Source organism: Phaethon aethereus (genome assembly GCF_964289735.1).
Source record: "Phaethon aethereus genome assembly, chromosome: 19".
NCBI classification, from domain to species: Eukaryota; Metazoa; Chordata; class Aves; order Phaethontiformes; family Phaethontidae; genus Phaethon; species Phaethon aethereus.
In genome coordinates this window covers 2008012-2296369 of record NC_138595.1, presented here as the reverse complement: position 1 = coordinate 2296369, position 288358 = coordinate 2008012, and the positions used below count along the sequence as shown (strand labels likewise).

Genomic DNA, 288358 nt, shown 5'->3' with positions numbered 1-288358 from the left:
CCACGCGACGCAGCTTTGCATCCGTCCTTGGTTTGCCCTGAAAAAGGTGTTTCTTGCCCTTCCCCTCGCTGGACATGCACGTTCCCTTCTCCTCCCGTTCGCGTGTTTAGCTGCAGTTTTAGATCACGCCGTGTGTTGTCGCTGCGAGTGTTAGCGGGGTAAGTTGGATAAGCTGCTCTCCGAGCCCCGGTGCGCGGGGGGTCCCTGCCCAGAGGCTCCGTAGCCTGGACGGATCCAGCGGGCGGCTGGCACGCACCTGCGAAGATGGCTTTTCTGGCTCTGGTGGTCATGAGAAAAATGTGTCTTTTCAAGATGCAAGGGGCAAGAAGCAGCAGTTTTCAGACTCTCCTACCCGGGCCCCGGGCTCTAGAGGCGGCTGCAGCCCCCGGCGGTGACGGCCCCGCGGGGGGACCTGCCCGGGCCAGCCTCGTGCCCTTCCCTGCCACCAGCTGGACCTCGGCGGTGGGATTTACCCCAGGGAAAAGGGTGGTTTCTGCTAATTCTCACACTGCAGCTTCCCATTTTCTTCCTCTTGCTCCCTAAAACACTCATCGTTTATTACAGCACGTTGTGCGAGCGGCACTAAAGTGCCTCCGCAGACGTGTCTGTCTGGGGACAGCGCGTGTCCGGCCGGGTGCCACAGCCCCGGCACAGCCCCGGCACGATCCCGGCGTGTCCGAGACGCGGATTTCCGCACAAACCCGAAGGGTCAGGACGGCTTATCGGTGCCTACGTCCACTGGCTTTCCTCTGGAGAGGCGGCCGCTCGCCTGCCGGGGCTCTGCAGCCATGGGGGAGTCGCCCCGGGGCCCACCCCGCCGTCCTGGATGGCACCAGGTCCCTGAACGCGACACTCCCTGGCCGTGCCCGGTGACTGGTCTGGCGTGTCGCTGCCCGGCCCGCTGGCACAGCTGCTGGCGGCGGCGGGGGTGTGTACGCTGGAGGGGTGGATAAGCTTTTCCATCGTAATTTTTAAAGCTCGATAAGTCAGTATCTTAGGTATGGAAGTACTTGAATTCAAAGAGGGGAACGAAAGCCGCGTCGGTATTTGGAAATGGCATTTCCCTGCTGGGTGAAGCATCAACCCTGCAGAATATTAATTTGGGGTTTTAAAAGCTATGGTAGGAAATCACCTTTCCAGAGCACACACAGCCCTAAACCATTCCTCAAACGCTGGAGCAATCCTGCCGCGCCCGAGGACGCTGCCCTGCGTGTTTGCTTGTCCAGCCTGCGGACGGAGGTGGGAAGGGAACGTTTCTGTGTGCTTCCTTCTGCAGGGGACATAATCTCCTGCAGGTATGCAGAAAAGATTTGTTTCGAATTAACACCTTATTGATTCTGTGCAAAGACATCCGAGGGAGCGGCAGCGAGCAGAGATTACGCGCAGTGCACAGCAGGCGCCCGCAGAGCTCCATCAGCGCGCAGCCCGGCGCCGCGCAGCCCGGCGCCGCGCAGCCCGGCGCCGCGCTCCCGCTGCATTTTACCTCGCGCACAGACGCCACGGTGACGGAGCCGCTCCAAACGCCGCGGGCTGACCCTGCGAACTGAAAGGAAACACTTTCCTTCATGAGCTTTGGGGCAGCTTCTCCGGTTTTACAAGAGAAGTGGTAACAGCCTGCAGACATAAAATTTGGTGTGGGCTTAGCTTGGTGTGAGAGTACGCACTTGGTCCGGGACTCAGAGCTCCGTCCAGGGACTCCCCGCAAAGCTCGGGGCAGGACGAGGACAAACGCCCCAGCTCCTTCGCAGAGGTTCAGCGACACTTTGGGAAGCCCCTCCAAGCTGTTGGCCTGGAGCAAGGGCAACAGGTTTTGCTATGCGGGGTGCCGGGCGGGATGGAGTGCTGTGATCAACGGCCCGGCACGGCAAGCGTTAATGAGAGGAGTCGGAGAGGGGAGACGAGGAAGACCGTGCTGTGGTTAGAGTAACTGATTTGATCTGAGGGCACCTGTGGAGTAACTGTGCCAGGTTTTAAAAATGAGTTTTGTTTATTAGCACACCCTTAAGGAAATAAATCGTACATCATTAGGAGTGATGTCTTCTCACCAGCCTCCTTCGTTATTATGAACACATTTATCTAATAGCCATGTGAATTTCGTTCAGACATTTATTCGGGAATCTCATAGGCTTTACAAATATTAACTAATTACAGCAATGAAGATTTTATTTCCAGAGCTGAAAAAAACACATTGGGAGCGTATTCTGCAGACTCAGAGTTTCGGAGTCTGAACATCTCGGGAAGTTTCTATTTTCATACGCACGTGACATCGCGGTGCTCCCGGCACGAGGCAGATCAGCACGGAACGGCTCCTTCAGATAGTTGTTTTCCGTGAAAACAGCGTAATTTCTCAGGCGGGAGAAACATCCTTTGTAAAACCCCGCGCTAGGGTTTGGGCTCGCTCCTGAAGGAAGCACAGATAAACGAGGGACCCTCCGTTTGAAACAAGGTTTACTAGTTTGTAAGCAAAACGAACTCCCGTGCCTCCGTGGCTGCGCTGGTTCAGAGTCGGACTCCGGAGCCCCCCTCGCCTGTGGGCGCAGAGAGGTGAGGAGAACTCACTGAGGGGACCTGGCTGATACGCGGCTCTTGGCGCCCGGTAAGCGGCGGGCGACAAACTCAGGAAGGAGTTACGGAAGGCCATGGGTGCGGAGAGGAACGCGGCCACGTCTCCCCAGCTGGCGGATTGGCCGTTCTGGTTGTGTCGCGCCGTGCGCGCACGTTCTGGGAGCAGCTGCCGTGAGAAGCCGTAACGCGCGACGTTAACAGCCGGCTGCCAGGAGGTCAACAAATAACCCTGCGTTGGAAGTACCCAGGAGGAAAAGGACCGGTTCAGACCCTGGCATAACAAAGCCGGGGGCGAGCAGCCTTTCGCGTGCCGGTTTTGCCACTTGGGGATGGTAACGCCGTCGTGGGGCTGCCTTTCCGGTGCAGCGATGCCCCACGGCGCGAGACGGCCCCTCCGGTGCTGCCCGACTCCGGAGCCTCGTCCGGCCCTCTGCAGCAGCCCTGGGGAGGGCAGCGCAGACGGGGTCCGGAGCGTGTGGAGGGGTCCCCATCCCCCGGGCACGACGATAAGGGAGGGAGCCTGACGGGTGCAGTGCAGCCGCGGGGGAGGTGGGAGGTTTGGGTTGTGCCCGTCTCTGGGTGACCCCCCGGAGCTGCTCCCCACCCCGTGCCCTCCCGCGCGGCCTCACCGACACAGCAGGGATCTCCAGGCCCAGCTGGAATGCCAGCGGCAACGACCTTGAGGAATGCTTTTTTTAGAACTCTGGGTTTTTTAAAGTGAGCTTCTGAGCGTGGAGGATCGGTCCTTGGTGATGCCAGCGTGCGGATCTGCCCTGCACGGGGGACTCGTCCTGGAGCGCGGCAGAGGACCGCAGAGCATCGTCAGGCAGGACCCTCCTGGGGACTGAGCTCTACCCCAGGCTTCTCCTGGAAAAATTAGCTGAAATTAGTAAAATTTCACGTTCGAGAACAAAATTACCTGGTTTTTTCGTCTTGAAAACGGTATATTGATGGGTTTCAGAGCAACGGGATTGCGGCTGTGCGTGCCATATCCTTGCTGTAGTGCTGAAGTAAGTTGCGGATGCGCACAGCCAAACGTAGAACATCTCTTAGCGTACCAAGAAAGGGGAGGCATCAGGGCTTTTAAACGTGCATTTTTTTATAAAATAACGCGTTTGGCCACATCTCCTTACCGCGGTGCTCCCGTTTCACGCCAGCGTAGCGGTGACCCTACGGAAATCAGGTGCTCAATTAGCAGCCCGGGTGTCAGGAGCAGCGCGGTGCTGTGCAGCGCTAACGAGCCCTGTCTGGAGCGTGCCAGGAACCTCTTTAATTGCCTCCACGCTTGCAGCGCGGGGCGTGCGAGCGCTTGGAGCCGCGGGCTCCCACGCAGCGTCTGCCCTTTACCTGGCTCTCGCTCACCTGGCCCAGGCAGACAAAACGTTGTGCTGAGCTGCACACACGCGGCAGCCAGGAACTTTGTTGGGCTCAAACTGCGTAAACCCAGCTGCCCCAATCTGCGTGCATGCGGGGGGGAAAGAAGGGCATGCTGGCCAGAGCCTCCGCGTCCTGTCAGAAGCCTTAAAATAGAAGCCTGTATAAATAGGGTGTGACATAGGGTATTCTACAGTAACGTGGTATCAAATTGCAGAACCTATATATAGAAGATTAATCAGGGGTCGGGACTGAGCAGACAGATATAAATACAGCCAGGAGCTCCGGACTCATTTGCACAGCGGCGAGGGAGGTTTGTGGTACGGTGGTACCTGGGCCAGGTGATGCTGTTTTATCGCCCCGAACTGGGATCTGCTCCTGCATCTCCTGGTTTCCCCCCAGTGCAGGCGTATTATCCCCTGTATTTTATTGGGACAGTCCTATTTCAATTATTTTTTCCCAAACGCTCTGTGTGATGGTGATGCCAGACACCAAAAGCTGACATTCTGCTGATGACAAAAAACCCTCTTGCGCTGGGAACGCTCTTCTCCAGCTGCCTGTGAAGGACAAGTAACGCAGCAGCGCTTTTTCTGTACACGTATGGGAAGGCAGTGACAGTGCTCAGCAGAGGAAAGTCCGTGTGGTTGCTCCTTTCTAAGCAGGAAGGTATGTTCTTGTTGGGTAGGGAGGTACTGTCCACCCTCGGAAACAAGAAAAACAAAGAATTTGCCCAGAGTCACGCAGCGGGTCAGCGGGAGGAGCAGGGGGAAAGGTCTGGCCGTCCTCTTCCCTCCGAGGCTGCCAGCAGACCCGCTGCCTCTGCACAAAACCGCGGCTACGTGTTAGGTGGATGAGATTGACTCTCACTCCCAGGGAAGTTCAGTGACTGTGAAATTAATAAATTACACAGGCCCACAGAACTTAGAAAAACAATATAATCCTGGGGGTACTGAAATAATTAATTTGCTAATCAGCTACACCTTGCTTTTTTTCATTTGTGAATAGCGCGCTGTTTTGTCTCCCTGTTTCAGCCACCTCCAGAAGAGCCGTATTTCGGGCAGCAAAGCCAGAGGGGCCGAGGGCCGAGCGCGGCGGCGGCACCCTGGGGGGCTGCGGGGCACTGGGGAGAAGCTGCCGTAGCACCATGGTAACCCCAGCAAGGGCCGGGCGATGCTTTCGGGGGGAGCTTCGCTGTGCTCTGGATCCGGCTCCTGGATCCAGGCGCCAACTTGCGCGGGAAGAGCCGGAGCCGCGGGGTTCCCGCGGATGTTGTGTGCTGGTTTGTCTCCTGGTCTCGCTGCGCCGTTGTTTGCTTTAAATCATTTCAAATGCAGAGGTTGTCAGACAAGACAATTAACATGGGGAAGGGGGGAAAGTATTACCATCCATTATTTGCCATAACATGAATTTAAGCCAGGAAGTCAAATGATAAAATATGTGGTGAAAAGTGGTGGTGGTGGTGGGAGTGCCTAAATGAGTAATAGCCTTGGGCTTCTGAGCCTTGAACTTAACGTGCTAAGTAAATCCCCGAGGTCAGAAAGTACGAAAATTGTTGCAGCTTGGGGAGATATATTTTAACTTTGCAAAAGGTCCTCGCCACGCCGCTGCTGGGGTTCGGTGGGGAGGCGGATGCAGAGCAGCCTGCGGCCGGGGGCTGCCGCTGCGAGCCAGCCGCTGGCCTTAGACTGACAATCGGGGGCTTGCTGCTTGGGGTCTTTTGGGGAAAAATAAAAAATAAAATTAAATCAGGTGAGGAGTGCGCTGGAGCAGGGCGGTGTGGAGGCGATGGGTGCGCACAGGCGTTTCGGCTGGGAGCAGCTCCCCGCTCCGCCGCACTCCAGCTCTTCCCCTTTAAAACTCTTTTCTCCCAATCGAGCTGACCGTGCCGCTGAATTTATGGAGAGAGATGTTTTAGCAGAAATCCCCCCGAGTCCCCCATCAGCCCTAAATCCCCAGCCTGCTCTCCCTGGGAGACCTCATGACACAGAGCATGCCAAAACAGCTTCGTTTTGCCTATGCATTAGCAATCTGTTTTACCTTTTTGACATCTCTCACACATAAAACCGTAAGAGAGAAATAAAATATCTGTCTCTGGGCGAAAATAAAGCTTTGCCTCCCTCCTGATCTATAGGATATAAAATAAAGCCATGGCTTTGATAGTGGCTTTTCCTTATACCGGAGTTGCTTTTGCACACACGCAGACAATGAAGATGGATGAGCCGGGATCGGAGCATCCTCCTGGGGTTTGTTTCACCCTCTTTTTTTATAGTCTTCCCCCCCCCTTACTTTTCTTTCTTTTCTCTTTTATTCGTCTTTTATCTGCCCTTTCTCTCTCTCTAACAAGGCGAAGAAACCCGTCACACACCCGGGGTCCCCCCGCCGGGACCTCCCCGCCGGCCCCGGGCCCGGCCCGGCTCCCAGCCGGTCTCGACGGAGCCCCCCAACCCCGACTGCCCCTTCGCGGGCTCCTTCCCGTCTCCACCGGCGTCCCGCAGCCCAACGCAGGGACGCGCACCTCGGATTTGTAATTATTTATTAACTCTGTTTCCCATAAACAATGCATGAGCTTTTGAGTGGAAGCGACAACATTTAGCGACGTGGGAGGAAACCCGGGAGGGCTAATCGGAGGGGGCGGGGGACAGAAAAATAAATAAGAAAAGGGGAAAGCGAGGGGAGCGGGGGGGACCGCCCGGGTGTGTTTACCCTCGGCATCGACCCGAGCGTGGCAGAATAAACGGGGAACCTCTAATACATCGTTTAAAATCCCTTTTTTTTTTTTTTTAATTTTTATTCCTATCCAGCAGCGGGGATGTTATACAGGCTTAATTACATCTTAACTTCAATATTTGTTTAGTGCATTAGACGCATATATATTTAATCAGGCGGAGGCGCTTTTCCTCCGGGGGGAAAGTTTGGGGGGATAGGAGAATAGAGGTGTGACTCAAAAAAAAAAGTCTGGGGGGATGCCGGGTGTCGGAGAAGACCGTCGGGGATACGGGGGGGGGGGGGGGGGGCAGCGACTCCGCGCCGCGTTTCTGGGGGTCCCGGCGGCGGCGTACGTTTGGCGAAGAAGGGGAAAAAAAATAAAATCAGAAATAGAAAAAGGGGAAAGAAGGAAAGCTCAGCGGTGCCGGAGGACGGACGCGTGTCCGTGGAAGTTCCCTCGCCCCCGGGCCGGGCGGGGTAGGAAGGCCGGGGATAAACCGGGCGATGTTTAACTGGAAAGACGGAAACGACACCAATAAAATGCAAATTCAAACGCGCCTGGGAGGGACTTTTTTTTTTTTTCCGTTCCCTATTAGATTTAAAATAAATTTGAGGGTTTTTTTTTTATTTCCCTTTCTTTCAGCGGGGTGTTGCTCGGCTCTGAAATGCCCCGGCCGGCCTCTCCGCAGGGTGCACGGGTGGGCTCGGCCCCGCCGCCCAGCTCTCCCACCCGCGGGGGGCTGGGGGCTTGGGCCCGACCGGCAGCGGCGCTGGCAAAATAGAATGAAAACCAAAAAAAACCAAACCCCCAACCCCAAGCCAGAGGCACTGCCCTAGGAGGGGGGCGGCCGTGCCGCCCAGCCCCGTGGCCGGAGGGAGATTTTTTCTCCCCATTCCCTCAGGCGCCGTGCACTCCCCAGACCGTGGGTGCCCCACGCCATGCACACCCCGCGGCCCGTGGGAGGCCGGGGCTGGCGAGTTTTTCTTTTCGGAGCCCGCTGGCGTTTTCGCCCCCCAAACTCAGCCTGCGCTGAGTCGGGGTCCCCGGGGGGGAAGGGGAATCGTGGCGGACCTAGGGCACCCCGCGGTCCCCACCGCCCGGGGGGAGCAGCCCCCCTCTCCGCAGCGGCGTTTCGGGGGATTTGCCGGTAAATCGGTAAATCAGCAGGTGCCCCGGCCGGCGGCCTCGCTCCGCTCCGCAGCCCGAGACGGGCACGGCGGCCTCGGCGTGCGCGGAGCCGTCGGAGCGGGGGGGCCGGGGATAAGCAGCTGCCTTCGCTAACGCCTGGGAACGGGGGGAAAAAAAGCCAAAAACCAACACAGAAAAACGGCTGTGAAAAAAATGGTGCTTGATGGACATGCGATGCTCGTCGCCCTCCCCTCAGCCATCCCCCCCGCCACATGTCACCGGGGGGCTCGCGGCCCCCCGGTCCCCTGACGGCAGCCTACAGCTGTCGCCTTCCCGGGCGGCGGAGCGGGGCCGCCCCGGCCGCTCCGCATGAGAAGCGGCCCATGTGCGGGGGCGGCGCGGGCGGGGGGCGCCCGGGGCTCTATTGATCCCCGCAAGCGGCGGCGAAGCGAAACCAACAGCTGCGCAGGGACGCGGAGCGACGCGGAGAGCCCTGCGCGCCCCGACGGGGCGGGGATGGCCGGCTCCGGCGCGGGGGCATCGGGAGACCTTGGAGGGGAGGGGGGGGAGTCGCGGAGGCAGCACCGGGGCTTTTAAACACCCGCAGAACTGCACCAGAACCGTCCCGCCGGGTCTCCCGACCCGAGCAGGCTCCGCGCGCCCAGGCCGGAGCGGCGGGAAGAGCGCGGAGCGGCAGCGCAAGCGCCCCGGCACCGCAAGGGCTTTTCCTGCCGCCGTTTTTCCTTTTATTTTTCTATTTCCCCCTCCCCTGGCGTTGTTTTGTTGGGCTTTTTTTCCCCCCTCAAGGATGACGAAAACAGACGTAGCGGAGTGCGGGGGCCGCGCAAGGGCGCGGGACGCTCCGCTCGGGCGCCCGCCCGGCCCCGCCGCGGCTGCGGGGCTCGGCCACGCTCCTGCGGTTCCAGCCCGCCGCTCCCCTCCCGGTTCCGCGCCAGCGGGCCGAGCAGCCCGCGGGGACGGGCGGGCGGGGGTTCCGCCGCGGGGGTGGGGCCGGGGCCCGGCCCGCGGCTGGCGGGCGGCGACACTTCCCCGGAGCGGCAGCTCCCGCCGGGCCGCGAAGCGCCAAGGACGGAGAAATCGCGTCCCTGCCAACCGCCCCGGCCGCCGGCCCGGCCCCTGGAAAGGAAAAGCAAATCGGGTTTTATTTGCCAAAAAAGCAGCTCCATCAGCGGCGGCCGTTGCCCACCGGCCCGGGACGGGCGCTGCGCGCGCCGGCAGCGGGACCGCCGCGAGGTTACCGGCGCCTTCCCTCTGCCCGCGGCGGCCGCCCCCTCCCCGCCGGCGCCGCACGGCCCGGGCACCTCGGAGCGCCCCGGGCCGCGGCCTCTCCGCGTCTTCGCTGCCGAGAAAGGCGAGCCCCCGCCCCGCCCCGCGGGACCCGCCGCTTGTGATGGGGGAAACCGCCTTAAACCGGGAACTCGTTTGACGGCGCTTCCCAGCGAGTCGGCTGGGCTGGCCGGGGCGGCGGGAGCCGGCCGGTGGGTCGGTGTAACGGATGCATAACGCTGGGGGGGTGCCAGACCCCGAGGAGCGGCCCCGTTCCCACACCCACACCCGCGCACCGACGCACCTACCCGCTGCAGCGCGCTCCCGGGCCTCCGAGCAGGGCGCGCCTCGGCCGGGCCCGAGCGGCAGCGGACGGGCGGGCGGGCCGTCCATGTGTCCGTCCGCCCGCCCGGCGGCGGCGCGGTGCTGCGCGGAGCGGTGCGGTGCGGAGCGGCGCGGTCCGGGCCGGGCCGGGCGGCGCGCGGCGCCCCGGCGGCTCTATAAAGGGGCGCGGACGCCCCGTCCGGCGGCACGCGGGGAGCGTGGGGGGGGCGGCGGCGGCGGCGGCGGCGATTGGCCGGGGCGGGCGGTGACGTCCGCGCGCGGTGCATAAGGCTGCGGCCGCGGGGCTGCCGGGAACATGCAGTGCGCCCTGCGCTGCCGGGACGGCGCGGGCAGCGCGCGCCCCGCCGCTCTCTGCCCGGCCCGGCCCTGCCCGCCGCGCCCGGCCCGGCCCGGCCCGGCCCGCCGCCGCGGGAGGCGGAACAAAAGGCGGCAGCGCCGGGCGATGCCGCTCCGGCTCGGCGGGGAGGCGGCCGGCCGCCGCGGGTAGCGCGCAGGGCGGTGCGCGGGGGGAGGTAGGAACCGGGCGCGACGGTACCGCCGAGACGTCGAGGGAGAGAGAGAGAAAGAGAGAGAGAGAGAGGGAGACAGAGGGGACGGAGCGAGGAGCTGCGGAGCGGGTGCGTGTGTCCCCCCGCGTACGGACGGCGGCCCGCTCCGCGGCGCGTAGGGTCATGTCGCCGCGGCAGCAGCCAGAGTCCTTCTGACCGCTGAGGGGGTCTCCATGTCTCCTTTTGTTATTTATTATTATTATTATTTTTTCCTCCTTTGATTTCTCTTTGGGAAAAGCACTTTGACTCCTGACTGCTCTACCTCAGACCTGAGAAAAACTCATCACGCTTGCTTTTTGGCGTTTTTTTGTTTGGGTTTTTTTGTTGGTTTTTTTTTTATTTTTTTTATTTTTATGAGAGCCGATCTTTATAGTCGTTGTTGTTTTATTGTTACTATTATTATTGTTGTTGCTGTCGTGGTTGGTAGCGGCCGGGATTCTGCGGTTGTGTCGAAGCGCTGGTCTCCTCGGGCAGTGGGTGGTTTCTCCTGTGTATCCCTCCTAGGACACTCGAACGACGATTTTTCTTCCTCCCTTCCTTTTTCTTCTCCTTCACTTCTCCAAGGCTTTTCAAACAAACACACACAAAAAAGCAAATCTACGCCGGTGTTGTCGTCTTTTAAATTTTTTTTTTTTTTGCTTGGCATCTGGGAAACCAATACCCCCCGCTCTCAGAAATAACCAAAGACAATGGTTCACTGTGCAGGCTGCAAAAGGCCAATCTTGGACCGGTTCTTGTTGAATGTACTGGACAGGGCTTGGCATGTGAAGTGTGTTCAGTGCTGTGAATGTAAATGCAATTTGACAGAGAAATGCTTTTCGCGAGAAGGCAAGCTTTACTGCAAAAACGACTTCTTTCGGTAAGTACCGGATCCCCCCGCACCTTTGCATCCATATTTCGTCTCCCTTTTCCCCCCCTTATTTTTCGGTTGTTTTCCTCCCATAAACGCCTTTCCCCGCCATGCCCACGCAAACACCCCGCAGCCGCTGTTACTCCTCCAGGGGACCCCCGGCGCGGGCGGGCATCAGGCCCGAGGACGGCCCTCCCCCCCCCGGGCGCCCCGTCGGGCCCCGCAGGGCGAGGCCCGGACGAGCTCCGGTTCCCCAAAGTTGCCTCGAAACTATCGAGCGGCGGAGCGGGAGCGGTGCGGGCCGGGCCCCGCTGCGGGCGGCGGAGCGGGCCGGGGCCGTCCCGGGCCCGCTGCTGCGGAGCGGGACCCTCTCCGCCGCCGCTGCAGCGGCACTTGCCGGGGCTTCCCGGCGGGGCTTTCCGCGGCCAGCAGCGCAGCGCTCCGCGGGCCGGAGCCCACCGTTGTTCCCCGGAGCCCGGTGCCGCCGCGGCGGGGAAAGGCCGGTGCGGCGGCTCCGCGGGCCCGGAGCCTCCCGTCCCACCGGGCCGAGGCAGCGACGCCCCGGCACCCCGGGGCGGGTTGATGGGGAGGGGAACGGCTACCGGCCCTCCCTCGCCGCAGCTTCCCCCGGGCATCCCGGGCTGGGTGCGGACGGCTGGGCCCGGCCGGCGGAACCCCGCGGCGCGAAGCGCTGGAGGCCCCGGTGAGGGCCCGTCGCCGCCGGCCCTTGGCCCCCCAGCGCCGACCGAGCCGGTACCGGCAGCTCTGCCGGCCGTGCCCCATGAATAATGGGTGAGAATTCGCCGTAAACGTTCAGTACAGCGCCGTTAACGAGGAGCGCTGGACATGCGGCCCCGGCGGCGCGCTGACCCCGCCGCGCTCCATCCTCCGCCCAGCCCGGTCGTTCTGGGGTTTTTTTTTGGCTTTTTTTTTTTTTTTTTTTTTTTTTTTTTTTTTTTTTTTACAGCTCTCCTTCCAGGCGTTCGCTCCCTGGGAAGCGAGGGCGCCGCGGAGACACGCGTTATTTGATTTAGTTTCGTCCGGCAGGGCGGGCGGAGGCCGCGGTGAGGGGCGCGGAGCTGCGGACGGCCGCCGGCCGGTCCCGCCGCTCACCCGCGGCCCGGCCTCTCACTGCAGGTGTTTCGGGACCAAGTGCGCGGGCTGTGCCCAGGGCATCTCCCCCAGCGACCTGGTCCGCAGGGCGCGGAGCAAAGTGTTCCACTTGAACTGTTTTACGTGTATGATGTGTAATAAGCAACTCTCCACCGGCGAGGAGCTCTACATCATAGACGAAAACAAGTTTGTCTGCAAAGAAGATTACCTAAATAACAGCAATACTGCCAAAGAAAACAGCCTGCATTCAGGTGAGGGAGCGCGGCCGGGGCGATGCGGGGATGCGCGCAGCCCCGGCTTCTCCGCGGCGTGAGGGCCGGTGCTCTCCGTTCCTTCTCAACCTTCTCCCCTCTCCCTTCTCCTCAACCTTCTCCCCTCTCCCTCCGCCCCTGCCCCGCTCGCACCGCGGCCCGGCCCCGCCACCGGCACTCCGCCCCGGGGCTGAGCGTGACCCGCTTTGCTCTCGCCCAGCCACCACCGGCAGTGACCCCAGCCTGTCCCCCGACTCCCAAGACCCCTCCCAGGACGACGCCAAGGATTCGGAAAGCGCCAACGTGTCCGACAAGGAGACGGGCAGCAACGAAAACGACGACCAGAACCTGGGGGCGAAGCGGCGGGGACCCCGCACCACCATCAAAGCCAAACAGCTAGAGACTCTGAAAGCCGCCTTCGCGGCCACCCCCAAGCCTACCCGGCACATCAGGGAGCAGCTGGCGCAGGAGACCGGCCTCAACATGCGGGTCATCCAGGTACCGCCGCCCCCCCTCTCCAGGGCACCGGGCACCGCCGCGGCCCCGCCGCCGCCCCGCACGCTCGGGGGCCGCGGGAAAGCCCCGTCGCCCTTTTAAATCGTTACGATCGAGGCGGCCCGGCAGCCGTCCCCCCCGGCCCCGACGGCAGCCGGTTTCTCGTAGAAAGTCCGGAAGAAGCTGCAAATGGTATCGAAATTAATAGCCATAAATGTGAGGGGTTAATGGGTAAATAAGAATGAGAACGCGCCGGAATTATTAAAAGGTTTATAAACCCGCGGCGCTGGGGTAATGGGGGGTTAAAGGACCATTAGAGACGAGGTTAGATTGGAGAGTCTCGGTGTGCGGGTAATTAGGAGTAATCTTGTCAGGGTAATAAGAATTAACTCAGTCATTCTTGACCTGCAGCCGGCGAGCTGCGGGCAGCGCCCGGCCGGCCGCGGGACCGCCGTCACGCGTGGGTTTGAAACGGGGAGGAGATCGGGTCCGCCCGCCTTCACGCCCGAACAAAAGCGACCTCGGGGCTCGCGGGGGTGGGGGGTGAGGGAGCTCTGCCGTGTGGAGGTGCGGGGCGGCGGCGGGTCCCGGGCTTCCGGGAGTGGAGTGGGAGACCCACGACTGCGCCTCCCGTGACCGGCGCCCCGCCGCCCGCCCAGGTCTGGTTCCAGAACCGGCGCTCCAAGGAGCGGCGCATGAAGCAGCTGAGCGCCCTGGGCGCGCGCCGGCACGCCTTCTTCCGCAGCCCGCGCAGGATGCGGCCGCTCGTGGACCGGCTGGAGCCCGGGGAGCTCCTGCCCAGCGGGCCCTTCTCCTTCTACGGAGGTGGGTAACGCGGCCCCTCACCGCCCCGTGGCCGTGACGCCCCAGCCGGCGGGGCTGCGGCGACCCCACGCCGCCGGGGGACGCGGGTGGGCAGCCCGGCGGGGATGGCCCCCCCCCCTCCCCCTTCCCCCGCCCGGGAGCCGCGTGGTTTCGCAGACCGGGACGCTACGCTGGAGAGGGGACCCTCGGATGGAGGGGACCCCCGGGCGCCGGCCGAGCCCGGCCCCGCCGCCCCTTAAAGCGCGCTTTCGCGTCAGTTCCACGCGGTGCTGTGCACAGGTGACCGCCCCTGTCTCTCCTTGCCCAGCAGATTATCAGAGCGAGTATTACGGCCCTGGGAGCAATTACGATTTCTTCCCGCAAGGACCTCCGTCGTCTCAAGCGCAGACACCCGTGGATCTCCCCTTCGTGCCCTCCTCGGGGCCGTCAGGCACGCCCCTGGGGGCCATGGATCACCCCCTGCCCGGACATCACCCCCCCAGCGAGGCCCAGCGCTTCACTGACATCATGTCGCACCCCGCCGGGGACTCGCCCAGCCCCGAGCCCAGCCTGCCCGGGCCCCTGCACTCCATGTCCGCCGAGGTTTTCGGCCCCAGCCCTCCATTTTCGTCGATATCCGTCAACGGTGGTGCTAACTACGGCAATCACTTGTCCCACCCGCCAGAAATGAACGAAGCGGCTGTGTGGTAGCTTTACAACGAACTGGGTCTAAGTAAGTGACGGTCATCTAGTCTGCGCGTTGTTACGGTGTACAGAAACGAATAAATAGAACATCTCTCCTGCCCTAAGACAATATTCCCTTGGGAACGAACTGACTCCAAATCGCTCCAAGGCAAGCTTTGCTCTAGACCGGGACAATCTTCATGTTACGGTTGTATCAGACAAGCAAGGGGACTTTTTTTTTTGGTACCATTGACAAAGAAACTGGTGAAGCTGTACAGTAAAGTGCTGCCGTACCGTAGGATGGCGTTAAGTTTGGTTACCCTGTTGGATGTCATCCTAAGAGTCACAATCCTTAGAAACTTCTCATTATATAAAAAAAAAATAAAATAATTGAATGAAGGAAAGGTCAAAGAAAAGGGTGAAAAAAAAAAAGCTTCAAGAACTCTAGCGTTCCTGGTTAAGGATGGTTCTGGCATTCTGAATTTGCTTGTTAATTTTTGTCTCTCAGAAAGTCCGACAACGAGAAACTCAATTTTTAGCTTCAGCCATTTCAGCCTGCTGACTATCAGGTGGGACAACTTTCTTTTTCCTTTGTTTTTGTTTTGTTTTCCAAAATAACAAATACTAAATGTTAAGCCCTCAGCACCAACTCTTCTACCTTCACAAAGCTACACGTACAAAACCTCCTCATCATAGCAAAGGTCACCACCCAGACCTCTAAGCAAATGACTTGAAAACAAACAAACAAACAAAAAGTATTCTACCTTCACAGAGAGAGAAAAGCTAAACAAAAAGACTCTATTGAACTAAAAGCAGTCAACTGTTTACGTCTAATGTTAAATTCAGGAGTTCAATGTTTTACTAATAAATCCTGTTTTAGAACCTCTTGTTCAAAAGCAAAATATTTTGAGCAACCAACCAAAATAGTTCATTTTCTTTTCTGTAGATGTTATAACAGATTGCAGGGCTTGTGGTTCACTGTGCTAGTTTGTAAAAGGTGTTGTTTACAGAAGGCAAAGAAAAAAAAAACCCACGAAACCCAGACAGTTGCCAAATAAAGTAAATATATAGCACAAATACTGTAAGGTGCTTTGCACCAGCAACCCGAGAAGGTGTTTAAAAAGTGTTACAAGGTTAAAAAAAAAAATACCCAGACAAACATCTTTGCTAATTTTTAGTCCTGTTGAACATTCATGGAATTGTTAATATGACTTATATAGACCCACACAGGTTTTATTTTTGTGTCTTTAAAATAAAAGTCCAAAATATTTAAATTTTATGGTCAAATATGCAGTCAACAGCTGCTACTTTTTTCTTTATATATTAAATTTCTCATATGTCTTTTATTGTTCTAATAAACCTAAGCTTGTGTGACCTCCAGTGCATATTAGACCATTCACTGTATGAAAGAAAACATGTTGGATAAAATTTGTGCGTTTTTAATAAAATTAGAAAATCTGATGTTTAGATAACTTGTGTTTCATTTGATGTTTTAAGCAATTTTAAATGGATTCTCTTGAGTAAAATAGCCCTGAGAAAGAACGATCCACTCTGCTGATAATCCTGTATAGCTCTTTTGCTTCGGTAGAAGTCTAAACCCCGGTGTCGATGCAGATAGCGAGCAGTCAGTGGCAGCTCCAGCCTTTCTTTCCGTCTGCAGGCTCGGTTGTTGAAGTGCAAATAAATACGTTGCGCTGCACGTTACATTTCAAAATTGGAAACCGATCAAATTCTTGAAGATATTAACTTATTCTTGGTCTATGCTAAGAAAAAACGTATTCAAAGTGCTTTTTCTATGCATAAACAAAAATGTATTGTAAATGTAAAAAATTTGCAAAAATAGGGGTTTTTAATTGATCCATTTTTAGTTAAATTAATTCTCCAGAGGTAATTTGTCTTTTTTTTTTTTTCCTCTAATTGGATGGTTTTGAACACAGCGTAACCTCAATGTCATGAAAGTAATTTTAATCCTCTTTTAGAGCTGATACAAAGTCAATTGTTTAATAGCGTTTGGTGTATGTGAAGTTCTCTAAAGGGCAGCGGGGGAGAGTATTTTCCTTTGCACTAGATACATACTAATTTTCTTGGAGAAAAATGAAACAAAACAACAAATTCTGGAACCTTGTGAAATGACAGTTTTAATGTTTTAATTGTAAATCATTGCAGAATCCCAAATACTCAGTTCTTCAAAAGCAAAAGTCTCACTGATTCCGAGAGGACTTTGACCTGTGTTAGAAACAAAGAATTAGGTTCCGTTCTGAAAAGTCACTGGTTTAAATGTTTTCCGCCTGCTGAGCTAATAGAACGGGATGAACTCTAATTGCATATTTTCCTTCATCTCTCAACTAATCGTGACTCTGGCTGGCTTCTTTTTTTATTTTACCTAGACACAGAAATTTATGCTAAAACACAGACTTCTACATTCCCAGCGGTTCAATTATTTATTTCTTTGGACTGGGGGGGGGGGGGGGATCAAAATGCTTTAAAGTTGTATGATTTGTAATTTTCAACGGTGATTTTTTTTTTTTATTTTGTTCACAACCTAGTTTCTATGCCCGGCAGAGGGGCCACCTAGATGAAGCAATAGTTCATTTTAAACACAAAATGTCTTATATAATAATAATATTAAGATAAAAACTATCTGCAAGGGATCTGTTAGTGTTTCTAAAAAAAAATTCATGCTTTATTAAATACAGGGGAGACTTCTTAAACTCATGGACTCTGTGTCTAACTCATTTATTTGTCTTTTGTATTGTTGCTATGTTTTGTTGTTCTGTTTTGCATTTATATAAGCAAAGTAATGGGTGATCTATTTATTACAAACTTTTACTTATCTGGGCAAGTGCTATTGATAAATACTGCTGCTTGCGCTTCTGGTCTATGCTGCTGGTTTATTGTTGAATCAATTCTTTTAAATGAGAATTTCACCAAATGGGCTTGTTTTGTAGAAAACATGTCTGCCAAATGGTTTTTCTTTCCCCCCCCCCCCTTTTTCTTTCTTTTCTTTTTTTTTTTTTTTTTTTTGTGACAAGGTACTTGTACAATTTATTCTGTGTTAATTTAGGCGTCGATGTGGTGCGCTTCAGTTTAGGTCAGCGGTTTACAAAAGGGAGGGAGGAGAGCCTGTATTTCTGTCGAAGCTCCCGCTCTCTTCCGCAGGGGTTTTGCCCGTCGTCGGGGGGGAGCCCGGGAGCCGTTCCCATGCTTGAGGCTGAGCGTGTCCTTCCACGCTTCCCGGGATCCGCTCTGGAGGCCCCAGCACTTCGCAGATTTGAATTCTGTGCTCTTCAGAGCGAGCTCGGTGTTTCTGAAGACCCTAATCCAGCAACAATTGCACAGTCAAAACTCCTTTTGAAATCATTGTCACGTTGGGTTCTTGTAAGTCCTTGTTTACAAGAGCGTTTCCATTGACTTCAGTAGCGTTACTTGGGTGAACGGAGGTCTGCGGGAGAAGGGCCTCGGAAAATACGTGCTGCTTGGATGGATTTTACATGTGCGTATTCATTTTTTTAACTGCAGAAACAGGGACGTGAAACGTGCGTCTGTACGGACGTGCAACGCGATTTCAACGGCGTTGTTAGAAGTAATTACTCTCTTTTGATCTTTTCTTCCTTGACTGCTGCTGGTTGCGGTGACCTTCACCTTGTTGCCGCGTCCCAGCAGAAGCTGCAGCCCGGTGACGTTAAGCCCCGCGCAGGCCCGCGGCCGCTCGCCCGGTTCGGGATGGCCCTCGCGGCGTCGGCCGGGGCGAGCGGTACGCGCCCTCCCGGCCCGGACGAGGGAGCCTCGGTGTTCAAACGTGCGAGGCCGAAGACTTGTGCAAACCCCCCGTGTAAGACCACGTACCGCTTGCTAGGAAAAAGGTACACGGCGTATTGTAAGTACGGCTCGTGCGCAGCGTGGAGGAGATCTTTTCAAGGCTAATCAAAGTGTCTTTAAAATGCCGTGCGTTTCCAGCATCCCAACAGCTCCGCTTTTGGCCCAAACCGATTGCGCACCGCGTCGCCGCGCGCCGTCACCGCGCGATGTCACCTCCGCTCTGCCCTTCCCTTCGTCCTCAGTCGCTGCCGGTGCCTCTTTACTCGGGCCTTTGCTTGGGGAGCGGTAGGGGATTCGTAAAAATCCACGTCCCAGGTGTAAGAACGTACGTAAATTACGATTTGTAGGCAAATGGTGTGTGTTATTTTAATACGTGTATGTGTACCCGGGCGCTGAGCGACGGGTACACGATACAAATCTATAAATAAATATAATTTTAAAGTACCGGTGGTGATTTACGTGCTTCTGCCGTCCTAGGAAGCGGCAGATGCTGCCGGGTCGTCTCGGGAACGATTCCTTTTGCCATAGTCTGGATTTTTTCCCTGAATGAGAGCGTTGTATTTAAGCTTTGCATGTTCTCACAATATTAAATAGAAGCAATTGCAGCCTCCCTTTCTGTTACTAACCCTAGCGGATAAATTCACGTGCATTACGATTAAGCAATTGATACATATCCTTAAATGCCGCCGACGCTGTTGAGCGGGGAGCAGGGAATTGTGATGCTGCAGCAGGTTCTGGAAGGTCTTTTATTCATGCCTGCCGTGGCACTGGGGTGCTCGGCGTCCCTCATGCCAACAAAATACCCATGAAATTACAAATTAAATTAATGGGACCATTAAAAATATATTTTGATTATAAATCCTTCTGGGATTGCTATCTTCTGTTTCTTTTTCAACAGTATTTGTGGCGCTTTTAGCTGCAGACCACGAGGTCAGGCTCAGAAAGCGGAGTTTGTTGTTGTCTGGAGGGTTTTTTCATTCATTAAATGCAGAATTGTAACGCAGCAACGGCAGAGGACGTGCGGCCTTCCAGTTAGCTGACCTTCCAATTAGCAAATCTCTGTGCCTGGAACCGTGGGGGTACTCCCAGGGCGGCCGGTTTTCCCGCGGGGTTTCCACCGTCCGTGCGTGGCATCGCCCAGTGCGATGCACGGAGCTGGTTTTATTGCGCGTATCAGGGGCCGGCTCCCGGAGAATCCCCTCGGCGTGCCCGGGGGATGAGGGGCACCACTGGCCGCTCTTCCGTCTTCCCTCACAGCCGTCCTCAAAGTCGGGAATAGCTCCGCTTTGATGGCGTTTGGTGCGCTGTTTAGAGGCTGGTTTGGGCAACTGTAAGAATTATATTTATTTTTTTTCCCCGATTGGTTTTAAGCCGAGCTCGCTTCCTGCAGAACCTGAACCTTTAAAGAGGCTGACGGTATCTCACGTGGCTTGGAACGAAATCCTTCGCTCCGCTAAGCGAGGAAGCCCGCGTCTGCCGGACAGGTCTAGCGTGGCGTTGTCGAAAGGTCTCTGCGCGGCGTGAGGGTCGTCGCGCAGCGCAGGCGGTAAACGTGGGCTGGAGAACACCCCCCGGCTTCCGCAGAGCTGGAGCGAGACGCACGCCGAGGCGTTGCGCCGGGCTGCTGGGAGCGAGGCGTACGGCAAACGCTGCCTCGCGTGATCGTGCTTGGCGTCTGGCGAGTGGCCGTGCGCTGGCGTCCCGGCGCGCCGGGGAGCGCGCACGTGGGGCTTGCGCGGCGAGGTTTTGCTGTGGATGAAACGGCTCTTTTTGCTCCATCTAAAAAAGGTTTTCTCCTAGTTTTTAAGTTGTCTCTGGGTGGCCCTTAAAAGTCTTATCTGCTGGAAGCGTCTTCGGTCTGCGCATCTATTCAGACACACTATATTCATTATGGTTTTAGATGTAAGAGCAGTTAAGGGTTGATTCGATCTTTAAAACGATTGTGTTTTTTGAATGAGTGACGGGTCAGGAATATCAGAAATACTCAAGTAAATAAAAACACGGGAGAAAAATAGTAATAAATATTTATAAGGAGCATGTTTTTTTACATACATAATCTAAAATTCCTGTTATGTAATTCACTTTAGCGGCTAGGTTTTATGTGTGCTCCTTCCGGCTACTCCCCGATTTCTTTTCTCTCCTTTTTTCTCTTTTTCACTGACAAATTATGTTGCTGATTTAAAAAGAAAAAATCTTAAAATGAAATAGCGTGACTGAAATTAAAAAGGTTGGTTTGGAAAATTACATTTACTAGCCAAAGTGTTGGAAAGATAAGCTCGGCTGGGGCTTGCAGCTATTTTCGGACAGCATGCAGCCCTCTGTATGTGGGTCAAATTCTGCCGTTGATAACGCAATTCAATTAAATCCAGTAGACGCGACTCTGGCGCGCGTAATTCCCGTGGATCTCCGCGGGAATCCCGTCGCAGCTCAGCGCCCGCAGCCCACCTCGCTCCCACCGCCCCGCTCCCCCGGGCCCGGACCCAGCGCCGGGTGCTGCTGGACGCCGAAGGGTGCGCAGACGAGCGGTGAATTGCTCGGTGGTGGTGTCTGAATGGCTTGACGTTTCCGGCACGTTTCTCTATTTATGTATTTAAGTGAAGAAACGCTCTGAAAAATGGATTCACATTAATAACCTGTAATTCTACAGGCACACAAGGATGATACGGTCTTTCACTGCCAAAGCTACCATCTAATCTGACAGTTTCCTAAAAGGTGACAAGCTCCACAAATACACGGGAGCAAAAGCAGCTGAGTGTGAGAAATTAAAAGTGCTTTTTTTTGTAGTACAGACTATTCAAAATTCACTTGTTTATCTGTTCTGTGTTTAGGGTGTTATTTCCATTATAGCAAATAAGCATGTAAATAAAAGGTAAAATTAAGAGGAAGAACGCCAAAGAAATTGTGTCAGTTAGTTTGATGGCTTCTGCTTATAGTTTCTAAACAGGCAGAGGGTTTTACAGAACATACCGTGATGCATAAAAAGGCTTTCATGATCGCCTTAAATTAAAACGTATCGATATAATTTTTGTACAAATATTCCCCCACACGATTATGAGTCCAAACCATGGCAGCATGGTTTGAGGGCATGTGAACCAGAAATTAGAACCGAGCCTGAGAGTCTGATTTAATTACCCCGCTAAGTGAAAGGCAAAAGAGACACAATAAACAGCGAAGGAGGAGTCTCTGCCGCTGAAATATTTTAGCAATCCATGACTTCCGTACGCTGCGTTTTCTGCTTGGCGGTGGTTTATATTGGCGGAATCTCCGTATCAACGATTTTGAATGAACAGCTCGTGCGGCCGATGAGGGCTGAGCAGCGGCGCTGGGGGACGCTGAGCAAGTCCCAGCGTGGGGGGCCTCCCCCCTTCTCCCCCGCGCGCCGGCGCGGGCGATGCGTACCCCTCGGCGTAGCGCGCTTTTCCCCCTTGGCGTTTGTTTTGCACCGACGTGAGTGACGGATGCGGGACAGAAAAGAAACGGGACCACAAGCTCTGACAGAGCCCCTCGAGTTCACCGTCCTACACGCGCGAATTTTAACGCATTGCTGGATCCGCGATTTATACGGAACAATTGTCCCGTTAGTCTCAGTGGGTGAAATCCTGATCTCGCCGGCGTGAGCGGCAAAAATGCTGTTGGCTTCAAGAAGCCCATTTTGGACACAAAAGGACTGTGTAATTTTTTGGTATGTTTTATTTAACCATCACTAAAAGCCTCTCTCCTTTTATTAATAGGGCTGTTTGTTGTTTGTTAGGGTAGAGAACGTCCCTTTTTCACTCTGTAAGAGTGCAGAGGTTTGAAAATGCAATTACGCAGGGGGGTCTTGGCACTAGCTCTTTGGTTTGGCGAGTGGTTAGTTACTTCCAAGTAACTACTCAGGTAAACACTTGCTTCTGCTACTTAATTTTCTATAGATGTATTTCTCCAGGCTCCTCCCTTTGTTTGTAATGGCATCTTTTACTCTGGAAACAAAATACCTACAAGCTGAAAGAAAAAAACCTAGAAGCAAAGCCAGGAAAGACACACTGTGCACACCTCCGGTTTTATAAAATTGTCTTAGTGAAAAAATACGATAGCAGTGCTTAATTTCACATTGCTGCAGCAATGGCAAACCCGCGTAATATATAATGCAGAGCATTATAGCTGCCCATCATGCCACGATAAAATAAACTGCAAAATAAAGTTGAAATAGGGTTTAAATACTCGGCAGCATAAAATCCGAGGGTTCTGTGCATTTTTAGTAAACATCAGTTTTTACATAGATGGATTTGTTTGTTGTCCTCACAGTACGCATTACCACAGGGTTTTACAGGGAGAGTCGTGGGCATTTGAGAAGGGGGTGAGATGTTTGGGTTTTTTCCAGTCGCCTCTGCCTTGGTGCCCCTCGGGACCCCCGCCGAAGGTGGTGGGCAGCAGTGACGCGCCGGGGCTGCGGGGGGGAGCGGTAATTAATGATATTCCTCTGCCCTCTGTGGGAGAGCTGCCTGCGCCGAGCACTGCTGCGGGGCCGCGGCCGCACCACGGAGTAACGCCGCCGCCGCGCACCTTGCTGCGTTCTCGGTAGAAACCACGTCGGGATTAATTCTTGCAGCGTTCAAAACCAGGTAAGGAGTGGGGAAGAGCCTCGCGTTGACAAGAAGGGGATGAGCAAGCAGCCCATGCCATTTGTCTCTGAGCTAGCGCTCCAGACGGTACCAAGCTCAAGTTTGCAGCTCGCTGCTGGCACCTTCGCAGGCAGAATCCCAGCGCCAGTTGTGGAAAGCCCAAACCCTGGAGTCCAGGCTGACCCCCTGAAGCTGCTCACGGTGGGGTATGAAGTTCAGACCTACATCTGCAACTCAGATTTGAGATGCTGATTTGGGTCCCCGCTCCCTTGTAAAAAAAAAATAAGTGCCAACCTCTACTGCGGTTCCCCGGTTCCAGGTCTAACCACCTGTTTTGGGGCCACCTCACCCCACAAAGCAGCCAGGAGAAGCCACCAGCGGGCAAACCCGAGAGAACCTACTCACGTTAAGGCTCTCAGCAGGTTCCTTCGGCGTCGCCTTGCTGCTGCTTCTAGGCCAGGGTTTGGCAACGCGCCCCAGGAGCTTTGGCGGTGGTATGGCCTCGCTGAGGTTGGTGTGACTTTGGTATAAGGATCCGTCTGGCGTAAAGGTGTGTCTGGTGTAACTCTGGTGTAAGGATCCATCTGGGGACGAGGACTGGGGCGAACCAAAGGACCTGCCTTTCTCACTGCTCTGAGAGGGACCCTGGCTTCAGCACAGGCCACAAAATGTTTAACATAAGGAAAGAATTAAATCAGTCCTGTGCAGCTGGCGGTGCTAAAAAGTGCAATGTCGACTTGAAGAAAGAGTTGTCATCTTTTGCGTTACGTAACATGACTTCGCTGCTATCCCGCTAACCGTTATCCCAGTGCCGCTCAGCTTCAGGGCGCCGGGCAAACACCAGTTCTCGCAGCCCCGATGTACACGATTATCATTTTTTCCTCCCTTTCCCGAGGGGCCTGGGACAGCCCCCGCGGCGCGGCGGGCCCGTGACTCCGTGGATATTTCTGTGTACCGTTGTTGCTCCTGGCTGTGCACCCCGCACACCTCAGCCCAGGCGCCCGCCAGACAAAGGGCGGACGCTCGCCAGGCCCCGGGGCCCGCTGGCCCGGCCCCTCCCGCCCCGCGGCGGCCGCCTTCCCCGGCTGCGGGCCCGGGCACCCGCACCGGCTCCCGCTCGGGCACGGCGGGACCCCGCGCTACCACCCGGCGGGCGGGCGGGCGGGCGACAGGACCCTGCCAGACCCGACCCGTCGCTTCCCGGCGCTCCGCCCCTCTGGCCCCGCCCTCCCCCCGCAGGCCCCGCCCCCGCCGAGCGCCGTGCCGTGCCGCCCCGCCCCGCCCCTCCCTCCTTCTCTCCCTCCCACGAGAAGATGGCGGCGCCCTTAGCGCGGCAGCTGGAGGAGCTGCTCAACCCCCGGCCCAGCTTACGCGACCCCGAGGACGACGCGGAGGAAGGTGAGGAAGGGCCGGGAGGAGGGTTTAGTACCCGCAGCCTGCGGGGCGGGCGGGGGCGGGCCGGGCGCCGCCGGACGGGCCGCACGTGGCGCCGCCGCGGGGAGGCTGGGCCCGGGCGCGGGGAAGGGGCCCACTCAGCCCCGCCGGGAGCCCCGGTCTCCTTCGCGTCGTGGGCGGAGGTCGGCTCTCCCCGCTGTGCCCCGGCACCGCAGTGCGTGGGGCTCGGCCCACCGCCACGCGCTGCAGCACGCCCGGACGACTCAGGACCGGGGTTACCTCGTGGATCGGGGTTACCTCGTGGATCGGGGTTACCTCGTGGATTGAGATTACATCAGGGAGCGGGGCTACCTCATGGATTGGGGTTACATCAGGCATCGCGGATACCTCATGGCGTGGGGCTGCCTCAGGGCTGGGGTTATCTCATGGATCGGGCTACCTCAGGAGCCGGGATTACCTCAAGGGTTGGGGCTACCTTACGGGCTGAGGTTATCTCAAAGATCAGGGTTATGTCAGAGATTGGGGTTACCTCAGGGGTCAGGGTTATCTCTGGGGCTGGAGTTCCCTCAGCCCCGAATTACCTCATGGCTGTCCAGGCCGAGCTGCCCTGGTGCAGGCCTCGGTGCAGGCCGGGCTGTGCAGAGCCAGGCTGGGAAGCAAATCCATCTGGAAACCTCCAGGAAAAGAGACAAAAAAGCACAGCGTCGGGGCAGGATTGCTTTCTCTGCCAGTGAAGCGCAGCCGGTGCCGCTGTGGAAGCAGGGAGCTGCTGTTGACCATGCAGTTGCTGGTGACACCTTCTCCAGCACACCGAGCGCTCAGAGCAGGCCGCAGCACACTGCACGTGTCATGTGTGATGCTTGCTAGTAGCCAGCTATCAATTCATATTTTTAATCAAGCTTTTTTTGCCTTAGATTTCTGAGATTTCTGAGACGTTCGTCCCTTTCCCTATGACATGTAGGTGGCGGTGTCATCTTCTGAGTTTCCAGGCTGGTGCCTGCTGTTTCCTTGACTTACCCCGTCCAGAGCAGAGTCTCCCCACCAGCCGGTAGACCAGCCAGGCCATGGGGCAGGACTCATCTCTAGGGCGTGTCTGTCACGCAGTTCCTGCACTCGCCTCTTAAGATAGCGTATTAATCATCACACACTGACAGCAGTTACCTTTAGGAGGTACTAGCCTCCAGTCATGGTAAACATTATGCCAGCTATCCTGGTTCTTCTGTAGAAGTGTATGTGAGAGCAATAGTATCTTGTAAGCAACATCTTAGTAACCACTGAGAAAAATTAATGTAGTCAGTAGAGGCGTTTTCCCATTTTAGTAATCATGATTTAGTTTCAGACTTAGTACTTTAGTGGTGCCAAGACTGAGAACGGCAGAAAATCAGTAGAGTGCCACAGGTTGTCCTTCATCTGCCCCTCTTACCCAGTCGTTCCTTGGTGACGACCATCTTACCGTCCTCTTGTAGCTGGAGTGACTATATTTAGACCTGATCTTGCTGCTTTGATTATGAGCAAGAGATTTTTTTGCTTCCCACCTGCCTTGAGTAAACACTATGTGTGAGGCATTAACATTTCCAAACACACATTAAAAGAGCACTTAGCAATGTTCAGCCAGTTTGATCACTCAATTGGTTGAACAAAGCTAACCCTGTAATTTTACGTACAGGGTGTCTCGCACATGAATGGAAATAAGGAGTGAGTATGGTATGATGTGTTCCCTTTGCTGGACTGCTCCATTCCCGTGTCCTGGAGAAGATGGGTATGAAAGAGGTTAATAACCACAGTGAAAGTATTTTCTCTGTTTAGCCATTCAAAAATGTCTATGTATTTATGTGGCTTAATGTATAGCAAGAAGCCAGAGGGCATCTGAATTACTGTTTTCCTCATTTAGTCTGTAAGCATGAAGTGAGGGAAGGCATTCCAGCTTTACAGAGTCCTCCACCCAGGGGACTATACCTGTGAGGCCCTCATGAATCTGTGGAAGGGCTTGGATAGGCTTAGTTTGTCTAGTGGTTTGTGCGGGTTCTCTAAAATAAAGAAGAGGTAGGGAGGAAAGTGTGAATATAGGCAATGTTCTTTCAGAAAAAAAAAATTCTTCAGGATTTTTGGCGTTTGTTAATACACATCGATCTCTGCATTGCAGATGAGCCCTGTGGTACCAAACCTGTATATGGAGAAGTCCAGAGTACTGAGACGGGGGCTGGAGTTGGTCAGTTCACGTAACATCTCCCTTCCTTCTGCAGAGGTTAACCTGACAGGTGGGAGAACACCTCCCGCCGCAGAGAAGTCAGAGAATGTCTTCTGAAAAATACCCTTGGAGCTGTCTCTGCTGCTAGAAAAATCTCTTCTAAGAGATTTAGCAGCAGCTGTCTCTGCTGCTAAAATCTCTTCTGCCAGATTTTAAGTATTACTGTACTCAGTAGTTTCTAGGAAGGACTAGTGCTAATCTACACAAAACACAGCTTTGAGGCTTTTTCTCTGCATTTGATTCCCCAGCAACCTTTCCCCCTTTGCAGAAAATGAGTGTGCTGGCTTTCCTTCACCAGGCAGGGAAGAACCTTGCTCCCTCTCAAAGCCTAAAAACCAGACTCTTACGTGAGGCCACATTGCCATCCAGCTCATCTTTGCAGTGTATTTTTGTAGAGCATGAGGAGTTTTCCATGCCTCCTTCCCGCAGCTAGTTCTAATCTGAAATTCAGTTCAGTTTAGACATCCCCCCTCTCCCTCCCTTCTTTTTCCCACAGCTACAGTTGCTAAAGTGATTGACAAATTTGAGGATGAAACTGCAGATGACATTTTCCCTGTTGGCAATATACGAAAAAAAGCTTCAGCCTCTCTCTTGGAAGCTGATGAAAGGTACAGTGGGAAAGCGACATCTCGCAAAGCCTTGCAAGAACAACTCTGGGGAGATGCTCTGTCCGAAGAAGGATCTGGTAAGAAATCTTGTTTCTTTCCCCTTTTCACTACACTACTCAGAATTTGATGTTAGCATGTTAACTGAGCTAGTGCCATCTGAACTGAGATGGCAAACTTTAGGTCCCTGCTACAGGGCAATAAACAGGTACAGTTAAGTTGGACATCTTCTTGAAGTGCCTTCCTGAAATTCAGGCCATATTTTTTGGCCTGAGGAAAGGGGAAGTCCCAAAGAGGAGGTCACTTCTACCGATTGAGGAAAGAGTGTGACTAAGCGTATGGTGAGGTTCAGTGCACTGACTGAGGAAAAGAAACAGCTCCCATTTTTAAGCAAATATATCTCAGGGACTGCAAGTATGTACGGATTCTCGTTTAAGAAATGCATATAGCAAATTCTGACCACCTTGTTTGCTTATCATGTCATTGTTTCATGGGGAAGCTAAGCCATGGATCTATTAATGGTTGCTGCAGAAAATGTGAGCTGAGATCTTTTTGTGAATATGGCCTTGCATTTCCATTGTTTAGCCAAAATGGAGAGTAACATCATACACACATAAAATGGAGTTTGGGGCTCAAATACCCCGAACCTGTAGCTATTGATGATGCATACTGCTAAGTGGCACATTTTGCTGATAAGTAAATAACTTTTTTCTCTTTTAATTGGTAGCTGAAGAAGCATTAGATGAATGGTACAGTGGCAGTGAAGATTCAGAAGAGAATGGCAGCTTAGGCACTAAACCAAAGGAGAAGCCCAGCAGTGCTGGCAGTGACCAGGAGGATGACTTGGAAGACGATGAAGAGACAGATCTGTCTGTCACGGCCAAGGCACCAAAGTTCAGTTGCCATAATATCACAGACTTTGACAAATTTACAGAGGGGATGGATGATGTAGGAAGCAGTGAGGGAGAAGATGAAGATCATGCCAGTGTGGAAGAAGGAAGTGATGAGGAGGAATATGGGAGTGAAAATCATGACAATATAAAGGAAATCAGAGACAATGGAGACGATGGAGGTGTGATGACATTCTCAAAAGGGCAAGAGGCTGAAGAAGTAGAAAAAGGAAAAGCTGTGAAGAACCAGCTAGGTTTGTGCATATTTGTTTTGTATTTTGACAAGAATTTCATCTTGCTGACACTATAGAAACTGGCCATGTTAGGAACAACTTCAGCATGTTAACATGCTGTTAGCGTACTGCATGTGCATGCTACAGCAGCCCTAGCGATTTGCAAATGTTCTGCCAAAACTGTTATGCAAAATGGTGTCACTGCTGATACAAAATCTCGTGTTATGAAGGGTATTTATCCACTGGCTTGATTGAATCGGTACTGAATATACTTGTAGTATTGGTGGGGTGGGGACTTCCTCCACTGGTACTGCTGTGCAGTGATGCTGCTACCACTTCTGTTTCTTTTCAAAATGTAATACCAAATGCAATTTCTTCTATCTGTCCTCTTAAACTAGCAAACTTCTATTTGCAGAATATCCTTTTAAACGGTAAAACAAAGGAATTATTTTTTTTTGTGGGTCACAGAATTGTAGTCAAGATCATAGGATGGGATGCTGCTTTGTCCAGAGGCACCTTGTGGTACCAGTTTTGTGGTGGGCCCGTGAATGCAAAGATTTGCCCTAGCCAGGAGTAATGTAGCCCAAAGGAGAGGGCCTGTGCTGTTAAATCAACAGCTCCTTAATGAGGAGCAAGTGCTTTGGCTTGTTAAATAATTGTTTTATTCTCTCCTGGTTATGAAGCACTGTGGGATCAACTGTTGGAAGGGAGAATCAAGATGCAGAAGGCCCTCGTGACAGTCAACCGGCTTCCACAGCCAGATACTTACCCAATCTTCAGAAAGGAAGGTGGACAAGAATTTGACAATGCTGTCGAGAACTGTAAGAATTTTTCAATCTTTCTACTTTGGGTAGACTCTGCTGTAGCCAGTATATTTTGCCGGTGTGGGGAAGTGTTAATGGGAAAGTGAGGGCTTTGAGTTGCATGTGCCTGTAGTATTAGCTGTTAGTTTGTATTGCCTTAATCATTACTTAGGTACTGTGCAAACAGAAAACAAAAAGAGTTTCTTACCCCAGACAAAGAAAATGTCTTCTATCACCCTATACCTAGGTGATCTCTGCTGGGGGCCTGTTGTCACTTACCTGATGTTGGTGAGCCTCAGCTTGGGTCCTGCTGCTTTTTATAGTTCATGACAGGAAGTTTGCGTATCAAATTTAAGTTTCGTGCTGGATCTTAGAAATAATTGGCTTGGTTATTGCTGTTCAGTGCAGAGGTGGGATGCTTCTTTGTCCAGAGACACCTTGTGGTACCAGTTCTGTGCTGGGTCAGTGAATGTAAAGGTTTGCCTTAACCAGGAGTAAGGTAGCCTAAAGGAGAGAGCCTGTGCTGTTAAGTCAACAGCAAATATCTTTTCAGCCTGGAGCTGCTTCATCTGTTTATTTTTTAAGATCACTTTTAATAAATAATGATCTCATAAGATTTGTAGTAGATTCTCCAATATGGTAAATACAATGTGCACATTCCAGCTGCTAAGAGCTAAGTGCTCAACTTCAGTGTGTTGTGAATCTATTTAATTTTTAGAATTGGACACCTTTTTTTTACTGGCCTTACGGTAAATGCAGAGGGAAATAAAATGTCTGGTATGTTATCCTTAGGAATAAATATAAAGTACTGCAGATACCAGATGGTGTCCATTTCTCCCTCACATGTTTGTTATTTTCTGTCAAAAATCATACAGATTGTTCTTTTGTGCCCACTGATCCCACTAATCAGAAATTAATGAACTTCATAGGATATTTTTCTAGTGATTTTGAATAATGAAGATAAACCCAGTAGCATTTTAAAGCTTTCCAGGTTGGTTATCCCTTTCACTTCTATTTCTTCTTTCCCAATCTTGAGATACTGCTCACTTTGCAGAACGGTTCAGCTCTGTGGGTGAGCACCCTGTGGAGGATCCCGTGGTAGGAGGATCCTACCCTGTGGAGGATTCCACTGGTAGGAAACAGTGTAGTGGTGTCTGCAGCCTTTCATGCTAAACATCAGAGACATCATCTGAACGATCTGGTTTGCTATGGTTGTATTTCCATTCAGCCATGTGGCGTACCAGTTTGTACGTGCTGTAGCGATACCTGCTCATTGACAAATTTTGTCCTGGGCTGGGACAAGTCATCTTAAAACTGGAGTGGGAACTTTCACCATCATCAAACCTGACCGAGCATCTTGCCCCTACGCCAAGTTTTTATTGTCATCTTACAGCTTATACCTGATCTGAACATGGTAGCTAATCAGCTTATCTGGAGTTACAGCAGGTGAGATATGTTATATTTTAAAGTTAGCTGTGCTGCTTTAAGTGAAGTGATTAAGGAAAAAAAAGGTGAACTCCCAACAATACTAACCTGACCTTTCAGTGAAATGCATGTTATTAATGTATTTAATGAGATGCATTACAAACTGCACCGAGCACCATGTTTCATTACAGGTCTAAAATGCAGTATCATTAAAGACCTTTAACAGAAACAGTGGTTGACATTTTGATATTTCCCATAAGCAAAATACATCCAGGAGCATGGAGTATAATACTGTACACAGTACAGCAGAGACGTTAATCTTTCAGTTGTCCAGAACGCTAAAGGAAAATCCACTGTTAATAACTGCTCAGTGATTCCTTCCCCAGCCTCTTTTCATAATCTGGGCAGGAAATTTGCAGTAGTGTACTCTGATGTTCCTGATAACTGGGTTTGTCTTCTGTATGTCATCTGTGAAGACAGCAAGAAAATAAAGCTGGAGTGACCTGGGTGAAGTTAGCAGAGGAAGCACTCAGACTGGCAGGTGGAAGTAGTGAATTCAAGACTAGATGACGTTAAAGGTCCCTTCCAACCCAAACTATTCTATGATTCTGTTCTGGTCCTGCTATACTTGTTTAGTGTTTTCCAGTGTTATATTCCTTTTTAAATTTTTTTTTTTTAAATACAACCTGTAATTGCACAGTAAAGTAGGTTACAATAAAAAGTAATTTTTTACGAGCTGCACTATTGTCCAATGCAGCTATCCTTCCCTGCTCTGCAAAGATGCTCTTTCCAGAAGCTACAAAGTGCCAACCATAAAATAAGGAGTAAAATTATACATGAAGATCTTATGAAAGACGAGGGATGTAGTTGGTGTTACGTGGCAAAGACCCATTTCTTTCTCAGCTGTGCTGGGCCCTGTGAGAGGAATTAATGTCAGAGGTTTACTGTAGTGGGCAGTCTGAGCTGTGTTGTATCTTCACTCATGGAGCTTCTGCCTGGATAACAGGGCCGCGACCTGTCAGTTCAGGAGGTGAAACTAAATCCTTTCTGAAAATATACATCATAATATTTTTAAAGCTCTTTCATTAATTGATGCACCTTGATTTATGAGGGGGAAAAAAATCTCACTATAAATCAGCTTCCAATAAAGGTCTTAATTTTTAGCTGATCAAGTGGTTTAGTGGCTTCTATAAAAATAAACTTTTTTACTCGATTCTGAACAGTGATGTAGTGGGCTGGGTAAACATATCAGTACTTCTCAGTTCTCATCCCAGTTGTGTTACCAGCTTATGGCTAGGATCCCATTCCCCAAACAGGAAGAATTAGAAGAATTGTGCATGAGAACGTTTAAAGATGAGTGGAAGACAGGACTTTGTAAATAATAAATGTTGAGGTGGTTCCACAGTACGTGATGCACTTCAGTCTTGGACGGGATTTAGGATAATCATGACATTGACACTGTTTTGGACTGGATGGTACTCTCCTTTCAGGGAAGCCTCGGCACTTCTTTCCAAATCCACAAAATAAATTTGGCATGCTTTCATCATCTTCATTGAATAGGAGGAAATGATTTGGTGTTCAAGTTGCAGAAAGCGGTTGGTGACAAAAATCCAGACTCTTGGTGTACACTGTAGCTTGCTGAGGGCATGAGGGCAGAAAGAGCTCTTGGCATCCAGCGCGCTCTGGCTGCCCCAGAATGCTTTCAGTAATTTGTCCCAAGTCCTTCCATTGCTCATGAAATTTCTGCTCTATGCTCACAGGAACGATGATTTTTTTGAAATGGAAAACAGTCCTTCATGTATTTGCCTCTTTAGTACCTCCCACTTGTGGCAACCTTCTGTGCAGCTGTTGGTGGTAGCAAATTCCCTAAGGGTTTGAGTATAATTGTGTTAACGAGTGGATAGCAATGCTCTATACATTTACAGTTTTAAAGCCAAATCTGAGTGAAAATGGTAAGGTCATGCTTGTTTTCCAGATCTTGAGATTGGAGGTTACAAAACCTCAAGTGTTTTATTTATTGTTTTTGTAATCTTTTGTGAAATTTTTTTTTTTTAAATGGTACAGTGTGCTTTGGACAGTCTTGGATTCCTGAGATCTCAGGTTCTGGTGGATGATTTACTGCAAAATTGCTTATAAATTGAAGTAGAAAATGTTTTGCAGACCTGGCAGCTTTCAGGCTTCACACCCATTTGTCACCCAGCATTTCCCTTTGTGTATAGAACAAGAATTAATTAGGCTGCACTGCAGGAAAAGTTTATGGCCATAATTTATATAGGATGAATTTCTGTTTAAAGGGACAGCATTGCTTTGTTTGCACTGTCTTACTTTTTCTTTCCCTTGTTTTAAATCTTTAATTATATTCCAGATTTTTTTCTGTCACTCTTTTTACATACAAATTGGAGATCAAACTGTGGTCATGGAGCTCATGTTTATTCCCCTTGTGCATCCATGGAGGAAATCTGAGTGGTTTGTAATGCTGAAATCACAGTGGCTGCGCTCTGAATGCGGTGCAAATGTCTAATGTTTAATGCACTGCACATGTGAACTCCCACAGCTTACGCTTCTGAGGTGCTGCTGCCTGGAGTGGTCTGTTTCTCCAAGATACATTTGTATTCTCTTGCACCGTATCTTCCAGACTAGTCCAGGGCTTGAGATGTTGCCTCTGTTTGGGGTCTTGCACGTTCAATTAATGTTTTTCATAATCAATGCAAGTCAGAATTTGCAATCTGCTCCTGATTTGCACATTAAAGAGACCCATTAATTAAAAATTCCAATCCCTGGCATGTTCCCGCAGGATCCTTGCATTATTTACATAGAAAAAGAGTGCAAGGTGCAAGTTTCTGTGCTGTGTCTCTGCACAGATTGCATGCCTGCCATTCATATTTCTATGTATGTTTTCAAGGGGCAGGAAGGTTAGAAGTGGATCTCATGAAAATGTCACCAAAAATTACCTCAAGGGCAAGAAAGAACCAAAGAAGAGGTGGAAGCAACATTAGTGAAGCCAGATCCAGTGTCAGGAATCAAACAGTTCCTAGGTTTGGGGCTTGTTATGTTAAATCTTGATTCAGTGACAATAAAACAACAACTAGTTGGGGGGCAGGGGGGCAACAAGAGCCTTAAGAAATTATATCTCTCAGTCAACAAAGGCAAGAAGCTGTTGTATGTGTCCTGGGTAGCTGGGCTTCCCAATGTAGTCATGTAGCTCTGTTCTTGCTATTTTAATTACTTTCTCTTTATATTTCTGGTTAAAAATACTAAGCTGGGAATGGTTCAGTGACTAGTACTTTATGCTCCACAAAAAGAGTTGGGAATTCTAGCTTTTAAATAGTATAATGTGCTCTTGTCAGTTTTTAGTTGGTGATATGAGGAGTTAAAAACATACAGAAACCCAGGTGAGGCTCTTGCAGAAGGCAAGATGCTGATGGAAATTTTAAGACTTTAAATGGACAACTAGTTGTGTATGTTTTCATATGTATATGCTTTCACTTTCCAAGAGTTCAGTAGGTCCCTGAAATGTAAACTACTGGCTGAATTTTTGTGGTTTTTTTTTTTTTGCTTTGACTCCATCTGTCAGTGGATTAAGAGAAAATATTGGAATCCCACATTTCTATTCTTCAGCATAAGCTCAAGATGAGTTGTTTTGGAGAAATGGAGAAAATACTGGTTTTGGTAAAAGGTAGACATGCAGGGTCTGTAAGAATGGATTTGCTCACTGATGGAACAAAAACGGGGGCAACAAATATTAACTGTTATTTACACTTTGTAGAGCTGTGGAGAAGTTATACAAAGGTTTGTGATCAATAAGAAAATAAACCTGAATAAAGTGAATCAGATAAAAAAAATCAAATGAAATGCTCCATGTGCTTGCAAGGCCATTATCCCCAAACCTGCCTGCGTTATTAATGCATTAATGGAGCAGCAGCAGTGAGCTCTGCCTAGCAGCGGCTTCAACTTTTCAGCACGGTGCCTTGTCTGCTGCTAATAGATACAAAATTGTATACAGCTTTTTAAATTCTGCTGAAATTTGTGCATCTTTTCTCAACTCACGGTCATGTTTGAACTTGAGTTTGTATTCCCTGTAGTCAGCTATATCTTACTTTCCTGATCACTGTGGTGTTACTCTAGATGATTCATCCGTGGACATTCTCTGTGACCATGAGCTAGTGGCATTGCATCCATGCAGAGAACGCAATTCCTGTATCCCTTGTATTCAGGGCGGGTGCATTATCCAGAAGAAACCTTGTTTCCCCCATCATTTAGCATTTCTGTAGTATCACCTTTGAAATCCCTCCAGAGGAATTGTTGCGTTGGGCTCGTTCACACAAAGAGGTGAGCTTGTATTAGAGACGGGGCGTTGAAGAGTGCTGCAGTTAGCACAGCTGGCTGACGAGCAATGCTGCAACGCATCACCGTGTTCACCCTATGAGCACGCTGCACTGGGGCCTGAGGACCGTAGAATAGTGCGTATTGCCTCTTGGGAATAAGTTAAATGTGATGATGGAGACCGGTCCTTTTTTGTACCCTACAAGTAGTCCTCTAGTCCTCCTTGCAGCCTGTGTGGCATTGCGGATAGTGTGTTTCTTTGTGGCCACCCTAGGGATGCAGTTACATCTTGAAATGGGAAATGGCAGTTGCTGCCTGAACAGTGGTTCCCATTCCTGCCTTTCGTTCTCCATACTGACTTTGGACTGCAGAGTATTAGAGAATGTGCACCTTCTATGTCCTTCAATATGTTGTTTTAAATGGGGTGCTGTGAAGAAACTTTATTCAAAAGAAAGACATGTAAAGATGAAATCAGAGAAACGAGTGTGAACTACACGTAAAGTTTGCAGGAAGCAACTCTATTCATAACCTTACTGTAGCCAGTTTCTTCAACTTGGAGTCAGTTGCGGATAACTTACATTACACATTAGTTAGTTATTCCCTTAAGGTGTTACAGGTGCAGCTAGCCAACAGTTGCTATTTAATTATGTTTTACTGAAAAGTAGAGCTAAAAGGAGCACTTACAAAAGTTTGCAGGACTTGTTTGGGACTGCACAAGCCTGGGTGTTCGGTGCCTTCTGGGAAATGGAGATGTTGACTTTTTGTTCCAAAAATGTACAGTTCAGTCTGAACACTTTGACTGACCCAGAAATGTCTGTTTCTGGGGTAGAAATAGGTGCATTTGTAGTGGGTGTGTTGGTGAAGGACACTGCTTCCACCTGGAGCTATGTGGACCTTCATAATAAATGCCTGAGTTGGGTTCTTGGTATGCCAGGTTGGTTAATGTGACAAATATCTGTGGCTTGTGACTAAGCAGCACGTTTGTGGACAAGGCCTCTTAAGGATGTGATTAAGAATCCCACTTACATTCATTGCCAGCAGGAGACCTCCAAAGATGCCATGTGTTTTCTGGTTTTACATTCTTGCATATTAAACATTTCTCTGTATGAATGCTTCACACTGAGTATCTTTATTTTCTTCTGTAATATTTTGCTGAAAAGGGACTCAAGACAGAGGGAGAGATTCTATTTAGTAACTATTTAGTATATGTTTGTTTGTATGTTCTCTGTGTCTTTTTAATAGAGGACTTTCGCTGGGTTCTATACTCCAATTCCTGATCTTAAAAAAAAAAAAAAAAAAAAAATTACATTCTATACATGTCAAAGCAGCTGATTAAGCATTGACTAACTTTGAATAAGATCAAGTCTGCTTTAGGTACTGGAGAAGCTGTTCCACTTCCTCTAAGAGAGGATGTGTCAGGCAAGCCGTCCTCCTCTCCAGTTGTGCAGCATGCTCTGTCTGACGAGCTCACCCTCTGCCTCGCTCCTTGGCTGCACCTGGTCGTCATTTTACACATCTGGTTAGAGAAAAGCTGTCAGATTGAAATGTGCTTTATTGACATAGGCTTGGGATTTTTCAGAGAAGCCTGCAGGAATCATCTGCCAACAATTCCGATCATAATTTTGTTATCATCTCTATTCGTGGATCGCTTTTAAAACTCGAATGTATCCATACGTACATCTGGAGATGACAATGCGTTATTACAGAGCAGGGTAGGTGTCACAGGGGAGTGGGGGAGGAACTGAGGCACAGGCAGATTACGCACTTTCCAGAGGCACAGAGCAGTTACAGGATTAATTGGTGCTAGGCAAGATCATGGACTTAAATATATTCTTGCTTTGAAGATTTTACTGGGAGCCTGCACAAATGTGTGACAGCAGAACTGGGTTTCAAGCCTGAGTGTAAATTATTGTGATCAGATCTAGCCCACTTAAAACTGGTAGTTCATTTTAATTGAATTGTATTAGTCTAGACACTTTATGAATACAAAAAACATCATGCTTGTCAATTCATGCAGGGTTGAATTTGATTTAAATGGATGTGGATGCAGGTGTCCCCAAATTTCACCTTTCCTCTCTGATCTAATGAAGAATATATTAACTCTTTTGGGGACTGAGCCAAAGCCTGTTGACATTAATGAAGACTTTTCTCCTGACTAAAATTAATGAATGAATTAGACCCTTTTTTGTAAATTTTGTTGTAATGATCCTATGCCTTGGAGAGCCTTTGGTAAGAACTGGGGTCAGTAAGGTTGATAAGCTCCTGGGCTCATGGGTGGCCATTCTGTGTACATGCTAGCAAGTGAGAGGGAAGGGAGATGAAGTGAGAAGCTTTAGACAAAGGCACAGGTCTCGGTTTTGGAGCTCTGTTGTTGTTTGTGTGCATGTTTAGTTGGGTAATGGGGGATTAGTTGTGCACGTGCAGAATTTGGGCTCTGTGAGGTACTAGGAAAGTATTTTGTGGTTTGTCGTTACTGTCTGTGAATTATTCAGAAATTCTGTGTGTGGCATAGTGGAGAAGCATAGGATATTTATTTAACATGCAGTTTGGGGCTTTTTAAAAAAAAAAAACAAAAACAACACCTCTTGCCCTGCCCTTCTTCACTGAGTGCCAAGGCTTTTAGCTTTTTTGAGCAGAATTTTCATCTGCTTCTCTCGTATAGATGTGGTAAAATTGAAATGCTCCCATTTTATAGGTTATCTTCATAGCCGTATGTGTTGGACACTATTGGCGTTCGAGGTTTATTTTAAAGCTGTCTTAAATTCTAGTGCAAGAAATGGCAGGAGAGTCCGTAGTTGTTGACCTGATACACCTGAACTCTGGACTGTGGGATTACGCCACACTTTAAACACATCAAATAGATTTGCCTACACTTGAGTTTCCCAAGATAATTAATAGCTAATTAGATTGAGTTTAGCTAAATACTTGTGCATGTTAGTCTGTATACTCTACAAACAAGATGCAGGGAAACAAAGGCTTGCAAAGCATCCAGACAAGCATGTGCAAATGTCAGCTAACTCGGATTAATTGGCAATTGGTTACCTTGAGATGGAAACTCAGTGCTTGTCATGATAAATGTAATTAATGGCCTGGTATTATATGGGGAGGTCAGTCTAGATGGGCTAATGTTCCCTTCTGGCCTTAATATCTAGATAACTATGAAATTTCACATTTCCTCTTCCTTTCTCCTTCTTGCATATGTACTTGGGGATTCCTGCCTGCCAGAGACGGGAATGCATGCTGTCAGCTTCTTTACATTTACAGTAATGTAAAACATCAGTTTTTATAAATCTCATTTTTACAAGCCCCATCCCCTCCCTGGTTTGGGCTGATATCAAAAGATGACGGTTGAGGCGAATCAGTAGAGCATGAACTTCATGGAAGTGTTTCTCTCCCTTCTCCGCTTTCCCCCTCCTCCAGTCCCCACTAATAAAATCTGTGAATACCAAGCCTTTTATTCTGTTGTTGCATCTAGTTATTTTCTTTACTTTTAGCAAACTCATCTATGTCTGATCCTGTTGTCCTTACTGTCAAATGCAGTAATATTAGAATGAAAGGGCTAAATTGAGTCCGTTCTGTAACTCTTTGGGAGTCAGTTGAGCTGCTTGTGTGAAAGGAGTTTGCAGCATTGGCTCCTTTGTGCTGAAGGAATACAATTTTCCCCTCTGCAAAGGCTTTTGCATCATTTGCATTCCAATGGAACCAGCAAATTGGGCCTTCGGTATGGAGCAGACCTTTTTATTGCAATCAGTAGAAAAGTCACCCTTTTTCCTACAATCGTTTGACAAAATTCCAGGAACTCAGTGTTTTGGGAAGCAGGAAGGGAATGTTACTCCTGTCGTTTCCTAAAATGACCTGGAACAGATTTACAGGTGCTTTGTGCTTCTGTTGAAATCTGTGAGAAACGTATACGTAACGACACCACCTCTGAAAAAATGAGATCAGTCTCTGCTGCCAAAGGGCTTGCAGCTAGCCTGTAATTTAGTCTAGGCTGGCTCTTGTAACTTCTGTCTTATGCTTATCAGTAGCCTTTTATTTCTGTGCCATCTTGGTTTTGGGGAACCAGGATGTACAGGGCTGCAAATCTGAAGATAATGGAAGTCTTCACCTGCACCATATTGTTCCTCATACAGTCAGTTACACAGCGGGAATTACAGAAAAGCTGTTGGTCCAAAGCCCCATGTTTAAGATGCGATACCTGGAGGAATTCCCCCCCACCTTTTCCTGACTGGTAAGGTTGTTCTACTGTTGGGAATATAGAGCAAGCTCCAAAAGTAATACTGACAGACTTCAGAATTATGATACACTGGAGCTCTGGCGTAATTCTTTGTTGAAGAAGTTAGAGGCCTAAAATGTTAAGGCTTATTGTTATTCTGAGTTGATAATCTCTGCCTTGCTTTAATAATTTTTCCTCATGCCTGGATAGCCTGCGAGTTGCACAATAATCACTCACACAGCTTTGTAATCAATGCCCAAAGTAATAGGATTCCGCTGGCCAACGGCAATTAATAAATTTGTGTCTTTTTTAAAACACTAGCAAGTCGGGCCTGAAATACGACTGACTGGCTTTCCTCATTTGCATATTTATTGCAGTGGAAAAATTCTTGCCGAATGATTGATGTTGAGCCTGCCTCTTGAATTCCAAACAGCACATTATTATGAAATGAAAAATGCCGGCCATACAGTTGATTAAAGTTGAAGACAGTGGAATCGGTGTTTTTTAAGATTGTGGGAGAATTAAAGGCATATTTTAATAGATGTTGACAAGAAGTGAACTAACAAAAGCAAAGCAAAGGATTTGCTTGAAAAGATTTAATCAAACGTGTTTCTTGGGGGATTAATTGCTGGGGATGACTAGTGCAAGTGGCTGGCTTGTGGATTTGAATGAGAAGTATTGTTCTCAGGCCAGCATATTGAGTGCCATTTTGACCTGTAGTTTAACTCCTGTCCCACAGTTGTTTGAAAGGAGTGAAAATTTCCCCTCTTCCTCTGGATGTTGGGATAAATGCGTGTACCTGATAAAGGCGCTTTTCATTATGTACAGCTATTAAAATAAGAGGTTTGATTCCTCTCTATTTTATGGGCGTGCTGTGACCAGTGCACTGGGCACTACACCTCTTCTGCGCGCTGGTGACACGGTGACTCTCCACGGTGGCAGGGGGAACTCTCCTGCTATTCGGCAGCTCAGCTTTTGCTCCGCATACCATGGTTCAAACGCCAACGTTGTTCCAGCTTTTCTGTGTGAGCTTTTCATACAGCCTGTGGAAGTCCATGGAAAATTGTACCAGGAGGTACATTAAAAGCTTGCATGCCGACGATATTCCAGTGATGCCAGGCCCTCAGATGTAATTGCGGGGGAAAAGCGGTTAATTTCCAGCTTTGGAGTGGGCTGTGAATTTCAGCCGTGTCCAGTGCGTGCGGTGTTTCGTGCTGGTACATCACGGTAATGATGCACCCGTTTGCGGTAGCATGTGCTGTGCACACAGTAACAGGCAGGCACCATGGCCTTGCGAGGTGCCATGAACATACATCATAGAATCATTTAGGTTGCAAAAGACCTTTCAGATCATTGAGTCCAACCGTAACACACAGCAGTGGAGTGAAAATCTTGGGAGGTTTGCCCCAGTTTTTAGGATTTTGTCCCTGAGTGTCATACTCCGAATTTGCTGGGTGGATGCACCAGGGTCAGGCGGGGAGGAGCTTGCCTGGTGGAGCAGTTTTGGGAGTCCCACTGGTTGGCTCTCTGTGAATACCTTTGAAAGCCTGGCCTTGAGGCACCGGCTTTTTTCCATCGACTTAAAGTGTCTCTGCGTGAGGCCGCTCCCTGCAGCTCCGCATCAGCTGCTGCTTTCTGCAGCTGCTTGGGAAGATGAAATGAGACCCCATTTTTAGAGGTCATGAAAAAGAGCGCAGATACGTTTCTGCGCAGGAAGGTGCTTTGCTGTAGAAATGCTGAACTTGGAGCCATGGGCAAGCACAGGAGCCATCATGCCTGCAAGTCCCTAGCACGGCAGCGCTCGGGTTTCAGCGGCAGTGGAGGCACAGCTGCCCTCTGCGTGTGGAGCCACCCCACACGGAGGGGGACGCCAGCAGCACAGCCAGTCTGTCCGTAACCACTGGCATTGACAAAATTGATTTCTGTGGTTTGAGAGCAGCAGGACAGATTTCATCTCTGGTGGGTCTCCTGACACTTTGATACATGGCAGTGCTATCCCTGAATGGAGCTAAATACTCCAGGGCTACTTTCTGACTGGGTGAAGGGATGTATAAAATGAGAACGTATGAGAGAGTATTAACAGAAAGGCACACTTTGATTTACTGATACTGGCTTCCAGCTTTCTTGGTGGATTGATATGCTGTCTGCTGGATCTGGAACAACTTTTTCACTCCTGTACACAAAATGAAGGGGCTCCCATGGACTCTTAAAAGTGACTCTTACAAGTTAGCGTCTCACTGCAGACACTCTGAGTCCCATTTAAGCTGGAAGTTATATTCAAACCACGTTTGCTGTGTTCTTGGAGCAGCTGCAGATGGATCCCACTCAGAATCCTTTTTTCTGTCCCAAAGGGCAGCTTTAGGAAAGGTTTGATGGAAAGAGGGGTTGTGTGTTGTCCTGGGATTAGTTGGCCGCTCCTATACAGAGAGTATGGGTGGTTGTTTCGGGGATTTTACTTGTTCATACTGAAATGCCATGAGGGGATCCAGCTCCTTTTGTTTTTTAAGGCAGTGCTGAGCCATCTGTCCTCAGAAAACACAGGTTGGACATGCAGAAGTAACTGCTGGAAAAGGAGATAGTTTGGAAATTTTTCTCTCTGATGATGTATGGCCCAATGTTAAAGGTGTCAGTTGTGACACTGATGTTGATAGAAGGTAGAGTATTTACCCCAGCACATTGCAGTGCAGATTGTAAGAGAGATGCAGCAAAGCTGCTGGCGGAGAGTGGTAGAGAATGGATGGGAGAGGCACAGACTGGGGCGATGGGCTGTGCCTGCAAAGTCAGGTCTGGAGAGTTTTACATTCCCCAACTTAACAGTTGCTTTTGCAGTGCTGTGCCTGCAGTCACTGGCCACTGCTTGGTGCGCTGGACTGGGAAGGTGCAGCTGGGGATGTGTAAGCATCTGTAGTTGGCTGAACACAATAGAGCAACACCCAGCAGTGATACTGATGGCAGAGTTAGTATATTAGCTCTGGGAATAAGCTGTTGCCATCGGGATCTTCCCGCTGGTGCATGAGTGGTGGGAGGGTAGTTGTAGAGTTTTAACAGCATTGTTTCAACCTTGGCCGGGTTGTGGTGCTTGTGAAAACCATAGTGTCGGTATCTTCTTGATCCTGAAAGCTTCAGAAACTGAAAATCATCAGGCAGTACCTCGGACCCAACACAGCTCGTGGCAACAGGAGGCCCCTGCTACATGGTCAGGGTTGGCATTGCCTGTGCTCTTAGCGGTACTGCCGGCTTTGTTGTGTGAACAGAGCAGGGAAGGGAGCAGGAGGTACAAACCGGATGGTTATCACATCTGAAAGCTGCTAGTTTGTTTCCTTAATGTACTGGCATGCTTGAAAGCTCCATGTTTGTGACTCTTTTCTGTTTAATTGTCTGTTTCAGACAAGGAGCAGCATTTTAAAAAAAAACAAGTGCCGGGAGGGGGTAGGAGAGCAGGAGGGTTAGCGTCCAGCTTTCCTTCAAAATGACATAGTTTGCATCTGTGTAACAGTTCTGTTTTATGCTGCCTTCATTCACAAATGGATTCAGTCTTTTCCCCAAAGCAGACGGTGGAAAGGCAGATGAGGGCATTAGAGGGAAGAGAAGATGAAGAAGGAGAGGAGACTGGGAAGAAAAAGAGTCCCTTCTGGAATTAAATGTGTAACGGATAGGGCAGGGCTGGATGGGAAGAGGGCAGGGGAGGGGGACACTTGGCTTCTGAAGTTGAGTTTACAGCACACTTAAGCACCCAACAGTACAATGAGAATGCCATCCAATAATGCTGTTAAATACACATGAACTGAAAGCACAGAAATTACCCAGCTGTAAGAGGCTCATGATGAAGCCACTGTCTGGAATAATTAGCCCTCCCACCTGGTTAAACGCATGGTCATTGTCTTCCCTGCCCTCTCCATCCCCTTCACTCCAAATAAAATTGCTCGCCATCCCCACTTCTGTTGGGGTCCGTGTCTCATGGCCTGGGGGAGCTTGAGCCTGCCTGTATGCCTTGCCTGCTTGCTGTGGCCCTGATGTACCCCAGAAGGGCTGGAGTGCTCCTCCAGCTGTAACTGACAGGATCAAAGCCGCCTGGGGTGCGTTACCACTGCTACTGGAGGATAGGCAGCGGGTAGAAAATAAACAGTTTCGGAGGCTCTGGGGACATTTAGCTGTGTTGCAGGCAGTGGGAAAGATTTTGCTGTTGTAAGCTGTGCACTCAGGCTAGGGTGGGAGCACTTCCCTTTTGCAAGTGATGCTTTAGGTGCAGACATATACAACAAATGCATTTTTAAGGGCTTTTGTCTGTTTGTCTCTTGGAATTGTTTTGATGCTAACACATGACTGTTCTACAAGCACGGCAAACCTAATCCGTTAATAGGTTTATATAGAAGAGTTCTCAGAACGTATCTGTAGTGAACTGTGAGCCAGCAGAGGATGAGTCCAACAGCTGATCTGCCACAAAAATCTTAAAGCATCTTCTCCTTGACATTCCTGTTGCTGAGGTTAGGCTGTAATTTATCTGAAGGTAGTGACAACTGAGCGGTATCACAGTGGTAACATGCGGGAGATTGAGACCTCTGAATGTCTTGGCTGATTTCTGCTTGCACTGTCTCTGTCTGGCTGATGAAGATTTGCTGTTTGCTGTACACATGATCTCTGTGTCCTCATTGAAAAAAAAGAAAGAAAAAAAAATGGGGTGGTGCAAAGTTCTCTCCGTTCTTTTATACTAACTACAAAGCAAGAAACATGTTTGGGAGTTAAGCAGAACAGCCCTACTGACTTCACGTTAGTGGAGGAACTGGCAGAGGGGGCACCGGGGGAAGTTCTGGGGAACATCCTACCATTGCAGTGCTCCTCCTGCCCTCCAGACAAATCCACGTGCCCTGTCAGCCAGCGTGACTGCTGCCCGCAAGGATGCTTGTTTTGGGTGTGCAAGGAGGGAAGCCAAGCCTCTGTGAACGTATCCTGCAGGAAAACAGATCCTGAAGTGGTGTGCTATGTTCCTCCAAGTGGTGCATTTTTTCCCCTTTCTGTGGCGCCTCTTTGTAAAAGTAGAAGGCAATACACCAGTGTCAGGTAAATATAAATTAATCTGTGTAAAGTTCAGGTTAGGTTTTTTGATAGAAGCGTGCTAAGTGTTTTACCTGTAAGAGCTGACCCTGTGATTGATGTGTAGCAATGTACAAAGGGGGAGTTTGTGTAGGCCTAGATAAACACTTGTTTTATATCGGAGTGTTCTGCAGGGAGGCTTGTTGGTTGCCACAAAAGAACTATTTTTAAAGAACAGATGCTGCAGCAGTGTGCAGTTAACCCTTCCCACAGTCAGCTGCAACTGTGTGTCCTTGGAGAACATGAGGTCATTGAACAGAGATCATTTTCTCTGCATAGATACAGGAAAATGGTCAGCTATGAAAGCCTTTGGATACACAGCATCAAATCTACATTCAGGATTTGTGTCTGGAAATACCCTGGAAAGCAGCTACTCACCCCTGTAAAACTAACCTTCACACCATGCATTGATCATTTTGTACATCTCTCCAGACCAATCTTTCGCTCCTTCTAAGGATCTCTGGGCCTGCAGAGATCTGATCAGAATGGGCCTTTTCTGATGAGAATCCTCTCATTAAACTTGCCAGGTCATTGTTTCAGTTTCCCCTATAGATCAGATCTTGCTACATTTAATTTTACTTACAATCTAATTTCTTACACCTCCTACGTGGTAAGCACAGCAGCATAGAAACCAGTGGTAGTCACAGCCCTGCAGGAGTTTCGTTTTTCTTCCTGCCTTCCCTCCTTCTGCTCCCTATAACATGCACATTATGTACAAGAAAGAAAAGTCAGAGATCAGGTTTAGATGGGATATATTACTTTTCCTTTGTGTTGCTTCATATTATTCAACTGAAGCTGGCCTCTGCTGCAGAACCTAACGCAGGAAAGAAATGAGTTAGTCAGCAAAAAAGGTTGTTGTCATATGCATGTGTCATCAGACACTTCTGCACACAGTACTTGCTTCTTCAGTATGTTAATCCTTCAGGCTCTGCAGTCTGAATGTTTGTAGGTGAAACATTAGATCAGTGTACTCCCGATGTGCAGCCAGGCAGGTGTTTAGAAGGCAGTCCTCCCTCCCTTCCTCCCTTTCTAGGAAAGAAGTGTTCTTTCCCAAGCGTCATGATGTTTGACATTAACAACTATAAATCAGTTTGAAGATAAAACCACATCTCTAACTGATTAGAGAAAAACAGTTAATGGGACATGCTGTAGCTGTGGCAGGAATTCAGGTTCAAGATGAGAAACTAAGCGCTGCAAAGCTAAGTCTTCACCAGAAGCAAGGATCAGTGGGAAATTTTCACTTGTATCTCTTATTCTGCAGGCTGTAAAGCCCTGGAGGCATTGCTGAAAGTATTAGTGGAACTTCAGGATGAGCTACTTTATCAATACCCGGGCACAAGGCATCTGGTAGATGGAAAGCAATCAAAAACTGAGAGGTAAATACAAAATAAGACACGACCTTTCTGAATCCTTTGGTCTCCAGCTCTCCAACAAACAGGACAATGTACAGCCTTCCTGACCATACTGTGCTGTTCTCTTAGTTGCTGCTATATCTGGGTGACAGACACGCTGTACAAATGGCCATTTGAATTCCTTCTGCCAGTGTTGGAAATGTGTTTTGTAATCTTTCTGCTAACAGAGCAGGGGCTAAACCACGGGTCTATTGGCATAAATATCACCGTGGTGTGGAAAAAGCATGTGTGGTAGTGGAGGGGCCATTAAGAATTCACACGTCGCCTTAGAGAGGTGTAGGGTGTTTAGTCTGCATATTTTTGTTCTAGCGATGATGAAATCCCTAGCAGTAGCGATGAAGAGCAAGTGGATAAGGCTCAGGAGAAGAGAAGGAGCCTCCCCAAACGAAAGCTAAAGATGGAGGACTACCCAGAATTCATAGCCAAGCGGTATGCTGACTTCAGAACGTATCGGAACAATGTCTTGCAGAAGTGGCATGACAAGACAAAGCTGGCATCTGGCAAAATGGGAAAGGCAAGTCGTGGTTTATGTGTGCTAACATGCTTATTGTTTAGCGGAACAAGCTGATTTGAAAGTTTCATACCATGCATGTTCCAAGTTAAGCTGAGAGTTACAGCAGTAAGAATTAAATACACAGGTACACAATTTTCCCCAACTTTAAATGCGTTTGGAGAGAAGCTCAGCCCTCAAATTTCAAAGTCATAAGCTGCTCTCTTTTGTTTTGAGCAGATGGCCAGGAAAAAAATTTTCAGGGGCAAATGGTTTTCCAGGTTTGGGGAAAAACTCTTGTATAGTATTGATGTTCTCCCAACCAGACATCTTGTAATAGCCAGTCTCCAGCAGCAAGAAAGCTCTATGAAAATGCCACTATTGTGGATCAACAAGCTGTTTGTGTTTTATAACAGAACTAGGGGTTTCTGGGGCTCTCCTCCTCCATGAAGTGTACACTTTAATACAGTGGGTAATCATTTCACCGAAACATCCAGGGTCTCCTAACATCTGTGAGTTAGTATTAATCACTGGGAAGTTCATCTGAACCAGAACAGCAAAGGCATTTTATTAAGCCAGGCGTCAGGTTGCCTCAGGTTGGGAAGGGAGAGAGAAGGAGCAACAAATAAAAAAACCTAGCAAAAATCCCTGCAACGAAACCCAAACCCCCTCCTCTTGGAATGCTGTCTGCTTATCCACTGACATGGAAAGATAGAGGAACGTTGCTGCCTTGAGGAAAAGCTTGCTGCATTATCTGACACTAGTTAATGTTGTTGCAGGGTTTCGGTGCCTTTGAGCGTTCAATCTTGACTCAGATTGATCATATTATGATGGACAAAGAGAGATTACTACGGCGGACACAGACCAAGCGATCAGTGTATACAGTGCTGGGAAAGCAGGAACAGGAATCTCATCCGGTCCCTGAATCTTTGCCTGAAAATTCGGTAAGGATATTTTGTTTATATAATGCATCCTGTAGAAACAGTGAAACTCTCTGCAAAACAATTAGCTTGAGCCTTTAGCAGGTGATTCTTGTTTGTGAGAGATTTATGAAGGAGATATCTGAGTGTTAATTCCTGTAATGTAATGGCTAAGAAAAAGATGTAGACATTTCAATTCCAGTTTTATGGTGTTTGCATTATCTCCTGTGCCAGTTCCTGACAGGGGAAAACAAGGTTTGGTCTGTGATTGTGCCCCTCCTGTGGTGTAGGAAGTGGTGCTCACTAAATCTGCTTTTTGAGCTTGCAGCTACAAAACTTTGTTTTTACTGTGGAGTTCAGAATCTTTAACCCAGAAAGTCACTTCTAAAATCATACTGCATATAACCTATAGAATATGTTAGTAGTAAGTCTGTTATTAATTTAGTATTTAAGAATGAATAAATACTCAATTCTGAGAGATCATGTAGAATTACTGCACTTGCAAGACATATTTTTGCCATTACATTAAAAATATCTGTAGTATTTTGCCAGAAAGGCTTTGCACAGTCCTATTTATTTCCCAGTAAAGGTATCATAAATCTAATTTGGCATTGGCAGTGTTTCTGCCTTGCCTTTAAATGTGTTCCTAGTCCTTAAAAGCTTGTTACATTGGGAGCTTTTCTCCATTCCTTCATATCTTCAAGTGTGTTTACAAGCTGCTGCACGTGATGTCATCAGAGTTAGGGACAGAAATATGCACATACGAGCTTTCAGTATTTCCTTTGTGCTTCTAGGAAGTCCTCCCTCAGTCAGATTCCAACAGGCACCTGAAGGACATAGATGAGGAGATATTTGATGATGATGACTTTTATCACCAGGTAGGTTATGGTAAATGTGTGTTGGAATTATGGCTTCAGTTGGTTTTTAATACTAAGAACTAACGTGGTTGATTCTGTGGTCTAAATATCTCTTACCAGTGAAACTCAGTTACCTGTTTTAACTTCCGATGTATCTCTGTAAATACCTCAGAGGACTTCATTCTCAACTTTCGATATAGGGCTGTGTGAGCTTAAACTTGCGGTGTGGATGTAAAGTTACTGCCATTACTGGCGCTGCTGCACTTGAGTGAGTCAGGGCTGCAGGATAAGGTCTATGCCTGTAGTCCTCGGTGGTGAACATTGCTACACAAGAGAAAAATTACTGAATTCCTTAAAGGTGACTGTTCTCTGTGGGTAGAGTCCCATTATGAAAAACGATTCTAGGAGATCCTCAAAAGCACCTAAGTTACTCATCTCAACCTAAATCACCTCATCTACCTCAGCTGCAGGGCTTCTCTAGCACTTTTCTTGGAGTTGTGCCAGCTTGGATTTAGGCCAGTTATTCTTTTTATTTGCACAAGTCTTAGAAACAAGGAATCTGCACTCAGCGCATGGAGGCTGCAGCTTAGGGAAACCTTGTGTTTGTAATTTCTTTAAGAAATGACGGTGCCAGCTTTATGAAGTACTGAAATTGATGTTTCAGTATATATCGAGGAGTATGATCCACTCTATGTCCTTCCCCAATGCATGAAAAGCTAGTTTTGCTCTGATGGCCCACAGAGAGCTTTAACTTCAGGACTAAACAAATATCATAGTATTAGAAAGGCAGAAACTACTGGTTTGAATAGTTATTAGAGTAGCTAGTAAAGTGTTAGGGCAGTGGAAGAGAGCTGTTGTGATGTGACTGGTCTGATGACTGATTTAACCAGAAGCATTTGAATAGTTTCAAAATTTGGGGTTTCATGTACAGAGCCAGGACTAAAGTTGAATAAAAAGATGTATTAAAATGGTAATTCTTACCTGTGTTTTACGGATAGGAGATACGGGGAACTTTAATGCTGCCTTTTCTTTCCCCTCGAGAAGATTTTTGACACACTTCCAACCGTACTGCTGTAGAAAATTTTTGCAGTAGACCTTACCTATTGCAGAACTAGGGCCATTTGAATATTTAATGTTTATGAGGGATCTATACAAGGCAGCCTGCCTCAGAGCCAGGAATGTATTCCAAGCTAGCTCCTCTCCAGGCTGTGTATTCATTGTAAGAGCATCTCTGCTAGTATTGCTGTGAATTGAGCAGCATCTCTTGGGTAGGTGAGGATGCCAGGTTCAGCGGTGTAGGCTCTAAAATGGAGGTTGGAGCATACCTGTCTTGTTGGCAGCAGTGGTTGAAGAGGCCAAATCCGTAATGCAGTGAGATAATACTGAGGCAGAATTTGGGGTCAAAGTGGACCAGAAGCCCAGGCTTGGGGGCCAAGTGGACTCTAAGAACACAGAACAAACTAAATTAGTGTAACAAAATAGTGAAGCGGTCAAAGAGAAATAGCTATGGTTGACAGTCTGTGGACCTGTGCAAAGAAAGTGCTTATTGGCCATGAAATGTTAAATTTTTAAAAGAAAAACAGCAATAGATGAATGGCCCGTCTTTCCTTCTAATAACTTTAACTTTGGTAAATCGTGATTTCAGAAATATGACTAGTCACAGCTTAGCTTTTCCCCTCACTGGTTAATTGGGGTGCTGGGGTTAATCTAAATTAAAACTTAAACTAATAGAGGTCATTGAGGGAAGAGAGTCACCTGAGTAAAACAAATGGGTCTGCCAGGCACAACTGTATCTTGGCCATTTCCCAAGAGGGAAGTGGCAGCAAATTGGAGTTGTTTCAGCATTCGATGGAGGTGAAGGATGGGTGACACTGTTTTAATGTACGGCACCTCCGGAAACATTCCAGATTGCATTCCTTGCTGTACCAACTGCTGCCTTCCGCACACAGTGAATAGGAACAGGACCAGCCAACAACATCTGGCAGCACAGCAAGGAATGGGTGCAACTTTCGAAACCCCATAGACTCTAAATATGGTGCTTAGCCTGGTGGAGGCTTTAATCACTTACCACTCTTTGGCAGCAGGCTACGACAGCTTATCCTAGCCTTGTACATCACACACAGACATCTGCTGAGCCGCGAGGCAGCTACACATTCATTTTCCTTTCTTGCTTGATTTTTATTTTTTTATCCTTTCCTCCCTCCCTTTCTCCCTTCCTCCCTCCCTCCCTTCCACCCTTCTCCTCTCCTCCTGTCCCCAATATGCTTCTTGGGAGAGATGATCTGTAAAGATTACTGCTTCATTGTGTGCAAGTAATTGTGGGGATGCCAGCCCCTTGCCAGCCACCGCACAGCACCTGTTCCGCTGACCTGGTTAATGTCTTCTCTTGAGTGGGATTTGGCAGAGATTGGAGCTGAAGCCAATTCAGTGATAAGCCTAAAGAAAATGGCTGTATGTTTTCTGTCACCTCCCAATTAAATTGGTTTCATAAAGTGCTTTCCTTTATTTGTCAGGGTGGTAAGCTGAAGCTGAGCGTTGCGTTCAGCAAGGGTAGAGTGCGTTACAATAGAGCGCTGACAATACAGTGAATGTGTTTTCTTTCAGGTGGGTCATAACTGTGCGGTGCTTTTCTCTGTGTGCGTGTGTGTGTGGATATACGTATATATCTATAAAATGTGGAAAGAGAACTGGCTCTTGAGGGGTAATCAGCAGCAACGTCTCTGGTTGTTGGAGATGAGGTTGCTCAGGAACTCTGACCTCTGTGCATAATACTTATCGGAAAGCATATGTGTACATGTCAGTGGGTGCTTTTTTTCTTTGTATTTAAATTTAGATACAGACTTTTTTAATATCACTTTCATTTTTCTAAAAAAAACCATTTTATAATGACTATTATGATTACTGCTTATGGTTTATTAAAGGTAAACATTCAGATAAAGAAGGACGTTGGAAGCCAACTTCCTGTATATTTCAGTGTGAAATTAAGCAAGTAAAAATGAACAAGATCTGATGAATGTACACAAGATAACAGAATAAGTAGTTGTACTCTTTTGGTATAGATTATAATACAAAACTTTTTAATGAATCTGGTTTTCCTGTGGAAAAACCATTTTCTTGTCCAAGTCTTGGTATTCAGTGGAATTTACCATGTGGGGCTGGTGGAATTTTACAGTGATTGAGGCTTTAACTCTGTTCTGTCTGTTCATCCTGCTTTGCCTTTTCTAATATTCTTCACTTGTTTTATAAGCAGTTATAATTTTTATTGTGGTGGCCCATGTTGAATGGTAATGTAAAGCTGAGCTGAATAATGCAAGTGAAATATTTTTATTTGGGTTGCACTGGGTGTGAATAGTTAAACTGTTTCAGAAAGATCCTCATTACTGACAGCCGTGAGAGGCTAGACCCCATCTCCTTTTCTTTTAAACTCTCCTTCATACATGGTTTTAAGGGAGGAAAAAGGCTTTTTATTTTTAGAAGTCATATTTACATAGAATTCATTACAGCTGATATTGCAGCATTGACTTAAAATTCCAGCCTGCTACCAGAGAGCTGCTGGTCTGACATGCTACAGTGGAGATTTTATTATTAGGTTGAAATACTCCTCTAGTAAAGGAGCGAGTGGAAATTGGTTTATTTCCAACAGGAATTAGGTTAGTGTTCATATGCTAAGCGTTCCACTGGTAGCAGCTCTTCCCAGAACAAATGTTCATCATTGATGGCAGCAGGTATGCCTAAGGAGAATTAGGAATATACATAATCCCTTTTTTTCTCCGCTCTCCTGCTCCCTCCTCCCCCTGATTTTGGTTGTGTTGTATGCCACTGCATTTTATAACAACCCGCAATCCTCAGTTTTGTCTCTGATCACCACAACTTCCAGGAGCTGCGCAGAGCCAAAGTGGATGGGGAACGTTCAACAAAATGCTAAAGTCTTTTTAAAAACAGAGACGCCAGGAGTTTCCCAGGCAGGACTGCCAGTAGGTTGGAGAGGACTGTCATCCCTCAACTACTGCATTGTGTTGAAATGAACTGTTACTGTCTGGGGTTTACTCCCAAGGTGAGCATGCTTAAATAGCGAGGAAGAGGCTTGTTCTCTTCCTTTTCTATAGCCTAATTACTCAGGAAAGGAGTTGATCCTGTAGAAAACATTGTTTAATTGTAGGACTTGTAACTTACGTTGTTGTTGTCCCTTATGGAGTGGCACTGTATGTGCCTGCCCACTCTTGCACACTCTGTGTGACAGGTGTGGTTTTCACAAGTGAGCGAGAGACCACACTAACTTCCTTTTTCCTAGCGTAGTGTTCAAAATGCCTGCCTTAATCTGAGTAACCACAAAATAAACGTCCAAGTCTGAGTCTCCTGTTAAGATACTTCTAGCTCAATTTGTTTCCCTTCTGGGTTATACTTGTGTCCAAATCACATCGTATGGCTTTTTAGAAAACTTTATCTGATGTGGTAGATTTCTCCTTGTGTCCCAGGCAAGAGTTGGCCTAAAGGAGTTCCTGGGCACATACTGTGGTTTTCTCTCCCAGGTATTTGATAATGCCACAAACAAGTAATTACTAATCCAGTGAACTATTAAAAGTCGATAATGGTGAAGAATAGAGCGAAGACTGGCTTTCTGACAAGCTGGTTTACCTTAATTAAACTGGTGAGTGATTAATATGGACAGCTGATCTTGTGGCTTTAATTAGATGCATTTAGAGTTTTGTGTGAATAAGAGATGTCTCGAACCATCCCACAGGTTAATGGCAATACAATACTCTTATCACAGGCATGTATCTTTCAAATGGCTCGGTAGATGGTTAATAACACGTTTTAAAGCTTGATTTGAAACTTCTCTTAATGGGTTATTAGAAAATATGCAAGGCAATGCCTATTTTATACAAAACTGAATTTTAATAAAATGTTTTTTTAAAAAAGAAACTGTCCAGTGATTTCATCTTGCAGTTTAGGTTTTTACATTGCAAATAGATTACAGAAAATTAAATATTAAAAAAGTGTTTCAAGGGGATTTAAAAGCAATGTTTGAGCTGCAGTCTAAATTTTCTCTGGTGTTGCTAGAAATCCACATGGTGTTATGCTACTGCTGTGTGGCAGCTTGAAAGAAACAGCCTGTTTCTACATCTGGGCAGAATGCAGTGTAAAACGTATGCTGAATGAGTCCTGGACTAGAAGCAACCTTTTAATAATTTATGTTGTTTTAAATACTTGTACAGGGTATAACTATGAAAAAGAAGGAAAAATTAATGTGATTTACCATGTGTCTCCAAAGACTAATGAGAAAAAAATTAAATTAGAAAGTATTGGAACTACATTGATAAAATGCAGCTTTGTCAACTTCTGTTCAGTAGTGGAGTGACTTTGCATTTTCACCAGGAAGGAGGAAAATCATTTGGTGTTTGTAGTCTTACTTCGTTACTTGGACTTGACAAGTTGTACTTCGCTTCTCTCTTTTTGTTTCCTGCAGTGATTTTGTTAACAAATAACTGGTTTTTAAACTGTTGAAGGATAACTTAACAATAACACATTTTTTCAGTGTGACATGTCATATTGCAGCTCTGTGAGGCAGGATGAAGGTAATTTGCCTGAGCTTTTGAAAGGATTCTGTGTTAAAAGATAGCGGAGCGCCGTTAGTAGACCTTCACACCACAGTAATTGTTTGTTTACTGTCTCTGGTAACAAATACACGTTTAGCTATAAAAGTCCACATAAGCAATTTGCAAATATTTTAGAGTTCCTCACTAATAAGCTGGGTATTTTTCTAGCACAAGGAGTGATGGAGTGTTCTAGTGAAGGTAAGCAGCTGCTGGTAAACCTGAAGTCTGGGTTTCTCACTGTTTCTCATTGTTTCAGAGTCCATGGATAGCCGAATCTTTTTCTGTTTCTGTTGCTTTCGGCAAATTACTAAGATGGCAGAAGCGGTACGAGGTTCCGCTTTTCCATTGTTCTGCACAGTTGTTTTAAAATGAACATTTTCGGTCCCTTGTTTGACATTATTTTTGGCACAGGGAGCCCAATAGGACTGTTTCGACTTCCTCATAGAGCACCCAGTGCAATGGCCAGGCTGAAACTGCATCTCTTCACATACCTTACTCGATGAATTCAAAGGCAGCAGTGCCACTTCCAAGACAGAGTAGGTGGCTTTGATCCACTGTAGCAGAAACGACCTGTGTGGCTTTTCTGAAGATTTTAACATCATCAGAGAAAAAGTGTTCCTTTTGTTCCGATTAGATTTCTAAGCTTTGTAAACTAAACTCTTTGCTGTGTTACACTATAAATTGAGTTTTGCGAGGTATTAATTTGAATTGGTCTGTGAGGTCTAAGAAAAGTGAGCCTTTTGTCACGAGGCTTATTTCAGCTTATACTTAGCTCTGTGTCTCAACTGGAAATTCTTAGGGGTCTGCAAATGAGAAAGGTCAGCAACTGTAGTATCAGAAACACTGATAGATAGTGCATGAAAATGAGACCTAACCTCTAAAATGAAAATTGACCTCTAAAATGAGAAATGAATCTCTATTACCCTTGAACAACACTCGGATGGCATTTCTAAATCCCTCTAATTTTGTACAATGTACTTTGTGTGCATCTCTCTAACTAGCGTAGAGAGGGAGTCCTTCTAAGGTGAATTCTTTAGAAAGCACACATCATTGACTCCAGTGTAAATTTTAACAATGGCTTTGGTGTCAGCAAAGGCAGGTGAATACTAACTGCTTTTGAAGCTCTTACCTTCAGATGTGTTCTGCGGGAACGCTGCTTTGCTCTTGGTTAGTGGTTGTGGATTTTAAGCTCTCTCATGTGCTCAGAACACAGGACAGAGGGTCAGTCCCCATCTGCTCCTGGCCCTCCACGAGCGTGACTTGAGGACCTTGGGGAAACCATGCAACCTCTGCGTGCTTTTCTTTACTTGTGTGATAGGCAGACCTTGGTTTTGACTAGGGAGTCTGACTGGGTTGGTTTTAATAGTATTTGCAAGTGCTGCTTGATTCCTGATGTGAAGCTTTGTTGAATTCAGAAACATAGGCATGCGGGAGCCCTCCTGGCAAGCATCGCTGCTTCTTTCCAAAGACAAATGAAAATGATGTTAGCAACTTTCTTCTGCTTGCTATTGCCTGTTGTCCACTCTGCACATAGTTCGTCCTCCTAGTTCCAGTTTTTGGTAGGAGCAGCTTGGAGTTGGTAGTTGAGCTGCAGACTGCTGGACGTGGCTGCACTTTGTTGCAGGTAGGCAGTTGTGCTTGTTTACGTGGGAGACTGAGCTGAGGTTTTTGAAGTTCAGGGAAGATGTGAAGAGGTGAAGGAGGGAAAGCAAAAAAGGATATGTTTCAAATCAAAGCCTTTTGATGCCGAAATTGCCTGACTCAAACTCTGTCTTCACACATCAGGGCTTAATGCTGATAGTGATTTACTTACACTTCCTAGTTAATAATTAGACATTGGGAGACACCATATATCACTCCTAATGGAATATATGGGGTCTGATGAGAGTTTGCTGTTTTGACTAATAAATTTTAACCAGAATCGCCAAGCTTAATGAAATATTACAGCTTCAGAAGTGTTTCAAGTCTTGTGCTGTGAAAACAGTGTTGCTTTATCCAGTAAATGAATTTATCGTTCATTCTGTATCCTGAGCCCTAGCTGGCTCTGGAGCATGGGCTGAATGCAAGACTCTGAACTAGAAAGCGGAAAAACTAATCAAATCCTTAAAGACCAAAGGCAGCGAGGCAGGTCTAGACTGACTTTTTCAGTGGTAGCCTCTGGCTACATCCACTTTTATTTTAGTAACCATTGTTAGCATGATTTATAACTTTAGCTTTAAGACGTACACTATTTAGATGTAATAAGATGCTTCGCAGCTTTCCTTTCTATTCCCTAATTTCCCTCTTGTCCCTGCTTTTTTTTACTTCCCCCTCGTCTTTGTCTCCCTCTCCTCTCCCCAAGCAGTGTCCCCAATCTTGCAGTTGACGCTGCATTGAAAGAACATTTCACTGTCAGCCCCAAGGTCAACAAAACCGTGTCTGCCCCAACTAATGGCTGATCGGCTGGTGGCCTAGTTAGTGCAGAGGAGATGACTGTGTGCAGGGTTTAGTCTCCTACTGCTGCACAAAGCTTTTCCCTGCTAATTCTGGTGAGAGGATCCTCCGTACACAGAGGAGAGGACATGCCCCCCAGCAAATAATGGGATCCCTGCTGTCGCCCTGCTAAGTGGCACACAGTTCAACTCCTTGCCCTTCACAGCTGTCACAGGAAACGCTGCCCTGCCAAAAGGAGAGTGATGCTGTCCGGCAAGATCCTGCCTACTTCCCAGGTACAGCATTAGGAACCTGCCCCAAAAATGCATCTCATTCTGACCGGTGTGGACATAGTTTTAAGATCTCCTTAGTCTGCCCGTCCGTGGATTTGGTGCGACACCAGGAAGAGCCAAGTCCTGCTGAAAGTGTCCTGCTGCTTAGTTCTCTGAGAGCATAGGACGTCTGTGCATTACTGTCGTCTTGTGCCTTAGCCTCTGCCATTGCTCCTCAGCAGTTTTTTCTGTGCATTGTGCCAAGGAAGCAAGATAAGAGGAGACAGTAAACACACCTTATTGCCGGTACAGGAAGAAACCACTAAAACCTTGCTGCACCATTTCTGGCTGCTCTTAAAACCCTCCCTCCCACCTTGCTTTTGACAGAATATTGACTAGAAACCAAGATCCCATTTCTGCTTAGCCTTAAGGGCAGCTGTTTACAGAGTAGTGGTGTTACATAGGTTTACTGTGTCGTATGTCTGTGTAACACTGGATTTGGATCTTGTATTTAGCTGCCAGAAGTGACTGTGATGAAGTGGGGGAGATAAACTGATAGATTGTGTGCCAGAAAGATGTTGGGAATCAATCAGATAAACAGGGCAGAGAAGTAGCTTGCTGTTTTCTACTGATAATAAACTAGTAGCCTCTCTTCCTGGAATTTTTAAATGTAATTGCTGCAGTAATAATCTCAAAAAATAAGCAAATAGAGAAAAAGTAATGGCAGGTTTTTAATTATGCTTGAATCGCTCTTTTTTTTTTTTTTTTTTTTTTAAATGTGATGTATGCCTTGAAGGAGAGGAAAGATGTGAACAGGTATAAATATTATCTCTGTTGCTTGAGTGGCTGTCTTGAAAACAAAAAAAGCTCGTAAAATGATACCCATCTACCTTTATTGCATTTTTCTTTTGTGGGATTCATCCCTTTTCCCTCCCTCATTCCAGTAATGTACTTAAGTGATGAGAAGCGATGGGTGTTGGCGAGCTTCTCGCGTAGCACTGTGCCTGGGACAGCTTTTGGTGTCAGCTGCGCTCGGTGGGGCAGCGCCTGTGCCTGGGAAGCCCTCTGAGGGCAGGCTGCTCTGAGCACAGTGGTAGTCAAGAGCTAAGCTGTGCTCAGAAATGCTGTCGTCTCACTTGAGCTGGTATGGGGGGATGTGGAGCGTCTTTCTTGTCCTCTTGCCTTGTCTGTGCATGCTGCCTAGGGCCAGGTGAAGGCGATAGCCAGCCAGGACCATGGCTGCTCCCCAAGCCCTGCCTTCCGTGACTGTTACTGTACCCTGACTGACCGTTGCAGTCCAGCTCTCCTACTTCAGCAAGAGTATAGGGTGCAGGAAAAGCGTGTTTCATCCTTTCTTCTCTAGCATTTCTGTGGAATTGTCTGGACTTTCTGGTTTCCAGGTGGGTCTGTTTCAGGTTGTTTCTGAGCTGAGGCAGTAACTAGTCAGTGAAATGTCAGCGTTTAGAAAGCAGTCTGTGCCCCTCAGTTTTGGAGGGTTTATTTCTGTTCTTTGTGTTAATATGTTGGCTAATACCCAAGGCACAGCATGTACAATTTACAGTGAGTGGTGGTAAACATACAGCACCGATCAAGTATCCAAAAAAGGCTGTTCACAATATTCCTTGGCTGCAGGAAGCAAAAAGGACAAAACCCAACCCTCAGGACATGAAAAGAAATAGAAAAGCCTGCTTGAGCATTCCTGCTCTAGCTATAAAAATTATTTTGCTGTGCTGTTCCTCAGAGTGAGCGTTACTGCCCAGCAATGCTTGACTTCTGTTTGGTGAAGTGTTTCAGTTCCCCCCCCCGCCCTCCTCACTTGAAGTGTGGGGCAAGACCTGTGGGGCAGAGGTCAGATCTGCTTGCGTTACATCTCTTGCCCATGGGAGTCGTGTATACAACAGCCTGTGAACATTCAGGCCTTTTTTATCCTTCCAAAGCCCAAGGAACAGTACCAGCCTCAGAAATACAAGCCAAGTTCTTCATTTTGCCCTTCCAGGTGAGAAGCGGCTGTCTCATGTCAGGCTCAGCACTGAGGAGCAGGAAGCCCTGCCTGCCCACCCTGAGCAGCATCCCCCTCAGCTTGTTGCCTGTTTGCCTGCTGTGGGATTGTACACTTTGTTCTGGGCTCTTGAGACCAGCAGCTACTGAACGGTTGGCCCATCTGACAGTCCCAGAGGGGGCTTTTTGCAGTGCCCCCAGGGATTCCAGCCCTTTGCCATTGCTTAGATTGAAGATCATTAATTTGCTCTGCCCATGTGGGGCTCCTTGTGCTTGGACCATGCTGCTAAGTTGTGCCCCTCTGGCTCTGCATAACCTTTTAGGTTCTCTTCAGATGAATGACATGATGCTACATGTCACCTAAATAAACCGTGATGTGTTGAAGGGAAGATTATATTACTCCTAGATCCATCTGCAATTAACACACACCTTTGTAGTGGCCTTCAGTGTTTTGGCTCAGTCACATATACTATGGGGACCTTTTTGGAAGCGGGGGATGATCTACAGTTACTCACACTTTTAGCATAGGGTTTTGCTTTCTTGCTTGAACCTTTTCAGAGCCATCAGCTTTTTCCCTTGGAAAACTTTTGTGCAGAGGAAATGTTAAAAAGTCTTGGTTCTTGGCTTGGAGTTTTCTAGGGAGTTTCAAGAAATGAGGCACACAGGTTCCCTTGGAAACTTGGCGGCTAATTTGTTAAGTCTTCTGAGAAACTTGTGAGCCTGTTTAGCATTAACATGTTTTTACTGTGCTTTTAAATGGTATTGTTGTCTTTCTTCTAGCTCCTTCGGGAACTTATAGAACGTAAAACCACCTCATTGGACCCCAATGACCAGGTAGCAATGGGCAGGTAAGTAGGAAGTTGTCTGTAACATCATTAGCGTCACCCCATTCCATTCCAGAAGTACAAAACTACTTGTGGGCTTCCAGCCCAGTTCATTGTAGAGGGCAAAATTTTGCATGACATCTGGGTGTAAGAAACTGCATAACAAATTATTAAAACAGTATGACATTAGTCAGGAAAGTCACCCTCTGTAACATATTCCTTCGTTATGGATCACACTGTCTGACTCTGAGTTTGTCAGCCTTTGGGCTGTGCCCTGGTTTGTCTGCAATCCCCTGAAGATACTTTCCAGTGTAAAAGGTTTGTTCCAGACTTTGGATATTTCTGTCTCTCGGTGGTTCATGCAGCACAAGGGGAGTCCATAGAGGGGTGTCTTAACCGACCCTCGCTAGGAGGAACTAGACAAAGTGACTGCCTGCTGGTGAAATTCTGCCTTTTCTCATTATGAGCTCTGATTTCTCATTGTTTTAGAGGAGCAAACGTTCTGTTGTGAGATCAGTTAAAGCAATTCCCGTGTATGTTCTCTCCCTGCTCTTAAGATACTATACCATTAAAATAGCAGGGAATGTTTCCTGCATGCAGAAATAAAATACAGTTCCATGCAGGGAAGCTTTTATTTCTCTGTTTAATTCTATAGTTAGAAAACAAAGAATTTTCCAAATACCACTGAATGAATAGTGTACATTGAAATAACCATAGGCTGTAATTTAGAAAAGTGTAAAAGCAGAGGAAGGCTGAAAATGCTGGAGTAGGGCTCTCCACTGAAAAAGTGGTATGGGGTATGTGTATGGGGAAGGGGAGAAGATGCATGCGTTAGGAAATTTTGTGATGGTGAAATAACTTTTATCCGTGTAAAATATTACCCAAATTTTAGTGCAATGTGTCAAATTTATTTTGTGTATGTCTGGAATATTATGGAAAGCTATTCACTATAATTTAACATGATATAGACAAAATTACATTTAAGTGGTGATTACATTGTACATTTATCTGACTTTACAATAAAATAGATTACAGTAATTAAGATTATATTAAGATTGCAGTAATTGGATTTTGCTAGATTTTTTTCCCTGATGTCAAGTTTTCATTTTATAAATCAGGTAAGATGACGCTCGTCTTCATAAAAAAATATTTATAACTAGTAGAAGTTTTCCCCTGTTGAAAACTTCTTTGACTTGGTGAAGTTCTGTTTGAGGAGTTGAGCTTCCCTTCTAAATACAGTTGGGGATCAGACAGCACTTTCTGAAAGTGTTTATTGCTTTTCTTTCTTTTGTGGTTTTGTGTAGTAACAGTTGGAGCATTATATAGCGCTTCTTGGTAGATTTGCCAGGTTTAAGTCAGAGATGGTGGGGAGAAGTACTTGCTTATAGTTTTCAATACACTTTGCAAAACTGAGGGAGGAAATAAATTCAGATCATCTACTGCATCATGGTAATTCTGTTCATGGAGCTAGCATAACCTTATCTCATTTAAAAAAATCAGTTTAGGATGTGGCAGACCATCTATACTGTTACAGGTTTCTATATGCAAAACAGAGCTCAGTCTAGTAATCAAGGCTGAAACAAAAAAGCAGTACCTGTAAAGACATTTTTTCAGATTTTATCATTTACACTTCGTAAAGATTTTATTTTTAATTCTAAAGATTCTTAAAAATATTCAGTAATCAAGAAAGAATGAAAAATGGAGCCAAGCTTGTTGCCTCCATGGGTTTCTCTGCCAGTAGAATATTCTCACTGAACAGCGATTGTCTCATTGGGGTCAGCAGGTCTGGCCTGCGTGTCCCACTGTGGCTGGAGTCAGGAGAAAGGCTTATTGTTTAAATGGCATGTCTGTGCAGTGAAGCAGTACCAGGGGCACTTGAAGTTTCATACTTGTTTTCCTGAGGTTCTGATCTCCTTCACTTGTGTAAATGCAGTGAGCTATAAGGGCTGGGAAGGGCCTCAGACCCCAGTGTACCTAATGCTCATTTTCCAGGTGGCTCTGAAAGTTGTGTAACTGTCATTTTGCATTCCTCAGGCAATGGCTGGCCATCCAGAAGTTACGAAGCAAAATAAAGAAGAAAGTGGACAGAAAAGCCAGTAAAGGAAGGAGAATCCGGTGGGTGACAGCTTCTGCAAGAAGTTCTGAATAAAGTCTGACTGTGCTGGGTTGGCTCTGGTAGGCTCTGCATTGGTAGGCTTATCCATGCCTTTTAGGGCAAGGTGTCTTGCTGTGGGGCGTTCGCTGGGGAATATTAGTGTAGAGTAAGGGCTTGGTTGGATGCAGCCCGTGAGCATTGCCCATTACCAGATCAGTCTTGGTAAGAATGTTCACTGCTATCAGAGAACACTGGAGAGAGGTGTTTAAATGTCCCTAAGCGATTTGGGGCTGTAATTTCCAGTGAAAGCCAATAAACACTTCTTGTGCAATACATACATAACTGACTAAAATGTGGATAGCAGCTCTAGGGGAAGAAGTGCAGACCTGCCTCAGTGTGGTAGATGTCTATTTCCCAATGACTGTCAATTGGAATTTGGTGTCTAATCTCTAGATTTTTATAAGTTCCATCACAGCTTTCATTAGTGTCAAAGCATTTCACATCCCGACTCCAGGGTCACTAATTCGGGTTGGTCTCTCCCGTTGTGTTTCCCGTGGAAGAATCTTCCATGTGGTAGGGTAGAAAGGAAAGCAGTCTGGAGAGGATAGGGTTTTTTTTCCCCTTTGCAGAGCAGATGTATTAGTCTCCCTGAGTTTAGCATGACTGCATGATTTGTAGTGGAGGAGGTATTTGTGGCAGGGAGTCATGCTGAAAAGCTGCACTGCTTCCTGAAAAATCCGCAACATTAACCATCCTTTTGTGAGTAAACTATAAATCCTGAGTTTAGATGGCATCTGATAGAAAGTCAGTGGAGTCAGACTGGGTCAGGCCTGGCATAGCAATTTTTAAGATAGATGTCATAAGATAATTTATTAAAAGAGGGAAGAGCTACTTTGTTGGCCTGAAAAGCCTATAATTATTGACTATCAATATTCTTTTCTGTCAGCATCACACATAATTGGATATATTCATGATTCAGTCAAAACTACTGACAACATCACACAACTCAGTCAGACTCGTAAACCTCCAGGAATAATGGGGAAGCCTCTCATTGTGTGCAATCTGTGCGCTTCAGCATTCCTGAGAGATCAGCTATCTCGCCAAGTCAATTGCCTCTTAGATCTTAGGTGCCTTTTTTTTCTTCTTTAAATAAAAGTTGCACTGACCCTGCACAAAAAATATCAATAAAAGAAAAAAGTGTCATTGTCTGTGTTTAGGATTAACATGCAATTAAGCTCCTGCATCTTTTCAGAATAGTCCTGTAGAGCCCAAGCGGGTGTTTTTACATAGTTGGTTCTTCCACTGACTCAGTGTCATCCTAAACAGATCGCTTACCCTCTGTTCTTCTTTTTCCTTCTCTACAACTGGGGCAGCAGTGCTTAGATTTGTTTTCATGAAGGACTTTGAGATCCTGGGGAGAAAAGTATTTAATACTAAGTTTCTCCATAATTCTTCCTTTTTAGCAATCCTTTAGCAAACCTTCAATATTATAGCATGGTTGAATGAAATGTGCTAGTTTATTGTAGGGTCTGAGGGTGTTCAAGTGCTTTTAAAAGCAGTCCCTCTTCCACTTGACATGAGTACCTGTCCCCTTCATATACAAGGAAATTAGGGCACTGAGAGGGGAAGTGAGCTCATCCAAAAATTCCATAGTCGAGCTTAAGAAACCTGGTGCCTAGAACTCTGCTATCCCTCTCTAGGACATGCCTTTTCTTGAGGTAGATACGGAGGAGTGATGTGTGCACACCTATTTTTCATGTCAGTCATTTCTGGTCCTGTGCTGCTGCAACGTCGGTTGTCTTTCTGTGAATGAAATTAAATATTTTGTATCTGCTAGACTGGGATTTTTAAAGTCCTGATTTAAAAAATGTGACACTAATTAGTTCTGGACAAACAACTCGTGTCAGAGAATTTATCTGAATTGCTAAGCCCCGTTGCCACTATGCAGACTGTCCCTTTATAAGCTTTGATCTGTATGAATCCCTCAGTTGATAATGTCTCGTAAGTGAACTATTTCATAGTCCAGGCTATTGACCTGTTGTTTGTGGCAGTACTAGCCCTGCACACAGCTATGTGTGTTCCCACTCGATCATTACAGCGATAGACCAGGGCGGTTGCTTCCATTACGAGTGACAAAGACTTGATTGCGCAGGGAAGCCCTTGTGTAAGGGTGAGTGTGTGCTGTGCCTGAAGAGCCATTCTGAAATAGTCTTGTGAGCTAAAAATCCCCTCGAGGGAATGTTCCTGCATAAGCAAACAAAAGGGAGTGCAGAGGTGACAGAGTGGAAAGGTGATTCTGGGCAAATGCTTGTGAATCCTTTTGCCTGCTATTTGTCAAACTCTAAAAATAGCAGCAGCTTGGATAAAACATTTCAGACTTGGGTAGGCAGCATGGTAGTGTACACCAAAAGCCATTGGTTTGGAATCCCCTGCCCTTAGACACTAGAGTTTAAAGCCACCTTTTCATTCTGATTTTTTCAGTACTCTGTTAAATTTTATGTCAGGTCCTTGAATATGAGTCACGAAATCTACTGCAAGTTCCTAGCCCAGTGTGGAAAGCAGGAAGGGGGTCCCGTATCTGGAGGTGTGCTACAGCTTGCTTGCAGAAGTATCTTGGCTGAGACAGATGCAGCACTGTATCACCTTGGATATGTCCCATCTCCTCTTTGCACAAATCTTTTTCCCGTCTCCTCCTTTGCTTTTTTTTTACATGCTCCATTTGCGAGTTATTCAGGGTAAGACTTTGCAACTATGGGTACAGCTAGCAGAGTGGGATTTTGATATCCTTTAGGGCCCTAGATACCAGAGAGCAAGGAAAAAGCGATAGCAGATGGATGCTTGAGAAGGTCTGATGCTCTGACGCTTCTGCTGCCTGCAGTGGGCTCTTTGGGCACAAATTCCAGAAGGTGATTAAGACACCAGCTGAACGGAAGGCTGAAAATGAGTTCCTGTTTCTCTGTCTCTGACTTTTCAGGGTTGTCTGTCTGGGAGTCTGATTAGGTGCTCGCACACAATTAATGGATGCTGTATGTCCTCTTTCTAGCTGTGATAAAAAAGCATTTGCTTGCTATTCAGTCCATTATATCATCTGATTATTCTTCTGTCCGTGTTATAAGAAAGGAGGAGGGAAGGGGGGGAGAATTGCCAGCTACAACTAGTGACGACTTAGATATCAGCCACCAGGAAAGCCAGTGTTTTGCATTTCAGGGACTGGGGTGTTTCTATTCAAGCAGCAACATTTCCTTTTCATTAATAGTTACTAATGTGCTGCCTATTTCCTGCACTATTCAGGTATCATGTCCATAGCAAGCTGGTGAGCTTCATGGCACCTATTGACCACTGTACAATGAATGATGATGCCAGGTGAGTAATAGATTAATTACGTTTCTCAAATGGCTTCATGACAGCATGATATTGACCTGTTCTTCAGTCTGTCGCCCCCTCCGTTTCTTCTTATCAGTTAACCATTTGTCACTGGCATCATAGCCTGGGTGTCTTGGTCACATCTGTCCAGGCAGTCTGGCTGAGCTTCCACTCTGCAGTTACTGTGACACCAAACAAGAAATTTTCATAAATCTCAGTACCTACATTTTGATTCCTGCTTTAAAACTCCTGTGATCTTGAAATCTTCTAGTTTTATGGAATAATTTTGCAAATAGGCAGCCAAGTTATTTGGTGTCTTCAGGTGTAATCGAAACTTACAAAGAACTTGTCTTTTAACAGAAATGGCAACGGTTTTAATTTCTGCTCAGGATGCATTTTCTTAGATGAGTTAATAACTGAAATAGTTAAGTCAAGATTCACTCAAGACCTCAATGTTGCTTGTGTTTATGTGTATTAAAGAGTCTGTTAGACTCTTTGTGTCTATTGAAAGAGTGAAGATTTTACTGGAAGGCTATAATGTTTTAATGTGCTAATTAGTAAATAAAATAGCAGTGAAATTTACTAGATAGCTTTTCTACATATACACCCATATTTCTTAAGCATTACATTCTTAAACTAAATCTTGAAATTCTGAGCTTTTTTTGGTAAGGAGGTGGAATAATTTTTCCAGTGAACGGATGTAGAAGGCTTGAGAAACATCTTTCCCCGGGGTTGCGGAACATGTTTGTGAGAGAGGGATGTCATTTGTCTGTGAAATGGAAACCAAATACCTGCTGTTCTTACACTGTTGCCTTTTGGGGTATTGTGCAGACTTCTGGATGAAAGCTCTCCAGTAAGCTGGCAGTAAGATGTTTTGTGTCCACAAGAAGATCTGTGCCGTTTCATCATGCATCTTTCTCATAGTTTCTTTACTCTTTCTTTTTTTCTTTTTCTCAAATGAGAAAACTGCTCTGATTTCTGAATATTGTCTACATTCTCTCACCACAAAAGTAGATGTGTTGCATGTGTAGGATGAAAGCTATGCCTCCAGCCATATAAAGTGGTCAGTTCTTCCACCCCCTTACCTGGATCATAGGAAGAGAGGGACAGGAGTGGCTTGGGCACTGGGACATTAGACATACATACTTTTGTCTATTTGGCAAATAAATCAAGTGCACTTTTGTTTCTCATATGCAAGGCCTGAGCTAGCAGGTATCTGCATCCCAGCTGGCAAGGACCTCCTTACCTGCGTGGAATTGGTGTCTTTGCTGTTTTTGGATAGCCTCAAATAAAACACTGGGAAGGACAGCCATACATTCCTAGTGGAGTCGTACCATCCTGTAGAAGTGGTTCTGGGATGTGCTGCTCATTCCCCGCATCTTTTTGTCTAAGGGTAATTAGCAGGTGGCATATGTGTGTATCGGAAGAACCAGTTCATACCATATTCATTAATAATATGCATGACTAATATTTCTCTATCTTAGTATTATGTCCAGTTGACTGGTTACTACTTACGCTTTGAGAATTCCGAATGAGGTTAGGGTGTCTTGTCATCTTTCGCGTATACTACATACTGTCCTACAGGTTAGGCAGGCATACAGAACCCCTGCTCTGCCCCCAGACTGAAAGCAAGCTTAACTTGCATGGGGCGTGTGTGAAGGGGAGGAAAGTGAAAAAAAAAAAGTAAGACTGATCCTAATAATCTAGGAGTTAGCATACTATGTTTGCTGTCCCCAGAGGTGACATTGCTTCCTCCTTCGCAGTCCACTGCACTCACTAGTGTTCCAAAAGTTGTGTAGAAAATGCATTCTGTAAGCCAAAATCCTCCAGCAAGTCAATGCAAATGTGAAGTGCATTGGAACAGCTGGGACAGTGGAGTCGTTCTGCACAATAGCCTTCTTGGGCCTTAGCTGCGCTTAATCTGGCTGCCATCTTCATAACCCTTATTCCCCTCGCTTCTCGGGAGGCACCTTGCGTCCACCACAAGCTGCACGGGGTCTGGCTGACCCTCAGAAGCTGTTACAGCTAATAGGATGCTATCTACGTTATGCTGTGTCAACACAGTTATCATTGTGGTAGGGACAGAGTGTTTGACATTTGGTTTACTGAAAATGTCTCCTGGGGGTTTTCTCCACATTGAGTGGGTTATTACATCGCTTGCATGTTTTACTGATTCTTTGGTGGCAGCAGTGTGGCAGCAGCTGCTGCTGCTTATTGTCTGACTGCGGGAACTTATTTCTTACATTAAGTTTATTAGTCACTTTGGAGGCCCGCCATACTTTCTGTTAATGGCATTTTAGTCACTTATCTCCTGATGTTGGTTTAGCCGTCTAGAGTGAGACTGTCAGTCGATGTGTTCACACACCAGCAAGCATGCCTGAGGGTCATATCATGTGGGCAGCTGTATCCCATTCTGCCAAGATGAGGCTTTCAAGCAAACCCTGGATGTGGATGGGGCAATGCTGGAACCAGGCGGGGCAGGTATTGTTCCTCGTTCTGCCAGTGGCTCCATGGATGACCTTGAGCAGGTCACTCAGTGTTTCTGTGACTCTGATTCCCCTTCTGTGCAACGGAGGTCTGCTGTTGAGAAGTGCCTCTAAAAACCAGTGGTTTAATAATAGTAGTGGTAGTAGCTGTCCTCACTGTTTGCCAAAATGCCTGCTGGTTATCTGTAACACAAAGAATATGCCTTACCTTTGCCTACTGCAGGCATTACAGTCTTCCCTAAGCAATTTCTTTGCAGCTTCCTACCCATGGGATGTGCTTTGGCATTGTTTGGTCCTATAGTGAGCTTAAATTTCCCTCTGCTGTAATTTAGGGCTATTGTTTCTCGTCCTGTTCAATGTCGGCTTTAGGAACAGATTCTTTCTTCTTCTTTGCAGCAGCCCTTCCACATTTGGGTAGCCATTCTTGCTTTGCACACTGAAAAGCTGGCTGTTACTCAGCTTAGCTTCCATCCTTTCCTCCATAGTTTTACACCATTTTGTGTTTGCATCCAGACATAAAACCGTGGCCAGTGTCTGAAAATTGGGCCTCCATAGGTGTTTTGGTTCAACTCTCCCAAAATGTAGATATCTGCTGCTATCAGTCTTTTTTTTTAAATCATAGCTGCTCTCTGTGGGTCACTTCACAGCCCTGTTTAAAATGCCCCTGCATTTGCCGTGGGCCATAATACCTCTCTAGCAGCACACAGCCATACCGGACAAGGCAAGAAGAATTCAACGTGTGCTTTAAACTGCAGGTGAATTAGAAAGAAAGGACCAGGCCTGTACGCATGAGAGGGAAGCAGTAATGATAACAGCTTTTCTTTGTGACAGAAGAAGGCAATTTTATTGTTTGCAAGTGTGAATTACTAGATTGAAAATGCAAGTATACACTTCACAGTGATGTGATCATGCTCTGAGCCATTTTTTTTTTTCTGGTCAGGCATTTAAAAGGCGTGACCCCAAAATAAATACACATCTGAGCAATGGGGTGCTCTGTGTTGTAGTGTGAGAAATTTTAAAGTGTCAGGGAGCTGTATATAAAACAGCTGTTGCAGAAACAGAGCTGGCAGAACATTCCCCTTAAGTGTACCAGTCACTACAGTGGCATGTAGATACCTGGAAAATGCCAGTAAACAAATACATATGTGCAAATGTGGATGGGCAGAAGGTTGGGGGGATGGCTTAGAGTCCAGGGTGTACGAATGGTTGGAGTAGTTCTGGTTCTTCTTTGGCTGTGCCAAGTCCTCACTGCCCGTGATGAACTGCACAAGTCCTTTGTCACTGGGGCAAGAACAGAGAGGAGTTGGCTGTGACTGTTGTCTTGCTTTGCTTGCTCTAAGTGCTTTTGAAGGCACAAGTCTGTGTAGCACTGTAATACCTTGCTGTTTTCTGTGTATTTGATTAGCTACTGCAGCTTAAGAATACATTTAGGGCCTGATTCTCTTGTACATTTAAGCCATTTTTCACTACTCTGGCTGTGCAGAGGGACTGTAACATGGTGCAAGGAACTGCTAGCACTCACCTGATGGTCCCTGTGTGGTGTTGGCATGGCGTGGGATGCCCAGGACTTCTGGGGATCTGGCATGTCAAGTTTACCACTTGCCACTGCCACTGGCTAGGGAAACAAAGAGCAAATGCGTGTGAGGAGAAGCAGCCTGAGTGCTGCATGGAGAAGGGGATGAACAGTCACTCCAGAGTTGTTTTACAGCCTGAATTTGAGAAAAGAAACATACAAGTATAATAACTGCCTTTGTCAATATCACTGCCACTTCCTTTCTTATTCTTGCTGCTGGTTGGAATAATAGCATTTGTGCAGGCAATTAATCTTCCACTTGCCAGTTTTTCATGCACCCTCCGCATGGGCATGGCTGTTTAACCTTGTGCTCACATATATTATGTTGTAATGTGAGGGGCACTGGTGGCCTCGAGCCCTCCTCTCTTTTAACCCCTCTTTGGTAGTATTTTAAAACATACACTGGAAAGTGATTTTTATGGTTATCTTGGGGTATATGTTTATAGACTTAAATACATTTATAGTACTCTTGGGCCAAGGTTTTTCTAATCGGTCCAAGTCATTGCTATGCAAATAGGCTTGCCCTAAGACAAGGAACCTGAAGGCAAAAGCTTGAATGTAATTGTACTGTGGTGGCTGTGCAGAGGCAAGTGTAGCTGTCTAAGGCAGGAGTTACCCAGGATTAGAACCGGGTCGATCTCTCCTTGTTTGTGTTTTTTGCCAGGGTTTGAAGGTGGCATAATGTGGGTGCCACTTCTTGGACTTCCCTTGAAATACGCTTTTCCCATCTTCATGACCTAGAGTACTTTGCTCATCCCATTGCTCCAGTATCTAGAGTAGTGTAATCTTTAATATAATCATTCTTTACTACCACCGTGTGCAACAGAGTTGGGATGATGCTAGTCTTCTCTGGTTTACTCTTTGGGAAATGATAGCCTGTATCTCCAAAGACATTTGGGTCCAGAAATCCATGAGTCAAGAGCCTCAGTGACTTGCCAAAGGTGACACAGCGGGTCTGGGCTAGAGCTGTAGTTGAACCCACATCTGCGCAGTCACCTTCGGCTGGCCTAGCTCTCAACAGCCTCATGTTTTTAGGAGATCAGACATCTGTGCACTGCTAGGCAGATGTGTTTCTTTATGGGCAAACTGAGGCTGGAGTTTCCCACTAAGGCCTGCAGGTTCATAGACAAGTGAGCGTATTTTCAGTATGGGCAGAGTTGCCGTATCTGCAGCAGTGGGTCCTATAAACAGCCTCGTTGTGGCAAGGTCAGGTAAAGTCTGTGTTCCTGGGAAGAGCTGTGTGTGGATTTTGGTTTTGTTATATCTCTCTGTCAACTTTGATATATAGATCTTCCGATCTCTGCACTGTACGTGTGTACGTGGAACAGAGACTAAACACAGACACTTTAAAAACAGGTATAATATCAAATTACTGCTAAGTTTGATGGGCATCATTATTTCACCCCTGGAGGATGGTAACTTGCAGGAGAGACATTCTTTAAGGACACAGATGTTTGGTCCAAACACCTTTATCTCCCAAGACGACTCACGCTATTCTGACAGGTAAAACAAGATTGTGCAAATATGCAACAGTGATCTAATCAGCTGGAACAACAGCAATATTTTAACTGGCGCTACCTTTTAACAGCATCATTAAGGGCTCTCATTACTCTTTTATTAGAGGCTCACTCTATTTCTTATCAGATTACAGAATGAACATAACTCATGGCACTGATTTGATCTCTTGTTAAAGAGGATTACAGCTTTGCATTAACTTGGATTGACACGGTTTATAATTTGCTGTTGATACACATGCTGGCGGTGTCACATGTTTGACCCCCTCCCCAGAGCACCGCTGAGGAAAAGGACACCCATACATCATCATTAAAGATGGCACCCAGTGCAGAAATGGGAGGCAAAAGGAGGCTTTTCTGCAGTAAAGTCAGGCAGGACAAAAGAGACATATTCTCAAGTGCAAGCTGAAATTCAAAACAGGGATTTATAACTGAGTCAAGGTGGGAGAGAATATATCAGCTTTTAGATAGGTTGCTTTTTACCTCAGCAAATGGTTCTTCATTACAGAGGAGGACTTTGCATCCATTATGAGCCAGATTAGGGGGAAGAAGATGGCCATAATGGGACTGTGTCAAACCATGCAGTTCCACCAGCAGCGTGAGGCACAGAAGCCTTTGCATGAGCTGGGGAAATTGCCCCTGCTCTTCTCGGACCTCTCCACATTGTGATTGTCACCAGTTAGTGAACTGGTCCCTACCTTCAGGCAGTATTGATCATACACCACCAACTGATGGTCCTAATTTAGCCAGATGACCTGTTTGCCTGTGGTGGACGTTACCTTGTTGCCGTGTCCCTGGTTTGTAGGAACCCCAGGCAACTGGGGCTTCAAGCTCAGGCTGCATGTCTATGTTGTTGCTCCCTTCTTCCAGCTTCCCATGGGCTGTAGGGTTGGGCAGGGTACATTTTCTCTGCATTTTTATTTATTTTTTTATTTTTAGCATGTGGTCAAGTGCTGACCAGGTATTTCCAGCACGCTGTACTTAGCAATACTATATAGATTCTTCTGTGTACATGCGTATATAAATGGTCTCTCCATACCTGTGATAGTATGTTTTGTGTTTGATTTTGGAAGTGCAAACTTGCAAGGCAGCAGAACTGACCTCAGGGCAGGAATCACTGCCTGAAATCCCACGGCCAAGTGCAAGAAATTAAGTCCATGACTCTACAGTCCTGTTGGCCTCAGGTCGTGCTTGGTAGAAGAGCATCCATCCCACTTCTGTTCTTGCACGAGGAGACTAGTGCCTGCTGGGAAGCTGAATTAAGACACGGGTGATCCAGCTGCCAGTGAGGTTTGGATTAGAGCATCTCCCTTGGATTCAGCCAGGATGTTGTGTATTTTCCCAGCCCACATTCTCAGTCTTTGACTTAGCGCAGTTGCTTTGTCACAGTGTGTCTTGCTACAAGCAGAGAGGGGTACATAGTAGGAAATCCTGGTATTAAAAGATTAATTTACTTACATGACATAAGAGTTTAATATTTAAAAAAAAAAATTAAAAAGTTGGTGAGATACCAGCCTTTAACTTAGCTCACTTTGTATTTCGGGTATTAAAACACCATGTGACTAGATTAACGGAGGAATTTGGGCTCTGCGATTGTCAATCTAGTACGTTCACCACGACAGAGGTCCCCGATTCTGGAACGACTGAACCAGCAGCTTCTGGGCTCTGTGGCAAAAACCTCGGGTGACCGTGTTGGTGTGAGAAAAATTATTCTTAAGTTTATATAGACACAACCTGGAAGAAAGCTTGTGCAGCTTTGTATCGGCTTTGCTTTGGGAAACAAAGGGAGTAGTGCTAATGTGGAGGGCAATCTCTCAGCCTGTGCAGCGCTCTGAGGTTTTAGGGAAAACTGGTGTTTCTAGCACGAGGCTGTGGGTGGGAGGGCAAGCTGCCCACCTGGGCTCTGTGGCTTCTGGAAGAGCCCCTGGTGTGGCAGTGACCCTCTTGGGTCCCTCAGGGGAGATGTATAGACTCTCCTGGGGAGGTGATGTGTACACCCTGAGCTGGCTCTTTGGGGAGCCTAGTGCTCGGTGCAGGAGAGCCTTAGACCTGAGCTCTGCTGGGAACCGAGAAAACAACACAGGTTGTCCTGTGAAACTAAACCTCCTTGGCTTGACTGTTGGTCCCGAGGCACCGTGGCTTCAGTAGCATTCTGCCCTTAGTGTATCATTTTGTTTGGTGGATTTTATCCCCCTAACCTTTGCCTTAGCCTTAGAAGTCAGCTCATGTAGATGCAGTTAAGTATCCCATATCACTTTTAACCGTAGTTATTAGAAGGGTTGGTATTTGAACAGGACTTTTTGTATGTTTTGAAGCTGGCAGTAGTGAAGTGGTGTACGTGACCCTGGTTACTGCCAATGGGCTGAAATCATTGTGTCCCAACATTTGATGTTTGACATCCCTAGTAAGAAGACAGACGCCTCTGTTATGGAAATTTCCTTTTTAAAGGGAGAAAAACCCAACCTGTTAAAAGCTGCAAGATGATTTGTCGTCCTTCCTTTGTGAGACAATTTGTCTTCTCCTGCATCAAATCTGTTATAAAACAGGCAAGCTGTGAAAGAGGGAAATCATCCTAGGAATATGGGATGTTAAGGTACACAAAGAACGGTCCCCTCCGTGCGCCTGTGTGCACGTCTGCGCAGGGCACTTCATGTGCAGCATTACAGTGGCTGCTCTGTTCAAATACCCATCTGGAAACAGAGACTGAGAAAGCAACATTTTATGAATTTCATGGGGAAATTAAAGCTGCTGGAAAGCAAGCCAGTGGAGCAAGCTGGAGGTTTCTGAACCTCCCTGTGTTTTGCTACTTCTCCAGCCACTTGTCCACATCTTTTGTGCTTTGTGCTGTAAAAGCTCATATGAAAATGTGAATGCTATTGGGACCGGAGTCAGGATGAGAGGGGCTCCATCTCTGCTCCCCTTAATGCTGTCCTGAGCTCACGGCTGGTGCATAGGCAGATGTGTGCTGGTGTACGGCGGAACTGTTCAGAATTGGTGACAGAGATGGCAGGTCTGAAACCCTGGGTCAGGTTAAGTTTGCGGGACAGTACCATGAGCAGCAGCCCTTCCATCTCTGCTGTCCTCCCTCTCACCACCCCATCCCCAGATCCATCCTCACAAAATGTGCAGAGTCCCTTTGTTTAGGGCAAGAACCAGCTTTCTGAAATATTTATAAATCTTGTGCCTGCTCTCATGAGACAAACCAGAGGTCACATGTCACCTTTCATAATTTAAAGCCGTGGGGCTAAAAGCATTTGCACAGACTTGAAGGACCCAATCCTGACCTGCCTGAGCGAGAGGGAATTGCAGCAGACCTTTCTGAATCTCCTTCAAGCGCCGGGCATGGTGATGAGAGCCGTCTGGCTGTGTAATTTATAGCTGGAGTTGTGTGCTCCAGTTTTGGGCCATGGCAGGGAAGCGAGTGAGAGAGTGCCATCTCGTGGGCCTGCCTTCCCGGCCGGCGCCGCGCCGCGCTGCGCCGCACCGCGCGCCGGACACCCAGCCACGCTCTGCTCTGCCTTTCAGGCCAGTCGCTTTAAAAGACATGGGTATTTTAATTCTGCTTTGATGATTGCCGCCGTTTGTTTTGCTCCGCATCATCGACCGTATGCGGGTTTGTTGCGGCGGAGGTACCAGCGTGGGGAATGCATGCTGGAAGGTGTGTGAATACGGAGCCAAATCCCACACCCTGGGTGCTGATTTAGGGTAATGCCTTTGACTAGAAATTGAGAAATAAAGGGCTTCAGCTTGTTTTCTGTTCCTGGGTACTTGCTCTGCTTGCAGGGCACCTGGTAATCTGTACTTTGCACCAGTGGACAAAAAAATTCCTTAGGATACAGAGAGAAAGTTTTCCAAAAAAATGATCAGCCATCTGTTCTGCAGCCAGCTCAGTTTTCATCAGGAGGCGTGTTTTTCATCCTCTCTTTCTTCATTGGTGTTCATGCTCTATCTTTTCACCAGTTTTTGTGAATTAAAAATTCATTGTTCCCCATGGAGGATATTGGTAGGAATGGGGTAGGTATAGTTATTTCAGTACTGCTCAGGGAGCATTCTAAATTATCTTTTTTTTTTTTTTTTTTTTGGCCTTAAAGAAGAGGAGTAGTAAAAGGTACCTGGCAAAAGGTAGAGAAATTTGTCAGAGGATATTTTTATTAAAACAGCACAGCAGTGACTCATGCAGTATTGCTATATTAATAGTACTCTGAAAAAAACCCACCAGAAACTGAATTTTCCCCCATAATATTGTTTTTTCAACCAGTTTACAGAACTACATTTTAAAAAAAGAAGTAGCATAACTGTAATTACACAAAATAGTACAGCCTTAGCTGTTCTCCCCTCCCATGTGCAGGTATGTATTTGTTTTCCCCTTTGTATATTTGGTGGAATAGTGCCACTGCAGATGGGCAAAGTAGATTTCTGGGGAACTGTTAACAGTTTTTATTCTTTCTATTTTGATGATTCATACATTCATCAAATGTGCTGTTGCTATTAATATTCACCCAGGGCACTCCTGCCCTCTGCATGTGTGTTTCGTTGCTCTCTGTTGCAAAGATTTTTGCCTATAAAACGTGTGTCGTAGCAGCACCTGGGACCCGGGCAGGTGGTGAAGCCCACGGGTCGGTCAGCACACAAAGCGCACTGTGAAGTAGCTGGTCCCTTCGTTTATTTATTTTTAAATACTGCTGTTGACGTGACATCACCTGTGTGCGTGGTGGGGACCCGGCCGGCATTTCTGCGCTGCCGTGGAGTGGGGGGCTGCAGACGGGGCTCGGGGGGAGCCGGGCCTTGGCACCTCTCCTGCGCGCAGCCGGGTCCTTTGTCTGCAAAGCGCACGTCGCAGCGCCGCGGCGGGGGCTCCCCGCAGCCGGGAGCGTTGCTGTGGCCGTGCCAAGGCTGTGCAAGCCGCGAATGGGAGGGCGGCCGAGCTTGGGGACCTGGGGCTTGCACGGGGAATGCTTTCCCCGGGGTCCGCAGCCGGGCCGGGGTGGGGAGCAGGGCAGGGACGCCCCTGCCTTGCTCTTCCCGCAAAACCAGCACGGCCACAACCGAGCTGCAGATTGCACCGAACACAGGGGGGTTCTAGCTGCGCGGGGGCACGGAGAGCGGCGTGACGCGTCCCCCTCACGTACACCTTTTGTCTCAGACTGCTGGTGTGTTGAAAAAAAGGGCTGTACAAACTTTCCAGGTGGCTGTGGAGCGGGCCCTGGGCGCAGCGCTCCCGGTGCATCATGCAGCTGGGCCGTCCTCTGCCTTTGGAGTCAGCTCAGAAGAAATGCATAAATAATTAAGCCAAGGTACTTACACACACATGTTTTATGGCAAATGGCTGTGTGGTTCGTGATCATTTTTTCCAGAAACAGGTTTTATGATAATATAGTAAAAATATTAAATTAGACAATGCCTCACTAAGGGTGATAAAACCTTACTACAGTGGAAATAGGTAATTATCCCCTCTACAGCCTAAATGACAGTTTAAAAGAAATAAAAATGTTAGTGCTCATTACTTGCTTTTGTAGGTTGCAATAAAGGTTAAGTTAAATTTTAATTCAAGGAAGACCCCTGTATCGACCTGCTTCTTCCCCGCTCTCTACCTGAGGTGTAAGTGCTGTTAATTACTCGCATAGGTTATTTCTCAGCACATTGCTAAGACCAGTACCTCTTTGTGCTAAAGTCACCTTTCCTTCAGCTGGAGGTAGTGGACTTGCAGTGGGGTGGGTTGTTTCAACTCAGCGGCTCAAGTCTGATGTTTAATATATGTGGGTGGAGGAGAGAAATTTTTATATTTTTTAACCAAAATCCAAGTTCATTATGCGTAGCCTTAAGGCTAAAGGTATTAAAATCCACACTTACCCTGGTGAATTGAAACAGAGACAAGGTTAAACCTGGAGGATTGATGAGTTTTACTCTCTGCATGGTTAAATCCTGCTGAGGGGAGATGCTGTAGAAGAAAGGTAGTCTAGCTGATAAGAGGAGGAAAAAAAAGGGGTCTTTTTTGGTTGGTTTTGGTGTCGTCCCCCCCACCCCCCGGTGAAATATTTGTTCTGTTTTGGGGGTGGTGGGGGTTACCTGATTTCCCTCCTTCTGTCACTCTCTGCTAGGATGTCTGCCCATGCTGTGTTACTATCCAGACAGCTCCACTTGAATTTTTACTCCGACAGAGGTTGCCAGCATTGTGCTCAGGAGGGTGGGGGCCGTGGGGGTGCTGGGCTCGGTGCTGCCTGCTTCCCTGCCTGCGGCTGCGGGTGCAACCCCTCTTCTTTGCCCCCATGAAGCCTGGGGTATGAATGTCGGAGTCTGTCAGTGCTGGCAACATTTCTCTGCTGGGCAAGACAAATTCTTGCTTAAAATCTCTCTGGGCCCGCTTGGTTGAAAAATGACTTTATTTAAAATTAGTAGGATTGGAGCAAATTCAGCATTGATCCCTGAACTCTTGCACCCATCAGAAGACTATCAAAAAACAAAAATGAAGACAAAAACTTGAGGATACTGATTCTCCACCAGTGGGAAAAGGCCAAGGCAGGCTGCAAAGAAACAATACTTTTGGTTTTCGCCTGCTCGCAAAGAGAACACAGAAACTCTTGCTGTCTTTGGCTTGTTTCTCTGGGGATCCCCAGAATGTGTACATTATATGTGAACTTCCTTAGGTTATTGGGGACTGTAAAAAAAAAAAGAATGAATGTATAAGGGGAGAAGGGTGTATGTCAAGAAACCGCAGACAGGGCCTCCTCTGTGCAGTGGAAGTGATGTTTGGGAGCAAGTCCCCTTTGAATTTTGCCTGTTACCTGTGAGTGATGCTTGTGGACAAAATAAAAGCAGTTTCTGTTTCTGGCTGGCACCAGGGTGTGGAAGAGGAGCAGGAGAAGACCTGCGTGCCGTTCGCTGTGTGTGTAGTGGTCAGGCCAAACAGTGTCTGCCTGGGAGCGGGTCTGTGCCTTTTGGCAGCACTAGCACAGGCTCCAAAAGAGGATTTCTTCAGCCCAGTCTTTTGCATTGCCCAGGCGACTCCGCGGCCAGAGGAGAGCGTGGGTTTATAGCCAGGACAGAGAACGTCCCCACACTGGGCGGTTAATGTCGGTGGTGGGCAGCGGAGCCACCTGCGGTGGGAGCGGTGGATCCTCCCGAGCAACAGCCGTTTCTGCAGAGCCACCTGATGGGTCAGGACTAAGATCTGAAATGATGTTTAGGTCGACTGTACGAAATCTGTGGGAAAGCGTGCGTAGCGCAGGAAATGTGCAGAGACCGTGTTGTTTCCTAGCAAAGTGTGGAGAGATGGGAGTGAGTCCGTGTGTGAGAGCTGTGTGTTTTTTAATAGCTGAGAAACAAACTTGTCTGGTTAGTGCCTGTGCCCAGCACATGCATTAAAACAAACAAACTGCAGGAGCTGCACAGACTAGAGGCTTCAAGCCCTGAGCCAGGGCGACAGCAGCATCCCTACGGTGGGAGAACAGAAACAATCCTGAGAAGAGGAGCTGCGAGACCTTGCTGGCTGCTGGGAGGGTTCTTCTTGCAGACGTGCTTTCCTCTGGCACAAGAGCAAACAGGCTGGAGTCTGTCGCTGTCAGCTTCCCGAGGCCTTGTGTGGCTCCCACTACCGCACCTGCGGGTTGCAAACCAGCAAAGCGGGTGCGTTTGGTATTGTCATTTGTCTTCCTTAGATTGTTTTCCTCAATGCAATTAAGTTGCCCTATTTAAAATGAGGCATATAACAGGGAGAGGGGAGAAAGAATGAAATTGGTGATGTTTCATTGAAAGTACCTAAGCCACTCGGCTTCCTCTGACAGGAACAACCCGCGAGTGTTTGTCAGCTTTGCCCACCTGAGTGTGAAATGATCTTCTATCAAAACACCAGTTTCAGCATTTCCCTCTCTGCTCCTGGCACGTGAACCCCGCTGCAGACAGGATCCGCTGCACGCTGCCCAGGAGTTTCCCCGAGATTGCAGTGCAGGTGGAAACGGGGTGATGGTGGGGTCTGAGCCGAGCCGGCAAAGCAAGGCTGCAGAACCGTGATTGTTGGAGGACTAAATAGCATCACTCTGTGTTTTCCTTCCGATCCCTTGACGGAGCCTTGAAGTCACAATGTCCTTGTTGGCAGTAGTGCTGCTTGCCATCTGATTGCTCAGTTGAAACAGCAAAAGCAAGTTATAATATAATTTATCTGTTACCAGTCAGGAAGGATGGAAAATGTTATAGGCTTGGGTAAGGCATTCCTCTCCCTTCTCCTTCTTTTCTTTCAAGCATCAAAAGTTTTCAGCTTTTCAAGTACCAGTTCTGTTTTCTACAAGTGTTTTGATTTTGCGCTTGTGTTAAACTTGCCAAAACCTGCGTGCACGCTCCTGATTTAAAACAGAAGCTCCAGCTCTGGTTTCGTAGTCTCGACTGAGCTTTCCACACAAAATGTGGTGTCAACCATTTTGTTAGGTTAAGGAGACGCATCCCTCAACCACAGACTCATTTTCTGAGGGGAGAGCAGCTGATTGGTTAATTAGCTTCTAAATTAAAATTAATTTAAGAGATGTGGCCCTGTGAATTAGAATGGTTTCTTGTCTCAGTGGTCCGTGCACGTCTGTCCAGCCTCCTGCGTTGCTGGAACGAGTACTTTGTTCCTCATCTTCCTGGGGTTAATGGCTGGCGTTTTTCTGCCGTCACTGTTCAAAACTCAGAAGTTCCTTCTTTCACGCATCTGACAGGTAACTTTCTCCAGTGGAAGTGTCTGCAAGAAACAGTCAGTTTTCAAACCAGTTGCCATCTTTTATTGATCTGTAAAGGAGCAAGGCATCAAAGCAGCCCTAGCAAGAGCGGTCTCTGTTGTGGTCTTAATTGAGGAGGCAGCCAAAATCACAGTATCTCTGTCAGGTCTAAATTTCATCCTTTGAAACCATATTTTACTCATTCTTGAGCAGTGGAGAAGTCTCTTTTCTCTGCCTGTCGTGACAGTTTTCCTGGCCTGGCTTCTGCAGTAGCTGCTTTCCGAGGCCCTGGCCCTGCCGAACCATCAAGACACTGGCCCCCGGCAGTGGGATCATTTCGTTATTGCTCTAATAACCCTGATGGTTGTTAGCGTGCTCTGAAGGAAAAATCCCGTCCTCCGTGTAACCAACACTGCTGTGTGTGTGCCGTCTTCTTACAACAGGCTGTTGCCTTAGTGCGTATGTAGAAAATAAGGCTCTCCTGATGCTTCTTCCCTGATTTCCAGAAATGCGTGATTTATAAGAGTGCTCTCCCCTTTTCCCCATCTCTCTTCTCAGGTTACTTTGGTTTTAAAATTAAAGATAAATAACACCAGCCCACTTCTTTTTTTTTTTTTTTTTTTAAGGGAAACTTGCTCCTGTTATCAGAATTGCTGCATATGTGATATTAATTGGAATCTTGTTGCTGGGTCATTTTCATTGTTTTTCAAGTACCGTCAAGTCCAAGAAAATGTATGAAAACTAAATTATAGTCCAACGTAGACTGTCTGATTGAATCCTCCTTATGGCTCTGCGGTCTCATACATCCTATTAAAATATTCAATCTTGTTTTCTTACTTGAAGAGCCTGTCTGTAAAGGGCAAACTTATAGAAAACCTCTTTCTCCAGAGATAGGGTATCCAGCCACACTGAAATATTTACATATTTCTGTACTGTATGTGATTGGTCTTATGCAAGTTCTCCCCTTTGCCTGTATTTATTAATAAAGATTGTTGAATGCATTTTTAATTATACAAGGCCGTTTCATTTTAAGGAGCAGATGGTTTTGCTGGCAGCCTCTTGCTTCCATTTCGACCTTGAAAAGTAACTTTTCCCCCTCTTCCTGCCTCTTTTCCCCAGGACGGAGCTTTATCGTTCACTGTTTGGAAAAATCACGAGTCCCGAAGAACCTGAGCAGAACTAGCATCGGGCCTTCGTGCCAGGATTGACCCCGCCGCAGGCTCCACACCGCGAGGGGTACTCCCTGCCCCGACTCCTGACATCTGCTCTGCCGGGGCAGCTGCTGGCCCTGCCCTCGTGTGGCTGCTTGAAGCTGCCTGGGAGCACCCAGCGCAGGGTCTCTCCAGCTGCTGGTTTGTTGCTAAAAACCTCGCTGAAGGAACGTCAAATACGGTTACTGCTCAGTCACACAGGCTCGGGAAGAAGAGCAGGGGGTAGACGTTGGCTTGGCTAAAAGCCCTCCTCTCTAGCTTTAAAATGAACTCTGCTTCTTCCCAAAGACAATCCATCTTTAACTATTCTCTTTAAATTCCTGACCTTGATTTTGCAATCTGCTCAGCACACGCGCAGTGTGCTGCTGCGGGGAGGGACATGCGATTCAGACCAGCAGGGACCACCAGCCCCCCTGCAATCAGGTCACCCACGTTTGTGTTAATTCCTTAGAGATTTTTATTTGGGGGACTTGGGGGGGCGGGAGTGTTTAAGCGTGCTGTTCTGGTTGTTGGCTGCATATCTGGAATGTGTGACTTTATTTTTCACCGAGTCAAGAGGATTTAAATGTCATTTACATAATTAACATGGCCTTAAACCAGAGAAAAGGTGCTCTCCCTTGCAGACAGCCAGTGCTCCCAGTTCACGCTCTCGTTTCTGAATGAGCGCTCACTGCACACGGGGACATTTGCTGACTGGTGATGAGCACCACACGGGGCTATGTCTGGGCATATTTCTGCAATTAGAACATATTGGTGAATTTTTCAGTCCAGCATTGATCCTGTACACTTAATTATTTGTGCTGATCATGACTCTGAGCCATCCTGTCTTCACCATCACCATGACACACTGTTGAAGGATGCCAGCACAAATGTAAAACTGGCCAGAGGAGATGACTCACTTCAGGGGTCTTGTGGGGTTTTTATATCCAAAGGTCAGAAGTTGGAAATTAAATCCCCGTAAGCGGAATTTGTTAGCCTGCTGTGATCAATCTGAAATGGAGGTTATCTTGCGTAAATAATATGTGCATATATATGTGTGTAAGGTGGCCATTGCTTGTGACCAGATGAACTGCACGGTTTTTGTTTTGCGCGATCTAATTAAAATGCTTTGTAAACTGATTGTCCAAGTTTGATCAGTGCAGAAAAGGTACCGGCAGCCATGACCTCTCTTAGCCTCCCCAGCACAGTGTTACTTACTGGCGTCTTTGGTGTCCCTTTGCACAGAGCCAGAGCTGCGCGAGCAGCAAACAGCCAAAACACGCAAGGGGTTTTAAAGATGGAGAGGCAGGAGCTCGGTGGGCCTGGGGCTGGAAACTTCTTGTGTGGCTGGAGCTCATACCCCGGAGACCCTGCGCTACCAGGGGCTGCAGACCTGGTCGGACTTGGTATGGCGATTTCACAGAGATCGGGGCGCTGGTGGGGGACCTCTCCCCACGAGGTCCCACTTGTGACACAGGGAAGCTTCTGCAGGGGTAATTATTTTTGCTTATTAAGCTTAAATGCATTCTGTTCTTAAGTAGGTAACAGCTTAGAGCAGAGGGAGGTCTCCATGACTCGTGCTTCCCCAGCAGGTGAGGAGGCCCAGTGCACAGTTGTGTCCCTTTGGTTTTTCCCTTAGAAGACTTTCTGTAGCTGCATTGTTGCACTTCACTGTGTCCCTGGAGATGTCTGCAGAGCTGATATTAATTAATCATTTTTGCACCTCATCGTTACAGATTTAAGTCTTCCTTCTAGTCACCTGCTTCCAGTAAATAGCTTCCCAACACCTTCAATGTTGCATGGAGCGAAGGGTCCAGCACCACAAGGGAGAACCAGCTCAGCTGCAGAGACTTTGCTTGAGCAGTGGTTGGTGTGTGAAATCCTGGGTTTAAAAGCAGAAAAAAAAAAGCGCACCTGTGTACGGATGCAGTTCTGGCTGAACCCCCCTCCCTGCGCAAGGTGTAGCCTGGGGGCAGCCCAGTGCGGTGGACGTGAGGGGCCAGCTACCAATTACAGAAATACTTCCTTTGGGCGAGGAGGCAGTGTGCTACCCCAGGGTTCTTTTGTGACTTTTGTTTTTTTAAAGCAGGGATGAAAAAGTGTGATAATGTCATTAAACCCAGCTCCTCCAGCCTGCTGCACTGCTGACCAGTGTGCCCAAGAGTGCTACCTGGATGTGGTAGTAGTTGGGGGTTGGACTAGGCGATCTTTGAAGGTCCCTTCCAACCCAAACTATTCTCTGATTCTGTGGTTTTTGCCTGTTCTTTAGGCAGCCGTGGGCTCGGGAGGAGCTGCCAGCTCCACGAAGCCATCGGAGTTTTTCTTTTCCCTGTTCCTCACCAGTGCTGGTCCTTGGCCCTCTCAATCAATGCGGGGAGAGGCGGCAGCAGAGGCCAGTCTCCCTGCCCTGTGGAAGATGGTAGCATTTTTCTTGGCTTTAAGTGCCAAGGTGAGTATTGGCTTTGTGTGGAAAATGTACGTATCATGGATGAATAAACTGTTATGCTCGCTTGCAGGGAAGCGGTAGCTGCAGCTCTCGGGGAAGTGCATTGATTTCTCCCGTCTGCCTCCAGCTCGCAGCTCTCTGGTCAAATCTGGCCTGCCAGGCAGAAACGCACTAAATGTCACCGTTGGCTCCTCTCTGCTGCCCTTTCTATTTCAGGATGCCACTAATGACCTGTGCAAGCGAAGAGGCCAGCAGCGATGCTCATCCCTCCCTCAGGCAGACTGCGAGAGTCAGAAGCACCGTCCGGGCAGCCCAGAGGGTCCATGGCTATGGGGAAGGGCTGATTTCTGAGACACCGCTACCCGGGTGTGGTGAGCAACCCCGTGTTCATGAGCAAGTGCTTCGTTTGGTTCAGTGTCCTGCCAGTCAGTGGGCTGCTCCAGTGCGGAGGGCTGCACCCACAGGCCTGCCCGGCTGTTACTGTCCTCCATCTTCCATGGCAGGTCCTGGCAATGATGGCACGTCCTGTCCCCCCATCAATCCCAGCTCCCCAGCAGTAGGCAGAAACCAGTGCGACACGGTGTCGCCGTCCACTGTACCGTTCCGGCACAGGTGGCAGGCCGAGAGTCGAGGCGTGTGTCCTTGCCCGCTGAACTGTACCTGTACTTATTTTCTGAGCAGCAGCAAAGCTGTGTGGTCTTCTAACATCATTAAAATCTCATGGTTTAATAACCACAATTCTGAAAGGCATCAAGGGGAGTAAATTGGCTGCTTCCAAAGTTTGTGTCGGTGGAATGGTTTCATGCTGCTTGCACTGTCAGAGCAAGCATTAAGGATGTGTAACAGAAAGCACCATGTCCCGACCCTACTTCGGGGTTTGCTGCGCTGGTGAGTCGTCTGGCCTCCCTTTGTGGCCAAGGCTGGGGGCACCCAGGGTACCTGCTGCGGCTGTGCCACCCCTGTGCAGGCTGGCTTCTGCGTCCTTTCAAGTTGTAGCACCAGGGCGCTCCATTTTTTTCTTTCTTAGAGAGCGAGCAGGATGTAATGTTAAAAGGGTAATAGGAGAAACACTTTAAATGTGATAACTTCTCGTTCGTATTGTTTGAAGAGATAAGAGTCAAAGCCCTGCTAAGCGTGCTTTTGAATTTACTTATCAGTGTTTAGGCAGGCATCTCTCCCTGCTGCCCCACCACCACCTGGGTAGTGTGATACACGGGGAGAACCTGGGCCGCCAGCACCAGCTTACGAGGCCCCCGGTTCATCTACTGACCTTGCTGGTAAGGGCAGCGCTTTGTTCCTGGCATGAAAACGGTCCCTCGCCTGGATTTGAATATGCTGCAGGAGAAAGTGCAGCCTGTGTAATCCCTGAGTAACAACTCATCAGAGCCACCACCCGGAGAGGCTCCAGCGGCGGCGTGCCCGTGTCCAGCAGCGGCGCAGCCAGCGGCAGTGGTGGTGGGCACCTTGCATGGCCCTGGCCCCTCGCAGCCGCCAGCGCGCGCAAAGGACGGGCGCTCGGCTGGGGAGGGGCTTACGTGTGTGCGGGAGGAGGCTGGACTGTACACCAGCACCCCCAGTCCGAGTGAACTGGGGCAGGCTCTCCTCACCCAGCTCCTGCCCATCCCTGTCCCCGCCGGGAGCGGGTGGCCCAGCGGCGGCGCCAGCAGCTCTGGCAGGTCCCGCGCGATTGTGTCTGGGGCTGTGGTGCGGTCAGGCGCTTCGAGTGCTGTTTAATAAGGGCACCGATAGCCGGGATGATTTCCACTAAGTTTTCCTAATGCTGACAATTAGCAGCGAGGTGTTTTTTCCCCCCAATAGGATATTAATTCTTTATTAATTTGTGATACAGCTGCTAATTAGTACTTACACAAATGGGCATTATACCTTTGCAAAACAGTGCACAGCAGCTAGAAGGTGTATTGGGGAATTACGTGTGCGATGGGGGGGGCAGAGGGGTTGTGTTAATCCCCCACCCCCCCCACCCCACAATAGAAAAGAATTTCAACTTTCAGACAAACAACTTCATTTACAAGTGTGTCTCTAATTAGCTGCAGAATTAGTAAAGCAGAGTTTTTCCCCCATAGATCGGCCAAACCCCTGAGGGAGGCTGTGGAATAGAGAGAATCGCATTTCCAATTATTTTGTTGAATTGCTAATTTAGTTATTGTGCCTGGCGTAATTGTGATGGGTATTGGGTGTGCAATTCAATTTGTTTTAAATATTTGTGGGAAGGCTGATCAGTAATGGAGCTGACCTATTTCATGGCCCAAATTGAGAGAAGAGACTAAAACAAAAAACAGCTACAAAGCTACAGTTTGTCTCAGTTTTTATTTTGATGTCTCTCATCCCTCTTAAGACTGTTGATGCAACAAAAGGTTTACATTAAAAGATGATGGCACTTTGATCTTGGGCTTTTGAGAGCTTACAGCTTTGGTACTTCTTTTCTTGGCATTTTAATATGTAGATATTTTAGGCTAAAGCATTTTAAATGCATTTCTGGAGTTCAATAGGGTCCGTCCCTGCATCCCCCCACCCCCAGTTACATTATGTTTGTTAAGGTGATTCATGTTTTTAACGATCAGGATTCTGGTCCGAGAAATGGGTAAAAATAGCTGCTGGAGTTGTGTTTGCTAACGTGGTCCAGCTTCACGCGTCACTCCCATACTTACCTTTAACGGGGGGGCAACACCTGAAAGGTGTTAATTTGTACCGAGCTCCCAGGTTAGCAGGGGACACCCCTCAACCCACGGTCCTGCCCATTGGGTGCCAGCGGGCTCCGGTTGACCTGGTCCCTGCCTACGTAACTGCTCCGGGGAGAGGGTTCATGGAAGTTCCTCGCCAGCCTCAGGGGCAAGCGCTGGGGCTGGGTTTTTCCTTTAGTCATGATAAGAAAATAAATCCAAGGAGGAAGAATGGGACTTGCTAACGGCTTGCTGGGATGGCAGCCGTGGGCTGGGAGTTACGCCCACAGCCCTGAGCAGAGCGCAGAGCCCGCAGTGGGACAAGGACCTGGTCCTTCTGCCCTGGCAGCCGTGGCTCCAGCACAGCTCAGCACCGACAGTCCAGCTCCTCCCGCTGCCGAGGATGCCAAGTGGACACGATGAAGGGAAGGTAAATACTCGTGCCTGGCTTGTACGACGCGTACTGCCTTTCTCTGGCGGGCTGAGCTGCCAGGATGGGCTTGCCCTGTGGGGCTGCATCTCGGAAGGTTTGTTTCAAACACCACAGAGCCTGACCACGGGTAGGAACAAGAGTGGCAAGCGAGAGGCAGCGTTTTGTGACGAGCCCGAGCAGCTTGGGTGAGGGGCGCACCGAGACCAGAAGGCACTTCGGCTCCATCCTCCCGGCATTGGCAGCCGCATAAAACTCCTTGCTCTTCCCTTCAGGAGAGGCAGAGCTCCCCCAGGGGTGCTCAGGACAGGGGCTGACAGACTTCCACTCCTGGCAACGGGGATGTAATTCATTCTTTTTATTAAAAGAAAAAAGTGAGGTAAGTGAAATACTTCAGCACCAGCAAGAACCGTATGTACCGAGGGTGGTTTCCCCGCCACCCCTGCCCCGCTGGGTCACCAACCCCCAAGCCTGAGGCACCAGCACTGCGGCCCCAGCCGGGGCTGGGGAGAAGGGCCAGGACATCGGCCGGTGACGCTGCCACAGTGCTCCTGCAGGCCCAGACCACCACTGGGCTCCCAGGGCTAGTGCCGGACTTTGATTTCAGGCCAGGTCTGATGTTACCTAATGGCTGGGGATTTTTTGGAGCTACTTTACTCCACAATTAAGCGGAGCCTGACGCAGTGCCTGCGACACCGAAATGGCGAGGTCTGCTCTTGCCTGGCCCGCACGAGACTTTGGCAGTGCCAGCTCCCACCCCAAGCAGAGGGAACTGGGCAGCCTGCACTGGGACATTCCCGTAACACCGGCAGAGGTCCTAGGTAAGGGACTGACTTGTGACACCACCCTGTTAGGAAATCCTGGTGACCGCAGCAGAGCAACCCAACGAGGTGCCCGTGCCGCAGAGCCCCCCGAGCAGTTCTGCCTGGCTGAGACATTCGCTGTCTGTCCTGTGTGTCCTCCTGCAGCCCACATAGGCATAAGTAAAAGCTTTGGGGGTTGTTCAGGGGGCTTTAGTGGAAAAAAAAAAAGTGTCTTTTAAATCAAATTAGGGTTCTTAACTATTAAGAAAAAGCTAGTCCTTCAGATGACACAGCTCTGCTGGCCCCAGGTAGGGCTGCACTGCGGCTGCTCATCCCCCGAGGGGGTTTGAGCAGTGACCAGTGGCGCTGCACCTCGATTTTACGGGAGCTCGGCACCATGTGCAGAGAAGGGCTGCGTCGCAGTTCAGAAGGAATCAGTACAGGTGTGAGGCACTGGCATCACCATTAATTAATTCTCTCATAAAAACACCTCTTCTGATTCATGCTATACTAAAAGAGGAATTGTAAAATCTGAAATACTTTTAAGACAATCATTGGTGTAAGCTCTCCAGTACTACTTACACAAAGTTCCGTAACAGTATCTACGTATTAGGGGTTGACTGCGCTTCTCTCATCTTTTATTGTGGTCAGGAGGCCCATGAAAATGAAAGGAGGGTAGAAATAAGCCAGGGACCTGGGCTGGGGCCAGCCTGCGGTGACCCACGCAGCTGCCACACCTCCGACCTCGGTGCCGGCGCTGCACTTACGTGCCAAACATCCATGGGAGACATAATTCCTGACCGCTTGCGAAGAGCACCATTGGAACGGGTGAAAAGGTCAGATGGTGCTAAGGAAGGGGATTACCCAAATAACTTTTCTTACATTCCTGTCTTCCCCTGTGGACAAGGGCAGTCCCTTCCCCGGCCACGCAGCAGGGCCAGGCAGGCACAGGCTGCTCTGCTCCAGCCAGCTCCGGGGCAGAGGTGGGCGATGGAGAAAAACGTTGCTCAGATGCATTAGACTGAGATTCCGTTCACAGTTCTAACCCCACTGGTGGATTTGACTCTGTCCTTTCCCCTCCCTTACCCTGGCAGGCTCCATTGCTTTCTGCTTCAGTTACCTGCTCAGGTGAGAGGGATTAGTGCTTACATGAGGTGTATGCAACAGTGGGGCTGCCCCATGTCTTGTTACCCTCAAAATAAGTAGGGAAGAAGAGCAGAAGTGGCTGAGCAGCTGCGTTTTGGTCTCCTCTCTTACCTCCCCCCAGAAGGGCCTTTCACACAGTTTACCAACCTGTTCTAAAGGAATTGGACACAAAGGCAAAGCGAGCAGGGGCTTAGTCTCCAAAATCCTGCCCCCCGCCACCCTCCCAGTCCTGGGAAGACCCGCAGCCTGCCTGGGGCGTGGGGCAGCACTGGCCACACCGGCTCAAATGCTGCTTTTCCTCTACTACTAAGTAACAAGACGGACGTTGGAAATGCAAGTCCCCCGCTGGCTGACAGAGACCAGGGCCAACTCGGCGGTGGGCACCTCGCCCGAGGACACCAGGCAGGAGGGTCGTGGGCTCCCACCCGCTCCTGGGAGGCAGAGCCCATCCTCAGCTGCAGCAACGCTCTCGCAGGGTGTGACATGGGCACTTGTCAGCACAGAGCTGCCGCTGCCAGGTGGGGTGTGATAAGAGAAGCAGGCAGGGGCACGGGGGTGTAATTTAAATGAGCCCCTGCTTTGCTATTGCCAAGACCTCACGGTACCGGAGCACCCTTCATTGCCTGGCTGTAGCGCTTTCGGGTGGCAGCCGAACAGCGAACTGATGCATTGGTCCAGTCACGCTTTGTTAAATAAATAAGGTACAGTTAGACAGCTGTAACTCAATTCCGCAGGCGCTTGTGTTTATACATTTTCCTCCTGTCTCTGGCCAAAGAACACACTTCCTCTGGTCAGTCTGATTTGAAAAAATAAAAATATCACTCTTCCAGCATTTCCCTGAGCCTCCCCGTCTCGGTACAGTGGTCACAGTCGAGCAGACAAAGGGCAATTCTGAGCTGCTTTTTTTTTTTTCCTCCACTGTACCGGGCAGGGGGGAGTGTGGGAAATCGATGCTCTTACGTTGAAGAAGGCGAGTCCATTGTGGAGAGGATCCGCACGATCTCGGCTCGCTGAGTGGGTGATATATGCTGGGTCATGTGCACGATCGAATCCATGGCAACCTCCGGATTGGCCTGGACCAGGCTGGAAAGAGGCGAGAGTTAAGTGACGGCAGCCCCGGCACCCGCACTGGAGCGCGTCCGACAGCGCCCTGTCAGGCCCGGGGGGAGGACTGAAATATGGGGTCTGGACGAGGGACTGGACGAGGCAGCAGGCCCTTGTGCGAGCTGACTGCGAGCAACGCAAGAGCTCTGCTCGCTCGGAGGCCCTCGTGCTACTCCATTTGCTGGTGGCAGACCTGCTCCGACGTGCACGGAGGCAGAAATCCCGAGAGGCTGGCCCGTGTGGACGCAGGGCGGCCACGGGGGAGGCCAGGAGCTCTGGTGCGTGCCCTGATCCCACCAGCAGCACAGAGGAACTGGTGGAAATGATGGGAAGAGACACCCTACGGAGTCAGATGTGGGACACGGAAACCACAGGGGCTTCACTCTGCACCAGCTCTCCTCCCCCAGCTCTCTCAGGGGCAAAGCTGTTTTAAGAGAGCTCCAGTCTAAGATAATCAAAATTAGATCTGTTCAAGTCTAGCAAAGCATTTGGCTCACGAGGCTTAACTGGCTCTGCTGGAGCAAATGCCCACAGTAACTCTTACAAGCAGGAGGAACAGATACTCTAGCTATGCTTCATGGTTTCGGGGGGTTATTTGGTGTAGTTCTAAACCGCGGCGCAAAGGAACTGGGCATTTTATGACATTGAACACCAAAGAAACAAGGTAGCTTGCCCGGGAAGACTGTGGCTAAGAAAAACACAGGGAAGGAAGCCATAAGGATACTCTAGCCATGTGTGGTCAACACCTCGCTTTGAGAGCAGTAGGCCAGCTCAGAGGTTTGCTTTCCCTCCTTGCTTCACGCAGTATGTGGCCCTCTACAATAATCTTCCACTTCAAATGGAGAAAAGACACATTAGCAGGGAAAATTCTGTGCCCTGGCTCTTCACGGCTCCTGTTTCAGTAAAGCGCGGGCACAGCCGGGGAGGTTCGGATGCTGCTGGATTAGGTCTCCGCTCGGCTGCTTTGTGATTTTGCTCAAGGCACAGTTTGCCCTCCGGCAGCACTGCTGCCTGCGCAGGAGGAACACGAGACTTTGTGCAAATTCCCCCGTTTCACAGTAGCTCCACATTTGCCCCGTATTTGCATTTCCAAAGGAAATGCACGTTTCCACATACCCCTTTATGTGCTTGCCACACAAAAAGGCCCCTTAACGTGAAACGTGTGTGGAACTGACTGATCCACTTTCCTCAGCTGGGGAAGCGCACGCGGCCAAGATCAGAGGCTGAACTGTTTAAAACCCCTGTGCTGCAGGGGCAGAGCGTGTGTGGTTGGCTCACCTCCGTATCTGTTTGAGGATGTAGTCCCTCGAGATGTATTTGATGTTCTCATCCACAACTGAGCGGACGCCTTCTTCTTCCGTTAGCTGTTTTTCCAGCCACTCCACCAGGTCCTTATTACTGTCCCATAAGTACGCCTGCGAACAAACCGCAAGTGTCACCCGGCGCGTCCCAGTGCCGTGCACGCTCCCGCTCCCCACACGCCATTCCCGAAATTTAACGCGTAATTTTTGGCAGCCGTGGGTGAAACATGGCTGGCAGCGCTCTGCGGCTTTCCCAGTGGCTATGGCTTTTATAAACACAACTAACAATCAGCAAAAGTCAAAAGATGATGGATTTCTTTTGCATCTCCTTCCCTGAGTGTGACTGAAGGGCACCCACGGAGGCAGCAGTGCTGCCAGCGGCTGCCATCAAGCGAGCTGCGTCAGCCCCAGAAGCTGTCCCCGGCCAAAAGCCGGCCACCGGCGGTGGTCAGAGGCCCAACTTCTGGTGAACCAGGCTGGCCCTGAGGCGAGGGTGCTCAGAGGCGCAGCCGATCTTGGACCTCTCCCACTGCTAAGCGGTCACGGGACCCAGAGTGCCTGTCACCCAAAGACTGACGCGGTGTTAGAGTCCCCCAACAGCCGCGGGATCCCTGACCCAGCCCAGAAACCGAACAGCCCCTTCAGCAGGTGTGTGCGCAGCGGAGGAGGTCAGGGTGTCCACATCCCTGAAAAGCCTTGGCAACAAACCCCTTTTTTTCCTTTTGCAAGATCATTTCACCTGGTATTTGCTAGGTAGTTGACTACATAATAATTCAGGAGTGTGTTAGACGCCTAATAGCCTTCTCGCTCCTCTCTGCTCCTCTCATTTTCTTTACAAATCATTTAAGAATCGTTTTGTTAATGGTTTCCGGAAAAGCAAGTACTGCCATTAGCACTCATTCATATTTATGTCATTTTATTTGGGTAATTAAACACAAAGCTCGTCATTTAAAGGTGCACTATCCTTCTCCGTTATCGCTAACGAAGGCAAAGTCAGAATGACAATGAGCTCGGCGCAGCAACGGGCCGGGCGGGCACCCTCCCGGCGCGGACCCCAGCAGCCGCGGGCAGCAGAGCAACCGCTGCTCCCCCAGGAACCTGAAACACCCTCGGCCCTCGCGCTGCCTCTGCGGCCCGAGCGGGAGCGGGGCGAGTTCAGGGGCCGGCCGGGCAGCGGCAGGCAGAAGCACAGGACGGACGCTGGCGCCCGAAGGCGAAGTCTGGCGGTGGGGCAGCATCTCTGCAAAGGCCCCGGCACCTCGGAGCAGTACCAGCGAAGCCAGCAGAATACGTCCCCTCCCAGGGCTCTGCCGCGACGCGCCCCTGCGGCCAGCCACGCGCCTCGGCGCCGTCCCACCGCCCCGCTCTCCCGGCAGGGCCGCGCCGGCACCTCGACCGCCGCCAGCCCCTTACAAGCCTTCGCAAAGCTGATTTTCCCCCGCCCTTGCCAATACCAGAGGGCAAAGGCAAGCGCTCGTGCTGATGAGCCTCCTCACGGCTCACCCTTCCTTTATATATTTAATTATCAGTTTCCAAAGTCCAAGAAATTGCTCCCCACTTCCCTGGGTCTCCTTCCTGGTGTCGACGAAGGTGTTGCTACACCCACAGGCGAGAGCCGACGCTGCCGTGAGGAAGCCCGAACTGCAGACCCTACTCCAGCCACCAGCGTGGGTCCTGCCTCGCACACTTTAGTAAGAAACTGGGATTTTTTTTTTCCTTAACATAATGCATATGATTGTCTTAAACCAGTGATGTCATTTCAACCTCAAGATTTTGCTTATTTCACTGTTTTTTCTTATTATTTTAAACTCGTCAGCTTTTGCTCCTTGCTTCTGCCCCTAGACATGACAGAAATGCTCCCTGCATACAAAGTAGGGCACTTAGGAAGATTTCAGGGAACGGGAGGAAAAAAAAAAAACCCAAGAAGCTGCCTTACGGTTGCAGACCTGCGTAAAGCTAGATTTACCCAAGAATCCCAAAGCTTTTAGTTTAGGAGAATATTTAATACTCTTATTAATCATTTTTAATCCGTTTGCTTTTAATTAAGAAACAGCATGATGCTTTCCTATCAACATATGCCAGGGAGCAGATTAATTGTGGCTTAAGATAACTCTCCTTGATTGGTGTAATGTATTAGCTAACGAGATGCCCGCTTTTAAAGATGCTCAGACACTACCTTGGAAAGCCTGCAGCCCTCCAGAGAACACTTCCCCCCCTTTCCTGGAACCCCTGAGTGTTTGTGACTAGACTAGACTAGACTAGACTAGACTAGAACAGAACAGAACAGAACAGAATAGAACAGAATAGAATAGAACTCAGATGGAGGACTGTGACAAAAACAACCTGAGCAGCTCCAGAGATTGCTCCTCGGAGGTTGCCAGCTTCCGATGGCGCACAATTACAGAAGAAATCCTCACCACAGCTGTCGGACGAGGCCTGCGGACGGCGCCAAGGTGACCCCTCACCCCAAGCCCTGGCAGCTCCATCCCACAGCCGAGCCGTGTCCCGGCCTTTGATGATGCTTTTCATTTACCTTCACTGTCCCTTCAGCTTCCACAAACCAGCGTCTCAGCATAGCCTGTATCTGCCCATCAGTCAGCTCAGGATTAGCATCATGGATCTTCTTTTTGACCACATCTTCTAGAAGAAGACGTCTTAATCTCCAGTAGAAGAAGGTACGGGAAGTTTTCCAGTCCAGAATGTCCTGCCCAAGACATAAGTGGAGAAGGAGTAATGAGTGAGGGACAACATTTACGAGGAGAAATATGTATCATCTGCCTTATTCCCAATGGCAAAAAAAACGCTTGCACTCATTATATACTTAGTTGTACCGCTTGCACTAGAGAATTACAAAGACTCCCGTGTCTGAGCTTTGAGGACTTCCACCCTGTCATACCATTCAGTCCCCAGAAGCTACATCCAGCCTCCTCTGTCTACCAGAAGTCTGCTCCTTTCCGCAAAGAGAGGCACAGCTCCCCAGATTAAGCAGCACATCCCACGACACTCATATCCAAGGGGAGAGGGAACCAGGAAAATCTTATCAGCCAGGGTTCAAACCCTGGCACAACAGCAGCCCTTCCCATCGCGGAGGGTCCCCACCGGTTCAGACTCGCCACCTGCCCTGCCTTCCCCTCCTGCCAGGGCAGACTGCAACGTGCTCTCTGGGGTTTTCACAGCTACCAGCAAAGCCTAGAAAACGTGGGGTCTTGAACGGACACGGATCAGGTAGAGGTGCTAGAAAACGCGACGTGCTTATCTTCTGGGACCAGAAAACAGCTGGCGGGTGGAGAGGGTTTGCTCCGGTGGCAAGAGCTGTTGGGGCAGAGGATTATTTGCAAGCCCGCAGGCTGCCTCCAGCAGCAGCTTGCCCCACTGAGACTGCCATTCTCCATGTGTCAAACCCTCCAGCGACGTCCCCAAGGTAAGCTCCATGATACTCACAGTTATGGCACCCTTCTCCTGCATCCGGCCGGGTGTGTCGTGCAAGTCAGCGAACTGCATGGCTACCTGGTGGTAAATGGGAATCAGGAATTCCTCCCGCTCCTTCAGCTTGGTCTCCAGCTCTTTGCGGTCAGCAGGGCTCAGCTCGGGGGTACCTACAAGCAGGCACAGCCACACGTCAGAGACCCCTGACAGGGTAAAGCAGAGGGGTGTGCAAAGGACTGCTGCACGGAGGGAAGGCGAGCAGCTCCGGACAGTCCAGAGGGAGAATGGAGGTTTCTTCTCTTCCTGTGTACAGGTGAAACCCAGACTGCATTTGGCCAGGACCAACGGCAGACCCTCAGCTCCCAGCAACGCCAGAGTCTTGAGTCAAATGTAAGTGTTCCAGCCCAGATTTCCTGCCACCAATATTCAGGCAAGAGCTTCGAAGGAGTTTTCACCATGGAAACTCCATTCCGTTTAAATGCCAATGAGCTGAGCCATCAATTAAGTGACATTTACTGGACTTACTCCTAAAAAAGAGTAATGTCCCAACACGCAGTTCATTTAGCAAGAAACGTGGACAATGTAAAACCACCTACACAATTTCAGGCTTTCCTGCAGGCTGGTTCCTGCCGGTAGCTGTTAGAGCCACTGCCTCATTAAGGAAAATACACAAGTTACGCTAGAGATGCCGAAACCGCTCACGTTCAGTGATCAGCACACACCAGTCTCAGTCACAGACTACCACGATGAACAAGAATAAAACTGTGTCAAGAAGATAATGTCCTGTGGAGTTCATAATTTTTAATTTATTTTAAAGCATTCAGCTCAGACAAAATTAACTTTGATTAAAACAAAAACACGCATTAAACAGTTTCTGATTAATTTTGGAATTGACTGACCCAGACTAAGCTGGGCAAGGGGAAACACATCGTGCTGCGGAGACACGTTGCAGCTCCTGCCACGTCCGCAGCAGAACAAGGTGCTCCTCCCCACAGCTGCCCCTTTATCAAACCAAGAATGTAAATCCCCTCTTCTCCCTGTAACAGGTCACAGGGAGCGTAACCGTAAGTGCAACTCCCCACTGAACCTGCAGCAATTTACACCGGGTCAAAGTTGGCCCAGAAGTAGGTCGATGCTTCTACACAGCCTCACCGACACATGTGCAAGAGGTCCTTGTGCAGAGGCAGAGTATTTAGAGCCAATCTTAGTTCAATTTAAGCAAAGATTGCAATCTGAGCCAAATTATATGGTACTGTATATTCTGCTGAGTTGTGCCATTTTTTAACCTCCCACCCACACCAGAAGCTCTGGTTGCAAGTTCACGGCCTCAGAGACAGCTGCCTCCCATCCAGCCTCCCCTTTTAAAGCTGAGGTCGCTGGCAATCTGAAGCCGGGTCATGGACAAGTCTTGCTCCAAGCACCGGTGGGTTGTAACACGCAACTGTCCATTCAAATGTTAATATAACCGCCCGTGCGCCTGGGAGACACGCAAGCATGATTGCGTTTCGGGGTAGAGAGGGGAGCCGAGAGCTAAACCAAGGAGGTGTCCTGCCCCACGGCACAAGAAGTCAACTGGAGAACCTGGAACAAAAGCTGGCGCCGCGATTCAGCCGGACAACAACGCTCCTTTCCTTGCTCTCCTGTAGCCCGAGTAGCACAACTGCATTTTGTGGTGTGTGAACACCACCAAGCTTTTTTTGGTTTTAATCTTTATTGTTTGCGAAGGAACGTCAACGGGATCAAATGCAGCATCTACCATTACACCAACAGCTATTGTTGAACTGTCACACGTCCAGGCTGGGTGACGTGGAAGGCAATGGCTGGGCAGAGGCAGGAGGACAGCTGAGCAATGGGGGTCCTCAGCAGCTCCACGGCCACCGTCCAGTCTAAAAACAGCAGGCTCTGGAATCACAGCAGGAAGACAAGGCAATACAAGTCCCCCACAACAAAACCAGATGAAATTAGCAGGCAGAAGCTTTAGAAGAACCCCAACAAGAGGGAACACCTTCACACAGCGCAAAATCACGTGGTAGGAACCATTGCCGCAAGGAGGGCCTGAGTACCAGAAGTACAAACGGGCTCACAGAAAGCGATCAGGCAAATTCATGCACAGAAAGTCCATCACAGGCAGATATGAACCTGTTCTCGGGAAGCCTCTAAACCACAGGACTGCTGGAAGCTGAGAGGGCACCCTGGGGAAAGCATCACATCACGTTTGCAGGACGCTCCTCCTCTTTCCCCGAGCACCCACGGCTGACTTCCCGCAGACACGATGATCCAGGGCCGGTGGACCAAAGGGCCGAGTACCCAGCGGCCTCACCGGCGGGTGCAGCACCACGGCAGCCCACGCACAGCACCGTGACACCGGGGCTTTGGCTCAGACCCACCTTCAGGGGCCCGCTGCATGCAGGCCCTGTTCTTTCCTACGTCGCACTACTTGTGTTTTCGTTGCCTTCCAGAGTTTCTTTTCCAAGTCAGAACAGGTTTAAACACACGCGCGCACACAGGCACATTTCCAAGCCACAAGCCAGCCATACAATGACTCTTTCTAGGGAAGGCATGTTTTTATGTGCCTACCGATATAAATGTTACCTAACCTATCAAATGCTAGTGAGGTTTTAATTAAGAGAAGCTACTGTTATAGCCTTCAGAATAAAAAATTATCTATATTTATCCATGTTAAAATCACAGGCTCCTACACCTCTCCGTTTTAAATGGCAATGCATGCACTTAAGCCAGCGACGCTCATGTATTCTAGCCTATCTGCCACACTCGCGGTGTACAGCCAAACCAGCCAGGCCCAATAATGATTTAGGTGAGATTAACAAATATGTCAATGTCTATTTTCTGCTTAATTTAAAAGCAGCGTCTATAAAGATTTTTGACTTCTGAACCCTGTTCTCCTGGAAGAAAGAAGGTAACAATGAGGAGGGGGGATAAAGAGTGATTATCCCATCATCGATCGTTTGTCAGGAGCATTTCTTATTCACTGGACTATTGTAAAAAGCTAAGCTCTCGATCAATCCTGTAAGCCCCCTGTACAATTAAATATCTTGGAATAGTTTTCTTTCTTTCCTAGTCAGATCTTGAGGCCTCAGGGTTTTTCAGAACGCTGGGGCTTTATTTATTTATTTCTCGGAAAAAGAAGGCTCCTTCCACAAATCTCACACTGGTAGGGAGAGGGGACTTAAAATATGGGATTCCTTTGCTCTAAAGGTACTTGACAGTTAATGAAACTGTTAAAGTTTAAATCATAGGAACATTATAGACCTCGAGGTATGGATCGGCTACTAATCAATAGAGAAACAAAAGAAGCAGCACTCAGATGGCCACATTACAATGCAAACACCACGCGTAGAGGGTTTTGGCATGCAGGTGGGGCCCGCAGGTAAGACAAGACGACAATTTAAAGGAAGAAAGAACATGTGTGACCTTCCTAACTTGGCAGGCAGCACAGGACACTTTCTAAGCCAGCACTCTTAAGTGCCATAAAATGTCACATTTATCTTGGAATGCAGTTTGCTCTGCAGTCTCCAAGTACACTTGTATCTATATATAGTGCTGGTATGATCGCAGCCATTGGCATGATCGGAAGAGGCCAGGTAAATGTCCTCATCTGTCTCTCAACACCTTTAAAGCCGACCCGCCGTGCTAAATGCACCAAGACCTCTTCATTCTACACCGTCTTTCCTTTAATTCTTGTTTTGATCAACAGCAAAACTGCCTTCAACAAGTTGAAAAAATGCCCTGGGGAAGCAACAACATTGGGGTTACCAAAAAAGCGTCTCTTCTGACATCAAAAGAGCAGTGGCGCGGGTCTCGCCAAAACGCCCTTCACCCTACAAGAATTCTGCATGAACAGCAGGCAAGTGATCGCTCCTTGCTAAAACCCTCCACTCAAACATACCCAGTTAAACCTATAAAAACTGGTTTAAAACGACACCTAAAAAGTATTTCACCTAAAATGTTCCCAAATAGTTCCTGGAGGAAGCTGGCAGCTTGTGCCTGCCTCTCTCCCCCATGGCCTACCCCTGGCCCGTGCCCACTGCTGCCATCTCTCCGCAGGGCGATACCAGCCTCCCCATCCAGCTGCTACAGCCTGGCTTTCGGGGTCACAAACTCTTTCTTCCGTGTGCTACAGCCCATAACAGTCCCCCAAACCTCAGGCAGGGGCTCTCAGTGCCCCGGTGGCACAGAACAGCACACGCCAAGATCTGTGGTTGCCAAAACGAGCCCTTTAGCCAGCCTGCAGAGCAGCGCTTCGCGGCCGCCGCAGCAGGGACGCGCACGCGTGCTTTACAGCCGGCGACCGCGGAGGAAGGCTTCCGAGGAGTCTCCCTCCCCGCGCAGACAAATGGAAAAGCTGCTGCAATAAATCCATGGAGAGTCCTCTCCTGTAAAGCGCTCCGATACTGGATATCAATTTATACTCCTCTCCAAAAGTTAAGGGAAAGCATCACGGCAGGGAAAGCTACACCTAAACTATTTTGATTTGTGTCCCATTAAACAACACACCTCCCCTGATGTAAGCCTTGTCTCCGAGCGTCCCCCCGATGTATGAGCCTGGCGGAGGGAGTCGTCGGCAGCGGCGTCCGGCAGCGACCGCAGCCTGCTGCGGTGGCAGGGCGCGGGCTGCCTTTAATAAAGTTCCTGCCAGACGGAAATGGCTCAGCAGGACCATGAATCACGGCTTCCCATAACATTTAGTAGCGAAGTGCTTTTTTTAAATATGACCAGTTTAACAGGTTAGACAAAATGACTTCAAGAAATGTTATTGTAGGTTCCCTCTGATTGCAGAAAGCCAGGCAGCTTCTGAATCAATTTGACGGTTTATGGTTTCTAAGCTGTTAAAATGTGGGATTTTCTCCCTCACCCTCGGCGCACAGCCTCAGCACGGCCAAGCGTTTACTTGTCCATTTTTTGGCCTCTTCCTCAAACACGCACTCAGAGGCCCGGGCGAAGCCCAGCACCAAGGCCCCCGACCCAAGCGATTTGCGCAGAGGGCCCTCGCGCTCGCCCTCGGGCTCCGCGCGCCGGCAGCCGGGCGAGGCCGACGGCTTCAGCCCGGCCTCCAGCCCGCCAGCCCAGCCCGCCACGCCGCAGAGGCCCGGGCGGCCGGCGAGCGCGCTGCTGGCAGCCCTGCTCTTCAGCAAAGCCGCTACACCCCGCTGCAGCAGGCGCCGGACGGGCCCTCGGGAAACGAGCTCTGGGGAAGTCCAGCAGCTACTACTCTGCATCCCGCAACGCGACCACATGTCGATTTGAACACTGGTTATGACCGCTCCACCCGGTTCCCGCACCTGCAGCGATAATCCTCCACCCTGAGTCTCACCTTCTCTTCCTCTGCCTTTAACAAAGCTCTTGCCAGGCAAAAATTCAGCAAAGGCAGCAAGAATGCCAACCGTGTCCAGGCTGCCCAGGCAACGCATCTCCCACCCCAGCTGGAGGGAGCCGCCCCGAGGGGAGAAGGAAGGTCACTCGGAGCCACGCACGTCCCTGGAGAGACAGGCGTTTTTGGACTGTCGCTTGTTTCTTTAAATGAGACTGCTTGTAATTGCTTCACTAAATATTCAGTAGGATTTATGTTATAAAGGCGCAATATGAAATAGCAGCGAAGGTCACACACGCTCATGACACAGGCTTGAAATATCCTTGTGTACCCTAGTCCTTCCCAACTCCTTGCTCCTACGGCCTCACGCTGGGATCAGAGCAAACAGGCGAAGTGTGGCAGGTACGTAATTCCGAAAAATTCCCGTTTTGGGGGGAACGTCTACAGCCCTCCTGGTGGGATATTGAAGACGCCAATTGTCACGAAGGAGCTGAGAGAAATCAGCACTTGCTGTTCTAGACTCGTGATTGCGAATTAACAAGAGTTTAAATGCAGCAGCACTTGCCTACAGAAGCAGTTACTGGAAATCAGCATCGCCTAAAAAGAGAAAGTTACAACCGCACTGGCTGCACGTGTCCGACACTTCACGAGGGAAGGAATCACAACAGCAGCATTTTTCTTTCTTGTTGCTCAAGAAAACAACTGGTGGTTTGATTAATTACAACACTGAACAAACCAACTCCTTCCCCCCCACCTCCCCCCGAAAAGAATTACTAGACTTTAGAGCTGCAATCTAACTTTCCAAGCTAAAGCTTGGAAGGAGACAGGCCACAGGGTGACAGCGGTCAGCCAAGAGGGCCTGCGAGTCCCGTCCCGGCACCGCACGCCGGCACGCTTGGCGGCGGAGAGGAGCTGCTGTGCTGAAGCGGAGTTACGGGTTCGCTGCTCGAGTGCTCGCTCCTTGGGAAATTTAAGAAAAGTTTTGTACGCTCTTTAGCCAAATAAACTGTGAAGCAAGTCAGAAGCCGGCAGGACAGACTGACTGGTAATATTACCTGTGGAAAATTAAAGGTTGTCTTCAGCATCAGTGTTTGTGTGGAAAACAACCACTGCCTCCCACTCCCATGTGGAGCTGTTCGCTCCCCGCTCCCGCACCGCGTACAATGTATACAGACAAATGCAAAATAGGCACATAATGTCAAATAAAATGAAAGACGCATGCCAGCACACAGCCAACTAGTTCATAGGACCAGCTGAAGAGGATATTCACACTATTACAACCCGTATCAGGTGATGAACAGATGCTTCCCTTTTACTATGAGATAAATACCTGATAAGAGAAACGTGAAAATGTAATATCCAGTCTCGCTCTAACTGGAGCCATTTTGCCATTCCTTTCATTCGTGTTCCACTAAATCTCTGCTTACCTTCCACGGTGCGACCGACACGTTATATGCCCAATCTGCATGACAAAGCTCATTTTTATTCCACTCCTGAATGTTTTACTCTAATTGTAATAAATAAATAAAATAAAATTGAACCTCCGGATTTTCAACTATGGCCTGGGGCTTGTAATCTGAACCGTTCCTACGTATCTAGGCAATCGCCGCTCTCCTTGCACACCTACTCAGTGTGGCAACGTGCTCTCGGGCAGGGTAAGGGCTATCCTTGCTTTCCCTGCCCTTTGCTCCGCACTGTTTGCTGGTTTGTAATAGCACAACTCTGAGTGACATTTTAATAAAACATAGTGCTGGAGAATTGATAATGAACAGATTTATGTCAAATTATTCAATATCTGCCAGCCTTCTCCGCTCCCACACTCCCCAACTGCAAGTCCAACCCCAGCGGTTGAAGACGCCTGGGATGAGACCACCGCTGCCCTGCTCCCCCCTCTCTGCAACAGGCACACGTTTGAGAGCATCTCCCTTTTCCCCCCCGCTATTCAGCGGCTCCAGGGAGGGATGACAGCCATTCAGGGGTTAAAGAGAGGCAGTGAACCCCCAGCTAATGAGTAAGAATTCAGCAGGCAGTGTAAGATAAATGGAGCTTTCTCTGCTTCTGCTGGAGTCAGCATGAACTGCGGCCCTGCGGCTTGTTTGTGGCAAATGGAGTGCGCGAAATATCAAAGGGCAGTGATCCAGAAGAAGACCGACTTTGACAAATTTTAAATTGGCCAGAAAGAAAACCAGCAAAAAAAAAAAAAAAAAAAAAAAAAATTATGCAATTCACTGTGTCCTGCAATCTCGGTTTTCCTGCTACGGTACGGAATTAGTGGCAAAACAACAGCAATGATCGCGCGATGCTGGGAGCAATTACGAGCCATCTAAGTGAGATGCTTATCAGTGACTGAAGCTTTTAGAGCTCTCTGTACGTACAGTTGTAAGTGACTTGCTCTTGTGTTGCAGTCATTTTAATTAAAGTTTGCTGGGAGTAATTACCCTGTAGAGGAAGAGGGGGGAAAAAAACCTGAACAGGCTCCCGCCTCCTCACACGGTGCGGTGTTGGACTTTTGAGACCGTTGGCAGAAAACTGTTTCCCCTCTTTCTCCCCGTATTTGTCCCGGGGGATGCTGGTGCAGGTCCCATCGGTGTGATTCAAGGGTGCTCTGTGGGCGTCCTGCACCCAGCCTGGGTGACGGACCCACTGGAGGGGCCACCCGACAGTAACCAAGCTGGCCTTGCTCTGCTCCCCGCCTTCCCGCGCCACTTCAGGGTTTACACACGCCAGCAGCCCTCTTTGTCGGCAGCCCGTGACATGGCTCCGGGGAAGGATCCATCCGGCAGCCACCACACAGAAGACACCGTTTCTTTGCAGAGGCCGTAGGTCGGTTTGCTCGTTGGCACAGCCAGTGCTTTTTACGGCGGGGCGAAGGTAAATACTCTCAGAAACAGCGCTCCTGCCGTAGTGCCATTTATCTGCACGGACCCGAGCTGACTGCTCAGCATATCGCCTTCTCTAACCACACATCTGATTTCTCCTTCCCCCGGAGACCTGCGCACCGGAGAGGCGGCCCTCCTGCATCGAAGGCGCGGGACCCGCAGGAGGTGTAGCTGTGAGCCCCGCCTGCGTCAGGAACTCGGCTGCAGCCTTTGAACTGTGAAGTGTGGAACACCTTAGGAGAACATTTCTTGGGACCTTGTGCTGGGTCTCCACGATTTGGTGGAGTCACGCTATCTGTTTGCTCCTATAGGGACACTGTCAAGTCTAACATAGATCAAAAGTGAGGTTTTGCAGAAAGAACCTCCTTGCTGCAACTACAAACATTGAAACTGGTTTTTAATTCCAGCAGACACAGGCAGGCAGAACACCACATCCATCCATCTGGGTATCTGCGTCCGCTCTCTCATGCGGCAACACGTAAGGTACACGAGCAAGATCTGAACTCGGATAAAACTGCTGCCTTGTGCTGGTCTGCAAAACTCCAACACCTGCTAACCTGCTTCTTGCCCAGAAAGCAATCGGCACAGTGAGAGAAAACAAGGAGAGTGTCAAAATGCTGTCGTTAAAAAAAGAGAAAACGTCTTTCAGGAAGAACCTGATTTTCAGCAAGCAGTCTAATTCTTAACACTCCCCGCACACTTTACAATTATTATTCTCTTCCCAAGGCGTATCAGAATGGTTGTTTTGTATATGAATTGTTGCACTGCCATAAATTAAAAAAAGCCAAATAATAAAATGTAACTGCAGCAATAGCCACGATTTATCAGTCATTTGCAGAACACTTTTCCTCCTGAAGGACCCCAAAAGGCTATATAAATTCAAACCATACCCATGCAGCATGCTTCTTGCACTACTGAAATGTAGTCAATTTTGGAGGCAAAAAGAGGCTCTTGTAAGATTATACTCTTACAGTAAGAGCTAGGAAAGAACTATTTAAAGAGTCTATTCCCCTGAGAGAGTATATATCTGATATTAAGTGCATTTTGCTGAAGACTCTGTATTTTGGGTTGTTGGGTGTACACCAGGTGCTAGGATCATTTGGAGCGAAAGGCACAGCAGTAACACAACGCACGCAGTGACGTGCTAGTCACTGAGCACTGCAGATCACCCCGTACTTTACCAAGGAGGTGAAGAATACTTTTTATGTTCTTGAAACTGAACAGCAGACAGATATCATTACTCAAAACTACCTCAGACACACAGAGATAGTCCAGCAAAATGTCTTTGACCAAATTCTTAGGTACGCCAAATGACACCAGCTGATTGGCCCTCGAGCTTTTAGTGAGCTGAGCAATTGCTGAGATGGAAACTAGACTCAAGCATCTGTAGTGAGTGTCTGTTTTAAGACCCTTTCAATTAAAAAAAAAAAAAAATCAGTTCAAAAAGACACTGTACTACACACACCCGAGGTATGCTAAATGCACACGAATGTTAACCTCTCTCACATGTACATATATGCAGCTTGTCTCATCTGGTTTTCTTCCCAAGTTAGATGACAGTAAATAAAAATCATCATGAATTTGATAAAATGCCTCAGTGCCCCTTTTTAAGGTCTATAAACACATTCATTAGCCACCAGCTGAACGGATCACTGCCCCGCCAGCCGCCGTGCAGACGTACCTAGCCGCTCTGCCAGGTGGATGTAGACGGGGTCCACTCGCCTCATTGTCTTCACCAGATCCTTCCTGCGGAATTTGATTTCTACCGTCCCCTCTGGTTCCAGGATTCCTCCTCTGATCAGTGATGGGAAAAGAGGAAAAAAAAGGCACTTTCAGGTCATCAGACAAGGGGAAACACAAAATAGTTCAATGCTGTCTAGAAAGTATGTAAAGAGAGAAGCGAGAAGAAGCGAGAAGAAGCGAGAAGCGAAGGCGGGGAGGGAGACAAAACAAAGAGAAAGAGAGAAGAAAGAATCCTAGCTATTATTTATCCAATGCCACAAGTGCCCACCAGGCTTCACAGAAACACGTCTATCCAACAGTACATGCTGGTACAAGCAATGGGCTTCGGCAGTGACCTGAAAGCTCTTTCAAATGGTAGGTAAGCTGTAGGAAACAAACCAATTGACCAGCCATTTTCATTAGAGATCTTGCCCGCTTCCCAGATCAAAGACAGAGGAGCACATGATCTGAAACTCAGGCTTGGTAAATAAAATCACTTCAGTCTTTAACTGTGAAGGCAGGAGTAATGACAAGGAGGAAGGTCAGCGCTGAGAGTTATGGAACAGCAACAAGTGACGAGAATTATTACAAATGTGTAAGGGTACTTCGGGACAGGATGACATATTTTGCAAAATAATTTCTTTCTTGGCTACTGGAGCTCAAGACCTCTAGAGTCTAGCTACAAGCTCTGCAAACCACACATGGTCCTTCCTGATGTCTTGCAAGGTGGGGAGCTGGCTGACGCAAGAGGCAAGCTCACACAGCTGGCATCCTGCGAAGGTACCGGGCAGAAGCAGCGGGGGGGAGTTGTTCCTGCACGCACCCCAAAAAACACTTGGTGCGCGAGGTAGTTTGTAGAAATCCTGCTCCCACTGTGCCTGACTGTGAAGTAAGCAGGCTCCACATTTCTAAGTAGTAAAAGAACAGCAAAAAATTCTGACTTCCAGGAAGCAAAAATTAGACGACGTCTGCTCAAGATGCAGGAAACGCCGCGGCCAACAGACCGCAGGGCGCTCTGTCTCGCTGCTTTAGAATGAAGAGGCGCAAGCGTCCCATTAGGAGCAAAAAAAATTCAGCTGGGAAGGGCAAGGGAAATGGGCATCTGGGAAGGGCATGTTCTCAGCTCCTCCCCACATAGGCTTGTTTTTGTCCCCCTGGAGCAGCTGCCCAGGAATTTTGCCCTGCTGAGATGGTAGGAGTTGAGAGGACACCCCAACAGCACAACGTTCATGCTGTCCTTCTACACACCTTCCTTCCCTCTGCTACAGATAACCCAAGCAGGGCTGGCTTTTTCCTTTAAATGACTCAGCATCTCTGTATTTTAGAGATTCTTCAAAATCCTTTAAAAAAATCTGCTTCCAAGACTTTGCCTGTAGTTTTATATCCTGAAACACCAGTAACTAGCACTTCACTTACGAAAGTTGTATTAAATTTAAAAAGTGCAACTACTCAAGAGCCCCTATGACAGATAGTACAACACTCAGGTTTTAAAGTACACACTTATTTACACTCAATTAATTTTCAAAATTGTATACACAGGCACTTGTTTCAAAGTGCAAAGCAGTGTGTGGAAATAGCAGAATGGTAAAAAAAATAAAATCCTAAGCACCAACTTAGGTTCACTGTGCTTTGCGAGTGTTAGCAATGAACCTTCACAGAGGCTGGCTCACACCGGCTACAGAATTACCCCGTCCAGGTTTCAGCTGGGATAGAGTTGTTTTTTCTAGTTGCTGGCTGGGGCTAAACCACAACAGTCTTCATCGAAGTCTGAGTCAGGAGACTACCCGAATTGTCCTAGCTGTGGTCACTACACAGCAAACTCCTCCGAGACACGGGTTACAACCGGGCAGCGGTCGGCCCCTTTCAGCAACAAACTGCCACACTGGTAACCGAGAGCTCCTCGCTCAGCAGGTAACGATGCCTCAAAGCAGGAGGTTACGGAGGGAGGAGAAAGCTGCCATACCTGCTTTCTCGGTCTGCGTACATCTCCATGTGACGAGGATTAATGGTAGGGTCAATCACAGCCCAGGATCCCCCTCTCAGCTCCGCTTGCGGTGGGATGTAAATAAGCACGGGCTGACGATACTCTCTCAGGCCGTCCACAATGTAGGCACCGAACTTGAGCACTTGGTCATACATGTCTGCAGAAAAAGGACATAGCGCTTGAATTCACAGCATGTCAACGCTTCAGCCCTGCCACACTTGCTCAAACTGGGGAAAAAATAGAATTATTCAGCTCTTTTAACCACTTCTTGCTACAATACTGCAAGCTCTGGCTGGCGTGACCTGGACCTGGGCAAGATGGTCTAAGAAAGGAGATGTTCCCACGTCAGTCCTGCTCCCAGACACTGGACCTCCGCGCTGGAGCTCTGGCCCGGTCGCTTCCCGTGTAACCACATCGATTCACAAAACACAAACCGCGGGGCCCTCAGCTCACACCTGCCAGTCCTACGCCACGTGTCCTGGAGACAGTCCATCCCTCGCTTCCCAGCCAAGCCAACGACTATTACAGCAGTTTGGGAAGTCAGGGAAGTGTTTCTGTGCTCAACACGAGCGCAGCTCCCAATTTCAGACTTACTACCATGGTCCTCTATCATGACTCACATAATATGCGTGGCAGCAGGCCTTTTGCCTATCTTTATAAAAATTAGTGTGTGGGAAGGGTTCAGATGTGAAATAGCATTCTTCTCTTCTTGTATTAAAATTTTTTTAAGGCATTTTGCTCAAAATTAATAGGAACAACTCACTGTGTAAAGACAGTACATTGAAAATATCAGCCCCAAAGGTGGTTTAAATAAAAGAGAAAAAAGGAAGGCAAGAGAATTTGTATGAGATGATATAGTTTGTAATGGAAACAGGCACCCTCGAATAGATATATTTGGTTGTATACAATTATATACAGAAGTCTCAAATCAAATAATATACAAAAACTGAAAAATACTTACTAGGATCATCTAGTCCACCTCTTTCTTCACACAGGACTGTATCCTACATTTCTTTCCCAGTGCTTTTTAAAGCTTTCGTTTAGAAATCCCAAACAATAAATCTACTACTTCTTTAGGGGCATTTCCACAGCCACATACATGAAATTTTCCTCAGTATTCAGCCAAATTTCCCCTCCTTCCCATTAATTTCATATTACTACTCCTTGCATCGCCCTACGTAATCTCTCCACTCCTTTGGGCTTGCTATAAATAGCGGTAGGCTTTTCAGTGTTTTTTTTTTCCCCTTAGACACACTACAGGTATTCATTTCTCATGTCTCCCAGGACAGTATTTTCAATCCCCTTCATCACTTTTGTTCTGTGCTCAGCGCCTCCCAGTTCGCCTCATTTTTTCTGGTCATTAAAACACCAGTGCATAGAGCAGAAAAACTAAGTGGGTGCTGCGCACACATGCTGGCCTTCAGTAATAGCCTTAAAAGACCAAGACACTTTTATTCATCTAAAATCCTTCTATCACTTGAGAAAGCCATCATTTCTGGGGAGAACAGAGACTCCAGCCAAGGTCTCCTTGTCATTTAACCCCAGTTTAACGTTAAGCATTAACATGAACACAGTTAAGCACCTAACTCTTTGGGAATAGACACGCACGCATATATACATCCTAAGACATGTAGAGCAAGCGAGCCGGAGAGGTGTATATATAAAGTGTGTGTGTATATGTATTAGTGCCATAGGCACTGATGTGATCTCTCCAGTTCATTTGCAAGGTCACTATCTAAGTACCCAAGAAAAGGAGTTTCACATTATTTAAGAAATGTCAAATACTGATGAAGAGAAGAACAATTTATTTCCTCTAATTGCAAATAAACATAAATTCTGGCAGAGACAGTGGGGACTGAGAACCAAACAAAACTCTAATCTTTTCTTTTGTCCTGAGCAAAAAAAAGACCTCAAAAGGGGTGACAAATTTATTACTAATTACACAATTATTTTATTATGTAGTGCTAGTAATAAACCACTTGAAGTACTTTCAGCTAATTCTAGTGTTAAGAAAATAATTGCTTGATTCAAATTATTTTAACTGAATTAATTCTTTACTAGACATTTTTTACTAGTGCTACATAATAAAATTATTGCATAATTAGCAATACATTTTTCACTCCTGCCAAGGGTATATATTTTACTCAGGTTAAGTGTAGAAAAAAAGAAGCGCTACTTGTTTGAACAAGGCAGAGGGAGGAGGAGCAAAGAAATTGAGAGGAACTTGATGCTTTCTGTGCATAGCTCCAAATCTCTTTCAGGTTTGCTACGTGGCATCAGCAAGGTCCGGGAAGTATTTCTGTGCCTACAGTACCTTCAGGATCAGACTTTCAATGCTATCCAGAAGCGTGAACGTTACTGCTATGCAGGTCTGTACAGTTACTCCTGTTGGGATCCTGCAATACAGCACTTCATTTTCCTGGAACACCCCAGCAGCCTTAATTTAATGATTTATATGTGCATTTACACCAACTGCTGGCTTCCCTTGCACGCTCAGAACTTCCACCGAGGCCAGTGGAGCTGCTGCTGCACTCTTGGGCTACAGACACACCTTCCTCCTTTCAGGTCTGGCTGTAAACTCCTCTGCTGTAGAAGATTTCCCCTCTTCTTAAGGTAACAGCTTCTGCTAACGAAGACTACGTTTTGCCCAAATAAGAAAGAGACGATCAACCCGACTGCCACCATGAAGGGTCCCCATGGTGCCAGGCACAGCTCCAGGCCACGGAAGCTGCTGAGCTCCAGGGACCAGCCAAGGGGAACTGCAGCGTCCGCAGGCTAAGGAAGGGTTCCTGCTTTTCTGCAGGGGTTTGTCCTCCCACCATCTCAACTGTTCAATGTGCCTACACTTACCATTTCAGCAAAGTGCGCACTCTTAAAGAACCTACATTTTTAACAGGTAAGATATCAGTAGAGTTGATGAAGATACTGCAAAGACAACCCAAGAGACCTGCCTGTAGTCCCCATGCCCAATCACCAGAACGCAACCTCCCTGATTTATGTAAATATTGTATTTGACTGTGAAACTATGAAACATTTGCCATATTGTGACTATTGCCTATTATTTGCAGTTTTGCTGCATTCTCCACTCTTACAATGGAAAGTAGTGCATCAAATTTAACTCCTGCAGGTGGTAAATGATGCCAGGTCTCCATGGTGCCCACTGCTCTCTGCTTAGCTGCCCGTGCAGCCCTAGCGCCTTGGTAGGATACAGGCTTTATAAACTGGTAGTACTGTAATTAACACGCTTACTATGTTTAAAACAAAACCCAATCGCTTCCACCATCATCATCCGTGCAGCAAAGAACACCACACACGTTTTAAGAGCAGGCTGTTTGCACAACTCTTCTTGCAAAGAAGTTGCTTACGCTGAGACTGGAAAAATTAGAATTAAATATTATATTTCTGGGCCAAATTTAATGCCTGTATTAATTTAAACCTCAGCATAATGAGCCACTTGCAAGACAGAAATGCTGCAGAAATCCTCTAGGAATCAGTGTGTTGTTCATTATTCAGTAGGGCAGACCGCGTTCGCAGCACACTTTCCCCTTCTCTGTCTGCCTGCTCAGCTGCAGTGCGCATCAGTGTCTACGACACATAGACATGAAATCTGCTGGAAGCTGCTATCATTACACTGTATGTGTAAATATTGGCAGTCGGATGCATCAAGCATGCTAGAAAGGCTGCAGACAGCTTTTTGCATTTCCATAGTGTTGGGCAGCGTGCCCTGAACCTCCAAAGCTGGAACGGATCTCATCAGCTTGGCTGGATTATCAGATAGGACCTGAAGGTAAACACCAGGCGTGTATTGGCTGCAGACACATAAAGTCCCTCATAACCCATTACATACAAGCAATACCGTCATTCAGCATCCAGGTAATCAGAGATTTAAAACAGCCTTTTCGTTCTGCCGAGAATTTTTTTTTTTTTATTGTTATTTATAACCTGTCCCAGGAAAAATAATAAGTAAAACATGAAAAACCAACTGCGAGTGACCCTGGAGCACAAGCAGCGCCGCGGTTTAACATCGTGGGGATTTGCATGCTATCAGACTATTCATGCCGAGTCCAGGACCCCGGTGCTAATTCCCAGTAAATTTCACGCCTGATGCCTCCCCGTTGTGGGTCACTGCCGGTTCGCCTAAATAAACCACTTCCAAATGGCTCCTCCATCTAAATATTCAAGCCAGTTTTTATAATTTAATTTTGCATTATGCTGAATAGCCTTCCGGCCAGATAGAGCTCATTGGGGAAACCACAATACCATTGTGATATGCCTTTATTTATGTGATTTATTTATTTATTTTACGGCTCGAATTAGACCTCCTAGGCCGACTAGTAAAGAGAGGGTTTCTGGTGGGGTTTTTTTTCTTCTCTTCTTTTTTTCCCCCCTCCGCTAATGTCAATTTTCAGCATAGCAAGAGCTGTCTCTAATCTTTTCCTACTCATTACACACAATTTTGGAGTCATTTTACCCACAGTGCAGTCGGCTCCTGGCAGTGTGTTTGTGTGCACTGAGGGGTGGCATAATTGTTTATTTTCCCTCCCTGCATAATCCCCAGCCAGCATTGAAACCAAAACTGCAAACAACTCCCCGAGGAACGCAGAGGGTGTCAGGAGAGACCAGCGCTCGCCACGCAGGCCCCAACAGCAAGCGGAACGCAGGGCGACGCACGGACCGAGGCGCAGACGGCAACGGCTCTGGTCTCTGCGGCAGCCCTCTCCTCCTCCTGCTACCAGCTGGGGACATGCAAGATAACTACTAGCATCCTCGTACTGCCTGTTCCACCTCGGGCTTCTGGTCCCGACTCCGAAGCTACACGCGGTTTCTGAGGAGCCCAGCAAGGGGCACTGGCAAAGCCAACAGATCTCGCGATATAGTAAGGCAAAACAGCATCGTATGTGACTTTACCAAGCATTCATCAGTCAACTGCTTCCCCATAAATTGTGCAGTAGGGAAAGCAAGTCACGAAGGGAGCGCAGTAGCAGCACGTGAAGCAGAAACCATCCTGAAAGGGAACAGGTATTTTCCAGAGGAAAGAATTTTGCCGTCTTTTGCCATCTTCCATCTTTGCACCTGCAAACTCGGTGGCATTGCTTTCTGCCCTGCTAATGAGACAGCAGAGCAAGGCAGCCTTTGTCACCCTGCCAGGAGCCCCAGAGCAGGAACTTTTACCATGTTAGAGCATCTGTAACTTTTCTTCTGTGTTGGTTAAGTGCCACATGCAGGTAACAGGCCGTAATCTTTTACTTATTTAAATTTTATAGTGCCAATCTCACATTGTTGGCACTTCACAAAATTTGAAGTAGCAATATGTGGTGCAAAAGTCTAACTGCTGGTATATTAATTCAGCAGTTTTATAACTGTTCGCTTCGTATGAACATCACTACCATCAAGAGAGTCAACTGGGAGACAGTCCTTGACAGGACAATATCAGAGTGGGGAAAAATCATCAATAAGACAATGTTTTCACTTGACAGAATATGCCTGTGCATTTTTGGTATGCAATATTGCTGGCTTATCCAGCCACAATTTTAAGCTGAGGCAGGTTTTTTGAGCAGAAGGGGTTTCCTGAGATTAGTGTTTAATCAGCCCAAGTTGGCAGCTATAAATTTTGTTAGCAACGAGACCATCGTTAACATCCAATTACCTGTTCTCACCGCAGATGATCTGGCCGGTGCCTGTAGCTGTATATAAGGGTACATATAAAAATACAGCTGCATTGCTTATTTTGAAAAGAACTTGCTATCAAATTTACACCTTCCGTATTCTCTCTCAGTCCTGCTATGTGCCTGTTAAGACAAGACACACATGGGGACGAGAGGAATGAAACCCTTCATCACCATAGCTATTGCAGCACAGAGCGTCCCTTTCCTCTAGCTGGTTCTGCAACGATCACCACTGACTTTCAGCAGAGCTGGGCAGAGCAAGGACATGATTTCAGAGGGCTGACATCTCCAAACAGTCTGGTCCACCTAGACAAGTATCCCCTTATTAGCATTTCTAAGGGAGGTCACATACTTGCCATGAAAAGAGGGGTCTGGGTGCAGATTGCTTCAAAGGCGGGTAAGCAGATCCACTCTGCAGGTTTATGGGAACAAGCTGTCACCCCAGTTAAGCCAATCCAGTAGCTAGCTGCTGCCCAAAGACACGACCTGTTTCTGTCCCTTGCCACATAGTCCCACTGCCAGCCTGTCCCCCGAGAACCGCTTCCGGATGCTAAACCAGTAGAGCTCGTGCCGTTGGGTATGCCACGGCAGGGACCAGCAGCGGTGCCCCGAGCAGTAAAAGACAAGCCACTCTACGGGACAACATGTAAACAAGGGATCCAAAGTGATGGTTACCTTTCATTCCTCCAGAGAAGCCTCTCCAGTTAGCAAAGACCATCAGGGGCAGCCCTTCTCTGTTAAAGTCATCGATAGCCTGCGCAGTTTTAAAGGCAGAGTCAGGGAACCACACCTGACCAGCCTGCTGGATTATCTGTTGGGAATAAAAAAAGATTATTAAGCCTTGAAACGCTTACATTAACATAAGTGTTATCACAAAAATATAGAAATGGATGCAACAAGAGCTGCAATATGGAACCAATATTACAGCTTAGGATCTGCTTGCAAACAGAAAAATTGGGACAATCCTTCTGTGACCAACCGCAGGAGTGTTCCCACTGATTTTTGCTAGAAAGAACAGAGATGGTATGGAAAGCCTGATGCTATAACTGCTATAAGAAGGTGGAGAGAGAAAAGGATATGCGGAGAAAACTCAGAAGAGATGATGTAGGGCCAGAGCTGTGAGATCAGGAAGGAGAAAAGCAAAATGTCAGAGCAGAAATAGCGTAAAACACTATGGTAACAGCAAGAGAACAGGGAAATTATTTTTGCTTGCCAGATCTCCTGGGCCCTAGTCCCTGCATCTCACCCAAGCCACAAGAGAAGAACAACTGGGGAATGTGTGTCCTGTGCAACTGGCCAACACAACTACCGTCCATTCACTCCTCCCAGCAACTGGCATGTGTTAGCACCCCACCAAGGAACGGCTATGTATTTTGTCCCAAATTTGGCACACAAAAAAATCCCATCAAAACAAATGGTCTTTCCACAGAGACATTTGCAGAGGACAAACAAGCAACTGAGCACACGTTCAACCTACCTTGGCCTCAGAGTCCAGGTTTGCAGGATCAGCAGGGATGCTGAGCTCCACCGTTCTCGTTTCTACGGCAACTACTCCGACAGGTATTCCTCCCAGCCTGGTAACAGGCGAGACAAATCAAAATTCCTAGTTCTATTGTTACACAACTAGACATTTTTTCCAATTTGCATCAAAATACCCAAGAGAGACAAATAAATAAAACAAGAGAGACAAGCAAATGGCAGAAGAGGCATTCTGTCCTTTTTGAAGAGTTTAGGCATGTGATTGGAGAATTTCAGAGTAGAATTTACAGTTCTTAAAGCAAAATCTGGTTCTAAAAATTAGCACATACCTCACTAAAAATTAAAAAGAAGAAACCAAAGCCCAAATTTTGAACGATACAGCTACGTCTCCACCACCTTTCACCTCTGCCATGCAGATTTTGATACTGATGGTCCTGACCATGAAAAATAAACACGAAGACCCAAGGCTTCCCAAGCCCCGTTTTCACAAGCACTGTCAGCTGATGAAATACATCCACTGACTGCATGTCTAAGCAATGCTGATGTCTCGGCCGCCTTAAACCTCCACTGCGTACAAAAACTCCCTTTCCCAAGAGGTTAGGGTGAATGATGGGTCGAAGGTTCGGGTTTGCCCATCCATCTCCTTCCCAGACCCTCTGCTGCAGGATGACTGCAAGGGTGGGAAGGGTGCAGGGACACAGGGATGGGCAGGGAGCGCAGGCGCCAGGGAGGATGCTCAGCTCCGCTTTCCACAGCATCTAACCGCTCCTTGCACAAAAGGCGTCTCGCCTGCGATGACAACTGCTTACTCCCAGGACGGGAGTCCCAGCAGAGCCTACGCTCTCTCCTCAGCCACCTCAAGCTGGATGACAAGCACTGCGGGCAGAAAAAGTGACAAGGCCTATGTGCACTAGGGGGTTGAAAATATTCCCATTCACTATGATTAAGAGTCTTCCTAGAAACCCGTAATTGCAGAAGCCGTCTTAAATCGGTAACTTATAACTTCTATATTAGGGCCCATGTGACCTAATAAAGAACATCTTTATCCAAGTATTATAGTTATTTATTGAACTTGAAAACAGCTCAAAACAACTTCTGTTTTCCATTATACTTCATATAAATTTTATCAGGCTAGCACATGAAGATGCTACATCTTGTTTTATAGTGTGTCCCTGGACAAGTTGCCATAGAATAATAAAAGACAATTTACAGCCAACAGCACACATATTCCAAACATACATACAAGAGATGAGTTTTGGCAGCACTTACAGTAACAATCCCAGAAGAATACATTCATATTTGTTTTTTCAAAATGCCACTGCTTTTGAAAGAAGTCGGTTTCATTTGTGTTATATATACCCATACGTGAGAGTCCGAAGCAACTTGGAATTTGTCAGAAGAAAGGAACTGCAAGTGAAGCTGAGCATGGGCCTGGACAGAGACCTTCTAGCTTTGCCAAATCATTCGTTTTCCCATTCCCCTCCCCACTCACCAGTATACTGCTTAACCTAAAAGCCTTTAAATAATGATAGGACACTGTAAAATAAAAGTTTAGAGCATCACAGATGGCAGATAATAGAAAATACCAAAGTGTATCAGAAGGTCACAGGACATCCCAAAGTTACGTGCTACAATTCGGAGTGGAGTCAGCAGGTATTTTTGGCTCCTCTCAACAATGTATTAAGGTCAGACAATATTCTGAGTGGGAAGGATGTCAGGGGTAATAGCACTCAGCCCCCTGGGACCAGCAGTGGTCAGAGACACGGAACTCGAAGAAGGCAGAGCTGAGCTGCGCCGGCACACCAACGCCCCTTGGGCTCAGCGGCAGCGTGTCTCCAGCTGGGCTTGTGCCGTCGTACGCTGCCACGTTGCTCCGTCTCGAGCACAGACTCCTCCTCCTGCCCCGATACTATGTCTGAGGAAATGGGTATGTTTCTCCATATCACATTCTGTACTAGAGAATCCAAAGTTCTAAACCATTAAAGACCCTTGAAAGTCTTCAGAATTAAGAGCGAGAGGGACACTTTGCTGAGCGCATCCTCCCATCTCTGGAAGCCTCCTTCAGTTACTATGCAGCACCTCACCAACATATTAACAGAGCTCCTGATGGCTGTTTTAGGGATGTCCAGAACGGACCCAGTCCTCTCAGATGTTGCACATGAGCTCTGGTGAATGCCAGAAGCTTTGCTATCTCACAGCATGAGCTCTGGCTCCCTGACCCTCCTGAGAAGGACTCTGTAGAGCTGTGGCTTGAAAACGTCTAACAGAGAAATGGGAGCTCCCAGTGCCAAATATTCTGGGGCCACGTGTACTACCAACATAACGGAGATAAGAAACAGCACTGATTCGTGGCTAGGCTGGCTGGGAGCCCAGCGGCTATGCCAGTTGTGCTGTGTGTTTCAGGAACAGTCACGTGTCTCCCCGTCTCCCACTGAATGCTCTGGTAATCAAACACAGCATCACCAGGGACATCCTGCTACTACGCTCAGTCCTTGAGTCACCAATTTGGCAAGGCTAGAGGCTGATGGTGTCAGACCCCAGGGGTGGCCACAGGCTTTCCAGGAGATTGTAAGCAGTATCAGGTAATTTGGCTCTGGATTGTTGGCACTGTGATACTGACAGTACGGGAGGTGAAAGATCTGTAAATAAACGATTTCCATTTGATGCAGACTTCTGCTAGGAACTGAGGCACTCTGAACACCCCTCGTGCATGGGCATGACCCTATCTCATTAAGTGTAACACCTGAAGCCTTCAAGATCCCATTCAGGCACTACAGGTTTTTTTTTTCTCCCTTCCCACTTGTTAACAAAAAAAGAAAAGGCTGACAATTAACCAAAACCACTGACATCAGTTAGGAGCTGGGAGTGTGCTGGAGGCAAGAGTATGAAGCTCTGTCTTGAGAGGAGAGCTGGTGGTAGTCTGAGGAATGAGGAGTGACAAAGGATAAGCACGCTGCATTTGGACAGCTCAAGCACTCGTAGAGGAAACTCAAGGGAAATAAATGTGCTCTTTCAAAATGGCTTTATTCTGAGAGGAAGTAGACAATCAGATCAGGAAACTCACAGAGCCATTTTGGAGGGAGCAAAAAAATAAAAGAGACTAGAGAAGAGGTGACTGAGGGTGTTTTGAGCCCAGCTCTGATTTGCATTCTGTCAAAATACAGGATCCTATCTCCAGATTTCTGCTTCCTGCCAGCTCTGAGAGTTCACGGACCTGCTACACCAGGAATGACCCAGGCTGCAAATATTTTCAAGGCAGGGATCTAAATCTTGAGGCAATGGGAAACAGTTTAGAGTCCTGCAACCACTTCACAGCAAGGTAAGGAGAAGTGACTCCCTTTGGGAGGAGGTGAGTGCCACAGGTCTCTTGAGCTGCACATCTTTGCATTGTGAAAAGCAGCTAAGATCAGGTGTGGTGGCTGCTGGTTTGGACAATGCTGCAAGTTATTCCAAGCAAACCTCAACATTAAGCTCTTCTCTATGCAGAGTTTCTTGCGATTTGCCCTAGTTTCAGCTGAACTTTTCTTTCAAGTCAAATAAGATTGCAAAACAATAAACTACATAATGTACCTTCAACTAAGTCAGAGCCGCAAGAAGGCCTCTCTATGCAGCCATGTACCTAGGGGAAGCATATATTGTCTGCCGTAATTTTTACCAATGTCTCTCTTTTTGGCTTTCATGCATGTTAAAGTTGTCACCTCCAAGCAGAACAGGAGAAATGATCAGAACATGCTTCATTCGTGTGGTAAAGAAGTATCCTATTCAAATATGTAACTTATTTTTACTTACAGCCATTAACTTTCAAAGGAGGTTCTAGAAAAATGCAAAGCATAACGAAAACTTGATTTCTACAAATGTCTAAAAATGCCTCTTAGAATTTACCTTGCTCTGCCAACCACAACTGTCTGTGCCCAGGGCTGCATGATCTCCAGGAATGAGCCATTGTCAAAGAAACCACTTAGCCACTGTCCTTTCTGACCTAAAGGGAAGGGCAAAAATGGAAATATCAGAGGAGGGAGGGAAAAAAGAAGAGAAAATATCAAAGGAGCAACTGAAACTTGCTTAAAAATGCCAACTGGAGAACGTGGCGCTGTCTTTTTATTTATTTACTTTTAAATAGATTATAATACAAGGGAACATTAGACAGCTGAGCATTTGTCTGCCTTCAGCCATCATGTCTTATTTCATTTGCTAGTCTGCATAAAGACAGTCATTTATCAGCAAAAGCATCATTTATTGTTAAACGATGGGGTTCAGATAGCAGAGGGACTTTGCATGCTTTTAAATAAATAACTCTCTTTTTTTCAAGACACTACAAACATTTGTCAAAAAGCAGTAAAGTCATTAAAGATGTTTTTCAAAATGCCTATTTCTATTTTAAAACTTATCTCACATTTTTCTTTTGATTCTGCCTAATCTTTCCTTTAAGGAAAGAATGATGAAGAAATTCATGAACTAAATGTAAAAATTTCTATGGTATTTTAAAACTAGACCACACACCTGAGCATGTTTCACGCATTCTTCTAGAAGAACTGAAATGAAGTACTCTGATACCAAAAGCCTACTTACTCCACACCAGATGATGCACCTCTGCCTACTAAAGCATGCTTTAAGAGTCACCATCCTGGATCAGACCATATGCTACCAGGCCTATTCTCTTGCCTAAAGAAGGCAGAAACTTCCTAATGCTTGAGAGAAATCAAACTGTTCCCACTGTGTCAGTCTGTGCAGTGGCACGGCACTGTCTCCACTCTCCAGACAGGAAGACCATGGCAGGAAGGTTTTCCAGTATTTCAGCCTGGACCCTACTCCGGTGAACAGCTGAGGACATGACAAAGAGCTTTCCTTTGGGCTGACTGCTGATGCTGGGTGGGGGAGTGACAAGCTTTGCAGGCAGCTCTCTTTCTGCGGTCCTCCAGCCTGTATAAGCCGTATATCCCAAAGTCAAGGCCTGGAGATACTCTAGCCACCCAGACAATTATAGAAATCACAACCCTCTGGGGGCACCTGCTTTCCACTGGGGCTTCATGAAGCGCTGCAAAAAAAAACCAAACAACCAAACCCAAAACCACCACCCAAAATCCCTCCCAGCTTTACTCCATGGCACACAGCTTCTGAGGAATGCTTTAATCTGAACAAGCACCTCTGCTTCTGCAAACCCAAGTCCAAAACCAATTAAAAGTGGAGATCCAAGCAAGCTAACCTCTGCTGACTTAAACAGGATGGAGAGTGTTTTATCAAGACCAAACTTGTAATTACTGTGTTCTACATTCCTTGCCTCTGTGGCCCCACTGTAAAATGTGACCATCCATTTCAAAATTATCTCTTTATCGTGAGCCCAAAGCTGATCGTTTAGATTCTGGCCTCGTGTCGGGCGTCAGTTTGAAGAATATCACGGCAATATCTCCTCTAATAAATGGCTTTAACTTTTCACCTAGGAGATATCTGCTTTAACTTATCACAGGGAATCATCTGCTTTCCTTAACGCTTCCACTAAATTAAAATCTGAAGTCACTCGATTTGGAAGCCAGCGTTAGCTGCACTCAGACAGCTGGATGAATTACTTGAGAGATGATGAAAAAATATTATCCAAACCCAGAAAACTTAGTTTATCACAAATCTCATTTTAGCCCCCCAAACTCATTAATAACAGCAGGCATAATGGTCACCCAGTTTGCAGCTTGTATGTACACAGGCTGCACAACCTCAAAAGCATGTGTGGGGGTTTAATGGTTTGCAGTATTCCCAATATAATTATTTGACAAGATCTGCAGGAATACTGTGATTCCTTTAGCATAAAGACCTTCATACACGGACCTTCCCCTGAACCATAAAAAAAAGAAAATCTGTAAAAGTAACTAATATCTGTAAGTGTCCTCAAGTGCTCAGAATTTACAAGCTATTTTTATATATTATATTTAAATTGTTTAGAACTAGTTACTTTGTAATCTCCGAAATATATTTGGATTGCAGACATAAAGCCATGACAAACAGTCTTGAAACAAGACACTTTATTGCTCATCCTGGCCACCAAAGATCTACCTACTTGGATTTGGGCGTCCAGCCAGCATCCAGCGAGGATCATAGGGAGTCTTGGTAGGAACAAACTCTATGGTTCTGTCTATAGGATCCTTGACTTTGAGGATAGGAACAGGGCTGTATACACTCTAAGGGAAAAAGAAAAATACTGAAGGAGGTAATTCTCCTGCATAGCTTTGCACCAAACACCAGCTCTAAAGGACGTGGCCAGAGTTCTCTTTCCCCAACACTGCACAACGCTTCAACTGACGGGATCCCAGAGCCTTGGTAAGAGCCTGAAAAAACTTCCAAGATGCTCCATACACCCTCTCAAACCCTCCTTTGGCATCATATGGCATGCATTGTACTTCATTTGCTCTTAAACTTCAGGCACAGCCAGCATTAGCGAGGGGTTGCAATTTAATTTTTGAAAGGTGACCAGGCCACCTGACTCATTCTATGCACTCCCTCCTGAAGGAAGGTGACCTGCATGTTCTTGTTGCTGCCTTCCTGGCTGCAGAGCAGCTTACACATATACATCAACTCCTACAAATTACTGCCTCAGAGGGAACCTTTTAGAGTCTTTTCAGTAAGAGACAATCCACTGCTTGCCTAAAATCCTGCTGCCCAGAGTACTGAGGGCAGCACGCCAGGGGAGTGATCTGAAAGTACCCAAGGCAGTGCCAGGCTGCCCCGCATCCCAGTTCCTGCAGCATCTTAAGACAAAAACGACTTTGTGTACTTCAATACCATAATGCTTAACAGCCTTGATCATGAGTCTAAACCGTTGTGCTAGGCACCATACGAACACAGAAAAAACCCCACAGACACGGGGGGTCCCCCACCCCCAAAACCCTCTGAACAAAGCGAATAGGTAACGGCACCTTGCACTCGCGCAGGGCCAGGAATTACCTTTGGCATGTAGGAAAGCCACTGCAGAATAGTGTAGACTCCTTCAAAATCGTCACACACAGTGCTGTGCGTCACCCCGTTGTTGTGCATTATCTGGATCCCGCCCAGCTGGTTATTGGAGGTATAAACTTCACGTCCAAGCACCTTTTGGAAGAAAAACAGGAAAACCATCAGAGGATGGGAGGTGACAAGTAGGCGTTGGCTAAGGAGATACATACAAGCCCATCTCGGCAGCAAGTCATGACCACTTCAACACCAAAGGATTGAGCAAACCACTCACAACAGACCTTCCCAAGCCCTGTGTGCAGGTAAGATCTTTTGAACAGTGATCCCCAAGGGGAATGATACAAGTGGGGAAACTGAGGCAGGGGCAGTTATAGGACTTGCCCTTCCCCAAGCGGCAACGGAGCTGCTTTGTGACCAAGCCTCCTGGGCACTGACCCCAGCTCAGCTCACTAATTCAGAATTCCTCCAACTAAGACAACTGGTAGGGTGGACCCATTTAAACCTTTAACTGGGGAAAAAGCCCAACGCCGTGCATAAAGACAGGTATAGCAAAGATAAAGCCCCACCAGCTCCTTAGAGAGACTGGAAAGAATAAGACTCTGACTGCTGGGCTTCCAATTCTCCTGCGCGGCTCCATCTCTAATCTCAGCCCAGGCACCGCAGCTCTTTTCTCATTCTCCTGCTGTCTCTTTCCATTTGCCCTCTCACTGACTGATACACTGATCTCTCGGTCACTCGGCTTTCTGCTCCACTGAGTCCATATTACTAATAACACCTCTGCCACGGCCAGTTTACCTCATGAAGGCAGGAGCACATCATTACAAAATAAACTCATAACTTTGACATTCTAGCAAATACATGCCGTTTGTTATTTTTATGGGTTGAGTCTTTCTAACAGACAGAGGGCATTACATACCTGCTTCATTTAGATCTTAACCCCCGCCCCAAACACGCACAAACAACCTGCTCTCCCCCACCAAACAACCAGCGCAGCTCGTTTTAGGAAGAAGGGCCACCCCAAGAAAGGAGTAGCCCGCAGCCCGAGGCGATCCGGTCCTTACGGAAGGGATGTTTGGGTCTGACTTCATCCTCATCCCGACATCCTACAATGAGCGCTCGAGACATAACTCATCGCCCCAACAGTACAGAGGAACTCCACATTTCTCAGGATTTGACCTTTTGGGCTGAAAGTAAGAAGGTACTAGAGGGATATAAAAATAGAAAATTTTGATCTGGTTATAAAACTACACGGGACCAATTAGCTTTCTTCCTGCACAACATCAGCTGATCACAGCTGGGGTCGTACTGTGCCCATCTAAAGCACTGCCTAACCAGTAAGGCACAATGCTATCTTTTGCCAACTCCGAATTTATTTTCCTTCGGAGGAGAAAAGGCCCAGTGCTCTGCCATTTCACAAAACTCAGCATTTCACAAGCACTGGACGATCCTCACAAAACTCCCCATGAGACAGATGTCAGTTGAGGTTTACATACAGGAGAAGCCAAGGCACAGAAGTTATGCAACTAGCCCCAAAATTTAGGAGTTAATGTAAGCATTGTGGTTTTGCACAGAGATGTTCCTGGTCCCCCTTCTGAGCTCAAACACCTTCAATCTTCCTCTAACAAAATCAGTGCCATGAAAAGGCATGGCAGAACAGACAGCAGCATAGATTTAGGTTCAAGGAAAAGAAAAGCACAGGCCTCCGGATGCCAGGCACAAGCCTTGCTAAATGCTTTCCACAGAGGAAAATAAAAATAAAGAGGATTTAAACTCCCCATCTATGAACTAATGCAAACGTATGTACATGCAAAATGGGCCTCTGCTGCTGCTTATCTAGAGACACTGTAGACAGCTCAGGTTTACCACTGCTGACAGGCAATGAAAACAGTCTAATATACCGCCTGCTCTCGCCCTTAAATCCCTTTTTGGAGATCAAGATAAATATGCAGTTCCTTTTCCCGAGTGCTCCAGACATTTCAGTGAAGTGGCAGCGCATTGTGAGGGGCTGTGCAAACGAAATCCCTCTGTAACACTGAGCGAGCGTCGTATTTACTTGTCAGTGTTTGTCAGCAGAGGCAACGTAGTCCCAAGCTGCATTTAAAAGTTGTACCGATGAGCGCTCGCTGCCTTCATTTGTATGACATATATGTCCACACATGTGCACTTGCACCCGTGCTGAGAGCAGCAGGAGGGATATGTAAAACGGGCACACGCAAGCTCTAAATCAGACCCTGACTTAACCACAGTCCAAGTGCAAAGCCAGCTATTCCACTCCCTGGTGCAGAAACCGTGCGGCCAAGGGGTTAAAGAGCCTGTGTTCCAGCGGTACTGCTAGGCTGGGTGCTGGTCCCCTACCCTGCTTCTGCACGCGCGCTCTTCCGTCCTCTCAGGCACGATGAGAATCCTGCCGACTTGCTTCACACATACGGCTGCAGACGGAATTGGGTGCCAGAGGTTAAAAGGCACTGAAGGGCTAGCCAGCTTATAGGCAATGATCGTTGGGCTTGAGAAAAAAATGAATGTGATAGCTCATCCATTCAGCGCTGCTAACCACCTCATCTCTGACCTCAGAGGACTACATTTTTAAAAGCTGACAAGTAATTCAATCTCCAATTAACAATCTTAAATGGTGCAATGCATATTGCTGTATAAATGTTTCTGCAAGAAAATATCCAAGAGTGAAAGAGAATGCATCTGCTGGAGAAGTCCGAAACTGATGCTTCTGCAATTAAAGGATTTAGATGTTCCTCAGTAAGACACATGGTCAGCAGAAGCATGAGTGGATTTAGAAATCTTGCCAAATCAGTTAGACAAGTAATGCTAGAAACAAGCCTGTGGGAGAAAAGACCGTACAGGATTAAATCCCGTATGTGACATGATCAGGATCTGTCAAAAGGGCAAGCTTCAAATCCTGAGCGTTCGGGTCCGCCAGGGAGGTACACTGAGTCAGAAGAAGTAGGAGATTAAGAAGTGAAAGCGGCGTTAGCCCAAGGTTTATAGAAGGCATCTGTTTAACGGCCAAACACGTGCATGGAAGGGTTAAGTTTGCAAAGCAGGTCCTTCCCAGCAGAAAGGTTACTAGCACTCAAGGGAACAGTCAAAGATGCAGCTACCAGAGTCAGCTGCCACAGACCAGAGATCAAGAAAGGTCCAGCAAGAGGGGCAGGAAAGAATGGGTTCCAGGGTTTTAAAGCTGAGATATGCAATACATATATACCTGAATATCAGCAGTATTTGACCTCCGATCTTGTGCTTAATCAGATGGCAAAAATAGACAAAAAAGAGCAGCCATGAACAGCAAAGCACCAGACAGCAAGCTTCTGGCACCAGAAAATTTGCTTTAAATTAAAATTTCTTCCACCCCGTGAAAGCTCGGAAACCCAGAAGCCATGCTTCTGTCCACCTGGAGTTTGACATGCTACCAAAGGAAGCTAGTGTGGGTGACTGGCCCCCCACAGAGACTCCAGACTTGCCCTTTCTGAAGTTTCTAGCGAGGACCTCTCACTTCTGTTACTACTGCTTTCCTGCACATTATCCCAATGCCTTTGCGTTTTGGATGCAATTTCCTTTTTCCAGTTCAGCAGCAGCCGCTGTGACGCTTCCCTCCGCTGGAAGGTGTTAGCAAATGGGTCTGCTGTCCCTGTCTTTCCCCTGACTCCCCTCCAAGCACTAACATTGACCATAACCAATGAAGCAGGCCTGCCGCCACCGCCTCCCTGCGTATTTGATGCCAAACAGCCTCCCGGTCACCAGGGACCCAGGTCGGATTCGGGTGAGCCGCTCAGTCTCCCCTTCCTTTGCTCCTGAAGTCAAACCTTTTAAGCATGCAGAAAGCAGCGCATTTAACAGGGTGCACAGGACAAAACGCTTCCTCTCTGCCCCCATCCCAACAAAAGGATGGGGACATCAGTGAAGTGGTCAAAAGGAAATGCTAGATCTAGAGCTGTATGTGTTAAAGCTCAGCCTATGATTGCAAGAACACACACTATTTTCCAGATAATGCAACCTTTGATACCACACGCTTACAAAACACCCAGGCAGTATTGTCAACGCTTATTTCGTTTGGTCCTCCAAAAGTCACTCTCCCTACCGTAACGGGAAACTGCATTTCTTTTTACTTCAGAGGATCTTTTGGAAAGTACAAAGGAGAGCCAGGATTCTAGCAGCCTTTTCAGCCTTCAAAAGACCATCCTCAACAGGTTTATAGGCATGTCATGTGCATATTAATCATTTTCTAGCACTCAAACCCGTGATGACCAGCTGCTTTCTCTGTGCTCCTTTTCAGCGACTGAGCTGCTAGTTAGTTGAGACATTCACTGCAAAGCTGGTTTGGCTGCAAACTTGATTGGCTCGTATGTTTCATCAAAGATGAAAGATCTGAAAAAATGACAGCAGAGGGCTTCAATGGGAATCATTATGTAACGTAAGTGCTGTTATTATTCAGAGCATATCATGTGTTTATATCAAATATAAGTGCCAGATTTTTATCCGAATAATTTCAATAATTGCAATTCCCATCCCACAATTTATATTATCTGCCAGAAACCTGAAGCAGAAAAGGCACATGCACATACTATAAATAGCCTATTTTTCATAAACAGGCAGAAATGATCAGAATGAATGTCTCATCAGAAAACACAATGTAGGAACTTAAAACCCGACTGCTATTATGTGCAGTCAAGCCTCAACAGATCTTAACACCGTTCATTTCTATCACTCAGCTCTTCCCCCACAAATATCATGTCATTAGAGGGTAAAACAGCAGCAACACCGAACAGGAGACCCAAGTTGAGGTAGGATGCCAGCAAGAGCCGTGCTCCCAAACAGACCCCTTCCCGAGTCCTTAGCCTACCGGCATGGCGGCGCGAGCGCAGACACCTCCTCTGCCTGGAGACGGACTGCACTTCTTGCATTTCTAATCTATGAATGTGTGCAGTTCCTGCACTTTTAATTTACGAGCGTTCGGTGGGGGACCCTTCTGACTGGGGAACATATTGGCTCGGTCTAATGCTTGGAGATTATTAAAGTCAGAGCTATACTCCACTATCAAGTCTACCGATCTTTTATTTAGAAGATATGGTGCTCTAAATGCACAAAGAGCTCCCTGTCACCTTCACATTAAAGCCCCTAGTGCCTGGTAAATGGAATTATATAGCTGTCATCTCCTTTCCCCAAAGTTTTAAGAGTACAATGGGCTCATTTTTTCACACTCCATCCCAGCTTCAGAACTAAGAGACCTACTTTGTATTGATTTAAAGTCTCAGAAATAAATAAACCTGCTTCACCAATGTGATTCACAAGAAATTCATGATACACTATTGCATGATATATTTCAAGCTGTGGCTCCAGCTCTTTTTTCCCTTTGGTGAGTGATGGGGGAGGTGGGAGGCAGGGGGAGGTGGGGGAAGCTGACAGCCTGATGGTTATTTGAGATGGCTACTGACTGCAAATCCAGAAGCAGGTCTTGCTGGTGGAGTCTTTTTCTTGCTTTAATTTGGTGAGATCAGAGGGGGAAGGGGAAACAGCAATTGCACTTCACCTCGGAGGCAGCAGGGGAAGACGCATCCAGATGGACACCGCAACTGCAGCTGGCCTTCCTTCACCACCTTCTGCCTGAAGATCCCAAAGCACCTTACCAGTACAAAGGGAGCAGGGCTCCACAGCTGAGCAGATAGAGAAGGGGCATCCTCTCTGTTTGCAGATGGCAACACAAAACATTATTGGGAGGAAACAGTTTTTCCATCTTGCAATAATTGATGAGGCTTTTTGAAAATTTCTGGATTGCAACAGGAAAACAAATTTTGCAATCTTGAGATCTGAACAAATATCAGACAGGGTCAAGATGTTTGCTTCCGCCTTCTGAAATATTTGTCGTAGATATTAGAAATAAAAATTAATTTGGAAAGAAAAGTCAGTTGGAAAAAAAAACAACCCACAAAACTTTTTGTTTGATGGAAAAAATTTCAAATGAGAAATTCATCAAAACTGATACTTTTTCCTGTAGAGTTCCAGTTTCAGTGAACTGGTATTTTCAAATGAAGAATGTCTTGTCAAAAAATTCCTGCCTAGCTCTCCTTTCACGGTGCAGGGAGACCGCACGTTTTGCTCAAGGTCACTCCATCAGCCAGTGGTAAATCAAAAGGATTCAATATACTTTGCAAACTAAAATTACAGCCCCCTACTCTACATGGTGCAAACACTCATAAATCCCACCTGTCTCACTTAGGGGTTCCCTAATCTAGACACTAGCCCTATAACAATATAAATGATTGTCTCCATGATTCTTAAAGATCTTGTTTTGGTCATTCCTTTGGTCACCTTCTGGACCCCAACAGAACCCTCTTATTCAGAAGACCATCCAAGGGGACAGGCTGCAGTGCAGGTACCTCTTTCACCGGGACAGTGAAACTTTGTTCATTTTGTAGTGTGGGTTTCGACTTAATCATGAGATATGTGACCATTCTCCAATACCGACCCTATAGTCCCCACTCGTGTGTCCAGAATGGCAGATAATTTCTCCACGATTCACCACAGAAAAGACCCACAGGCAGGTCAGCCTGATATCCTCCTAGTGACACCCAGGAGAGGGGAGGTCAGGACCAGTTATTCTGGGACGTGTTTGAAAAGTGCCTTCTTCCGTTCAGCTCCAGTGGAACATCAGGCACCAGAGTTAACGCTCCTGTCACAACTTACCCTGCAGGATGACCAGGAACTGCAATACAATCCTGGTTACATAAAACATATATAGGGTTTAGAATACATAGGAGCTTCGCTAGGAGCTATGGGAAGAGATTTAGACAGGCAGAATATGGGCCACCATCCTGAAGTCCTCTTTAGCAGGAATAAATACACACACAGCCCCCACAGCACAGGCACCATCCATCTAGATAAACTGATCAAGATCCATATTAAAAATGATAGAAGGAGGGAGAAAAAAAAGTCAACAGAAATCTATTAGACTTTCTTCCCTAAGCAAACATAAAGGGACTGATAATGCAATGCCTGGAACATAAATTGTCTCTAATGGGAGCAATACACAAATATCACCACTTAAAGAAAAGCAATTAAAAATAAAATGTAGGAATGGAGGGTGGTGTTTGTTTATTTGCACTCGTCTGAAGTCCAAGCATCCATCCTGCTTACGTTAATTTCTCTACACAGAGCAAAGACCTTTCTGTTACCAGGGCTGCCACCGACCAGACACTCCGAGCAGCTAATGCCTCTCACTGGCATTAAAAGAAATGAATTCTGCTCTCGTCCTATTGCCAAATATTGCTAAACTGAGACTGACTCTTACAAGAGCTCTACTCTGATCTTGGTTCTCAAACCAGACTGGCTGTGTTGGGATGTGAGCGATGGTGACCTATGCCGGGGAGACCTCCAACCGCACCGAGGTCCTGCATCGGTTCTAAGAGAGCTGAAGGAACCATCCGCCACCCATGAAACCACCCTTGGCTCTCACCACACCATCTGCCATAACCACCCAAGGCACAGCAGAGCAGCCCCTCCTGCTTCCCTCACCGCTGGAGCCAAGAGCGGGGTAACCTTGGCGAGATCCTCGAGAGGAACCAACTGACGGTTAATGCCGTTGAAGTGTTGGTTTCTGTCTGACATTTCCTAGACCCTCTTTGATTAGCATTCTCAAACACCCTGCGCCCATACGTATCTTCCTAATAGTCTTGCTGTGCCACTACAGAAAGATTCATATCATGCATTAATAATTATAATGCTCCTTTGAATGACAGGGATGGCACTTGCTGTTCTAACTCACATGATTGCTCTCACATGATTGCTTTGATCTAATCCCAAGACTGGAGTCATCTTGAGCAGATACTGAGCTATTCATGCCTTGAATCTCAAAAAAAGAGCTTTCCACATTCCGTATTTTACAGTAAAACCCCCAAACAGCATCAGTCTCACAGGGCTTTTATTTATTCTTCCAGGTTGCGAAACTGAAGGGTAAATATTACTGCTTGCGATACCGAAGACTGATCCCTCTCAGACTGACAGAATGGCTTCCTACTCCTCACACCAGAGCTCCTCCAGCGAGCCCCCGACCTGACCCAGCAGCCTCTCGCGTGGGCGCAGCACCCCCGAGCAGCTCTGCCCGCTCCCCCCGCGCCCCGACCCGTCGTCTCACCCCGTTACGCCAGCCCCAGGGCGCCCAACAAGCTCTGCAGCCGAGACCTGCAAACGCCAGGTCAGTGCCAGGCTGCTTTAGCACAGAGACCAAACGACAGCCCCAAAAGCCGGCAGGGTACGTGCACGCCTCAGTCAGAAGATGCTGAAGAGCAACCAACATCAGAGAGCTACGCTGGCTGAAGTGCCTCAAAACGCACTCATCTCACTGAGCAACTTGCAGCTGGGGGTAACCACCACGCCAGCGAGCTGGTTTCGAGGCAGCTCACACACACGCCGCTCCTCTGCCAGCCGTGAGGATGCTCCCACACAGCTCCAGCCCCGCGCCAGATCTACGCCAACGAAACCATACATCTCCTCAAAAGCCGGCGCGCTGGTCCGAGCTCTGGCGGCGACACTCGGTACAATTCAGGACTGAATTTAAAATACAAGGCTATCCTCTTCTGGCCCCACGCAAAGGGGTTGCTGGGTTTTAAATGCAGATTGTCAAAACGATCCTTGCAGCAATTATGGTCTGTTGTATCAACAAGTCCTCAGGGACTCATCCACAGTCACGTGATTGACACATCCACGACGCTATCTTGACACGGTATGGCGCCTATCATGTTAACGTCTTTACCATGCACAAGCAGCGTCTCCGCTAATGAAAGATGTACTCAGGAAAGGTCATTGGACAATTGCTGGTACTAGGCTTAGAAGTTTCTTAAATATTTACATACTGCATTAGCAAGCCGTCAAGTTTCCACTAATCAGTTCATCCCACAAACGCCCCTCTTAACGCTGTTCTTCAGAAATGTTTTCCCTCCCTAAAAACACCAATTCGCAGTGCCAGAAATGGTGAATTACTAATCTGGCAAATTGGTTCCTGAGCTCTTTCGGGTCTAGAATAGCTTACACAAGCAGACATCATTCTGAGGGCAAAAACTTCCACAGAAAGAAATCCTGAGGATGGGGTTACCTACCCTGCCAACGCACCACTGCTGGCAGGTATTTTCCATCTGATGAGCTCAAAACACACTGTAAATACACATGAACTAAGGTTTCAAGACCAAGCTGTCAGTGGGCAACTGCCATTACACCCATTCTGATCAAAAATGTCAGACCACAACCAGGCAGGCAGGTGGCTGCAGTCTGGGAAATGAAGCCCAGAATTCTGGTTTTGAACTATGCTTTGAACTTTCCATGCTTTAGTGGTTTCTGACTTCATCTTCACTGCCTCTTTCCCTACACGGAGACACGCTCCTGGCAGGTGGTATTTGTTAAGCTCACGCTTGGCACACTTGGATGTTCTGGACAAACTGGGCCAACAGCACGGTGCCACGAGACCCCAGCGACAAGCACACCAGAGGACCGGCTGAGGGCCTGATGCATCATTTGGGCAGGCCAAGACTGGAGAGTTTGGTGGAAAATAAAGCCAAACTGGAGGGATAGGAAACAGAACAGTCTGCTGGTTAGATTCTTCCCTTCACCTCCAGAAGTCACGACCACTTTAGATGTCCTATTGTGAACTGCAGCGTGTGGGACAGTTCTTCATCATCACTCAGAAAATAAAACTGTTTGAGATATCAGGTTGAACATCTACATAACAAACTGACGTGTATCAAGTTAGTAGTGGTTCCTGAAAATCTCTGCTAAACCTGGCTTCCCTTAGAAAAAGCCGAGAACGTGTATCTGTAGCGAAAACGTGATTGAAAGCCACTGTGTGTTTACATTAACAAAGCAGTCTTGAAGACAGGATTTCTTTTAAACACAAAAGACAAGGAGGAGCAAACTAATTAAAAATAGGTCAGCTACAGACTTGGGAACATCCTTGTGAGGACTGAAATGAAATGTAGTCCTGGAAGCTTGAACCATATAAGCAATGCATAAACTGGGAGTGCCAGGCTCTTCAGTCTTACCTCTATTAAAAAAAAAAAAAATAGAAAATGAACCTGTTAGTGCATAGCAGCAGCACGTCACCTATCTCGCATGAAATCGCACCATGTTTAGTTTATGACAAGGAAAAGGAGTTGAGGGAGGCGGAGGAAGGTATGGGGGTGGAAAAAGGGAGAGGCAGGGAAAGTTAAAAAAAAAAAAATCTCTGCCTCAGCAAAAGTTTTCATTAAAATTTTAGACAAATGATCTCTGTGTCCTTCTCCCATGCTGCCTGGGGCTCCATGCTATTTCTATGCAAATAACAACCTCGTGGTTTATATCTTATTATTTCCACCGGAGCTGCGGCGACATGACCCGAGACGTGTGTGAGGTAGACAGCGAACGAGAGAGAGAGGGAGAGAAAGAGAAGGAGAGGGAGGGAGAGAGATGGAGTGGCTGATCGCTGAAGTGTGAAAAAATATTGTCAGGAGTGAGCAGCAAGAACAAAAAAAAAAAAATTGCAGGGATAACGTGTTTATTTCAGCCCCTCTCCCCATGTGAACCAGCACCTTTTAAAATTCATTGGGCATCAGGCGATCATGCACAATCCATCTGCTTTCACTTTATCATTTGCATTTCATGCCTCCTGGCTTTTGATGTGCTGATACTTTGATGCAGTCAGGAGACGCGCATTATCATTATTTCAATTTTCAGGGGGGTCAGCGGGCTCAGCACAGGCGCGCGCACACACTCAGAGGAGAGGAATGAAATGTCATTTCCACCTCTCCACCCCCTGCTGAAATGCAACGGTGAAGACAAAAGGGGTACGGATAAATGCAGCTGCGGTGCCCCACATGCAGAGCACCGTCCCCACCGCAGAGCATCGCACCTTTCCCCCAGGTCTCTCCCTTGCCTGTCGGTCTGGACCATAAACAAAGACAGCTTAATCGGGAGCAGAGGGAGACCTTGTACAGCTCTTGTGCAGTTTCCTTGTCACCCCTGACAGGCAACGGGGCTGAGAGAATCCTTAAACCTGCCTGATACCAGGTGTCTTACAGGGATATGCCTCCCTGCTTACCAAGCAGTGACACGGACGCAGTGAACAGCCAGCACGTGATTAGTCAACCTCCAGATCTAAACATTAGCTTCAGCTAAAAATTACATTGACCTTGAGCTCATCACTTAAGTTATAGGTTACAGTCTGGTTTTGGCAGCTGGACCTTTCCCTCTACACCTAAACCCTCAGGCTGGTTTTACATAATGATAATGAACAAGACCGGCAACAGATCTGCTGGCACGTAATGTTTGTCACAGTCGCCCTCTGCTCCCCCTGTAAATTAAGAAGAATCCAGTATTTCACAGGAAAAAAGAAAACAAGAAAAACAACACAAAAACCCAAACAACTTTCCAGAAAAAAGCCTCACTGCTCTCTGAAAGCCTAGTTGTCTCCATTGCTGCAGAAACATTTTTGCAGCGCACATTCTCTTCTTGCAGAGAGAAGACATTTTGAAGAAGACGCGTACGCAGACACAAGACCACATGTAAGCTTTGTACACCATCCTCTATGAAGACAGTAATTAAAAGTCAGCAACTGAAAAAAATTGTCCCCAATGTCTGACACCTAACTGGGAAAACCTAAAGGACTATTTGCATGCAACCGTGCTAGAAAGCATTCAGTTCCAACTGTCATGCAAGTTAGCAGTTTCCTTTTATTTATTTTTGTTTCAGTTATGATGTTTCCTCAAGACCCTGCCAGCTGGACTGGCGACCTTCTAACTCCCACAAAGAAAAGCACTGACTTTGCTGCACAGGGCTCTTCTCACCATCTACTCGCTCGTTCCACAGAGAAAAACTACAATAGGTTTCCACCATGATACCCTTCTGGAGTCTTATTCACGTGGTGAACAAGAACACATCACATATCATGCCCAAACAGCATCTGCATTCCTACAAGGGAAGACTTTGCTTAAGTGGCCCCTGGCTGACAGCGACCTGATTTCTAGCCAAAGGAAAATTCAAACTGTCCATCTACGTTCAAGGGACAAGTGTTTAACAGTTTACATCTAAGAACAGGGAGACAGACCATAAGTGTGGAGCAGATACTGCCTCTGCGGCAGGACGATGCAAATGCATTAGCATTCACCGTTTTCTTCACACCCTCCTTACGATCTCAACTGGACTGAGCTTGGGCATTTCAGGTTAGCACTGGACATCGTTTCACTACTTCAGACATACTTGTGGGACACAATTACAGCTGGATCCATTCATGGTGGCTCTGACCAGCACTGCAGGGACTGGAAAATGAAGATCAAAGGAACTAGCAAGACACATCACACAACATCCAGGAGTAAGTGGGGATTCCCAGTCTCCCACTATTCAAGGACAGCTAAACTTATTGTGGGGTCTGGGCTTAGCTCTCTTACTGGAAAAGCTGGATAGGATGCGATAGGTTCCTCCTTTGCCTGATCTTTAGGCAGGTAGAAGTTCAGTGCCTACATAAAAAAACAGATACCTTTCCAACAGAGCAGGGAGGAGAGCAAAGGACACATGGCATTATTCAGTCCACTGAAATTCCTGAGATGGGTAAGTCTCCCTCAGAAAGCATCTCCTTCTGCCTACGCCTGCTGACAGATGTCAAGTGCTTAATTTAGACTAAATCCTTAATTTTTAGGTGCCTAAAATTTAGTGAGATTAATCTAGCCCTATAAAAACAAACATTCACTCCATGGGTAGAGAGTGCAGTTAAACCTGGAAAGAAGAGAGCAGAATAGGAGGACTAAACAGACTGGCCCTGCCATCTGGGACACTCTGCAGGGCCCCGATTCCCAGCAAATGACAGCTGGAACCAGGCAACTTACTCCACTTCAGCAAGCACTAAACTGACTCAATTTCTTTTTAAAGGATGGATCTTCAAATGCCTCTTTTCCTTCCATTGATGCAGGTGTGTGTGATGTGTGTAAGAGATCTAACTGAGGGTGCTGCATCCTAGAGTTGATAGGATCAATGCTCCATTTACTAGAGCCCCCTTTATTCAGGGGAATAATTCAACAAGAGACTATTTTCCTTTTATCTCCCATTGTCAGGCAGGCACTCCTTGAAACGCAGCTTGCGATGAAGCACAACCACCCCAGGTGCTGGAGAGTGCCCGAGAACAAAGCTGCACAATGGGGAAGGGCACTCGCACCCGCACAATCCCAACTCCCACGTAAACAAAGCCCTCAGTGAGAGGGACAAGAGCGGAGTCGGCTGTGAGCCGTGTCTGCTACAGACAAGGAGCTGGAGGCTGCGGTATTAATGGGCTTGGGGCAGCACGGGAGAAAAACCGCCTCTGGCGGGGAAAAAAAAAAGAAGAGCCACTTTAGTAGTGAAAGCAGAAAGTTTTCTTACAGCCCGAGTTATTCCTCCCTGCCCCCACAGCTGAGATTTCCAGCAGGCCTGACCCCTTGAAAATCACCATCTCCGCACTCTTCCTCGGGCTTCCGTGCTCCCCCAGTATTAACGCAATGCTGTGGGTGCCTGAAAGTTCAGGGTGATTCTGGCCCATGTATTTTGAGACACGGTCTCCCAGGCACTGCAAACAGCCCCGTTTCCTCTATCACAGTACACAGTGGGAGGGAGAAGATGCCGCCCAGTCGGCGGGCTTCTCCACTTCTGTCATTTACTCATTGCACACAACCTATGTTAAAAGCTGCTTCTCCTTCTTCCCCTTCACCTGGTTCACGCTCAAGCCTTTAAATCTGCAGTTCTGCCTAGGTCCTCGGCCAACCCTCAGCCAGGATGCCTGGACTAGTGCCTCTGGCTGTCAATACGATGTTCTTGTCAAGAAAAACAGGGGCATGGAAGGACTGCTTTCTGACCAGAGAGAAAAGAAAAAAGGGAACGACTGCAAAGGCATGAACATTTCACAGCTGCTGCCCTGTGTCAGTTCTTCCCCTTGATCAGGAGGAGCCCGAGAAGGGAGAAAGCAAAAGGGACCAAGTGCAATGACAGGTATAGTGGTGGCAGCTCCTTGAGTCTCCGGCAGAACTCACAGAAACACCAACTCGATTCACATAATTCTGAAGACTAAAATGCAAGAACTTACTTTGTTGAGGGCTCCACAGCCAGTCAGGATTATATGAGAGTTCTCAACCTGGATAGTCCTCTGCCCTAGCCGAACAAGGTAAGCCCCAATTCCAATTGCCCGACATGTAACCTTAAAAAAAAAAAAAAAGAAAAAAAGAAAAAAAGAAAAAAGAAATCACACTTATTTCTGTCTTACCACACAGCCAAAACCTATCGATTCAAACATCTAGATAAAACTAGGCATGTTTGTATTACAAGGTTATAAAATCTACTCTCACTGCAAAACTCCAGAATCTACTTTTTTGTGAAACACAGTATCTGAACATATATGTATTTTATTTAAAAAAAGAGAAGCAGTAACTTACAGACTGAGCAAACATGAAGCCAAAGGAGTGTTTTCTAAAAATATTTTAAATTTAGTCTGCAAGGGACCCAGCCCTGTAATGGTGCAAGTAGTGTTGCTTAAAGCCTACAGGAGCCAATTTACATCAACCAGAAGTCTGATCCCAGATGTATCTATTGGATATGATTGCAGGATTTTTAGCTGAAACAGACAATACAGTCTGAAGAACAGAAAGCAGTGGAGGATTACCAGGTTGATGGTGATAATACTCTCATAGGCTAAAGATGATTCTCCAGCAATCATGCCAGATCCTCTGAGGTTCTCTATTCCAAGTCCATCTTCCTTTCCGATAATATCTGTTATCTTATACCTGAGGGAGACACATACAGCCTTTGAGTCACAAGGTCCAGCGATTTGCTGAATCAGTTTGCTATGAAGAAAATGAAAAGTGACTAAATATCATTAAAGCTCCAAAGAGTAACGTGCATAAAACCTGGCCAGGACCTGCACATGGGCTCATTCTGCAGCCTTGCTGAACACCATGGACTAGTGGTACATATGAGCAGCCAAAGCAGCTCTGCAAAAAGGAAATGCCAAGGGAGAGGAATGCCCATTGAAAAGTTTATTTTTTTATTATTATATTATTTTTTTATTATTATAAAAAGCCCATTCTTCTGTCATTCCCACAGGACGTGACGAACAGGCTGATTATAGCAAAAAGGCAAGAAAGGAAACGAATGCAGCCAAAAGGAAAAAGAAATAGAACATGAGATTATAATCTTACCTTTTCTTTACTTTCTTCTTTCATGCCTTCCTTTCCCAGCATGGTCCCTTCTTACTCAGTGCTCTCAGACTGGCTTCTATCTTTTCCACTAGGCCCTTGCTAAGCAAAGTACTTGAGCATGTGCTTAAGTGCTTCACTGAAGAGAGCCACTAGTTTCCCCACCACAGAGGCACGCACGCACGCATCCCCACACCCAGCACCACCCTTTTGTTCTTTCAGAGCTTGCCAGTCTGCAAACTAGGCTTTTTTTTTTTTTTTTTCTTCCTGAGCGCAACCTCGTCCCTCTGCTCAGGAACATCACTGCAGCTGCAGTCTAGCTCTGAAAGCTTCTTTGCACCTCATCTTCAGATGTGCTACCTTTGGGGTGTAGTTGGGAAGATGCAGACACCTGGACTAGACATGAGTGTGGAAAACCGCAGGCTATAAGGCACTTTAGTGCAACCACTGTAGCCCAAGCCTTCAAAATGCATGGAGGGCTTAGCCTCCGCTCAGGAACTTCCTTCAGCCTTGCTACAGAAGCCAGTTGAAAAGCAATTTTCAAAATTTAGATTGCAATTCTTTGGGCAAGAACCATTGTCCTGGTCACACTGCAGGACCCTCAGTCATGACTTGGGCCTATGGCAGTAGGAGTCAACGCGGCAATACCTCAAACACGGCATTTCATGATACAACTTCTAACTCTGCTGTTCCCTGCTCTGACCACACAACGCTACAGCTTTCTACATATCTGGATCCTAAAGAACATCCTAGCTGAAGACAAGGACGTGACATGCATCACCTCGTATACCCAAGGATAAACAGAAAGGATAGACTTCTGACCTGTCTGTGCTTACCTGGACTCTCCATTGTCCTCCACATGTTCACAGTGAACTGAGTTCAGGGCACTGACCTTCTTATAGTCTTGAGGAGTCAGGTACAAGTACTTGTATCCCTGCAGGAAAAAAAAGTTCATTCATGTCATTCCCACCTGTAGTCCCTTCCCTATCCCAAATAACCCCTTCCAAAAATAAAGTTTCAAAGGAGCACAATTTAATTCCAGATAATGATAAGAACACCCCCTCTTAACATCAGAGCTCCAGCTGAGGTCAGTGAAAGCTAGGGATGTTTTCAACATTTAGCACTAACTCATTCTGGATGCCAATGCTGCTGCCTGAGAGATCCAGTACCAAGGAGAACTTTGGACCTAACAGTCTGGAAAATATTTACCTCACCTCTATTAAAAGAGGCTGTGTAAAAATAAGATTCTGTTGTGAGCTATTGCAGAGTTTCACCTCCGATTCCTGTGCCTCCTTACCTTGTACGGGTCATCTGGGTCTTCCCAAGCTACATGGAACATGTGCCGAATCTCCTCGGCCAAACCAATCCTGGCTCCACTGTTGGCAGCCACATAGATACGGGGGATGCCATGTGTTCGAGCCAGCTCTGAAGCCCTCAGGAACAACACATCCTCTTGAGGCCCAAAAGAACCTATTCGGTATGTAATGTCATTGCCAATGACAATGATATCACGGCCTTCTGGATACTCAGGGGTCTTGAGAGTCATCTTCCATGCCACCATCCCAATCTGCAATCAAAGAGCACAGAACAACACAAACTAAATGTATACCTTCAAGATGTGAAAGAGGGGAATCACAGAGGGGCCTTTTTTATGTGTATTGTACTTCGTATACTTTCTTTGGGAACTCTGATAACAGCAGCTCCGATACGTACTGTCAGTGTAGAGCACAGCTGGCAGGACTTGATCCTTTCCACACTCAGTGGAGCACATCCTCCATTGCTCTCTTCCCACCCAAGACACTAATACTGGCCCTCCCTCTCCCCATTCAGGGATTTGTCAGAGGTCCAAAACCCATTCTGCAAACGCCCTTCTCACAGGGTGCTGCATTTATTCCATGTGCCAGAACTCACAGGGCGAGGATGGATGTGCTGCTGTACCGGACTCCTGACCATCTGCTTAGGCTACCCAGATATCACCCCAGAACCTCATCACCCTGGTTCTCTTTCACCCTGCCCTCATTTTAATAATCCTTTTATTTCCTAACTACCTCCCTTTTTCTCCAGTCCTTCCTTTCATTCCTTTGGCTCTTCCCTTTCTCCTTCCCAAATACTGCAGCAGTTTCTTTCCAAACCTGCCTGGATAAGTAATGCTTTTTGCTGCATATTTTTCTTTTTAAAATCACCGGATGATCCCTTCTGGCCCATCTTATGGAGATCAGCAACATCTGTACCCTGCATCTCCCATCTCTCAGCTGCCGCGTATCACTGCACGAGGGAGTTGGCCATCCTGGAATGCCATTAACAGATGGAAATAGCAGCGTCCCTTGAAAGCCACATGCATCACCCAGTCTCTGCTCGCCCAAGGATCATAAGCTCTGCGTATACATTCCTCAAGCCGATTGCACATCTTCTGCAATCAGGAGGGTTGAAACTCTCATTGTGGAGACTCTGAATTCTGAACATGATGAACTAAAGCGGGAGGGGGAGAGGGGAGAAGCAGCAGATAGATATGTGCCATTTAATCCAAATCAAAATGGCACAATACACAGTGGAGATCCAATCAGCATCTGCAATAAGATATGCCATAATAGGCTCATTAACAAAAATAAAAAGGCAGAGGAATTAATCAAAGGGTCACTGGAAGTAAAGCAGGCAGCAATCCAAAAATATTACACCCGGCTACCAGCAGATCCGTCCCTTACACCTCCCCTTTTGAGAGCTGAGATTGCAAGTTAACAGAATGATGGTGTTTCAGCCCATCTTCTCCTTGGTCTCAGTTTTATCTACTGCTGTTTTGACTGATACGTCATAAGGGATTAATTTGTTTGCCTCTGAATATTTGCAGATTTACAATTACATCTTAGCATCTAACTGCAGCATTTGGAAGAGAGAGATACTGTAGCAATTTCAAATATAGGAGCATAAATCCCTAAAAAATCAGTGGGATGCTTTGCTATAATACCAGTATTATTGCAAAAATAAAGGGAAAAGTTGTAATGCTGTAGAACAACTGGGTGCAGCTGTGGGTCAGGCACACAGACCAACAGTGTGTGCAAAGAGACCAGGGGTCAGACAGACAACCAGTCCAGAGTCTGGAAGAACAACCCCATTCATCCCAAACCAACCTACACAGCCAAAGGCGTTCCTTGGACTTCTGCTCTTCTACTGATGGACTTTCACAGAAAGAATCAGAGAATCACTAAGGTTGGAAAGGACCTTCAAGATCATCAAGTCCAACCATTAATCCAGCGCCACCATGTTCCCTAAACCATGTCCTGAAGCGCCACATCCACACGTTTTTTGAACACTTCCAGGGATGGCGACTCCACCACCTCCCTGGGCAGCCTGTTCCAATGCTTGACCACCCTCTCGGTGAAGAAATTTTTCCTAATATCCAATCTAAACCTCCCCTGGCGCAACTTGAGGCCATTTCCTCTTGTCCTATCACTAGTTACTTGGGAGAAGAGACCAACACCCTCATCGCCACAACCCCCTTTCAGGTAGTTGTAGAGAGTGAAAACTTACTTTTTCATAGCAGAAAAAGTAAGAATAAAGGTGAAAAAAGGAGAAGAAAAGTCAGCTTTGTCCTTCTGACCTGTTGCAGGAAAAAAGATGCCAGGGGCTGGATATTGTGTCCCTGGTCTAATGCTCAACTGTGGGCAAGCTTGCAATTAGGAACAGCCAGTTAAAAAAGGCTGCAAATCCAAAGTTAAAGGCTTCAAGATTAGCCTCTAAGAAATAAGGGGTGCCTGTCTATACCCCATCACCTGCTGCAGCTCAGTTCTTTACTGTATTTTACAGGCTTTTTTTTTTCATGCCTTAACTAAAATTCTTAAGAGAGCACTTAGCAAATCTTTCTGATACCACCTCAGAAACCAGCTTTAGTTATTGGTAGAAACCCAAAGGGAAGATGGGATAATACTCTCTTTAAAACTGCACCATGAACTTCTTCCAAAGTAGCACAGAAGTAACACTAATTTACAGGTTTTTGCCTAAGTAGTCGTTTCCTTACAGCTACGCTGATGCCATCAGCCAGGACCGCACCGCGAAGCTTCCAGCGCCAGCAGATGAACACAAGGCGCACGAGCAATGGCAGAAACGCTCAGGCTTTGTACTTGCTAAACACTGCAGTGAACTGCACGACAGAAACACATGAAGACCCTGCCAGAAACCTACAGAATAACCACAACATACTGAAAGTAAAAACCTAGCACCCTCCACTCACATGTGAGGCAGATGAATTAATGCTTGCTCCAAGGCTTAGGGTCTAGCGACCAAGCTCGGTGAGTCTCCAGGGCTGGTCCCATAGTCCGTCTCACCTATCAAGATGCAAGAGATTTTCCTCCCTTTCATCAGCTTGATGATTTTTGACAGTTCAGAAAACAGGCAAATAAAGAGAATTTCCTATTTAGAAAATTCAGATTGTAGCCCAAGTCTTGGAATAGTTCCCTAACCAGAGATCGTGTATCCTCTCCATAAATAAAATCCCTTTTGTTAATACTCACTAGTAAAACAGAAAAAACTATCTAGCCAGGGCATCGTAAACACAAACTCTTGAAAATAGTTTATAGCTGATAAATATGGAGCAGCCATATGCTGTTTAAGAAAAGAAGAATTAAATGCACCACTTTATTAACATGTGTGTCTTTTTGCCTCCCCAATAACATAGCGTGTTTTGTGCCATTTATGCAGTAATAAAAATCACAGGGCACAACTACAGTTTTCTTTGCTATGAACAATGTAGATTCTGTTTAAATTTATGGGCAGTGGAGGATAGCTTTCTATTTTAGAAAAGAAAAAAAAAAGATGAGATTTTTAAGTTAACGGCAGCATGCCAAAAAAAAAAAAGGAGAGTTCACAGGTTAATTAGACAGGCTGAGCTAATCACCTAAGAGCACTGTTAGAACAATAATGGGTGATGGTAAGCGGCACTGGCTTCAAAACAGGCTCTTTTTAAGAGCCAGCACATTTTGGAAGGGCTTCTCCTGCACAGCTCTATTCCCAGCACACCCAGGAATGAAGGAGGAAAAAATAAAAGCAGGAAGCGTCTTATTTAACTGTTTTTATGTTGGCAAAATGATTTGTGCCACAGTATTTCCATAAGAAGTGGGACCATTATTCTCCTGTACGAACACATTTGGTTTGAAAAGTATCACTGGACAGAACGTGAAAATCAAACCAGATGAATTATTCACAACCTCCGATCAGAAGTGATCATTATTTCTGATGTTCCAACCTGTGATTAGGATTCAGTGCTCAGATGTCATTTGCTCCCTGAATAGCACCAGCAATGCAGAATTGCATGACACACATATATTACACACAAGTTTTATATATATAATTTTATACACACCTTCTCCCACTAGATCTTTGGCTTAATGTAACCATTAACAGACAGTAAAAACATGATATTAACTAACGTTCATTTTCATGGCGCTCATAAACGCCATTAGTTTGACACACAGTGTCAACACTAATCATGGCCTAAAATTAACACCAAAATTGACTTCAACATTAATTGCGCTATCGATGTGAACAGTAATACACACACTGAGGCAGTTACAAATTGACTGCTAGTGGCAGCCGGAGCTGTTGACAACAGGCACCGAGGGGAATGGGGAAGAAACTGATCCCAAGTCTCCGTCCTGAAAGCACGACAGACTGCAAACGAAGGGCAGCCAACGTGAATGGTGGCCGGTCTTCGGGCAGAGGGAGCTTTTAAGCCTCTTTCTAGCAGGATCTGTAATTCCTGGAGAAGCACAGCTGAGAAAATCTGATGTAAACGAGAACAGCTTATTATTTGACAGCTTCTCCACTTGAGCCATGCCAATTGTCCTGGATTATTCGATTTCTCTCACAACAAGGATGCTACTTGAACCTAGGTACTTCATGCCATGCTTCATTTTATTTATGTGCAAATTTGGAAACCTGAATGCGGGTCTTGAAATCTCTAAGTAGGACAACTGAACTTCGAGAACCCTGGCAACTATTTTTTCGCGTTTCCAATCTATTGCATCTGTTTCACATTTAAGTTTCATATACATTAAAAAATCCCAAACATTAATATACGTCAGTATTTATTCCATACAAAAGTTATAATAAGAAAGCAAATGCAACAGTTGTAGCGGTCTAGCAGGTGAGCACTGGAAATGCTGAAGCTGAACATCAATGAAAGCACATTTCGCCCCCGCTGTGCACGCGTGTTCTGACCTTGTTAAATCAAGAAACACGTGTGTGCTTTAGTCCCCCTTCACAACCTCTGTCTTTTCTGGAGGTAAACCAGGGTCCACTGACGCCTGGGTGGCTGAATCACCCTGCTGCATTGCTGTGGACAAGGCGTGTTTTATAAAGGGAACAAACACATCCCAGGAAATTTTACTTGATGCAGACCCAGCAATTTTGGTACTTCATCCTTTGAATCCGATGCCCAGAACTTCAGATCTAAAAGAGAGACACTCTGCACTTACACCGTGACCAAAAGCTGTAGAATTTTTATCTTCAGCATGAACCAACTCCCAGGAAAAGGGCATGATGCACGTGGTTTGCCAGAGGCATTCGGACTTAATGCCTCGACAAGGGTGGAGTGCCAAAACCCAGGATTCCTTCATTCTCTTCTTGGCTCTGAAAAAGGTGTCATTTAGCAACCAAAGCAGTGGTCGCAGGCAGCACAGCCAAGCACACGTTGGCATGGCTCTTCTGAACAGCACGCGGCCAAGCGGATGAGAGATGGGAAGAAACGGTTCCAGGATGAGACACGGCAAAGGCCCGCTCACAAAAAGGCAAAAAAAGGCGTCGTGCAGTACAGTGGACTGAAGAAGGTGTGAATCTGTACTCTCTTGGTTCCCCGCACCAGACCAAAGGGCACGTGGATGGCAAGTCAGGAAGCAAACCAGCGAAAGGCTGGCTGATCTTCGGGGAAAGCCGATGGATACACAGAGCACCAGAAGGAAAGCTCATAAAAACCCGTTAAAGACAGTGTAAAAGCAGTTTTTACTGCACACACATCTGTGTTGCAAGGTATGAAGCTTGCACAGTGTCTCTTGGGGACAGCAAAAGGCATAATGCCGAACCCAAACCAAAGTCTCCAGGAAATTCAAGCTCCTGCTGCAAGCCCACAAAAGCAACCATGAGCAATGCTGCCAGCTTTTTCACCAAAACAAAAGCATTTTTTTATGAAGCTTTCCAAACTAAACAATAAATGTCTTTTCCCTGGGTAGATTGCAAGGCTTGAAAACTTCAACTGAAATAGTTTGCATCTGCTGAAGTTACAGACAGATGAAGATGTATTACAGAGAGTGACGGATAACCTTCATTAGGAGCTTTCTCGTAGGCAAGAACTTTCTTGTCTACAGCATCCATATTATCCATATACATGATGTATTCAAACGTATAGATTAAAATATAGAATAGAACTTTTTGCACCACCACTTACATCTCTGATCTAGTAATGCATGTATTTGAGGATTTTAAAACCCTCCAAGAAATTTGGAGTTCTAGTTGCTCTTTGAATAAGACATGATTTGGGCAGTCACTGTTTTCAGCATCCTCCGAGAGCCTCACCTGTGATGCGTGGGGTTATTTCCTGCCAAGAATTCAATTTTTGTAAACAGTTAATAAATACCACAAACACCTATTAGAGGTGTGATTTGAGTGTAAACATTTGATAAAAGTCAAAATTAAAAGAAAGGTAACAAAACTAAGTTTCTGTATTTGCTCAATAGCATTATGAAATTCAACAGTCATATCTGATTAAAATCACCTAAACCACCACCAACAAAAAATAATCTGTCCAATGGATTTCCTTATAACCTTCCAAAAACTCATCTTTTAAATAACTGTGATAAATTCTAGCTCAAGGTTATATCTTAGAGGCTCATACCCTCTGGTTCCATAAGGAAAACCACTTCAAACCTTGATCTTCTAGTATTGCTATAGTATACATATGCTATATGTATCTTTTTAAAAATCAGGTCATTGGAGACACTGCGTCTACAACATGGTGAGAAACAGCACATTGGAAATACTGATCTGCATTAATATTAACCCTTCCATCAATTCAAGGCATTACAGAGTACTCCTGCTTGACTGTACAACCCCTGTTCAGCAAAGGAGATGCTCCATATACACTGTGACACGCATCCACCCCAACTCTCGGAGTTCAAAAAACACCCCCACACCAGTCCCATCCTCCCGGGCACTCACCTGCTACTCTTAAAGTTACATTAAATGATCTAGGCATGTAAGTAAGAAAAAAAATTAGCTGTCAGTGATGCTAGGAGGACCTTCTTTTAATTATATCATATTCCACTTGTCACAAGACGTTCCACCTTTTACTGAAAGTAACACTCTCCAGTCCATGACAAAAACGTGTTCTGTCTTGATCCCTACCCCCACGTCTTGTCGTGACCTCTGAGCATCTCATTGACAGGGGCTAAAATTATTCTGCCAAAGGAGGATCACCTTCTGAAATTGCATCATGAGTATTTCAGATGAGGAGTCGCCACTTGCTGCGCGGCACAAATAGTTGTCCAGCTTCCCTGTTATTTAAACCCACTCCTACTGCCAGAAGAGCCTTCAGGTCAGAATTGTTCCCAAAACTCACCAAGAAGAAAGGTTGGGAAACTCAAAGAGAAACAACTATTTTTACAGTAATCTCTGGGAAAAATAGTGGTGGGGCGGGGGGAGAAGACGCACGAGTGTTTTCCTTCACCTTCACGTTAATTCACTGACTTTGCCATCACCCATCCTCTGCTTTTCTCAAGTACTTACCATCCACCACAAGTAGCCCAGCGGATGTTTTAATACCCTGTGCCTGTCATAAAATGCAGGAACATGGGGTGACAAAGCAGAACATGCAGTTCAACTATTAAGCTTTGCTTGTATAAAATTCATTAGCTACACCTTTCAGCCCCAGGCAATCCAGGGAGCTGCCGAAGCAGAGTTTCGGCAGCCCTCTGCCCGCTGCCGTCCTGAATTTCACCTGGCCAAGCCTTCCCACGTTCACAAGAAAGGGTTCCTGCCAACGCTCCAGCTAACAGCTCTGATTATGGATTATTTCTGATCCTCATGCTACTGAGAAGGAAAAACTGTGACATCTAGTGCCAATAGGGAAAATGACACATTTTACATGGACACTGCGTGAGACGGAGATGAAGGGTAACGCGGGATGTTGCTTCAGGCACTCCTTACGCTCAGTTTCTCCTTGTCCTTGAAGATTAGTCAGGTTTTATCAGTGGATGGTGCAAGTCCTAGTGCCAGAGGATCACGGTAAATTGTAGTCAAAATACATAAAGTGCTATAGAAAAAATATCAGAATGCCCAGCTCAAGAATGACAAGTAATATATTGAGTTCTCCAACAGGCTGAGGGAATTACCTTTTCACACTAAGATTTCAGCTAATATGCTAATCTTCGGAACAAAGCTGCCTTCAATGGGCATTTGAAGAGGGTGTCTCTGCATCACAGGATGTGTCTTCAGCAGAGCTACTGCAACCAACACATTTTTAAATACTGTGCGCGTTGCCATACGCTTCTGAACTCTAGTCCCGTTCACTTGCCTGTGTTCACACAATTTTTGACTCTTTCAGAGACTTTCCCATTTTAGCACAGCACAGTAACTACAGAGCAACATCAGCAGCTTAGATGACATGCAGGACAGAGGTGAGCTCCAGGGCAGAAGGCTCCCAGAGGACAGCCATCAGTTCCTCACCACTGTCAAACGGGGTGAGGTGCTGCATCCTTTAAACCCATCCCTCCCAATATTAGTGTAGAAAGTCCCAATCACACACCCAGTGAAGATCTTAGCCAGAAACACCAAAGATTGTGCCACTAAAAAAAATGGGCTTCCACTTAAAAAAAAAAAAAAAAAGCAGAAATATTAAAAGACTTGTGTTATAATTTAGATAAGCATCCAGGTTGTGGTATGAAAAAATTTTGTTCTTAAAGACACTTTAGAGTAAAATGCATGAGATTACAAACAACTACAAGTGGATTTTTTTCCTCCCACCTATATAAACTCTGTACCTTTCAATGGTCCGTGTCTATGCTATGAGTCAGACTGGAGTCAGGCTGAGCATCCACCTCTGGCGCTTCGTCCTTGATACACTCACAGTTGTACCATAAATTATACCCCACTTGTCCCACAGTCTATTCTTTAGTCAGGCGCGTTAGAAGGGTGCTATCGACTGGTGTTTGATTCTGCTGATAAAACACTGTTGTCTTCAACTCCCTTCTATACCTGCTGGCTCTGAGAATTATTTACAAACTGTTCTCAACTTTTTAGCGTGGCACGTTTAGTCTTGTCAAGGCTGTTGGCTTACTGAAATCCTCTGGTAGCAGACAGGGCTTATCAGAACAGTCTCACATGTGAGCAGAGGTGTCAAAGCAGCCAGACTAGTAATAGAGGACAAAAAAACCCCACTTAACTAGAGACCAGGACACAGTTCACAAGCTTAACAGGAAGGATCCAGAACAGAAACCATCTAGCAGAAAGCTCCAGGCAACATCCAGGCTTCCGTCTGCAGTCCAAAGAAAGAGCAGATGCACTTCGGGAAGAACTCTGGCTGCACTGAGCCGACAAGAGGTTGGAAAAAGGCCCTGCATTAGGGATGTCTTCGGTGCCGCAGGAGTAGGCGGCAGGGCCAGCAGCACTGCAAGCTCCCCCGCGTGGCACTGACAAGACAGAGGATCCTCTGCTCAGAAGGAGCAAGCACTGTCTAAGAATAAATAGCAAGTTGTATTTTCATGGTCCATTAAGTCCTTGGCTTCTTTGTGGAGACTACTAGCAAAGAGATAATTACTGCCAAATGAGGTGGTGGGCTACGTGAAGTAGTCACAAGCTAAGCGGAGAAAAACCTCTTGTATTGTGAAAGTTCTTGAGAATTCCCATTTCACAGATTTTCCTGAAAACACAGACAGGTTAGCCAGGTTAGTCCACAATGCTGCTTGCAAACTCTGAGAGGGCAGGAGAAACTCAGCTTCAAGCTCCTTCTCTGCCCCGCATTAGAGCAGGCGTTGGAACTTTGCTTGTTGACAACCAGCTGAACACGCTGACCACAAATCTCCTGGATTTTATGCTGGTTTCTCAATTTCGCCTGCTAGCTAAAACAATTAGGGCACTCAGCTCAGTTGAATACTTTAAGAGGAAGAGTGTCTTGACCCCTTTTCACATAGAGAAAATGTAATTGTTCATACCCTGTAGCACAGCTCCAACAGGAAAGACAAGCCCTACCTCAGAACAGCTGATACCACGATGGTAAGCCACTCACCTGCAATGGGGGAACAGCTGTGTGCGAGTCTCCGATCTAGAACAAGTAGAACAGTAATAGGAACCTAAATGCACTAAACAGCAGCTGTATTTACAGAAGTTTTCAACAAAAATTTCCTCTTTAGTAAAAAACACATGATGTACAATCTCTCAAGAGAGTTTGGATTCAGAAAATCAGCAACTTTTGCTGGGAAGAAAGCGGGGGGGGGGGGGGGGCACAGAACAAAACACCTTTACTTGGAAAGTTCCTACCAAGCACTCCCCACCTGTCAGCTCACTGGGGTCTGAACTGGGAATAGCTCACACCTCTGCATCTCTGGGGCACAGACTCCATTGGCACAGGCTACCAAGGGTTACTAACCAAAACCAGGGGAATGCTGTATAACATAATATCCAGCACTTACTTAGCAAGTACAAATTCAAACACTCTTAAAACATATTTGTCTAACTTATCCTCATAACACCCCAAAGCAGTCCCATCTCATTAGGATATGAACAAAGTGAAGCAGTGAAAACTTGGACTAAGGCTACCGAGCAAGCCACTGCAAAGCTGGGGAACTTCAACTTCCCACTGTACTCATTTCTCTTGGGACCATCTCCCCCGGAACACGATTTTCAGTGCACATGGGCTTCTGGCATTTTGAAGTCAAATACATCTATCTGAGGACAAAACTCTTCCTTAACAAATTCAAACGAGTTTAGAGAGTTGATGAAACATGCCATGCTTTGAGAATAGTTCACCATTGTATCATATGGAAGAAGAGCAGAACCAATTAATATTTTCTCCTGCTCCTCGTGGCATGTCTCCTCTTCCTATGCAATACTACCAGCTACTGCCACATAGATGGATTACCCCAAGGATCTTTGCTTCCTGGCAGATAGGATGCTGTATTTCTCTGCCCAGATGCTATGCAGACTGATTCTCAAAAAAAAGCAGAATGGATCCACTTACAGCCTTAACAAAGAAAAGGCTTATGCTCTGAATTTATCTAGCTTCCTGTCTCTTCCTTCTCCACCCCTGCAGCCATCTTCTTTGGAAAGAGAAACTTGAGCGCACACGTTTGTGAAAATTTGTTTCCTCAGCTGAACAGAATTAAACCATAAAAGTCTGAAGTCAGCTCAGCAGATAAAGAAAGTGCAGCATGGAGGAATGAGTCTGTTCAGCAGCTCATCACCTCCTGAATGTCACCTGTCCTTCAGACTGCTGCTGGAACCTCTTCCGCAGATCGCCCGCTCTCACCTGTGAATGAGTGCCATTGTGTGCAGCAGCTATTGGGAACAGGATTCAATACCAAAGCCTCAACCCTCACTCCAGCTGCACATGGTCCTACAGCGACTCGCCCAGCTGCAGACGGGCCGGATTGACAGCTTAGCACTACCAGCCGCGAGCTGCACGCCTCTCTGGGCTCCCCGAGACCCCAAACCCTGGGCGGGGATCTCATCGCCGCGGCCAGCACCCTCACCTCGTTTCTGGGAAGTCATTAAAAAGCAGGTTAGAGTCTGCCATATACCTCCACAAGGAGTGGTCTTCAGCAGCCAGACTGAAAAATGTGGGGGGAACATCCTATTTTCCCCTTGTTTATCTCACTTTCCAGTGACTCCTCGGCGTAACGACCACAGAACCTGTGCATTAGATAACAACACCATGCACTCCACAACAGCCGTGTCATTTCTGTACAGATTGAGCACAAATAAGTCTACCAAGGGTTAAAAAAACCTCTTAATTTTTTTTGGTGGTCTTTGGGTACAGAATCTTTTATAATAAGACTATTTGTATTCATACTGGCAGAGTAAACACTACATGTTCATGCCCAGGCAGCTCTGTGCTTGTAATTTCAGCAAGAACAGAGCTACGTCCCTGAGGGACTTCGCTATTTCCCCAGCCACCATCCACTCAAATGCTAAATGAGAGCAGAGAAAGAGAGAGGGATGAAGGCATAAGCCTCCACAGCATCGCAGCCTCAGCTTTCACTAAGAATGCAGGGAATAGCTCATTTCAAGTTTAATTATACTAGTTAAAACATTTCTCCTACAGGCCAGCAAAAGAAAAAGACACAGTGCTCCCATAGTCACCATTTACTGATTAGGTTCAATTTGAAAACATCATATTCAAAACCCTCCCCTGACAAGACACATGCAGTAAATAGTGATGAAAACCCCTATTTCCTCTCATCGCTATACTCAACGTTTTTGAACGAAGCTTTTGCAAATCTTATGTTACGTATCTAGTAAAAGGACGGTGCTAGTTCAACGATGCCGAGAAAAAACAAATGATATCACCACTTACAACAGTTCAAATTTAAATTACTGTAGGAACATTCACTTATTGAACCCCACCTAGGCTAGGCAAAAAAAATAAACACATCCTCTGCTAGTTAGCTTTATTCTCCAGTCATTTCGAAGCTGCAATCTTTGGCTTGCAAAAGATTGTCATTACGACACACCAGCAAAAGCCCACCACAACAGTACAATCTCCTCCTGCTTGAGCTGCAGGAGTAACTACATTATCCCAACAGCATTAGCAGGTTGTTAGTCTCGAGTAAATCATTCACTAGAGGGGGATGTTGCACACACCTTGCCAGCGTGCTACACAAACACTGCATGGTGAGTATTTAAATGGAAACCATAAAATTGGTTTTTCATTTTTTAAGCGAATTAAAACATTTCTGTTTAGTCTTGTAAAACATATTTTGCTCAAATATAAACCCCAGTTACCTAGAATAGCTGAATGAGCACTTTTTAATTATGAACGAAAAACAGCATAGGCACAGGTTTGAAATGGAATCATCATTTACTACTGAGGTTAAAACACCCACTGTATGGAAGGTATTAATTTTTAATGAAACAAAAAATCTCATTTTCAAGGGAGAGATTTCATCTGTGAAAGACTGAATGAATAGATTTTGTGCCTGGCTGGTAAATTTTCATTACAATTGTCAAACCTAGTCCAAAACACAATATACTGCAGGACATGGAAAGAAAAGTAGCGTTAAAGAAAGTGCAACTTGCCTCATTTCCTCCCGGCAGCCTGTTCATGTGCACGAGCTGGCCCTGATCGTCCAACACCAATTCAGTGTACGTTAGTATGTCAGAAGGCAGCGGCGGTGTTGGCAGGAATGCATGTTCGTTCATAGACTCCCAGAGTTTAATCAGAGACTGGAGGATCAAAAGATAAATTCTTGTTAAGAACATCATCTGCAAGTATTTTTATTCAATCCACTGTGACTTAATATTCAAGACAGAACACTCTGATATATCCCTACTCCCAATTTGACCGACAATATCCAGTGGCCATCACTTTGGAATTTAAACTATGAAACACAGTTTCACTCAAAGTAGCATAATTCAAATTATGTGATTCAGGATAGAACCCAGCAAATCAGATACACAATCAATTCTGCAACTCATTAACACATTTAATGATGTATGAGTTCTATCCTCGGAACTATCACCCCTGCATTGTCCAATGCTCTAGGAAGGCTGGATAACAAGGTGGGAAAACAGAGACGTAAGCAAGAAACGGAAGATGGTTTACATTTCAGCTTGGACTGTTTGACGTATTAATGGAACTACAGCAGCAGTGTATGAGAGAGTCCTAATTTCTTTCTAAGTAGACTCAATCCATGGCTGTACAGACCCTGGGAAAGGACCATTGTTAGCCACTCCAGGCCACTTGTTTCCCTGACAGGCAAGGATGGCAACCGATAGAGGTGCTTTGCAGGTACAAAAGTTTAGAACAGCCCAGCAGGCCTTAAGAACACTTACCTGCCGAAACATCTCGGGAATGTCATAGACATACGATGTCCCTAAAGACTGCGCCTGGAATCTCTTGGACTGCAGAAGATCTTTGGTCACATACGGGGTATTGATCAGCATCCCATGAAGTGGTCCCTGTTTATCCCCATAGGCCTGGAACATAATCTGCAGCACAAAACATGACCAGTCACAGTTTAATCCACTTGTTCCATACACCTATTTTATCCAGACTTTACCCAAAATCATCAGGCTATTCCAACGGATCAGGATTGTTTCTGTTCTCTACAAATATGTTAATACTCACATATCCTGTAACACCGTGCTTCATCATGCATTACTACCCTTTGGAGACAGTGCTGGACCATTACTGCACAGATCTGAGTATCACTGACTTATTGCCATATCACAGCAGAAAGCAACGTGAACAGAGCCACATCCCCACAGAAAAAAAGCCTGTGACTTAGATGACTTCACATTCACCAGTATTTCCCCTGACACTGTATCTATGCCGATGGATTGCGATAGCTGGGAGCAGAGAGGAGAACTCTGTTATTTATGTGGTCGAACAGCGCGGTATCCGTATCTCCACTGACTGATCATGGAAGCTAGGTCAAGACTTGCATATGTCATTTGGCTTGAAGTTTTGATATTATAAGTTTAAAAGATTTTCCCAGAGTAGCAACATGAATTATCAGCTGCCATGCTTCATGGCACTATATATTCCACTCAGCCAGGACTCAGACGGAAATCTATTTCAACTCAGAAACAGGAGGAGCACTGCATAGCGGGGACAACACTGCACAATGCTGCTTAAGAGAAACACGCCTCACAGAAGCAACAATTAGATTATTTTTAAGAGAACGGTGATCAGATCTGTCGTTACAAATGGCAGATCTTTTTCTAATTGAAGATTAATTGGAGAATTCCACTAAAGATAAAATTCAGCAAGCAAAGCCTGCTTTAGTTTTTAGGTTAAAAATAGTAGTTCAGGCCCTCTTCAGTTTTCACAAGTATTGCTTTGTGAAGTAGCTCCTTCAGTGGGAGAAATATCTCTTCAGGGTAACAAGTAGTCGTGCAAGGGCCTGTGTTAGGATCTGTTACTGCACTTGGGGCCCAATTCTTAAATCTCTGGAAAGCTTCAGAGCAGTTCTGTGGGAACTGGAGAAGTCTGTACTGAGTGTCGCCACTCATTAGCACAGAAACTGCGAAACAAGAGATCAGGGTCATTCTCTCATGATGAATCTATTTTTACATTCTTCAGAAGTCATGAAAGTGCCCAGCACCCAATACATCAGTCACGTTTGAATTTTTTAAAAGGACTCTCTAAGTTCAAAATAACCCTCTGAAAACACAAGAAAAAATACACAGATCTGAAAAAACTAACACCTTCAAGCTTTGTAAGACAAACCTTCCTCCCAACTACTCAAAGAGTTAATTGAAATAATTCCTACCAGTATAATTTTTTAATAGAACCTTGTTTAATATTCTGGGAAAAAAACAACAAATTTGAAAAAAATCAAATATTGGAAAACTTGCTAAAAGCCATACACACACAAGTGCATTCCCCTAGCTTTTAAAAAATACAGCTCTTCAGAGACAGAGTTTAAGAGGAAAGGTGACCTTCACAAATGACTAACAAAACTCAAGTGTTAAGCTCAGCTACTGGAGACTATTAAAATGTTCTTTTCTTTCATCTCCACTCAAAGGCGGAAATGAAGTAAAACATACAGACACTATCTGTTCTAGGATCTCCAGAACTGGACGGACTGTACGGCCAGGCAGCTTGCTGGAAAAATTTAAATAGAGAAGAGGGGGAGAGAAGGTGACTCAGCACTTTGTATTCAACATGAACGGTGCCCAAGTGATTTATTCTGCTGCTACTACTGCATGGCAGAGAGATTACTACAGAGGGAGATGTAAACATTTCTGTATTTAAATATTTTTCATGCATCCTATGCTCCGTGTATTTTAGCATATGTAGGTATTTCAGCTAACCACACTATTCCTATGCCATGAAAAGCAGAAATACCAGAATAGCCACAACCATTACAAAAGAGGCCATTATGCTTCATAAAAGTGATATAAAAGCACCTTCAGTAATTTTATATCATCCTACCCAGGTCATTCCCTATATCTTTAGAATTTAAAAGACAAGTTCACAGATTTTCTCTATCTACTCAGGGAAACGTATAATTGATAATATTTTTTATTACGACCTACGGGATGAGCACCAACAGCGATTACTTTTCTATTACTTTTTTGAGCACTTTGCCACAGAGGAAAACAGATGTACAAATGACCGAAGGTACGTACAAAGCAATTAGAAGATACGCACTTTTACGTAATCGATTACATTTTGCACTCCTACGCAAGATTATCTTTACATTCTTCTTCCTTTGGCAAAGTTGAATGGCAATTTTATACTACGTGAAGACACCGCGGACCACAGAAGAGCTTCATCAGGTATAATGTGTGTGTCCCCAAAAAACTGCTCATCAAACCACGGAGCCATATGGAACCGTACCTGTGCTGTTCTGGGGTCCGTCACTTCTTTGTACAGGCTGATGTCCAAGTAGTAGCCAGACTCATTGGTCAAGAAGAGACGAATGGGAATTGCCTTCCCAGTCGGTGTCAACCGAATGTTGATCTTCAGCTCGGCTTGGAGCACGCGGAGTTTCCACAGGCGACTCCCGTAGCGCATCACCATGCTCCGCACAGATTCCTCGATCTTAAAACACACGAGAATAATTTCCCTCACCTTTCTGGAGACATCCACTGCTTTGTGAGCCCTCCACCCCGCTGTAAGGTCCTGCTCAAAGGGGCACCCCGGCGTGCAGGGCAAACATCGCAGAAGCGAGACGGAGGGACCGAACCGCAGCATGGGCGCAGTGCTGTTACGGGGCCTCGGTGGCCTGCCCGTTCTCATCCTAACGAGCCCGGAGGTCGGCAGGAACGCAACCCAGCCTGGGGCCTACTGAGGTAGAGGGACAGCGCTGGATTCACCCCTCTCCGTCCCCCGGACACATCACAGCCCCGCAGGCACGGCGTGCCCACTGCTTCCCCTTCAGCCACCTTCCTTTCTGCAGGCATAGCTCACAGCTAAGAACAACAAAATGCAGGGAAGTGAAATCCTTGACGAACAGTTATGTAGCACTTATATGCACAATAATCATGTTTCATCGCACATGCGGTACGGTGCTTTAAATCAACAAAGCAATTACTACTTGGAGCTTGGCCTTCTGGTGTTCTATTAAACTTTATAATAAACTACTGTTGGCAAACAGCGCATATTAAAAGAAGGCAATTTATAGGCTGTTTTTAACATTCTTTCAAAAAAATAAAAAGTCTTTTTTTCCACAGCAGCTCAGGGAAAAGTCACGGTACATGTTTCAGGGAAGCTTAACTTCCAGGGGCTGAATATCCCAGCTGCTTCTGAACTTCCTGGGAACTAAAGATTTTGGATGTGCCATGAGAGGATTTATTCAAAAGCGATTTAAGCCACCAACTTTTAATCACGATTTAAAAGTCAGCAAGCAAGAGATACTTATTTTGATAACCAATCTGTCTTTTTAAACTTTCAGTTATTCTCATAAGGAAAGGTCAGCTCTCATCTTTCCGTAACCATGAACAGAATGTTGATTTCCAACTAAATGCAGGCTTTACAGTTTATTTGGGACTTTCTTTGTGGAGGTTCTGCTAACCAGAAACATGCTTTATGCCTAAACACTTTCATTTATGCATCTACAAAGCTTAATGTTCATTTATTTGTAATGTTGATCTCTGTGGTTTTGTATCAGAGAATGAATATGAAGCACTTCTTTCTGTAGCTGAATTTACAAATTCTTTTTAAGTTCATGATTTATCTCACATTTTATTTGGATAGCATCTGGACATCTGTAACAGACAGAAGAGCATTTAAAGCTATTTCTTTATTAAAACTGTTTATCTTAAACACACAATGAAAAAACAAGTTTAGTTTCAAATACAAAACATATTTTTAATAAGCTGTTCCTTAGCTTACACAGAGGAAGTGAGCTGCATTGCCCAAAGGACAGCATTACTCCACCAAAAATATGAGCATAAAAATGCGCTAGTTCTGAAATCTTACATTTAGTATTTATTCATAGATTGGAAGAAAAAACAAAGCTTTCTTCCTTCCTCACTGCCAAACAGGTTCCTAATGAGAAACAAACTAATTGCTTGCCTTAACTTGCTAAAATAAAAAGTACTCTCTCTGCTTTTGAAGAGAAGTTGGTTTAGCAGCTCAACAAGCAATCTTTAGAGACATCCATTAGTTATGTGACTCCACTTTCTTTACTGAAAAACAAAACTCCAGTATTTGTAGAGTAACTAAACCAATCTTCACGTTACCACTTCTAATACTGGTCCCCAATTTCTTGTGCTTTCTGTTAGGAAATGGCTAGTAGAAACTGCATGTCATTCACCAAACTCAACAGGTGCCCTGACATGACATAAAAAGGCAACAAAAGACCATTTAATTCTGGTGAGTCAAGCCCAAGAAAAACAAACAGTTCAGAGCTAGGGAAGAGATCATACCTTAGATGGGTCCATGATGACAGTTGGCACGAAATTTAAGAAGATGTGATTGCAGTCAGTGCGTACGTTGGTATTATTAAATGCCACCTCCAACTCATCCATGGCTTCCAAAAGCAATCGCTCTCCCTCATTTTGCAGATACTCAAAGGAGGCTTCCTGCCAGATATTGTCAACAAATAATTTACTTTCTGCTCAGAAATCACAGCCCAAGAATACACTGTTTGAAAAACTACAGAAGGACTTGACTGAGAAAATAGGTTACATTAGTTTCAGCAGGACGTGCAAGTCTGAAACAGATCCATCACAATCACAGAGCCAGTACTGCCCCTGCCTGGATTCGCATACCCGGCTGACTTGTGCCCTCATTTAGGTCAGCGTAAATCCAAAACTAGACAGGGCAAACCACTACCGCAGGAGAGATACAGAGGAACAGCTGTTGCCTCAAAATGCAAGGATTTCTGGCTATTCACTTGGGCCACAGAAAAATCTCCCTGAAGCACAGGAATACTAGGTCTTCGAAGACACGCTTCTGCAGAGTCAACACCAGCAAAGAGAGGGCACGCATCTCCAGTACTCTATACGGGTAATGTGCCTGCATGCAGGTTCCTAGAATGACTTACAGCGTTTCATGCACCGTCTTGGAAAGAGACCTTGCGTGAGTGACAAAACTCACCTTGGTAACCAGATCTGAATGCCTTATAATTGCCCTCACGAAGAACCTGTAGTCTGTCACTTCTGTTCCCACTTCAACTTTAGCTGCTCCCAGGTAGAGATGCATTTTGTGATTGGCACATGGAATAGCCGTGAGATCAAAGTTTCGCATTCGGTTCAACTCTAGCTGGAAAGCCAGAGCTGGCTCCAGATGACGGTAAATCCTATCTTCCTCAAACTGGAGGCACCCGGCATCATACAGGCAGAAAAGGGTGTAAAAGAGGAGGGGGGGTTAAGAAGGTGAAACACTGAGGATGGTAAGAACTAGACAGCCCTCCTTATGAAATTTCATATTTAAAGAAAAAACTAAAAATTCAAGTGAGTCCAAACCAGAATTTTCTATCTCATGCAGAGCCATTAGCACTAAGAGCTCTGTTGAACTTGTTGACATACTGAAAGTAGAAGACAAATTGCAAGACAGCAAGTTCTTAAGCTCCCCTGGCCAAAACACTATTTTTTACAGAAGCCAGAAAGTTTGGTATTGAATCATTGCACTGCTTCCAACACTCCCTTGTTACACTGCGACTAAAATCTGCATGAACAGAAGCTTCAAGTCAGGCTTCCAAATGCATGAATTTTTATCCCCAAATATCAGAGACTCCTCATTGTTACTGACATCAATTACTGCGTGTGCGGATGACTGGCCTGGCAAGGGAGGAGAAAATACCACGCTAGGCAGTGCAGTTGGGCTGAAGTAGCTCCCACTCTCTTGGACTGGCAAAGGAACGGCTACATGAAAGAAGGATAAAGCCAACACTTACAAAAAAGTATTAAGAATATACAACTTACCTTATCCCGGGCACGGAACGTGAAGAACTTTGGAAATTCCCTCTGTTTGAAAATAAAAACAATGATGTTAGCCCTCCAAAAGTAAGCCATTTGATCTACCCAGAGAGTGCTCACAGGCCAGATCTGGGGTAGCACCACAGCGGAGGAGATGACAGAAGTTGTTACAAGCTACTTTTTCAACATCACAAAGGGTGGTGGAAAATCAAGTTACCCTCAAGAAGGCAGCAGAGGTAGTTTAAACCTGTCTTCACTGCTAATGCAACAGAGGCTACTTGATTGGTTTTTGATTATTATGGTCAATTATTAACAGACAATAACATGGAACTGTCCAGACACTCGTGGGAAACTCCTTCTAGTTCTATTATGATTACTGTGGAAATGTCTGGGAGCCATACAATGATATTAACACTCCATTACGTAAGCAGACGTACACAAAACAATGATCTGTATTCTGCAGCTCTCCTCATACTATTACTGCTAGAAATACTCTCTTCCCAAGGAAAACAATGAACTGTAATCAAAATAACTTTATCCTCATGTATTAAATAGTATTTTACAAAAATCCCACAAATATTATTAGGTTTCTCTGTTATTCTATTGCACAGATAACATCCTAGCAAATGGTAAGGGCTTTACATTTTTGTGCCATGTTGCATGTGTCTCAGAAGAAGCGAGAATAACCAGCCAGCACCCTTCTACCTATCCCTCTAGTTTCATCCGAGCAAAGCCATCCATTCCTGTGGAATTACACTTTTCCTGGGTGGAGGAACTTTTGTGAATGCTTTGCACCGCCATAACTATACCAGCCATTTATGTCAAAGGTGACCTGAGAGAGCATACACAACTTGCCAGAACTGTTTTACTAAGGGGAAAAAAAAAAAAAAAAGGTATCTGACCTGGAGTCACTGAATTTCTCAATCAAATTTCAGTATCAATGAAAGACTTGCAACCCGAGCTTGATTCAGTGCAACAACCAGTGCATGCTGACAGACTATAAGGCTCCACTGGGCAACACAGCTTTGAAGGCTGGAAGTAACCTTCTAGCTAGTCATCTTCCTTACCTCCCGTAAAAAACAGTCCCCAGAACTTCACCTGATGACTCTCAGTTGAGAAAAATAACTTGTGTTTGCCTGGAGTGTGTCTTCCAGGCTAGCCAGTGGTACAAGAAATTCCGCCTGAAAATTCAGGCAACAGGCATATTAGGTGAGCCTATGAGCAGCAACTATAAAAAAACCACCACTTCCATGTTTCCTCACTTCTCTTCCAAATCCCTCCTACCTGTCCTCCTCTGCACGCTGCCAATTTCCCTTAACATCATCCACGCTCATTCTATCAGTAATGTAATTGTTTTCAAGGCATTTGACTAGTGTCGTGGGCAAATATAATAATTAGATGTGCACACACAAAAATTCTCAGTGCTGTGGTACCAAAATCCAAGAGAGTGCTCCATTTCCTAGGCAGAAGAATTATACCCCTGCTGTGTTCTAATCAACCAACCATCATCAAGACAATCAAAATAATTTGCCTAAATTAGCCAATCAAGACACCCTGCAAACCGCAGAATGTGAAAATCTACAACAGAAATCATCATAGTTGATTATTATACTAATAATCACGTTAAAAACCTAATGAGATGAGGAAATTGGAAGCTTGCTGGAGCAACTCTCTATTACCTCAACATGCTGGGAACTAATTATATAGACTGTAATTAAAACAAAAACAAACCCAAGCCCAGGCCCTGGCTAAGTTAATAGTTGGTCCAGTAATAAGCAGAACAGAATAGGAGATAGCAATACAGACTGACACTCACGAAAGATCCCAGAGGTACTCTACAAACTTTGCAAACAGATGACAAACCATGCTGCCTCCTCTGGCTTAGAACCAGGAGCATCCTAGCAGTCCATCGCTCTGAACGGCAGCCTAGGGAAAACTTTTTGTGATGACTGCTTTTATTCTTTGCCTCCTTTCTGACCACTGACACATGCTACAGTGCTTATTCACAGACTCTTATTTTTAATTCCCCAAATATCAATTCAGTTCTCCAAAACTTCCTTTTTTTAAATTTAAAGCCTGGACTTTCTTGCTTAAGGTCCCAACACCTCACCAAAGAGTCCAGTTTCCTACATAAGCTATTGAATGATATGTCTCTGTCCCTGTACTGTACGCAGCGATTCCCATGTGGTGATACTCACATTTGTTCAAATACTATTTTTGCTGACTTGTAAACTAGTTTTCCTTTCATAAAGCTTGCTAAACCAGGTGTGTTGAGCACAGGATGAATTTCTTGCACTTTCATGACTCCTGATAACTTCCAGAGTTGTAAAGTAGATACACAAGGGATAAAAATCTGGTTTATGCCCTACATTGCTATCTTGAAAACAGAGCTAAAGTAGCCCTCACTCGTGCCCAAGCCCTGGGGAAAGAAGTCATTCTTAGCAGTAAGAGCATCATTTTCCACATCACTAAGCCATTATGCGAAATTTAGCAAGTCACTTCAATTACTCCTCTAAGTTATTTTTAAATCGGTAAGAACCTAAAGAAATCACAACACTACATAAGAAATAGCAAAATTTAATTGTATAATTACATTTTAGAATACAAAACAATACTGAAACGAACAAGATCTTTATTAATGTGGCAGTCCTGAGTTCAGCCAGGTAACAAGAGAGACTTTAGCATGTGAATGGCCCCAGTGAATGCAAAAGGCCCGCTCCTGTATTTGAAATTAGATGTTTGTTTAAATACTTCACTTAACTCTGACACCAATGTTGGCATTAAATGCCTGACTAAAAACCAAATGAGAAGCCTGGAGTCACTTACGTGTCTCCTGGCCTCAGGTCAAGAATACCACCGTGTTCTAGGCCCTTTTTACTTACATGAAATCTCTGATCCACCTCATAGTTGACCTGTTTCCTGAAGTCCTTACAAACGAAACATACAAACAGAAGACAAGAAAAAAAAGCAGAAGAAAGCTAGCAATTAGGATGAAAATCAAAAATTAATTAATTCAAGAATACAAGAGGTGCCAAGATTGTTTACAATTGTAAATTAATTTTCTTAAGCGAATTCATCAAAACCATCTCAAATTTTAGAGAACAAAACCAGTGAAGAGAGAACTAAATAAATATAGTTAATACAGCATAATTGGGGAAAAAACACATCAAATGTCAATGCTGTTATGAGCTAGAAACCAAAGAGTTCTGAGCATCACAGGCGATATCAAAATACCTTTTGTGCTACAAGGAAAGTCAGCCTCCGAATCCCATGTTCAATCAGGATTGATTTCTGTAAAAAGGCAAAGATGGAATCAGGTGACTGGATTAACAGAAAAAGAACACATCAAAAACATGTCAAAGTCTTCTACGAACTGAAAAAGCTCTACAGATGCTCCTGCACCTATGTTGTAAGTTCCCAGTCCACTTCAGTCTACTCATAGCTAAGGTTTCTTACCTGATGATCGTTTAGTAGCACACTAAGGAAATGTATGAAATCTGAAGTAACCAAATCACAAAAACGTAGTATTCCAGCTAAGCCTTGCTAGCAAGTAAAGCAGAAGAGTCTTGCAGGAAACATTCTTGTTCACTTGCCAAAAGAAGTTGCCCTTTTTTGCAAAGATTACTTTTTGAAGGGAGCACAGCGTAGACATGGTAAGGCCATGGGAAATGATAGAAAATGAGTTTTAAAGGAACTGGCCCAAGGAAACACGTAGCACACACTTGATTTTGGCACAATAAGCACACAGACAACCCAGACCAAAGGACAGGTGTCAATATTGCAGAGGTGATAAATGATAGGTGTTACTTAGTTTTTTCAAACAGGTGAGAGAACCATTCTGGTTGCTTCTTTATCAAATTCCACTAAGCCACATTTCAAATGAGTGCTGCCATTAGTATTTGCCACACCACTGATCTTTTGAAGTGTTAAGATCTCATAATTCCGCTCCTCTTCCTAAAACTTTTTCCTTTCTCCTCCTTTTTCCAATTTAAAAGCAAAGGAAAAAAAAAAAAGAACAAAAAAGAAACGAGAACTCATCTAGACCAAGAACGAAACAACCCCTTTCAGCACAGACTGAAATGTTTTACTAAGGTTAAGCCCTTTGAAAACGAGCATCAGTGACTATATTCATGGCAAGAGGAAGAAAATAACTTTAATAATGCCATGATTTAAAAAGCAAAAATTGTTATTGCTTTTAAAATTCCACAAGTGGCAGACAATAACAGCATAGCAACAGGATTCTGATTACATCGTAATAATGTGGGTCTCACAGCAAGTCCACAGCTATTACAGAGCGATTAGCCATCAGCACCTGGAGAAACTCCATTTACACTGACTGCCTCAATCTCCTCCACAAGTCATTTACAAGTATATGATCCTAATTTCTATTAAAAAAACCACACACAACATGCTGGGACTAGAAGATTATTTGGACAATTTGGATCAACCTATTTGATAGTTTAATGTGTTTTGGAATTTTTTTTTTCTTTCCTTCTATCCCCTCCCATAAAACGCCTGGAGCATGATCAAGCAGATGAAAAGCAGAATTAGTTCTAATTTTTATATTTGATTATTTTCTTTACTTAAAGAGACAGGAAGCTGCTGAAGTCACATGGATACCAGCCCCATTTTGGAAGGAACCCCTCATTTCTGCAGAATGTATTAAAACCTCCCACACTGGGAAGTGCAGTTAGAAACTACTCGCTCAGGCACCACGGATGCAGCAGGGGTCCAGTGTCTGATGGGCTATTCACATCCACAAGCCAGTTGAGTTCTTCACACCAACCAGAAAAGCAAGTGCAGGCAGACACCAGAGGGCAGTGGACACGAGGAGGCTATCCCCAACCCACGCTGTCTCCCAACTGCCCACAGGATTCACATTTAGTACTCTAAAGTGTATTCCAGACTCATGAAGAAGCAACAAAACATACCATATCAATTCCACCTTGTGCCAGAAATATCACACTAGGTGGCTGCTCCAGCATGCCAACAGCAAGGAGAACAAATTTTAATTCTATTAAGACTACCGTGATACAAAAGATATAAGCCATTTTAATGTCGCTTTCAGTGCCTGTGTTACTCACACAACAACTGGGATAACAACAATTTACTGACTCTGTTCTCATTACCACCAGGGAGAGGGATGCAGCACATTCTTTAAGAGCATCTGGAGACAGATACTGAAGATTGACCTGATGCATTTAAAACCTTAAAGGTCCTTTACCCTATGAAAAAAATTAAAGGGAAGACATCCTGACCTGATGGATTAGAATGAACTGCAAAGAGAAAAAATGACCTGGAGGCTTCAGAAAGGTGCAGCTACATCCAGTCAAAGAAGCGGTAAGGTTTTAGAAGGGATAAATTAAGGATGTAACTGTTGCATTTATTTGTTTTGAAACAAGCAAACAACCAACTGAGGAACATACTGACTTTTCCCAAAGCAGACAGAACTGTCCTGCCAAATCACAGTTCCAGAGAGAAGAACCAAGGCAACTTACCTTGCTTTGCGTGAACTCTCTGAACATGGCAGCCAGCCCATCATCATCAACATCACTGTCTGTTTTAATAGCAACATTAAGAATGTGAATGGGCTCCTCACGGGCAGTCTGCAATTTAAAGAAAATATTCCCCTTAAACTAATAGTTAACAACTTAACACCTTTGAGTTCTCAAAAGCGGCTCCCTAAATACAACATTAAAATACAGATGTCCTATGGAAAAATTGTGACAGCAGAACATGCTGTAAATCAAGGAAAAATATGAGGGAAATCCTTGCCCAAGCAGCCTCATAAATTTGCAATTTCACAGAAGTAAGAGTTAATGTCCACAAACAGCAAACAGGAGCTTCATTTGGAGAATCCACTTCTGATGGTCACATCTGACTTGGCTAACTCAAGTGTGCTTCATCTGGATGCAGAAAGAATGCAAGGTCAGGTCCTCTCTTTACAAGATGCAGTACAGGCAGGACATTAGAGCACTTTGGCATCATGAAAGGTAATGAAATTAAGCAAATTCAAAGTGTACGAGCAAAACAATGTGTGTTTTCATATCTACAACAAAATGAAATCATGTGGAAGCATCAATTACATTAGAGCTCTGAGAATAGACAAATTTAGCATTTAAGAGCCTGCGGTTAACTGTGAAAAACTGAGTATGAACAGGAAATTATCCTTGGTGAGGTGAGGGGAAGGTAAAGAGAGAGATCTGAGGACATTAAGGTTGACGATAATATTCTAGAAGATCAGTTTAAAACCAAGCCCTATTCTGGATACAGACTGTATTCCAACAGTGTCCCATTGTTGGGGGTGCGACAGAGCAGTGGAGCAGCTACCTGTGCCTCTAAGGGAAACTGGTCTTCTATCACTAAGGATTATAAATCATCTGCTTCCTCTGCACCTGTTCTCCACATCAATGAAAAAATTGAGGGGTTCCTCTGATCTTTTCCTCCTAAAAACAGCTCTAAGAGGTATAACAGAGGGAAGAATCAGAACATAATGTGACTAGGAAGGGTGCAAGATAGAAAATAAGGCAAGTCAGACTTAAGGTAAAGGCAGTTGAATAAGCAGTTCAACACGCCAGGGCACACAGAAGGTCTGGAAACTTAATCGTGGGTCTAAACTCTCAGTTACGCTGCTGTGGATCCAGTAATTCTGCTGATGTTAAAAGCTACAAACTAAATTTACATGGGGAGTAAGAGACTTAGTTGTAGTTTTAGAAGAGAGTCAGAAAACAGCCACCTATTTTGAATCACCTGCTGTGGAACAAGGAAACAAATCACACACATAAATACATAAAGCTCTTAACTCCTGCTCCCAGCACTGAACTAGTGAAAAGTATCCAGCCTGCAGTCACTGCGGCATGCTGCACGCCTTCTATTTCCAACCTGAGAGCAACCTCAAGAGAAAAAACTACCATACCTTGTCTTCATCATACAAGGAAGCATGGCCAGCTTCGGGGAAGGTTGGGCTCTGAGGAGGAGAGTCACAGAAGCAACCCATCACTTCATCAAAGATTCTGAAATACACCAGAGAAGTATTAGTCATCAACACACTGCTGCTAGCCCACTGAAAGCATATAGGCCTAAAATCCACAAATCATGTTGCTAAGGAGGGGAGGGAGAGAAAAGGACTCCTTCCCTTTGAAGGACTGAAACTCAAAAGATGAGGAGGCAATACCTCACCTCTTCCACACCTCAAACCAAAGCAGAGCCTGGCTCTCCCAACATTTGTCAGAGATCTTATGGTTGCAGGCCCTCATGACTGCTATGGGCTCTGCTGGGGTTTTTTTGCCTACCCCCAGAAGGCTGAAGCATAAAGAACACATCCTCCCACATATATACATGTGAACAAGAGCGTTAGAAGAAATCAGCACATTTGCAAATTATCTCCAATCAGCAGAAATTCAAGATGCTGATCCTTCTGGCTGCAAACTGCTCTTACAGCAGTCTGAAACTTTCAGTTATCTCAAGGAGACAGACAAAGGGATCCAAACAAACTTCCACCTGAAATTCCAGAAACCTAGCAAACAAGCTCAGGACCCGTTTAAACCTGACTCTAGACAAGGAAAAGATTTTGTCCAGTTCCATTTGGGCCCAACTAGGAAGCTGGCAACAGAAACGATCATCACCCTTCCCCACGTACCTGACAAAATCTTCAAATGTGCGGAAGGAGACCATTCCACCCATCCGCTGGCACGGTGGAGTGAATGAATTGTCTAGCAGTACATCACTCACGCTAGCTACATGGACCATCCCGTAGTGATTGAGGTTGGAAGAGAAGGACATTCTAAATGGCAATTCAATAAGATCATAGTTAGTAGGGACAAAGGAGAGAAGAATATCACTGGAAAAAGATGTGTGCATGTGCGTATGCTTTGATCACTTGAAGCGTGGCTGTTTATCCAACATAACTGTTGCATGATTTGTTAGATTCTTCAGCACACCAGACCTGCTGTGCTGTCTTTTCCAAAGTCCCTGCAATGCTGGCATGCCTCTAGTGCCACCAATGCCCTTACCTGGCCATTGTCCCAATGCACAGGAGCAGTTGAAAGAGTTAGGAAATAATATTATCACCCTTTTAAGGAGTTTCTTGAGATGACAGGTGAATTACAACTATGCAAAGTCGAACATGTTTTTCCTCCTGTGTATACATTTTGGTTTTCAGGTGGAATACTGAGATAAACAACAAATAATTCTAAGCTTTGACACTTTAAAGATTAAGTAAATTTTTACAAATTAAGTTGAAGTGTATATTATCTTATTGCTTCCACAATTTTCCTGGTCATATTATATTTTACACTCCTCAAATGCAGTGTGGTACAGTGACCTCTCTAAAACCCTACACGGTGTTTTCTATAGTCTTACACCAGTATTCCTACTCTAAATGAAGTCCTATCACAGTGCCTTCCACTTTAACTGCTGACCAAATTAATGTACTCCTCCATTAACTTAATCCATACTTAAGTACACTGCAACTCCCCCTACTCATCTATGTTGCTCAGTTTTGATTGCTAAAAGGTGGCAGCTGCTAAATAGAAGCAGTTGGCCACAGAACACATCTAACTTAAGGACCAAGGAAGGCAGAGCTCCAGGCACTTACTACTGTCATACTCATGCCTGATGTCTGCTGTTCAAGCATGGGGATACACTGCAGTACACACGTCACTCATACAGGACCAATTCCTTATTTAAGTGAGGAGGACTGGAACAGATTTACACAAGCTCAGAGGAAGGCACCGAGTAAGAGACTTCTATTTAAAGCAGAAGCACCGTTCACTAACGGTCAGCGCTCCTTCCTGGCAGAGGGCAAGATCCTGAATATATTAAAGTATCACTAAGTTTTCACACAGTTTCACTGCTATGGCAGCACACGCCAGCTGTGAAATAGCTTGTGTTGTTTTGGGGTTTGGGCTATTATTATTATTTTTAAGGGTTTTTTTAATGACCCACAATGTTATGGTCAAGACCAGCAAGAGGAAGTTTCTCACACAGCGAACAAAAAGCATACAACTAACTAGACATCCTTTCCCTAGCTACTAGAATTGGGTTTTGCCTTCTCTGCAATAATTACTTCTAATTTCTGAACTGTGTTACAGAATCATCTTAATTCACTGAGGGACCTACTTCAAAAGCTCCCTGCAACATGGTGAGACCTTCAAGCTTGCTGTGAAGAGACAGACATGCCAAGCTGGCACACGGCAGTGCTCTGCGACACAGGAACGGTGCCCTCTCTCACTTCGCTCTCCCCAGGGCTTAGGAAGACATTAGCGAAGTTAAGTTTCCATCCTCCCCAGCTGATGCCACAACAGGAGGCAGAAGGCAATGGGAAAAAAAAAAAATCAGGGCACTGATTCAGCACAGCACATACTTGACTTACAACTTGTAAAGTCAAAAAGATGCTCAGCTGCCGTGATGGATCGGACACCAGAGGCACAGCAGGCAAACCAGGGGCCCAGCCGTGCTGGCTACAGCACTGCTGCCAGCCACACAGACTCAGGACCAAACTGTGGGTTGCTGACACTGCTACTTACCGGCTTTACTAAGATTTCTTTCCTTCCACATAAAGAAAACCATTGTGATATGGTCCCAAGTATACTGTTAACAAGTCTAAAGTATCATCAGTTTGCTTAATAGCTCTCCATGTTTAAAGTCACTCTGTGTTTCTGTAATTTATCTCTGATTAAGAGCCACGAGACTTTCAAGCCCATTTTTACTATTTGTCCCTAAATAGGCTTGTAAGCAGTAATAAATAACAGGTATTCACGTTTTGAAAGAGAAAAATTTTTCAGGACATGCCTTGGTGTACATTTCTTACAACTAATACAAAAAATACCACAGAACAGTAACTAAACAAAGAGACAGCAGACATTTTTCATGTATTATTTAAAACAAGAAATACTTTTCAACTGAGACACGGGAGGAAAAATTAGTGTCCAAAACACAACAAAACATGCTGTCAGCTATTTGAGATGTAGCTTCATCTATGGTGTGAGGGAGGTGAAACAGCCTCGACAAATTCTAAACTAGCTGCAAGAAACCAGAGTAGCACCCAGTATGCTGTCGGCTAGGAGTAACTGCCCGTTTCACTGTGACACCCTACCAGAGGGTCCGCACCTGGGAATCCAGTTCCGAAAAGCAGACCCTAGAAACAGCATTCTGCTAGAAGTTTGCTGTGTACCATACTGCAGATGAGCTGAGTCACCTGGCAAATTTAGTTTTAAAGATTGCTGCATGCAAAGCTTTTTTAAAGGGTAAAGAAAAGCTGAAAACATGTTTTAGACAAAGGGAGAAGAAAAGGGAAGGAAAGAGAGTTATGTTTGAGAGCTTCCCAAGTAAAGATAAGGGCACTAAAACAAAACATGTTAAAACATTAAGTACTAGTCTACTTCTTTCTAGTCTGTCTTTTCAAATTTTAAAAGATGACAAGTACCATACCTGTTTAGCGTGGGGATGTTCCCTCTGTAATCAAACAACCACAGTTAGTTACAGATTGGTTAGTGAAAGCCATAATAAAGAACTATCATCAAGCTGATACACAGACCAGCAACAAGTTTACAATTTACTAAACCAAAATTTGTCAACCATGGGGTATCAGGCAGAGTTCAATTTCACTGACCCTGAGAAGGCACCCATCACCTGACTTCGCTTGCCACAGCTGCCATGGGAATGAGCACAGACCATGCACGTAACAAGCAAATAATATACCCCAGGAAAACAAACTGTATTTGCAAGGTACCCTGCATTTCTATAGCGTCTTTTATCGTACCCACTTCCCAGCCCTTCACATATACCAAGTGAGTTTCACAAGCAAGACCAGAGCGGGGAGTTTGCACTCCCTGAGAGAAGGGCAAGCAGCGCAGATGCAAGAAGTGACCACACCACACAGGATGATTGCAACAGGTTCAGGAGAACAAGCCAAATCCTCGCTGCCAAACCTCTACGCTAAGCAGCAGCCCACGCACTGGCTCCCACAACAATGCATAATAAAGCAAACACACAGATACACGCCGTGTAACACTTTGCACTTTCAGCATTCAAAGCCTTCAATACCAAAAAGAACAAGCAGCACTTAAGGCTCATTTTAGAAAGATTTTACAGTTTCTTTTATAACATCAGTCCAACTCGTCACATTTCTGCATGCAGACTGGGGCTTAGTGAGGCACAGAAGACAGAAAGAAGGCGAGGGGCACATTTTCATACCAGCATAAGAACAGCACAGTCTAGCCCATCCTAGCTACGTTCATGAAAGCATAAGGCAGCATATCGCTCCATGCGAGAGGTAGAAATTGCTGTAATCTGACATTCAAAATAGTACAGATTAAATTGGAAAAAAAATGCATGCACACAGGAGGCTTGTGCAAAGCGACTAGCAAACATGAAAAGACTGAAAGCCTTTGCTTTCAGGGAGCTGTAACTGGACATTCACCCTCCCCTTCCCTGCAGAAACCTGCATGGACTTTCTTAACATCCTGGACCGTAGGCGAGACCCCAAGTTACTGGGCATGAAGTCTCGGTACTTAATGACCAGTGTATTTCCATGGTCACACTGCTAAATCCACTGACTGCACCTGGTCCTGTTGTATGTTTGGTGCATTACTGGTATAGGCACAAAAAGTTTCCATGATCTTCTTAAACCACACAGGAAAAAGCACAAAATGGCCTAGAGACGTACTTGTTCAATGGTAAATAACAAAAGTATTTAATTTCATTTGGAGGCAGTGGGGAGGGACACTGTGCTGTAAAGCCTGTGGTTAGGACCAAAAGGGCTGTGAGGCCTCAGGGGCCTGAGACTTTTTTTTTTTTTTTTTTTTTTAACTTGGCAAATGGTGGGAAAGCTGCATGTGATCTACTTGAGTTGGAAAAAAATAGTCTGGACAAGACTGGCAGTTCCTACACCTGGCACACTTGCGTAGCAGTCCCTGGAATGCTTTCAGAAAACAGACAGAAAAAACACCAGCATAACAAATGTTTCTTTCCGTCTCAAAAAAAGGCGTCCTGTTGCCTTGCTCCAGGAACTGTTCTCAAGCCACTCAGTACGGAGCTGAAGAGATTATGGCAAGAATCACGAGGAAGACAGAGGACCTAGTGGCTGGAGATCTCAGAAAAGAACAGAGGAATAGTTCTCAAGCTGCACACTATGGGGCTGGCTTTGTATCTACAGGTCATCACAGCTCTGGAGGGCTTTTTCACATCAGGAGCTGGATTGTCACTCGCCACTGAAATGCACTAAGAGGGAAAGGTTTGATATTTGCAGCACAATCGGGCCTTGTGAAAAGGCATTCCAGTCCGCTCTCCGAGCGACACCTCTGCAGCTCTGCCGAATAAAACACCAGCTGCACGCCAGCCTGCTCGGCCTTATGGCACCGTCAGCGCAACAAGCAGCCCCACGGCTCTGGGAGCTGAAGAAAGGCACAGCTGATGGAGCACGTGCCAGCGGCGCTCTCCACAGCCAACTCCACGTAGCTGATCGCAGGATCAAAAACCTTCTCACCACACCAGCCCCAGCCCTTCTTCCCTGTCTCTTTGGAACTTTGAAAAAGGCCCTTCTTGAACGGGGAAGCTGATCTCCCTACAAATCTGCTCCATACCAATGCAAGCTCTGCTGCTACAATTACTCCTGCTCAAGCAAACAAAAATCCCCTTAGCTCCCCCCTGCACCTCCTGGTGGAATCTGGATTTGTTTCCCCTTGCCCCTCCCGTTTTTTTGTTTGTTTTTTTTTAAACAAGAGCGTTCCCCTATGAAAATGACGGGAATGCATGCAAAGCGCCACTGGTTATATCAAGCTGTGATTGAGTGCCAGCGCAGGGCAAAGCTTTTGAAATCAGGCAGCAAAGCGGAATCAGCAGAGGTCGGCTGAATAACCCACTTGTAGTTATTAACAGCAGTACCACAGGAGAAAGAGCAATTCCACTGGCTGTGACCAGTGGCATTCCTCTTATGTTTCTTCATTTCTGTAGAAGAATCTAAACAGAAGGCTGTGAAACATGCCTCAAACCATACATTTTGATTGGGTTTTTCCTCTCCCTCTTTCTTTCCTTATTCTTCTGCTCCCTCTGTGATTCAGCGAAGCTGAATCTGCTACTGAAGTCCAATTTGCATAAAATTATCGTCGTTCCATTCAGTTTGCTGCCCCTTCAACAGCCCCTTCTTTGCTCTGTTGGAAGATTTTGCCCTTTCTGAAACAGGCAAGCCAAGGGAACTGCAACACATTACTGCTGCCTGCTGTCTAATTAACATCAAACCCTCAGCATGAAACTGCAGGGATTTACAGGTGTCCTGGAACCATTTTCCCCTCCTCCCTCCTGGTATCAGCCAGTCTCCCGCAACAAGGAGGGGACCTCAGGCTACCTAATGATACACTATGAGTTACACGCTCAGGTCTCCAGGTCCCTGCGGTTAGAGTCCAAAGCAGCACAGCTGACTCAATATTAGCAATCCAAAGATTGATGCAAGAGGCTCTTTTAGCAACTACTTTAGCCCACAGAAAACGCTTCTATTTTGTCAGAAATTCAAATCTTGAGTATATCATTGTAAAATTATAGTAGGAAGGAACCCATAAACTCTGCTCTAAGTATAAATGAGTTTTGGTTTCTTATTCTGCTGTAAAAAGCACTGCCTGGAAACAGCAGTATTTAATTTGGCTTTCAGCCTTCAAGATGGTTTCTGTCTATAAGCTAAGGAAGAGGCTGACAAAAAAGAACAACCAAAATACTCCATAGATGATAAAACATCAAGAGACAGCAAAGGAGAGATCATGCACCACTCTTAAGCCTTGAAATCAGCAACAATAAAGTCCAAGTAGGGTGTCAACAAACATCCACAAGCACAGAAAGAACAGATACCAGGCAAAACCAAGCACAAGATAGTTGTGACATTTATATTGATACCCGTGGAAATACAAAGCAACTAATGACTAGACTTGAATTCCACCCTTGGAAGCATCACGGACAGCAGGATGCAGTCCCAAGAATGAATTCAACCTGGAGAAGTCTAAGTAAGGCATTTGCCTGTATGTCCATGTTTGGCGAGTTGTGTACATTCCCAGCTCCAAATGCAACTAGGCTTAGCTGGTACCAGACATCAAGTTTTAAAAGTAAAACTTGCTTTAAAGCTAACTAAGGCAATTACCAAAACTTAAAGTCCTAATCTGCGGTGCTAAAGCCTTCCTTCATGTCTGCCCTCCAGTGGTACGTCCTGACTCAAGATACCCCAGGATGTCTCAAGGCCAGTGTGGCAGTTCAGGGTGGCACGTGGGACAAAGGGAAGGCATGGGCTCAACGCACGGATGGATTGGGAAGGCATGGCTAAGGCAGAGTGAGCAACACAGGCTGGGTTATACTTTCATTTCCTTTGAGACTCAGCAAATTCAGAAGGCAGAGCTCTGTGGAATCATTACCATACCCCAAAATAAAGATATATCCAGCCTCTTTAAGTCACCCTTGTCAGCAATTGTCTTAGCATCTGACAGAGGGAACACATCTACCTCCGAGTGAAACAGGGATCTGTTTTGTGGGAACACAAACACAACCTCTGAGCTCTTCCCTTCTGATCCTCCGCACATCTGCTACCGAGGGAGGAAAGATCAGGGGAGCAGCTGAACAAACCTGGCTGGGGGAATGCAGTGAGCTGGAGAAAAGGGGATGCTTTAGGAGGAGCAGTGCAGCAGCACGATTCTGCAGCAGGCTCCAAAAGCTGGCTACAGCAGACAATGTCCCACTTTAATTTAAACCTTACAGCTTCAGACATAAGAAAGACTATTCGAAAGCAGGAGAAGAGAGGGGGATTATTAGAAAAAAAGCTTCTGTTGAAAAAGCACTATAATTCCCTCTCCCTGTACTAGACACACAATGTTTCTTTGAACAGAAGATTTCAAGCTAAGATTAGGCAAGCACCGTTTCATGGGCTGAACACCTAAGAAAGGCCTTTCAGTGTCTGTCACCTGGCTTGCCATTCTCACAAAGAAAGCTGAACTCTCTAAACACCAGTCAATATTCCACCAGCTTCCCATCTCAGCAGGGCAGTCGGAACAAGAGGGAAGCAAAGAACAGCTCAGAACAGGGCTCATTTCTGTCTCACATCTTTTCTCACCAGGACTCTAGATGACTGAAAGAGGCAGGTTATCCAAATGCAAGGGGCTCTGCACAGAAGCGTTTGTTGACAGTACCCTGCTGCAGGGTGTAGCGATCAGCATCCCGTAGACACCCTTATATCGCTTCCTCCAGATTGGATTACTGCAACACCCTCTACTTGGAGAGGGCTTGCAAACTCCATTTACTGCAAAAGGCACCAGATGGTTACACTGTACTCCTCATCTGCCTTGCACCGGGCAATAAGGAACGCTGATTTTGATCTACAAAGCCCTCTATGGTTTCAATTATAAGCAGTTTTTCTCCAAATGTCTCACCCTTGCAATTGGGATCAGTGGGGATTCTTACAATAGGATGTTTTCTATTAATTTAAACAAATAATTCCCAAAACAGTTTCTGCCCACAAAACCCACCAGGAGCAGGCTGAATTTCTGTGACTTTGTTAGCAGATTTAACAGTTTTTCTTTCCTCTCTGCTTCCATGTAAAGCTTTCCTGTGGGTAGTTGATGGCAATCATTCAGTGGCCAAAAATACAAAGTCTGAGTGCCTAGCTGTGATTAGTCAGATCAGAAGTAGTGACTGTGATTGTTTCTGTTACAATTAAGTAAAGGCAGAGTGGGGTTAAATATCAGTAACAAAGAATTTAAATACAGCAACCACTATCAGTTTGCAATTTTCTCTACATGAATATTTCCTCCAGTAAAATTCAGGCCCTTAAACATTCACAGAAGTCAGACACAAAAGGCAACAGGGCTTAAAAGTATCTGATAAAGTGCTGAAAAAATGTGTGGCATCATACAACTAACACCAGCTCCAAAACAGAATGCTCTCTTAAGGGGTCTCTGGTATCTAGTCCTGTTTCACCAGGACCCAACCCTGCAGAGACTCAAGTGATATTTTGGCTTCGGGGTTTGTCCTTGGAATGCATTTTTAGCTTTTCAGTCTAAAAGTTCATGCTACAGAGGATACAAGAAAACATACAATGGATGTAGAACATGGTCAAAACCAACACAGATTTAAGCAAGACAATGTCAGAGTTTTGAGATTTCTGTGTCTTGGGCTTACCATAGGGTCTGCCTTTATCTAGCTTAAACCTCCACACTCGGTGCTGATTTAAGACCCTAGGTATCCTGCTACTGCCTGTGCTTCAGCACCCAGCCACACGACAGCTGCACGAGTAGGTATACACTGCAAGAAGCTGCGCCAAGCAACAGGACCCAAATTCATCACTAACAGAGATGGAGGTGCAACTCAAAGGAACTGAACCTGCCTATGCAAGCGGTGAATTTGTGCCCAAGCCTGCTTGCCTCTGCACAAGGACCGTGATGCATTTTCAGTCAACCATCAGCAGTGCTGATGGTTGAGAAGCAGAACTGAGCTTCAGAACATTGCCCCAGCGAATTCAGCATAAAGGGGAGTGGAGATTTCAGGACAAAGCAGCTGGTCACCAAGCAGGTAACAGTTCTCCTCTTCCAGCTGACCTTGTCCAATTAAGCTTGCGCACAGTAATCGAGCAGTGGTCAGCATAGGCAAGGCCAAACAACCCCCAAGCAACAGAGGTAACTGAGACCAGCAAAGAGAAGAAATGGAGAAAGAAGGGGGGGGGGGGGGGGGGGGGGGAGTGTATTATAAAGGGTACTAAAAATAGTATGCAATTATTTACAAATATTCTAGAAATGTAGGAAACAGATGAGACCAAATGCATGTCCCATTTGTATCGTGTTTTGTGCTGCTTGTTGAGGACAGTCATTCATTTCCAGCAAACCAGATTCTGAAAACCATTTCATAAAATGTACTGATGGATTCTCAATGAAGCGAGACTGGACCCCGTAGCCCAGCCCCACCAAAAATAAAACAACGAAAAAGATGTTTGGAAACAAAGGAGAAAATAGCACTGGTAACATACTGCCAAACCAGCACAGTTCAACAGTGGCACCCGGTGGCCACGGAGAATCACTGCGCCTCTTGGCTCCCACAAGCTCTCCGCTGCCTGGGACAAAAATAAAATACTGTCTAAAATACCCCCCTGAGCTCCTATTGCAAATGAAAAAACACAGGAACTGACTAACCTGAAAGATGCTGAAGAAGTTCTGATAATCAAGTTTGTTTAATTGGGTTTTTTTTAATGATCTCAGCACACACTAGGAGATGCGACCCTTCTTCTATAAGATAGGGCAGCAAATAGTTAATGCTTTTGCTTCCAGTCATGAGAAATAAATTCTGATAAATACTGACTGAAAACCAAAGTATGTCAACACTAGCATTTCTATATAAAATACATTCATACATGCATCTTGGTCTTCTCAGTCAAAAACCCACATGCTAGAAAAGATTTCACCTTATCCAGTAAAGCCAGGTTTGAAAGTAGAGCCAATCACAAACAGTGACAAAGGGCTGGCAGGGGAGCACTGCAGGAAGGGGACAGAGTCTGATGGACTGTTCTTCATTAAAATTCCAAGTAATTATCATTCTGCCTGGAACTGTATCTTTTGGAAGGCTCGGGATTCAGCTAGGACTGAAGTTCTACAGGAAAGTTACTACACAGGCTGAACTTAAAAATCAGAAAATACATGAAAACTGTATCATATTTAAATTAATCCAAACTGCAGAAACTACTACCCACAGCTCCTGAGGTTTTAAATAACTTAGAAGGGACTCAGTAATGAAGGGTTTTATCATGAATAATCTGTTCTTATCTGAGGCACTGGGACTCTCCCTTTCTCCATCAATTCTACTGCAAGTGTTCTTTGCCACGATAGGATGCAGCCCCTCATAAACCTCCAATTCCAACGGCACCCAAACATGTGATCTGACCTGTTCGGATGGGAGGTAGGTAGCATGAACTGGAACTCCACCACACAAGTGTTATCCTTCAGCTGGCGATGCTGGACACTGTTTAACTCATAGGCAATATATGCCCTCCGAACATACACCTGATGAGAGAAAAAACTCCATCAGCTTAACTGTGCTAAGGAAGCAGAAAGAGAGAAAGATGACAAATAATACACTTAAAAAAATCTTAAAAACTAAACAGATACCTCCAAATCAATACCTAGATAGAACTCTAATTCAACCAGAATTTAAAGTTACTCTTTGAGGAAGGCCAGTCTGGCAGGATACAACCATCAGCACAAGGCACACAGGGTAGGCTGACCACATTCTCTGACAGCAGCTTCACTTTCAGTCCTTTCAACCACCTAAGTCTTCTTCATGCAAAGAAGAGAAATTGAATCTGAAATTTCAGTCAATTATGAATATTAATGCTGTTAAATGCCAGATTCCAAGTATGCCAGATTCCACACAACCTACAGCTCTCAATCTTGCAGGGTAACAGTGCTCAAAACAAAACAAAAAAAATCCACCCAAACAAAACAAAAAACCCAGAAAAATAAAACCTGATTATTTTTTCCATAGGAATAAACTTACCTCCAAAGCTGCCATTCTTACCACCTGGTTACTGTGGTAGAAAAAGTTGGGTAGCACATCAAAGATGGATGTCTCAGACAAAATGAGTTTCTAGAAGAGATCACATTAAGCAGAGTTTTAAAAAAGAACGGCCTGTCCTGCAGACAGGGTCATGCAAAAAAGCAAAAACTCCAAATCATGCCTGACTAGTACTGATTTCCATGCTTCTCCTGTTATTCATCCAGGATTATGACCTTATAATATTAAATCATAGAATCATAGAATACCTCAAGTTGGAACGGACTCATAAGGATCATCAAGTCCAACTCCCTGCTTCTCATAGGACTACCTAAAACTAAACCGTATGACTGAAAGCGTTGTTGACATTCCTTGAACTCTGATGGGCATGGTGCCATGACCACTTCCCTGGGGAGCCTGTTCCAGTAACCAACAACCCTCCCAGTGAGGAACCTTTTCCTAATGTCCAATCCGAACTTCCTCTGATGCAACTTCATCCCATTCCTCGTGTCCTGTCGCTGGTCATCAGAGAGAGATGAGCGCTTCCCTCTCTGCTGCCCCCCTTGAGGAAGTCATAGACAGCCATGAGGTCATTCTGCTATCAGTGTAGGAACCAAAACAAAAATGAGGGGAAAGCTAGAAACCAGAACAATGCAACTTGAAGCCACAAGGACCTTGGGGTTACAGGTGCGATTTAATACAGAAACATTAGCATCAGCAAGAAGAAAGCAGGGAAACAAGGAGAGAAGTTTGGTAGATACCTGCAGGTTCTCAATGCAGAACTGGTGTCCGTACATGTCGATAGCGGACAGGAAGATGGACTCCACCTGGTTGTGACGCAGCTCGTAGGATGGCAAATGGGAAGCAATGAGAACCTGGTCAAGAGAAAACACAAGGAATGTCAGTGAAAGGAGCTATGCTGGGCCATCCGCAGGAGGCTGTTACCTCCAAGGCAGCAATAGCCTGCTCCATCCCAGAAGAGGCGGTGGATTTCTCCTGTGAATTCTGTGGCACCTGGGTGATGCTGCAAACTCTCTCCTCTCCCCAGCCTCATTTGTGTATCTGCTCAGTTTGTATTATTGGCAATTCCCCATGGAGCAAAGGAACAGCTTCAATCAAGTTCCATCAGTGCATGTGATTTAGCACTGCAGAGCTGCTAGTCCTGGGGATTGCCTGACCGGCTGTTAATTGGAAAGCAGATCTGGCAGGCAGCAGCTGTGGGGAGGCCAGCAATGGAGAGCGCCTTTCACAGCTTCCAAGCAGAGGAAGCAAGAGACACTGGTGCCAGGTATTAAATGCCCAACATGAAGGATACGGAGATAGGAAGGGGGAGCAGCTTGCAGGGGAAAATGAAGTGGAAGAGCAACATAAAGACATACACAAGGACTGCAGCACCATCCCCAGCATGCTGCTGAGAGGTTCAATAACTGAATGGTTCAAGGACACAAATACAATCCTGAAGGAAACATAAGGTCACTGAGCAGCTTCAAACACCCCATTCATTTTCAACAGTCAAGCTCTGAAATAAAAGGAGAGATCCCCAAAGTGTCAGCTTTCCTGCTGAAGACTTTCAGAATGGAGATAGGGACTGTGGAGCGAGAGGAGTGATCAGACTACAAGGGTTAGCATTACCGTGAAACGATTATGCCCTCTCACTTCTTCCTGGCTACAGACTAACTGCTAAAGAGGAAGCTCACAACAATATCCAGGTAGATATCTGGCATTCAAATTATTATCTGTACTAGACTCTTGGAACCTACAACATCAAGAGTTTTCCCAATTATTTTCAGGTTAAAAAGAAACTGACAAAACACAGCTCAGAAAGCAGAAGAAACCCTGCAAAAGGCCAGCACAATTCTTCACAACAACTCCTTAGCAGCTGCAAAGAACATCTGGTTCTTGTGTAAATTTCTCTCCCTATTCTCTGCACACACTGATCCACAGTTGTAAGGCAGCCAATGAACCCGGATAGCGTGTCCTGGCTGTTTACCGTCCAGCTGCCTGCATGTTCCAGGCAGCCTGTGCTGGTCAAGTTCACAGATTACAAAGCCACAAGGAACCACAGTGACCATGTATTTCAACTTCCTCCATCGCACAAACCATAGGCTACTCTCAATTAACTCCTATTTGAGCCAGACGAAACTTTTTGGAGGAGCAGGAACAAAAGAATGCAATCTTAACTTCAAATTTTACAGCGATTGGGAATCCACTGCAATCTTTGTTAGACTGTCACAATGGTTAATCATTGGTTAATTAGCTTCATTGTTAAAGCGCTGCTCACAGTAATCTACTCTTCGCATTTGCATAGTAATCAAAATAAACATCTAGAGATATAGACTTTCCAAAAGAGCAAGCTCCAAGTGGGAGCAGTCCGTATTGATCTGATCAGCAATGGCACAGTCTGTCTCTAGCAGGGATCAGCTTGGGTTGCTAAACACGCTCCCTCACCTGCCGTGCTCGCAGGGCCACTTTAGCGTTGGTTGTCTTGCTGAGCTGGGTCAGCTCTGTCAGAATATTAATCAGCTCATCTGTCAAGGTGGGGTCACGGCCACATAGCTGGTCCTAGAAATAAAGAGAACTGAAAATGTTTAGAACAGAGGAAAACCATCTTCCGTCTCCTATGAAGGAGTTTAAACCTGAAATACATACACACGTGCACTCAGGTGCTGGACCACATCACTCTAGAGATCCCTATCTAAATTATTCTGTAATTCTTTGCTGATAAGGGTACAAGTATTAGGCTTTCAATAATTTTACACATATAAATAAAGCTTCAGAGGAAAGAAGGGACTGGCACCATCATCCATGTTCATATTTGTAGCACATGTTTTGGCATCCAAACACATGAGAAATACCGACTTGTCAAAGAGGCTCAAGCAAAACATTTTCCCATTACCCAATTTCAGCTTTGTACTAGAAGTCTCCCCCAGCAGCAATGCAAAATTCAGAAAGCATTTAATGTAGCAAAATGCCTTGTGTAGCACGCAAAGATTAGCAAACTTTAACCGTGAAAGGTGACCAAACAACAAAGGTTTGACTGCCAGGAGAATCTCCTGAAGTCCACTTGAAAAACACCTCAAAACCAAAACCAACCCCCACAACTCCACAACCACAAACCCACCACACGCTTTGTACAGCTTCAGCAAAACACAAGAAAAAAAAAGGTCCTGTCTCTCCTCTAATGAGCCTAAGCAAAGCTAACCAAACCCAGAAATGATGTAATGTGTTTCTCACCCCAGTACAGGACTGACTCCTTTCTATTTCTACTAAAGCGAATCCTGGTGCTGAGGAAGTTCACTGGCTTACTTTACTGTCTAAATTGGCTGAATAACCCAATAAACGGAACAGCATAATTATCAGCGCTAATGCCGTTTCAAAACTCTCTTGGTTTCAGCCATTCAAAAAAATGCGAACAGTAAAGACTTTAATCTGTTCTGTTTTCTGAACAGAGGAGGTGCACTCTCACGCACACTGTCTTCCAAAAATAGTTTCAATCCCCATGAATAATCTCAGAGTCTTCAGCTACTCGACACTGCCTTGTGAGCCTCTTCCCTCCCACTCCCGAAGCTGGAAACCCTCTAGGAGCCTCTAACGTGTTTCTTCTATACAGCATTTAACAGCTTTTCTCTTGGTAAATGAATCATAAGAGCAAAATGCAAGATGAAACAGGGATTTGCAACAGGAAAGAGAGCTGGTGCCTTAAAGTTTTAAGGGATATTAAACACATACAGTCCAGAAAAGGCCCTCTGAAGATCCAAGAAACAGAAAGGGAAAAAGGCAAACCTCTGTGCAGCAGGTTAGATTGATAAGCCTGCCAGGGAAAATAAAATAAAAAAAAAAAAAAACCAAGTCCCACAGACTGACTAACAAATAACAGCTCATACTACATGCGATTCCAAAGCTAAATAGGTTTTTCCCCACATTTCTCTTGACCCCTTTCTCTCCAACAACCCCACTGAAGCAAGATGCCATCTCTAGGAATGACGGCGTACATCTCCCAGGGTGAGAGACCACAGTCAAATCACTCTTATTGAAAAAAATCTAAGCTACTGACTCTTATTAGGTTGTTGTCCCTACTACCCAGTCTTGGGCCAGCAACCATTACAACGACTGTTGCCAAAGAAAGTTCTGTAAATTTATCCACTCCAGGTCACCATGTGAATTCACAGTGAATAATTCAAGAACTGCCTTTGTTGTATTTGAAATACTAATTCCTGGGTGCTGTAGCGTTACTGCTCGAGGTAACAAAAATCCAATAGGACACAGGAGATCTGCCATGCCACAAGCGATTCTGTCCAGTTAAGGCTAGGATGTGCATACAACAGTCAGCTAAGTACATAAAATGAACATACAACTCCAAATCACACTATATTTCAACTAATATATGAAGGATGAAGTAGTTCCCATCCTGCGTTAAACGCCTGCTAGCTGAAAAAGGTGAATGATGGCAGCATAACACTATTACTAAAACCATCCTCAGAGCCCCGTGTTAATAATGGATTCCTGGGGATACATCAATAACAGCAACATAAGCATCAAGGTATTTTGACATGACGTTTGCCCTTGGAGGACAAACTTAAACCATCCCACATAAATAGCTTGGCAACCCATAAAATGCCACAGCCTTCACCATGATTACACCAAATGTGCCACGGGGTCCCTCAGACGTGAAGAGTAATGTGAGTCGGAAGAAAGAGGAATGAGAGTCTTTTGGTTAATGGCGTGACCTGTAACTCAGCGGAGGGTAATCCCTCGCCGTGCCAGAGATGACACTGTGACAAAAGGCACATTGCCCCTCCGGAGCCCCCGTTACCCACTCGATCTGAGCAGTCCCTGCAACGCAGCGTTCGGGTGAGGGCAGACGCCCGTTTGTAAGGCCTCGGGCACCGCGCTGGCGGAGGCCATACCAATGGCGCTCGGACCACTGGCTAGCTGCCCGGCTGTCTTCCACCACGTGCAACATGGTCTCTCCAGCTTTAAGGTCTAGCAAACTGGGATGTCGGCCTTTACATGAGTAGAAATAACAGACGGTGGTGGGAAGAATGACTACACAGGAAGGAAAAAGGAAAACTCCTTGACGTTTCTCTGCGTTCCCTATCTGCCAGCACGCCACTCACTCTCTCGGACAGACATCAGCCAACGTGAAGACACAGCAAGGCTCTGTGTCCATGACACGGCTTGCATGGAGGTGAAAAACTAGACAAAAAGTTTCATTCCTATTTTAGCAAGAAATAATCAGGATGACAACAACAAAATAAAGCAGGTAGCTGGCGCTGCACTGGCTTTTGCCTGCACTGATTGGCAAAGGCAGTGAGCAAAGCCTCAAACCAGCTCTTTGACAAGGCCTAACGCCTCCCCGGCACCCCCGTGTAATTACACACTTGAGTGACTGGACTCTGAAGAAAATTGAAGGCCTGAGCTGTGAACAGCTGCCATTTTCTCTCTCCATCACGCCAGCATGATTACTTGAGAAATGAACAGCCCCGGCTCAAACCTACTCCAGAATTCTCAGAGGAAATATGGCTCCGTGTTCAAATAATGAGATTCTTAAGGCAAGCGTTACTTACAATCACACCACACACCAAAAAGGGGAAAAAAAAAAAAAAGGGAAAAAAGGAGAACCAGAAAGAAAGAATGCCAGGGTCCTTATTTTACAAATTAGAATTTAAGAAACCCAGCCTCAGCCTAAGACAATTATGACTCTTTTTCTTCTTTTGAGAGTTATTTTGTGGATGGGTACTTTGGACGTATTTTTGGCAGTAGGAGACTACATTGGGAGGGAGGAGGGGAAGAGGGACAGGTACAGTATTGTAATTAGCCTCTTAAAAAGCAGGATAGCTAACTCTGTTCAGCTGAAAATCACACTGTAGCTAAATTCATCCTGCCATGAGGAAGGTGGGCATCCATTCTGCTTCAAGCATTATATGGGCCTCCACATGGGCTGGCTAGTGCCATTCACTACCAGGAAGTCACCCTCGTTAGTAATGAAGGACCATAAAAATGTTGCTGTTACAGAATTATCACCACAAAAAAAAAAAAAAAAAACACACCTGCTTTTTGTGCTGGTAGCATACTGCTTTCCAAGCAACTCCAGTTTGAGTACCATGAGCTATCTAAAGACAGGACCTCTCTGAGACCCCCTGAAGATGAAGCAGCAAACTAAACCAAGTATAAAGTCACAGCCCAGTGTCTAAAAGGTAGCCTCTAGCATCCTCCAAGTAAGAGTTAAGTCTGCATTCTTATCTCCCCACAGATGCTCACAAATCACTTGCGTAATTAGCCTTCATTGCACTCTGATAGGCAATCAATGCAGGACAGTCATGAACCAGAAGGTGCACCAACCCCAGCTGAACAGTATGTTCTGGGTCTCCTCTAATGCGTGGCTTACATGCCTGAAGAACACATGAAGAAACTCCACACTGCTGCCACTGCTTCTGTAGCTAGAAGGCTTGCATCTTTACGGATGAGAGATGTCAGTTCAGTACCTTTCAAAGCATCAAACACACAACTACAAGAAGCAGCAAATTTCTAGAGCACCCATAGAAAACTTACAATGAGCATCGTAACAAGCAGGTTCTTCTTGGTGACCTGAGCATGTGAGAAGATGTAGTTCAATACAGCATTCATATCACTTTTATTCTCTTCCCGAAGGGTGAAGACACACTTGTCATAGTGACCTGCAATCAGAAATGCACATTTTTTCCAGTCTCCACACCTCTGTGTCAAGGAATACAAGTTACCAGATGTGTCTTTATTTTTCTACACATACGTTTTGAGAATCTACTTTGCATGGCCCACACAATCAATTCTGGGAAGGAAGCATTCCTCCCACCACCACCCCCTCAACTGTAAACTTAAATTTAAACATCCTACTCTTATTAAAACAGTTCCAGTACCAAATATCTCCTCTGTGAGCAATACGAACAGAGGATGGTGAGCTCAGCCTTTCACTCAAATGACAACCAAAATAAAATAACAGCAAAAAGACTTGCACCATCCTCTACTACCAGCAAATTGAAGTGGGAATGAATCTGCAGTACCATTAGGGTGGCACAGGTACTGGAGCAGGACTAAAGAAAGTAGAGCAGAATCTGAAATACCTGTAAGAGCTAAAGCCTCAAAATTAGCTAATGCTTCATTGCCATCTTGTGCCTGGATACAGCAGTGCAATGCATTTTTTTTCAATTCTCAAGCTGAGTTTTGAGGTTTGTTCTTATGAACAGCAAACAGTTTCCTGGTATTTTACAGCAGGTGCAATAACATAGTGAGGGGTGGTTTTTTTACTGCACTTGATTTTCTTACTATAGAATTTAATAAACAGGCAAGATAGAACTTAATAGTGTGGAGAATTTTAACAGTTTTTCTGACTCTAATTTTTCTGCAGATGCTCAGAAATCAGGAAATAAAATCAAGCTTCTAATATGAAGCTCCTACATGTGGAATACCCGAGTGGGGGAACTCGCCAGTGGTGGGCCACTGCTGACAGAGTCAGTGAGGAAACACAGAGGAGAACTGCTTCATCTCTGATCTAGAACAAGCAGAGACCACACAGACCGGCTGAGCGTTAGCAAGCTCAGTAACAGACTAGAAATGGCGAAACAAAGAAACTCATAATTCAGTGAGCCCGTCATTTTACCCCAGGCTATACAGAAGTCCTCACTTAAGAGGATAATAAACTCATATAGGAGCTATTCTTTTGAAGATTTACAGGGAAAAGGAGCATTCCTACACCGAAAAGAGACCAGAGTCATATTATGACATCTAAACTGTGGGTAAGGTAACACGGGATGTAAAAGATGATGGATATACCAACAGTGGAAAACCAGCAGAACAGACGGCTTTGGGGTGGAGTTTGTCATTTGCTTGTCACAAGCATTATGAGCACTCTTACCACGAAAACTCAAACTGGACATAAGCTCTTCTACAAAAAACAGGATCTGACTGGCAGACCTTTAAAAGCAAACCTGTGCAGCTTCGCCTTACCATAAAGTTAGAGTAACCTTTCTTGAAGGTGGTCCATGTGGACCTTTTGGGACCAAATGTGGTTCGTTCAGAAACCAAACCCTTGACGTGCTTAAGAGACTCACCATGCTGAAATTGAGTCTCCACCTTCAGATACTGACGGAGCAGATCCATCACCACAGCTTTCATGTGACCCCGAATGCCACTCCGGTACCTGCAGAAGCATACAAGTCAAACCTGAGTGAGACTGGCACAGCCCTGCTCTGAAGACCTGCAAGTAACACTCAACATGATGGCAGAATAAGCCTGTGTGCTTACAGAAAGAAGTGCACCTGGTTCTGAAAACCCCAACTGTTATGTGAATACGTAACCCCTGCTGTTACTGTTGTGGGGTATCACAGCTCATGTTTTGCATCAAAATGTCCTTTTTCTTCTAAAAATACTCAAAACTCTACACACTGAAAGACATAACACACACCAGTGGCTTGATGATATGGCCAAGATGTAATCAGTGTCAGGAGAGAAGTTAAACCTTTCTTTCATATAGCAAAGGGAAAAAGTTTGCCAATGACACCAAGCTGGGTGGAAGTGTTGATCTGCTGGAGGGTAGGAGGGCTCTGCAGAGGGATCTGGACAGGCTGGATCGATGGGCAGAGGTCAACTGTATGAGGTTTAATAAGGACAAGTGCAGGGTCCTGCACTTCGGCCACAACAACCCCATGCAATGCTACAGGCTTGGGGAGGAGTGGCTGGAGAGCTGCCCGGGCGGAAAGGGACCTGGGGGTGCTGGTTGACAGCCGGCTGAATATGAGCCAGCAGTGTGCCCAGGTGGCCAAGAAGGCCAACAGCATCCTGGCCTGTATCAGCACTAGTGTGGCCAGCAGGAGCAGGGCAGTGATCATGCCCCTGTATTCGGCACTGGTGAGGCCGCACCTTGAATGTGGTGTTCAGTTTTGGGCCCCTCACTACAAGAAGGATGTTGAGGTGCTGGAGCGTGTCCAGAGAAGGGCAACGAAGCTGGGGAGGGGTCTGAAGCACAAGTCTTATGGGGACCGGCTGAGGGAACTGGGGTTGTGGCGACGACAGTGTTGGTCTCTTCTCCCAAGTAACTAGTGATAGGACGAGAGGAAATGGCCCCAAGTTGTGCCAGAGGAGGTTTAGATGGGATATTAGGAAAAATTTCTTCACCGAGAGGGTGGTCAAGCATTGGAACAGGCTGCCCAGGGAGGCGGTGGAGTCACCATCTCTGGAAGTGTTCAAAAAATGTGTGGATGTGGCACTTCAGGACATGGTTTAGGGGACACGGTGGCGCTGGATTAATGGTTGGACTTGATGATCTTGAAGGTCTTTTCCAACCTTAGTGATTCTGTGATCTATATGAGTGCTTCATAGAGGCAGCCAGGAGCCACACACATGTGGCCCCCTCACTGTTGACCTCCCTGAGGGAAGTACACAGGGTTATTCCTAGTGATTTAGGCTCCGAGTGCAATAAAGCCATTTGAATAAAGACAAGCAGGCTCAGGTCTTTCAAGCAATAGGGAAAAAAAAAAGTTAGGGGGCAGCCCTGAAAATGGCTCACCTCTGTACAAGCTGCACAATGCTCTGAGTGTTCATGAAGAAGACCTCACGCTCTGATTTCCGGTTCAAGGTGGCTGCATGGCTATCCAAGATATTGGCAATCTGAAAGAGAGCAATCCCATGAAAGTCCCAGTCCTGGATGCAACAATCTGGCTGAACCATCAGCAGAAAATCTGAAAACTTCCAGACAAACCAGACCAGAGCACCAGCAGACTCCGGCAAAGGCCAAAGCCCTAAACTGCTAAGGAAGTTAATGACCTGACAACGACACAAAAATCAATGCACTGAGAGCATTTCATATACTGGAGAAATCATCTTCCAACATCTCATTACCTGGTCAGGCCTCCCTTAGTTGCAATCACTCTTTTTTTAAGGTTACATTGACAGTACAAATTGCACTGTTGCATAGGTACCAAGCAAAAAGCAAATAAATAAATAAATGCCCACAAGGCCACTGATATGATTAAACTGCTTCCAAACCGCCTGTTTAAAGCTGGGCACACATACCCTTCAGCACATGTAAAGGGGGCAAGCCTTTAAGCTCAAGTGATACAGGTATCTTTCATCATGAAGATCCCACGTTCAAACACACCTTTCAGGTCCAACTAACCTCCAGATAATTTACAAGAACTTTCTCTCTCTGCCCCAACGCAAACCAATTTTTATTCCTCTATCTAAGTCTGGCTGATCACCTGTTGGCTGGGAAACTGGCAGAGGACTGATGTGATGTTGCTGGCATATTGGGCCATCTCCTTCTTGATGGACTTCTCTACATTGGGTGGGATCCGTCCAGAAACACTGGTCATGATGTCCTGAAGTTCCAGCAGAGGCAAAGATGGATCTCTCAGTGTCTTCATTAGTCGCTCAACCCAGCCTTTCACCTAGAGAGAGACAAGTCAGTGTAAAGACAAGCATGAAGAAAAGAATAATCACCAAGAAGGGAGAAAAGGAAAAGCTTTTCAGTGAGGTCTTCAATACTGTTTTATCACACAGCTAGTCCCAGGGACTAAAACAGAGAACTGGGGTAGATGACGAAGCTGCTGTGCTACCTTACACCAACAGCTGACTCAAATTCATCCACTTTCTTTCCTCCTCCCTCTAGGAGTTCTACCACAGCTGGCTATTTACACAGCTCCCATGTACAAGGCTGCAGGCACAAGCAGTAAAGATCAAGCTCAACTCCTTGTCTTTGTCTTTGTTTTCAGTGCCACAGACGGGACCCTCCCATGTCTCACCTACTCTCTGGTGAGATTGACTATAAGGAAGGCTAAGAAAGAAAACTAAATCAAACTGGCACTAGCAGGGTAGTAACTGCCATGACTCTTGGTCCACTGGCTGTGACATGCGAATTGGCCAGCCTTACCTTGAACTGAAAGAATATTTGTGCTCTCGCTCTGAAACAAGAAGTAACTAGTACCTTGCTGCTGAAGTAGGGCTCTGGCAGGCAGTATCCATTCATCACATTGACCAGGTTATCTAGGACATAATGGAAGATGCGGTGGAGTTTCTCGCCTCGAAGTGCTGTGCTCTGGATCTGCGGCAAGGTACCCGTGTGCAGTTCAGCCTGGAAACACAATGAACAGCACAGTGTTGCTAACCCTCCTGTATGGCATCAGGCATGGTAGTAACATCCAGTTACCCTTGACTGGAGGCTCAGATTTAACTTGGAAGAATTCCCAGGGTGGAAAATGCACTTGGCTGAGAGACAGAAAAGTTATGAGCTGTATCTCCAAAAGTTTTATGTTGTGTACAGCCACAAAATAAGCTTCCAGCCTCTCTCCCAAATACGTTAAAGTTTATCTCATCGTTTAGATCCAGGATGACCAAAAATCTCAAAGGAGAGCACAGGAAAAGCCAACAGTTTGCTGCTGACAATCACTTTCCACCCACTGCACAACAACTTCCCACAATTTTCAACTAGCTATTGCTAAAGGAACAATAGAGTCTCTTCCACCATGAACAGCTACATCCCAGCCTACCATCCCTAAATGAATGTATCTCTGCCTTTCACCTTAGAAAAGGTCCATATCCTAGGCTCTTTTTTGTATTTCCAGATTTGCTACAATTGCTTTCACAGGGCCCGACACTCTTGGAGTGGGGATATCAACTCCCGTCCTCCCAAAGAGGGTCACTTAAAAAAGAATACATGGTAAAAAGAAATGAAATAAACATGCATAGGAATAAAGCAGACAGAAAAAAATCTGGTCAACCTCCAATATTCTAGACAGCCATGTACCCACAACAGTACTGAGGTAAGAAGAGAACAAGAAAAGTACATAAGCTTAGCCTGAATCAGAGAAAGAGACAATAATCTGAGTCCAAGTCCTCATCTGAGACAAATAAATGTTAAAGTGCCAATTCCAGTACAACGCATAAGTCTGAAACTGGTTCAGTACTCTGGACCATCTTGTACCACTCTCAACATCACTCCCTTACTAAAAACACAACAACCATGTGCACTTCCTACAACTTCTTACCTGCTGAACCCTGCTAGGATCATCCAGCTGGAGCTTCGCAATCACACAGCCTGGATCCAAGACTGCCCCTGGGCGTTTGACATAATGGATGCAGCCTGATTCTCCTGCTGTTAGTGTCATCACCATTTTCATCACCTGTAGCAAGGAAAACAGGTTACACACTCAGCTTCCATGTTCCCCAAATGGTTCCAGTTTTGTGAGCCAGCAGCCAATGTTCTACCACTAACCTGCAGGAGCACCTTTTGCTTTCAGGCTTTGTCAAAGGCTTAAAAGCACACACACAGGGAATGAAACCCCAGACACTCAAGTGAATGGTAGAACAAAATAACCGGCCACAAATGAGGGCAGCAGGAAGCCATCCTCAGGAATGTCACCTGCTCCACACTGCTTGGACCAAACAGGTAGTAAAGAAGGTCCCACACTCAACACAATGAACAAAGCAGATACAATTTACCACTGCAGCTGCTGCACTTTAAAGGCTAGAAGTGGGAGAGCCACTATCAAAAGCTACAGCAACACACTCAGTTTTTGCACAGGGAACTAGGATTACTTTCTAGAGGTCGCAGGTCTCAGACTGCTGTTCACAGAGATGCTTCCTTAGATCAACCATGGAAGCTCTTGCCTTCAGAGCAGAAGGGTTGGGTGTGGGGCGGGGAGACAGTCTAGTTTTACCATTGCTGTACTATACACCACAACAGGGAACACAGGAATAGAGTAGGTGGTTCCTTACTAGACCTGGCTGTGTTGCCGTGTAAAAGCACTTACATAAAATATCTGGATCTCCAGCTTGATATTTTTCTCCTACACATTGTCCCCAATTGGTTTAATTGCCCCTCTGTCAAAACACACCCTCCCCTCCCTCAAATCTGTTTTGAGCCATGCACTCCTACGCAACCTCTCGTGCTTTCCTCACAGTGATGCAGAAATTGCTCACCCTCCTCCTCTCTAAGAGTTAAGTAATTTCCAAGGGGGAAGGGAGGAGTGACACTTCTTAACTCATCTGACCAATCTGAATAAATGATCAGGTAATCAGAGAAGTCTTAATTTGTTACTTAATTCTGGCATATAACTCTGCTTCTGAGTCTGTGTTGGCACTAAGCAGTGGTCTACAAGCAGGCGGTCTTCTTCACCACAGCTAAAAAACACAATACACGTGGATCTCACTCCGCCTTGGTATCACAGCAAGATGATAACCCATGGTTTCACTGCTGAAAAATTTTGCTTATCATTTGATATACAGTCATTAACACTCAAATTTCAGCTGTTAAGTAATTTCTTCCCCACCCCATCACTCTCACTCCTGATTCCTGCATTAGTCCAGGTTAAACCACAGGCAAAGTTTGGAAAGGAAATACTGTGAATTATCCCTCAATGCTCAACTCCCAGTTCCAAAGCATTCAATTTTTTTTCTCCCCAGCTTTTGCCTGGGCAGATTCAGCACCTGCAGCCATGTCAGTTCTTTGAGACTCTTTTACCTCTATTTCTGCAAAGCACTGGCCTGCAAACACGTGTCCCCCATCCTCTACCACATACTGGATAAGCTTTCCAGCCGAAGGCGAGCGCAGAATGGAGGGATCATTCTCCTTTTCAAACACACAGGTCTTGTTACCTATAGTGATGCGATACCTAGGAAAGAACGGGACAAATCACTGCAACAGCATTTCTTGTGGAAAACATGGGAAGCAGAAAACCCATCCTCTCTTTCCCTGTTCTACTTCAAAAGAAAACTAAACAAGAACACCTCAACCAGCTCTTCTGAGCTGAATGGTAGGGCCCTGCATATGAAAGATTAATCATATCAAAACAGGACTACAGGGATCAGAAACCAGACAGAATACCCTTAACAAGGTTGTATGTATGTTACTTTTGTGCTGCTTCTCTACCAGCAGGTACCACTCACTGTCAGAACCAGAACCAATGAAGTTCAAGATTTCGTATAGAGAAAAACTGATGTTAGTGGAGACTACACTTGCGATACCTAACACACAATACAGTCACCAAACTGCCCCCCTCATGCAAAATCCTCTTGTATACAGAGCAAAGCTGAGAAGAGCAGGATGTACCCAGGTAGCAGACTGAGAGGTTAGATTTTACAGCAATTTCCAACCCAGAAAGTTACCCAAACTCTCTTTGTATTCCTGACCAGATTCATTACATTTGTCACAGAAAAGAAACCAGCAGAGGGGGCAGTGGTTCACACTCCAGAAGCTGGACATTTACTGACCTTATGGCTATGAACACTGCAGGGAATTTTGAAGGAATGCAGTGAAATAGTATCTATTTTTAAGGCAGCTGTGGAGTTTCAAGGATTTTAAAGATTTTAATGTTCTGGTTTTTGTTGTAGTTCTGGGGTTTTGGGGTTTTTTGGGGTTGTTGTTTTGTTTGTTTGTTTGTTTTTTAATTATACAAAAGGGCACTTTTAAAGGGCCAGCAGGAAACTGGACTCTGCACGGGCACACATTCAGATCTTTCTTCTAAGAGTAGCCAAGATCTGTTATTCAGGTGAAGGCAACTTCTCTCTTTAAACTCGTCCATAATACAACTAGTAACCACTTCCTAGGAGAGAATTCCATTCCCAGCTGATCTTTGAGAAGCATAAAGTTACAAGGACACCTAATTTTGGCTTGTATGTAAATGTCAAACATTAATCTTTACACGTTGCTACCTGTCCACTTCTTCTTTCATGTAGGTAGTATAGCTGCTACCATCATAAGATAGGAGCAGTCCTCCGTCACTCAGGCGGTGCACATCAACTTCCACACACGAGCTGTTCATGATGACCACGTAGGAATTGGGAGACTGTCGGGTCACCTGCAGATCCACAAGAACAATACGTATCACAGGAAATAAACGCAGCATTGATAGTGCCTTGGTTGCCACAACATACACAGTTTTAGAAGCACGGCAACTGTGGGAATTAAAGAAAGGGAACAGAGTGATTTGTTCTTGTGCTAGATGGAAAAAAATAATGTAAAAACAACTGGGATCACAAAGCCAAGCATTTAGCAGTCAAAAGATGCTAGAACTAATGCTGTCCATGAATCTTGATTTAATCCTCTCACACTTATGCATTAATTGTACAGGTTTGATTACACAATCATATACCATTTCTTCATGCCAATCTATGTACAAGTCACAGTCGTGTGCTAAAGTGCATAATGAATGAGATAATTAAAAAAAAAAAAAAAAAAAAAGGAGAAGAGATTGTCTCACAGAGAAAGCAGCTAAAGCCCTCCCTGGAAAAAGGGGATCCTATCACAGTCTCTGCCACAGAGTCCCTATTTGAAGCTGGGTAAATCACTTAAAGCATACTTTAGCCGCTGTTCAGTACCTCTGTATTTCTCATCAAAGGGATGCCAAGATAAAATCATGAAGGTGCAGGGGTGCAGAATACTTATAGCTGCAAAAAACAGTATGTGGTCACGTCACTAAAAACTTCACCACAATACATTTGCCCAAGAAAGCTAATTAAGATTGCACAGGCAGTCTTAAGTCTAATATTTCCTAACTTTTGTACGCTTGGTTTTGCAACCTTTAAACAGTATTTCTAATACTGTTTTTTGCACACAGCAAAGAAAAAGCAACACTAAAGGGAAAAATTGCTACAAATTCTGTCATGCTGATGAAACTGGGCTCAAACACCCAACAGAGTAGATCTACATAGTCAGAAATATCAATTGAAAGTTTTGGTGAACCGACAGGCAGTATTCTTTGCCTGTAGCAAAGTATTCTTCATCCTGTGCAGAGCATTTCTTGACCCCGAAAGGTTAAAATGTCTACAGAGGTACACAGAGATATTGCAATGGAAAGATGTGATGGGCTATTATCATAAGGGAGATTGTATTGATTTCTTAACCCCACTAAAGCAGAGAAAATAAACCCTGCACTGATTTAATTCCAATAATTACACGTATTACAAAGATTAAGCCAGAGCAGCACACAGACATTTCCAACTAAAAGCGGCAAGAGTATGGGTTTCCACACTGTGCATCGTACCTTCAGCACATACTTCCGTCCTTCATAGATGAGTTCCACATCCACAGTGTTTAGCAGAGTATGAGCAGGCAGGACTTGGCCCCTTGAAAGAGAAGTACAAAACAAAACTGGCCTTCCAGAAGCCACCAAATGGCCATCAGAGGCCCAAGCAGGTTCAAAGATGCAAGCAAGAATTTGGAAACTGCTAGCAGAGAGATGGGAGTAGGCTTTTAAACCATGTCTTCTTAGGAGAGACATGTAACAGTTTGACAAAGCCAGCCCATCTCTCTCCAGCCGAACAGACCAGTGTTACTCTCCTTTCCATTCACCCACTTTTGCCTTAGAGAAGAGTCTGCAAAAGGAACATCGCAGCCTGAGTTACAGAACATGTAACACAACTTAACACAGGGATAAAGCAGCTGTTCCCCCTGCAGCTCTGTTTACATATGGATTCACCAAGAGGACACTGAGAGGAAGAATTCTGGTAAGAGCAGACCTGCCTGGATCACACCAGGTTTAGCCTGACTAGTCTCCCTACAGTGCCTGCTCTACTTTAAAGCCAGCAGGAGCAGAGAGCGTTTTCTAAGTAATAGTAGGAAACATTCAATTTGGAAAATTACGTCAAATCTGGAAAATTAAATCAATCCTCAAAACAGCAGAAAGACAGTATCTGGCAATTGAAGACTCCCTAATGTCCTAGCAGCACACAGAAAAAGAACTCCACATTTCTGAGCCATTTCTTGGAGCTTCTGCCAAAACTGCCAGAAACCAAACCAATCTGAGCAAACAGAAGGGGCTATTTTGGGGAGAGGCATAGGTATCTGCCAGTCTTCTTAGGCCTATAGATAAACAGCTTCCTGAGGCCAGCAAACAGCCAGCAGATAACAAACTGCATTTCTGGACTGTACTGTACTTGAACAGAACTTGTAAATCAAAACTAATTACTATCTGCTTATCAGCTATCTACCAGACCAGCTTGCAATTTTACCTTTCTAGAGAGTGCAGGAAGTTCGAGACACTGTTTCGGAAGCTCACGTCAGCCACATGCAGAGCTCCACACACCACTCCCAGCATGGTATCAGGCCTTTCAGCCTGGAAAGAAAGGGTATAACGCAATTACATCTCCTTTAGCTTCAGTCCATGCCGGACACACCCACTTGAAAAATCAACAGTCTCAGCTCTATTTTTGGTTCACAGCCAACCTCTCCTTAAAATTAAGCTGGTGTAGCATCCATGCAAACACTATATAGAAGCAATTACCTCTGTAACTCCTCAAAAGAAAACCACATTTTTTTCTTTCTGGATCAGATCTTGAGGCTCCACCCACATTTCCACTATAATCTGTCCCAAACTGCAAACCAAAATACTAGCCTTAATTCATAAGTACACTTTTCTGGCCAACTTTAAGACCACCTTTCCCTGACAGGGATGACCTGAAATTTTGATATAAAGAGTAAGGCCAGTGAAAATGTTTATTCATAAAATGGTAAGTGCATATTAACCAATCCTAAAAGCTTGTCCTCTTGCAACCAGCATGCACCAAGCTTGCCACCCACCCCCTTCCCCTCCTCACTGCAGTCTGTAGTCCTGTAAAGCAAGCAGCTGCACCTGAACTTTCTCAGCAATGAGCCGATCCAACCAGCCAGTGTCAATGCGGTTCTGCTGGAAGCTTTCTGTTTCCAACAGTTTAATCAAGTACTCAACAGTGGTTCGGAAATCCCCTCGGATGGACAGCTCCTTCAAAGCCACTACCATGTTTCTGAAAGGGAAAAGAATACCTATTATCTATCCCATACTAATGGTAATGTGCAACCTGGTAACTCTAGATAGTTCCCCATGAGCTGTTGAGAAAAAACAGTCTGAAAGTAATAGCAGAAGAGCATGTGCACTGGAGCAAGATCCTATATGGCACACTTGGGAATGAAAGAATATTGATTTTCTTCAATCTGCTGCTGGTGTGAACAACAGCAGCTCAGCCAGCTGCAGCTATGAGATCAGGAGTTCCCGCGGCTATCATCATCTAGGCAGCTACCATATGTCAGAAGTATACGTAAGACAGACAGACGTGGTCTCCACCCCACTCAGAATGGAACAGAGGCAAGGCTCTGGATGAAAAATGGCATGGGTGACAGGTCAGACAGCCCTGCCTTATGACCAGATGCTTTAACGTTCCACACCACAGAAGGACCATCAATGGTTTATAAACCATTATAAGGCATGGGCATAACAAGTTATCAGTGTTTTTCCTGTTAGAAGTCTTCCACCTGAATGCTTTCAAAGAGGGACTTCAACACAATGGTAGCTATATTGTACCCCAGCAGCAGGTATACAAGGCAGGAATGAAATGGCAAGGAAAAAAATAAAGAGAAGTAAGCAAAAAGTGTAGAAATGTAGGTGCACCACAGTGGAATTGCAAAGCAAGACAGGATGAGAAGCCTGATCATGATGTGGAAAACAAGGTAAAGAGAAGGAAACTTCTCTTAAAATGCCTAGAAGTAAGCAGTATTGTTTTACCCATGGCACTTTGGATAAAAAAGGACAAAATCAAGCAATTTTCAAGGTTCTACCACTTTTCTGACTACTTACGAGATGGCTTCTTCACGATTTTCTCCCCAAGAGAAGCAGTGACCAAATTGAGAATCGGCAAATTCATGAAGCCCTCCTGCAGCAGCAACACTGAAATAGCCCCAGACATTCTTATTGCTGCGGAAATTCAGTTCCTGAACTGTACCAGAACTGGGCTTAAATCCCTGTAAAGACAGACAGACATAGCTATACATCCTAAAGAAAAAGTAAATAATCCAGAATTAGGGAAGTAATTATCGTTCTGAAGGCTAGAGCACCACTTTGTGCTGCAACATGATATATACACAACTAAGTTTAGGCTGTGCCTAACCAGAGTCTACAGAACCCTCAGCTAAGTGAGATAAGGGAAGAATCTTTTAAATTTGCTGCCAAAATTTTCAGGAACAGTAGCAGGGACTGAACCTAGGTGTAAAGCCTACGGTTATCAGAGTGTCATCAGTAACTACAGAATTTAAAATGCTCACCTCATCAGGATTCTCACTGGTGATACGTGCAGCGATGACATGGCCACGTGGACAGGGCACATGGGCTGAATTCTCAAAATCAATAGATGTATCTCCCCATGGAGAAACACCATACATCACTCGGATATCCTTGATCCTGTGGAGGGGAATCCCCATGGCAATCTAAGGAAAAATAATAATAACAATAATGAAATAAAATAAAATAAATAATAAAAGAAACCACCACTAAGTAAGTTTCTCTCTTCACAGACAGTACCTATCCCTTGAAGAATTAATTCCACCAGTTCTCTGTAGAAGCTGATGCTGCAGTTCTAGCATAGCAAATATGCATGCCCTTTTTCTGACGTGAGCCTTCTCCATTGACATGTCTTGGAACATTCATATTTCTCAGGACAGCTGAGCTCAGTGTAATATCCACCTTAAGCCCTTCATCCAGTATTTTCCATTGACTGGTTAAAAGGCTCCAGAGGAAGCTGGCCAGTGCTAGGTCAGCTGAGGATGGGCACACATTAGGCCTGTTAAAAATATACTAAGATCCCAGTGAGGCAGAAGGCCACTAACTGGTTATAGGAAACTATGGAATTTTGCAACTATAAACTGCAGAGTAACCAGCAGAACTGGCTGCTGGCCGTATCTTTATGGAGTAAAGTTCAACTTGTTCTGTTCATTAACTGGGATTTTTTTTTTTTTTGCATCTACAGTTCAAAAAGAATGAGCTTTAGCTTAAACATTTATTTCAGTTGTCTATTAGCCAGACACCAACAGACAAAAGACCAAACTGGTTACGATATCAATGCACTATCCTATGAAATTGTATCTAGCGTCAGCAATATGAATAACAGTGCCCAAACAATGAGGAAAGCATCTGACCAGTTACAAAACTCGCAGTGCCTGGCAAATACAGACGTAGAGCTACTGGAATCGCCTCCTGAGAGAAGGTTTAGGCCAAAGCCAAAATAGTCTCCTGACAAAATGAAGATGATCCTGCTCCCGAGCGGCCTACAAGACATTGCAGTTTAACTGTTTGTCTTCTCTGCCATCTATCCAATAAACTTCAAAATGCAAACAGCAGGGAGAAGAAAGAAACTAGAAAGCAAGCAAGAGGGTAAGAAAGGGAGGGCTGAGAAAATGGAAGTAGAAAAGCACGTAGAGCTCCTAATGTAGCGTAAGACAAAGAGGGAAAGAGGACTGCGACATTCATCCACTGGTGGAAAAGACGGGGGCTGAGAAGAGGGAGATAGCATGGCAGCACACAGGGGCAGAAGCGACAGATGAGCCACAGTATATGCAACAAATGCTTTCTACAGGATCTGTGATGGGTTCCCTTCATTACTTTGGGGATCAGAACAACAAAAGCCTACTCATTTGTGTAAGCCATAACTGTCACCCACTGTCATGACTTCCCCTTGAAAAAGCAATAAATCAAAACAAATTCTTCGTGACTTTGCCACATCTATTCAAATACCTAATTATTAGGCACAAATCCTGTTTTGTAGAAAGGCTAAAGAGCAGGGACCTCAGCCAGGAGGAGGAAGCATCTGCGATGAGCGAGGGGCTTAGAGGTGGAAACAATTGCTCTAGAAGTCAGGAACTGCTCATCAAAATTAAAAAAGACCCAAGTCACTTTCCTAACTTCAAACAACTGCTGAATTTGCTGAAAGATGAAAAATCCAATTGTCTGTTCTTTTTTCCCTCCCTTTGTCATTAGAAACGCTGGGAAGAAGCTGTTGCCCCTTGGAGGCAGTGGGCGATGCACCGCTCAAAACTGGCACAGCATTTGATCGCACTGCTAGCCTCAGAAGCCAGCTCGTTTCACAAAATAATTACAGAGCTTAAAGTTGAACTGCTCATGGCTACAGCTTGTTGAAACAGGCTTTTTTTTTTTTTTTTTTACCCACAACCTTTCCTTAAATCAGTTTTCCTACCTCTATGTTTTATTCCTCTATTGCTTCCCTCCACACTCCTTTTAACTGAAGGTCTACCTGAGCAGTCCAAGAGAAACAACTAGAAAATAACCTATCTTTGCTTTCCAAATCAGAAAGAACCAAATGGTAGAGCTATAACCTAGTGAAACAGTCATAACAGAAGGAATGCATATGTACGTTGGAATACTGAATGAAGCTTTGCTCCAGCCACAGAAGAAAAATCCCAAGAAATTATCAAAATGGGCCTGTAAGTTATTGGCTACTTTTGTTGAGGACGAAATGTGGGAGAGTCATGTATCACCTATTTGCACAGGAAGATATAGGCCATGTTTAATAGAGCTCTCTAATACGTTCTTTATAGCCTCTCCTCTATCAGTACCAAGATCTAGTCATCTGCATAACGTCAGTATGTGATCCAGTTGTAACACAGAACGCTGGCCCTGACTCACACAAGAGTTCACCCCCCTATTTTACTAAAGCTTCCGCAGAACAGGTTTTTCACGCTCAGGCCTCTTCAACATACGAAGCTTGAGTACTTCTAAAGCCTCCAGGAGCATGGGGCTTGGGCACTGACTCACCTGGAGCTGCGCTGCTGGCAGGTTAACATCAGCTACCATCTCTGTGCAGGGGTGCTCCACTTGCAGGCGGGGATTCAATTCCAGAAAGTAGAAGCTGCCATCCTGGCTGTACAGGTATTCCACAGTGCCCGCACTCACATATCCCACCATTTTGGCAAGCTTCACCGCACACTAGGATACAGGAAAAAAAGAGTATTTGATTTTCAAGCCCAATGCTCAGTTACCTGTGCTCTGTTCATCCACCCCACCCCCTTCAGGCTTTTTTGCTGGCATTCTGAAACATGCAAAAGCTTGTAACAGGGCTGAGAACTGCTCGAAGAAAAGCCTGTGGCACAGGAGTTTTGATTTCCAGCTTATTTTATTTACAATTTACAGAAGGCAGAGTTTGAAGCAGATATTTATAATGCTGAGCATTAGGCAATTCATAAAACTCCTGCAGCTTGCTTTTAATACGACAATATACATTTAAAACACACTTCCTTCCTATTTTTGGGGCACACACATTTTTGAAGGGAGCTCTACATCTGTTTGTCTACACGTGGTGGACTCATTCAGTTTTGGAAATGTGAGTGGTTGCCCACACTAAGCAGTTTAAGACATGTAGCCCTATATTGCTTCTTTAAAAGATTCAACGATACAAAACTCTTGGCAATGTCAAAAAAAAAAAAAGTCTTGCCTGTTTGGAGTCTCACAAGGAAAAGAGAGCTCGCAGAGCCACTCTCACCTGTTCCATGTGCTCAAACACCACCGAAGTCGCAATAGAAGCAGGTGCTTCCTCAATAATCTTCTGGTGCCTGCGCTGCACGGAGCAATCCCGGCCAAAGAGAGAGATGGCATTGCCGTACTGATCCGCCAGGATCTGCACCTCCAAGTGGCGGGACTGTTTGGCTAGTCTCATCACAAAGATTGGAGAGCCCGGGACTTCAGCTTGAACCTATAGCAAAGGCAGCATATAAACAGGCAGATCATTTTTTGTGAACACTTGGCTTAGTCACAATCATCCCAAGTTCATGTTTTAAATAAGGAACATCCATAGTATTTCCCCTGGGTCACTTAAGGCTGAAAAGACCCTGTGTTCACTTGTGTATGATTACAGTGCCATTTCCATTCTTCTCCGCTTTCCTAAATACACCATAAACTAAATAAGGCTCCTGTCCCTCAACATTTTTCAGTTACACTGCAGATGCCTTCCATAACTTTGATTTAGTCAGCAACTCCTACAATATTTGGACATTTGAAAACTCTGTTGGGTATGCAGATGTATTGAAATCCTACCAACATGGAGAGCAAAGAAAGCATGAACTCATGATTCAAAGTAGCCTAACAGGCTCTGATAGATAATGCAGACTGCTTCAGTTCTTTAACATTTCTAATTCAGTGCTCTCAGAAGTACCCAGCCTGAACATTTAGAAGAAGACAGTACAAATCAATGGGAAAAGTTACCTGTCTAAATAGGTTGGGGAAGTCATCTGCATTGTTAACTTTCCTGATTCCTTTTCCCTCCTCCTCCTTCAGAGGCCTTGATCATGACAGGGTAGCCAACCTCCTCAGCAGCCTGATCAAGACGGGCAGAAAAACATGGGTAAGTACAAAAAGTTAGCACAATCAAATTGAAAAGATCATTATTTCCCTGTTGATCTGTGTCCAAGCTTCCATGTCTAACTCTATTTGGCAACCAAGACATGAATGGGTTAGAAACCAAATATTCCAGTTTGAGAGGGTACCTGTATTTGGAAAAATCAGCAGTGATTTTGTGACTACAGAGAACTCTAGCCTCTGAAAGTGACCACCAAGTCTTCAGGCCATTAAATTTACAAATGCATAGAAAAGCTTTTTTGTGATACAGAAAATCATTAAGTTGGGTAACATGGAAAAAATCATATACTCCACCCCCTATCACTACAAAGAAAAATTCCCAAACCCTGTATTGTGCCAGGAATATTTCTTACTCGTACGAGGTCATGGGTCTTTATTAAAACATCTTCTTCCAGCATTAAACAAAAAACAGAAGAGAGCCCTTAATGAAATACATCTTTGTTCCCTTATTTCTTTCTCCTAATTCTCACCTAATTCTGCAGGCTGGGCCCAAAGATGATATGTGAAAGATCACTTTCCAATTTCTAATGCTCAGTTCTGAGGCTGACAGTCTAGTTGTAGTTTGCACTCCCAATAAAAATAAATTAAACCTGTAGCTCTCTCAAGATGTGCATGCAGCAAGACCTCAAATACCTTCAAAGTACTAGCCACCTACCCGCAGTCCATCATCTGCGTCTTTCACGTAGCCTTTTTCATATAGTTCCTGGGGAACATTCAAGATACGCTTCTGAAGATCATTTTCCTGCCAGTCCACTCGAAGACCTGAAATATAAGTATTATCTTCTTAGCTCATTTTGCTGCAAGTTCTCAGTGAGAACTCACAGGTCAGACATTGGTGAAACAGCAGTGTGTTTCCAGTAGTCCAGGAACTAGTCTGGAAGTATTTACAAAAGAGAGAATGCAGAACATAAACAAACGTTTCTGTTTTCTGGGGAGCAGATCTTTTCATGCAACAAATTATATCCTTCTTCATTTACCTTGTCCAATTCTGAGAACCAGGTTGTTATTTACAGTCTTTTGAAACTCTATAGAGCTTCCATGGAAGCAGAGTATTAGCTGTGTGCTCCAAAACTACCCACTAGAAAAGTAGACTGCAGAAATACCAGATATTACAGCTGTACCGGTAGACTAACAGCACATTACACAACATGTAAATTTTGCCTGACATATCCATATATATCGTAGTCACTATATCTAAGCCTCAGATAATACAAATTTGAAACTCTAAACAGATGGAACATCTCTTCAAACGCCTTTTTGTGCACAGACACTTCTTAAAGATTAATGTGTTGAAGGAAAAAAGATCAGAATGATCTTGAAAAACACAGTAATTTCCTTCTTACCACTGCCACTCCAAGGAAGAGTTGGAATGCCAGCAGTCTGAGCCACTATTGAAGAAGCAATTTTATCTCCTAAGGCCCACATTGCTTGGCTTGGAGGACCTGCAAAGAGCAAAAACAATGCATGAGAAAGACACAAGAGGTATCAGACATTAGGGAAACGGCCAGAAGTCTGATTTGGGTTCCGTGTAAGAGGGATAAATAAACAGTCTTAGCAGGGTTGCTGCATGCCACGTCTCAACTGGTATAAATCAACATTTCTGAACCAAAACAGAGAGCCAGGATCTATCTAGTATCAGCCAGGAAACTGAAGGCAAACAGACTAGAGTACTTTTGACCAAGAAGGAGGAAAAGGCACTTGAAACTACAGCAATGCAACCACAGACACATCACAATAGCTTGTTAAGTGTCCATCCTGTTAACGAAGTCCTGGCACACTCAGCTTGCAAGGACCACTCTCTGTCCATGTGTCCTCAAGCTGGACTTGCTCTCAAAGGGATGGCAGGTACTAGTAACTGGTATTAGGTGGGCACATCACATGCTACTGGAATAGTAATTCAGTGCCCTGATTTTACTTGAAATGTGGCTTGCATGGGATTTTAGTGTATGATTGGCAAGAGATTTAAACTGGAATTAAAATACAACTTTTAAATCCACTTCTCTTCAAAGGTCCAGAGTATATCTGTGGTTATGGCTCAAGACATTACAGATAAAAAGATCCGCTAGAAGTCAGAACATGATACAACTATCCCCAGGCTATGTTCAGACCATGACTTTTATCACAAGTCCATCTTTAGTTTTAAACACAGCACGTGTCCAAAACCTTATCCAATATTCAGATCCATGTGGTTCAGGAGACAAGGCTTACCGCAACAAACATCTCCAGCACTTGGTTAACTACACTGCTAACTACACCACAAACTTCATGTACTGTCCACACGGAACTCCACTCTTTCCATAAAATTGAACTACAAAACACCCTCTTATACAATGACAACAGGGACATTCAGCTTTTGGAACAATCTACTTTAACGGGAATCGTTTCACATCTTGTACCTCTCAATATTCAAAGATACGCTGGAGAACTTGCCACTCCTCCCATACAAGAACCATTTCCCAGCATATGTTCAAACCTTATCTAGTTTCGTTAGCCTTGACAATTGGAAACAGATTACGCTGTTGGACAGCATATTCTGTTGCTCTGACTACTGTAAAGAACATATCATGAATCTCACACTTGTAAACCATACCTCATGGCGCTCTCTCAGACTCAGGATTTTCTATTTCACTAAAACCACCCATCTTAAAATAAAGATTAGACATTAGACCAAAAGTGTATCTCCTCACCCATGAAAGCAATCCCATTTTTGTGGAGAAGTTCTGGTAGTTTAGGGTTCTCAGATGCATGGCCCCAGCCAGCCCATACAGCCTGCAGAAGAAAACAGCATAACTCACTCTTTGTTTTAGTAAAACAAGCAAGTGAGCAGAAATAGAAAGAATGCAGATATTTCAAGCCTCTCTTTTCCTCATTGAAAACAGCCTCATAATGTTCAAAAGCCAGACCAGCCTCCTGAACTACATGGTATGCTTAGTTTAAAGGGCTAGTGTCTTGCATCTTGTACACAAGTCAAAGAAGGCTGCCAAAACAAGCGGTTGAAGAGGAACTCAGTGTAGGCAACTGAAAGGGTGAAGGGAACCTTCTACCTCCCAGAGATATTAAGAGTAGGAAATCCACTGCATTGTAATATGCATTGCCTTTTGGTGCCAGTAAGTGTTTGTAATTTCAATTTCTTTGACCTGTCTTTTTCCCCAGAGACAACTCATTATTTAAGGAGGGAAGATTGCTTAGTGTTACCTCGTGTTTTGAAAACTATCTTTGACACTTCTCACCTGCACTGGAATCCGCTTGGCAATATCAAGAATGAGTTCCACATTTGCATAGTTGTTATTGTTCGGTCCTCCTGGAACTGGGACGTAGTGATCTGCCATTTTAATATACTCTGCAAACACAAAGAAGGTCTCATTTAGATTGCAAATCTAATAAAAGGTATTTGGTCTAAAACTCCTTAAATCTACAGTACGGGAAGTACTTAATCTCCTCCCAGGAAAATCTGTTACTTGACAGAATGGGACATGATGCAGTGGACATACATTCAACTTCTTGTGTTCCTGGGGGCACACAGGTCTGTGCAAGGAGAAGGTTGTGCACCTTCACACTCTTTACAACACACCTGCATTTGCTTTCAGATCCTCAGGAGTCACCATGACAACGAATCTGATGGCCCGCTCATTTCGAAACATCTCATAGGACCAGCGTCGGATGGATCTCATGCATTTCACTGCTGCAATGCCATTATTCGCTATCAGGACCTGAGTATATTAGAAGCAAGGGATGAGGTAGAGTCTAAACAGCACAAAACACTAAACGTTCATGAAAACGGTTTTTTCTCTAAAGACTCTTCGTCCAATTTTGGGGCTGTACAGTTTTGTTAGCCAGCATTCAATTCAGCAAGAAAATTTAATGACCAACCAGTCAATTCAGAAATCAGCTCTTGCTCAACCATAAAGATTTTAACATATTATGCTTTGTTTGGATTAAAGAGCAGAAGGACACATAAGAATAGGCATAACGAGTGGCTACGATATTCAATACCTGAAAGGAAGAGACCTCATCCATTAAATGATGATGTATTTTTAAATAATTTTCTTAGTCTTTTTTCCAGTCTACTTGTGTTATATCTGTCCATAAATCCTTCTGTATCAGCAGAAGTGCTCTAGCTCACTCAATTCTTCCCGTCACACTAAGCTAAAACAATGGGATGTTTATTTATCACATAAAAAATAAAATGCAAACACAATGTTTACAGGCAGAAGTACAACTTCCAAGTTCAGGAATATTAATATTTTGGTATCTGCAGCATACAGCCTTATACAGAGACAAGTCATAGCTCAAGGGAAAGGAACAAAATGCAATATGCTAAAGTAAAAAAGTTCAGTAACTTACCTTTTCAATAACTTTATTCCCTCCAAAACGCGTAACAAATTCCGCTGGAGAAGCCACAGTGAAATCCCTCTGCACATCAACTTTCTTCCTGTCCCGGCCTTGCTTTACAAGGTGTAAACCAGACATACTGGGCCTAAGGAAATTTGTGGGAGTCAGAAAAAAGCAACTTGGCAGTGCAGGTGTACAAAAATAGAAAAGGATATGTGAATAATTTGTAAAGTTCCCCTTGACCGTGTTCCCCAAGCAGACAAGCAGAATCTCTACTTGCCTCCAGACCACTGTGGCATCTGGTCCTCAGCTTTTACAGGGATGACTTTGTTTTTTAAATACCTTTCAGTCATCTCTCTGAAAAAGCCAGAAATTGTGAAATTTCTCCAGAAATTATCTGGAGAAATTGTGGTTAATATATAAATAGGTAAAAATATGTTCACTGTATATTGCTGCCCAACACAGAACAATACTCCACCACATTGCTTCAATTCATCTAGGAAACCTGGGAAATGACAACAAAGTTTTCTGGCTTTGGTGAAACAAGCTACTAAGATCAGATTCTATCAAGAAATCCTATTTGGGAACCACAACAAATAAGTCTCCAGATGTAAATGAGAGACTCTGCTATCATTTTACATGAATTTTCCACCACCCAGTCTTAAATATTTTCCTCAAAAGTTCTGAGCGCTAGAGGACAAATTAATCACATTACTTCCACTACAAGCAGTGAAACCAGTTTTGTGTCTGACAAGATCAGCCCTGTGCTCTGCCACTGTCTGTTTGGGAATAGGACAGTCACTTCCCTTTCTTACGCTTCAGCTTCCTCAGAAGTGACACGTGGATAAGTTACCCTTTGCTTTTGCAAGCGCTACAGCATTTGATCTGCTAAAATTTACAAAGCTGAAATTGTGAGAGGAAACTCAAATAGAAAAGCAAAGACCTGCTCGTCGCACCTTGCGTCTACCATAGTGCAGCATGACTGCAGCGATAACAAAATACTTTTTATTTTAAAGCCCCTGAAGCTTTACCTCTCAGGTCACGCCACAGTTTACTCATTTTTCTTACTGTATTTAGCGTGCTTTTCGTAACGGGTTCCTTTCCCACAAACTGACTGAAGCCCTTACCCATGCCACCATGCAGGACTACAGAACCTTTCTGCAGGAAGGAGAGATGAGTATTGGGAAGGTATTAAAAAAAACTACTCAATGCTTTGGAAAGACCCGACTGCAACCAAGGGGGTCAGTGCCACTGGAGCAGCTGGGTAACCAGCATCGGGCTGCACGCGGGCCCTGCGGGCTGCCCTTCAGCCACGGGAAGGTTCCGTCAGGAACCTCTGTCCTAAACAGCTGCTGAAGCACTGATCCCATTGAGCAACTCCACCGGGAAATGGGATGGGATGCAGCAGAAAGTGACTGAAATTGCTGGGGGAGGACACAGAGGAAAAACCAACCCAAGGACAAGCCAAGTCATGTACAACATCTAGACATCTCCTTTTAAACCCAGCCACCAAGGGCAGGTAGCCCGAGAGCTGTACCTGTGAGGTTCACTGCCCCATGTGAGGTTTGGAGCACCGTGGCTTGAACGAGCTACTGTTAGAGGTGCTTGGTGACAGCCTGAGAGGAAACACACAGATTCTCCCTCGTGTTCCCTCATAAACATGTTATGGCCTACAAAGATTTACCCATCTGGAATGCAGACCCTCCTTAGCCCTTCATCAGGAGCACAGGAACATCACAGACCAGTATTCTGACTAAAAAATTCGCTGATGAAAGAAGCCCTGGAGAAACTGTAGCTAGTACCTGGTTTAAATCCAGATGTTCTCTTACCCATAGAGTCTCTGGGTTAGAAGGGACCTTTTAAGGTCATCTAATCTATCTTTCCTAAGAACAATCATGGTAGTAACACAGACTACACTGCGCTTTGCGGTACACATTAACAAAACGGATCTTGACCCTTATCATCTAGGTCAACCTATTCAAAAAGGTATTTGCCAAATCCTGGTATAACTAACCATGGACTGTACTAGAATGAAAGGTGATCTTTCAGGTAAGGCAAGATCAGTGCCCAGCTCTGACCATAAAGACGTGTTTATCTACCACACACAGGATGGCGTGGATCCTTCCCTGCCTCTCCGCCTGTGTGCACACCATCTATTTTGGCTGTGACAGCCTAGTGTGGCACAACCCTGACTTCGTGAGGATTTCCAGAACAGCAAGAAAGCCTATTTACAGCACTTGAAATTCAGATCCTGTGTCTTCTGTTACCACATCAGTCTTTCTCTGCCACACATAAGATATTTCCATGACAAATGGCCATGCTAGTGGAGAACTTCAAAGTCTTGCAAATATTGAACTTAACTGGGAAGTGAAAACCTGTTCTAAGCACAGTGAAAGAGACCTTGAAGCAATCCATGAAGCTAAGAGTGGGAGAAGTAAAGGTAATAGGAAAAACAAGATCAACATGGGGATTTTAAAGCATGCTAGAAGAAAGCAGATGCCTATCTCCCAGTGATATTCTGGGACATAAATGGCTGTACTAGGTCAGACCAAAGTACGTCCAGTCTAGTAACTTGTCTCAAAGAAGAGCTACTGGCTGATATCCAGGGAAGGGCAGAAGAGTAAGTTAAGCGTGCAGAGGTTCTTCCCCTGTGTACTTTCCCTTCTTCCAGAGAGCTGCACTTCGGAGACAGACATCGTCACTGAACTTAAAACTTGTCCCTATCAGATAGAATTCACAAACTGCTCTGTGATAATCTCAGACCAGGAATTGAAGGACAGGAGCCAACAGGCAAGAAAAATAGGAAAGGTGTAGTTAAGGTGGAATTTCTACTAAATTCATGTATTTGAAGAGGGTCAGAATCTATGGCATGGCAAGGAAGGAGCAGAGTCCAACAAGTGAGACAGGTTTATTCATTGGAGTTTTATTGAGAGCAGTCTCAATATAAAATAGAAAAAAAGATAGAAATCTTGAGGTCAGAATTTGTGAACACGTATGAATGAACTATCCTGTCAAGTTGAAGTTACTACGCACATAAAGATACTGCTACAGATAAAATGTCAACAAAACCAGAGGTTCATCATCCAGAATAATGCACAAACACTTGTTGATAAGTATAGTTCCATTTAATTTGTGACAGTAAGCATACTAAGGACATTAAGTTTATTTACTAATAGCAGCAGGCTGCACATTATAATCAAAAGAGGAGATACTTTTTCTTTTTGCAGGGTAAGATGAGGTAGAATTTGGGCAGCAAGGAAGAACGAACACCGAGCTCTAAACAAAACAGAATAAATGCTGAGTTAGTAACAGTCATCCCTGTTAATCACCAGGTCACAACTGCAGTGTTTTGCTCTGTAGGAACTTTCAAAATGCTCATCTATCCTTCAGTTTATAGAGGTCAGAAGTTGACCAGAATCTCAAACTTTAACACTGATTCCCCAACTAAAATGTATTCTAGCATCTTTCTTACAGCCTGCATGCACAGATACCTCACAGTCACTGGTGAGGTTTCAGAGGATAAAATTAACATGGAAAAATATCAGTATGCATTTCCAGTACAGCATGCCCAACTGCCTCAGTCCAAGACGGCCGCTGCTCCCAGGAGACAATCATATCTGCAATTCTTACCTTTGCAGCATGTGATATCTCATTTCCTGACTCTGCTCTGCAGAATCCTCCATGCTCTCTCAGTGAAGGAATTAACAGATTTCAGGCTTGCTTATGACTTGTCTAATATAAATAGCTGCTGCTATTTTATTTTTTTCAATACCGCAGCTCAAAATCCAGCAGAAGAAAGCTGCAAAGAGCCCCTTGCACTCATGCAATTCTCCTTGAAGCAGTGGCACTTCCCAGATTGCTTCAATCTTTTAACCTTTGTCCCTTGCTTTCCACCACCCCTCTCTCTCAGTCACTCTTCCTGTGACGCAGCATGCACAGAGAGGGTAGCAGCTTCCCCCTTCTGCGTTCAGAGGAAAGCAGCTGATCAGGAACGAGAGAAAATGATCTACAGGTTACGTAATCAGGCTTCACCCACGGCATCGCTGCTGCAGCCCACGCGATGCACAGCGGCCGTTCGCAGCAACGGTCAGCCCCAGTTCACGCTCCCCACAGCGGGGGTCACGCGTGGAAGCGCAGACCGCACAGCTTCCCCGCACGCTCCGTCAGCGTCCAGAGGAAGCCTGCGCCGCTGGCCACACAACTGCGCCGGGAGCCGGCGAGCACCTCCTCAGCAGCTAGCTTTGCGAGAGCAAAGGAGCAACTATAGGGGCTAATAAGCCTGAAGAATTCAATCAACACGTAGGATTTAATATCAGATTTTTTCTTGGGGGGGTGGGGGTGATAAGGAAAACGTTTCCAGGGCTGCAGAGAAGAACGTCAGATGCAGAGTTTGTAGAGGCACACAGAGCACAGTGGTGACCCAGACATGAGACAAGAGATCGCTCGGGACACCAGCTCAGAACCTGGAGATCCTGGACAAGTCACTAAGTTTTCTGTGCCTCTGTTTCTCCACATATAAAATGGAGATGAGATTACTGCAAGTGCTATTAGAATAAATATCCTCACAAGCAAAGTGCTACAGTACTGCAGGGTCCAAAAACATCCCTGGAGAAAGGAAGACTGTTTACTCAGTATTGAGCACGTGCAAAAACATAAACTGCAAATTTGGGGTTAGGGAAAGGATAAGCAAGGGCAATGACTGCAGCAGTAGAGCGATGATCAAAGCTGGGTTGGAACTAGACACAGCAACTGGATTATATCTTTAAATTTGAGGACATCTAGGTCTGTCCTGGCATAGGGCCATATCCAGGTAGCACAGCTTTTATTTGATACACACACATCCCAGGAGTCTGAGGAAAAGCCATGCAGTCACCCAGGAGGGGATCACTTAAAAAAAAAAAAGGAACAAGTACCCAGAGGAAAAGTGTCACATTAACAGGATGACAGTATGCAACCTTGAGCCCTGAAGGGCAAGGTGAGGTCACTGCAGGAGCCAGGGAACTAAGAATAGTGCAGGAGATATGAGGGATGACCAACAGCAAGTGCCATGTGTCTGATAAAGTGCAGGCAAACAATTCTGTGCAGATCCAATTTCTTCAAGCATTGTCAGCAGAAGGGTAAAGGGGACAGCGACACACTGTGGCAGTGAAGAGGGCAGTCACAGTGGAAATAAATCTCTTCACCAGGCAGCAGAGACATGAGGTACCAGGGAAAGAACAGAGTTTAAACGAACAAAAAAACCCCAACATTATACACCTACCTAATAACCAAATGCCCTTCTCACCTGTCAGCCTTAGTTTCCTCTTTGAAGAGCTACTCCAACTACCAAACTATTGAAGTACACCGGAAATTTAATTCATTTTAAAACAGAAGCATGTAAGAAAAAGCAACTTGTCTTGAAGTATTTTCCAGCACTGGCTCCATCTTGAGAGACCTCCCTGCCGCACCACTTAGCCAGGAGTGGCACAGATCCCCGCTCCCACCCCATCAGAGAGATTTGGGGTCCCCGCCTCCCACACCATGGAAGTCTGCTCTCCCAGGTTCTCCAGGCTCCTACTTCCCTTCATCTCTACAGGGAGGCTACCACAAACCCACCATTTCACCAGTTCCAAACAAGGGATCGTAAAGGTAGAGAATCAGGAACCTACATACTCTGTGTGATAAAATCTGTGTCACTTTCTCTGTTGGTCATCACTATGTAAGACCAGCAAATCCCAACAGACATTCAGTGACTCTACTGGGTATTTATTTCATGTAGGAAATAGTCTATTTTTCAAAATAAAATACATGCATGATCTATGGTTCCATTAGACTTACTCAGGTTTTGACCCCAATTTGCGATTAAAATTTATACACAGTATAACTGAAATTTTATTTTTCAGTTTTTGTGAAAACGGCTTCCCAAACATTTGCCTCTGCTTCAAAAACACCCCACCCACAGTCCCCAATCCAAACAGTTTCTGACCGTCGTAGCTGCAAGGAAACAAATCCTACATCTACACACAGCTTGATGTTAGAGGAGCAGCTTCGGAACTGGTTAAAAATATTCACCGTGCCTTCCATCAGCTGAACTCACTGCTGTGAAATCAATGGACATGATTTGCTGCAACATCCCTACAAAAATATGCTACGCAAGGATCCGTCATTCTGATACAATACTTACCATCAACACGCACACACTACAAAGCTCTTTTCCTAAACGTAACACTATTCAGAACACAAATGGCAAATACCATATGAAAACCTTCCCCCTCTTTAGACCCTAGGCCTGCTGTTAGACAAAAGGAAAGCCTGCGCAGCTCTCCTCTGTTCTAGCCTCCAAGGAAAAAAAAAGCATTCATTACAGACACGTACCTGACGCACATCGCAGCTAGGAGCCTGCATTGATCCCAGCACTGTAACATGCCAAGTGCTATCAGTGACGTAGCAGTTTATTCCGAAGGCAGTGATGCATTAGCTGGCTTGTTTGAAAGGCAGCCTTAAGGAGACTGCAGCACATACACACATGCACACACACACACCCCTCGAGAAAGGATTTTTTTTTTTCCCCCTCTACCCTCTGGATTAGGCCTGTAAAGGGTGTGGAGAGAGGGCAGCTTTCATCATCAATTTGGGCTTTATGTTTTGTAAATATGTAAGCGCTGATGTGAAAATGTATCTGATCTGCGTGGTAAGACTCAAGCCAGTTGAAGCATCTGTAAGATCTGCTCCGGTTTTAGATCTGCCCTTGCAACCTACTTCACAAAAAGGCAGAGAGAAAGAGCAAGCATGTCTGTAAACGATCAAGCAATGCAGAATTCTGCAGCTGGAGTAAATGGTTCACTGTCTCGGGTAATAGGCACTGGGAGGCAGCAATCTGGACTTATTCAAAGACAGTTTTTGCCTGCAATTTTAAAGAGACAGAAACAGTTGGCTTGAATGCAAGCACTGCCAGAAATCAATGCTTCAACCTATAAATAAAATGGGGAAAAAAAAAAAACAAACAAACTCAACTCAGCTCTGACAAAGGATGGAGCCTACAGATTTCAGGAAATTAAATAAAGGATGCGGCACAAAAAACAAAAGCAGCCCTCTCCCTGCTCCCTGGCTAAATAACTTCACCTACATGCTAACGCAGATTTTGAACAGCCATCAAGGCAGGTCTTTAGCCTAAAGCAGCAACTTTGATTCCAAAACTACAGAGCCCAAACTGGCACAAGCTGATAGGATTCCTCTCAAATAACCAAGTACCAAGAGTTGCAACAGATGCAGATTTTAAGTGCTGAACACTTGTTTGTCAGGTATTTTCTTCTCCTAAACCACATGCCTGGCTTTTTATCTGCCATGCCGCATGCATTTTAAACTGGACCATACCCACAGGGCACACGCACCTAATCCTGGTGTTCCTTCCAAGTTCCAAAGCAACATCACAGCTGTTACTGTGGGAGGGAACCTGATGATTTAAAGCTCACTGAGCTCCTCTGGATCACACACTCTTACGCACTCACTCCTGAGGCTCTTCAACATACCCCATTCCCTCCAACTGTTCCTTCCAAGGTATTCTGCACTCAACTTTGAGTCTCATGCTCAACGAGCCTCTAGCCTCCTACATGCTCCAAGCCACTTCCTTCTCCTTCAAATTTATCTTTCAGAACCCCTTTCTTCATCATGTCCTTCCCACTTAGACCCATGGCACCAAATTTTGACCCCTCAAAAATACCCAATAAATCCAAATGTCAATCCAAATAAATAGCCACATTTAAACTGAACTGATATCCGTACTGCAGTTCCTAAAACCACAAAGTACTGAAAGATGTTTACTTTTACATCCTCACGAAGTACAAAATTCCACATATTCCTGGCACAATGGCCTAACACTCTCCAGGTCAAGCCCTGCCACCAAGACAAAAATTAACAACAGTAGAAGACAGTTCTGGAACTGAGAAAACTACAAAAATTGTCATTTTTGGCAGGGGAGCCTTCCCAGTGCTCTTTGACAAAGTTCAAGTGTTGAACAGATCTGATCTGCACGAACCAGAGAATGTATCTTTTTTAACAACCAGAATTAAGGGGGTAGGTTGGGGAGTTTTGCATAAAATTTATTACCAAAAGAGGTTTTGCCTAGAGTAAGAGAATCCTGTACAGAAAGCATGGTGCAGCCATTTCAGCTAATAGTCTTACAGAGTTACGATATGGAGTCAAGAGGTCCAACTTATTCCTGGGGTTTCTTTGCCTTCCTTACCTAAAATAAAGTTTAATGACACTTCCCCTTCTCCCAGATTTGTTGCAAGCCTACATTCACTGAGAACTCCTCCTGCAATCACTGAAGGTACAAGCACTAGGCTGTGAGGGGATTCTGCAAAAGCACTTGTCTTTGAATGCCTTTGCTACATGTCCCAAAGTGGGTAAAAAGCAAAGGCATTCAGCAAGATACAGGAGGGTGCTCTAAAGTATTCTGATAGGGACAAAGTATACTTCGTTATCTTTTCAATTAGAAATATCAGATAAGTAAGCAAGCAGGAGATACTGTCACCACTGTGGTACCTCAGCCAGCTAATCTTTGCAAAATCTCCCTACAAACTACAGAATTTAGAGATGACATTTCCCATGTTAGCTGAGGTCAAATGAAGTAAAATATGTGTTACACCAAAACAAGACGAATGCTACTTTTGAGAGGTATTGAGATCAAAAATCCTTTAATGTGCTCACTAATCAGAGTAGCTTTCAGAGAAGAAAAAAGTTGTAATTCACAGGTTATCAGTATAACCCAAAACAGCTAGGAATCCAAAACACTTTACAAGTTTCCTCTTTTTCAAGAGATACAGGAGGAAATTCAGCTTTTCACTCCAGCTGATGAAGTTCAAAATATAAATCACAACATCACTCACTGGCAGCAGTGGTAACAAAAGGAACTAAATCCTTTGTTTTGGCAGGAGTTCCTTGAAAATGCGCAGCTTTAGTTCAATGACTTGCAGAAACATGCAACAGTATCGCTCTCCTCTATCTGCTAAGCCAACAGCAATTGATCATATGCAAAGGAAAATGTCTCAGCAAGCAGCGTGTAATTCCAGTTTCATTAACGGCCCTCTGGTCTGTGAGATGCAAACCCATACAAGTCACCCTACACAAAAACCTCAGCAGCACCAAGGCAACTGATAGCCCAGGCGGCAGAGCAAGAGGAGGAGCCTTCATCTCCCGCAGCAGTCCCACAGCCCGGAGTACGCAGAGAGCTGGAACGGGAAGGAATCAGTTCAGCAAAGGAGAAATCCTTCCTGGTGCAGCTGGGCCAGCCTCGGACACAGCAGTGAAAGCATCAGCCTTGCAGACACTAAAGCGTACTTGTACTTCTATGCACACAGTTGTGCATAAAATTACAGCAACACTTATGATTTTACAAGATCAACGCTCTACAGTGTAATCTCCCAACCACGAACAGTTGGACTGGAAAGGAGTTTTTTAAAATTCAAAACAAGCTCAGAAGGATCCTTTATTTCTTTTAGTACTCTGTGCAATCACTCTACGACTGGCTTCTAAGCAGACACCCTGTCCCAGTGCCAGGCTGGGCGTGCTCAACACACTACTATCTGGACTAAAATTGAGGTGTTCTTCCAAAATTACTCTAATAGATAATTAGTTCCTCTTAAGCATCTCAGGAATTTATTGAGACTATTTACTAAGAAGTCCAAATACTGTTAGGTAGGAAGAGCTAAAGTCTCTGTGGGCATAATATCAGAGGTAAACGCTGAGCTACTTGCAAAAATTTGGCTTTCAGTTGATGCAAGTGGATTGTCAGTTGACTTTGTACACCCATTTCATTACTTATGAAATCAGAGCCCTGATGTATAAATACCAGAAGATATGCAGAATTTATTCTATTTTAAACAAGAATTTCATACAAGATATTATCTTTGAAGCTAGGAATTAAATTTAACAATAGTGAAGAACAATTTATTAAGCAAAATAAATAGAACCCAAAGTAGTTTCCAAGTGGCATTTATAGAAGAGTTACTTAATCTACCACTAAAACTTCAGAAAAAGGGCATAGCAGCTGTTCAACAGCTCACTACACAAGAAGCAAAAACTGTACCCCAACACGACTACTGCCTTTGGTTGGAAGTCCTGACGGAAATTTCTGAACTCAAAGACAACACAATTATGACTGGAAGCAAGAAGATTACGAAAAAATAGCATGCTTGGTTTTATTATCTAAAGGCGCAAAATACAAAAAAGAGTAGATTTAGTTGATGTAAAGGGTAAACATGTGATGTTTACATCTGATGTAAACAACTGGAGTATTTTAAGAACACTTGTTTCCAATGTTAGGTACCATAACTAAGAGTGAGGAGGACAGTTACATGATTCTTATTACTGATATTCTTTAAATAAAGCACCACAACAAACAAGAAAAAAATCAGAACATTTTAATCTGTACGGTTGCTCTTCCAACACAGAATTTCTGTTAAGCATTGATGTACCACCCACCAATTTAAAGTTCACTAGCAGAGCATGGCTTTCACAATCCTATGAAGTAGTAGCCAACTGGCACAATCAAAGGTCTTCATAGATCTCTAGCATATGGAAGCCTGTATTGTACACCCTGTCCCAGCAAGATTGTCTTTAGCAACAGCATAAACACTTAACAAGATCAATAAGATGATAGATGGAACAGCACAGCGCACACACACTCTGCATGCTCAAATGAAGAAACATGAGTTGGCATACAGACTACTGCTGGGTCAGGATATATCGATTAGACATCACAGCCCCGTCAGACGATAAGGCTTCAGCAATATTTTCCAGCTCAGACAGGAGACCTGCAATCTCAGGTACTGCACATACGCCAAACAGTCTACTGAAACATCTCTGCTTCATGAACGGGCAGTGTGATGTCACTTTTTATGGGGCTCTGAGAGCAAGAGAGAAGCAGCAATGCCTGTTACTACAGGACAAGAGGCTCTCAGATGACCAGATGTGATGCAAGGCACGACTGCCACGAGACTCCGACCGTGGCAGCAGAGGCTCAAGCACCTTTCACAAAGATAGTTAATTTGGCCTCTACTAGAGTGAGTTTCTTTGCTATAAAATAGCATGAACAGGACAGTTCATGAGAGCTGACGACCAAGGAAGAGCATTTCTAATTATCACAGACATTTTAGTATTGACATAGTGCTCCTCAGAGGGGTGAAAATCTGCTTGGGATGTCAAGGTAAGTGCTGGAACAGATGCTGCACAAAAGGTACAAACATCACTGGCACTGAATGTTATGGATTAGACAGTTTTACAGTCAGCTTCCACAAAGCAACAAAATGGAGTTTAGAGGAGAAAGGAAGTTTTAACTCTCTAAACTTTAGTGATCTAGAGTATGAGAGGAAAAAAACAACTTGATCAGATGGCTGACAACCCTACCTCCCAGCTGTCCTGTGCTATAAGAAGAAATCTCTTCTTTCCAGCCATCAGCTGAGATGTCAGCAACAGGCTGACAACTACCTGACAGGCTCTATGAAGAGGTAAAAGAATAGTTCAGGTACACTCACAAACCCTTTTTCACCTGACTTAATCCTGGATTTTAAACATAATTGTTCCCTGAGAAGGACTTCTCTGCAGCAAAGCCCCTCACCTCAAATACAAGCCATCTCCATCTTCAGTTGACCAAAATTTCCTGTGTGAAACTAATCAGCAAAGTTTTTTTGGCAATGTCTTCAAAAATATATGCTCCCTTGGACCTGCACCTTGTTTGACCCACTAGTCAAACAGTACATAACTCCCCGTGAATTTATCTTTGTCACTTCAGAAAGTGTTGTACCTTTGTGGTTACCAAAAGGAACCTGGACACAAGAATAGCTGTGTTCCACTAACTCGCTGTCACAGAATGACTTCATGCAAGTTGCTGAACTTGTCTGTCTCAGTTTCTCCATCTGTAAACATTATCTGGAAATGTTTTGATGAAAGGGACTACCATCCTGGAAAACTACTTCAATTCATCTCACTTTATCTTAGAAAAACAGCCTATAATGCTGCAACTTTTTTTATTTGAATTGGCATTTCTCTCCAATTTAACTGAAAGTCAAGTACCCTCAAAAGAGAGTGCCAAAGTAAGCAAGTTACAACAGAGGTGCTCAAGGTTGCACACCTATTGCATTATAGCTCTCCAACGCCAGGCAGTGTCCTAGAAGTTGCTTGATTTTCTGGCTCTTCTATTGTCTGTTTCCACACTAATGGTCATGTGTTCATCCAGTTTCTTCTGTTCCTAAAATATACATAGTTACAGGGCTAGATCTTTTCCTGCTTCAAAATCACCTTTTGTGCTGCCAAATTATTATAACTGTCAGTCTTTGGAAAGATAATCCCTTTTAAATTTGCTTTAAGATTTTATATCTGTTATATTAATGCCAGCTGGATAAGCATGTCCAGCAGTATGACCATAACAACACTGTAAAATAAAGTATCCCCCTTCTGCCCCAACACAACCCTAGTCTGCTACTATTTTTTTTCAGAGGACGGATCCCTAAAGTGGGAAGGGAACCATCAATAAAAGGACAGATTAAAATTCCTTAATCTGCACAAGCAAAGAAATCAGCAAAATAGAAGAACAAGATGAACAGATTAGCTGGTCATATAAACATCTACTACTGGTCAGTAAAAGCCAGAAGACTATTTGGAACCAACCATTGCTTCAAAAGCACAAAGTAAAGGTAGTGAGAGATTGTTCAGTAAAAACTATAGTGGGATTCAGACTGTCCTGTGTGTTCCTGGAATGGGATGACACCTGTTAAAAAAGCAGGCAGAAAGAGCAAATCAAGAGGAAGCTCTTCCAGATTTAGTTCTGACCACTGGAAGGAACTGCTGGGAGATCCCAGGTCTGAAAGGCACCAGAAAAACCAATCACCAACCTATTCGTAAGCAACTAGCAGACAAAAAAGGAATTAAGTTATATCCAGCTGGAAGATGTCAAGGACAAATCTTTCCTAAAGAAAAATGCATCCCCTTCCTTACAGACTAAAAAGGCTTGCAAACTGGGGCCTATCATTTGCTGCAGTAAATTCAGACATTCAGAAGACTTTTGACACTGTCCGAAACAGTTTGATTTTCATAAATCAAACAAGTATACATGAAACAACTGTAAGGTAGCTGGAAATTCATCGACGGTGGTGAGCAACTGTTCTGTTAAACTAGAAGGATGCAAGAAAGTGAGGGCTTCGGTAAGGATCCATTCTGCCACCACCACAGTTTAACATTTTCTTTTAAATTTATCAGTTATGAGCTTACCACGAAACTGGGAATGACTGAAGATGCTTTGGAATCAAGAATCTATTTCTGAAGGAATTTGACAAGGTGGCAAAATAACCCAGGATGAGCAGCTGCAACTCAGTAGCGACAAGTGCAATATACAGCTAGTATAACTTTATCAATATTCAGTATAGTGATTGCTCGTTGACTGCTGCTCCCCTGTGTACAATGCCTCCTCGCTCAGGTGTGTACAGCTCTGGGAACCAAACCTCCTGGAACATGGGAAACAAATGAAGGGGACATAGAAGAGTGAAGCAAGGCTGATCAGACGCCGAGAAACCGTGATCTGTACACACACTGAAAAGTACAAGATACCTAACCCGTAACAGAGACAATCCCAATGGGTACATCCCACTAGTGGTATGCAAATCAGCAACACCATAAAAATAAAGGGGCATTCTGACAAGCAAATATTAACACCACGATCTCGAAATCCCAACTTCATAGTTCATTTGAGACATCAAGAATTAGGAGTAGGAGTGAAAGTGCCCTTCCTCCAGCTGTGAGGCCAACATCCCCCTGAGATACAAGCAGCAGATACCATATTAAGCCTTGACTTATCACCACTTTGCAGGATACCAATCTTTAACTACCAAAAAAATTTTCTCCAGCCAAAACAAAAAACATTTCAAGTGGTATGGAGTCACTGATCTTAGCCAGGGGTCCTGCCAATTCTTTGGCTACATGTTAAACAGCAAATCCCATACAAAGACAAAATAAGCAAATAATGTCCTTGTTCTCAACAAACATGGCCCATCTAAAACTTATACACAACTTTAAAGATCTGACAGCACGTTTCCATTTTCTGAAAGCCAGGACAAGAGACAGGCAGTATAAGCAAGGCCACCATAACACTCAACACTCTGAAAGGTGCTTAAGGAATTCAGGCACAGGTATTTCATTAAAACCAATAGAAAACAGAAGGTTTTGACACAGATAAACATACAAGTCGTCATTTTGAAACAGAATGCCGGAATGCCTTGACACAATAAAAACATTTAAGGTCAAACCCAGACATAAAGTTGAATCTTTGGATTATCTTTGGAATGGATGGGGTAAAGACAGAAGACTGAATATGAGCACTATTTTATCCATACCTCATATGACTTGCCAGGCCATCTTGAGCGTTAGAAAGTCCTAGATCTGAAAGGGAATCTGAGCAGACAGATACAGGCGACAAAGACCTCTCTTTCTCCTCTAGCAGATCAAGTTTCACCAAGGAGCTCGTCTCATCTTCTGAGTTATCCTCTGACACAGAGCCAATAATAAAACGAGAGTGAGGGTTCATGTCCAGGGGTTTAGTGGGTTGGGAAGACTCTTCCATGGCTCCTACAAATTGGGCTCTCAGCACTGTAAGGGTCAAAAGAAAGCAAAAAAACAAAACCTGAGGTTAATACCTGCTATTGCAGAACAAAGAAGAAGACAAAGCAGGGTTCACTTCTGATAAGAAATGCAATGTTAAAACACCATAGCTGAACCCAGATAGGAGTCCAGGATCCATAGCATCATTTACTGCTATTCAAATGATGGATTTGATTGGTCAAAAACACCCTTTTCCCCAGCCTTGCCAGGTGTCACCTCTTTTTTTCAGAGGACTTCATGTTTCTTAGGATTCTTTTAGGAATCTGAGCTTATCTACCAAACACTGGGGAGCAGATACAGTATACTGGCCAGCAGCCTCCCAGTCAGGCAGGGCTAGGCAAGACCTAAGATCTGTTCAGCACATAAGCCCACTTCCAACTGTGGTCAGCAGCAGACACTTGGTCAAGAGAAGAAGAAGAAGCCAAACATATAGTTTGCCTCCCTAAAATATGATCTCAGCTTCCCATGCCAAGAGCTCAAGCACATCTCAAGCGAGAATTGCTACCTTTGGGCTTAATGGCATGAAAACTTTCAACTGAGGCAAAGAGAGTAATGTTAAAGTTTTCACTTAGGGAAGCATTCAGAGACTCTGGAACAACTATAGGATTAACTGAGTATCTTATATAAAAAACAATTCTCTAAGAGTTGTATATACACATAACAAGTATAACATAAGCAGCAACTAATTTTAAGCTTTGTCCACATACTGTTGTGCCATGTGCTTTATCCTTAACCTGAAATGTTCAAGCTGTAGGAAGACTTCAATCTTCAAAGTTCATTCAAGTCTGAGGATAAGTCACCACCACGATGACTTTAACAAATCTAATAACTGTCAAAGGGAAAGTTCTCACTCCATTCATACCTGCCTCTGCCCTTCTCCACCTCTACGTGCTCACATTGCCTGCTCCTCACCGGCTCTGCTGCTTTCCAGACCACCCTCTGACCTGATTCAACAAAATCATCAGAACTGCAACCAACAAAACAAGATCATTTCCTGTGAGGTTAGCAAGTGGAACTGGAGCAGCAAAGGGAGCAAATGGGAAGATACTGTTAAGGAATGATGGGGACAGAAACAAAACCTCCTTTTTTGGCAGCAGACTGGCTCAGCCATCTTCTGTAACTTCACCCTGACTTTAACCTCTTGGTCCCAGATCATCCATGTCAATTAGGGGATAGTATCTACTTTATGGTAATATACTGAAACTTACTGGCATGATTTACAATTGTCAGAAGAAAATATGAAAGTTCAGGTCTCCATTTTCCATTAACAAAATCATTGCATAGAGAGAGAAGAATCTCTTAATATGGGGAACTGTATATCAAAAATTCAGTGTTGTTCCAACAAGGAAAGAATGCATTTTCTTCAAAATTTAAAAAATAATTACAACTGAGAAAGAGCATGACAGACTGAGAAAACAAAGGAGCACCTCACAGCACAAAGACAGGCAGGATGGGGACTAAACATTTGATACGCCCTACTCTGCCTGACTTTGATGCACCTATATGATAATGACACACAGCTGGAAATCACATCACTACAAAATTAGGAATGCACTAACCTCTTGTTATTCTTGCAATCTGAGCAGTTACCCACTTCCAAAACGAACTGGAAAAGAAAAGAATTAACAGGTAAATATTATTATTATGAAGAATACTCTGCGTGTGTTTTCCCGACTATACCAAAACTGTCGTGAAAAAAACAGAGGTACAAAACAGACTAGATTGCTTGCTCCAGGTCACAGAGTAAACCAGGATCCGAACCTGCAATGTCCAATGAACTGCCAAGTCAAGCCGTGGCTCCTCCTGCTAGTCCATCGTTCTGGCAACTTCTGAGCAACGTTACCACACATCAGATCATTCCACATATATTTGAGTTTTGTTTCTAAAAGAAACTACGCTTTGTGGCAGTCCTACCAATTTATGTCGAACTTTTTTTTCCCCTGTCAACTTCTGAATCTGCTGGCTGATTCCAGCCGAATTTGATGATCAGGAGTAAATCCCAAAGATAATTAGGAATCTCATGAAAAACTGGTGGCTAGAAGACACTGCTGACATACCATATTTTTACATGAAAAAACACAATAGTTTACCTGCAAAACAAACTGTGATACAGCAATACAGACAAAGACAAGACGTGGGACATTTATCTCAGGGCACCATTCTCCCAAGAGGTACTTCACTATGCAGCAAGGACTGTTTTGATACCCTTAACTCTCACACCACACTGACATCCTAAACCGGTGGGAAAACCTCGTCAGTCCTGCTAATTATAGCCATGTTATGCCAAGTACAGGGATGCAGCATAATTGGTTTGATATGAACATGACAGCTTTCATCCGGTACACAAGCAAAACTGGACCATGTTATAACACAAATAGGACATGATCATAGTTTTAATTAGAGCACAGACAAGGAATTTATAGACAGTGCAATCCTTAAACACCATGCTCTTTTCTTTTCATCAGTAACTGAGAATTAAAAACTGATCCAACTGGCTTATGCACTTTTACCATGAATGTACTTGGCTGAATTATTTAGATCAAACCCTGTGTTGACATCCCTACTCCTATAAACTCCAGTTTCACTGGGGCCACGAGCAGTTCATTTTACAGAGAGACGTACTTAACCATTTTATGACTAAAAGCCACAAATATAGGCATTAAAAGGGTGGATCCATCTGCCTTTTTTGAGGGTACAGACGGAGAAGAAGGGGAAGCATGACTGTAAAGTCTGCATACCTATCTGTGATGTGCAGAAATTAAACCATACAGGAAGATTTCTTTAACTGAGGTACTTGGGCAGGACTTGTAGCTCAGATAGCACAAAGTTTAATGAAATTTTGTTTGCACATATAAACATGAAGACAATATTTACATGTATATTTATCCTGGCATCAGATCACTCCTAGAGAATTTCATCCAGACAGATTTACTGTAGGCACAATTATCAGCGCTGAAGATCTGGTATACAGCCAAACTAACTTCAACCCTTTCTTAATGAAGAAAAACTCCTTCTAATTTCAAGAACTTACAATGAGCAAGTTTCAAGGGTGGTGTTTTTTTTTCCTAAGCAGAGAAGGAAATACAGGAACAGACAGTGAAGCGTTTCGCTCAAGCACTCCATGTGAAAGCATCAAACCAGTGCCAAGGCTCCTGATCCCCAATGACACGCTCAAACAACTTGGCTCAAACATCTTGTTTGTACAACTCTGTTCAAAAGCAGTTAGTTATCCATGAAGCCCCATTTGAGTCCACTTACCAATGCACTTCCAACCCCTTGTAGTCCAGTCCCAAAGTCATGAGTTCTGCTAATGTTTTGCAATCAGCTGGTAACTCAACATTGCATTGAATTAGACATTAGCTCAGCTTGTTCTCAGCATGCTGAAATTCATTATTCATATTTAAATTAATTTCAGCATTGTCTGGGGCCAAATAAAATGTAGACTTTCTCAGAGATATCCTCACAGAAGCCTTTTGCTTTCAATGCTGGAAACGGAACACGCAAGTCTCACCAAACCTCTGCATATTGTATTCGCTGGCTGAAAATGTTAACTGCCATAGTCTCTATCTAACAAGCATCCTGAATTCAGCTGACCACCAAGACAGTGTTTGTGTACCACTAACCGTTGCAGATGTACTGTTTGTTTTAATAAAGTTGAACTAGACCCCAGAAAAATAAAATTGTCTGGATCCTCAACTATATAGAGCCCCTACACTTATTTTTGCAGGTGTCAATAGCCTGTCAAGCAGGCTAACTTTTGCAGAGGGACTGAAAAAAAAACCCCCTGTAATTTACAGAAGGATACAGATCCCGAATTCGATCCTGCAAACATTTCAGAACAGGCAACATCATCCACTCTAAGCCTGCTCAGTTATAGAAATATGTTTAATCACAGTTGAATCTTTACAGAACCTGAGCCATGCTGTCCTCCCTCTTCCTGGAGTCATCTCACATTAGAGGTCTGAAGATACACAGCACTTCCATAACTCCCCAGCTCTGCAGATATCCAGGTATTAAGGCCCAAATTGTGTCCACGCTACAAGCAATGAAAACTCTGCAATCCAGATTCAAAAAGTAACGTATCTGGTTTTGCCTGAGGCGAAACAAAACAGCTCTTCTCCACAGCTCTGCTACTATCATTAGTAAAACCTCTGCCTTGACAGCAAAATGCACATGTAAAAACATTAAGACTTTATAAGTTTTTGTAACAGTTTCACTTTAAGATAATTTTTATTATTGTAAAACACACCTAGGCATGAAACTTGCTTAATGTCAGATGGAAATTCAGTTCCTAGTTTTTTCAAACAGCCCATCCTGAAGACAATTACACTATTAAAAGGAACATTATTATTTCAGTGAAAAGGAGTTGTAGGTTCTCTCAAAGACTCAGAATAGCATGTCTACAATATTGATAAGACATATAAAAAAGAAATTACAAAATTAGTTTTATTTAAAGGTCTCCTGTTACAAGCCCAGGGACCTGTGGTATTGCTAGTCAACACAAATAATTTTAAAACAAAGAAGTGGACATGTGCACTTTCACCACCTTAACTGAATGAACACAGGTAATGGAAAACAAAGGAACAAAAAAGGTAAAAACAAAGTAAAAATAGATGGTATCTGTTTAACAAGTTGACTACTTCATTGCTTTTACTGAACACACTAAATCAGTGACATGCTCACCTATACCAGGACTGAAAGTGAGTTTCTGGATCAGGAGAGGGCAAAAAGATGATTTTTGCATTAAGACAGGCCACTAAGCATCAAACCGTTTACCTGCAGAGCTCCTCATCTGCGTTCTTCTATCGGGCCAGCTACCACTGTTTTTTAAGGCTTGCTCGGTCTCAAAACTTCACCAACCTGTATCTCTACGCAAGCGGTGGGCCACTATTCAAACTCTGCTCCCCCTGAGCCATGCCTCCTGGTTAATAATTGGGCATCGCTTAACATCCCATCCTAAAATGTTCTCAGCAAATACCAAGTACCCTGCAAATTCTTCTGCTGCTTCTTTATTGAAAGGAACTTCACAAACTATATGCCCACAGATTAGAAGTTCTTGTTAGCTAGTGTTCAGATTTACCATACCAACATTAACCACATAAAGCTAAATATACAAATGGAATATATGCTTCCTAGGTCTCCTCAGGTAAAATATGTCCATGTCACTTCCAAAAATAACATAAAGACAAAAAAGAACCTCTATTTACAGCTATCATAATTTGCTAAAACGCTCAGGACTCTAAATCCCATTGTCTGAGAGAATTAGGCATAACTTAAATGGTCTACTGAGTATTTACAGCCTGCTAAATTGGAACAGGCTACAATTTTACTTTGGATTTTTTTTAAACGTGATATATTTCATTTTAAAACTTTCTCAAAAACATTTCAGGCAGGAGAGGCGAGAATAACAATTTGCTTTGTTCTGCCAACCTGCTTTTACAACTTTCTGGCTTTCAAGCACCCCGCAGCACCTTCCAGAAGGCACACCCAGGGCTCCTTCCAGCCCCTCGGACAAACCGGGCCCCGAACTCTTCCCCTGACATCCTGCAATCCCACCGGAGATGGGGGAAGGATGACGATGAAGAAGAGGGATGCCCAAGGCGGCAAAGCAAGCGCCTCTCACACTCTAGTCCTACCCCGATTTGGTGGCTCCAACACACCGGATTTTATTGTTTTGGTGAATTAACCCACTCGCAGGAGGCAGAGCCCCAGCCAAGCCGCCGTTCCGTGCGGGAGCCGCAGCCAACAGCTCCGCCGAAGCAGGCGGGAGCGGGGACACCCGGGAGCCCACGCGAGTCGTCAGACCAGCACACACGGGAACCGCGCACCCTGGCAGGTCTCCGGCGGGGCCCCCCGCACCGGGAGGGAACCGGCCGCCTCTTCCGGGAGGCAGGAGCGGCTCCGCGCCGGGCGGCTGCCCGCGCCGCATCCCCGCGGCTGGGAACCACCTTCCCGCCCTCCGCATGCGGAGCGGGACGGCTCCGGGCCGCTCACGAGCGTGAGGCGGACCCGGGGCGCCAGCAGCCCCCGAGCATCGTACCCGCCCGCCCGCGCGGCGCTGGCAGAGCCTGGAGGCGAGGCACGGCACGGCGCTCCGCCGCCTCTCGCCGGCATGGCGCGGCCCGCGCTCCCCCGGGCCCGGCCCCGCCCAGCCCCGCGGCCCCGCGCAGCGCCACCCGGGGGCTCCGGGCCCCGGCCCACACGCGCCCCTCCCGGCCCTTCACCGCGGCGGCCCCCATCGCGCGGGCTCCCGCGGGGCGCGGCAGGCCCGGCCGCTCACCTCAGGGTGCCGGGTGCAGCGGAGGCGCGACGGGCCCCCGGCCTGGCGCTGGGCAGCGGAGCTGGCGGGGGCGCGGCGCGGCCCCGCCATTCACCCTGCGGCCCCGCCCCTCCCGCGCCCGGCCCCGCCTCCCGCGACGGCCCCGCCGCCGCGGTGGTGTGATGGGGGAGGTTACCTCAGGTCAGCCACCTCTAACCCCGCCCCTCCCGGGCCCGGCCCTGCGCCGCTCCCATTGGCTCCCGCGGGAGGAACAGAGCGGGGGGCGTGACCAATCAGACAGCGCGCAGGGGGCGCGGCCAATGAGGCGATGCCTATGGCCTGAGCTGCCGGCTCGGCGCGCCCACTGGCTGCCGGTGCGGGGGAGTGGGGGCCGCGCCTGGCTGGGCTTGCTCACACACGGGGCCCCCCCCCGCGCCCCTGCAACGCAACACACCAGGTGCAGCGCGCCGGCACCCCACGCGCGAGAGCGCGGCGCGGAGCAGGGACACGGACCTGTCCCCTCCCGGAGCGCAGGCAGGGGTCGGAGCAGGTAACGCATGACCAGGACTCTGCGAAGCGATCCCGGCCCTGCCAGAGCGTTTCCGACTTGTTCTTTGACCTTTAGCCACTTGCCCTGAGGATGGACAATGGTTTAAAGAATTGCCCCTTCTGCGGTTTTTTACTTTCAAAGTTTCGTTTAAAGATCGCTGCATTACAGAGTTGCTGAAATTTAAATCGAATCAGCGATGCAAGTTTAACTCCTAATGCTGCTGGATCTGGTCATCTGCGTAGGCAGAGCCTCTTCCTGCCGGGCGAGGCAGCGGTGCCAGGGGGTATAAAAGCAAAAGTACCTGCGCAGGCAGTTTTGGGGTCTATTCAGTGTTCAGGCAGGGCTCGTCACCTCGAGCACGTTCCTGCAGTGCTCAGAGGGACAGAACCAACAGCTGTACGTTACTGTACCTTCTCTTCCGTGGGGAAACTGGGTTTTGTTGTATAATTTACCCGTGCACTGGGCTCTTTATTCCTGCCCTGGTGATGCCAGGTTTGAGGGGATGCTCCCGAGGGAGCTGGTCCTGGCTCTGGGGACTGCTCTGGGACGGCTGTCTTCAGGCTCACAGAAACCCCTGCAGCAGCAGGAGCATAACAGAACAGTGAATTTCATCAGCCACAGACTTCAGTTTAAAACTGCAGACAATTTCTTTTTAAATTACGTTTCAAGACCGAGCCAATGGTCACCAGGGATGTGAGACTGTGCTCTACCAGGAAACAGTACCCTGACTCGGGAGCACGTGTTGGAATATGTGCCTACTGCAGGCAAGTATTACACATCCGGAAAACCTTATTTAGGGCTTTGTGGTTAATATTATTATTATTGTTCTCAACTCCATCAGGAATAAAATTGTTCAGGGCATGGACATTTTTATTTATATCTCTGTAGGTAAGTCTTTTACATAAAGAATCTTCCTCCACTTAAAGGTTTTCATGAGGGAGGTAAGAGAGAAGACTAGTCAATGTTTGCTTAATCATATACAGTACTAAATCCCAACTAACGCAAAAGTGAGGGGGAGTGCTTGGCATGCTGAAGGATTGTGTCCTAAACCACTGATAATAACTATATACAGAACTTACAAAATCGGAGATGACGACAGGTGCTTAGTTCATCCTGTCTTGTGTTCTGAGTGCTCTGGTCGTGCTAAGACCTGCATGCTGCTCATCTGCCCTGCCCATTTCATCCACTCGGTTAATAAATACTATTCAAATACTGCTGGAGTGATTGCTACATATAATTAAATCCTGTACCAACTCTCCTGTTCAAGGGCAAAGAGAGAAAAGAACATAGAAAAAAGAGCAAATGAAATACAAAATAAAGTATGGATTTGGAAAGTGCTTTTGAAATTAAACAGCAAGAATATCCCTGGGCCACCCTCAGCTTTGACGGTCTTAAACCAGCACTTCATTTATCTTTGTTGGGCTTTTTCACAGATGGATCCTAGGGCATGTCATACAGAAGGACAGTTGTTAATAGCCTATATACGTACAGCACAGGATAGATCCCAAAACATTCCATTATGTGAATTTTACACAAGCAAATGAAAGCTTTGGGCTTTCTATCTTTCACACCTGCTCTTACACACTGAAGCCAGCAAGAAAATCTCACCTCCTTGTGAACAAGTATTGGTGGAACAGTTTTTACACGGAAAGACAGTTTGGGAATTACAGTAACTGTTTTGGAATATACTGCAGGGTAAAGAATACAGCAATTATTACTGGCCATGCTGAATCAAACCCCTCATTTAGGACACCTGTTGAGTTTTGCTGACTTACATAGGAGCAGAAATGGGTTCAAAATTTCCCTCAATTCTAAACTGAAGTAGTTAGAAAGGACTGGTTAAAAACGTGTTGGAGCTTCAAATTGTCAGCAGCAATAATGTCTGTTTTAATGCAAACACATTGTTTCACAAAGTTCAGATGTACTTTCTAACAGTTTTATCAGATTTTGAATTGTAACCATATTTCTGCTTTGGGGGGGAGAGGCTGGCTAAATGCATGTCCGTTTTCTATTATGTTCAGAAATTCGACACAGTATATTATTTACTCTTACATGGCTTACCACTGCATGCACTGTTTACACGTGCAAACCTCTCCTCCCGGCTTTTCTCAAAAAAGCAAGTGTAGCCTAAATAATGCAAGTAAATAATTTCCAAAAAAATACCAGGAAAATGTTATTACCTTTTATGACGCCAGGTTAGGGTTCCACCTCTCTTCCCCAGGCTCTGATAACATCACCAGTGCAAACACAGGAAAGATCATCCTAGGTTAGCGGGGTTAGTGACGCCATCCATCCTGGCACGACTCGTGTCCTGGCAGGCAAGTAAAAGAGAGAAAGGTCAGAAAGCTTTTTAAAGCAAAATCATGTTTTTTGCTATTTAGAAAACATTACAGAAGATTTTAAACATCACAAATGAAACGTTGATCCTCACAACACTGACAATATCTGCCTGTTTTCAGTGATGATCACTAACAAAATACCTCATTCTCTCCAGTTAGCAGATTAGCTGCCATCGCTCATTCCACCAGATCTGCTGTTACTGGTCCTAAGTTTTCCTACAGCTTCAGGAAGAGCCCCTAAATCATCTTGTAGAACTACAAAGTTGGGCTTGTCTTTGGCATTCCCAGCCCAGGAAGCGAAGCAGCAGAACTAGCCATAAAGCGAAACTGAGTACTGTAAGATGGGATGGTGAACATTTAGTAAGGGTATTAGATAACTGCATTAAAAATAAACATTTAGTCCTTTGAAATTATTTATAATCTAATTCACTTTCCAATTTATTTGAGTGTTTACTTACAAGGCTGAGGAATTTTGGATTCCTAATGGTTACTATCTTGAAAAAGTTGCATAAAAACTAGCAAATATGGAAATATAGCATAAAAAAAAAGCTACAGAAGGAAGCATCTGATCAGCTAAGTGAGAACACACTTATTGACAAGCTGATGAAATCCTCCTCTATAAAGGATCCTAATAGGTCTCCCTTGGAGACTTATGCACTGCATTTCACAAGCAAAGAAATGTTATTTTATTTTGCATTAATATACTATTTCCAAAATAAAAGATTCATCAACTGGATAACCATTTAAATATGATGATTTGCATCTACATAGTCTTTATATTATACTTGGGGAGGGGGAATTATGTGGGGTTTTACACTTCTCAGGAAGATTCAAATTTTTTTTTTTTTTTTTACACTGAAAAATGGTGAATGGTATCCTTATTCTACATTCATTTTTATGATTGATGTCAAGTTGTCTTTTATGGTAACTGGGATGTCAGTTATGAACAAACACAGCACTTCAGAAAAATACTTAATCATAAACATAAGGGTAAATTTATCAGGAAGCCCCCCTAGGTATGGAGCAAATCAAATGTACCTCATACTAGCCATGCTATTTGAGATTCTAGAACTATCTTATCTTTTCACACCTTTACCATAGTGGGTTGTTTTTTTATTTTCAATTCTACTATTGGCTTTTCAGTTTTAATTGAAAAAAAGTCATTGAACTGAAGCAGCTGAATACACTAAAATAAAAAAAAACTGCAGAAGAGGGAAATGCAAATCTGTGTTTTATACCACCTGATAGATTGTACATATAAAATATTTATGCTAAAATCCATCCCACCATGAATATCTAAACAAAAGAGGCATGTAAAATAAATACTAAGATGCAAGCCCTTGCCACTCCATTTGCTCTCTTTTAAAACTTAAACATCTTCTGGCATCATCAGTGCTTATGGAAACGTTTCCTTGAGTCTCCAGAATATCAGTTGTTTGAAATGTCAGGGGTTATTTTAGATTGAACAACAATATTCTATCCTTCTGTAATTGGGGACATAAACCTATGGTTATTCAGCATTTAAAAGCCAGAGGCTTTGGAGAAAAAGTGATTTCCGTCGCCACCTTATGTCTAATATAGAAAATGCCAATTCTCCAGAAACAACCCACCCAACAGCCTAAAGAAATCTCACCAGGACTTTTTGATTAAACCCGCAGACAGTAGCCTGATAATTTTCCCACTTATTTCTGGATGCTGCCTTTATGTATTGCCTCTGAATCTGCTGTGCACAGCTGCCCCCAGGAGCTACTGCATTTCACCCAGGGCTCAGCCTGGGCTCCCTCCTAGCTCCAGGGAGCAACCTGCACCAGGGCCGGCAGGTAAGCACAGGCTGCCTTCATTTCCTAAGCAGTTTTAGGCTTTATCAATAACCTAAAAAACACCGAATGGCCTGCAACCAGCCTGCTTGGCATCACTTCTCCCCGTGCCAGAGCTCCGGTGGAAATCCTCACCAGCGCTTGTGACCCTTTGCAGCACTGTCCTTGCCCCAGATTCAGAGCTGCCGGAGGCAAAGTGGGAAGGCTCATCTTTACCAAAGACCTGTGAAGGCAGGGGATGCCAGCTGAGGGATTACGTGGTGCTGGTTTTCCTTCACCCAAGTGGCATATTTAGCCACGCTTGCGCACCAAGGCTCGCCCTTGGCCCACGGGTGTTCAGGGCCTGAGGAGGCTTAAGCCCCACCCCAGCTCTCCACGGCTCTCAGGAGGTTGCTGAGGACCCTCTCTTGGGGGGAGAAGGCTTTAGGAAAGGGTTCTGTTTGCCCCTCAGCAATGGGGCGGCTGCCATGGGGCCCCATTCTAGAAGGAGCTCAGCCCCATGGCAACCAGCAGCACCCAACCCACAGCAGGACCCCAGCGTGGCCTGGACCCCTCTCCCACAAGGGGCCGCGTTTACCTGTTTCACCCGTTTCAGTACTTAACTCTGGGACTCGTGTTCAGGACCAGGGTTAATTTGTGACATACCTACTGAAAGGAAATTTGACCGACAGATTTTTTTTCAGGTCCATTTTTTACCAAATCTGCATTTTTCCTGACTGGATCAAAACTAGAAATTAGTACAATCTACAGTGAATTAAGGCTCTAACTTTAAACCCTCCATATGTTGACCAGGTTAAAGATGCAAGTTTTGAACAGGAATATATGATTACAGAGCTATTCAGGGATCTCCACTAATCAGCTCGGTATCTGCTTAAACACCTTTACAACATCACTCAAAGGAAGCAATAAAGATAAAAAAGGCTTCAAAATTATCAAGAGAAGATGTAATTATGCTTACAATATTAATATTTAGCTTAGTGTTTGCGCACAACAATCTCAGCAGAAAAGGTGAGTTGTTCACATACTTGCAAGTTCTAACTGAATAAAACTAAGGATTTTGTAAGATACTAACTTATGTAATATTAGGAATAAATATATTTTTTTATGTTAACTTTCTCTCCTCTACCACATGCTGAACTAAGTTTTCAATCCACATGCCCTCACCTCAAATTCATGCACCCTTGCTGTTTGCAAAATGTTATTTAAAATCAGTTACTAAAAGAGGGTAGTACTGACTTAACTCTGCATTGTAATTAAAAGTGGTTCATCCTTCACTCCATTCCCTCAGACCCCAGAGACTACAAATGTCATGTGGAAAATGCCTCAGGAATATCTGGCAGCGTAAGAAGCCTGAACATCTTCCTGCAAGGTAAGGAGTCAATGGAAGAGGAAAGCTGTCAGGGCTCTTAATGGTCTGGTTAACATTTTCAGCTGTCTCAGCTATTCCTTGGCCACCTGACCAAAAAGGATACAAGAGGCCATGCAAAATTTTAGCTCTGTTTTGCTAAAAAAACAGGGAGACCATTAGAGTATCCTTTGATGGGCTGGTGTCAGTAATTATGCATTAAATCTGAAACTTTCAGATTTCAGCATCTGAGCGCCTCGGCTCCCACGCAGCCTTTTGAGTCCCCAAGGGCAACAGGGACGCCAAAGAGAAGGGTCTGTCTGTCAACATTCAGGGAGTTGGCCATATGTAGTTATGTTGCTATGAAGTTAAATAGTGTGAATGTTGTCCTCCAGAGTGTAACAACTTACTGTGCTTGAGCATTAAAAATAAAGCTAGTCCGACAAAAAAAGAACCACCAAAGGGATTACACACAGAGAACCTGCTTGAATTTTCCTCATTGTAACATTAACAGCCACCTGTCTCTGAAGTTCCTTTATAGCAGTACATCCTACACAGCTAAGTCTGCTGGCCTGAACCTTTTGCAAGAAGAATTGCAAATAATTTAAGAGAAGCCATGTCTAATGTTTCTTACCCTTTTCCAGCCCCTGGGATAGCTGCAACCAAGGGGAAGTTAAGCAGAACCCAAAAAGTCATCACTCTGGAATGCTTTAGTCTTCAAAGGGCCATTCAAGTAAATCTGCTGTATTTGGAGAAGATGCATGGAGATTTGACAGACCAGACAGTAGAGAAATGTACCCTGCAGAGCCTGAAAGTCATCGCCAGTGCAGACAGGAAACCTGCTGTCAGCCACACCTGTGTTCTACTAACATGCCACAGGAAAAAGTTCCAGAGAAACTTTATTCTTCGAGAAAAAGGTAAAAAGTTCAATGTAGCAAATACATGTTTAGGTATGTCAGAAAATGGCAGTCTTCAATTTCATAGAGCTGATACCTTAGCTGTTATTTAAAAAAAAATATTTGTACCTTTCTATGTAAACAAAATAGCCATTATTAAAAAAAATATATTTGTACCTTTCTATGTAAAAAGAAAAAAAGAACTAGAAGAAAGTAATGATCCAAAATTAACACCGCTGAAAGCTTCAGGTTTTGGAACAATTCCATGCTGTTGTTTTCCCTTCTTTTGGGAGGGCCAGGAGGTTTTGGCAAATACGGTTTCTAATACATATAGAAAATTCTGTACATTGGGAAATTGCATACAAGCAAGAAAACTGTCTCTAGTACCTTACTGCAAATTGCTAGGTATGCTGCCACCTCATGCCAGCTGTGTCAGCTTGCAAGTAATTCTAGGCTTCAACTGCTTCTGGTTCTTCAGTTTAAATACAAACATTTGTTTTTAAACTTCTTGTCATTTCCAGTGTCTCTGGCAGGGATATCAAATTGTGTTATAACAGCAAAGTCACCCAAGCTGAAAGTTTTTGCAGAGGGTTTGACTGTCCCGCATGTGCGCCAAGTAAACCAAACTTCAGAGAGTAAGTACCAATTCTCCCTCCAGAGTAACAAAGGTAGCATAGCGGTTGATGTAAGAATAGAAAAAGATATTGGCTTTCACACACCCAAGTTTGATGGGTTTTCCCAAACAGCAATTTCTTTGAGACAGTATTGCCTCTCCCAATAAATGCATTGGCCCAGGTGCTTTGTGAATCCATGGCTGCAATGAGAAAACAGTATTTAAAGCAGTGACTTTCACAAGACGTTACCCATGTTCAGGCGTGCCCCACGAGGGCTCCTGGCTTCCCCACTGGAAGTTACAAGCCTCACCACTGTGACGGGCCTTACAGACCAATTTCATCTGGGAACCAGGCAGGAACTGAAAGATATTCGAAAAATTTTAAAGTTAAATTTCCAAGATTCTAGAGAGATTTACAGCTTCCTGTGAAAGCCTACAGGAGACTGAACTGTTCCTCTGCTCTGGCCCACCTAACTTAGCCCAACCTAACCAAAATGAAGAAAATTCTGAACTGTCAAAGGCTTGTAAATACATCTGAAATATCCTTCTCTATCTCATTTTAGAGGGAATTCCATCCACAAATGTCAAAAATATGCTGAACAGACAAAAACTAAGCATCGTCATTAAAGTGTTCATCACTTGCATCCTGTTAGCCTTCGCAATATCTTATATCGTGTTTGTTATACATGAGATTCCCTGCCCGGTAAGTTTTTGAACATGATAGCTTCTCATCTTAATCCTCCACACTCATCCAGAATACAGCCTTGTAAGTATGACTGATGAGTTGAAACATGTTTACCAACTTCTCAGGAAGGGAGAACCATCTTTACAGATACGGACAGAAGCTGTGTGCTCATTATAGCGAGACAAGAAAAATACGTGGTGTGAGATTTGCAGACGTCCTAAATTCACTCTACTATGATGACTGCAACCATCTCACAAACTTCTTGATACATCAGGTCATTGCTCTTCCCAGAGGAAACCTTGTTCCTCCTTCTCAGCAGAGATTAGCAGCAGAGTAATTCACCAGCTCCCTGTCAATCCAGCTACTGCTTTAGGAGAGGCATGGCTGATTTTTGGTTGCAATCAACTGCTCCCCAAATTACCACTGTCAAAGTAAGGCAATTCTGTCAAAACGCAGCCCAGAACAACCTTGTACTTTGTGCTCGGGCAGCTGCTGGCCAGCTGGGAGAGGTACTCCCGATGCCAGAGGAAGAACAGTTTAGGGGTGGAATAGATAAGACTTTCAAAGGACAGGTAACCCTCTCTAGCCTTCTAGGCTGCAGGATGAACGATTTAAGCATGCTGGTTCAGGGCTTATATACAAGAGGGAGACACTGAGAACAAAAGACATCAGAAGCTGCAATATGCCAACTTACTTCTGCAAAGCTGCATTACTTTGATGCCAAAACATCCAGTAGCATTCACCCATGGCCCCTCCAGAAACAAATAGCCTTTTTTTAGTTTTCAACAGCTGGTATTCCCCACCATCCCTTACACACCCCTAATGGCTTTTACTTCTTTCCCGAGTGCTTGTGCCCCAACTGGATCAACAGCATATGGAGCAGCAGCAGAAGCCTGTCTGCAGCCCGTGTCCCAGTGCATGACCAAACAGCAACACTTCGAACCCCATTTCTCAAGGGCACAGAACAGCAGCCACTGGAAGCTTTTGTCTGACTCTCAGCCTCCCTTCACCAGGTACTACTCATCGGTGTTGACCAAATTTGACCAAAGGATAGCAGGCCTCAATGCAAGCCACTTTTCAAGTGAAGATCTGATTAGGTAGTAAGGAGACAGCCAAATCTGTCCCCGGGGGAAGCTGGGTGGGCTTGGCCATCCCCATGCTGGCTAGCAGCCTTCCGACAAGCCTCCCAGGCAAACAGCACACACAGCACTTGCCATCGTGCCCATGGTCACAACTGGAGACGGGTGGAAGCTAAGTGAGACTGGAGGGAAGCTGGGCCTGTCGGCATGGGGAGGATGCATGAGGCCAGTCTTGGCTCATCCACTCTGCTCTTCACAGGATAACCTGGCTTTAGGTGCACCTGAGCAACAGTTACTGTGCTTGAAAATAGACCTATCCCTTCCCCCTCAAAAAATTAAATATCCCTGAATTATTAAGGTGCCTTTTCATGAATAAATTATTTAATCTTGTGCTTCCTACCCCAGTAAGCGAACTGCTGAGGTTGTACAGTTACATTCTATTCCCACCTTTCACTGTGACTTGAGATCAAGTCACTTAACTTCAGCTTGTCTTGTTACTTGTCTGCCACCCAGCTCTAACAATTGCCTTGCAGTGGGACTGGAGAGCTTAGCCCTGTCGACACACAAGAAGCCCTCTGCATATTACACATACAGAACACACCGCTTGAGAGCATTTAATTTGCAGAAATTATCAGTAAATAATTTCAAACAGCAAATGAAAATTACCTCATTTGTTAAAACTTCTGAGTAGAAAAAGGCAGCATGTGAGCACATTACTCATTACAAATTATCCACTTAGATCTTCTCGGAGTGTAACTGTAGTCAGAAATGTGCTATAGTGAGAGGTTCGGAAATTGAACTGAGACCCTTAAGAGCCATTTTGCACAAGTCATTGAACAGCCATCAGGCAGTGACACCTTTGGGCCTCTACTAAGCTGAAAACCATTTGAACAGACTTAAGGCAAAAAACTTTTTATCTTTTTATGTTCTCCAGGAGACATCAGGCAGGCTGTAACTTTAGTTCAGCTCAGCCAGGAGATGTCGCACCACTAAATTACTGTTCTGAAAAACACGAGCACAGGTGTAAGAACCTAGGAATATGCTGGTTTAACATTCCTCATGAATATTTTTTTCTTCCCTTGCTAGACAGAAGCATAATAGCAAGACCCTTACATGAAAAGATCCAAAATCATTGTCATCCATGAAACCTACTGGTGAAAAGCTGCAGGTGTGAGAAGAACACCCTTTTTACATGTGAAGGTGCATCACTTTTTCCTTACCATTTACTGAAAAAAACAGAAAGCAACCGCTGAGAAGACACCCATATGCTGATTCCTTCCATTAACCACCCTGACTCTTATTTTAATTCCCAGATACAGGAAAAACCTGTTAGCAAAAGCAATAAATATTTCATTAACATTCCAAACTCTGCCTCTCTGAAATTTTTTATTTTTTCCCATAATTCCCAAATCCCCAAAATTCAGGCATTTGGGGCCTGGGCAAACGGAAAAGGAAACAATCTCCAGTATTTTTAGTCTTGCAGCTAAATGGTTCAGGACAAGGAGGATACATATTGCAAACTCATCCTAGAATACCAGACCTTCTCCTCGAGCCTCAACAGGAATAACGCAGATATAAATTGTTGAGCTTTAGCCTTTGTCTCGGTCTGAGTAGGTACATCACATGTTCAACTGCTGATACAAAATGAATCTCTGATCTATTTGCAAGGTACTTATATCTAATGCAATCAGATGTGAACTGCCAAAGGCTACATCTGCCTGCTACAGAGAACAGCTCTCATCTCAAGTTCCCATGCAAAGGATTAAATGCTTCAGGATCTGCATAAATTAACAGAAGCAGCCTTCGAGCCTCACAGTGAACAATATACCATTTCCCCCCAGTGATGCAGATCCTGTTCATCTAAATCAACATCATGCACGCTCTGAGAGGCACCAGAAGAGTTTCACACAAAATTAGTATCTTACAACAGCATAAAAAATGTTGCACATCGAAGTAATGACAGGAGCTTTTCGTGGAAGACGTATGGGCTATGGGGTCACTGAGCTATGTGGGGTAGACGCAGCCCTGGCCATGTGAGGTGTTCCAGGCAGGTCGAGTTTAATTCAAGAACAGCACCCAAGTATAAGCAAGTATTTGAAATCCATGAAATACCAGTTACATTTGCCAGCACTGAGGCACCATAAACATATAGAGAATCTACTTATTATCTGTGCTAAACCACATTTTAATTGTCAGCATTGCTGTTAACAATTGCACCAGGCTCTGAATGAGTACTGTGTACCCAAGGGAACACAATACAGCATACAAGGCTACCGCAGAAATGACAAGAGATACCACGGGGTGTGTATTGCCACTGTGCCAGGTTGGCTGTGCAGACTGTCTAATATGAAAACAAATTACTATTTTAAATAAAGCAACTAGCTAAATCATTCCCAAGCTTTACGAGTTTATGCAAGACTTGTGAAAGCCTATTCAAATCCCTCTGACTGGATGTTCTCAACAAGCCCAAGCCCACATGTGGACCTAGTTCACAAGGACGTCTGCAGCATACATGGGAGACAGCCACCAGAAGATCTCGTAGGCAGGATAGTGCCTGCAGGCAGACCGGGAAGGGACTGGAGCAGCCTTTCTCAAGTGAGTCAGCCACGACTTGCCTTCACTACCTCATAAACTTAAAGGATGAACCCAAAAAGATGGTTTCGCTGGCAGGAACCACCTGAAAGCTGATTCATCAACAGGCATGGGAAGGAGTTTCAGTTCCTCCCTGGTGCATCTGCACTGCAGCACAGCGCTGTATCCAAGGGCGAGCCGAGGCCATCAAGGCCTCTTCGTTACGCACCGCGCCGCGCAGCCTCCAAAGCGATGGGTAAGCAGACACGCATCAGTGTCACGGGAGATGGAGACACAGCGCGCCTCACGCAGAGCTTCTGGCGCTTGGAAACGCACCGCTCACGCGGCCCCGTGAGATCCCCACGCACTCGCAAGCCCCACAGCGCGGACCAGCGGCCAGAGCCGCGGCCGCCGAAGGGGCGGGGCGGGGCGGGCGCGGCCCGCGCGGGGGCGCGCACGCACTGGCGCACGCGCACGGCGGGGCGCGGCGGCGGAAGGCCGTGGCGCGCGGGGCCTACCCGCCTGCCCGGCGTGAGGCGAGAGGCGGCGGGGGCGCGGCCGGCGCACCGCCCCGGCCCGGCCCGGTCCGGCCCGTGAGGGGTGAGGGGGAAGTCGGGACCGTACCAGAGTGGGGAGGAGTCGGTTCCGGGGCGGGGAAAGCGGGAAGGGCGGTGTCCGGGCAGCTGGCGGGGGGAGTGGGCTGCCGGGAGCGCGCGCTTCCCACAAGAGCCTCGGGGGCCGTGCTTGCGCCCGGCGGGGGCTGGGCCTGGCGGGGCGGGGCCTAGAGGGTCGGAGGGCGCCGCCTGGCGGTGATGGGGAGAAGGGTCCGCCGGGGCTGGGCGGGACGTGGGACGTGGGACGTGGGACGTGGGACGTGGAGGAGTGGGGAGTGGGGGAGTGCACGGGGCTGCTTCAGGAATGGCCAGTGCTGCTGAGCTTGGTGCTGGCACTGCACCGGCGGGTTAGTGATGCACAGGTTCAAGCAGCCCTGTAGATGGGGTTACTGTGGTTTGGAGTTCACAGGGTGAAGCGAGTGCCCAGAGTTGGCTGTGTGGTGACACTTACAGCCACGGGGTAAAAAGTCCATCCTGGAGGTGCTCTTGGTTGTCTCAGGATCCAAGCAGAGGTGCAGGGATGTGTAGCTGGGATGGAAGCAGCTGTCATCTGCGTGGAGGGGCTGCACGGCTTCAACGGTGTCGCTGGACACAGCACCATGCCTCCTCATGCGGTGCATGGAGAAGAAAAGTCTAGAAAGAGAAACATGAATTTCAATAAGTGAGAAGCCCAAGCCATTCCCAGCAAAAATACCTTGTAAAAGTGAGACATGTTAGAGATCCCACAGTGGAAAGCAATTCCCTGATGGGGGACAGCAGTCTAGAACCTCACTGTACAGGTGCTGGTGAATCAGGCCTGTTCATAGGAGCTGCCACACAGTCAGCACTGAAAATGTAGTTGACATCAAGCATGGTAGATTTTTGCACTGTTGTGTCCATGCCACCTTTAACCTGTTCGTTCTCTTACCGGTGCTTCTTGGAGGTGCAGAACACTTTCTTGCATGACACCTGTTCATAACTCTCTGCTCAGCACATACATTCCCACTGAAAGCCGTGGTTCAGGATTGGACTATATCCCCATCACTTCACATCTCTTCTTATGCTGTATCCCATCGCTCTGCATTTGGTTTCTTCTCATACGCGGAAAACAGACGCTCAGACATGCCAAATGGTGCCTGCTACGAAGACTGCTAACAAGCCTTTTGCTTTTCTGTTCAGGACGCTCTGGGAGGATCTCATCTGTGAGGGCTGTGTGACAGGATACCCTTTTTGGACATACTGGTTGGGGCAAGGCTTACGCTGCGGGCTTTTAGGCAAGACGGGTTTTACTCAGAGGAGTGAGAACACCACCAAGGGAGAGGAATGGAGCGCTTGGCCTCCTTCAGTAGTAAGTACCATCAGATGACATCTGGAAAGTGTTTGCCATTGTTCAAAGACATTAGGAGCCGTCTGGGGGAGAGAGACAGAAACCTAGCAATGTTTGGTCCGCAGGGTCATTTCTTTGATCAAATCCTCAAGAGCACAAGTACATGAATGATTCAGTGGGAATTGGGTCTTTTTTTCTATCTACTTTTTATAGTTGGGCTAGTTCAAATCCATTTACTTGGGAAAAATGTGGCTTATAACTTGACAGTCTACTTCTTTTGACTACTTTGCAATGAACAAAATAAGAAAAACTTGCAGAGCACTGTTTCATTCCGTGTTCAGCAATCTGAGCAGAGTCTGAGGTCTGGACAGGTTACTGCAACCACAGCAATATGCTTTACAAGCCTGACTTGAGGTACATGGGTGGGAGACTGCAGCTGTCTGTGCAGTGTTCTCCACAAATAAGGCCTTGAGTCTGGTCTTTGGTGCAGAACACGAGCAAGGCACAGGATCAAATCAGGCAGCTAGCGCAGCTCCTGGCATCACTGCTGAGCTGTACCAGGAGGCTGCCACAGAGAAGATTTTCCTTTGAGTCCGTTGCACAAGCTTAGGTTTAGCCCTCGGTGTATCAGGCTAGTAGGGATGCAGTGCCAACATCTCTCGTGCAACTCTAGCTGAACAAGGAACTTTTAACAGTTATTTGGAGAAGGTGCAGTAGGAAAGAGGTTATATACATTTGAGTTCTCTTAAAATTACTGGGCACAAGTGAATTTAGGTGATTGCGAAACCAGTGCCTTGTTTGTTTTGCATGAGATTTACTTTTGGCTTCACAGATGACCCTTTTGATAAGCCTCCATGCCGAGGTTGCTCTTCGTACCTCACAGAGCCCTACGTTAAGTGTGCAGAGTGTGGGCCTCCTCCCTTCCTCCTGTGTTTGCAGGTGAGTGCAAGGATAAAAGCAAAGGCATTAATTTCTTTGAGAAAGTCATCAAAGGCCTGTCCAGTGCCAAGCTGTTCCATAAACACATTAATAACCGGTCTCTCTAAACTTGTATCAACACACTTATTTGCTCAGGGACAGGGAAATGACAAAGAAAATGTTGGAGGCTGAAGAATTGAGGCATGAGCAGCTGGAGGAGATCTTTGTGAAGGCAGCCAAAGCCACCTAAAGACATGCAGTCAGCCTGTGTAACGGAGCATGCCGCTGCATGTCTAGGGGGGTATCATTTCTGTCGTTTTTTTATGGCATGGAAAAGAAAAGCCATCTAGAAACACCCTTTCCCTGTCACCACACGTTGTTTTTTTCCTCCCAATGGAAAAGAAAATGTGGGGAAAGTTTGCAATATTGACAATAATTGTTTGTGACCAGATACAGTTCTTTTAAAATTATGTGTGTGATCTGATAACGACAGAATGTACTGCTAGTTTTATTAAATCAATAAGCTTGCATTATTTGTGATCAAAAAATGGCAATAACCTCTAAAACTGAAAAAGGAGCTTAGCCTTGTGCTCAGATATGTACAAAATGCACAAAACCATATTTTGTATATTGGATATATTTTTGTTCATTTACCTGTACTTAAAAAAACCCATAAATTTAACTGTTGAAAATAGCTGCAAACCATGTTGGTGCTTTTTAAACAGAAAACCAAGATTAAAGGGAAACTGTGTTTTCAATACTTAAGAAATGCTCCATGTTCTTTTCTTGGAATGATGAACTTTAAAACATACCACCAAGCTGCTTTCACCTGCCTAACTTTGCGGTAAATACTTAACAGAAAAGTATTTTGATTCACAGGTGTTATGTCTTGGCACTACAAAGACAGATTTAACACAGTTTTAACAAAGATTTTTCTAACATTTAATATTTTTTCTAAAATCAGAAAAATTGAATATCTTTTTCAGCATATCAGGTGGCCAGTTTTGGATACCCAGTGGTCAGAGAATAAAAGGAAAGAGGGGACAAGTTAAAATGTTTTCAGGGCAGAAGTTATAGACTAACATAATGCTAATCTTTTGTTCTACAGTGTTTCACACGAGGATTTGAATACAAGAAACATCAAAGTGATCATACTTATGAGATAATGGTAAATATTCCTTTTAGATAACACCTACTCAGTCTTGAGCTTTCATAACTTCCCAGGAGTTAGACCCTTGCTTACTAATATTACACTGAAAAGTAAAGTGATACAATTCTTTGATTCAGAAGTTTAGAACTATAAAAAATTGAAAAGTCTTCCTTGAGAGCAGAGAAAAATATCCACCTGGAACATAATGGAATAGTGGAGATATTTAAAGCTGCATTTTTTTATTGTACCTAGTACATCTCACTGGACTTCCAATTCTTTAACCATATGAATCAACTTCTGTTTCTCTATTCTTGTTTTTTCTTCCCCAAAATTAATAACTTTTAAAAGTCTTCAGGAATTTTTATTGTGTTTCATAGCATAACATTGTTGAATTACAGCTGGTAGATACAACATGTAACAGTATGTTCAGAGATCTGTAGTGACAAACTAGTTTTTACTGCAGTTGACCCAATGGCCTAAATAATTCAACAGTTATTTGATCAGGTTTCATGGGACACAGTAAAAGTTTAAAACTACCAGTATTATATACTATGTTGTCCTGTAGTTTAGAATGTCTTTACTTCTCATGTGGTGGATTATAACAGAGGATCACAGCAGTTTGATTTGCTTTTTTCTTCTCTAGACTTCCGATTTCCCTGTCTTGGATCCTAACTGGACAGCTCAAGAGGAAATGGCTCTCCTAGAAGCTGTGATGGACTGTGGATTTGGAAACTGGTGAGAATTTAGGGGTTCAGCCAACTTCAGTGAATGATGGGTAGTTTTTCCTTTCATTTTACTGGATCTTACTGTTGAATAGATTATGTGCACATTGAATGTTCAGTGACTTATTTTGGGTGAGACACTAATTTTCCAGCCAAAGTGGAAGACAGGGGTAGCAGACTGATTTTTGAGATCTGTTAGATATACAAGGAAATTGTTAAAGGCTTCTTGTGAGATGCAGGGCACCTCCAGTGCAGTACAAAGTTCCCTCAGTTCACATTAAATTCACTAGGTTTTGCAGGAGTTCAACTATTGCACAAGATTTTCTGTGCCTCAGTTTACTCATATTTAAAAACCTACTTCAGAATTTCTTCTCTCGTGTGGTTTCGGTCTGCTTACATTTGACTAGCTAGGTAACGTCGTATTTAGGATAGCGCACTGGAAATATTTAGTATTTTTACGTTATGTTCTGTTAAGTTAATTTCTATAGTTGCTACAGGATTTTTATGCATTTGTAAATAAAGGAGATCTGTAGTCATGAGTTACCTCTCTTCTCCTTCATGAAAAAATAGCTGTATTAAAAGTATAGGAACTCCAGACTTCACTGAAACCGAACTGAAAGTTCTTATGTGTACACTGCTGTCTTAATTAAGACTGAAAACTGGTTGCAGTTATGCTCTGCAAGTATGCTGTCTAGTACACTTTGCCCTACTTAGCAATACAAGTAATCTTAACTTTTTCCTTGAGCACTTGGCTTTTTTTTAGCCTTTACCAAATAAAGGGAAAACTGACTTTTCTTCCTGGAATCCCTTGCATCCAGTTTTTAGTTTAAGAGAAATGAAAATGGTTGCTGCTGGTGGATTTTTTTTTAAAGTCCTCAACTTACACAGACATTTTATTAAGGCAAAATACTTCATGTTTCTAGTCAACCACTTTTCCAAGAAAGTTTGACAAAGATTTCTAGAATGTGTTTTGTACAACCATTGGTGTTTAAAAAAATCCTGTTTAACATGAAAGGGGAAACACTATCCAGTTAAAATTGCGAGAGAAACCTGAGAAGCAGAATGCAATTCCAGACTTAGAATTTACTATTACCTGGAGTTAGTAAAATGTATAAAAGCTCTCAAATAACAATAATAAACTTCAAGCATATGAAAGATTTGGTACATTCCATCAGCCAGGGAGTTTCTCATGTAAAGACAGTGAATTGCCTGACTCGTGACCACCAAAAAGGTGCTCCCTAGCACTGTATAAAACATGTAAGCATTGGCTCAGTGTTAGTATGCAAAATGTGAATTCAGACATCACCACAGATCAGTTCTCTGCACACAATGCACTCAGTCTCTTGTCCAAAATTATCTTCTCTCGCTGGAGAAAGGAAAAAACCCTCAACATTACTGTGTTCTTCACATTAAGCCTCCCCCTCTCCCCACTTCAGGCAGGACGTAGCCAACCAGATGTGTACAAAATCCAAGGAGGAGTGTGAGAAACATTATATGAAACACTTTATCAACAATCCCTTGTTTGCATCTACGTTACTGAACCTGAAGCAGGCGGAGGAGGCACAGCACAACGAAACAGCCATTCCTTTCCACCGTGAGTATCCTCTGCCCGCTAGCACACGCAGAGAGCTTGCCCGCAAGGTCTCCGCTCTTCCAAAACTGGAACGAGCAGCCTTTGGAGAAAGGCATGCACCGCACATGCAGTTCGTTTTCATTCCCAAAAAGAGAATTTGTTCTGATGGCTAACTTGAATAATTTTAGTAGCAGGGTTTTCCTCACACTGTATTGAGTCATTGGTGTATCAAATAAACAAGACTGCCAGTTCAGTGGGAAAAGGGAGGGAGCAGAGCAGCCTGATACAAAAATCAGGTTCTCAAAAGCAGAAGTTCTGGCACAGCCAGTGGAAATGGGCACTCACAGAAATCACCACGGCAAAAGCCTGGATGTGCATATTCATTTTAGGGACACGCTACCTCAAAGCTACTGCACATGCGGCATGGTATAACAGCATGTCCTTCATGGTAAATACCAGTGTGCGTTCTCGCCCTCATGCTGGGGTGGTTACTTTTCTTGTCCAGAGCCTGCGTAGCAATGTTAACGGAGAAAGGACTTCTACCTTTAAAACATTTCATCTGATTATCCAGTGTGTACTGGGCCTAAGTGCTGATGTGATTTGTCATAAAATCATTCCCTTTAAACTATGCTAATTTCACACCTCTCTCAAACTGCCTTCTAAGAAGTGTATGTATGTTAAATTTCTGCAATTTAACCAATTTTCAGTTTTCCTTACATTTAATGTCTTTAGAGTTCCCCCAGTCTAGCAGCTGTTCCACTATAAAGCTCCCCAGAACGGCGGGGTAAAAAGATTGCTTGGTATCTGGAGGTTTAAATTTCACGATAAAGTGGTTAGAGCTAAAGCAGTAGGAACTAGACAATTTTGGTTCTGTCCCTGGCTATCATTGATTTTTTTATGTGACCTGGGCCAGAACAAATTCTCTGTGCCTGAGCTTGCTTTATCTGTAGCATGGGACTTAAAATGTTTAGCTCCTCCACAAGTCTGTTGTGAGCCTTGGTCCATTATTGTCTGTAAAACACTGAGCTCCTCAGCTGGGAAGCGCTGTAACAATTCGGCGCTGTACAGCTTTAATTGCAGCTCTCTGTAAATGGCACCCAGAAGATGGCAGATTTAACACCCCTGTTGCTATTAACTAAAAGAACTTGCACGCTGAGACCGAGTGATCTGCAGAGGTTTAGCAGGGGCACGCTGAGCTCTGAAATGTAGAGTTTACGTTTTATAACCTGTTTATTACCTTGAATTTCTGTGTTTGACTTTTGAGAGTACTATGAAGATCTCAGATTACTGCATTTTGCTGTGGATGAACTTGGGTCTTTTTCTGAATGTAAAGCTGAATAAAAGCCAATAAAGATGTTTTTCTTCAACTCATTATTCCCACTTTTCCTGCAAAAGAAACACCTATTTACAGATCGTTACAAAAAGACCCCAAGCCCTACACAACAACTACAAACCTTTATTTTTTCAGCTGCTGATGATCCCCCACGGCCTACTTTTGATTCCTTGCTCTCCAGGGATATGGCTGGGTACATGCCAGCGAGAGCCGACTTTGTTGAGGTAAGGCTCTCTCTTCTCCCATTATTTTAAATTTGCTGCTGAATGCAAGATCAGCAAACGCACACTTGTTTGCCCCTGCCTGTAGGTCTTTACTCTTCGTATAAAAAGCATTAGAAGAGAGGACAGGACAGTGATTAAGCCAGGATTTAATTACAGAGGTGGCGCTGCAGGCCTGCGAAGCTGCTTGCAGGCGGCCCCTGGGTCCCTGGCTTTGTGTGCAGGGGCTGTAAGGCATGCTGCTACCACCAGATGTCCAGTAATGAATGGCTTTTATGTAAGCGGACTAGATGATGTGAATTCGATGCTTAGCAAAAGGGGTCAGCTTCAGCATGCTTCTATTTCATTTGCCTTAGAGAAGCACGTATGAGCCTGATCCAAAATCACTTGAAAGACCTGCATTGTTTTCAGTGTTTTTAGCTGTGGGCCCAGGGCCCCAATTCCTGTTGCAAAACAAGCTCCTGTACATGAAGTAATGAATTCAGCCATATAGGGGCTTGTTGTTCTTGTACATTTGAGCAGAATTTCCACCACAGCGTGGAAATCATGGAGATTACCTGATTAATTCTCATTATCCTATCGCAGTATCCTGTTCCAATTCCAGCCATGGGGGTGCATATTATACATTCCCTAGTTAAAGCTCCCCTGTGATGCATGGTGCTCAAGGACGGAACCTTGTGCAACTGTGTATGAGTAAATATCACTGGTTTCAGTACTTCTGCCTGTACTGATTAGCAATTTTTTAGTGCTAGTTAGTGACAATTTGTTAATCACCTCTGAACAGGAGTTTGACAACTATGCTGAATGGGATTTGAGAGATATTGATTTTGTAGAAGATGATTCAGACATTTTGCATGGTAAGTCCCATATTTCTGTACGTTGTCTGAAAACAACATTTCAGAGTGCCTACACAGCATTTCATTGGGTCTTTTTCTCTATACACTTTTTAAAAAGCAAGCATACATTTTTAATGATCTCACTTCTGTGCACTGGGATTAAACACTCGCATTTTTATGGTGCTCACTTTCAAATCTCTTTTAAAAGCTCTTAATCAACTGACGTACAAACGGTACTTATATATGGAATAATGCATTTCACTCACTACTGAAATGTCGCCAGTTGTAAAGTAGAACATGACTGAAATCGAATAGTCTCCACCAATAGTAGGCATCCCTTTACAAAAGACACAAATGGTGGTTTATCTAGTATAAGCTTTAGAGAAAGTTTAGCTAAGTAGAAGGAAATTATCTGAGATAGCAGTTTGTCTGGAAACAGGTAGCAGTACATCAGTGTTTGAATAAACAGGCCTACAGGCCTATTAAAAAAGAGAAACATCAATGCCTTGATATTACTTCCCCTCCCTGGCTGAAAGATAAATTCTTTCCATCTACATAGTGTTTTTGAGCATCGTAGTAAGGCACAACTTTTATTCTGATTCAGAAAGAAGAGCACTTTCTTCTCTGTTGCTAATACCCTTTTCCCTACTGTATCTAGTTTCTTAGATCTGCCACTTATTCTAACCTCTCTTAGTTTAGGAAATCTGATATCGGGATAGATACTGATACAGGCAGCAAGGAGGTGTGTAGTTTCAGACTGTGCAACATAGTGAAACTGTTCTGCTCTTGAAGTGTGTTTTTTCATGCATTAAACATGCACACTGACTTACAGTAGCATTAGCTGTATGTGACAACTTTTTTATTGTCAAGAGGGTGGTGGTTGTATGAGTCCAATTACTGCTACTGAGTTTCTGTGGATGTTGCTGCCTTAATAATACCAAATAACAGGATTTATTAAAATGAAGTTTTAATCCATAGAGAAGAAAAGATCATACTTCTCCCTGCATTTATAAGTACATACGGTGTTTAAAAGTACTGTATTTATGCTTCAGAGCTCTCCCATCTATATCAGGCAGTTCTAAGCTAAAGCCTTAGCATGCCTTGGAGACAGACAAATCCTGTTACATACAGACAGTCTTTCCAAACTTAAAAAATCAGTTTGAAACTTATCATTGTACACAGAGTTTTAAGGAATGCAAACTCCCTTGCCTCAAAAAAGGTTGGGAGAATCACATGTCAGTCTCTCTTCCCTTTTAACATTTATTGAAAAGGGACTGGCTTGTGGATATGTCATGGATTCGTCATGCTATCTCTCTACTGTTTCTTTTTATTACTATTAAAAGATGTATTTTCGTGCTTCCATGTCCTCTACTGAGTCCTGGTAAACTGAAAAAGCAAAATAATATCCTAATTCTGTTCATTAATTGATAGCTTAATATTCATTGAAGCTGGTTTACCAGCACTGTCTTCCATACCCCTCACAACGTCTTCCACTGCACAGTTCAGCCATTTAAGATATATCTTGTTTAAGTTCAGTTGTCAATCTGAATGCAAAAATCAGCTTTCCTCATCTCTTCAGAATATCATAAAGCTGTACAGGGCCAGACCCTTTGGTCTGTCTAGCTCAGTGTCCTGTTAGTACCCCATAGCAGATGCACAGGAGAAGAACCTAAGAAAAGCTAAGTATAGGCAGATACTCTTCCTGGCATATCTTCCACATTTCCTGCAGTGGTAAGTTTAGAGACTTCTTGAGCCACAGGTTGTGTTCAGACCATTTTGACCAAAGGACCTGTCCTCATGAACTTAGCTAACTACTGTTAGAACTGTATATACTTGTGCTTTTGCACCCATAACATCCTGTGGCAGTGAGTTCCACAATTGAGTTAGGAGTTCTACAATTTAATTATGTGTTGTGTGAAAAAATACTTCCTTCTGTCTGTCAAATCTTTTGCCTGATAATTTCATTGGATGTTCTCTAGTCCATTCTTCAGTTGTCTTCAGTATTTAGTATAGGATGTCAGGCATTTGCCCTGTGAAGACTGTTTGGCAGAGGTTGTGGAGCGTGACTAACTACATTTTCGATCTCTTAGCTCAGGGACTTTGGCAGCTTCCTTCCCACATCTGTCCTAGATCTGCCCACATGAGAGGGAATGCCTCTAAAAAATGAAGTCCCAGGGTCTAGCCAGCAGTTTTTCTTTTACATGAGGCATCTTGGGCAGAGTAAGAATTATTTTCTAAAAAAACTTCGGAATTAGACCTTTCCCTTCTCTAAGTTAATATTAAAAAGGAAGGAGCCACATCCTCCCTGTCCTGCAGTTTTAAAGATCTCAGATGCTGACTTTGCTTGATTGCTTGAGAATATTTTGCAACCTAATTGTAGGATTTCATACTGTAGAAAATGGCTCAACATTTGGATCTGAAGGCAGGGACAGGCATTTGGAAGATTTAAGAAACAACCTTTGTACTTTCTAGTTACAGGCAGAGAAGGTTGTGAGGCAGCCCTGGAGGCCCCGGTTCTCCCGATCTGTCCTGCTACTTCCAGGCAGCGGCTCTAACGTGCCTCTCTCCCCAGCCCTGCCCACTGGCAAACTTCTTATACTAGATCTTACAGAATTGTCCTTGAAAAGCAGCCCTGTGGCTGTCTTCCACACCTGCTCAAATTTTTCTGGCCGAATAGCAAACTTTTTTTAAAAAAGCTAAAGATGTAGAACAGGGTTTTAACACTTTTTATAGCCCAGAGAAGCCCAAATGGGGTCTTGCAGCATAGATTAAGTATCAGGTTTGGGAAAAATTCCTATTTGTTTTCCTGCCATGCCTTAAACCTCACCAGGTTCAAGATTAATTTTTTAAAACTGCTTTTGTATGCCATTTTCTGAAAGTTACTCAAGCTAGACCCTAAGAGCACACCAACCAGAATAATTTCTATGGTCTCTCTTTTGTTTCACAAGTCACAGATCAATGTGGCAATGTCTGGGTTGCATGTAACACAGGAATGTTTGATGCTTTCATTGGAATGGAATTCCCCCTTCTTCCCTTTCCTCCACACTGCTCTGCTTTTCTTAAAATTTTGTAAAAATTACCTTATAAAAAGTTCTAGAGCTAATCTACTTGACCTGTATTTCATTATACCATTGCATTTTCCCTGTTACATCTTCTTGTGCTACTCTAAATAGTTCTCAGTATTTCCACAAGAAAGAAGAATGCAATTTAATACAAGGTGGAAAGACTCCCAGACAGCCTTGTATGGAGGAACCCAGAAAGCTGTGCCTGCTGATTCACCAGCTCCTCCCACCACACAGGAGGTCACAGGCATTGTTCAGTCCCTTCTTGATATTAGTGAGATGGTAGAAATTGTATGAAATCTCTCATATTTCAATTTATTGAACTGTTAATTTTTATTCAGCACTTGCAATATAAGAAGTGCATGCAAATATATATTGCAGTTAAAAAAAAACATAATGGACAGATCAAAAGAAACAACTAGTTACAAATCTAATTCATTCCGGAGTGCTTGAATATTTCATGAATTACAAGTTTTCATCAGACTGAATTATAACCTTAGTAATATATCTTTTTCCCAGCTTTTTCTCCCCTTTTCTTCTCATGTAAGTGATTTTTACTTCTAACACTGGCAAGTAATTGCTGAAACTGCAAGTTTAGAAGTGAGTGGAAATAGACTGCAGCTACGGCTGTACAGTAGCGAGGTTTCATTTCATAAGATGCAAGGCAGCCAATGTCCTTCTAAATATGTTTATTCTTTTGTGGAAGTTCCTGACATGCTCTGAAGGCAGATACTCTCTTTGCCTGGGGTCCTGCTTTCCTCTAGAGAGGGTGAATTTGGATTGTAGCCATTAAGTTTGTACCAGCCAAGGCACCCACTGGATACACAGCCTGTTTACTTTGATTAGTTTGCATTCTTCCCATTATTTGGGCCTTGCATGCCAAACAGAGGTTAGCTAGCATGAAACAAAGGTCTCACTCATTAGTGTTCAAAAAAGTTTTGCAGACCAAATGAGGCTGAAGAGGAATGAAAAGCAAACTGTTTTGGACACACTCTTCAGAAACCAAAATATTTTCATTTTTTGGAATGAAGAAAGGAGCCTTGAATTTCTGCTTATCACTGGATCCTTCAAAGCTCCTCTGACCATCTCAAAGAACCTTATCATTTCCGAAAGTGGACACTTTGAACACGGTGTCCGCTTGGATTATCTTAAGCTACCAGTACAAAAAACTGCCTCCCTAGTATAATCCATGGGGAAAAGCACAGGCAAATCATTTTCATTCATACAGCATCTCTTTTCTCATTTCAATGCAGCATGTAACAGTATAGTAGTCTGAGTTATTCATGCATTCCAGATTTTGCAATCAGCTGCTCCTGTGTGAATATGTCTATTAAAAACAAAAGCCCCTCCAAAAGTGCATGTGGCAGCAAATACTAATTTTTCTGTAAGCAGAAGCTCCACTTTTTTTTCTCCATTGGTTCTCATGAATGTTCCTTCCACTCCCCAGTTCATCATAATTTCTTTCAGAATGTTGTGCACTCAGGTGAAAACATCAAAATGCAATGGTTATAGGTGCATAATTACTTGTGATATTTATAGAGGTTCTCCAGTGCAATTTCTGCATGTACTTATTAAGTTCTGCCCACACAAACCCCAGAAAATAACATGTTAGCTTAGCTTGCAGAGGGCTTAAAAATATAAAAATATTTTCCATAAATTGGCACCGATTCCAACACTTAGTAATATATTTCATTCATGTTTAACTTGCTGCATGTCCCAATTTCCTGTCCCCACATTTAAGCAAGAAGGAGAATTTGCTACCTGTGCTTGTTCTTAAATTAGGAAACTTAAATACCTCTTTATGAAAACACATGATGATTCCTGAACACTCTGGTTTTGCAAGAAATTTGCAAAAAGACGAAAGAGTATTGTACCATCCCTCCTATCTTCATACATAATCTTTTGCGTCTAAATTAATATTTAATCAGTTTTGTATAAATTGAAGATTTTTTTGCTCATAGAGGATCAGCAAGTGTAACTCAAAACTGTTGACTGCTGAGCTGATACGCACAGCCCTTGGGCTTCAGCTGTCCCTGTTTATAGGAAATTTTATTACCCGGAGAACTGCACAGATGAATTGCCTAGAGGCTGGGGGCTTCCTGCTATTTGCATATAAATACATATTTTAAAATAGACACATAACCACACTTCTTCCTTAATTACATTATTAATTATTTATTGGCGAGTACAATCAATAAACTGCCAGTATCAGTTTTGCTCTTTTCTCGTAACTACAGAGGGAGGAGTGGATTCTGCGTTCTGTCACACTTGGGCCACCCCTGCTCACACAGCACAGTCGGCTGAAAGGGGACGTGCTCTTGCTTAGTTTCAAAGAGCTGCGTGTTGTCTCTACAGGCTGTAAAGCCACTGACAAGTCTTAAGTCTCTTCCTTCTGAAAGCATATTGAAGTGATTAACGTAAAGGAAAAAAAGACGACCAAGAAATATGCCAACTCTATGCTTATTTAATGACCTAGAATTTTTGCATTATTTAACAAAATGAGGGAAGGGAAGGGGGTAGGTGCGTCCTTATCTTTTCTTTCAGGAATTTACCAAAAAAGTTTATTAACCTAATGGTTACAGGAAAAAGAAGCTGAAAGATCTCCGAGTGGATCAGCCAGACTGCAGACAGATTTGATTTTGAAAGGGATATGATTTCTAATGAGCATGGCTTTTTCCTGTGCTGCTTCACATTGTTGTGAACTGTTCTCTTTGTTTGTCTGGCAGATAGATAAGTTTAGTAGTTAACAGGCTAAAATCTTGTAGATGTTTTTAAGAACTGTAGCAAAGGCTACTTTGAATCTTCACAGTTCAGAACTGTGTCTTTCTATCTTTTGGAGTTCCTTGTTCTGTGCAAAGAAGCCTTTGTCCAAAGATGATACCTTAGATCCTTAAATCTGATAAATTTGCTTTTCAGGAGAAGGAATACTTAACAATTGCATATATGAAGGAACAAATAAGTGCTAATAGTAAAACAGTCCAAGAAGGAAAAGAGTTCTCGGTATCTACCCAGGTTCATATTTACAGGCAGTAATGTACTTGGAAGGAGTAAGCAAAAGAAAGCTTCTACAGGTAGCATGAAAGTCTGCAGAAGGTTAGCCTCTAGTGAGTTAATGCCCTTGTAAAACTGCCACAAGATTTTTAAAACAGCAAAGAGTGACCATTTCAGCCTACCATGAACATAAAGGCTTGAAAATTAGCCTAATACAGTGATTACATATATTCTGTAATTTTTTATTATTATTATTTTGCAGCTCTGAAGATTGCAGTTGTAGATATCTATCACTCCAGGTTAAAGGAAAGACAGAGAAGAAAAAAGTGAGTTTTCAAACAATAACTGGTTTTGTTCCTTTACTTCATTACCATGTTTTGGTCCCCAGTGTTGTCCTAATACTAAACATAACTGATTTCCTACAGCATCCTACCAGACAATTCCCATGCGTAGAGACCTTCTGCTATGAGATTTGCATGACAGGCTTCATCCTGAGTGTGTGGTTCTCCTGTACGCAGGTTAAGATCAGGCACATGGCTTTAGCAATGGTACTAGCCCAGAAAACACAGATTAACAGACCCTGATACTTATTTGCACACACGGTTGACAAAGGACCTCTACACATCATAACTCTCCTTTAAACTCTCAAAACAAGTCATTAATTGTGGAAAGCCTATTTTCCAGTCCTTCTTAGTGCATGAAAGTCATGTACGCAGGGCCCTTCATGTTACTATCCCAAATCCAGTTACCCATAGATAACTAAGCTTCTAGCACACCTTAGGAGATCACGTAGCCACTTTTCAGCATGAGAAGCTGAAATACTACCTGGGAAACCGGTCACAGATCCAGGGCTAGGAACCAGAAAAAAGAGGCAAATCTCTGTTCTTTTTGTTCCCTGTGTAATGCTGATGGACTGCACATAATTAATTTTCTACTTTAGGGAAAAAAAAAACCTGCCAGTCTGTGACTAATTGCTAGACCCCCACTTTCTCTATAGAAATGTGTGTATCATTATTTTTAATTCTTAGTGGTCCATAAGTTAGTTTTGCACAATGTGTAATGAAGATAACTATATTGCTGGTGTGAGTTTGAATAATTTATTCAGTTCGTTTGACAACTTTTTAGAATGACTCATTCTGTTCATTAAATTTAATTTTATTATAACTTTCAAAGAATTTGTTCAATATTTAAAATTATATCTGGCTGTATTACTCACTGCTGGAAGAATTATAAATTTGGAGTAAGACTCCTCCATTCCTTCTCCTCATAACACAGCATAGTTCTGCTGAATGACAAGTAAGACTTGATATGTATTGACCTGGTTCTTTATAATTTATAAATAAAAAATATTTATGTGGTATAATTTCCATGATGATAAATCATGTTGTATTAAAAGAAAGTGTCATAAGGCTCAGTTGCATAACTCAAATTGGTGTCAGTTTTTGTAAAGTTTCTACAGTAGGATGGGACAAAAATCTGGAAAAATGACATAAAAATGCTGATGTCATTCTCAGAAAGGCTTCTCTACATGGGATAGGAATATTCTTTTATACATACTAAAGAAAACGTAATGGATTTTATAGAGCAAATTCTAACCTGACCTTGACGAGCCCAACTTTGTAGTATCTCTTATCATTTGCAGAAGTCGTGTGTTTATCAAATCGCCACATAGCAATGACCACATGACATTTGCTGAAAACTGTGACAAATGTGTTTGTCATGCACTTGTAAATGCCCTACCTGCCTTTTTACTCTGCTCATTTCCCTGATCCTGTTAGGAGCATTTCAAACTTGTGAGTTATCTAAATCATCTTCCTCTTTTTAAAATCTAAGCTGTCATGGAAAAATTCCTTCATCCTGCTCCCAGTGGCACAGTTTACAGTCCATCTCTCATCCTTGCTCTAGCAGAAGGATGTTTGTCTCTCTCTGAAGCTGGAAATCGTGCTTCGTGAGACATTCCTTTACCTCCAATTTTGGAAGGACAAGTTATAAGACACTGTAGATGTGAAATCTGTGCCTAAAGAAGCAATTTCAAACATTTAAGGCGATTTTAGCTCCTTTTGTGCTTAGTGCTGTCAGAGTTGGACTAATGCACAGTGCTATCCAAAATATACCAAAAGTTAGCCGTGCTGCATCACGACATCATGTTTCTGAGCTAGCCAGCACCAGGGTTATGGAAATTTCATACGTGTTTAGTTTTAGACCCCTCTGATGGTCTAGATCAAATTTTCTTCTGAAGCCTTTGCATTTATGAGGTAATACATGAGTCAATGCCTTTTATTAACACCATTTTGTTCTCAATTACAGAATTATAAGAGATCATGGCCTAATCAACCTCAGAAAATTTCAGAGTGAGTATCAGGTGTAACTGCTTAACCTTGAAATGGCCTCTATTCGGGAAGCAAAACTTTGTATGTTCACTGTTTCCAGTGCACCAGTGTGGTTTATTCATACTGGACCATATTCAGATGGTCTGAATCCCAGCAGATTTCCTGCCCCAACTGTTTCCAACCGGCTGGCTCTAACTACTCCCGGCTCAGTGTTTTAGTTATTGCCTCAGAATTGCTCTTCAGAAGCATTCTGAGCTCCACTCAATGGGGAGAGGGGTGAAGGTGAAATCTAAGCCTTTTAAGTGCATCTCACTAGTCTAAGAAATGATCAAACAACGTTTAAATATCATCCTTTATGCTTTTAGAATTTCAAGGGCTGTATAATTATGTTGCTTTTTACTCCTCAGCAGCTTGTAGTTGTGACACCAAAACAGCCAAAAAGTGTTCCAAATCTGGATCTTTGGGCAGTTCGTACGGCTGGTAGTCACTTCAGGGTCAACTGAATTTATTTTCTTCTCACAGTTGGAGTGATAAGGTGTGTCACTTTTTTCCCTTTCTAGTTTTGGAAAGGCGATATCCGAAGGAGGTTCAAGACCTTTATGAAACAATGCGACGATTTGCACGAATTCTGGGACCGGTAGAGCATGATAAGTTCATTGAAAGCCATGCATGTAAGTATTTTGAGGATTTTAGCATATATGTTGTTCAATAGGCATAATGAGGGGTTGCATCACCTACAATCTTTCCTAAATATATGCTACTCCTGGAGGGCAGGAGGTTGTTTTTCTCCTCTTCCCCCATCTAACTACCTCAGAAAAACAAGTACATTTGTGGTTTGATACATTAAATGAGCAGCAAGTGGGTTTTTTCCACTAAACTGTGTCTGAGTTCTTTGTTTGATTTCTCAGCTGACTGAACATTCTGGTCATGTGTTAGCAGTAGTATTTTCTTATCAAAAGACCACTATTCATTTACTGGGAGTCTATATCACTGAAAGAACAAAATCTCTAGAATTTATGTCTGTACTGAGAGATCAGGAGCTGGCAGCAAATTGTGAATTCTTTGAAAGATACATGTTAAACTATTATATGTGTACATAATTACGTAGTACAGCTGTCATTATGTCCCTTACCTTAAAGGGAGAGGCATTGTTCCACCACTGAATCATCTCGAGTCTTTATGCATAATCATAGCATGCATTTAGTCAAATTCCAGTGCGAGTCATTACATCCTGCTTAATTCTGTGAGTTAAACTGGGAAAATTGTTGCTCATTAGAAGGAACAAAGCATTTAAACAGTTGCGACTATATTTTCAGGACACCCTGTGTGAAATACCAAAAGTATGATCCTGCAAAATCATGAATCCCACATGTGACTGCTAGTCCTGGAACCCAGTTTTGCTGTTGTAGTGACAACAAAGTCCTCAAGTTAACCTGATAGTCAAGTACACGCGTTATACAGATCTCCTGAGTAGTATGAGTAAACAAATTCGAGACTGTAAAACTCAGCAATGCCTGGAAGCCAGCTGATAAAAGCTATAGGCAGTAAATATCTCTGAGCAAAAGAAACATGATTATTTAATCTTACTGACTGCAGAGAGTTGTCTGCAAGGAAAAATTTTGGAAGGTCCAGTTATGAAAATCATAGTTCAAAGTCAATATTAGATGCTATAAGGAGCCTGAATGGAGTAGTTTTTCAAACCTGTTGAAATGCCTTCCAGAAATCCTACATTATTGTTATTTGTCTTGTCCAGGGTATGGCAAAGGAACTGTCAAAGCATGAAGATAAATAACTTTTCTTAGCACACAAACACTAGAAACCAATTTAAATCTGTGATCAAGGAGTGTTAGGACACAGTGAGTTTGAGATCTGATAGAGACTTGTGCAGAGAGGTTAACCCTGTCTGTGGTTCTGTATACTTTATAGCCAAACCATGTAGACAAATAAGAAATAGCAATGTTCCAAGTACACCGCAGTTCACTGCCACCCCCACTGACCCACATTTGTTTTTTGGATTTCCCTTCTGCTTACTCTTGGGGTAAAACAGTGGAATTTGAGCTGCGCAGGGAAATAAAGCGACTACAGGAATACAGAGCAGCAGGAATCACCAATTTCTGTAGTAAGTACCTCATGCATTATTCAGCCCATTCCCATTCATCAAGGTGTGGAAGGATGATTTTACAACATTTAGGATGCGTTGAATAAAAAGACACTTTTTTTTGAGATGTATTAGTCTAGGTCTTTAACTGAACAGGGCTTTAGCAATAATGCTTTAGCCCAGCTGTGCTTTTTTAAAGCTAGTTTGAGCCATCAGCTTGGAGGACTTGCTGTCTAGCAGAGCTCTGCTTTAGTCACCACTTCGCAAAAGATTCAGGACAAAAAAAAAAAAAAAGTCATGGCACAAGGGGTCTCCAGTGCTTTGTCTCGAGACACTTTCACTGGCTATCAACAAGTGTGATATCTGGAGAGAGTCCTAAGACCTCTACATAAATGAAATGTGGAGAGAGTCCTAAGACGTCTACATAAATGAAATGGCCTGTTTTATCCTGGAATTGGATCATGGAAGCCCCTTTTGTTTGTTTTTGGCCTGAAGTTAATGGGGGGAGGGGTGCAGGGTGGAATCTAATACCTTCCCATGCCAAGTAGTTGTCATGAGGGAGAATAGCAGAGTCTGGTCCAGAGCTAGAGAACGGTTTTTCACTTACTTCCTAAAGTAGAAAACAGTCTTAAAATTTTGACCAAGGCAGCTGGTGAGAATGTGGTACCTGTTCACCATAGGTGCCAGAACATACGATCACCTTAAGAAGACAAGAGATGAGGAACGCCTAAAGCGCACTATGCTCTCTGAAGTCCTGCAGTACATCCAGGACAGCAGTGCCTGCCAGCAGTGGCTCAGTCGACAAGCCGATATGTACGGTTACAGTAAGACTGTGCATTTTACATACCTACGCTTTAGTCAGAGAGGGGCATCAAACACTTTTTTTTGCTCTGATAACAACAAATGCATTCCCGATTTATTATAGTACGAACAGTCTGCAAAATTCAGAAGGGCGAGAAGCTGTGGATACCAGCAATAGTGCTTGTGGAAGTGCAGGCAACAAGGTGACTAGTAAGGGTTCAAAATCTCAGTTTTCTGTATTTTGTATTTCAGGAACTTAACTGCTGTTAATAAAGTCATCGAGGGAAGTAAGGTCTTTATGGATATTAATGAGGGTACAGATGACACTTGAAATATTTCAGATTATTTTAGATGTAGCAGCATTATTAATGTGTAGTCACCCTGCACAAGCACTTTGGTTTAAGGAGCAAGCTGCAATGCAAAGGCAGCGCATCCTGCATGCTACATGGTCTGAGAAGATGATTTGGAATTGCCCCAGTCAGTCTCCACTGAATTTTTTATTGTGTTCCCCACCCCGCCTTTTTTTTTTTTTTTTTTAACAGGTTTCACAGACATGGTCTTCAGTCTGGGAGTGCTAAGTGTTTAGAAATGCTGTTGACTTCAGATGAGGGCCTGGGTTATGCAAGTTGACTTGTACAGTTATTAGAAGTTGGGGAAAAAGTAGTTTCAGGACTAAACTACTTTTAGTTTAGCAGGACCAATACATGCAGTTATTCTTAAAAAAACATGAAGGCAATTTGAAAATTTCCTTTCTTTTCAGTGATTCCGGCCTGAGTCCCACAATACCAGTTCCTTCAAACTCAGGTAACTGATAGATGATGGTCTGTGATGAAAAGCCAACTGTGCATCAGTAATACTGTTCTGACAGACAGCTGGAGAGTGACTCTCTTGCTTCGGTGCAAAAGCCTCAGTCCTCAAGCCTCAAGGTTAAGCACTGCTCAAGTCAACATTACCTCAGTCTGCAGCTCATTCCACATGCAAATCCTGTGGGGTTTTCTGCTGAATTTCTAGATTTTTCTGGCTACAGATGGAAAACCCATCCTAAAGCTACATTAACAAGGCAGGAAAGAAAAGAATTTTCACATGGGAATAAAACTTTATCTTTAAAAGATAAAGCTAATCCATTTTTTTAATGAAGCTGTATAGCACATAGCATAGCAATATGAACCTGACAGAAAGCAGATTTGGAAGGGCAGACCACCAAAAAACATTTGCCTGCAGAGCAGGCAGTGGTTGCAGCATCAAGCACTCCAGAGTGACAGAATGAAATGATACGGGTTCCCTGTGCAACTTCAGTTTTCCTTTTCTATGAATAGGCTTTTATATTCTTTAATTCTATAATCACAGATTACAGTTTTTCCACCAAAAGGATTCCTACTTCTTTCAGTCCCCAGTAAGGACAGATTCAGGGGCCAGTCAAGGCCCTGACTTCTATAAAATCCCACCCTCATTTGCTGAGGTCACAGGGTGGAATGGAATGAATGAGGCCAGGATAAAGTTTTCCTATAAGGCTGTTAAATGTTGCCAGCGAAAACTGGCTTCTAGCTCTGTCCCTACATCCAGTTTTTATGCGGATGCTAATAAACCACTTGGACCAAACTTCTCAGAGGTGGCCACTGAGTCTATATGTTCTTCCTCATTTCTGCCAGGAGCCCTGGAAATTTGGGTCAGAATACCAAGCAATTAATCATTGCAGAAGTCAATACGCACTATGTTTTAAACGTGTCTGGTGATAGCTAAGATCTGGTATTTTGGAGAGAAGATAGCATTGTGTATCTCGGGCTGAGCATCCAGAGTCCATGAAATGGGGACAGTATCCCCTCAGTTAGTATGAAGAGTGAAATTAATTTTTGACAAGTATTCCGTGGCCAATGAGGGAGAAGAGCCCAAGAGAACATGAATTGTTTTGCCTGTGGAACTCGGACAGCATGCAGTGTTTACAACTAGTATCACATGTTGAACAAAACCCAAACAAAATACCATATAGTTGCTAATTAAGCAAACATCCTGCATACTGAGTAAGGCAAGGATACTGTGGAAAAACTGCCACGTGGCTATGTAATTAAAGGCTGCATCATACTGAATATACAAGAGGGCAAATTAATGTTGCTTAACTTTACTTCTAGATTTTGAGATCCTGACTTTGCAGCCTTAATATGTTTTCCTTAATGTAGGTTGTGTGTGTGTGTTATTTCCTAGGTTTATGAAAGAGTGAAACCAAATTCTGTCATGTCTGATCATAGCACACTCATTCCAGGCTGAAGAAAGAGGGAGCAGTGCTTGGAAATAACTTCCTCTACACCTACCAGAGACTCACTACTCCAGTTTCTTTCCAGTCCCTTAGTTCTCTCTCTGATGGCTCCCCTCACGTAGCCAGGCTCCCATCTGTCTCCTACAGATGCACAGGAGAAAGAGACAGCGAGAATCCCCAGCCCCAGAGGTAGGACACAGACAGGGCATGGTCTGGAGCAGCAGCAAGCACAGTCCTTGGGAAACGGAGCTGTGGATTTCCCAAGATCTCATCACTTTTTGCCAAATTTGGGAGGTCCGTCCTGGGATAGAGAGACCTATCTCCAACAGTGCTAACTATGCAAGCCACAGCACAGTGGCAACAGACTTTCTAAAAATGTAAAAAAATAACCCTAGCTTTGTTCTGAGCTCTAGAAGTTAAAAAAAAAAAACAAAACTTTGGAAAAAAAAGAACACAAACCTGCAAGTAGGCAGCCTCATGAAAGTGGAAGGCGCACCAGTTAAAGGTCAGCGAAGTTATAAACAATAGTGAAAATGAGAACTATCAGACTACCTTGTAATATTTCTTTCAGTACTGTTTGTCTTAGTAGACAAAAATAAATCCAGAATTGCAGTTGCTTTACAATATCTGCATCGTATTTAAAGGCGTTTAAAGAAAGCTCTGCTTCATGAAGTTATCAATAGTGCCTGCTGGTCACACCAATAAATAATCTCAGCATCCTTGCACAGTAGTGGTTTCACACCTGCCGGGGGTTAGTCCTGCACGCTGTGCACACCCAGGCACACCCTCCACACAGCACTGGCCTCCCTGACCCCGGCTGGAAGAGTCAGTTTAGGCAGGAGGTGCAGCCCAGCTTAGCCACGGTCAGCGCCAATTTGACAGAAAGCGATTGTCCTTCAGTTCCTCCTAAAAGCCCGTGAGCCAGGGTTAACAGCATGCAAGTATTCACAGTGCTTAGCTATGTTGGTTGCTGAATCATACCTTTTATCAAACCAGTGCAGTTTTTGCACTAAATAACCCTGTCTATAAATGCGTGGATCATACTGGTTAACATCATGGGGATTTAATTGCCTCTGTGATAACACACCTAAAGAACAGCCACCGCCAGACTGCTCAGAGTTCTTCAGTGTTTTCCTTTCTTGTCTCTGCAGGTAGACGGAGTGCCCCGCCACTGAACCTCACAGGTCTCCCAGGGACAGAGAAACTTAATGAGAAGGAGAAGGAGGTGAGGAAAGGAATGAAAATATAATCTGTATAAAACTTTTATCTTCACAGTGCAGGGTGCCCACACCATCTGCCTCAGGTGCTGTGAATATCACCTCAGCTATATGCCCCGACTACTCTTTCCTGCTCACAAAAATCATTCAGGTTTTCCAGTTGGCTTCTTAATTTCAGTTACTGTACTATACATACAACATAGCTGCAGCAAATTAGCTTATTTAGCAAAGAAAGGCGGAGCACGCCAAGGTGCTGTTACGTGCTATTATAACATCCAGAGTGTGACATCCTCTCTTCTTCCATTGTGAGACTGGGGTGAGCAGAAGGGTTATTTTTTCTTAATGAACATTGGTTTTAAAAATAGCAGAGGATTTCACCGAGGGCTTCACCGGACAGTTCACTGAACCTGAATAGCGGAGCGTTTTCTAAATTATAGATACCTCACAGCCAAACCTCAGCCAGTTATGGATGTTTTTTCCCTGTAACACTAACGTGAACCATGGAGGCAATAACAGTGTATTGTTCTTTTCATGTTTTTTCCATATTTCTGCTTTACAGTACATATACCAAACTTTTTGTATGCGTGTGTGGCAGAGAATAGAATCTGCCTTTCTTTAAGCCGTGGGTTGTTAGCTCAGGCTGGGGTTGCAGTCTGCAGTCCATATAGAGTGCTCTTGTGCAGGCACCTGAAGCGCTCAGAGGCACGAGGAAGGCTCAACAGAGCAGACAGAAGTGGGACTGCAGCCCACGCGGGGACCCCCAGGAGAGGTAAACAGCGCAGCAAGGGGCCTGCCGTGTAGTCATGGCTCAGTTTCTTCTGCAGCCCAGTATAGGCCTGCCCTCTAATTCAGTGAAAGGCAACACTGGAAAACTATTGAAATGAAAGATCTTTGGGTTTTTTCAATAGAAATTAATCTGTCCTTAGATTGTTCACAAGGCAGATTTCAGCGTATGTGAAACGCAGATGTATTGCAGACTTGTCCCTCTGTGTGGAAGCTGTTTCCCCTTCACTGGGGATGGCGGCATTGAAAATCAGATCACAGATTCGCCATGGAACATGGCATTTCTGGCTCCATTCAGCATATAAATAATTGTGACTGGGACATTAGTGTATGTGGGGAATCCGATTTCCTCGTCAGCTGAGACATAAAGTCTGAGTTCCTCCGAATTCCGCAATTTCCTATCACTGAAGGAACAATCATTAAGCATTTCCTTATTAAAAGGAGGCGGCAGCCAGTATCTCCATTGGGAGCGATACAGCGCACCGTCTAGAAGGCGGCTGGTATTTGGAAGCTGAGTAGGAGCATTGCAACCTAACAGCGGAGCGCCGGGGCTTTTGAAAGCAATTCCTTTTACCAAACAAACTTCCACGCACGCCAAAGCCCTCCCTGCACAGTTTCCGTCCTAGACTTCCGGAGGGGGCAGGTGTTGTGTGCGTAGCTGTTTTTGTAGAAAGGTATTAAAGACTTAGTCTGCAGGGGATTAATAGACAGATGCCCTCCCTGGCTCTCGTCCAGCATGCTGAATTGCTGGTTGCAAGTCTCTTTGGCATGTGTACTTCCCTTGGTTTGTAAAGAACAACGCCCACACAGGACACACTCATAGTTATGCTCCTGTGAGCTGAGAGCTTGCTTTCATCCTCCTAGTTTATTTTTTAGTCAGGAATGTTTTTGAATACAGCAGCCAGAAAGCTCCTCCCCTCCCTACCTGTGGATCGAAACAGCTCATAATGCAATTACTGTATGCCTCCCCCATACAAAAAAAAACCCCACATTTAAAATGTTTTCAGAAAAATACTCACAATGTTACTCCCCCAACAGGGCTCACAGAATGAAAGAGCATGACAAGTGTTAGTGTTTATTAACTTCACCTTTTGTCTTCCAGCTCTGTCAGATGGTGAGGTTGGTCCCTGGAGCCTATTTAGAATATAAAGCTGCTTTAGTGAACGAGTGTAACAAACAAGGAGGCCTGAGACTAGCGCAGGCTAGAGCACTCATCAAGATCGATGTGAACAAAACCAGGAAAATCTATGACTTCCTTATCAGAGAAGGGTACATCACGAAAGCCTGAGGACAGACATCAGCACTTTGGCTGGAGCAGACAGATGTGGAGAAGCTTTGAAGTCACTTTGACTGCACTGAAAGATTTTAACAGTGTTGAATGAAGGACATTTCCTTTTGTTTAAAATCTTTTGGGGCTTTTTTTTTTTTTTAAAAAACAAGTAGGGAGCTTTGTTAAATTGTATGAATACTGACATCTCTTTGTCTGGTTTCCTTTTGACTCTGCTGTTTAACACTGCTGTTGTCAGAATTACGCTGCCGCGTAGCGCTGGAAAGAATCATATGCCATATAAGCTAATCTTAAATGTGAATGGGCATTCATTTCTAACACCTCTTGTAACTAAAAAGAGAATCATGGTACTTTTATTCTGACAGTGACACAGAATAAGGACAGGAGAGCAGCATGTAATGAGAGTCACGCTTTGACTTTGCGCGAGTACGGCATTATAGAAATGCAGTCCCCTCCCTTTGTGTACTCCTTCCTAAACCAGTGTCAGCTTTCAAAGGAGAGAGCACATGCCCGAGGGTATAAAAATAGAGCTTGCAGTGGTCCAGCCTTTTTAGCTTAATTGTGATAAAGGATGGGAAAGGACATTGCAGGGAAGCTCCTCAACAGTTGTTGCTTTTATGTGATATTAGCACATATCACAGCGTGAGAGCACTGTACAAACCAGTAAGCTTCATCTGCTCCCTACTTGATTTGTGACTGTCAAGTTATATATAATCCCTCAGTTTAAGTTGTCGTTGCTCCGGCTCGTTGGAAAGGCTGGATGTTACAACCAGAGCAGCCTTTCGGAACATAAATAAAAAGCTGCTCAGTACCCTGATGTTCTCCCTCACAAAAGATAACAAGCGAAGAGCACGGCAGACGGCCCAGAGCACGCACTTCAGCCCTCCCTGCCCTCCTGTACGCGGGGCCCGCTCTTCTCAGCTTACCGCATGAGCGGCGACGTACCCAGCTGGCCAGCAAAGCGATGGTAAGGTGCAGCAAGTTACTACGCGCACACACACCACCCTGTCACATCAGCCGGTCCACTTTACGACTTCAGTACAAAACATTTGTACTTGAAAATACAGCTGGATGATGAAGATGGTTCTTTTCAGATGCAGCTTGGCATGGTTCACCAGACAGTAAACTCTTTATCAAACAGCTTCCATTCCTAAGGCTGAAATAACGTACGTTGCCAAACAGCCAGGGCAGGTGGGATGGTGGGTGCTCTCAAGTTTGGGATCTCGTGTGAAAACTGAGCTACAACTATACTGATACCTATTTAAGGTGTTTAGGTTTGGGATTTCCCCCCCCCGCCCCGAGTAATTATCCTGTGTACCTGAGGTGCCATTGAATGTGAAGTGTTTTGGTTTGTAATAAAATCAAAATTACTTGAAACAATCTTAAATCTGCGTTCCTGGACTCCAAGTGAGACTGTAAAGGTCATGCAACTGCCTGTATCTACATCCATCAGCTTCTCACCATGAGCGAGGAGAGATAAATGCACAACAGTGGCTGTATGGATGCAACCACTAAATTACCTAGAAAATATTACTGTTTAAAGAAAAGCAGCAGTAATAAATTACATGTTGAGGATTAAGGTCTGTAGAAATTGAGACTGGGAATGCCAAGGGAAGGGACACAATAAACTCTAAATCCTCCGGTTGTCTTTTAACATTAAACAGAAAAAACACCTTCCCTCTTGCCTGGTCTCCTATGCCACGACATGTACAAAAAAGCAGTATGTGAGCCAAATACACGGCTACCTGCTGCGACCGTGCTGAGAGCAGCGACACCCCCACCCAGCAAACTTAAGTGATGTCCCTTTGCCCCGAAGGGACCCGCACAGGAGCGTGAATGTGACCTGCTTTGACCAAACACAGAACTACCCGAACCCCAGCTGTTGCTGAGCCCTGTGCTTTGGGCAGTGCTAAATAATTTGGCCGCCTAGAAAATGTCGGGAAGAAAAGATCTCTGGAAAAGCAAAACTGTGATGCTAGAGCCGGCCAGGAGGGGAACCAGAAAAGAGACTTTTCCAAGGTAAGCAGGAGAGCGCGAGGCAGCGGGGCTGGGATGTTTCCCTCGCGTAGCATCAAAGTACAAAACCAAGAGGTTTTCCCCTTTCACGGGGCACGTCGCCGGCAGGGAGGGTGACGGGCTCCGGCGTGCCTGTGCCGGGCACAGTGCCTCTCTGCTGCTCCCGTTACCTTTACGGGCCAGGCTCTGACGCCGTGTACTGCGGCGCTGCAGAAAGGCGGCCAGAAAGGTCGCATCAGGAAAAGGCTGTTGGGTTAAAAAGCTCCATCTGTGCCTGCGCCAGGCTCGGGGGCGAGATGGGGACCAGGGGCCGGGGGAGGCACGCGGGGGCTGGCCAGTGTCGTGGCCATGGCCACGGCCACCCCACCAAGGCAGGACCGTCCCGCTGCTGCTTACACCGCAGTCTGAGGGCAGGCGAGCGACCAGCCGCCGGAGACACACCACCGGCAGGATTTTGGGTACAAATCTAACAGTTTGTAACACTGGCTGCAGCCAGACTGGCCGACGGGGGGGAGGCAGGACGAGGACCTCCTCACCCGAGAGCTTTCAAACCACTTCCAACAAAATAAAACCCAATGAACAGACGACTGAAACCCACCCAAACGGTGCCAGCTGAGCCCGAGCCCGTCCGCTCGGAAGCTTTAAAGCAGAGCAGGCTTTCTGCAGGAGGGTCCTCCAGGGCACGAGGGCTCAAGCCAACGCCAACGGATCCCTGCCCCTTCGGTGACAAACGCCGCTGGCGCTTCCTCCCCTCCAGGCTCTCGCGAGCGCCATTAAGCAGAGGGAAGAAAAGCCGGTGCTCGGGCACAGGGCAGCCCCTCTCCCCATCGTTTCTGTCCCCCTCCTCCCAGCTGCCTGCGCGCCGCTATGGCCCCTCTGAACCATTTCCCGACGCTCGGGGAAGGTGTTTTTGGGGAGAAAAGCTGCCCTCAGGCTCCTGGCTGCCTCTCTGCCATGCTGGTCCCTCCTCCTTTAAATCCCGGCTCCTCTCCGACTCCTCACAAAATGTCTCCGTCGCTGCCTGCCAGACCCGGCTCCAGCCTCCCGAGAGCTCGCTGTCGCCTCGATGTCATTTGGAGAGGCTTTGAAAGGGGGGATCTATCTTTATCCGTGCCGGGAAGCGCCATGCACGGCTCTGGCGCTGTGCAAGTAATTAACAATAATGAAAAGTTGGAGTTGCCATGGATATGCTGCTCTATTTACGACGCGCATCGCTCCCCACCGCCCAGCCCCGCGCAGCAACCGAGGGAAATCAGAACCCCATTCATTGCCTTGGCGCGTGGTTTTATTTTTAACCGGGATGCTGTAATAGGAAGGCAGCCGGGCGGGACGCCGGGGGCACGGCAGCGCCTGCGCCTGCCCCCGCCATGGGCCCGCTCCTCCGCCGGCTGCTGGGGACGGGGCTCGGCAAGCAGCACGTGGGGTTTCCGCGCTGCCCTGCCTCTCCCCGATGCGAGCTCTCCGGGCAGCTGCTGCCAGCGAAAAGAAACCCAGTAGAAGCACTTTTCAGATACCCCAAAGTAAGCACTCATGACTCTGCTGTAAAAAAAAAGGTGGGGGAAAAAAAAAAAGAAAAAAAAGGAGTCCCCGCATGCAGTTTTTGAGAACTTTGCTGCTAACGGGCCCTCGCTTCAGACCCTGCTGTGGGATCAGTGTTAGGTCGCAGGGGGCAGGGGGGCAAATAAAGGGAAAAAAAAAGAGAAAGAGAAAACAAAGGGAAAAACACCAGCCCAGAGGTTGGTTTTGGTGGGCTGCTGCTGCGGGGGTCGCGCGCACGCAGCACTCCGGCAACGCCAGACCTCGTTAGTACGCCACGGGCTGTCAGCTAAGGGTTGCAGTTGGCTTAATTAGAGACTTGGGTGAACACGAAAGATTAAATATGGAACAAGGCTGGGGACAGGTGGGAAGACGGCCAGTTTGGGTTAATGTGCCGATACAGGTACCTGCAGAATTAATTACGCCGGGACTCGGGCGGTGCGGGGGGGCTGCTGCTGCTCCATCCCAGCACGGTCTTAGTCACCGCTAACAGCCGTTGCGTGAGGCACGCACAGCGTGAGTCTTCTTCGGGGCTGTGTTATTCGCCTGTCATTAAAGGCATCGGTGCTGGGGTGGTTTTGGGTCTCTCGGCTGCCGTCACACCGGCAGCAAACGCACTCGGCCCGCCGGTGACTCAGCCCTGGGAGGTGGGGGCTGCCCGGAGCAGACCCCGGGGGCTCCCTCGCTCCCCACGGCCGCCGCAGCGGAGCAGATAACGCCGATAACGAAGGCGCGAGAAGCCCTAGTTTTAGCGCCCGCTCGAATTCCCGTCAGGTGGGGCGGGTGAAACCTAAACCACCTCCTTTTGGAGGCCAACCCCGCCGCGCTGGAGCGGCAGCTTTTCAGCTGCGGTTAAAGAAACACCAAAGCCGCCTTCCTGGCCGGTGCGACACGAAAAAGGGAAAAATCCAAACCACTCGGCGATGCCCCGTAGCGATCTCCTCTGCTCTTCCAACAAACTGGTTCAGCAGCCTTCCGGGAAAAACCGGCACCGATTTATTAGGGAGCGCGGAGAGAGCGTGCGCAGCGGCACAGGGGAAGCGAACGCGCTTCCGCCCCGCTCCCTTCGACGGGAGCCGACGGAGGGTGCCAGGGCACGAACCCGCCGGCAGCCTCACGCACACAAACGCCGGCAGCCCCCCCGTCCTGCCGTGCCCCCCCCCCCAGCCGGCTGCTCCCCACGGAGCCGGGTGTGCCCCCGCCGGGGAGCCGCAGGCCAGAGCGCACATCCCCGCGCTGAGTCGGGACCATGTGGGAACCCGACAGGCCCCAAAGGGAGGAGGAAAGAGCACGAGAAACCCAGACGTGGGGTCCAGCAGAAGCTCGGAGCACGCGGGGTGCCCAGCGTCTCGGGCCTCTGTGGCGCGGGAGCAACGCCTGCTCTACCACGGGCTCCCCACCAGCCCTGAGCCAGGATCACCTTTTGCACCTGAGAAAGCAACCTGGCACCCCTGAGCTTTCCGTACAATCACCAACATCTCGTTTCTTTGGCAAAGCCTGTCTGGAACGTCGCTGTTGCAGGAACCAGCGTCTGCGGGTGCCAGCGCTCCCCAGCCCTCCCCATCGAACGCGACGCGAGCTCGGAGCGCGCTGCGCGGCGCTGGCGGGGCAGGCTCTGCCGGAGCACGCCGCAGGCTGGGCGCCCAGGAGATGTTTGAGGTCCCTGCGATGGGGCAGAGCCCCCGGCTCGGCTGCCCGGGAGGCGGGCGGCGATGTGTGGGTTGGGATGGGGAGGGAGGGAGCCGCGCTGGGAGAGGTGCGAGGAGCAGCCTTTGGGGAGGCTGAGCTGCCAGGCCACGTCAGTCCATCAGCCCTCGCTTCCCTGCCTGGCCACGGAGCCTTTCCCCGGGGCGCGGGGAGAGGGGTCGGGGAAGGACGCGGAGCATCACCCGCCAGCCAGGCCGGAGGCACGCACGCCACGGCTGCGGCTCGCGCGGCTGCACAGCCCCGTGACTCAGCGGGCAAGCGCCTGGAGGAAGTTCTCCCCACCCTCCCGAGAGCCAACGGCACCCCTCTACACCCAGCATCTCACCACGGGAGCTGCCAGAACGCAGCCCATACCATGGGGTCCCTGCACAACGCACCGTCTCTGCTCCCCCACTGTCTAAGGGGCCGGCCAATGCAGTGAGGGGACGCCTCAATGCAACACATGTATAGTGGAGCGGCTCCCCGTGACCCTATAGAGCCCACAGTCCCCTACAGCCCACCAGGCGGGACAGCAGAGGGAGAGCTGGCCCTGGGGGTGATGCCTAGCTCTGTGTGGCGCAGGCAGCGCGGCCGGGCGGCCAGGAGCAGGCAGGGATGCCCATGCTGCCCGGGCGAGGCACGAGGGCTGCCCCGGAGGTGACTAAGCCTCTGGCACACGTGGCTCCCCGCAGCGGGCGCGACACACCCGGGCTACAGAAACGCTTCCCACCTCACCCACCGGCCCCGCGAATTAGAGCATCCCGTGGCCACGCACCCTCGCGGCCGACTGCACCCCAGCCACGGGAGTCCCTAAGCCAAAATCTCCCCCTGCCCGGGGAACTCGGCCGTGGGTTGGGATACCCTACCCCCCCTGCTCCGTGTGTCGCTGGAAAGCAAACAAAGACCCTGCCACGTTGTGACATCCCCCCTGTCTCCCCAGAGCGGCCTCCAGTGACCCACATTCGGCCACTTAAATCACACACGGTGACCTAAAGCTCAGGTTTTGTTTTCCCCCATTAACAAGCCATCGCCTGAGCGCCTGCTCAGGGATCTCAGCTCCGCGCCGTCACCTCGCATTGAATGAGAGGCGGCCGATGGCTCCGCGGCTGGATTTATCCCCGGAAGATCACCCGCTGCCTCCCCCGGGTCCCTGCTGCTGGCAGGGAGGCGAGCAAAAGGCGGCAGCACCCCAAATCCGTGCCACAGCTCTCCCAAACCCCTCAGAGGTGACATTCGGCTGGGATGCCAGTGCTGCCGGGACAGGCAGTGCCTGTTGCTCCGGGGTTTGACCACGCTGGGATGCAGCTGTTGCTACCAAAAGCCAGGAGGTCCCAGGTCCCCAGGCTTTCTGCATCACGCGGGGACCTTTTTTTGCATCGCGCCCGTGCAGGCGGCCGAAGGCGGGGAAGAGTAAACTCTGGCGTAGCCATGGAAACTGGAGAGGATGGATGGATGGCGGCGGATCCCCACACACGCGTGCCACGGCCGCGCGGAAGGCAGCCATCTGCTCCTGCGTGACCCTGCGGCTGCTGATCGCATGCTGATCACAGAGCGTGGCAGGAAAACACCCCAGTGATTAAGCTAATAGCCCTAATGACCAGCTAATGGACTGTGGGCCAGACGCACCCTTCGGGAATGTGCCCAGGACTGCACCGTGCCGCGCACACCCCAGCACGCCAGGCTGGGCTGCAGTAAGGGGGGTTTGAGCCCCTCCAACGCCGTTGCCCCCAAAAGGCACCGTGGGGCGTAGTTGAGAGGCTCCGGTCCCACTTCAAGCATCTTTTCCCCAACACGGTTTTCGTATCTTTTCCAAGAGATGCACAGGTTCCTGTGGGAAGGGAGGGAAACCTGCCCACATCGTGTCTGCCTTACAGGAGAGCTGCTGCTGCTGTCCCGCATAGCCGGCACAGCACTTGATGGGAGCGTGGGCGGCCTCCCTGGGGCAGGGGGTCCCATGGAGGGACCGCCATCCCCCCGTGCCGGGGCAGAGGGTGAGCAGGCGTCCGAGAAAGCACTCGCTGCCTGACACCTCCGCTGCGCTCAAGAGCAAACCCTCGCAGTCCCGCCCGCCCCTCCGCGCACCCGCTCTGGCCGAAACGGCTCTTTGCAGGAGGGGTGGAGGACACCAGCCTTTCGGAAGCACCCCGCCTGCCCGCCAAGTGCCCCCGGCTCCCCGCCCTCGCTCCCAGCCACCCGCAAGCGAACCCTTTCCCAGGGCTGAGCGCGGGGAGGAGCTGACATTCCCTTTTAGCTCTGGTACCCACTGCCCTTGCTGCATCCTTGGGTCAAAGGCCTCCCAAGTTTCCCTCTTTGCATCCTCTAACCCACATTAAAAACACATAAAGCTCCCAGCAGGGTGAAGGTTAAAAGCACGAGTTACACCAGCATTAAAAACATCCGTGCACGGTTATGCGAGTAGATAAGAACCGTCCGGGGCGAACAGATAGGGCTGCGCAAGAGCCTGTTTCCCATTTAATGATGGTCAAATGAGGGGTTTAGATGCTTGGGGAGGGAACCCTGCAGGTTGCTGAGGCTGCCACCCCAAAACCCATCCTCATCGTTCCCTATGCTGCTTGTGGCCGACACCACCCCAGGCTTGTGCAAGGGCTCGGAGCCCCCGGTCGAGGGCATGGTCCCTCGACCCCAGCGCCGGGGGAGACTCCCCCGGGGTTCAGCTGTCTCTCAGCTTCTCGGAAGCCTTGAGATCGACCAGGGGTTCCCCTCTGCCCCTGAGATGGGGAAGCTCCAAGGAAGGCGGCACAGGAAGAGCGGAGCAGAGCTGAGGCAAAGTGGAGGCAAAGCAAACCTTGAGCTTGCAGAGCCAAAATCTTTACATTTTCATTTTTTGTCCTTTTGAGGTTTTCTTAATTTGTCTATTTTTGTTCCTCACCCACCTCCGCGCTAAGTGTGACGAGAGCCTTCGCTGGAGAGGCAAGGTTTTAAGGAAGAGCGCTGGCTGTTATAAAGCAGTGAGGCTCTTGGAAAAACAGCCTCTGGAGCAATAAACAGATTTGGTGCTGAGGGCTGCGAGGGATGGCTCCATCTGGGCTGCTGAGTCATGAAACCTGCTGAAGTGAGATACAAGCTGGAGGGCTCGGGGCAGGGGAAGCTTCCTATTAGGCATTTTTGCTATTTCGGTCTGAACGTGCAACAACAAAACCAGAAACCGAACAAAAGAAGGCCAGGGTGGCAAAGCTTTGCTCCAGCAGCCGGAGGGTTAAGGTGGAGGCTGCCCTCCTCCTCCTCTCCCTCCTCCTTCTCTCCCCACTGCCAGGCAGCCTTGTCCCATCCCTGCCACCATGGTGGGGTGGGTGGGAGCAGTCCCTGCCACCTTAGCCCAACGTTTCCAGCCGAAGCCAAACTCTCCCCTTTGCCGTGCGGATCCCCTTGCCCACGCCATCCCTCCATGGGGCCCCCAGCCCATCCTGCCGCCGGCAAGGAATCAGCCTGGCCCCCAGCACGGTGCCCACACGGAGCTGTGGGAGCAAGGGGCCCCCCGGGCCACCCTCCTTCCTCTACCCTGGTTCCCGGCACGGGGAGGAGAGAGCAGTGTCGGTGGCTTGGGAATGCCACAAAAACCCGGCTGTCCCCCTCCCCAGTGGGCACCCACCTAGTCCGCACAGGGACTCTGGCACACCCCCATCCCCAAAGGGACCCCACCTTGTCCACACACACTGGCAGGGTCCCCGTGAGGACATGACATGTCCCATCCCTAACAGGGACCCCCCCGCCATGCCCCTGGGCACATCCCCACCTGCTGTCATGTCCTCACAGGGACCCTGACACATCCCCATGCCCAGAGAGACCCTCTCATGCCCTCAGAGGGGCCCCACCACGTCCCTTCGCTGACTCTGACACATCCCTGTCCCCCCGGGGACCCCCACGACTCCCCCCACACTGCCACGACCCGCCAGGGACCCGAACCTGTCCCCACACACTGCCACGTCCCCACAAGGCCCCCGGGGAGAGGGCCCGGGCCGAGGGAAGCGCTGTCGCGCCCCATCCGCCGCGGGCCGTCGGCCCCGCTCGGCCCCCGGCCCCGGCCGGGCCGCGGCGCCTTTAAGGCTGGGCCGGGCGCCAGCTGCCTCCGCCCGGGGGCAGAGCCGGGCGGGCCGGGCCCCGCCGTAGCCTGGTAACCGCCGCTCGGCGGGCGGAGGGCGGCCCCGGCAGCGCCGCGGTCAGGTGCCAGCCCGAGAGACCGAGCCCGGCTGCCGCCCGATAAAAGTCCTGCCCCGCCGCCGCCCGCTACGGCCGCGAGGGAGCGCGGAGCCGCCGAGGAGCCATGGTAAGAGCGGGGCGTCCGCCCGGGCCTCGGCCTGGGAGGGAGGCGGGGGGCGAGGAGGGGAGCGCGGGGCCCGGGCTGCGGCGCCTGGGCGTTATTTACAGCGCGCCTCGGAGTGCCCCCCCCGGCAGGCAGGGCCCCCCCGGCCCCTCGCCTCGGCCTCGGGGCCGCCCGTGCGGCCGGGCAGTGCCAACCCCGTCCCGCGGGGATGCGGGACGCGCCCCCCCGAGCGGGCGCTCGGGCTGCGCCGTGGGGAGACCGGGCCAGCCCCGGCGCGGAGGGGCTGGATGCGGCCCTGGGTCCGGCTGCCAGCGCTGCGGTCGTCGCCGGGGTCAGGGCAGTCCCGGCTGCGGCGGGACGGTGCGGAGCACCGAGGCGCCCAAAAGAACCAGACAAGGCAAAAATAACCCCACCCGGTCGCGGGTGGTGGAGCCCCTCGCAAGCCTGGCTGGGGAGAGGGAGTCGCTTCAGAGCTACAGCAGAATAGCCGAGTGCAGAGGTCGGGTGTTTCCTCGACGTGGAAACAAGCCTCAGCCCACGCCGCGCTCCCGGCAGCGCCGGAGCGGAGCGCGTGTCCCTGGCTCCCACCCGTCGGGGCACCCCGGCTCGCGGGGCACCCCGGTGCCGGCGAACCCCGGCGCGTGCCTGCGGCTGGCTGGCCCCAAAGCCAAACCGGTTGCGTGCGCGGCTCTTGACTCAGCTCCGGAGTAGCTGCTTTGAGCAACACCAGTAATCAATGAGTGGCATTTGGCTGGAGGCAGATTGGGAAGGATTATAACCTGTTCGACGGGGCAGCAAATGAGTCTTTTATTCTGAAGCTCTGAGTATTGACAGATGTCCTAATATCATGTTGCAAGTTCAGTTTATCCCTAATGCCGCTGCCACAGGAATGGTGGAGGGATTAGCACTGACAAAACACTGTTTTTCCTTATGATACACCGGATCAGCTGTGCCTGCTCTGGCAGGGAGCAGGTTCCTCCCCGAGGCCTCTCCATCCACCTCTCTGCGTGCCACGTTCCCGGTAGCTGGGACAGGCTCTGTAGCACTCCGGTTCCCAGGCAATGAAAAAAGAAGAGTCCCTAGTTTGGGGAGCACATGCCGTTCACCACCGGCAGGGATCTGCTGCCATGACTTGGCTAACGCGATCCTGGTGAACATCAGGAGGGGAGCAGTAATGCAGCAGGCTTTTATCGATTTATGCCTAGAAGGTGTGAATGTGCAGCTCTCTGCCTGTCCTTCCTGCCCCCAAGGGCTCGCCTGGGCCCTGCACAGGGGTGTGCACATCCCATCCCTCCTCCAGAAACAAAGGTGAAATCCCAGGGATTTCACCCAAGCTCTGCAGGGTCTGCTCCAGGCTCTGGCACTGCTTCCTTGTTGGTCAGGGCAATATTAAAGTTTGCATGGCTTATTTCAATACCTGATCCTAGCTGGAATCTCAGAGCGGGGAAGGCAGATAGCTCATCCTGCTCTAGTGCTAGAAACATTAGAAAATGTCTAAACCAGACATTATGGGAGGGAGGAAAGAAATGTAGAAGCCTACACAAGAAAGTCACAGAATGAGGTTTTGAGAGTCGGTACCAGCTTTGTCCCAGGGAACCAGCCACATGGCACATCTGCGTGTCCAGGCAGAAGTCTGGGATGAGGAGAGGGGAAAAAAAGGCATTGGGGCCAGGCAGCAGGTACCGGGAGCAGCTTCGCTCCCACTCACCACGCACCGGTCCCAGCAGAGCCATCTACATGAGGCTATTCGCCAGCGCAGCGGAGAAGCCTTCCAGGCTTCCTGCAGGACCTTCCTCCCAGGGGCCACCCTGCCAGGGTGGTTTGCCCTAGAAGGGACATGCTGCGAGCTGGATACAGGAGCTTCTATTAGCCCCTTTCCTCTACATGTACACGACCCTCGCCACACACACGCTGATTTATCAGTTAAAAAAAGTCATGCTGAGCAACCATAATGCAAACAGAAGTGTGAACATCTAGCAGATAGGGCTCTGGCTTGTGGAAATAGCTGAGAAGTCTCTGAAGAGCAGCCCCAGCTCCCTGGCTGCTTGGAAATAAAGCCTTAAACTAGAAGGCGAACACACTGCCCACCCTTCCTTGGGCACTGCAGGGCTGGGGGTGGCTGCCCCAGCAGTGGTGCCTGCAGAGCACTCCCCAGTGCCAGCACTGCAGCTCATGGGCTAGTCTCACATGGCTACACCCCCACTTAAAATCAGGCAGGTTTTAGCTTCCCAGCAGGAAGGCTCAACAGGTGCCACCATGCTCACTCCAGCCCTGCACCCCACAGCCAGGCGGGTTGGGGTACGTTGACTGATGAGACTTGATCTTCCCCTTTATCAACATCCCACCCCACAGCATGGAGGGTGGGTGCGGGTCCCTTCCCACTGGGGACAGGCGGGGCAGGAGTCCTGGTTTGCAAAGGAAACTTGAATTTGCTCAGTGTCCCTTCTGCTGAGCAAGATACAATTTCACCAAGCCGTGAACAGACGGAGCTACATACCAGGAGTCGAGGGGTGCTGGCCCAGGGCTGCTTACATGGGAAGCATTCACTACCACATGTAAACTTGATTTCCAGCTAATTGATTAAAATTGGTCTCCTTTCCTGTTACCCTAAGCAACCCCATTGATGTGCTCAGAAGGTGACCTCATCCCTTACAGCTGCTGTGGGCAGCCGGGCACAGCCAACCTGCCCATTCCCATCCTGCTTTCTTGCTGCTCTCCCTTCAGCTCTTGCTTCCTGCTTTTACTGCCCAGTGCTGAACTGCTGCCTGGCCTTGGAAAGCGTGGGCAGCCCCTGCCCACGGGGGATTTCTCCAGCACGGGAATGTCACAGTCAGGTTTACCGGGGGGTGCCAGGCTTTGAGACCCCCCCGGAGAAGCGGGGCTGCATTCAGAGCACACCCATTGGCAGTGCCCCTGGAAAAGGTCCGGGTGACCGCCAGCATGGAAGCACGGGACAGTTTCCAGGGCACATTGCAGTGAATTTGCAGCTGCCTTCAATTTTATGGGGTTTGAGGTGGGCTAGCAGGGAGGAGGCAGAGCCCAGAGCTGCTGCCCTGATGCACAGCCCTGCTGCCACATAAGAGCAGGCACAGACCTGGGTGAGCGTAGACCTGGGCGAGCCCTGCGGCACGAGCTGAGCAGCCCTGGTCCCAGCAGGGAGCAGGGTCACACACGACCAAACACACTAGGTCCCTGTGTTTTGCTCAATTAATAAGGAAGAGATTGTGTCCCTCCTGTCAGCCACGACCGCGCAGGGGCTGTTCCCAGGAAAAACAAGGCTCCATCTTGCAGCACCCCGAGAGCCAGAGCCAGGCATGGGTCTGCTCCCCGCATGTGCCTCGGCTCCTCTCCATCCATGTCCCCCCAGGGTCACGCGCACTCAGGCACGGAGCAGGGGATGGAGCAGGGGAGCTTTTCTCAACTCCACCTGCAACCCAGATGCCATCAGCTGGTTCTGAAATAAGCTGTAGCTCTTCAGAACTACATATCTCCACTTGGGGTTCAAAAACAGCACTTGGTGTTCAGCTGACTACGGAACTGAGGCTGCACACAACTCTAGGATCCCATTCAGGGATTAATTCTGTTTTTTAGAGAGAGTTTCATGCACCCTACCAGAGTTTGAGTAAGATGCAGATGGCCACACTAATGGCTTGCACTGGGGCCCCGCAGGTGAGCCCTGTGCTCCCGCTGCTCTCCCCAAGCGACCGGCACGCAGAGCATAGACGCGTTAGAGCCTGCCAGGAGCCAGCGGCTCCAAAATAACAGACACTGCTTTAAAAAGAAAGATGGTTTGTTTTTCTTGCATAAAATCCTCTTGCTGGTTGCCGAGGGAAGCTTGTCCCCAGAGCGGAGTGACTGTATCATGCAGGAGTTTATAAATATCAGCATGCTGTCGGTTGCGCCCGCGCCCCGTCTCACTGCGCGCCGGCCGGCAGCTCGCCCCGTGGCGAGAGGTTTTGCTGGCAGCATCCAGCTGTCAGGCAGCGAGGAAGCAGCCCTGCCTGTTCCCCCTCCGCAGCAGCAAGGAGGGGGTGGCTGCGTGGCAGGGCGCGTGTAACGCGCCCGTGGGCAGGCGTTCGCGGCAGCGCGTACGAAGAGTCAGCGCAGCTGCCTCCCCCTGCCTGGGAGAGGCATGCAGGCAGCTAGGCACCCTGGCCGATGCGCCGAGTGGCATCCTCAGATGGGTCCTTCCAAAAACCTCACCACCCATTTTTTCTGCTCCTTTGGTGCTGGGAGAATAGCAAATCAGGGAGCCAGGCTTTGGCTCACCGAGCGAGGAGCAGCTGAGGGGCTGGCAGAGCACCGCTAGGCATTTAAGAGCTCATCAGCTGGGCACGTTGGGCTGATTTACAGCCAGCTCTAAGGCATGCCCTGGTGGTCTGTAAATGCTTGCGATGCTACCCATGCATTTTGCACTTGCTCATTAACCCCTCGTAAGTTTGCTCGGTGTGTTAATCTCAGCAGCCTGGTCACAAACCAAGGCTGGGTGGTGTGATGCGCCGGCAGCGTGAGCGGAGACGGGCTGCAAGAGTGAAGCTGCTGCTCCTGGGCTGCAGGAGGCAGCCGGGCGAGGCTTACGAAGTCCTGGCCTTACCCAAGCCTGCCCAGAGCACCAGGCATGCTGTCCGTGCCCGTGGACAGGAGAGGAGCTGTGATGCAGGAGCATCTGCTGTCACCCCTCCAAAGGCAGCGTCGCAGCCGGCTGGGACGGGCTAATGAGGGTTCGTCAGCCCTGCAGCCCAGAGAGCTGGCTCGGTCATGGGAGCAGCCTGAATTCCAGGTGTGTGGCAGAGGCAGTGCCACACCAGGGGAAACGAGACTTTGTGCTTATGGCCTAAAGGGGTTTGAGCTGGGGTCGTTGAGCAAGGAGAAGCCTGGGACCTTTTGCAGCCATACCCTGCGTGTTCCTCGTGTAAAGGGGAGCCGTGCCTGAAACGCACCGTGAAACCTCTGGGAAGATACCAGCGTGTTCTTGCAAGCCTGGGGGATCCACTTGTGCTGGGTGCTGCACAAGCAGCCAGGCCTGCTCAGAGCTTCTGATAGACAGATTATCTTGATTTTACATCTGACAGCTTCCATCCTGCGCTTACCTGAGAGGGCAACACAGGCTGCAAGCGGGAATCCATCAGGGTTCAGTCAAGGCATCCTCCATCACAGCCCAAGTCACCCCACCATCCCCTACTGCTTCCCCTTCAAAACCAAACCACTCATCCCTTCCATCGTGGGGATGTGCTGACGGCTCTGAACCACGCGCCCGAGAGGGGTCTGTAACAGCTTCAGCAGCACATCCACGACAGGAGCGCATCCAAAGGCAGGAAAGCAAAGACCCCAGCGGAGCAGCGAGCTGCGGTCGCTGCCGTGACGCACAGGAGAAGCATGCCTGCCGATGGCCTCAAGCCCGCTTCCAACTCCCATGGACTCAGCATGAGCAAGACCTGACCCTGAGAATGGCTGCAGTTTGTGCTCTCTGCTGAAATTTATTTTAAATGCTGTTCTCCAAGAGCATTTATGAAGCAATTTGCTGTTCAGCCTGGCTAGGAAGAGCCCTGAGCAGGCTCGTTCATTCAGCACCTGCAATATTGACTCTTCTCTTTACTGCAGCATTAGAGAGCATTTGTCATCTCTAAAATGAATAACTTTTCCTCTCCTGGGAAGGGGGAGAAGGCTTGCTTCAGTACTGACATTTCACATACCCAGCCCACAAACCTGCTTCGAATCCCAGATGATGCTCTGGGAATAAAACCAGGGGCTTCGGTGTCTTTGCTCTGTCAGCAGAGCAGGGCCCGCGACTCACCTGGTCCTCCTCACATCCTAAACTTGCCCAGTACCTCTCAAGCCCTGCCCTCCGCACCCCTCTGAGGATGCCCTGCTCAGCCACAGCCTCCCGGCAGCGTGAGGTTGGGAAGAGCAGAACGGCTGCCAGAAAGCCAAGGGCACCCAGTGGGCAGCGGCAAAGGCGGAGCAGGACCAGCCGTCCCTCCCCAGCGGCTGAGCTGGCTGCCGGCTCACACAGCGGCAGAATTTCCTGTGGTCCAGGGGGAGGAGAGCCGGGGGGATGCTCTCGCCTCCGCCAGGTACCAGCCACGCTGCCACGTTACTGACGTACAGTCCGACACCAACTGCAAGTCTTACTCGGATCCCTCAAGAACAAGTCACAGCCTCTGCTCTCAAGCCAGAGGAGCCCTTAAAAAAGAAAATCCCCCCCCAAAAATCAGAGCAAACCACCCAGCAGCACCAGACTAAGAAACCAGAAGGTCAGACTTGCCAAGTCGTTGTCTAGAGACTGACAAGCAAGGCTTTCCCCTCCTGTCCTGGAGATCACAGCATATTCAACTAACATCTGCCTGTTTGTCTTTTGAGCTTTCAGGAGTGTTTTCAAGCCTTTCTCAGGAGGCCTAGGCACCAGGAATGCTTTCCTGTGGGAATTTCAGCCTTTGTTAGCAGGGCTGCGTTCCCAGAAACAAAAGCAAGAGAAGCAAGATTTGGAAGAACAGAGCCATAAGCGTTCCCTTTCCGAGGGACTGGGCAACGCGATACGCAAACCATTGCACCGGTATCGTTGTATTACTCCTGAACCCCCTTGCATGGGGAGGAACCACTCCCAGCCCAGGCAGGACAGGACCTGGTGTCAAACCGGTCAGCCCTGCGAAGGCGCATGCCGTCGGGCACCACGGGAGCAGCTACCACGGGCAAAGCACCTGCCCCTTCTGGTGGGCCCAAGCACAGGGGAACCACGCAGCTCAGCCTCGAGGTCCAGCGGGAACGCACGCAGCGCCCGACGCGAGCCGGCCAGCTTACCTGAGCAGCGCTGGGTCCACGGAGAGCCGGCGGGGGCAGGACGAGGTCCTGGCTGCAGCGGGGGCCGGAGAAGCGTCCCCTTGCTGTAAACCTGCACCCGAGGACGGTGCAGTGGGGAAGGGACCTGGAGGCTTTGAAGACCAGAGTGATCTCCAGGCTGTAATTAGCCACTTGCTTCCCCCACCCCTGATTATGCAGATGAGAGAAATGGCAGAACCCACCAATCTGCTGGGGAGGGAGGAGGCTGCACCGGTCCCACCCCAGTGTCACCAGGGCCGGGGACCCCTGGGGTGGCAGGGGGTCCCCAGCAGCCCGAGCACGTGGTGGCAGCTCATCTGTGTGCGCGGGGAAGACCAAGACAGAGTCTAGGAAGGGGATTGCTGTGAGTCAGGGCTGTTACAAGATTAATTAATCCATTAATTGGAGTCAGCTCAACAAACGAGGATGTGGTAGCAGGAATACCTGGTTGCTACCGGCCCACCACCAGCCAGTCTTTGCCCCAAGGACCACGCTGCACCCTCTGGGAATTTCAGCCCTTTGCAGGAAACCACAACCACATCCCGTCGCCTTTGGAGGGCGGCTTTTGGCTGCTCCTCTAGAGACAGGTCCTCTAGGAGCGCCCGCGGCCCCTTCACGGGGTGACGTGCGGCGATGAGCCAGCTGAGACGGGCTCCAGCACCCCGGGGACACGGGCTTCAGGATCGTGTGACCACCCCAGCCTACCCAGCCACTCAGAAACTCAAACGAGAAGGAACGGGAGGAGAACGTGGGGTTTTTTTCACGTGAGATGGTGCGAACTGGCTGTATCGGCGCAGCTCTCCCCGTCTCTGTGCAGGTGCTGCGCAGAGGCTGAATGCGGCAGGGCTGGACCTGCAGCCAGCGCCTGGCCCGTGCCCGTGCAAGGAGCCGGCTGCCGCGGTGCTGGCCTGTTCTGCCGCTGTCCCTCGCGGGTACCGCAGGTGGCACGGCCAGGGCTGGGCTGTGTGCGTGCCTCCTTTGATCTACAGCTATTTTTCTCTTTTTTTTTTTTCTTGCACACAGCAGCAGCTGGGAAGAGGCTTTTCACTCTTTTCCTCTCTCTCTCTGCCCCACCACAATGATGGGAACCGCTGCGTGAGGGGCAACAGTGTTGGCTTTCAGCGGGGACACGGCGGGATAAATTTGGGAAAGGCAAACGGAGTTTCACAGGACTGAAATAGCAGGCTTCAGGCAGGCCTTTGTCTGAAGCTGGCTGGGGCCAGGCGGGAGGGGTAGGAGAAGGGGCAGCTCTCGGCACAGGTAAGGACTCACACCTGCAAGCCTGGCGGTAGCTCCTGATCAGCGGCCGAGGCTCCGCACCCGGCACCCAGCCGCTGCCGTCTGAGGCCCTTTTCATTTCCAGGCTCCCGGCAAGCCAGCAGCTGCTCAGCCGGGGCTATGTGGGCAGGAGGACCGCGGCTTTGTCACGTGCCTGAGGCAGCATGTCGCAGTCGGTGGCATCCCAGCCGGCTCCTGCGAGAGCTGTGAAACACGGGCAGGGCGGCTGGCACCTGCCCTTCTCCCTCAGCGGCGTTCCCCCGGCATCTGCTCGCGCCGTGGCCAGCCGGGCAGCATCCTTGGCTCCGTACCTCTCGCTGATGTAACGAACTCCTCTCCAAAACGTTAACTCTTTCTGGACAGAGCTGTTCTGGTTTGAGCGGAGGCAGCGCTGCCTGGTGCCGGCCATTCGGAGCCCCAGGGAAGTGGTGTGTAACTGGGACATGGGACTGTGGGCACCCGCCCGTCTTCCCAGCTGGCCCCAAAATCCACCCTGATGCCCTGCTGCTGCCGACAGCGAGCGGAGGTGGGACAGACGGGCACCTCCCTCGCGCTGCTCCTCTCCTCCCGGGCGAGGCGTGTGGCCCGCAGCGGGAAGGCACTCGCCCGACTGACCGCCCGTCTCGCCGCCATGCGGTGCCGTCTCGGGTGGCTGCTCGGGAGCGGGCTGCACGTGGTGCGCGGGCAGCTTGCTGCCAGCCCGGCGGCGGCAGAGTTTGCAGAGCGAGCCCAGCCTGTCACATGCAAATGTCCGGGTAAGTTGCTGCCTGCAAACAGGAACCACTTCATGGGAAGCAGAAAAGCCCTTCCCAAACCGCCCCGGGGAGCGCTGCGAGTCGCCCCTGGGACGGCCCGGCTCCGGCAGCGCGGCGGTGGGGCTGGCAGGGGCAGGCGGTGCAGGCGGGCGTGCTCAGCCCCAGGCAGTGCGGCAGGGCCCCACTGGGGCAGGGATTCGGCCGCCCCGGCCTGTGGGAGCGAGGCAGGGACGCTGCCGCGCGGCTCCCAGAAGCGCCGAGGCAGCAGCAGGCCCTTGGCCGGCGAGCGGGGCGAGGTGCCGTGGCAGCACCGCCGGCGTCTCCCACGGCACGCTTGTGAGTCGCCCGCTGCTAACGTTTCCCAGCCACCCTCCAGGGAGGTCCGGCGTTAAAAACCCCGCTTGGGTTTGTCGTTTGGCCTCCGGCCGGCTTGTCTCAGCTCCCCCGCGCCTGCCAGAGCCTCCCAGCAGCCCTGCGCTGCGGCCGTGCTGGCACGGGTCTCTGCGTGGCACCGTGCGAAGCCTCCCCGGCCAGCCGTCGTCCCGAAGCGCCGAGACCCGCCAGGCGTGGCAGCTCTCCCTTCTCCAACCCCAGCTCCAAAGCCAAGCCAGCCCATTTCTCCCTCGCTCCCGCTCCGGAGCTCAGCGTGCAGATTCCTTCCTCGTTGTAAGGCCGCGCATGGGGAAAGCGAGTCCTTTCCCTGGCCCTCGCTCTGCTGTCCCGGGGACGGGGCATGGAGCAGCCACCAGCCCCTCGCTGTCAGCCCCGCTGTGCCCAAGCTGGCCGATGGACGAGCCGTGCGAGGCGAAGGCAGGGAGGGTCTGCCTTGCTCGGAGCTGTTTTCGGGGCAGGCGTTACTCTGCTCTCCTGCGGTCCAGCAGCTTTTCCCTGCAGGCAGCCATGCCGCTGCTTTACCTGCACGCTGGGGACTCGTGTTCTTTCTGGTCTGGCTGGAGAAATAAAAGAAGGGGATGCTGTCCCTGTCCTCCGCTACCCGGGAGCGGGATGCTGTGGCTTGCGGCACCAGCTCTGCCCCTTCCCATTTGCCCCTGTAACTCCAGCAGTGCCGCAGGGAGCAGGACCAGGTAGCACAGCCCTTGCAGAGCGCTCCCAGGAGAGCGTGCCTTGGGGACCGTCAGCAGCCAGGCAGACCTGCACCAGCTGTCTGGGACTAGGCGAGCATCTTGGCGGATGCTAAAGGAGACGTTTAAGTAATTAATTGCTTTAACTATTTTATTTTTTTTGAGTCATGACTTTCGTGCCAGCCTCACTATCGTGATACTGAATGCTGTGTTGGCAGCAGTTGGTGACGTGATGCTGTCGGCAGCAAGTGCTTTCCTGAGGCCTCTGTCTCTCTCCAGGGAGCGGGCAGGGAAGCTGTGGTCTTCCCTCCCAGTCCTTGGACACCCATCTAAATGAGGTGGCTTAAACACACCTCAGCAGAGGGGGATGCCTGGTAGCCTGTTTGGATCCAGCACAGATCCCAGTAAACCCCATGCTCTCTTCCCTCCCCAGCGCAGCGTTGGACACGCTCTGTGAGACATCCCAGCTTCAGCAGCACACAGCGTCTGTGAGCCGGTCGGTGATTTGGAGCAGGACAGTTTGTCACCAAGCGTAAGTGCCTGAATCCTTTGTGTTGTCCAGCTATTTGAGAGCAGGGATTTCCCCTGCTCAAAGAACTTTATTCCTTTGAAAAATCATACCTTTCGTTGCTGCTCCAGCTGGGTGACTGCGGTGGGGGTGTCCGCAGGGGAAGCCAAGCGCTCACAGCTGCAGCAAAAATCTTCTTGTTGGGGCATGAGCTCGTGCAGCACTGGCATTTTGGGCCCATGGTTTCAGGAGCTGCTCAAGTAGCTGCCAGCAGGGAACAAACCACAGAGGAGACCGTGTTATGCTCATTAAGTTACCATACTGCAAAGCCATGCCAAAAATCTGCTGGCAGCATTACCAGCCGCTGCCGAGACCTGCCGGTGTTCCCAGAGCGCAGGATGCAGATGGCTGCACTGTCGTGTCGGGGCCGGGGGAGCTGCAGTCGGGGTCTCTCAGCCCTTTGAAGACTGTCTCTCACCTGGGGAGTTAAGTGCTGGAGGGACAGACACCCTCTCACCCGAGCACCCCACAAATCCCCCCCATTGAAGCCTGGTGACACCAGTGGGCTCAGACGTACCTGGGCAGAGCAAGGGACTCCCCAGCCCGCGCTGACCGAGCCTCTCCCACGGCCCGTCTCTGGCTGGAGGCTGCACAGCTGAAAGTGAATTGCAAATCATTAATGCTCCAGGGCTCGTCCCCTTGCTTGCGGCTTCTCCACCGGCTTCGGAGAAGCCCTGAAGGAACAGGGGAAGTAAAAGCGGGGTCCTTCCCGGGGACCACAGCAGAGGTAGGCGGGGGCGCGCGGCTGACGCAGGCGAACCCAAGCGCCTTTGCCGAGCGCGTCTTCCTCCAAAGTGTTCGTCGGTCGTTAAAGCGGCAGGAAAAGAGCCTCCCTTGTCCCAGCCTCTGCCTCGGTTTTACTCGCAGCTTCTGACATAACCAGGTCACTCTTTCCACACTTCCCCAGCCCAGCTGAGAGCCAGTTACTGATCTGGATGGACGTGACTCACCGCCTTTTCTAATGAGCAACTTTCCTCTGTTTATGTACCTTGGCGGGGCCTTTCATATACCTATAAAGGGAGAAGGGTGGCTTTGGGGAGAGGGCAGGGTAATTTAAATTGCTAGCATCTGTATCCAGACCAAGTGAGCTTTCTCACCATCCCTTTGGACTCCGGCCAGTTGCGAAGTTGCTGCTTTTGAGCATGGAAGAGGCGTAGCTAATCTTCCACGTGCTAATCCGGGTGAAATGCTGTCTGGGCCCACAGGTAGGTTGCCTAAACCCTCGACAAGTAATTGGAGCTAATTAGGCTGGGAGATTTTTTTTGTTAATATCTGTCCCGGCAATGCCTGGGGGCCCCACGGTAATAAGCGCTGCGCAAACCCAGAACCAGCTTACCCCACGGAGGTTTGCCAGTAGGCGGTTGTCCAGGCCGCAGCAGGGCGAGTTGGGTTTTCCTGTTCTCGTGCATAGACGTGGTCTCACCGGACAGCTGCCCCGCTCATGTGGCGTCGCTTGTGTTTTGCAGTGACTAAGCGGAGGGAGCTCTTGCTGTCCTAGCACCGCCAGGCCAGACAATCCTTCCCTTGGCTGAAGATCCCGTTGGATCTCTTCCCATAATGGAAGCGTGAGTGCCAAGATCCTCCATGACCTCCAGAAGCCACAACTCCTTACCGAGAACTCTGATGGCTCCACGAATGCTTTCCGAAGGTGCCCTGGGGGGCATCGCCCAAATCACCCCCTCGCTGTACCTGAGCCGGGGCAGCGTCGCCTCCAACCGGCATCTGCTCCTCTCCCGGGGAATCACCTGCATAATCAACGCGACCATTGAGATTCCCAATTTTAACTGGCCCCAGTTTGAATACGTGAAAGTGCCTTTGGCTGACATGCCCAACGCCCCCATCTCCCTGTACTTCGACAGCGTCGCCGACAAGATAAACAGCGTGGCGCGGAAGCACGGGGCCACCTTAGTCCATTGTGCCGCCGGCGTGAGCAGGTCGGCCACCCTCTGCATCGCCTACCTGATGAAGTATCACAAGGTGTCCCTCTTTGAGGCCTACAACTGGGTCAAATCGAGACGCCCCGTTATACGCCCCAACGTGGGCTTCTGGAGGCAACTGATAGACTACGAGAGGAAGCTCTTTGGGAAGACAACGGTTAAAATGATACAGACACCATATGGCGTCATCCCAGAGGTTTATGAGAGAGAGAGGAGACCCCTGATGCCTTACTGGGGAATTTAATGTGACTGCAGGCAGGAAGCACAACGGAGGGGACGCGCTGTTCTGAGTCGACCAGACTGGAGACATTCCCTTCTCCTTCTACAGCCAACTTTGGTTCTTTACAGCAGAACCTCAACTAATTCTCACCTCACTAACCTGCAAGGCCAACGATTCCCTTCAAAGCATTTCTCTCTACAGGGATCCCCCATCCGCATTTCTCTGATTTAGCAGAACGAGGTCTCCTTATAAGTTTATTCCTTTCATAAGCCTCCCTCCCTTTTTCAGTCAGTTTATTAGTGTCCTATGAGGAAAGCCCTAAAAGGCATTTGGCAGAGTTAATGAACAAAGTGCGCTTTGTGGTGCGGTAGCCTGGATATTTCGTTAATAGCTTGTTTGCTTCCTTGCAAAATCCTGTAGTGGCTAGGGAGCGGCGCTAGCACAGAACGAGCAAGGTCCTACTCTAAGGCAGTGGGTTTTTCCAAGAGCCAGGAAGGCAGGCGTGCAGGGTTGTGGTGCTAGTGCTGGTGTTTTCTTTAACATCTGTAGTGACTCTCAGTATATAGTGTTTGAGATCTTTAGTCAGCTCTTAATCTGTATTAAAAGTCAAAAAAAAAAAAAAGTGAAGTCAGTCCATCTCAGCCACAACTAAAATAAAATTTGAATTCTTCAAATCAAATAAATCCAAGGTCCTTTTTCACTCATTCCATACTACTGAAAAATGCTGGTGTTTTTTGTGGGTGGAAAGTAAGCTGAGATCTTGTCCAAATGTGGCTCAAGACAGAAGCGAGAGGTTAACCCTCCCCGCACTGGACAGCCAAAGAAGCGTTTAGGAAACTGTGTGCATGGCCACCTTCCAAAGGGGCTGAGCTGTGTTTTCTAACATTCAGTCAACCAGTAAATTGGAAGTAGGTAAATCCGCTTGATTACTTAGCTCTAAGTACAGTTGTGATCTGCCTTAGCCCATTTCTAAATCACTTCATTATGTCCTCAAGGTTATGTCGCATTCTAGAATTATTCTGCGCAAAATGGCGATCTGTTCAACCTCCCGGACAAGGATGGCTTTACGGAGAAGGCTTTGCCTTGTTCTGTGTGAGACGAGAACGATTCCAACCCGAGACGTGGGAGAAGCCTTTCCGTGGCGTAGCCGCCGCCTCCTGGACGTCGCTCCCCTCCCTGCGGATGGGAAGGGACTGGTTTCGTTGAAGCGTAACTGGACCACCAGGAAAGCAAGGCAAGTCCGTTCCTCGATGAGACGTTTGTGTCCTCTCTTGCATCTCTGAAGGAGGAATACGCAGATTGCTGGATGCTGAGATAGCTATCTGATTTAAATGAGATTCTATACTTGTAAAAAAAAAAATCAATAAAGATTAAACAAGAACACGTGTTGGTTTCCTATTCAGAACTGTGCTAATATATCTCAAGTAACAGCGAGAACGTGCTGTAATACTGAGCCGTGGCTTTAAACAATCTGAACCTCAGTCTTGGGAAAAATACTGTGATCTGTTCCCATCGCGTGGCTAATCGCAGTCCATCCAGGTGTCCCGCGGTTCCTGATCCTCATCCCAAAAGCTAGGCAATTAATTTGGCTATTTCAGAATATTTCTCTTCCGAAGTCCTTGCTGAACGGCTGAGGTTCTGAGGAACAGCAGACGTGCTGAAAGGTTTTCTCCAGGCTGAACCCCGCTGCGTGAGGATTGCAGCACAAGTAGCTTTCTGGTCTCCCCGGACTAAAAGCCACTAGGGCTGAAATACAGTTATCACCGACACAAATGGCCTCAACCTCATTTGGAGCAGGAGTAAAACCAGACCTGATTGGAATAAAAGTCTAGATCAGAGTGAATTTGAAACAGAGGCTTTGATAGCTCTGATCCAGAAGTCAGGTTTCAAATTTACTGCCAGGGACAAGAAGTTTTACCAGACTAAGCAAATGCCACGTGCTTAAAGTTACTCACCCGGGGAAGAAAACGGTGCTCGGTAATTTCTAGGCTCCAGTTAGAGGTGGAGCAAGGTCAGCGAGGACCACTGGAGAAGTTCACAGACTTTAAATTAGGCCCAAGGCCACTTACTGGAGGGGCTTGGTGGTACACGGGCACATGAGAGCGCTCCGAACCCCCGCAGGCGTGGAAGTCACGAGGGTGGCCATAGGTCCAATAAACTGCATTAATGCCAAACCTGCGCATGGAGACGCCGCTGTGAGAAGTTCCTGCAAATCCCTCAATGTTGCAGGGGCATCCAAAGCCCAAAAGACATTTCCTGTATGCACTCACGTATCGCCCACTCCCCCCGCAAACCTTCCTTGTATCCGTTACCCAGGACGCGCTAAGACAAAACTGCACAGAAAAAAACCCGAATACTTTAACTCCATTTTTTCCAAGGGAATCAGACACACGGATCTCGGTGTCCTTCGGCGTCACGAGTACAAAGCGCAGCCCGGCGCTGGCAGAGGGGGGTCTCCTCCTGCTTTTGCAGATGAGGAAGAGTGAAGCGTTGGCTCGCCGAAATAAAAGTGGGTTTTGCCATCAGCTGCGTGCAGTTCGGGTTTCACGGTTGTGTCTCTTGGCCCCGGTTTCAGCGACAAACAAGCAGACATAGAGACTGACTATCCGTTTAAAAAAATACGCTCTACTCATCGCTCTATTTTTATCGTGAGTTAAACTGCGCTAGGGAAATGATAACTAAGAAAAGGAACTAGGGATTAAATATCAAGACTAATCATTAGTCTGGAGACGTTCTCAAAGCGTGACATTTCAAAGGGAAAAAAACCCTGAAACCTGAAATCTGCTCTCAAAATTAAACTTTACCTAAAAAATGAACTATGTATAATTTAACAGTATTTTCTATATAAAAACTGGAAGGTGAAAATTCTCCATTTTGAGTAATTTTATATACTTTATACACACGGTGCCCTAGTACCTAGGGGAGGGGACGATGCTAATGTTCAGCCAAGAAAGCATCAAGACTGACTTTTAAACAAAAAGGGAAGTTAGACCTATTAAAAATGTAATTGCCTAATAAAGCCCATTATGAAACAAAGGATTCACCCGAAATACCCATTAGAGATTACACTGTGGAGAAATGCAGTGGTATAAATGCTTGTAAGTATTTCTTCGCACAAGTTCCTCTTGTGTGCGTTCTAAGAGAAGACGCTTTACGTGAGTGTCTGTTCCCGCCCCCCCCAAATCCAGTTTTTCACGCATCCTCAAATCTACAGAAACCAAAGAAGAGGCAGAGCCACAGTTTAACTCCGGATTGCTGTGAGCGCACCAGCTGGATTTGAGGGGAAGATCATTCCTTCCAACTCCCCCCAGGCTTTTCCAAAGGGACAATATCTTAAGCACTTGCCGAATCTTTCAAATACTAGCCACACAGGTTTCACTTACACCGCTTCATGATGTTTAAGGCCCTTTGTGTCAACCTTTCGAGGCCTCTTGCGACTCACAGGAAGATTTCACCCTGCCGATGTGTCTCTGTGGAGGACCCCCCAGGCCAGTGCCCGCAGAGCTCCTACCGAAGATGACAACTTTTGGGTACCAACGAGCAGCAAAAGCAACTTTTTTTTCTGGCTGCATCCTGAAACAAGCCACTTCACAGGCTGGTCAGATATGAAATGAGCTCTTTATTGAAAACAAGGTTTGAATCTCAACAAAGGATTTATAAAGTGTTCCAAGAATTAAGGGAGTAAACAATGTACTAAAGTCCATTAATAACACTTATTCTCATTGGATTTAAAATATCAGCAGTGACTCCAGCATAGCACAAACCGAAACAGCTCGAACTACTAATCGCAAAACCACTTCTAGAAGACAAATAAACTTCACCCAGCGGGAAGGAAAAAAGAGTCACAATATAAAGAGTTTTCTGACCACTTTTCTTCATAGAATTATAACATTTATATTTTAATATTGAGAACTGGAATTAAGTACAGGTCCAGAGAGGGGGGAAAAAAAAAAATCAGAAAAAGTAGTTTGTACAATAGCAGCTTTTATTGAAAAGGCAGTTTTTGTTTCAAGTTTAATCAATCTGACGTGTAGCTAACTAGAAATCAGAGCATTCCTTGGGTTTTCATGAGCTTCTTCTCAACCTTAGCTCAAACTTCACTATCACTTCATATGTACTGCACAAATTTCAAGGAAGGAACTGCTCAAACCCAGGTGAAGAGAAGCTGCTGCCACAGAGGAAACGTCAGCGGAACGGCCAAGCGCAGAACGCAACAATTCCCACGCCACAGATAATAACCTGCAAGCAGCTACCGCCAGCACGGGTCAACAAGCCTGGGGAGACACTCGGACCGAAACTTGGCCCCGGGTGGGCAGGGCAAGAGGCTGGAGCAGCCTGTTTGCCCCCCAGCACTCCAAGGACAAATCGCAGCACACGAAGACAGCGCAGGAGCAGCAGGAATACAACTGGGCAAAGTGAGATACTCATTAAATAACCAAGCGGGTAATCTCTTCAAATTCCAAATATACACAAACACATAGAAAAATCACTTTTCATAGGTAACGCCAAGGCAGCTCCAGAGAACACGAACATTAAATTAAACAAGGAAATTTACGTTTCTCACTTTTTTCTAGCAAAAGATACAGGCAGAAAAGGGAGTTACATTTACGAAATTCAACGCGACCGAAGCGAGAGGCAGCGTGTCCGTTAGCCTGTACGCGAAGGAAGCAGGGGAACGCGGTCTGTTACAACGCACTGTAGAAAATACTGTAACCTTGGATACAGATTGCAAGGACACTGGGCTTTGGCTGGCAGCGTAATATCTGAGGAGATGCTGAACGCAACCGTGAGTCATTTTACTGACTAGGATGTGTGAGTGAGATGGCCCTCGTTGTGCAGCGCCTGTATCAGGGGTATCTACACGCAAAACATTTGGTATATTCCCATGACGTCAAGGTGTTCATTCCAGAAGAACGCTTTCTGCTTGCCATGAACACAGCCACACTGCCTGCTGCTTTCCCTTCTGTAGGGAGCAAGCAAGCAGAAGCGTCATACTTCAGTAAGCTCTGCTGCAATTATAATTGTAAATGTCGAGTCCTTATTTTTATGGGCCAAAAGACACACTTGGATACATCTTCGAGAGGGAACTTGCTTGCTTCACAAGTACATTAATAAGTACAAGAAAAACATCACCGAAAACTGCTTTTATGACAATATAGCTGGTATTGTATTTGAAATACTGGTTGCTTTAAGTTTCACATCGTGGCCTCTTTTGTTTGTGGCATTCTCTTTTAAATAGAAAAAAAAATCCTATCTAGCTAAGTGTTCAGGAACCGCGGTGGAAACCCACGCTAACAATAAACTCTCTTTTCCCAATATAGCATTTCATAAGCAACAGCCTTTGCGTCAGCCAGATACTCAAAACCACTTGAGAAGTCCCCTTGCTAGCAGCAAGACGAGGCGTTTGCTTGAGGCCAGATGATGCTTAAGTGCTTCTGTAATTCAGTATGCAAACGCCAGCGCTGGCTTACGTGCTGAGTAGACCCCACACCAACGGGAATACTTGCACTGGTGAGGTACACAGCAGCCCCTAATTACGATGGAAAACAATGTATGTGGTCAAAAGCTACGGTGCTGACTGCTGTAAGTATTTCACACCTAATAAATGAAACAGAGAGCAAGCAATGAGTGACTGCCCTTTTTTTGATAATTACTGGGCAACAGAAAGCAGGCAGTCACTGTCACACTATTGAAAATCTGCCCCTTGATTAGCCTGAGCTTGCGACTGGAGGCACAAGTTGCTTATTTTATGAATGAGCTAATTTCAGGCAGCAGGAAGAGTTATTTTAATTTGTGTAAATAAGGGGCCAGACACCTAGCACTCCTATTAGCAAAGATTCTTTCATTTGGTATAATTAATAGCTTAGTATAACTAAGGCTTTTTTTTTTTTAATACAAAGCATCATTTTTCCTCATTATAATTTCTATTTCAGCAAATAACCACTGGTCAGTGTCAGCCACTTATAATGGAGGCAAGATTAACTTGGAAAAACTGTTGATATCTTTGGAGCGGAGGGAGATTTTCTAGGGATCTGAGAAACTTAAAGAATTAAGAAGCAAGTTGTACCTGATGGATATGCACCCCACTCCATTCACTGCAGGCTGAGTAAGACTGTACACTGGTAAGGCTGTTCAAATAATGCCATGAAGCTCTCACTAGGCTTTAAATTCTGTGACTAGCACTAAAACCGATTGCACTGTCATCTGGATGCTGTATCTGAAGAGAGAATGAGGTGTGGCTATACAATTTTAGGTGTACGGGTAACATTTTGTGATGGCTTATTCTACTAACCTCCTTCTGTTGAGGTAGCTGTACCTACCATAAGCAACAAAACGGTGGCCTGCTTCAAAACACAGCCTGCTTGAGAAAAGCAAGTTTCAGTGTTAAATCACACCCTCCTGTAGCAGGAGCTAAGGGCCACCTTGAGCTGCCAGTTCTGAGTCAGAGAAACAGTTATTACCGATAGCACTAGACTGCACAAGTTATACGCAGGCATCCCATCAAGAAAAGCGTATTAACATACAAAAAAGGTAATATATGTATGGGAGCGGACACGCTGTATCAGTGGAGTCCAATTTTCAACAGTGGTGCAGCCACACAACTACCAAAGGGTGAGGTGCAACATAACACATCATATCATACCTGTAGTTCAGGACAAGTCCAGGGAAGGAGTTTTGTCTATATTTACAACTGAGTAGCAAAGACTACAAGTTTTACAATCCAGCTGTCTGTCCTAAAGAATCCAGATAGGATAGGGAAAATTTCAACAATTTTTCCAAGTCCTTATCCCCCAGCACTAACCAGCTATGCATAGGAATACAGTATAATTTACAATACAGAACAGTGGAA

General features: G+C 46.3%; 5 protein-coding genes across 5 annotated transcripts; 4 read left to right on the top strand and 1 right to left on the bottom strand.

Annotated features, from left to right (window-relative positions):
* Window positions 1–9837: 9837 nt before the first annotated feature.
* LHX1 (LIM homeobox 1) lies at window positions 9838–15531 on the top strand. Its single transcript, XM_082008444.1, has 5 exons — window positions 9838–10813; window positions 11942–12168; window positions 12389–12666; window positions 13323–13488; window positions 13799–15531. Exons 1-5 carry the CDS (start codon window positions 10644–10646, stop codon window positions 14176–14178), a joined length of 1221 nt encoding a protein of 406 aa, XP_081864570.1. The 5' UTR covers window positions 9838–10643; the 3' UTR covers window positions 14179–15531.
* Window positions 15532–23884: 8353 nt separating this feature from the next.
* Window positions 23885–79483, top strand: AATF (apoptosis antagonizing transcription factor; the record flags this gene model as incomplete). The annotated part of the gene is made up of 12 exons (XM_082008624.1): window positions 23885–23969; window positions 26711–26899; window positions 27547–27963; window positions 28626–28763; window positions 45062–45176; window positions 45522–45726; window positions 46482–46646; window positions 47417–47500; window positions 58539–58606; window positions 60617–60697; window positions 63969–64040; window positions 79420–79483. The coding sequence occupies 12 exons, from the start codon at window positions 23885–23887 to the stop codon at window positions 79481–79483; spliced, it is 1683 nt and encodes a 560-aa protein (XP_081864750.1).
* Window positions 79484–87952: 8469 nt separating this feature from the next.
* ACACA (acetyl-CoA carboxylase alpha) lies at window positions 87953–201201 on the bottom strand (the record flags this gene model as incomplete). Its single annotated transcript, XM_082008650.1, is given in 54 exon segments — window positions 87953–88079; window positions 89379–89515; window positions 91935–92105; window positions 92843–92997; window positions 102717–102829; window positions 104721–104898; window positions 111083–111218; window positions 111885–111981; window positions 115769–115865; window positions 117933–118053; window positions 118817–118960; window positions 132900–133010; window positions 133473–133593; window positions 134841–134938; window positions 135302–135571; window positions 148279–148425; window positions 149035–149190; window positions 151550–151753; window positions 153583–153738; window positions 154256–154471; window positions 155083–155124; window positions 157959–158003; window positions 158311–158367; window positions 160575–160682; window positions 161993–162089; window positions 162716–162859; window positions 165508–165531; window positions 172975–173093; window positions 173587–173676; window positions 174345–174458; window positions 176032–176145; window positions 180136–180260; window positions 181671–181759; window positions 183125–183225; window positions 183816–184004; window positions 184541–184687; window positions 185601–185735; window positions 187076–187226; window positions 188266–188411; window positions 189597–189678; window positions 190564–190667; window positions 191184–191334; window positions 192162–192325; window positions 192626–192787; window positions 195129–195299; window positions 195853–196062; window positions 196572–196628; window positions 196630–196683; window positions 197380–197486; window positions 198068–198166; window positions 199412–199493; window positions 199955–200064; window positions 200296–200434; window positions 201069–201201. Coding segments are annotated over 54 exon segments (6810 nt in total). The 5' UTR covers window positions 201195–201201.
* Window positions 201202–234985: 33784 nt separating this feature from the next.
* TADA2A (transcriptional adaptor 2A) lies at window positions 234986–259785 on the top strand (the record flags this gene model as incomplete). Its single annotated transcript, XM_082008713.1, has 15 exons — window positions 234986–235113; window positions 236571–236697; window positions 237785–237844; window positions 238470–238561; window positions 239985–240142; window positions 241590–241678; window positions 242460–242532; window positions 248827–248890; window positions 250872–250915; window positions 251455–251565; window positions 252942–253013; window positions 253673–253805; window positions 254554–254597; window positions 257196–257269; window positions 259147–259785. 15 exons carry the CDS (start codon window positions 234986–234988, stop codon window positions 259330–259332), a joined length of 1455 nt encoding a protein of 484 aa, XP_081864839.1. The 3' UTR covers window positions 259333–259785.
* A 21150-nt stretch (window positions 259786–280935) lies between these two features.
* DUSP14 (dual specificity phosphatase 14) lies at window positions 280936–281532 on the top strand (the record flags this gene model as incomplete). Its single annotated transcript, XM_082008462.1, has 1 exon — window positions 280936–281532. One exon carries the CDS (start codon window positions 280936–280938, stop codon window positions 281530–281532), a length of 597 nt encoding a protein of 198 aa, XP_081864588.1.
* Window positions 281533–288358: the final 6826 nt, after the last annotated feature.

What these genes read in the sequence shown, in the direction of transcription:
- LHX1 (XM_082008444.1), top strand. Translation starts at nt 10,644, where the DNA reads ATGGTTCACTGTGCAGGCTGCAAAAGGCCAATCTTGGACCGGTTCTTG. An exon ending in AGAAAACAGCCTGCATTCAG is followed by an intron (nt 12,169 to 12,388) that starts GTGAGGGAGCGC and finishes GCTCTCGCCCAG; the next exon opens with CCACCACCGGCAGTGACCCC. An exon ending in GCCCTTCTCCTTCTACGGAG is followed by an intron (nt 13,489 to 13,798) that starts GTGGGTAACGCG and finishes CTTGCCCAGCAG; the next exon opens with ATTATCAGAGCGAGTATTAC.